At 45.5% G+C, this 285,999-nt stretch overlaps 7 protein-coding genes, 1 long non-coding RNA gene and 1 pseudogene across 19 annotated transcripts; 1 reads left to right on the top strand and 8 right to left on the bottom strand.

Annotated features, from left to right (window-relative positions):
- Positions 1-24,904: 24,904 nt before the first annotated feature.
- Positions 24,905-54,764, bottom strand: MYH3 (myosin heavy chain 3). The gene is made up of 41 exons (XM_055258312.2): positions 54,744-54,764; positions 53,551-53,609; positions 52,321-52,532; positions 49,816-49,959; positions 48,899-49,055; positions 47,439-47,466; positions 46,636-46,744; positions 45,296-45,388; positions 44,101-44,164; positions 43,921-44,019; positions 42,689-42,792; positions 42,467-42,605; positions 41,338-41,456; positions 41,105-41,254; positions 39,607-39,777; positions 39,198-39,504; positions 39,021-39,091; positions 38,060-38,147; positions 37,859-37,976; positions 37,337-37,460; positions 37,107-37,243; positions 36,770-37,025; positions 36,340-36,582; positions 36,078-36,254; positions 35,824-35,969; positions 35,653-35,743; positions 34,828-35,217; positions 34,595-34,721; positions 32,128-32,246; positions 31,761-31,957; positions 31,234-31,417; positions 30,411-30,576; positions 29,987-30,111; positions 28,839-29,147; positions 28,182-28,385; positions 27,980-28,105; positions 26,659-26,829; positions 26,463-26,567; positions 26,213-26,308; positions 25,968-26,105; positions 24,905-25,052 (listed from the first exon to the last, which is right to left on the bottom strand). The coding sequence occupies exons 3-41, from the start codon at positions 52,522-52,524 to the stop codon at positions 25,026-25,028; spliced, it is 5,823 nt and encodes a 1,940-aa protein (XP_055114287.1). The 5' UTR covers positions 52,525-52,532; positions 53,551-53,609; positions 54,744-54,764; the 3' UTR covers positions 24,905-25,025.
- A 23,291-nt stretch (positions 54,765-78,055) lies between these two features.
- On the bottom strand, positions 78,056-95,133 carry SCO1 (synthesis of cytochrome C oxidase 1). Of its 2 annotated transcripts, none has more exons than XM_055258326.2 (6): positions 94,625-95,133; positions 93,141-93,231; positions 90,211-90,408; positions 89,319-89,411; positions 84,475-84,590; positions 78,056-78,968 (listed from the first exon to the last, which is right to left on the bottom strand). In XM_055258326.2, the coding sequence occupies exons 1-6, from the start codon at positions 94,895-94,897 to the stop codon at positions 78,834-78,836; spliced, it is 906 nt and encodes a 301-aa protein (XP_055114301.1). In that variant the 5' UTR covers positions 94,898-95,133; the 3' UTR covers positions 78,056-78,833. The 2 variants fall into 2 exon arrangements, with proteins under 2 accessions (XP_055114301.1, XP_063484405.1); XM_063628335.1 differs by lacking the exon at positions 78,056-78,968 and adding an exon at positions 78,975-80,343 and having other exon boundaries at positions 94,625-94,947.
- Positions 94,926-239,708, top strand: ADPRM (ADP-ribose/CDP-alcohol diphosphatase, manganese dependent). 5 transcript variants are annotated; one of them, XM_063628334.1, is made up of 5 exons: positions 94,926-95,055; positions 102,452-103,069; positions 103,974-104,090; positions 152,134-152,267; positions 239,238-239,708. In XM_063628334.1, the coding sequence occupies exons 2-4, from the start codon at positions 102,469-102,471 to the stop codon at positions 152,139-152,141; spliced, it is 726 nt and encodes a 241-aa protein (XP_063484404.1). In that variant the 5' UTR covers positions 94,926-95,055; positions 102,452-102,468; the 3' UTR covers positions 152,142-152,267; positions 239,238-239,708. The 5 variants fall into 5 exon arrangements, with proteins under 5 accessions (XP_063484404.1, XP_063484403.1, XP_055114300.1 ...); XM_063628333.1 differs by lacking the exon at positions 239,238-239,708 and adding an exon at positions 201,907-202,068; XM_055258325.2 differs by lacking the exon at positions 239,238-239,708 and adding an exon at positions 164,404-166,794.
- TMEM220 (transmembrane protein 220) lies at positions 95,333-128,232 on the bottom strand. 7 transcript variants are annotated; one of them, XM_063628336.1, is made up of 6 exons: positions 127,618-128,229; positions 126,865-126,894; positions 124,050-124,110; positions 122,857-122,980; positions 121,118-121,177; positions 95,333-95,416 (listed from the first exon to the last, which is right to left on the bottom strand). In XM_063628336.1, the coding sequence occupies exons 1-6, from the start codon at positions 127,687-127,689 to the stop codon at positions 95,341-95,343; spliced, it is 423 nt and encodes a 140-aa protein (XP_063484406.1). In that variant the 5' UTR covers positions 127,690-128,229; the 3' UTR covers positions 95,333-95,340. The 7 variants fall into 7 exon arrangements, with proteins under 7 accessions (XP_063484406.1, XP_063484407.1, XP_055114308.1 ...); XM_063628337.1 differs by lacking the exon at positions 95,333-95,416 and adding an exon at positions 107,123-107,226 and having other exon boundaries at positions 127,618-128,228; XM_055258333.2 differs by lacking the exon at positions 95,333-95,416 and adding an exon at positions 111,902-113,402 and having other exon boundaries at positions 127,618-128,220.
- Positions 113,512-117,852, bottom strand: LOC129470469 (protein mago nashi homolog). Its single transcript, XM_055258339.2, has one exon. It carries the CDS (start codon positions 114,219-114,221, stop codon positions 113,922-113,924), a length of 300 nt encoding a protein of 99 aa, XP_055114314.1. The 5' UTR covers positions 114,222-117,852; the 3' UTR covers positions 113,512-113,921.
- LOC129470470 (uncharacterized) lies at positions 186,735-191,459 on the bottom strand. The gene is made up of 2 exons (XR_008653236.2): positions 191,194-191,459; positions 186,735-187,034 (listed from the first exon to the last, which is right to left on the bottom strand). It is a non-coding gene; the product is annotated as an uncharacterized lncRNA (long non-coding RNA).
- TMEM238L (transmembrane protein 238 like) lies at positions 194,392-203,465 on the bottom strand. Its single transcript, XM_063628338.1, has 2 exons — positions 203,108-203,465; positions 194,392-195,485 (listed from the first exon to the last, which is right to left on the bottom strand). The coding sequence occupies exon 1, from the start codon at positions 203,463-203,465 to the stop codon at positions 203,226-203,228; it is 240 nt and encodes a 79-aa protein (XP_063484408.1). The 3' UTR covers positions 194,392-195,485; positions 203,108-203,225.
- On the bottom strand, positions 221,138-225,778 carry PIRT (phosphoinositide interacting regulator of transient receptor potential channels). Its single transcript, XM_055258338.2, has one exon. It carries the CDS (start codon positions 225,104-225,106, stop codon positions 224,693-224,695), a length of 414 nt encoding a protein of 137 aa, XP_055114313.1. The 5' UTR covers positions 225,107-225,778; the 3' UTR covers positions 221,138-224,692.
- A 20,151-nt stretch (positions 239,709-259,859) lies between the features above and the next one.
- LOC129469674 (large ribosomal subunit protein eL15-like) lies at positions 259,860-263,023 on the bottom strand (annotated as a pseudogene).
- Positions 263,024-285,999: the final 22,976 nt, after the last annotated feature.

Below are 285,999 nucleotides of genomic sequence, written 5' to 3'. Positions count from 1 at the left end.
CTGGGAAGTCTCACATAGCTACATGGGGACACATTAGGAAGGAGTATTATTTGCCAAGCAGTTAAAATAGAACTCATTGCTATTTGGTTTCTACTAATTTCCAGAATAAGCGATATCCTATCTTTTTCACGTGGTCCCAAAAAGAAATATTTGACTATTGGAAGTCAATAGATGGGGCAAGTCTCTTTAAATCCTTCTGAATAAAAATCTTCCTATTAAACCCTACGTGTCACCATAGCCAGTTTTCACGACAAACCTTCCATCTTGGACCACATAAAAATTCACAATTAGGAGGTTCCAATCTAATGCTAAATGTTTGCTCAATGCACTGACACTGGTTTTAATTTCGCTTTCCCCGTTTATTATTTCATGCTTTGGGTAGTGTGACTCTGAGCCAATTGCTGTGAGCCATAGAGTCTGCAAATGCAAACTAAATCCTATGCTACCATTCATCTCGAAAGAAGAATCTGCAGAGATAGGTAGAGGTGGGAGTCAAAGGGTCTTCAGCTAATCCAGTTGTGGACACTATGAAACAGATGCAACTGACTAGTAAAACCCAAATGGCTCTCCCTCCCACTCATTGTTATGGCTATAACAACATTGAAACCCCAAGAGAGGGATGTAGGAAGGAAGAGTGTGGACCTTGGTGCATGGAAGACTTGAGTGGCTTTCTGAGCTCCAAACCTTAATATTTGTGGTTTTAGCAAATTATTTACTCTCTCCAAACCTCAGTCCTCACTCAGGCTCATTATCTGTTAAATAGGGATAAATATGGCACCTATGTCTTAAGTAGGAGCAAAAGGAGCAAGTAAAAGAATGTATGCGAAGGACTCAGTATTGTGACTGGCCCACGGTAAGTAATCAACAGATGCTGAGTTTGTAATAATACATGATTGATAATATCTGATGAATAACGTATGATTGATAATAACATTACCTTTGTCAGGGTCAGTAGAGAAACCCAGCATATCAGGTAGATCGGCTGAGGTCAGGTTTCCCCATCACTTGGTTTCTGAGAATAGCCCCGGAGGGATTTGCAAGTTCAGCCCCATCCCTCGGCCAGATTTACAATGTCAGGAGGACATGGCTGGCAGGCTTGTTCCGTCCTCAGATTTCTTACCCCATGGGGATCAAGGAGGGGGAGCCCAAGCCTTGGATTATAAAGACATTCTTGCATCTCCCTGTGTAAAATGATAATGCCAAAGGATCCTGGCACCAGGCAAGGGCATGTGGCCCCCAGCCAAGGCTCCTTGTCCCCACATCGATTACTAGGTGCCTACTGATATTAGACCCTGGAGACTGTCTTGAAAGTCCTTGTTTCTTTCCCCTTAATGTCTTTGTTTATTTAATAGCTGCATTGTACAAGTGGGAACGGTGTGTATTTCTGTCTCCTGGCAGTGGTTGTTGACTTTTAAAAAAATGTTTTAATCCCAGCACTCTGGGAGGCCAAGGTGGGAGGATCGCTTGAGGCCAGGAGTCCAAGAGCAACCTAGGCAACATGGTGAGATCCCATCTTTACAAAAAAATTTTTTTGAAATTTAAAAATATTTTAGTGCATTTTATTTTTTAGAGCAACTTTAGGTTTATAGTAAAACTTAGTAGAAAGCACAGAGCTTTCCCATATACTCCCTGCCTTCATGCACAGCATAGCCTCCCCAACTATCAACATCCCACACCAAGTGGTATATTTGTTATAGTCCATTGACGCATCATTATCGCCCTTCGTCCACAGTGTACACTAGGGTTCACTCTTGGTGTTGCACTTTCTATGGGAGTTGTTGACGTTTTACACCAGTAGTTGTCCTGGGGAAGCCTATCCAAATAGCTTGGGGCAAGGCTGGTGATGCTAATTTATTTCCAAATAACCTGTTTTGGAGAGGGGGTTTAAGATTGAGAAGAAGTGCAAAAGAAAGAAATAAAAGCATGGAGGAAAGAAGGAAAGAGAGAGAAGAGAAAAGGCCATCCACTCACCCAGGCCAGTCCCACCCCCAGTCTCTGAAGCTCTTGGCAGGTGAAGGCTAACGCAGTTCTTGCCTAAGATGTTCACACTCTTCTCCTGTTCCCTAAATCTGCCTTACAACCCTCTTTCTGGAGTTAATAGTGCTGCCTTTTCATCTTTTCCTTGCAGCTTTCTCCCTGCTCACCCTCCAGGGCTGCATGGTGAGTGCCCACCCCCACCCCCAAACTGGTATAGGGCGAAGTTTTATTTTGAGATGGAAGTCTCAGGAAGGGACTGAGGCTCCTCTGGACAGATCTTTTTTCATCACCTAAGATAACTTATTTTAATTGCTCTTGCAGTGTTCTTGTAAGGAATTCTAAGTAAGCTCCTGCTGTGACAGATGAAGCCTTCTGGGAGGTTGGCTGTCCCGGGAGCCCTGGGTGATGCAGAGATGTCCTTCCAAACAGGGACCCAAACAGCTGAAGGGCTCCAGTTACCCTAGAGGGGAGTGACACAGACACTTCCTTTGCCAGTTGGAGAAAGAGAAGGAGGAGGGGGAGGAAGGTGGTGAAGAGAAGAACAGGAGGACAGTGACAGGAGGGTGGGGGGGAGTAAGGAAAACCGAAGGGGGACATGAAGAGCCACAGCAGTCCCATAGCCTGGTGGAAGGGAATGGAACATCCTTTCTCGGCCTGCACCCTCTGCTGTACTCTAGGGGACCAGGACGGCACCCTTCTTTAAACCTCAGAGTATGAGTAGTGATTTACCAACACAAATTACACCCCTCCTAAAGTGGCGCCATTCTGTCTGACTCCCCTGGGGGATCATTAAGTGACTGCTGTAAATGAAGCTAGCCACCTGTATGCTAGCAAGTGGCATTTGTCCTAAGTCTTTGATTCAGGATTTAAATATGTATTTTACCCAAGCCATGAATTAAAAGGCATGCCCATTTACATATTTTTATTTTACCTTGGTTTTACTCACTTGGATTTTCTATATATTTCTATAACAACTATGGATTGCTTTGGTCATGAAAAAATAATGATTTTTAATTATAAAAATTGAATTGGCCAGGTGCAGTGGCTCACGCCTGTAATCTCAGCACTTTGGGAGGCCAAGATGGGAAGATCACTTGAGGCCAGGAGTTGGAGGCCAGCCTGGGCAACATAGCAAGACTCTATCTCTATAAAAAGCAGAAAAAAAGTTAGCCAGGCATGGTGCCTCGTGCCTTTAATCCCAACTACTCAGGAGGCTGAGGCAGGAGGATCACTTGATCCCAGGAAGTTGAGACTGCAGTGAACCCTGAATGCACCATCGCACTCCAGCCTGGATGAGAGAGTGAGACTGTGTCTAAAAAATAATAATTAATTAATAATAATTAATTATTATTAATTAATAATCATTAATAATTAAATATTTAACATCTAATAAAAAATTGAATTGGTTTGAAAAATTTCACAAAACTATTTTAGACGTTTTTATAGAGAAAGGGACAAAAGGATACATGTCCAATTGTTAACCTAGGTTAACTTGGGGGTTGGGGTTGGAATTGAAATGAGAGATGAGATATAGTCTTCTTTAACTGTCTCTGTATTGCCTGACTTGTTAAATGAATACCTGTTACTTTTTTAACTTTTTAAGCAAATTCAAGAAAGAAAGAAAGAAAGTTAAAAGAATTATTTTGCCACGTGTTTTTAAAAAGCAAGGCTGTTTCATTAAGTGAAATACTTTTATCTCACTATTTTTTAAATTATATAAAATTTTAGTTTAACTTTAAAAAAAAAAAAGACAAGGTCTCACTCTGTCATCCAGACTGGAGTGCAGTGGGGAGATCATAGCTCACTGCAGCCTCGAACTCCTGGGCTCAAGCGATCCTCCCAGCTTGGCATCCCAAAGTGCTGGGATTACAGGCATGAGCCATTGTGTTTGGCCCTTGGGCTTTATTTTATTAAGCCCTTAGCAAATTCCTTCTGCCAATTTTCTTTGTGTCCGCATCCCTAAGAAACATTGAGTTTTGCATTTGTTTCTCAATAGGACAATGCAGGCTTTTCTGTCATAATCAGATATTTCTACCCAAGGAATTCATGTATATATTTTTGACTCAGAGGCTTCAATGGCTTAAATAACTTTTTCAACTATGACGTTTCAAACTGACAGAAAAGTTTGAAAACATAATTTAATAAGTCTCCATGACCCACCATCTAGATTTAACAAATGTCACTTTTTCATATTTGCTTCAGATCTTTAAAATAATTGCAATGATAAAATACTGTACTTATCTCCTGCCTTCATCCAGGAGCAACTGTTTCCCTAAAGTTGGTGTGTATCTTCCTGCCCAATGCTTTACACTTTTATTATATGTGTTTATATCCGTAAGCACTAGGCACTATTGTTTTATATTTTAAAACTATACCAAAATAGTATGGCACTATATATATATATATATTTTGTTTTTGCTGTTTTTCATCAATTTTTGAGACATATGTAACTCTTATTCATTCATTTTCATGGCTGTGTAACATTTCATATATGACTCTACCACAATGTATCTATCCTGTTTATCCAGTTGATGGACATTCAACGTACTTCTAATTTTTCTCTATTATAAAAAATTAAGCATTGAACATCTTTCTTTATGTCTTCTTGTGCACTTGAATCAGAATCCATCCAAGGGACTTTCCTAGGAGTGGAATTGCTAGGAAATTAGTTGGCTGAACAGTCTTTTTAAATATAAAAGTGAGAGAGAAAAAGAGAAATGAACAAAGTCTTAAGTTTTCTTTAGATTGGTTGGTTTAGATAAGGATTCCAGGTCATCTCATTTTACCTGAGTATAAATTCTCCAATTCCTTTCATCGCTCTTCTCCCAAATTTAAAAACTGGGAAACCTCTTAATTAAAGCCCTGATTATGGAGAATTTGTTCAAACTCATAGAACTAACTTTTCTTGAAGCTGAACTGAGACAGGTGAATACGTTGTTTTTCTCTCTCCTTTCTCTCAGAATATTGAGTATCACTTTAGAATATATTAAACAACCTATCAAGATTAATGAGCTTATTCAGAAAAGAAAATAAGTCCTGGTAAGTAGAATAATAAATTTAAAATTCTAAATCTTTAAACCCAGGCTGAAAGATGGCCTCTAGTGTAAGTTGCATCCCTGCACTGTGACTTTATGAGCCTTCTGTAATGGTATTTTTCCCCTCCTGCTAGATCAATTTCAGCGTGTTTGTACCAGCAGATTCCAGATGATGGATAGGCAGCTTCATTTTAATAGTCTGTTGGTACAGGGTGACCTGTAGCCTTTCCAGAAGAGGTAAAATGAATCCTCCAGTTGTCACCCCCTCCTTCCTCGCTCCAATTCCATCATTAAACCCCCCTGTTTGAGGATTTGAGTGCTGCCGAGGACTGACAGACTCCATGAGGGTCAGCTGCTGCCTGGTACCTGTGGTCACCTGCAGCTTCTTCAGCCCCACATGCGAGTAACTCAGGACAAAGGTCTACAACACCTGCCCTAAACCTTCCCAAGTCTTCCCAGAACTCCCAGTACCTCAGTCTTCTGTGTTTCAAAGTGTGATACATGCACAAGGCGTGATGTACAGCAGGAGCTAAGGTGGTCAACTGTGAAGTCCATCACATCTTAATTGTTCTTAATTTTAAGGTGTATTTTACAGATTTTATTGCTGAAGACAAGGCCAAACAGCATTACATTTTAAAAATCATTTTTTTAAAAAAGTACATAGAGGCCGGGCATGGTGGCTCACACTTATAATCCCAGCACCTTGGGAGGCCAAGGTGGGTAGATCACTTGAGGTCAGGAATTCGAGAACAGCCTGGCCAACATGGTGAAACCCCATCTCCACTAAAAATACAAAAATTAGCTGGGCGTGATGGCGCATGCCTGTAATCCCAGCTACTCAGGAGGCTGAGGCAGGAGAATCACTTGAACCCCAGAGGTGGAGGTTGCAGTGAGCTGAGATCATGCCACTGCACCCTAGCCTAGGTGACAGAGTGAGACTCTGTCTCAAAATAAATAAATTAATTAATTAAAAAGTACATAGAGATGCATGTGGCTGTGACAGTGTTGTGAATCTTCAATACAATCTTGTATTCAAATGACTAGATCTGGGAGACATTGACTGAAGCAAAGCACACTCTGACTTAGGGTCCTAGATAAGTCCCTGAATGTATGTGAGTGAATGTTGTCTGGGCACATTCTTTCAGTTCTTTGGGTCTCAGTTTAGCCCCTGGAAAATGCAGGCGTTGGACTAAATCAGGGATTCTCAGCCCTGCCTTCACCTTTGAATCACCTGGACAAATAATGAAAAATGCTGGCATCTGGGGGCCCTCTTCAAATCAATTTCATTAACAACTTGGGGTAGGGACAGGGTTAGGCCAGGCATCAGTATTTATTTATTTATTTTTTTTTTTGAGACAGAGTTTCACTCTTGTTGCCCAGGCTGAAGTGCAATGGTGTGGTCTTGGCTCACCACAACCTCCATCTCCCGGGTTCAAGTGATTCTCCTGTCTCAGCCTCTAGAGTAGCTGGGATTACAGGCATGCGCCACTACGCCCAGCTAATTTTGTATTTTTAGTAGAGACAGGGTTTCTCCATGTTTGTCAGGCTGGTCTTGAACTCCCGACCTCAGGTGATCCACCCTCCTCGGCCTCCCAAAGTGCTGGGATTACAGGCGTGAACCACCGTGCCCGGCCAGCATCAGTATTTTTTAAAAGCTCTTCCAGTGATTGTCATGTGTAGGTAGCATTGAGAGTCACTAAGTAAGGTGATGTCTGAGGTTCCTTTCAGATCTAAGGTTGACTGATTTTCTGATCCCATGGATAGACTGTAAATGCAAAGTAAGTTCTGATTCAGTAACAGTGGAGGAGGCTCATTGTCCCTTTCAGGCTCAGCCATAACAAGCATGATGTTTACTCACACTCCAGGATTGGGTCAACGCTGGTCTGGAAGCTCCCTGAGGGCAGAGGCTGTGTCCTTTATCTGGCTTTTACCAGTTCCTACCACAGTGCTTGGTAGACAGTAGCTGCTCAATAATGTTAGATGAAAGAATGATAGGTTGGAGTTCAGGAATGTGATTTATTAGGGCATCTGGAACTAATCAAGTGGTCAGAAATTGGTCCATACTAACCAAACTCACAAGGCACTGAGTTTTCTACCAGAATTCCAGTTGATTATTAGCTTATTAAGGGAAATCTTCTGGGTCCAGGAAGTGAAACCAAACTCTGTTCCAGAATATTCTCTTTGTTCTCTTTGTGGTAAACAATATCAGAAGGTCACTTGGTGAGCACAGAACAAAAGTTGGATTTTTTTTTTTTTGAGATGGAGTCTCGCTCTGTCACCCAGGCTGGAGTGCAGTGGCTCGGCTCACAGCAACCTCCACCTCTCGGGTTTGTGCAATTCTCTTGCCTCAGCCTCCCCAGTAGCTGGGATTACAGGCACCCGCCATCATGCCCAGCTAATTTTTGTATTTTTGTAGAGATGGGGTTTCACCATGTTGGCTAGGCTGGTCTCGAACTCCTGACCTCAGATGACCCTTCACCTTGGCCTCCCAAAGTGCTGGGATTACAGGCATGAGCCACTGCGCCCAGCCAAAAGTTGGAGCTCCTTGTATGCAATTTCTATTGAGCTCTGAAGGTCTGATGGCTGGACCTCCTTCTCTGTAAGCCTGTTTTTATGTAAAGTGTCAGGATCGGTCATCCAGAATCGTAATGGGTGTTGGACCTCCTGGTGACACGCTGATAGATTTTCATTTTCCAACTTCCCCTTTGCAAATATTCATACGACCACTACCTTGCAGTCTGCACTCTTGTTACCACAACACAGAGTTTCCTAAGTGTTGGATTGTTTCACCTCTTGCTAATGACATTCTCAAGAGAAACACTTTAATCTTCTCTGCAAGGTCACTCCAAATCACTCTGCAAGACGGGTTACTTCTGGAAAGCTGCCCTGTAGACAGCTAATCCCATCCTTCTTGCAGGCTTGACTTACGGAGATGGCATTTGCTGACCTTACATTTTTAAGAGCCATCTTATTTTGAGGGCTGTAGCACTTTGCCCACCATCTACAATTACCATGACTAAAAATACCTCGGAGGGTGAAGAATCTTCAAGGGGACTTTGCAAGTTGGAGACCGTATTCCTTCTATTTCGGTACCATATTTCAAGGCAATAGCCTTGTTTTTGCGTTGAGCTACACATTAGCTGCCAGACGAATATTTCACTTTATAGTTGATTGGAGGCAAATCTTGAAGCGGAACCTTGTGATGATGTCACCCCTGCCCCCTCGAATGTACCCAACAGTGATTTTCTTGACAGCGCCTTTACTGCTTAGCCACCGTACGCAGATTGAACCACCTTCCCTGTGCACCTTGCCAGGGCTGCATTTTCCCCCATGAAAATGGAAGCTTCCATCCATGCATGTTGGCTGCAATCCTCCACATACCATCTCTGTCTTCCATCTCCCCATAGTACAACTTGAGGGCTTCCACATAAACCTAGGATAGAAGAACCAGAGATGTATTTTGTTGCCTAGAAGCTGGTGTTTGTCCGGAGAAAAGTGTGGAAGGTGCCGCTGCAGGTTCAGAGCTGTGCGCGTGGCACATCTTTTCAGGCCATTGACTGGAGCAGTGGTGTGTCACTCAGAGTCATTCATGTGCAAATAGGTTGCCAGCCTCTGATTGCAGGCGTAAACATGTGAGGCTCCACCACTCCCTGCCCATTTCTGAGTGTGTTTAAATAAAAGGAAGTGCTTCTACCATGTAAAAATGTTGGAGTATTGGGAGGCCGAGGCAGGCGGATCACGAGGTCAGGAGATCGAGACCATCCTGGCTAACACGGTGAAACCCCGTCTCTACTAAAAATTTAAAAATTAGCCAGGCGTGGTGGCGGGCACCTGTAGTCCCAGCTGCCCGGGAGGCTGAGGCAGCAGAATGGCGTGAACCTGGGAGGCGGAGCTTGCAGTGAGCCGAGATCGTGCCACTGCACTCTAGCCTGGGCGACAGAGCGAGACTCCGTCTCAAAAAAAAAAAAAAAAAAAAAAAAAAAATGTTAGAGTAACTCTGAGGACTTGCTCATGTATTCAGGAAGCTCTTCTTTGAAATTAATTTATATTTTTTTTCTCCTACACCTTCAGTCTGACTGGACTGTAAGGGAAGTGTGTGTGTGTGTGTGTGTGTGTGTGTGTGTGTGTGTAGGTACCTGTATGTGAATAGAACATTCATGGAAGGGCATACAAGAAACTGTAAACAGTGCTTACTTTAGGGATGGGCATGGATGAACTGGGATACAAAAGAGACTGTTTTTATTTTCAGATATTTTGTGCTGTTTTAGACTGCTCTTTCTTCTGTTAAATAACAGATTAGATCTGAAGGGCCATATCATTATTCTGAGTCCCATCTGTAAGAATCTGCATTTCCACGGAATCGGGGGTATGTTTTATATTTTCTTTCTCTAATCTTTTTATTTTACTGAATTCAACTCTGATGATTATATAGAAACACCTCATTTTTCCAGCATTACCTGACAATGAAATTTCCCACATTGGGAATTCTCCAGGTAAATGAATCTAATCCCTTTATGTTGTTGAGGTTTGAAGTAATTTCTAATGGGATATTTAGAAGCTGTATTACATACCCCACTCTCCTCTTCATTTTACAGCTTGAGGAGACACGTTTCACATGCTGTTAACACTCACCTATTAAAAGTTCAGTGGTTTTTAGCACAGTATATTCACTGAGATGTGCAATCATCAGCATAAGCTAATTTTAGGGCATTTCAACACCCCCAAAAGAAACTCCATACTCATTAAGCACTCACTCCCCATTCTCCCCATCTCTCACCTTCTGGAAACCACTCATCTATTTCTTTCTCTGTGGATTTGCCTGTTCTGAGCATTTCACATAGACTCATACAATGCAGGGTCTTTTGTGTTTCCTACCCTCTTAAACAGAGTGCAGTTAGTAGCATGTTACTTTTTCTTTACGACTTAGGATTATTATGTTTGGCATTGTGCCAAGCTCATGGCAACCTCAAGAAATATTTAGATAGGGCCCCTGTTTGCCTCTTATAGATTCCATGGCCCATTAATGTGCACGTGGCTCCCTCTGGGCTCTGTGGCTGGGCCACCAGGTGACTGCTGGACACTTTGTCTTCTGATTCTGAACTCTCATGTTAACCATTATTTCCTTTCCAGTCCCCCCATTTCTGCAAAGTTGGTCATAGGTACATAAATGAGATCAGGCCTCAGACCTCACGCCTTCCCTTGACCCAGCCTCATAAGGTCACTCCACTGCGAGCCTCTCTGGTGTGTTTCTGCCTTTCTCCTGGAGTGATGAAACAGGCTGAAATCTTTTCTTCTTGCATTGCTATCTTCAGCATCTTATATCATTCAGTCAGCTAAATTCCATCTTCGTGATAAACCCCCCACAAATATTTTGTGATCTCTCTGATCTAAGCAGTGTTAAACCTTCTGATTCCTTGTATCCTTCCTCTCCCCTTTCTTAAAATAGTCTGTAGCGCTCATGTCAAGGACCTGCTCAGCTTCCCTTTCTCTAAAATTGCATAATCCTACAGGAATATTTTCCCTTCTTTTCCCTGAGGAGCAAACATTCTCAAAACATTCTTAAATGCAAACCCACAGGCACAGCATGTGTCTGTCAACTCCAAAAGCGTTTGAATATTCGAAGGGAGAGGATGTTTGACATCTAACCCGTCGTGGGAAGAGGAGTCTCTGTGAGTATTTCTTTACTTCTTGGTAGGAATAGGGTGAAGGAAGAAGAGTCTGATTTAGGGTATTGTCACAGCTCTGGGTCAGACTCTTATGGGGGTTATTTGAGGTTAGATGAGTCAACTTGGCAGGGAAGGAGTGGTTACTGTGCTGAATTTGGCTAAGGGAGCATGGCAGGGTCCAACTACAGTATAGTATGGGAATTTCAGGTTGGGGGACTTCTCATCTTATGCCTGTTGTCAGGGTAAGCCCATAAATATGGGGGCACCCTTGCAGAGAGTAGCCCAGGTTCATTCTGAATTTGGAGAGACCAAGAAATTTCAGTCTGTGTCAGAGAAACCGACCCTCGGTTGGGCCTGACTTGGGCTGGGGAAGGGATGTCAAGTAGAACAGTGCTTGGCACATAGAGGTACCAGAAATATCTGCTGAATGACGGTGCCTCTGATGTCACTGAGTGGTCGGTAGCCAAGGTCTGGCATGAGACGCTGAGTAAGATTCTCTGGCCAGGCTTGGCGGGAAATGCTGTAATTTACGAATGCTCTGCCACAGGTGCAGGTGAGTGAGTGGAAGGGGCGCGATGCAGGTGCAGGACCTGTGGTGGGACGTCAGAACTGGAGTCTGAAGATGTTGCAGTGACACTCCATTGCAGATGGGAATCAGGGAAGAGTCTGGGCACATCCACTTTTGGATAACCTGACACTAAGGGACTCTGCTGAGCTCAGACCTGGGCAGATTAGCAGACAGAACACCCCCAGGTTCAACCCAAGGTGTTTAGAATTGAGGCAGCCTCCACCGCAGCTACCCTGGTGGGCCTGCATTTGACAGACCACGAAGTGATTGCGCTCATAAGTGACCCGGCCCCGCCCTCTGGTGGTCATTCCCATCAACTGCACCTCGGTTTAAAAGGACTGGTGTGGGAGCTCCTTTTCCTCACCACTTAGTGGATCTCCTCAGTATTGGGGCTTCAGGACTAATTTTACTAACCCACATGAACGTAGTTCTGCTGTGATGTGAGTGTAATAAGCAGGAAAAGTCAATGTACTTCAAGACTCCATCTGGTTCCACCCATTGTCTGAGACAATTCAGTTATAGTTATAACATGTGACAGGCATCATGCAGGGCCTTGTATTTGCTTCATAGCAGAAATCTTTTAGGGCAGGTACTATAATTATGCACATGTTACAGAGGAGGAAACTGAGGCTCAGAGAGGAACTCTCACTCTTGCTGCAAGAATATGACATTCAGCTGGGCGCGATGGCTCACGCCTGTAATCCCAGCACTTTGGGAAGCTGACGGGGCAGGATTTCTGGAGCCCAGGAGTTTGAGACCAGCCTGGGCAACATAGTGATACCCTGTCCATACAAAAAATTTTTTAAATTATCCAGACGTGGTGGCGAGTGCCTGTGGTCCCAGCTACTGGGGAGGCTGAAGCAGGAGGAACGCTTGAGCCAGGGAGGTCTAGGCTGCAGTGAGCTGAGATGGCGCCACTGCACCACTGCACTCCAGCCTGGGTGAGAGAGTGAGACGTTGTCTCAGATAGATGGATAGGTAGGTAGATGATAGATAGATAGATAGATAGATAGATAGATCGATAGATAGATGATAGATAGATAGATAGATAGATAGATAGATAGATAGATAGATAGATAGAATATGACATTCAGTTCTGGGTGCCACCAACCTGTTAACAATGGTACCTCCTCACCTTACTCCAGCCCATCCTTCAGACAGTGGAATTGAGGAGAATGGACAGGGAGGGGCATTTTCTATTTTATGTTTTACAAATGTATTTTTGTTATGAGCATATATTATCTCTATAATTCTTTTTTAAATTGTAGACTAAATTCTGGGTGTCATCCCTGGTGAAGGGATCTTGCCAGCCAGGGAAGGAGGAGGCAGGATACAGGAACTGGAGCTCCTTCACCTTGAGAGAACAAGGGTTCATAGGAATATGGTGGCTGTCTAACGACCCTGGAAGATCCAAGACAGCAGATTTATTCTGTGTGTGTCTCCAGTGCCCAGACCCAGTGCCAGGAGGTGTTCTCAAAACGGGAGTTCAGCTGTGTGACAAAGCATCTTGGTAGCCAGGAGGGGCTGCCCTCTGCTGGAAAAAGTGGGATAACTTTGAAAGAGCTTGGGCTGGAAGTTACTGGGATGTTTACACAGGAGAATCAGTGGTGGGGAGAAGATTGGGTTTTAAAGTATTAAAGCTATGGCAGGGTGCTGTGGCTCACGCCTGTAATCCCAGCACTTTGGGAGGCTTGAGGCTGGAGTAATCGTTTGGGCCCAGGAGTTCAAGACCAGCCTGGGCAACGCAGTGAAACTCTGACTCTACAAAAAAATTTTAAAAAGCATAGTGGTGTGCGGCCGAGGGCAGTGGCTCACGCCTGTAATCCCAGCACTTTGGGAGGCCAAGGCGGGCGGATCACGAGGTCAGGAGATCGAGACCATCCTGGCTAACACGGCGAAACCCCGTCTCTACTACAAATACAAAAAATTAGCCAGGCGTGGTGGCGGGCTCCTGTAGTTCCAGCTACTTGGGAGGCTGAGGCAAGAGAATGGCGTGAACCCGGGAGGCGGAGCTTGCAGTGAGCCGAGATCGCACCACTGCACTCCAGCCTGGGCAGCAGAGAGAGACTCGGTCTCAAAAAAAAAACAAAAAAAACACAAAGCAGAACAAACGAACAAACAACAAAAGCATGGTGGCGTGCGCCTGTAGTCCCAGAGGCTGAGGCAGGAGGATAGTTTGAACCTGGGAGGTTGAGGCTGCTGCGGGTCGTGATTGCGACCTACACTCCAGCAAAGCCTTTGATGTTCGGGTCTCCCAGTCTGATTCTACCAGTGGGCTGCAGTACCCACTCCTGCCTCTAGGTGACAGCCTTGGCTCTGTAAAACCCAGGCCTGTTTTTGGTGCCCTCGTTCCCACCCTTGGCTGGGTATTGTTTTCATCTGGAGATTTAGGGTGTTGCAATCTACTGATGCCTGGGGCTGCATCTCCGGATATTCTGATTTAATTGGTTTTGGGTGGGACCTGGGAATTGGGAATTTTGAAAGCTCCTCAGGTGGCTCTAAGCCAAGGTTCGGAGTGACTGAGTGCTTAGACCTTGCCATTTCTGTGGGTTCGGTGGGCAGATTGTTTCATTTTATTTTCTTTCACTGTACTCTGCAGGGGGAGACTGGACCCATGGAGAGAAAGTAGGAGCATTAAAAGAGATGTCACCAGAAGCTACAAAACATACCAGCTCATTAAGATAGAGACAATAAAATAGGTCCCTCTAAAAACAAGAGGGAGAGAAGAAACAGGAGCTTAAACAGTGCCCATGAAGGAGTTACAGGCCTTTAACTCCCCCAGGAAGTGAATTTACTCCAGCCATGCAGAGGGCAGGGGAATGTTCCAGAAGGCAGGGTGACATGCTGGCTGGGGGCCAGAGACCTCTCTCTTTCAATAGCAGTGGCTTTAGCATGTGGCCAGACAGTGGCAGTTCTGGAATTCAGGACTCTCTGGGGACCTGCGGGTATAGGCTGGCAGAAGGGGCTTCACAGGGAGAATAAGGGGCCTGCGGGGAATTGGCTCCAGCCAGTGACAGTGAACTGACCCAGCCCAACGCCTCTGTCCCTAGGCATGGTGGCTGCCGTCATATCTGCCCCAGCCCAGCACTGGGATCTCACAGAGAAAAAGGGCCTTCTCTAAGGGCAGAAAATAGCTATTGCCATAACTCTTCAAGATACTGGGCCACAAACCACATTGCTGCGGCCCGAGCCAGGACTAGAGGGAGGCAAGTGAGGCACCCTCTTCGATCACAAAATCTAAGGGGACTGCAAAAAACCCTCAGTAATCAAGGCCAGGCGCGGTGGCCCATGCTGTAATCCTAGCACTTTGTGAGGTCGAGGCGGGTGGATCAGCTGAGGTCAGGAGTTCAAGACCAGCCTGCCCAAAATGGTGAAACCCAGTCTCTACTAAAAATACAAAAATTAGCCGGGCGTGGTGCTGCGCACCTGTAATCCCAGCTACTAGGGAGGCTGAGGCAGGAGAATTGCTTGAACCCGGGAGGCGGAGCTTGCAGTGAGCCGAGATCGTGCCACTGCACTCCAGCCTGGGCGACAAAGCGAGACTCTGTCTCAAAAAAAAAAAAAAAAACCTCAGTAATCAAAATTAATCATATTGTATTGCAATATCTTTAAAATCAAGGTTAGTGCAAAAAACAACCCATGATGAACAAAATTTTAAATGAAGCCGGGATGGGCGTTCTTGCCTTTATGAGCCTCAGTGGCTTCTCTTGCCTTTACTCCGCTGTGGCATAGCATGGCTCTGGACTTCTGTAAGGGAGTCTTCTATTTTTCACCCACAGCTTGCAGGAGCCACCAGTCAGCTTTGGCACCTCAAGAACTTTAGCACTCAGGGTGAGGCCAGGCTAGAGACCCTGATGCCTGGCAGAGCAGCAGTGCCACCTAGTGGCTCACGCCTATAATCCCAGCACTTTGGGAGGCTCCAGTGCCAAGGCATGAAGGGTGATGCCAGACAGAGCAACAGAGACGGCCAGGAGCTGTCCGGAAGAGAGGGTTTTCCAGAGCACAGGAGCACGGGAGCCTCTGCATGGGCAGCTGCGTGGGCGGAGCTGAGGTGGGGCAGCAGGGAGGCTGCATGAACAGATGAGACAGGAGCAGGGAAGTGAGAGTCGGTGTTGCTGAGACTGATTTTTCCTGCAGGCAGAAAATTCCCATGCACAGTCTTAGCACTGCCACAGGCTGATGGGGTGACCTGGAAGCAGTCGCCCCTCCTTGTCCTCATCTATGAAACAGGAGGGTCAGCACCATCTGTCTCTGTGGCTTGCCTACTCTTCAGAACTTGTGCCCAAGTTTCCAGTTCCAGGGACGGGTGTGAGAAATCAGCTTCCGAGCGACAAAACAGCCTCAGGCCACTTTTTTTTTTTTTTTAATTGAGACAGAGTCTCACTCTGGCGCCCAGGCTGGAGTGCAGTGGCGCGATCTCCGCTCACTGCAAGCTCCGCCTCCCAGGTTCACGCCATTCTCCTGCCTCAGCCTCCCGGTAGCTGGGACTACAGGCGTCCGCCACCGCGCCTGGCTAACTTTTTGTATTTTTAGTAGAGATGGGGTTTCACCGTGTTAGCCAGGATGGTCTCGATCTCCTGACCTCGTGATCTGCCCGCCTCGGCCTCCCAAAGTGCTGGGATTACAGGCATGAGCCACCACACCCGACCCACGTCACTTTTTTTTTTTTTTTTTTTGAGGCAGAGTCTTGCTCTGTCGCGAGGCAGGAGTGCAGTGGCACCATCTGGGCTCACTGCAACCTCTGCCTCCTGGGTTCAAGCGATTCTCCTGCCTTGGCCTCCTGAGTAGCTGGAACTACAGGCTCATACCACCACGCCCAGCTAATTTTTGTATTTTTAGTAGAGATGGGGTTTCACCATGTTGGTCAAGATGGTCTCGATCTCTTGACCTCATGATCTGCCCACCTCAGCCTCCCAAAGTGCTGGGATTACAGGCGTGAGCCACCGACCCCTGCCAAGATTGGGTTTTAAAGTCTTAAAGCTATGGCAGGGTGCTGTGGCTCACCTTCCTTCTTTCATTTTCTCTCTCTCTCCTTACTTCCCTCCCTCCCTGCCTTCTTTTCTTTCTTCTTTCTTTCCTTTCTCAGACAGAGTCTCACTCTGTCACCCAGGCTGGAGTGCAATGGCATGATCTTGGCTCAGTGCAACTTCCTCCTCCCGGGTTCAAGTGATTCTCCTGCCTCAGCCTCCCTAGTAGCTGGGATTACAGGCACCCACCACCATGCCCGGCTAATTTTTGTATTTTTGGTAGAGACTGGGTTTCACCATGTTGGCCAGGCTGGTCTCGAGCTCCTGATCTTAGGTGATCCACCCACCTCGGCCTCCCAAAGTGCTGGGATTACAGGCGTGAGCTGCTGCGCCTGGCCTCCAGGCCAATTTTGACATGACAGTTCCAGGAGCAGCATCACCAGCCACCACATATCCAATCCAAGGGAGAGGAAGAAGGAAAGGACTTCTCCATGTGGATGTCCTCACCCAGCCTCGAGATTGTGACTTTCTGGAAACTTTAATAACAAGTGTTGTCTGTGCCAACAGCTTACACTTGGTTTTACTGTTAATTAATTCCCAGAATCTTAGACACTAGGGTGGCGAATAGGATTTTATGAGTGCCTGAGTGCCAGAGTAGATTAGCAAGAGAAAAAAAAAACAAAACCAGAATGGAGAGGTTTCACTCTTGGACATGGAGTTTTGAGAAATCCTCCAGGGCCTGGTTCTCAAAGGGTGGTCCCTGGACCACCAGCATCAGTATCATCAGGGAACTTGCTAGAACCGTAAAACCTTGAGTCCCACTCCAGACCTGAGAATCAGAACCTGGAAGGTGGGGTCTGGTGAGGTGGGTTTCAGCCAACAAGCCCTGCAGAGCATTCCGAGGCATGTTCAAGTTTGAGAATCACTGACTTAGAGCCATGCTTCTCAAACCCCGCTGTGCCTGCCGGTCATGCAGGGATCTCGTTAGAATGCAGATTCTGATCCAGTCACCTAGGGAGGGTTCTAAGACTCTGCGGTTCTGACAAGCTCCCAGGTGACACAGGACTGCTGGTCTTTGGAAAACTTTGTGTAGCAGAGATCTAGGCCTGCATTTCCCAGACAAGCTTTATGATGAAAGTCACCTGGGTGCTTATTAACTATTCAAGTTACCAGGTCTCTCCGCTGGAAATTCCTGTTTTGTGGACCCGGCTTCGGGCCCAGGAATCTGCTTTTTAAAACAACCGCTCTAAGAGTTTACCCTTAGGCAGATCATTAGAATCAGCAGGGAGCGTTTAATGCAGATTCCCAAGCTCCAACCCAACCTACTGACTCAAAATCTCTGACGGTGCAGCCCTAAATTCTGAATTTTTTTTACAAAAAGTAAACCAGGCGGCCAGGCATGGTGGCTCATGCCTATAATCCCAGCACTTTGGGAGGCCGAAGCGAGTGGATAACAAGGTCAGGAATTTGAGATCAGCCTGGCCAATATGGTGAAACCCTGTCTCTGCTAAAAACACAAAAATTAGCTGGGTATGGTGGTGGGTGCCTGTACTTAGGAGGCTGAGGCAGGAGAATCGCTTGAATCCTGGAGGCAGAGGTTGCAGTGAGCCGAGATTACGCCACCGCACTCCAGCCTGGGCGACAGGGTGAGACTCTATCTCAAAAAAAAAAAAAAAACAAAACAAAACCAGGCAATGCTGATGCCCAGCTAGGTGTAGAAACCCTTGGAATAGTTCAGACCTCTCGTTTTTCAAGTAAGGAACCGGAAACTTGGACAGTGAGATGTCAAAGATTATGAAAGAAACTGGAAGGAAAGTGAAGACTGGAACAGAGATTTTCTCATTCCTACTTGAGTGTTCTTCCAGTGACTGTGTGTGTGTAGCTTTGAAAATACAAAGTATTGGGAATAGGAACTGTGATACAAACAAAGGTAAGTAGGACAGTGTAAGTCATGACTGCTACTCAGGGAGAACAGAGGGAGTTTTAAAAAATGCCCCTAAAAAGGTGCACAAAGGATAGGGGCATAGCCACTGGTGGGTGGGGAGGACCAAGACAGCCTGAGGTGTGTTAAGATTTCAAGGGGAGGTGGCCGGGCGGGAGTAGCGAAGGGGAGCCATGTCTGCGGGCACACATGGAAGGACAGGTTGAGAATCCATCTGAGGCGGCCGGGCTTGGTGGCTCACGCCTATATTCCCAGCACTTTGGGAGGCTGAGGCGGGCGGATCACAAGGTCAGGAGTTCAAGACCAGCCTGGCCAATATGGTGAAACTCCGTCTCCACTAAAAATACAAAAATTAGCTGGATGTGGCGATGGGCCCCTGCAGTCCCAGCTACTTGGGAGGCTGAGGCAGGAGAATCGCTTGAACCCGGGAGGCGGAGGTTGCACTGAGCGGAGATAGCACCACTGCACTCCAGCCTGGGTGACAAAGCGAGACTCTATCACACACACACACACACACAAAAAGTATCCATCTGAGGCAAGTGTACTAAACTGATGGGCCGGGTGGGGGCATTCACAGTGTCTGGGCAGAGCAGTGACAGGTCAGAGTTGTGTTTCAAATAGGCCTAAGGAGGACTAAGTTGTATTAACTAACTTGAATGGACTCAGCTGTGACATTGTCTGTCTTGAACACTACACACTTTGGGGTCAAATGGCTAGTGAACCATGTGTACCCCAGATCACCAGCTCTTCATATCACCAGCCTTTAAAAGCCAAAAAGTGATTTGAATTGAGCCATGACATGCAGGAAGAGACTGCCCAAAATTGCTTCTTCCTTTTTCTGTAACACTTAATATTCAAACTGTCTTTTTAACTCAGCAACACAGGATGATTTAAACTATAGACCTGGTATTAATATTTCCTTACAGAGGTGGCAACAGCCACCAAAACAAACAAGCAACAAAGCTCATGTTCCTCTCCACCCCCATAGTTCAGACAGTGACATGAAGGCAATGGATTCTCAGCATTACAAGGCAAGACAGAACTTGAAGGAAGAAGGCTGAGAGGACACCAAGGTTGAATGAACACTGTGCTCAGCCCTGAGCAAGCGGTGGAAATGCCCCTGGGCTTTGAGCCAGGAATTCAAATCCCAGCTTGTAGAGCTGTTCTGGGGGTTAGAAGTTTGGGGTCCCTCGTTGCTGCACTCATTCCAGGTTTGGGGCTGGCGCTGCCCTTCTGACCCCTCCCTAAGGTGGACACAGGAGAAGGAGCGGGGAGAAGAAACAGGTGGCCAGAAGACACCCCGTTGAGGGCTCCCTCTGCTTGCAACAGGACCTGCTGAGGTTGCAGCTGAAGTGCTGGTCTTCCCAGAGAAAATAACCCCTCATTCTCAAAGGATGAGAGTGAGCCCCACGGGGCTGCGTGCTCTTGGCCATGGGAGATCAACTGTGGTCACATCGAGTGTAATCAGTGTGTATTTATGGATCACTCACTACATGCAAGACCGGGACACGGCCAGGATTTACTGTGGGGCTGAAAGCAAGTCACTTAAAAAGGTAAAAATTCATGTCCTTTTAATCTACTTTTCAACAGGGAACATCACGTCTGAATGCTCGCGGCCTCTGCCTGCCTCGTGGGACGGTGCTGGAAATTATACTCGTGTTTAGATAGCATTCTCTGCAAGTGGCTGCTGTTGTCCTTCTGTCATCAGCACAGACAAGTGCTGGGAGTACCCACCTTGGGGTGGGGTGGCAAGAGAGGGCCAGCTTGCATCCGCCCTGTTGTCTTCCTTCCTTCCTGACTTGGCTCTCTCCTCTGTGGCCTTCTCAGGAGGGGAATGTGATTGTGAGGAGAATGTGTACTTTACCCCTCACTGGTCCAGAGGGGCACATAGCCCAAACCTCTCCCCTTCCCAGAAACCTACAAGTCCCCCTGGGTGCGCCTGTGTGATGAGGCAGGCTCTGAAAGCCACAGGCTGGTGGGCCACTAGGGAAGCAGTAAAGGAAGACATTTTATGATTCTAACTGGAGATAATGAATTGAAAAGCTGGTCTTTGTTTCTGGAAATGATGCCAGGAGGCCCTCAAAATAAACGCCCACCTGTCCTTCAGGTCTCAACACCTGTTGCTCTTGGGACAAAGACCCCAGGCCCAAAATAGGCACAGCTGCTATGGATGCTCGTCTTGCCCTCCTGGAGCTGAGACTGGGCCATGTTTGGAAATATGTCTCCCTCCATCCCCTCCTCCCATCCTCATTCAGAGCCTTAGGGCTTTAAGATGTGAGCCCTTTCCTCACTCCCTCTCCCCAGTCTTTCTTGGGTATCTCTGCTTCTCCCATCCCCTGTTCCTGGGCATGTCATAGGCAGTTGGTAAATGACAGATGAATGAATACATGTATAAGGAAACACAGACCTGAAATTTCTAGCAGCAAAGTTTGGAGCAGGAAGCTCTGGCTGGCCCTGGGCTTTTTGCTAAGGGTGTCCTGGCTTTGCATGGCAGCACCCCTCCCTGCCGGGCCTTTGCCAGGACGCTCGATCCTCTCTTCGGGCTTTTGAGCAATGTGAATTGCCAACAGCCATGCCCACTCCCCAGGCCAAGAAAACCAAGTTCATGGCCAGGATTGCTCACAAAAAAAAAAGAACCACTTCTGCCTTATTATTCTCTCTTTATTACCGAAATGCGGAGGCAGAAAGTCAACAGAGAAAGAATTTGTTTTCCCCAAGGCCACACAGATTGCCCCAACACTTGACTTTTCCTGCTAGGAACTCAATCCAAGAGATGGGCTTTCTTTTGTTCTCTGACTATAAAAGTGTGTCACCCTGTCACCGTCTTCTATCACACAAGACCCCTGTGGGCTTGGTTTGGTTTTGTTCTTTCATCATGATTATTTGGAAAGTTATATTTCCTTTACTGTCCTTGAGGTGTGAGGCTTCACCTTATCTTGTCTCCGTATCCCTGAGTCACTGAGGAGTCCTATGTCAATGACACCTCTCCATATGCTTTACCTAAGCTGCCCCTTCTCTCAGCAAGTTCGCGCCAGGCTTCCCCATGAAGGCCACCTAAGGGTGTCTATCATCCCCCTCCTAAATCTCCCCAGGACTTTTGAACAAGGGCCATGTCCCGTTTAATGTCATATGAAGAAGACTCATCAAAGCTCAGGAGTTGGGAGTTCTTGCTTCTCACTGCCATGGAAAGCATGAAACATCTTAGATAAAAATAATCTGTGCCATCCCCTGGCTCCGGATGGCCAGCAGTTGGGGCCTGAGTGCCTCCAGAATGTCTCGGCATTGCTGAGGGTAACCGGATCGCCGCTCAGATCCAGCAAGCAGCCTCAGAACCTCCCAGCCGCTGTTGTTTTTAGCACTGGGATTATTGTCAGGGGTGTAAATAGGCATCTGTGTTCTGTGTGGCTCGCTCACCCCACATTCCTAGGCACACTTGTTTTATTAAAGCTCTCAGCTGTCGGGTGATCCAGGCGTGGAGAAATGAAAGGCCGTCCTCACCAGCTGGTGGTGGACTGTAAACTGCAACCAGTTTTCCCCCATGAGGACATGTTACTCCAGTTAGAAACTGTGTCCCTCACATGTCCTTAAGAAGGGGGCCATCTGCCAATCATAAATCAAGATCTCAGCCATTCCAAATAAGAGTCTCCCCTCCTTGCTGGCAGTCCTTTTATAGTTGACAGGTTTTTTTTTTTTTTTTAATCTTGTGCTTGGCCATGTATTTCTTGTGTAATTAAAAAATTATAGAAGGTAATAAAAAATACAAATCCACTGCTAAGAGATTTAAGACTCAATAAAAATTTCAGAAAGCCAAAGGTTTCTGGATAGTATGACGATTACAGGGAGAAGGTTAATAAATTCCACGCCCCAACACCAGAAAAAAAGAATACAAGAGAAAAAACAAGGCTATTTATGAAAAGGAAAAGTAATTAGAAATGGCCCTTAATGGCTGAGTGTGGTGGCTCATACCTGTAATCCCAGCACCTTGGGAGGCCGAGGCGGGTGGATCACCTGAGGTCAGAAGTTCGAGACCATTCTGGCCAACATGGCAAAACCCCATCTCTACTAAAAATACAAAAAAATTAGCCAGGCATGGTGGCGCGTGCCTGTAGTCCCAACTACCTGGGAGGCTGAGGCATGAGAATTGCTTGAAACCGGGTGGCGGAAGTTGCAGTGAGCCAAGATCGCACCACTGCGCTCCAGCCTGGGTGACAGAATGAGACTCCTTCTCAAGAAAAATAAAAAATATAATAAGAAATGGTTCTTCATTTGGAGAGGCTCACCCCAAAAAGTGAGTCTGAAGAGAAGGCGCCCTTCATTCTTTTGCCACCCTGTTCTGGAGCCCATATACCAAAGAGCCAGTGGATATTGCAAATGAGATAAAGTCACCCAAGTTCCTACTGAATGGTCAAAGATCCTGTCTTAAGAGAGGCTCTCTGAGGATGGAGTGGGCTGAGGTGGTGGACAAGAGGAGGGTTATAGAGAAACACCTGGAGGACACTAACGGAAACAGTCAATCATCAAAAAGAAAACAGGAAGTACGCTTTGGGTTCTATCAGCCCAGTTTCAACACAGCTTTACCCCGTGCTCCAGCTCCTTGAGGGATTTCGCCGTCCATGTGGCCAGCTGCCCCGGTAGAAGATTAGTACTTTGTAGGGTAAAGGAGTCTTAGGATCTAGAGAGAATCCAGCTCTGCCATTTTGACCTTGAACAAATCACTCAGTGTTTCGTCTCTTCATCTGTAAAGCGGGGGATAAGGTCCATCTCCTCATCACCGAGCCCGTGTGCTGAGGGCACGAGAGAGTGCATGCCAAGTGCACATGGGTGGAGTTCAGTCAATAGTGGCTGATCTCATCCTCCTCCTCTCCATGGTCGGAGGAGACCCCCTCCCTGGCTCATGTGGCACGGCAGCTCCTGATTTGGAATGGAATTGGTGCTTTCATTTTCCACCTCTTAATAATACAGCTTACATTTTCTATAGTTGTGGGCATCCTTTTTTTATGGAATAAATGAACATTGGTGACTTTGGTCATAATATTCACTCTTAGAAGATGAATCTTTTTATTTATATCCTTCACAAAATCAGAGCCTAATAGAAATAGTCATTGGTCGCTTCCAGCACCAAACTCCGCACCTTCTCCTTTGTGGGAAATGTCACACTTTGCCAATAAGTGGACACAGGGGGACCCATGGCCCCAGGTATTTTCAAGTGCAGAGGCACTCCAGTTCTGCATAAAATGCATCAGGGGCCTCTTTTATTAACTGTTTAAGTCTTAAGTTCTGTAAAATAAGTTTACTTCAAAGATTTCTCGCCTACTCTTCCTTTCTGGTCTGTACGTATTTTACTTTTTTTTTTTTTTTTTTGACAGAGTCTCACTCTTTTGCCAGGCTGGAGTGCAGTGGCATGATCTCGGCTCACTGCAACCTCTGCCTCCCAGGTTCAAGCGATTCTCCTGCCTCAGCCTCCCGAGTAGCTGGAACTACAGGCGGGCACCACCACGCCTGGCTAATTTTTGTATTTTTAGTAGAGACGGGGTTTCACCATGTTGGCCAGGATGGTCTCGATCTCTTGACCTTGTGATCCGCCCGCCTTGGCCTCCCAAAGTGCTGGGATTACAGGCGTGAGCCACCGCGTCTGGCCTTTACCATGTATTTTTAAAAGATAAGGACTATCTTAGAAAGCATAATCACAAAATCACATTATACCTTAAAATGAACAATAATCTCATGTCACCATCAATATCCAGTCAAGATTCAGATTTACCAACTGGAGCGTGTGTGTGTGTGTGTGTGTGTGTCTATTTTTTAACAGCGTGTTTGTACAAAGCAGTATCCTAACAAGGTCCACACAGTGCAATTGGTGGATAGGTCCACTAAGTGTCTTTTAATCTACAGGTCTCCCTTCTATTTGTTTTATATTTTTTCCTTGCAATTTATTTATTGAAAAAGCTAAATGATTTGTTGAGTTCCCCCGCATCTGGAGAGAACACCCCTTGGCCTTTCATTCTCACCTGAGTCAAACTAGGTCCCCTAATCTTCTGGAATCAGACAAAGAAGGGAACTTGGCAGCTGTTGCTAATAAATTTACTGATGACAATAAACAAAGGATCCCAGGCTAGAAGATGCTCTTTCTAGTAGCAAGTCAACCAGATAGTTATTTGACTTCCTGCCTTCTTTCCCACTTAAGGTAAAGACAAGATTATCTTGGGTCAGGGGTGGGATTTTCTGTTGTGCAGCTTTGAAATAGTGCACACTGAGCTAAGATAACAGTAGTAGATTTAGACTGAGCGCTTGAAGGGGCCAGCCTCTTTTTGATTCATTTGTGTATTTTTGATAGCACAGTGCTTACATGAACAGCTGCCCAAAAAATATTTACTAGATTTCAGATATATTTCCCCAGTAGAATGTAAAGAAGGGGAATGTAGGCCTTTGCTTTATAACCCTATTCAACTCAAGACAAGGGCTTTTCATGAGCCTACCTTTGTGTTTCCTTCATGTCATATTAAGAGATGACTCTTTTGAAAAGCTCTCCCTCCCATTCCCCACCAAAGCAAAGGTTAACCTGGAAGTTTTTTTTTTTTTCCTTTTTGATTTAAGCCAAAAGCCATCTCTCCCTCCGCACATGCACACACCAATTGAATTTACCGAGCCCTCTGCTTACAAAGTTTTCACCTCTGAGCATATAAACCATCAAACTAGGAACCATTTCTGCATGGGGAAGAGGAAAACAAACACAGCAAAGCAGTCCCAGATTGAAACAAAGCAAAGTTTATTGCATGTGAAAAAGAGTCACATGGACATTAAGTATCAATGGTCAGGAACCAAGAAAATACACATTTTGCATATCTTCTGTCCTGCTCCAGAAGGGCTGGCTCACTCTTCGCTCTCGTGGACCACCATCTGGGAAGAAAGGGCACCTGGAGTCAAGTCGGGTGGCAGAGACACATTCCCACCCACCACTTCTGCCGGCTGGCATCAGAGAGTTGCTTGCCTACTTCAGTGGGACACAGGATATTTTTTGGACCTTGGGAAAATGCACGATTGCATACATGAAGTCACCCCATAGCCTTAGAAACTGGCCCTCCGAAAGAGCAAGCCCCAAACGCTGGAGAGCCAGCAACCTACTGTCGGATGCTGTGTGTTCAGCGGGCTCTGGAGGGGGATCCTGCAGCAGCCTTTTGTTACCAGCAGGGGGCTCATGAAAGAGCTCAATGGGACCCGCTGGCTCCTTTTCAGGATGACGGTTTGTTTTGTTTTGTTGGGATACATGTGCAGAAGGTGCAGGTTTGTTACACAGGTATACATGTGCCATGGTGGTTTGCTGCACCTATCAACCTGTCATCTAGGTTTTAAGCCCCACGTGCATTAGCTGTTTGTCCTAATGCTCTCCCTCCCCTTGCTGCCCCCACCCCCCGACAGGCCCCAGTGTGTGATGTTCCCCTCCCTGTGTCCACGTGTTCTCACTGTTCAACTCCCACTTATGAGTGAGAACATGTGGTATTTGGTTTTCTGTTCCTGTGTTAGTTTGCTGAGAATGATGGCTTCCAGCTTCATCCACATCCTTGCAAAGGACATGATATCATTCTGTTTTATGGCTGCATAGTATTCCATGGTGTATATCTGCAGGATGACGGTTTTTATTGTGACTCACAGACCTGGATTCTAGCGAGGGTCCAGTCAGCTAAGTGACTTTAAGCACTTTCTCTTCCTGAGCCTGAGACTCCCCAGCTCTAAAGTAAAGGGTTCTCTGAGGTTCCTTCCAGCTAAGAAGTTTCTACAGTCCCTGGGAGGGCTCCTCCCAGCTCAGCGACTGACCCTGCTGGAGGTGAAGTCTCGAGTCTTAGCGCGGAGCTTGTTGACTTGAGATTCTGCGATATCCGCACGTTCCTCGGCTTCCTCCAGCTCATGCTGAGCCTTTCGGAATTTGGTGAGATGAGCATTGGCTTGTTCATCCTAAAACCAAGGAGCCCAGGCAGGTTAGATCAGCACGCGCCTCTCTCAGAACTCACCATGGGAAACAGCCCCGTCTGCCTGCCACAGTCAGCACCTATCTCACTTACAGCCTCCTCCGCCTGCCTCTTGTAGGACTTGACTTTCACTTGCAGTTTATCCACCAGATCCTGCAGTCTCAGCACATTCTTCCTGTCCTCTTCACTCTAAGAATGAGAAAGTGGGAATGTCACTGGAGAGGAGGGGGCAGATTTGCACACAGCATGGGCAGCTTTCTGGGCTAAAGTGTTTCTTCCTGTAGTTTGGTGGAGAATCTGCACGTCACAGAGGACACGATCATGGCGTTTGCTTTCCACTTACCTGATACGTCAGCTCCTTGACCCTCCGCTCATACTTCCTCAGGCCCTTAACAGACTCTGTGTTCTTCTTCTGCTCCCCCTCAAGCTCAAACTCCAGCTCTCGGATCTGGGGGAGAGGGTGGGGAAATTAGTCTGGGGCTGGAGCGTGACTGGGAGGCTGGAAAGCTCGGCGCAGGCGGGGTTCCTCCTGCACACACCCTGGTCTCCAGTTTCTGGATCTGCTTCTTCCCGCCCTTCAGGGCCAGCTGCTCAGCCTCATCTAGACGGTGCTGCAGGTCCTTCACCGTCTGTTCCAGGTTCTTCTTCATCCGCTCCAGGTGGGCGCTGGTGTCCTGCTCCTTCTTCAGCTCCTCCGCCATCATGGCAGCCTGAAAAGCACATGGGACTCGCTAGGATGCAGAGGAAGCTCCAGTGCCTCGAAACTGTCAAAACCTGGGGACCTCAGAGGACCAGAGACCATGCTAAAGAAAAAGGACAGGCCAGGTGCGGTGGCTCACGCCTGTAAATCCCAGCAATTTGGGAGGCCAAGGCGGGTGGATCACCTGAGGTCAGGAGTTCAAGACCAGCCTGCTCAACATGGTGAAACCCCATCTCTACTAAAAATACAAAAAATTAGCTGGGCGTGGTGGCAGGTGCCCGTATTCCCAGCTACTCTGGAGGCTGAGGCAGGAGAGTTGCTTGAACCCAGAAGGAGGAGGTTGCAGTGAGCCGAGATCTCACCATTGCACTCCAGCCTAGTCAGTAAGAGTGAAACTCCGTCTCGGGGGGTGGGGAAAACAGAAAGAAAGTAAAGGGACAACAGGTGAGACCGTGATGAAGCACACTCTGCCACCCTGGAAGAGGGCCAGAGCTACACCCAGTAGATAAAATAACCTAATCAATGAGGCAATGAGAACTTTAGGGATAGACTGGGAAACAGTTTCTTCCCTTTCTTAAGCTGGCCTCCTTTGAAACCCTCCCCTGCCCCTGGGAAATTCTTTTTTTCATTATCACCAATATATATTTTCAAAGGAGCTTGAGACTTAGAGTAGTCTGACTTGATGCCCAGCCTCATAGATTTGGGGATAGTGAGATTAAGGGAAGGCCTCTGGAGAATTAAGGCTGCACAGCAACAGCAAAATCATTTCGAGGTAAAGTTCTCCCGCCGGGCAGCAGGTGGCGCCATGAGCGCGGTGGGCCGCCGGGAGAAAGCCTCGGAGACCCAGGGAGAAATGTGTGGGATATTGACACCTCAGGTTCTTGTTTTCTTATTTGGAATAAGTCAGATGTTGAAGGAAAGACGTGCATACCTCTCCACAGGCAGAACGACTAGGATATAATCCCTTCCTGTCTTTTTTTCTTACGTCCTTCTTCTAAAGTGCAGGAGGGAACAGGGGAGTTTGAGCGGAGATGGGAGCGCTCGGGGAGAAGAATGTGCACCAGGTGTGGCTGGGGGAGACCGCACCTGTCTAACTACGTGAGGGCTTTAATGCAATGCAATCCCGGCAGCCCGAGGGCAGCAGGAAGGAGACGCCTTACGTCCGTGATGGCCTTCTTGGCCTTCTCCTCAGCGTTCCTTGCATCCCTGCTGGCATCTTCTACCTCACTCTGGAGCTGCATGAGGTCTGTCTCCAGCTTCTTCTTGGTGTGGATGAGGCTGGTGTTCTAGGGCAAGAGGAGGGCTGTTAACCAGGTGCGTCTGAGGCTGGAACCTCGCCTCTCTTCCTCTCTCTTCCCTCACCTGGGTGTGCAGCAGCTGCACCCTCTCGTTGGAGTCCAGCAGCTCCTGTTCCGCCAGTTTCCGGGCCCTCTCCGTCTGCTCCAGAGTGGCCCGCAGCTCCTCCACCTCGGCCTGCAGCAGGTTGGCTCTGCGCTCCACGATCGCCAGCTGCTCCTTCAGGTCCTCCTGGCCCCGGAGGGCATCATCCAGGTGGAGCTGCGTATCCTAGCCAGAGAAAAAGGAACATTCTATTTGAAGTTGAGGTGTTAGGACCACGAGCCTCATCTACATCTCTGAGTTTTTGTTTGTTTTTTTGTTGTTGTTTGTTTTGTTTTTGTTTTGAGACAAGGTCTTGTTCTGTCACCCAAGCTGGTGTGCAGTTGCGTGATCTCAGCTCACTGTAACCTCTGCCTCCTGGAAAGCAATCCTCCCATCTCAGCCTCCCAAGTAGCTGAGACCACAGGCTTGTGCCACCATGCCTAGCTAATTTTTAGGTTTTTTTGTAGAGACAAGGTTTCGCTATATTGCCCAGGCTGGTCTCAAACTCCCGGGCTCAAGTGAGCCTCTTGCCTCAGTCTCCCAGAGCGCTGGGACTACAGGCGTGCACCACTGTGCCCAGCCTACATTTCTGAGTATGTGAGGACGAGAGAGGCTTTTCCCCGATGGGTTCTCTCAAACCTTCAGCTGCCCCTGGACACTCCTGAGGTGTTTGAGGGTCTCTGCCGCCTGGCGGTTGGCGTGGCTCAGCTGGATCTCGATTTCATTCAGGTCCCCCTCCATCTTCTTCTTGAGCCGGATGGCTTCATTCCTGCTCCGCACCTCGGCGTCCAGGGCGCTCTGCATGGTTTCCACTGTTCTCTGGTAGTTCCTCTTCAGCTGCTCGATCTCTTCATCCTTCTCGGCGATCTTTCTATCAATTTCTGATTTCACTTGTGTCAATTCAAGCTGGATTCGGAGGATCTTGGCTTCTTCGTGCTCAAGAGCAGCCTTTAAGAAACAAAAGTAAATCAAATAGTGTCCGTGATGGGATGGAGCCAAATCTACTTCCCTGCAAGGTAACAAAGCTTCAGTGGACTAGTCCTAAATCTAATCCTACAATATTCACGATTCACTTTTTAAAAGTCCCAAATTTGGCCGGGCGCAGTGGCTCACGCCAGTAATCCCAGCACTTTGTGAGGCCGAGGCGGGCAGATCACCTGAGGTCAGGAGTTCAAGACCAGCCTGACCAACATAGTGAAACCCTGTCTTTACTAAAAATACAAAAATTAGCCAGGCATGGTGGTGCCTGCCTGTAATTCCAGCTACTCGGGAGGCTGAGGCAGGAGAATCACTTGAACCCGGGAGGCAGAGGTTGCAGTGAGCTGAGATTGTGCCACTGCACCCCAGCCTGGGCAACAAGAACGAAATTCCGTCTCAAAAAAAAAAAAAAAGTCCCAGATTTATATTCAGTGCAGAAATAAAACTATGTTTCATTGCTTTTTGGTTTTGATTATACTATCAACCAATAATAATGTTTAAATCATATTTCTTAGGAGAATAAAGGACTTTCTAGATATTTTTAATTCATCTAATATTTTGTAAAATCTCGTCTTTAGGCCTATTTAATATGACAGTCTTCTCCAATAAATTTAAGATAATTCACAGGTATTATTCAGCCTCACAGTTTTGCTGTGTGACAGGAAAGCAGCAGGCATTAGGACTGTGATTTGACAAAGGCAAAAATGAAGACACAGCGCGGAGCAGCTAGCCTCCCTGGCCGCGGCTCACCATGGCTGCGCCTGCGCCTGCGTCTGCGTCTGCGTCTGCGTCTGCGCCCCAGTACTCACCTCTGCTTCCTCGAGAGCCAGCTGGATATCAGCCTTTTCCAGCTCAATCTGCTTTCTTGATTTCTCCAGTTCATGGATGGTTTTACCATTTTCAGCAATTTGTTCTGTGAGATCTGCTATCTCCTCTGTAAAGAAATAAGTTTCAATTGCATATGAGCGCCTCTGCATGGGTTTCCAGACATGCAAAGCATTGACTCAATGCTTTTCACCTGGTTTATTATAATCCTAAGGTTTCCTGTTTCCTAGAGATAAAATATTGTACAGAGAGAGGCTAAAACGTAACCCGTCAGATGGTGAACACTTTCTCCGTGTGCATTAACACACGTGTGTAGGAAACTGAATGATGAAGCCACACCCACGCCAGCATGCTCTAGAGCAATACAGCATGAAAGGAGGAGGTTTCAGAGGGTTTCGAATAGCTTACGCTCTAAGTTCTTATTTTCCCGTTTCACAGTTTCAAGTTGATCTAAGGCTTCCTCATAGGCATTTTTCAGTTTGAAGAGCTCAGTGCTCAAGGAGCGGGACTCCTTCAGGGATGCCTCCAGCTCTGCTTGGCTCTCCTCACACTTTGTCTTCCACTCTGCCAACACCTGGAACACCGGACGGAAGGTCTCTCCATTTCTGAGCTCTCCTCTAGGTTTCTAACTAAATACTAAATAACTAAATTAAATGCAAAGTTAGGGCTACACTTGGCATCACTTGCCTGGCTCCTTGTTATCGCTTATTGGGCTAATCAAGATTCTGTTCCATAAATGTACTCAAGGTAATGAGTCAGGAACAATTGCCATCTTGAAAAAGAAAATAGATCCTTCGAGAAGGAATTAGCTGGGCATAATTGTCCTTTTCCTAATAAAAAAAATGGCCCTGTACTTCTAAATATTTCATTAAAGCATTGGTTCCAATCAACTTTATCTGCCATCTTGAAAGAAGGGCTTCCAGAAAGCCTCCCAATAGGATCTCAGCTTAGACAGATCAGCAGTACAGAGAGGAAAAATGCTTAGGGCTGCACGACATTGTAGAAATTGGTTTGTTTCCATGGACGACATTTGAAAGGGACCTCTACCCCCAGCCCATTCCCATTCTGTTTTGCAGATGAGAAAACTACAGCCCGGTGAAGTTCAGGGACTTGCCCAAGGCCACACTGCTGGTAAGGGCAGAGTCAGGCCTGGGATGCATTCTCCTCCTTCCACGGCTGCTAGAAATCCCCTACATCATGGCATTCACCCAGCACACAGCGGACCCCACACCTTGTCAAAGTTCCTCTGCTTCTTGTCCAGAGCGGCGGCCAAGGAATTGGCCCTTTCAACATCAACCATCAGATCCTCCACCTCTCCTTGCAGCCTCTGCTTGGTTTTCTCCAGTGAAGCACATTTAGCATTCACTGCCTCAACCTGTTCCTCGGAATCTTGAAGGCGCTGAGCAAGTTTTTTCCTTAAAGAATATGAAAGAGAAGCAGCTGTTATTTAAGTTTCCATCCACTTGAACATCACTATTCATCAAGTTGGAATCACTAATCTATGTGATTCAGACACCCATGTGTTTTTATAGGCCCAAGAGAATTTCCTGTCTACTCACAATCCGGGATCAATAACTTGCCTTGTATCTAACCAAGATCAAAGTTGTTTGTTTTAATAAAACGTGCTAACGCCAGGTCCCTCTAATGGCCCAGCACTGCATTTAAAGACACATGAGATGGTGAAACGTCTAGTAATAAAAATAAATTCATCGAATTCATTCCCAAGTAGTTCTTCTAAAAGCAAACAGAGCTGCGCACTTGGCCTCCTCCAGCTCCTCTGTGCGCTGGATGGCGTCCGTCTCGTATTTGGTCCTCCACTGGGCAACCTCACTGTTGGCCTTGGACAGCGCCCTCTGCAGCTCAGCTTTGCCTTCCTGCTCCTCCTCATACTGTTCCCGCAGCAGGTCACAGTCGTGGCGGGAGGACTGCAGGGCGTGTGCCAGGGCGTTCTTGGCCTGCAGAAGTCAAAAAGAGAAGAGCACTTGATATATTTAGTGCCAGGTGCATGATACAATCCAAGTGTGTCCCTTCTATCACCACCTACTGAATGAAGTTGCCTTTTATTTTTCCTCCTGCAGGTGATATTTAAAAATAAGAGCAAAGAAGCCTTCCTTCAATGGTGTACCTTGTTCTCTTCCTCCAGCTGCCTCTTGAGCTCTTCTGTTTGCTGGGTAAATGCTTGCTTGCTCCTGGAAAGTTGGGATACTATGCTTTCCTTTTCTTCCAGCTGACGACTCAGCTCACCTGTGTTCAGAAGGAAATAGTTTCATTTCATTTATTCACTCATTCACTCACCAACTTTCTATTATGTGTAAGGCACTGTGCTAAGATCTGGGGAGGGAGAAAATGATAAGATATGGTTTCTTTTTGAGGGAAAAGGTATATTGTTCATGAAAAGGAAACTGAAAGCAGAACTGATAAGGTATTGTTGTAGGCCAGGTGCAGTGGCTCATGCCTGTAATCCCAGCACTTTGGGAGGCTGAGGCAGGCAGATCACAAGGTCAGGAGTTTGAGACCAGCCTGGCCAATATGGTGAAACCCCATCTCTACTAAAAACACAAAAATTAGCCAGGCATGGTGGTGGGCACCTGTAGTCCCAGCTACTTGGGAGGCTGAGGCAGGAGAATCACTGGAACCCAGGAGGTGGAGGTTGCAGTGAGCCGAGATCCTGCCACTGTACTCTAGCCTGGGCAACAGAGCGAGACTCCATCTCAAAAAAAAAAAAAAAAGATATTGTTGTAAACTACTGGAAGGTGGGACTGATGTCTGTCAAAAAAAAAATCCATTGAGAAGAACTGTAAATGTAAACGTTATCAGGAGCACCTAATAACTCCCATCAGACCTCCCCAGTGGCAGGTGTTTCCAGCTGTTTGTTGATTTGTTATCAACAAATACGTAGAGAAATACTTAGAGCTTTATATCTCTAGTTGGACTCTTGGGTGAATAGGGTAAGTTCAAGTTTATATGCTTACATAGAGGTAAGAGAAAAACATGGAATGGGGCTTTATGACTCCAGACGTGAATCCCCCAACATGAGTGTATGTAAAAGTGGCCACCATAGGCCGGGTGCGGTGGCTCACGCCTGTAATCCCAGCACTTTGGGAGGCCGAGGCAGGCGGATCACAAGGTCAGGAGTTTGAGACCAGCCTGGCCAACACAGTGAAACCCTGTCTCTACTAAAAATACAAAAATTAGCCGTGTGTGGTGGCATGCGTCTGTAGTCCCAGCTACTCGGGAGGCTGAGGCAAGAGAATCACTTGAACCTGGGAGGCGGCGTTTGCAGTGAGCCGAGATCACGCCATTGCACTCCAGCCTGGGTGACAGAGAGTGAGTCTCCATCTAAAAAAAAAAAAAAAAGTGGCTACCAAATTTCTTTTCTTCATTGTCTTGGCTGTGACTGCCAGCCAAGGATGGATTCACCTGTGAGGATGCACCAGGGCTGGGTGAAGCCACATTTTCTAGGCGAAAAGCCCAAATAACATTACCTTAAACATTTTTTTTTTTTTTTTGAGACGGAGTTTCATTCTTGTTGCCCAGGCTGGAGTGCAATGGCACAGTCTCGGCTCACTGCAACCTCTGCCTCCTGGGTTCAAGTGATTCTCCTGCCTCAGCCTCCCAAGTAGCTGGGATTACAGGCACCCGCCACCATGCCTCGCTAATTTTTGTATTTTTAGTTGAGATGGGGTTTCACCATGTCGGCCAGGCTGGTCTCGAACTCCTGACCTCAGGTGATCCGCCCACCTCGGCCTCCCAAAGTGCTGGGTTGACAGGCATGAGCTACCACACCCGGCCTCCTTTGCATTTTTATTATACACCAGGATCTTTAAACACTGGTCGTGTTTCTCTCTTTATTCTCAAAAACTTGGATGCAGACAATGAATATCTGAGTTAATGTGCAGAAAGAAGTAGCAAGGCCCTGGGTCTTAGTTTCTAGTCTCATTTCTGCCCATCAGAGTCTGTTTGATGCAAGTGTATATTAATTTTGAAAGAGTTCGACTGAGATGTATTTTGTTTTGTTTTGTTTTGTTTTGTTTTGAGACGGAGTCTCGCTCTGTCGCCCAGGCTGGAGTGTAGTAGCGCAATCTCGGCTCACTGCAAGCTCCGTCTCCCGGGTTCACACCATTTTCCTGCCTCAGCCTCCTGAGTAGCGGGGACTACAGGCACCCATCACCACACCTGGCTAATTTTTTGTATTTTTAGTAGAGACAGGGTTTCATCGTGTTAGCCAGGATGGTTTCGATCTCCTGACCTCGTGATCCACCCGCCTCAGCCTCCCAAAGTGCTGGGATTACAGGCGTGAGCCACCGCGCCCGGCTCCTGAGATGATATTTTGATATCTCAGTTTGAATGAGATGATATTTCTCATTGTGGTCCACTTCTTTTTCTCTCTTATTCTTACTGAACTCCCAATGTTCTCTCCCTTCAGGCTATTTCAAATGGCTGTTTCTATGAGTTATTTCAATTTCTTCTCTCCTGAAAAGATGCTTCCCTAGAGATTCTCCCCCAAACACACCCTGGCCTTGGTTTTGGCCAGCTGCGCCCATTGGGTACCAGGAGGTTTTGGCCCCACGGGTTTTCTGCACGTGGCTCACCAGCCTCAGTCTGCAAACGAGACTTCTGTGTGGTCAGCTCGCTCAGGCTCCTCTGAATTTCCTCATTCTTGCCCCTGGCCTCACTTAACTGATCCTCCAGGGTTCGGCAGATTTTTTCCAGATTTGCCTGAAGGATTCAGAAAGGGGAGCAAAGTCAGTCGGCAAAGTCAGTTTTGAATGACCACGGAGTCTGTCTGATGGAAAGCCTTGAGCCGCCCCACCCTCCGCAGCACCTTGGATTTCGACACACTCTCCATGCTGCTGGAGAGGTCATCAATCTCCAGCTTGAACTCGCTCTTCTCCTTCTCCAGCTTCTGCTTGACCCGCTGCAGGTTGTCAATCTGCTCCCCAAGCTCGGCCACACTATCCGCGTGCTTCTTCCTCAGTGTGGCCACCATGGCTTCGTGCTGCAGGGTGGCCTCCTCCAGGTCCCTGCGCAGCTTCAGGAACTCCGCCTCCCGCTTCTTGTTGAGCTCTATCTGCGTGGAGGTGACGCCTCCCGCCTCCTCCAGCCGCTCGCTCAGCTCCTCCAGCTCCCGGGCATAGTCGCTGCGCTGTTTCTCTGTCTTCGCGCGGGTTGCCCTCTCCGCCTCTATCTCCTCTTCCAGCTCCTCAATTCGAGCCTGTGGAGGGCAGCCGTTCACCCCGTGGGCAGTCGGTTCCCCACGGGGACTCTGATTGTCAAGAACAGGCTGATTTCTCTTCCCATTAGACAAACTGAGTCTTAGACTCCCTCCACCAATGAATATTGCAAATTTCCTTTCACATGAATTTTTTCTGCCCCAAAATGGTAATTACTCCTGCAGTGACCAAACCTGAACATTTTTCACTCAACTAAATGTTAACTTTTAGTTGTTAATTTAAATACTTTAATTATGGATTTTGTCAGATGTTTTGGGAAAACGGTTCATCATGGCCAGGCCAGCCTAGCAGAAAGGGAACCATAAGGCAGGTGGCCCCACGGTCTTGCCCACTTGCTCTAAATGGCTTATAGCAGACAGCACCCAGCTCACTGTAAGTGACCTCACATGGAAGAGAGAAATGCAGAGGGCTCCTACCTGCAACTCTTTGATTTTCTTCTGAAACTGGAGGCCCAGTGTCTGCTCATCTTCCACTTTGCTTTGAAGTTGACAATATTCAAAATCTTTCCTGTGAAGAGAAATGTAGAATGCATGAAGATAAAATACACGGTAACTTGCAAAATGGAAGCCAGTGGTTGAAGGGCATACTTCTTGAGCCTTTCGTCCAGCTGTTGCTTGTCATTCTCCAGATCTAATATGGACTCTTGGGCAAGCTTCAAGTCTCCTTCCAATTTCCTTTTGTTCCTTTCCAGGTCTACACGGAGCTTCTTTTCTTGTTCTAGGGAGCTTTCCAGCTGAAAAAGGCACCATTTCCTTTTGGGAACAAATGCTTTGCAAGAGGACCCTTGAGGGCTCTTCCAGCCCTGGAGTTCTAGAACTCCCGATGAGCATTATTTACTTACGTCTTCCACTTGCTGTTCCAGTTTGCTCTTGGTTTTGTTCAAAGAATTGACTTTGTCTTCTTCAGCTTGGAGGTCATCCAAGGCCTGCTGGTGGGCCTCTTGGAGGGCCTTCTTCTCCCTGGTTAACTTTGCAATTGTTTCATCTAACCCAGAGAGTTCCTCAGTAAGGTTTTTAACCTAAGAAGAATCCGCAAGCAATTATAAGCTTGAAGTTTAGTTTGCAATGACTATATCAAGCTAGACACACCTACAATAAGAATACCTTGTTCTCTGTGGCATGTTTCTCCTTCTCAACCTTGGCCAGGGTCAACTCAAGGTCATCAATGTCTTTCTTGAGCTCTGAACATTCATCTTCCAGTTTCCTCTTCTTGGCCGTCAGCTCAGCATTGATCTCTTCTTCATCTTCAGCTCTCTCTGTCACCTCCTTGATCTTGGCCTCGAGCTGGAATTTGGCTTTGATCAGCTGATCGCATCTTTCCTCAGCATCCAACAAATTTTCGCTTTCCTTAAAAAAAAGAATAATAATTTCGTTGAGTGACGTAAGGTTTGCGACATTCCAGTATTTTGCTATATATGAAGTTCTTTATGAAGCATTTCAACTAAAAAGCAAAAATCCCCACCAATAACCACTTTTTCTAAATAAATATTCAAATCTGGAAGAGTTAAAAAAAAAAAGGTTGCTTAACACATACAGCTTGTACTTGGAGCTGCAGGTCATTCTTCTCTTGGACCAGCGTCACCAGTTTTTCCTCTAACTCCTTCCTTTTTGCCTCTGACTTGGCGAGTTCATCTTTGGTTTTCTGGAATTCTTCCTTCATGGTGGCCATCTCTTTCTCGGTCTCCGCGCTCTTGAGGAGGGGCTTGATCTTGAAGAAGAGTTTCATCCAGGGCCAGTGCTTGACGTTCATGAATGAGCGAATGTTGTACTGGATGCAGAAGATGGACTCCCTAAAAATAAGACATTGCTTATTTCTGAGAGAGACTCCCCTTCCCCAAAGAGCTCATGTTTGAACAAAGACCCTGCTGGACCTCCTCTGCACCATCTTCTGGAATTCCACACGCATGAGGAACCCTCTGCACACAGCTTGTGTCCGGGTGATCAGTTTGGCCAGGCGGTCATCCCGCATCTCTTCCAGGGTTCCCAGCAAGCCAGCCTTGAAGAACACCTTATGGGGCAGAAGGGTGACATGAGTCAGTTTCCTGGAGAAGCTGTGTCAAGAAGATGAAAAGGCCAGCATCTGTCAGAACTGATGCATTACCTTGGTATGTCCAAATTTGTACTGAGTGTGGTCAATATCGATGGATGCCAGAAGCTTTTCACAGGCTTTCTTGCTGTCAATGAATTGTCCCTCAGGGATTGCACTGGCATTGAGCACTCGGTATCTGCATTGTAGACATGGAAATCATTGCAGACTGTTGGCAAAGACACAAACCTTGGAGAGCATGCATTTCAGGCCTCTCTTCCTATAGACAGAAGGCCAAGGTCCCAGGAGATGAAGGAATTAGCTCGGAGTCACATTGCTAGACAGCAGTCTAAAATCTAGGTCTCTTGACTCTTTGGCCAGAGCTTTTCCTGCCATTTTGTATATCAGATAAATTCCAGAGAAAAACATGGAAGAAACAAATATATATAAGTTGGCCAAATGGTAGGTTGTTCAGTTTACATGGAGGTCCATAACTGTTCTTTTGAAATAGGTCTTTTCATACCAATCTTTCTCCCTCTCAAATTCCAGTGTTCGTACATCTCATCCCCAAGCATATAGATCATGTTTATTACACACCTTTGTTTAAAATCCCCATAGAGAATCCTGTTTGGGAACCCTTTCCTGCAGATGCGGATGCCCTCCAGGACACCGTTACACCGCAGCTGGTGCAGGACAAGGCTGTGTTCCATAGCCCCTGGGAACAGAAGCGAGATATCAGACTTAACACAGAATTTCTTAAAAACTGAGCACCACCTAGGGAGCTAGCAGGTGTCTCACCTGGAGTTTTGGTTTCATTGGGAATTATACAGCGCACAAAGTGAGGGTGAGTAGTTCTTAAATTTGACATCAACTTGTTCAGGTTTTCCTAAAAGAAAAAAAAATGACATTTGCCAGCCTACTGTAGGTTTTTATGAAGACAGAGATCCATTGTAATGAAAATAAGATCTACGTTTAAAATTTATCATAAGTCCTTTAGAACTTATGATAACTTAGATTTAACTCTGTCTTTTTTTTTTGAGACAGAGTCTCGCTCTGTTGCCCATGCTGGAGTTCAGTGGCTCGATCTCGGCTCACTGCAACCTCCACCTCCTGTGTTCAAGCAATTCTCCTGCCTCAGCCTCCTGAGTAGCTGGGACTACAAGCTCTGTAAAATTAGCCACCACCAAGCCTGGCTAATTTTTTGTATTTTTAATGGAGATGGGGTTTCACTGTGTTAGCCAGGATGGTCGCGATCTTCTGACCTTGTGATCTGCCCGCCTCGGCCTCCCAAAGTGCTGGGATTACAGGAGTGAGCCACTGTGCCTGGCCTAACTCAGGCTTTTAATGGTCCTGTGGCTGGAGGTGTAGGCTAGTAACTGACAGAATTGTCTTTTGTCTCCCAGTGAGCCGGAGGCTTGCCAAGTACAAAATGCTTTCTGAAATCAACTCAGATGATGGGTCCACTGGGAGCGTGAGGTCTATTGCTGGTGTCCTTTAGGAAAATTGGAGAGTTTGTGCTGGAAACTCAGATCAGCCAACTCAGCTATCTTTGGTATAAGATAATAGTGATATTCTCATCCCACATTGGTTAGACCATATTTATTATATTTTATCATCTGTCACTTCACCTCAGTAAGTGACAGTAATCAGATTAAGACAACACTACTACTCTCAAATAAATCAAGCTTAGAATCTCAACATTGCTCATTTTGATATGACTTAAACCAATCATAAGCAAATAAACTTGTATTTTTCTTACCCTAAAAAGGGCAGAGACAGTTTGGAAGGAAGAACCCTTCTTCTTGGCAACTTTCTTCTTTCCACTGTCAGCTGAAAGCAGTAAAGGAGGGCACGTGCTGTAGGTGCATCTAAAAGGTTTTTTGTTACTGCAGAACAAATGGAGGGAGATCACACGAACACAAAGCACTCCTCTTACCATCCGCCGTGGCAAATGTGGCATAGAGGTGTGCCAGGAGCCTGTTGGAGGACTTCTGGTACAGCCCGACCACGGTCTCGTTCAGAGGGTCCTTGTTCTTCTCCAGCCAGCCTGAGACACTGTAGTCCACGGTACCTGCATAGTGGATCAATGAGAAGTGGGCCTCGGCCCTGCCTTTGACCACCTTGGGCTTCTGGAAGTTGTTGGACTTTCCAAGATGCTGGTCATACAGCTTGTTCTTGAAGGAGGTGTCTGTTGCCTTGGGGAACATGCACTCCTCTTCCAGGATGGAGAAGATGCCCATAGGCTGGATTGAAGGCAAGGCAAAGTGCAGAGGGGTAAATATAAGCTGCAGTAATGAGCAGAAGAGTCTATGAGAAGAGCTTAGGGTGGGGATGGAACTGGATACCTTCTCGATGAGCTCGATGCAGGCAGCCAGGTCCATCCCGAAGTCGATGAACGTCCACTCGATGCCTTCCTTCTTGTACTCCTCCTGCTCCAGCACGAACATGTGGTGGTTGAAAAACTGTTGCAGTTTCTCGTTGGTGAAGTTGATGCACAGCTGCTCCAGGCTGTTATACTAATAAAGAAATACAACATTCATGTGAAAAGTTAGACTTCTTTCAAAATCAAAGACGGTCAATGTTCCTTCTCATTGCCCCAGGTTCTTGTCAAACGCATTAATGCTTTCAGATACAGTCACAATCTTCAAGGCCTGCCTCAGACCACATCTCCTCCTTGGAGTCTTCTGCAAACTTCCAGTTAGAAGGTGTTTCTTCCTCTCCTGAGTTCCCAAGGTCTGGGCATCTCTTGTGTACTTTATTTTGTAGTTACTCTTCAATGTGCCGTATTCTGTTTCTTCTCTACTAGACTATAACTCATCTATTTTTTTCACCTGTATGTCTTGTACCTGGGAAACACTAAATATACACTTTGATGAGTGGCTATGCACTTCTTTTTTTTTTTTTTGAGACAGAGTCTTGCTCTGTCACCAGGCTGCAGTGCAGTGACACCATCTCAGCTCACTGCAACCTCTGCCTCCCAGGTTCAAATGATTCTCCTGCCTCAGCTCCAGAGTGGCTGGAACTACAGGTGCATGCCACCACCCCCATCTAATTTTTGTATTTTTAGTAGAGACGGGGTTTCACCATGTTGGCCAGGATGGTCTTGATCTCTTGACCTTATGATCTGCCTGCCTCGGCCTCCCAAAGTGCTGGGATTACAGGCATAAGCCACCATGCCCGGCCATGGCTATGCACAGTCTAGCACAGAACCAGTGGGATATTTATAGAAAATAGTATGTGATTAACTTATCAAATTCTCTGTACTGGCAGTCCCTAAATCAGTGATTACATTTAATTTTTTTTCTTTTATCCATTTGAAAATGTGCTTTAAAATTCCACTTAATAGACATCTTCTCCTCTTTTAAAATAATACAAACCCAGCCAGGCACGGTGGCTCACGCCTGTAATCCCAACACTTTGGGAGGCCGAGGCGGGTGGATCACTGGAGGTCAGGAGTTCGAGACCAGCCTAGCCAACATGGTGAAACCCCGTCTCTACTAAAAATACAAAAATTAGCCAGGAGTGATGGCACACACCTGTAATCCCAGCTACTCAGGAGACTGAAGCAGGAGGATCACTTCAACTCAGGAGGTGGAGGTGTGGCAGTGAGCCGAGATTGCGCCACTGCACTCCGGCCTGAGTGACAGGGTGAAACATAGTCTAAAAAAAAAAACCCTAATACAAATCCTTCCAATAAGTACTGCTCCTCTATTCCATCCACTCTCCGTCTAGTTTCTTACAGAAAACTACAAGACAGCCACCTTGCTATTTTCCCTTTAGGATCATGAAACCAATTTCCCTCATATGAAGCCATATGAAAATATGAATATAAGTAACACAAACCTCAAAGATTTCAAAGCCTGCAATGTCCAAAACACCAATGAAGTGTTGTCTTGGAAGCTTCGTATCCAGTTGCTGGTTAATGCGAGTGACCATCCACAAGAACAACTTTTCATAAACTGATTTTGAAAGAGCATTCACAGCATGGTGAACCTATCAGGGGAAACATCAGCTAATGGGTATGAAGGCAGTGGCCAGCAGGGTCCTGCACCCTTTCCCGGCCTGGAAGCAGTTACCTGATCCACAGTTTGACCTTTGGTAACGTACTCATTCCCAACTTTCACTCTAGGAAAGCACAAAGCTTTCAGGAGGTCCGAAGAGTTCAGGCCCATCAGATAGGCTGTTTTGTCAGCCACTGGCAAGAAAACAAGGACAGTGCTTAGAAAAGTAGAAGAGCTGCTCTGAAAATCATCCAGAAGTTTCAAAGTTTGGCTAAGTTCATCTTGATACGTTGTGCATTCCCTGTGGCTAAAACGCATATACGTGGCCAACGGAAGCTAAGTCACTCAGAGAACATGATGGACTTTATGAAGAGGCAGGGCTGGGTTTCAGAAAGCCCTGGTCATCCCTCACTGCATCTGAAACAAGACTATTCGAGTGATTCAGCAAAAGCGAGCGGTAACAATAGCTACGGGCATCTGAGGCCCAGAAAGGGTCATTCACTTCTCCAGATGGAAGGATTAATCGCTTTCAATTTTTTTTTTTTTTTTTTTTTTTTTGAGACAGTCTCACTGTGTCGCCCAGGCTGGAGTGCAGTGGCGCGATCTCAGTGCATTGCAACCTCTGCCTCCTGGGTTCAAGAAACTCTCATGCCAGCAGGGCACAGTGGCTCACACCCGTAATCCCAACACTTTGGGATGCCAAGGCAGGCAAATCATTTGAGGTCAGGAGTTTGAATCTGGCCAGCATGGTGAAACCCCGTCTCTACCAAAAATACAAAAAAGTTAGCCAGGCGCGGTGATGTGTGCCTGTAATCCCAGGGAGGCTGAAGCAGGAGAATCACTTGAACCGAGGCGGCAGAGATTGCAGTGAGCCGAGATCATGCCACTGCACTCTAGCCTGGGCGACAGAACAAAACTCTGTCTGACTCTTGTACCTCAGCCTCCTGAGTAGCTGGGATTACAGGCGTGCCCCACCACGCCCAGCTAATTTTTTTTAGTAGAGATGGGGTTTCACCATGTTGGCCATGCTGGTCTCGAACTCCTGACCTCCGGTGAGCTGGCCCCCTCAGCCTCCCAAAGTGCTGGGATTACAGGTGTGAGCCACTGTGCCTGGCTGGATTAATTGCTTTCAAAAGCAGCACCAAGTGACGTCAGCAGATCAGCCACCCGCTCTGGTTTGTGGCCTGTCACACTGATTTTGTACCTTCTGTGCCGTCTGGTTCGGCCTGCTCCTCCCGCTGCTTCTGTTTGAACTTCATGTTCCCGTAGTGCATCACAGCTCCCGTCAGCTTGTAGAGCCCAGATTTCTCTTCTGGGGTGAAGCCCAGGATGTCAATGGCGCTCTGGCATGGAAAGGGCAGCACGTCAGTCAGTTGGCCCCGGTGATGCAGGAGGAACACCCACCCCTTCTGTTGGTTCCACTTACATCTGTAGCCAGCAGCTCCTCCGCATCATCTATGCTGGCCACCAGGATCTCCCCCTGGCTAATGAACGGGTAGTCATAAGGGTTGGTCGTAATAAGCAGCAGCTCTGAAATGACAAATAGTTCCAGGAGGTCATGCAGATGCAAAGAAAAAACCCACCCAGTGGACTTGAGCTCCTGCACCCTGGGCTAGAACTTTTACCGCTGGATCCTAAATTGAACTTCGAATTAAAAATCTTTTAGACAGCTCCACAATACTCAGGCTGTCATGGAAAATATAGTCCAGGGAAGACTTATCAGTCTCCCACACAATGGAGATGAAGGATCCTAGAGAGAACCTTTAAATTCCCTTGCCTGGCACGCTAATGGTGCATATCAGTGTCAGCTGGGAGAAGTTAATAGGGAAAACTGGCTGAGTGTGGGTCAGGACAAGAGCCAACCCAGGTGGTTTGGTATAATCATAGCCTTTTCTAAAATCTGTTGAAAAGCTGCAGCCTGTTTCCAAGCTGGAGACCAGAAGGCTGAGCAAATACAGCCAAAGAGCAAAGAAGCAGTGTGCATGGAAACCTCTGTGAGGGGCAGACAAGGGGCAGTGTGCAGTGCCTCCGTGGGCTTGATTATTCTGTTTGCTTTGGCGTCGCATTTGGCCGTAGGTTGTTTCTGTGCCGGAACACAAGGGGGCGCCAAAGGACAGTTAGGTGTTCAGTTGCTCAGGTTTTTATAAACCAGAGCTGATTGCCCAGCTGTTGCCCTCCATTTGATTAGGTTTTCAAATTGGCATGTCACTGCCCAGATAGCCACATCCCATTTCTAAAATAAACTTTTCCTGGCCAGGTGCAGTGGGTCACGCCTGTAATCCCAGCACTTTGGGAGGCCAAGTTGGGCAAATTGCTTGAGCCCAGGAGTTCAAGACCAGCCTGGGCAACATGGTGAAACCTCATCTCTACAAAAAATACAAAAAGTAGCCTGGTGCGGGGGCATGTTCCTGTAGTCGCAGCCACTCGGGAGGCGGGGGTTGGAGGATTGCTCGAACCCAGCAAGGTCAAGATTGCAAGTGAGCTGTGATCGTGCCACTGCTCTCCAGCCTGGGCATCAGAGTGAGACCTTATCTCAAAATAAATAAAATAAACTTTCCCTGTTGACTGTAGAGTCACTATATGTAGATACAACTCTCCTCGGTCTAGTGATCAGAGTCAAACTGCCTAAAAGACCAGCCGCACTGGTGACTTCCTCACCTATGAGCTCAGGCTTCTTGTTAGAAAGAATCTGGTAGAAGATGTGGTAGCTTCTTTCAGCCTTCAGCTGGAAAGTGACTCTTGATTTTTCCAGCAGATCTGGAACACAAACACAGGACTCTCCTTCAAACTGTTCCCAGTTACTCTGAGACGCCATCAAATCCCCACGAATCTACTTACAAGTTTCAATATCTGCAGAGGCCAGCTTCCCAGTGGTTCCAAAATGGATTCGGATGAACTTGCCCTGTATGGGGCGGGATTCAGGACGAGACCAGATTCTACCATGGCCCAATAGTTCCTATTCATCTCATGCGTAATGTGAATAGGAGCCTATTCCCTCTAAAATTTTTGTTTTGTTTTGTTTTGTTTTGTTATGATTTTGAGACAGAGTCTTGCTCTGTCGCCAGGCTGGAGTGCAGTGGCATGATCTCAGCTCACTGCAACCTCCGCCTCCCGGGTTCAAGTGATTCTCCTGCCTCAGCCTCCCGAGTAGCTGGGACTACAGGCACGTGCCACCAAACCTGGCTAATTTCTGTATTTTTAGTAGAGACAGAGTTTCACCATGTTGGCCAGGATGATCTCGATCTCTTGACCTCGTGATCCGCCCGCCTCGGCCTCCCCAAGTGCTGGGATTACAGGTGTGAGCCTCTGTGCCTGCCGCCCCCCCCAACAGTTTGAAATTAGATATGTCCTTCCTCTTCTCCCTTCTTCCCCTTCCAGTTTGGGGTTTCTCCTTACTTCCTTTTATTTATCCCTTTTATTCTATGCTCATCCCCTACCTCAACATATCCAGTCAACAAAGCAACTAGAGTGATTGTTTCAAGGTATAAATCAAACCATATCGCTCCCTGGCTTATAGAATCCCTCAGTAGGTTCCTGTTACACTTCGAAAGGAATCCAAACTCCTTCTCATGGCCTATGGCTCCCACATGACCAGGTCTCTTTCTCTCTTCCACCTCATCTCATGGAACTGGCCCCTTTGCCCTCCTCCCTGCAACCACACAGACCCCCTGTAGGTGCCCTAACTGCACCAGGCCCTTCCCCACATCAGGGACTTGCCCTTCCTTCATCCCGCCTCCTTCCTGTCATTTCAAATTGGGCTCCTTCTCATGCTGCGGCTCTCAGCTCCCATGCCAGCCCCTCAGAGAGACCTTCCCTGCCCACCCTGCCTAAAGCAAGCCTGACGCCCAGTTCCTCTCTTACACACGCTGTTCATTGAACTTGGCCTGAATTTATCTTTATCTGAAATGGTCTCGTTGGGCTGTTTTGTTTTTCATCATCTGTCACCTCCGATCGCTACACTCTTTGAGGACAGGGCTCTTGCCTATTTTGTGAAGCACAAAGCAAATTCCATGTTAACCAAACTCAGACTCACAAAACGGGAGGAGTTGTCATTCCTCACAGTCTTGGCATTCCCGAAGGCCTCCAGCAGGGGGTTGGCACTGATGATTTGATCTTCCAGAGTCCCCTAATGCAAGAAATTGAGGGAAGAAGAGGAAATTTTTTTTTTTTTTTTTGAGACGGAGTTACACTCCTGTTGCCCAGGCTGCAGTGCAATGGCACGATCTTGGCTCACCGCAACCTCTGCCTCCCGGGTTCGAGCAATTTTCCTGCCTCAGCCTCCCACATAGCTAGGAGGCATGCACTACCATGCCCGGCTAATTTTGTATTTTTAGTAGAGATGGGGTTTCTCCATGTTGGTCAGGCTGGTCTCGAACTCCTGACCTCAAGTGACCTGCCTTCCTCGGCCTCCCAAAGTGCTGGGATTACAGGCATAAGCCACTGTGCTCAGCCTGAGGAAACATATATATATATATATTTTTTTTTTTTTTTTTCTGAGACGGAGTTTCAATCTTGTTGCCCAGGCTGGAGTGCAATGGCTCAATCTTGGCTCACCGCAGCCTCTGCCTCCTGGGTTCAAGTGATTCTCCTGCCTCAGCCTCCCGAGTACCTGGGACTACAGGCATGCGCTACCATGCCTGGCTAATTTTGTATTTTTAGTAGAGACGGGGTTTCGCCATGTTGGTCAGGCTGGTCTCGAACTCCCTCCCGACCTCAGGTGATCCGCCCGCCTCGGCCTCCCAAAGTGCTGGGATATCAGGTGTGAGCCACTGAGCCCGGCTTGAGGAAACGTGTTTTTAAGCCACAAAATGACAGTACAAAATGCTCACCCACTCTATGACTCTGGCTTGCCCTGATAAAGCTCCACCCTCCTTGACTTTCCAATCCAAGGACCAACCAAATCAGCAGTATGTCTTACTCAAAACACTTCTGCCATTTTATTATATTTGGCACTACAGTTCTTGACTGAACATTCTTTTAATACTTCAATCCTTGATTCTCCAGTCAGTTGACCGTGTTCATTTCATGCTGCTGTAATACATTTATTTCAAAAGGCCGGGATATGCTGTGAGTCACTCACATTGGTATATGTGATTCTGCCATAAAAGCAAAAGCTCTCTGAGCCGTCTGCAGATTGACCTTTAAAGTTTAGCCCTAGAGCCTCGTCTTCTAAGAATCCCGGGATCTAGTCCCATAAGATCAACTCCACACTGCGTTGTCTAAGATGACTGGCTGTCCTTCAAGATAGTAAATCCCAGCCTGCTCTCCATTCCCTGAAGAGGGGGGAATGTGAAGACATTTGGCCCCCTCATTCTGAGGTTAAGACCACGGTTAAAAGTGGAAGCAAAGCAAGCTTTTCTCTCCCATCCATACCTTCATTTTGGAGTCCTTCTTCTTGGCCAGGTCCCCAGTAGCTGCAATTGTTGCAAAGTACTGGATGACCCGTTTGGTGTTCACAGTCTTTCCTGCCCCGGATTCTCCGCTGTGCAGAGTGATCAAAAGAGAGAGAAAGAAACAAGTCTGTTAGTATAAACAGGCTTTCCAGGATGTCATACTGAGGCCTGTGCATGGTCTGAGCCATCTGTGACACACGTTCACCACACTAATGTGATAGACCACTTGAGAAGGCAGAGGCCCAGGGCACAGGTGCCACAGCCACTTGCTCAGTTGACCCAAGTATGGGTAATTCCATTTTTCTGAGGCCTTATGCAGACCTTCCTGCCCATCCCCAAATTGATCTTTTTATTTTATTTTATTTATTTATTTATTTATTTTTTATTTTGAGACAGAGTCTCACTCTGTTGCCCAGGCTGGAGTGCAGTGGCGTGATCTTGGCTCACTGCAAGCTCTGGCTCCTGGGTTCATGCCATTCTCCTGCCTCAGCCTCCCAAGTAGCTGTGAATACAGATGCCCGCCACCACACTTGGCTAATTATTTTTTTGTATTTTTTTAGTAGAGATGGTGTTTCACCATGTTAGCCAGGATGGTCTTGATCTCCTGACCTCGTGATCCACCCGTCTCGGCCTCCCAAAGTGCTGGGATTACAGGCGTGAGCCACTGTGCCCAGCCTGGTCTTTTTATTATACACTGTGCTCCAAACACTTTCTAGTGAACAGAGTAGAGCCAGTGGACACTTGGTCACAGCTATGAAACCACTCTATGCCATGGATACTTACGTGATCAGAATGGACTGGTTTTCACGATCTGCCAGAGGAAAAAATAAAATAGAGTTGATGGCAATAGAAAAAGAGCTTCCCGATTCTGCTCAACTCTCAAGCAGCCAGAGTTAAATTGCACAATTCCTCTTTCTTTACATTTTTTGTTTAGCCTTAAGTGGGAATCTGAAGAGCCTCCATCTGCTTTTTATTTTATTTTTAACTGACAAATAATAATTGTATATATTTATAGGGCATAACGTGATGATTTGATATATGTTTATATGGCAGAATGATTAAATCAAGCTAACTAACAAATCCATCACCTCACATACTTATTTTTTTGTAGAGAAAACATTTAAAACATACTATTTTAGCCATTTTGAAATATACAATGTATTATTACTTATCGGAGTCACCATTCTGTGGGACAGATCACCAGCACCGATTTCTCCTGTCCAGCTGTACCCTTTGGTCAATATCGAAAGCCTCCTTCTTGAGACTGAGACTCAGAGAGGTCAAGTCTCTACTCAGAATCAGCCAGTGGCGGCCAGGCATGGTGGCTTAAGCCTGTAATCCCAGCATTTTGGGAGGCCGAGGCGGGCAGACCCTGAGGTCAGGAGTTTGAGACCAGCCTGGCCAACACAGTGACCCGTCTCTATTAAAAATACAAAAAATTGGGCTGGGCGCAGTGGCTCATGCCTGTAATTCCAGCACTTTAGGAGGCCAAGGCGGGCAGATCATGAGGTCAGGAGATCGAGACCATCCTAGCTAACATGGTGAAATCTCGTCTCTACTAAAAATACAAAAAAATTTACCAGGTGTGGTGGTGGGCACCTGTGGTCCCAGCTACTTGGGAGGCTGAGGCAGGAGAATGGCGTGAACCCAGGAGGCGGAGCTTGCAGTGAGCTGGGATTGCGCCACTGCACTCCAGCCTGGGCGACAGAGCAAGACTCCATCTCAACCAAAAAACAAAAAACGAAAAACAAACAAAAAAAATAGCCAGATATGGATAGTGGTGCACACCTGTAGTCCCAGCTACTTGGGAGGCTGAGGCAGGAGTATCACTTGAACCTAGGAGGTGGAGGTTTCGGTGAGCCGAGATCACGCCACTGCACTCCAGCCTGGGCAACATAGCAAGACTCCATCTCAAAAAACAAACGAACAAAAAAACCAGCCAGCGGCTTCTTGTTGTTCTTGTCGTATTAGGGTGAACTATGTAAAATGGTCAGTCTTTAGTTTTGACCCATGAAAACATCCATTTCCGTTTTGCATGTTCTAACTTGTTTTAAATCCAAACTCGTCACCTTGGCATGTGGGGCCCTACATGATGCGGCCCCTTTCTGCCTCTTTTGGCTCCTTCTTCCTCCATTCCCTGTGCTAAACACCAGATGGGGTCCAGCCTGGGACTAAGGGGCAGCTGCCGTGCGCCTCGTGCAGTGCCTGCTCCAGCAGCCCATGCTTCCTCCTGGGAGACTCACCAGTCAGCATGAACTGATAGGCGTTGTCAGAGATGGAGAAGATGTGGGGTGGGGCCTCCTGGCGCTTTTTGCCTCGGTAGCCTTCCACCACCTCGGGGTTGTACACCGGCAGCCACTTGTAGGGGTTGACAGTGACACAGAAGAGGCCCGAGTAGGTCTGTGGGAGGAAAAACATATACGTGTGTATATGCATGTATGTGCGTATGGAAAACCCCTTGCCTTTATTATTATTATTATTTTATTTATTTATTTATTTATTTTGAGACGGAGTCTTGCTCTGTCACCAGGCTGGAGTGCAGTGGTGCAATCTTGGCTCACTGCAACCTCCACCTCCCGGGTCCAAGTGATTCTCCTGCCTCAGCCTCCCGAGTAGCTGGGACTACAGGCACACGCCATCACACCCGGCTAATTTTTGTATTTTAGTAGAGACAGGGCTTTACCACGTTAGCTAGAATGGTCTCGATCTCTTGACCTCATGATCCACCCGCCTCGGCCTCCCTAAGTGCTGGGATTATAGGCGTAAGCCACCATGCCCGGCCGCCTTTATTATTATCTCATGTTTCTTTGGGATAAACTTATAAAGGGGGGAAGCTACCATTCCTGTTTATAGTGAGGCACTGCGACTCAAAAAGGGGAGTAGCAACCCTCCCACAGTTGGTAGGTCACAGCGCCCCGTGACCAAGCCCGGCCCCAGCTTCCCTGCTCTCCGGCTCCTGGTCCTCCTTCCCACCTTCCTTCTTCCTGCCCCATCCACCTCTTGCTTTCTTGTCTTCTTTCTCCTCCCTCTTTGTCTTTTGTTCATCGGCTAGGCAAGTACTCATCTTCCAGAATCCCACGGCCCACACACATACTCTGCCTCCCTCCCCCGCCCGCATATCTAATGCCCCAGGGAAACCACGGCGAAAGCCCTCGCTGACATAGATCATCCAGGATGTGTAACGGTCCTTCAGGTTGTACAGCACGGCTGGCTCATTCAGGTGCGTCAGCATGGCCATGTCTTCGATCCTGTCGAACTTGGGGGGGTTCATGGCATACACATCCTCTGGTTTGACCACCAGGGTCTAAAAGGGAAGAGGCACAGTGCTTCACTAAGATTGTCTGCACGTTTTTTTTTTGTTTGTTTGTTTTTTGAGACAGAGTCTCGCTCTGTTGCCCAGGCTGGAGTGCAGTGACGCAATCTCGGCTCACTGCAAGCTCCGCCTCCCGGGTTCACGCCATTCTCCTACCTCAGCCTCGCAAGTAGCTGGGCTACAGGTGCCCGCCACCACGCCCGGCTAATTTTTTGTATTTTTAGTAGCTACAGGATTTCACTGTGTTAGCCAGGATGGTCTCGATCTCCTGACCTCATGATCCACCCACCTCGGCCTCCCAAAGTGCTGGGATTACAGGCGTGAGCCACCGCACCCGGCCTGTCTGCACGTCTTGTCTGCTGCCCCCACCAAGAGACCAAGAGACTCTCGAGCCGAGATGGAAGGGCCGAGCCCTAGGGCAAGCCCAGCTTACAGCAAGAGGAGGAAAGGCTATGGGGCGGCTTGTGTTGGTGCTGATGGAATGGGGTTTGTTTCTGTTATTCAGGGTGTCTTTTTCCTCCCCAGTGGGCCTGAGATGAGAGACAGATGTCAGAAATGAGAAAAGAGGATCTCTGTGGGTGGATATGGGTGATGGTGGCTGGGAATGGGGTCAGCAGGAACCTTTCAGCTCAGTCAGTAACACTGCCTGGACCAAAATCCAGCTCCAGCAGCTGACTCCAGCAGCTGGCTCTTTCCTGTCTACTGAGAGAAAATGATACGTATGTCCCCTGCAGTCGTGAGGCAGGGACCGAGGAGAATGAGGGAGGGGCACTGGATTGCCAGGCTGGTGCCCACAGATCGCCAACATTCTGAGCTCTCTGAAAGCAGCTGTCCAGCCCCCGGCCCACCTCTTCTCGCTTCACCGCCCAGCCCCAGCATGCTTCGGAAAGGGCCCCTTAGCTGCCCTCCCCACCCCTTTCCTGCCCTTTCTGGAGTCAGCGTGTTGTTATAAGCCAGGCGAAAGGCACCGTGAGGCAGAGCAGTGGTTCAGAGCACCTGCACTTCTCTCAGCAGGAGAAACCCCCACGCCCTCGGGAAGCTGGAGGACCTCAGGCACAGGGGGTGGGGAACTTGTCTTCCTCTCCCCTGCCCTGTGCTCACCTCCTTTTTCTCTGTGACCTCCTCTGAAATGGTCAGTTTTCCTGGTTCTGTCTCTGGGCAGTGTGGATGGGAAACCTGCCTTTTCCCTGCCTTCAAGCAGGGATTCCTTCAAACCATCCCGGCCAATGGGCCCTGGTTGTCTATGATGGTCTCTTAGGTTCATCTTAGATGATCATTCACTGTATCTAGCTTCCTCCTTCCCTGCCGTGTTAGGAGCCCATTCTTAGCTCCTTATCTGAAATACACAGAGAGCCACCTTCTCGGAGCTCCAATGCTTGGTAGCACTGCAGGGCGGTTTTTTTTTTTGAGACCGAGTCTTGCTGTGTCGCCCAGGCTAGAGTGCAGTGGCACGATCTAGGCTTACTGCAAGCTCTGCCTCCCGGGTTCACGTGCAGGGCGGTTTTTAATGCCTTTTTCCTTCATGCCCAACCCAATGATACTATTTCCTTTACTTGTCTCTTTTATTTTCCTTCTTTCTTTCTTTCTTTCTCTCTTTCTTTCTTTTCTTCTTTCTCTTTCTTCCTTTCCTTCCTTCCTTTCTTTCTTTCTTTTTCCTTCCTTCCTTCCTACCTTCCTTCTTTCCTTCCTTCCTTCCCTCCCTCCCTCCATCCCTTTGTCTCTTTCTTTCTTTGTTCTTTCCTTTTTTTGCTTTTTACTTTTCTTGGGACATTTCCAGATTCTCTTGCTCTAGATTTTAGAAGCTAGTGAGGTCCAGAATTCCTTGCAGCACCCCCACAATGACTTGGGCCAGAATGTAGTGGGCTGCAGTGCTCATCCCCTTCATGATACAAGGAGGCCGCTATTTCATTGAGCTTGTGGTCCCCTAGGATCCCTGACATATTTTCCTTACTTCCTTGGTCAGATGGCCATTGCTAGAAGAATTTGGGACAAATCTAGGCTACCAAAGGAGAGTGTTCTGAAACAGCTGTCCTTCATATTGAACTCCCAAATCCACACCCTTGGGACGCGTGGAGCTGGGCCCCTCTGGCCTACAGTGAACATGGACAAAAATACCTGAAAACTAATTGTTTTAATCAGCCACAGCCAGACTCTATTCCCACCCTGGAACCTGAGGCCAGTATTCACTCTGCTTTCTCCGAGGACACCTGGGAAGCCCCAGGCTATGTCGTATGTGGCATTCCAGTGCTGAAGCCACATCTGGAAGTGGCTGCGGTTGGGCAGATGCATACCCCAGACAAGCACAAGGACCAGGTGGAGGGCCAGAGACCTGTGGAGGGTGCAGAGTCTTACCCTGTTGTCCTCAGTTTCCACGGTGACCCTCCCATCCTGAGAACTCTTGATTTTCCCCTTGGCATATTCTTCCTTTGAGTCCACCACAAAGCAATACGTCTTGGCATCAAAGGGCTGGTTCTGAGCCTCGATCCTCTCCTTTTCTGACTTGCGGAGGAAAGGAGCGGCTATGCCGAACACTTCCATTTCAGTGTCACTACTCATGGTGTCAGCTGGAAGGCAAACCCACCCAGTGAGCTCAGCTGCTCCCTTGCCAGGCACCCAGCAGCTCCAGGCCTGTCTCAGCCTCCGCCCTGCCCTCCTTCAGCCGCAGGAGCCCTCAGAGTCAGGGCCCCAGGAACCAGGTTGTCCTCATGCCTCGAGGAGCTCCACCCAAAGGGCTTCAGTGCTGGGAAATCACACGGGTGCATATTTATTGAGGGGCTACTCTGGGCGACAGGCTTACAGCCTATTTAACCCAAGCTCCTCAAGCATCTGAGGCTTGAACTGGCGATAAGGGGTTTGAAAGTGAGCACCACTCTTGGGACCGCCTTTTCCGCTTCTGTGATGCCCAGGTGTTGCTGAAGGAACGTTTAAAAATAAACACCATTAAAAAAATAAACACCTTCTTCAAAGAGAGTGTGCTAGCGGCAAAGAGCAAAGATATTTTTGAATCATTTTAATCAAGGTGGCTACATGCTCGCATGCGGGAACCTGCCTTTTGCTTCCTTGGGTTGCTAAGAACAAAAGCAAGTATCTGACATCAGCATCTGTTTGACAGTCCCCCAAATGCCACCTCCTCTCCTGCCTGACCTGTCCTTGTCTTTTGTTTTGAGACGGAGTCTCACTCTGTCACAGGCTGGAGTGCGGTGGCGCGATCTCTGCTCACTGCAACTTCTGCCTCCTGGGTTCAAGTGATACTCCTGCCTCAGTCTCTTGAGTAGCTGGGATTACAGGCACTTGCCACCATGTCCTGCTAATTTTTGTATTTTTAGTAGAGACGGGGTTTCACCATGTTGGTCAGGCTGGTCTCGAACTGTTGACCATGTGATCCGCCTGCCTCAGCCTCCCAAAGTGCTGGGATTACAGGTGTGAGCCACTGCACCCGGCCATGACCTGTCCTTGTCTAAACATGCTAGTTCCCCTGTCCCTCTGTGCCCTTATGGCTGGTGAGAGGAGGGAGGAAGGAACTGGCAAGCTTGGAATGCCTGGAGACCTCCAACAGCTGAGGAACAGGGCCCAACTTCTCACCTGAGAGTCCCACCTGCAGGATGAGAGCAGAAGACAGCAGCAGCCAGGAGATCGCAGACCTGGAATAATATGCACAAACGCAACTTAGCGGCACTTGGGGTGGCTGCATCCATGCAGAATCGGCTTCTGATGAGTTCACTAAAAAGGATAAAGGGGCCCGGCGCCATGGCTCACACCTGTAATCCCAACACTTTGGGAAGCCGAGGCGGGCAGATGGCCTGAGGTCAGGAGTTTGAGACCAGTCTGGCCAACATGGTGCAACCCCGTCTCTACTAAAAATAAAAAATAAATTTAAAAAAATAGCTGGGCATGGTGGCAGGTGCCTGTGATCCCAGCTGCTCTGGAGGCTTAGGCAGGAGAATTGCTTGAACCTGGGAGGTGGAGGTTGCAGTGAGCCGAGGTTATGCCATTGCACTCCAGCCTGAGCGACAAGAGCAAAACTCTGTCTCAAAAAAAACAACGAAAAAAAACTAATACTTTAAAGAGGCAGGCTGGAAGAACAGATGGGACATGACCCACAGGAAGCCAGGCAGGGAGGAAAAACCCTCAGCTGTGCGAAATCTGGTTTCTCCCAGCCTGCACTGGCACCTTCTTCAGTCTTCCTGACTCCCGTTTAGAATCGGACAGCAGGGACCGCATCCCAGCTTAAAGCCAACGGTTCGAGGGCAGGGTCAGGTCTCCTTGTCTGTGAACAGGCGATATCTCTGAGATTAATTTACATGCAATGCCCACAGCCAGTGTGGTCTTGAGAGGACAAGACAAGACACCTGGCAAATGTACAGCCCAGGTGGGGAAGGTGAGGGCAGGGTGAGGCCCCCAGTCCTGTTGACCCTTCATGAGTCACAGAGGCAATGGGAGAAGGACAAACCGTGGCAGCTGGGCTCACGGAGCATCCAAAAGGATCCTGCCCAAGAGGACACTTGGAGAGGAGGACAGGGGAGAGTGGGTGGAGGAGAGAGAACCTGCAGGGCTCCTGCTTGGGGGAGGTGCTGGAGCCAGAGGGTGCTGGGTGTTTGGGCCCAGGGAAACCTCGCTCTCTATACCTCGCTTATCCTAAGAAAACTCAGAGAGGCATGAGGCGCCACCTCACCAGAGCCAGGCAGGGCTGGTGCGCCACGCACGGAGTGTGGATGTGCTCACCGGGTGGGTGTGCTCCAAGCAGCTGAGACCTGGAAGAGGAGCCTGTGACTTACCTCCGCCCACAAGCGAGCCACAGAGGCCTGGCCGCTCCCCGGGGCTTTTATAGGCCATTGGTAACCCCCATGGCTCATTCCTTCTCTATATTTGGAAAGAGGATGAGCTGCCCCCCAAGCCGAGAACCAGCTTCTTCCACACGTATTTTTGTAGTTGCCAAGGGAAAGGTATAATTAGAAATGAGCAGGATCCATCACCATTTTCCGACTGCAGAATGTCAGGAGCTTGGGATGCCTTTCTTTGAACTTGGGGCTGGTGCTCCCTCACCTGATGGAATGGCATGGCCTCACTCTGGGGGGAGGCGGGGGGGGCAGCCGCCTCCGTTCTCAGGCGCTCATCACATCCTGAAGGCCTCATGAGCCCCCAGCTCATGGGGACCCAGGACTGAAGTCGGGGGCTTGCTTAGAAACCTCATCATGTGGAAAAATGAATAAGATTGAGGGTGAAAAGTTGGAATCCTTTTGGAATTTCGAGCAAGATTGTGTCACAACCTTGGGTTGTGATTGCAAAACCTGTGCCAGGAATAATTAATAATAATAATAATAATAATTAATAGTAATAATTCCCCTCCCCGCCTTGCCCTCTTCTCCCTTCTCCTCCTTCTACTCCTCTCCTTCTTTCTCTTATTTTCTCCTATGCAACATTCTCTCATTAGTATCATTATTAATTCTTTCTTAAGCTCTAAAGGACCAGCAAGTAAGTTAGTGACTGGAGCTATGCCGCCAGCTCGTATTCCCAGCGACAGCTGCCTGAGGACCCGTGGCTATTAAGATAGATTACCAATTAGGAAAGACCAGCTGCTGGCTGGGATGGGGTAGGGGGAACGGCGGTGGCCTGCAGAGAAAGGGCGGACAAGTGGGGGCTGTCTAACAAATGTGGTCATCTCTAAATCAGGAGTGGAAAAATAAAGCTTCAAGAGAAGAGTAAAGTATGTCGGACGCTTTTGCCCATTCTTGTTCTGCTTTTTTTTTCTTGACAAATCTTTGGGAGGATGGCTGGGTGGGCATCCTGTGGTTGCTTATTCTAAATAGAACTGTTTGTCCATATTTCCCATAGAAACCGCCCCTTCCGTACACAGTGGTATCAAGCCCCGATGTGGAGGCCACTCCATGAGGTGTGCGTGGGACCGGGGAGGCAGGGCTGCAGTCTCAGGGCGAAGGCACGTGTATGAAACATTCACTGTGCTCTGGCCTGTACACACAGTGCTTCGAGAAGATGCAGAGGAAACAGAAGACGCAGCCTTTACCCTCAAGGGTTTGTATTCTAAATGATGAGTCCCGCGGATGCTACAGACTCATTTACAAAATTGAGGTGATTTCACATCGAAGCAGCACATGTTTATGAAGCGCCTGTTCCGTGAATGCCAGGCAAGGCCAGTGGCCGCCAACGGAGTCAGTTGGGCAGGGCTCACTTACCCCTTGGCTGCCCACCAGCCACTGAGCATTGCTCCTGCCCACTGCCCCTCTCCCTCCAGGTGAGACTGCCATGTCCATCCTTGGAGCCCCTCCTCATCCAAGGAGAGGGTAACTGTCACTCCTAAAGTGTCCATCCATGTCGTGAAGGGAGTAGTCCCCTGGGGCTCTGCCCTGTTGGCCCAGTGATGCACTGGCAGAGGCTGCTGTGTGATTGGCGGGCTGTCTCCTTGGGAGTCCTGGTCAGGACAGCCACAGACAGGTAAATATCACCGAGGGGAGCAGCGGTGTTAACAAGCTCCGTGCAGGGACAGGGCGAGCGGTCCTGGCTACATCTCCAGCAGTGGCATATGCAGGGCAGGCTGCGGGTGGGGTGGGGGCGGGCATGGGAGCTTGCAGTTTCTATGTCAACACCCAGACCTGTTCACAGGAGGAACTGTGTGGAAATGAAATAGGGGGCAATTTTGCTTTTTCCCTTTTGCAGTGACCAGTGTACTCATCTATCTATATAACTACATCCATACTCACCTCCAGGAGACAGAAAAGAAATATTTCATTCAACATTTCTTTCAGTTCCCTTAAGAGAGCACCCATATCACATTAGGACCTAACACAAGCTCTAAAATGCTGATGGTTTCTTGCCTGGCTTACCGCACTGTCCTTCCTTCCTTCTCTTCATCAGAATTCTTCATCTTCAGCAGACAAATAGAAGTGAATCTAGGAGAAAATGTCATAGACTCCTAGAGTGTTCAGCTGTGAGATCTTGGCAGTTTCTTTTAGTCTGGATCATTCCTCCTATCTTATGTATTTATTTTTCAGTAATATAGACATCACTGGACACTTTTTATGTGTCAGGCACAGAACCCAGAACTTCCAGGGTGACCCACATGGAGATGGCCTGGTCCCTGCCTTCAAAGAGGCATTGGTCTCTAGGGGTGAGAAGAGGGGGACACATTCCCCCAGATGAACTGTGTGGTACAAGATCAAAGGTGTTGAGTGGACCAGAAAGGCACCCGATGCTGATGGCGTTCGAAAGAGGGAGAAAGAACATCCTGCTGAACCGTCTCCTTGGCAGAACTGTCTCCTTTTCAGATGAGGAAACTGAAGGCAGGAGCCACAGGAAGCTTCCTGGAGGCCGTGAGAAGAGGGCCAGCATCAGGGATGGAGGTCAGCTCTCCAGGAGATATCCCGCAGTGGCTGGAAGGGATGGCACCCACGGCAGTCTGGAGAGCAGTTGAAAAGCTGGATACGAGGAATCACAAAGTCTGGTCATTTGGAAACGTATCTTTAGGAGAGGTGAGAACTACATGTGCTTCCACAGCAGCGGGCCGGAGCAGGAGGAGCATGGAGCCGAGAGTCCTACAGGCCCGGGTGTGGATCCTGGCTTGCCTGCTTGCACACCACGTGATGGCAGGCAGTGTGCTTCTTTGAGCCTTCGTCTTCTCCTCTGTAAAATGGGGGTGACATACCTACCTCCCAGACTAGTTATGTGCATTCAGCGGGATATCCCAACATCGCACACACCATGCCTCGCGCTGTGTTTGGTACGTTGCAGGTGTTTGCCAGGTATAAGTTTTCTTCTCTACCTGCAGTTTATGGCACAATATGACTGGTTTTCTTAATGAGAACCCTGAGTAAATTACACTGAATATATATCTTATTGAGATGGGGAGGGAGAAAGAGACATATGTAATATTAAAAAAAAGTTTCTGGCCAGGCGCGGTGGCTCACGCCTGTAATCCCAGTACTTTGGGAGGCCGAGGCGGGTGGATCACGAGGTCAGGAGCTCGAGACCATCCTGGCTAACACAGTGAAACCCCGTCTCTACTAAAAATACAAAAAAAAATTAGCTGGGCGTGGTGGCGGACGCCTGTAGTCCCAGCTACTTGGGAGGCTGAGGCAGGAGAATGGCGTGAACCCGGGAGGCGGCGCTTGCAGTGAGCCGAGATTGTGCCACTGCATTCCAGCCTGGGTGACAGAGTGAGACTCTGTCTCAAAAAGAAAAAAAAATTTCTATCCAGCCAGGCGTGGTGGCTCACGCCTGTAATCCCAGCACTTTGGGAGGCCGAGGTGGGTGGATCACTTGAGGTCAGGAGTTTGAGACCAGCCTAGCTAACAGGGTGAAACCCTGTCTCTACTAAAAAAAAATACAAAAATTAGCTGAGTGTGGTGGTGGGTGCCTGTAATCCCAGCTATTCGAGAGGCTGAGGCAGGAGAATTGCTTGAACCCAGGAGGCAGACGTTGCAGTGAGCCAATATTGTGCCACTGCACTCCAGCCTGGGCAACAGAGTGAGACTCCTTATTTTATTTATTTATTTTTTTTGAGACAGAGTTTTGCTCTTGTTGCCCAGGCTGGAGTGCGATGGTGCTATCTTGGCTCACCACAACCTCCACCTCCCAGGTTCAAGCAATTCTCCTGCCTCAGCCTCCCGAGTAGCTGGGACTACAGGCATATGCCACCACGCCCGGCTAATTTTTGTATTTTTGGTAAAGATGGGTTTTCACCATGTTAGTCAGGCTGGTCTCGAACTCCTGACCTCAGGTGATCCACCTGCCTCAGCCTGCCAAGGTGCTAGGATTACAGGTGTGAGCCACTGTACCCAGCATGAGACTCCATCTAAAAAAAAAAAAAAAAAATTCCATCCAAAGAGAAAAATCTTAAAGAAGAGAGTCTCTTGCTGCTTCAAGAGATAGCTTCAGGAGTGAACTGGATCCTCTCTTGAAATTCCTCCTCTGATGAACAGGGGACAGATGACTTAGTGGTATATTATTAGCCAGCTTTTGAGAACAGAAGGAGCCCTTACTCTTTCAGCCATCACACAGCCAGGGATAATCCCCACAGCCAGGGCAGAGAGCTGCATTTATCCCTTGATGGGCCGGAAAATATATGTATCGTGTCTCAAGAATGCAGGCCGGCTCAGCAGGCAATGAATCAGGCAGCTGCCCCCTCCTTCACGATGCTCAGTCACTTCCTGCCCAGCTATTTTCTCTACCGCTGCCGTCTGATGTTCAGTCCTGAGAACGGACACTGGGGCTCCCAGCTTCGCAGCAGCATTCCCAGTACCGCTCTCTGCCAGAGCATGAAGTCAGCCTTGGAGAGCACATGGCTCCTGGATCAAGAGCCTTCTCCATGCCCCACTGTGATGGGGATTAGGTGTCACTAGAAATGAGGAACTCGGTTATCCTGAGCCAAGACCATTCCCTGGCATTGAGGTGAAGGGTGGGAGTACTAAGCAAAAATGCCCAGAGTCCCAAGAAGAAATTCAAGAAGAGAGAGGCCATTAACTCTCCTTTTAGTTCAATTCAACTATATGCACCTTCCCCAGCTTTCTTTCTTTCTTTCTTTCTTTTTTGAGACAGGGTCTCACTCTGTCACCCAGGCTGGAGTGCAGTGGCGCAAACTTGGTTCACTACGACCTCGGCCTCCCAGGTTCAAGTGATTCTTGTGCCTCAGCCTCCTAAGTAGCTGGGATTACAGGGAGGCGTCACCATACCAGGATAATTTTTGTATTTTTAGTAGAGACAGGGTTTTGCTCTGTTGGTCAGGCTGGTCTCAAACTCCTGTCCTCAAGTGATCCACCGGCCTTGGCCTCCGAAAGTGCTGGGATTACAGGCAGGTGCCACCACGCCTGGCCCCCAACTTTCTATCATGAAAAATGTCAAGCACATAGGTAAGTACAAAGCATAATAAATGAACACCCATATCTAAATGCGACCACTGTTAACACTTTGCCAGTTTGCTTTCCCCCTCTCTCCCTTCTCTTTCTTTCTCTGTAGCTAAGTCTTACTTTGCTGTGCCATTTGAAAGTCGTAGACATTATGCAAATTCACCCTTAAATATTCAGTGTGTATCTCCTAAGAAAAAGGACAATCTCCAAAATGCCATTGTTTTACCCAATAAAATTAGCAATAATTCTATATCATGTCTTATGCAGTTCTCATGTAAATTTTTCCAGTTCTTCCAACAATAGTTTAGCTGGGTTCTCCCCAACCCCCAAGTAAAGACGGAATCTTTTTTTAGGCATTACACTTGATGGTTATGTCTCTTTAGTTTCTTTTAGTCTGGATCATTCCTTCTACCTTATTTATTTATTTTTCGGTAATATAAACATTATCAGGGCCGGGTGCAGTGGCTCACGCCTGTAATCCCAGCAGTTTGGGAGACTGAGGTGGGTGGATCACCAGAGGTAAGGAATTCAAGACCAGCCTGGATAACATGCTGAAACCCTGTATCTGCTAAAAACACAAAAATTAGCCAGGTGTGGTGGTGGGCACCTGTAATCCCAGCTACTCAGGAGGCTGAGGCAGGAGAATCACTTGAACCTGGGAGGCAGAGGTTGCAGTGAGCCGAGATCACACCACTGCACTCCAGCCTGGGTGACAGAGTGAGACTCCATCTCAAAATAAAATAAAGTAAAAAAAGTAAACTGAAACAAAATAAAATAAAATAAATCTTATTGGACATTTTACGTGCCAGACACAGAACCCAGCACTTCCAGGGAGATACAGATGGAGACAGCCTGGGTCTCTGTCTTCAAGAAGGTGTTCATCTCTAAGAGTAAGAAGAGGCAGACATATTCCTCCAAATGAACTGTATGGTACAAGATCAAAAGTTTTGAGGGGATCAAAAAGGCGCACATGCTGATGGTGTTTGAATGAGGGAGAAAAAACATCTCGTGGAACAAGGTGGCCCCAGGGAGGGAATGCTAGGGCACTCTGTGAAGAGGCGTTCATGTGGGGCCCTGTGGAGCAGGAAGAGTGTTTGAGAAGTCAAGGGTACAAGAAGGCATCCTCAGCAAGGGGACAGGAGGGCCGAAGGCAGAAGTGGGAAAGCTCACAAGGGGCCCCGGAAACGAAGGCTCCTGGAAAGCCTTGGTACAGTGCAAGCCAAGTCGACAGACATCAGACATTGATGGATTTCTCAGAAGGGTCTTCTCCTCTGGGAGGGGAAATGGGTGGCTGAGGGAACACAGGGCAGGAGGGGGACTTTCTTTTGCCTTTTTTACTATTTACTTTTCTGTAACTTTTGAATTATGTGCTTGGTATATGTGTTACCTATTCCAAAAATTAACAAACACTTAAAAAAAAGTCTAATATGGCCAGGTGTGCTGGCTCATGCCTGTAATCCCAGCATTTTGGGAGGCCAAGGCAGGTGGATCACCCAAGGTCAGGAGTTCGAGACCAGCCCGACCAACATGGTGAAACCCCGTCTTTACTAAAAATACAAAAATTAGCTGGGCGTGGTGGCGTGCACCTGTAATCCCAGCTACTCACGAGGCTGAGGCAGGAGAATTGCTTGAACCTGGGGGGCAGAGGCTGCAGTGAGCTGAGGTCGTGCCATTGCACTCCAGCCTGGGTGACAGAGTGAGACTCCGTCTTAAAAAAAAAAAAAAAAAAGGTCTAGTATGAAAAATGCTTCCCGCCTTGCTAATACAATAAAAATGAATATTATGCCTGCTTTCAAGAAGGTTCTGTAGCGTCTTATAAATCCTGTTAATGCAGGAGTAAAAATTGCACATTTTCATCTCTGCTCTGCTAAAGATATTGTGAGCATTGGTTCATCTAATGCTCATGTAAACTCTGCAAGGGAGGCACTATGATTAGCTACGAATCCCAGAAGAGGAAACCAAGGCACGAGACAGGTGGAGAAACTTGCTTGGGGTATGTAGCTAGTGAGTGACTGGCCAGGATTATAATGGAGTCCGGTTTGATGTCAGAGCCTTGCAGTGAACCACCTCCCTAACTATTAATACATGAGAAGAGATTAGGAGATGGACAGTTCAGAAATTATGACATAAGCTGGAAAGTTTGCAGAGTTAATCAGAGTAAATTTCCTGAAAATGTCAAACCTCAGTCTGTGAGTGAAAGGGAGAGCTGGTGCTGAAAGATGAACAAGTAAGGAGTTGACGGGGAAACCTAAGCCACGGGGAAACCTAAGGAGAGGACTCAAGACGAGAGTCAGGTCCAAGACACTCGGCTGGCAAAAAGGAGATGACCCCATGTCTATGGTGGGGCAGGTGGCGGCTACCGTCGCAGGCTGCATTGAACGCAGATGATTGACGGGACCCTTGTGGCAGGCAGCACAGAGCAACATGATTGAAGCCGAGAAGAATGATTTGAGCAGAACAGGTGAAGACAGATTCCAAGGGCAAAAAAAGGAGGCAGGCATGGCCCAGGACCCTGCCAGGGGATTTGGAGAAAGGAATTAAAAGTAATGGATGGGCCTGAACAATGACATAGACAAGGAAGCAGATAAATTAGTCTGCCAGCTATATATCAGGCATGGAAGGGAAAGATCAAAGATCACTGTGAGGTTACCAAAGGGATGAAATCGGGAACAAATGGCACCATGATAATAGAAAATATGGAAGAAAGGTGGCCAATTTGGGAGGTAGGGGTTGGTTAAAATGTAAGCCATAACCATTATTCATTTATTTTTATTTTTTATTTTTTTTATTTTTGAGATGGAGTCCTGCTCTGTTGTCCAGGCTGGAGTGCAGTGGCACGATCTTGGCTCACTGGAACCTCCGCCTCCTGGGTTCAAGTGATTCTCCTGCCTCGGCCTCCTGAGTAGCTGGAATTACAGGCACCCGCCACCATGCCCAGCTAGTTTTTATATTTTTAGTAGAGATGAGGTTTCACCATGTTGGTCAGGCTGGTCTTGAACTCCCGACCTCCAGTAATCCACCTGCCTCAGCCTCTCAAAGTGCTGGGATTACAGGTGTGAGCCACCACGCCCAGCCTATAACCTTTAATTTAACACTGAATTTTCATTTAAAGCAGTGATTTCAAACCTGGCTATCCCTTAGAATCACCTGAAGAGCTGCTTATATAATCAATTGATTCTGGAAGAAAAGACTCTACAGCAACAGATAGGATAAAATACTTAACAATCAACTTCACAGGAGATGTGCAAAACTTTAAACTGCTGAAGGACACCAAAGATGTTCCCTGCTTTGCATAGGGTGATTCACCATCATAAAGATGTTGATTATCCCCAAGCTAATATATGTGTATGCAGTCCCAATAAAAATATCAACACTTCATTTTTCTGGAGCTAGAAACTTGATTTTAAATTTCGTGGATGTATGGTAAAGAAAATACTGAAAAAAGAAAAGCCACAGGAGGACATTTTGCCAGATACTAAAACATACACTACGAAGTCTACATAATGAAGAGGGCCATGCGGTGCAGACACAGACTGACCAGCGGCACAGCACAGAGAGTCCAGAAGGAGGCCCTGATACTTATGGAAATGTGATACCTGAAACGGCATCTCAAGTCAGTGGGCCAAAGACTGTTTAATAGGTGGTGATGAGACAACCAGATGGCTATTTGGAAAAAAAATGAATCTGGATCCATACCTCACACATACACCAGATTAAATAACAAATAGATCAAATCAAAATGCAAAGCAAGAAAACAGGCACTAAAATAGATCATGGTAGATTCTTTTACAATCTGGAAATGGGGAAGGCCCACCATGACTCAAATGCAGTAAAATAAAAAACAGTAGATAAATCCAACACCATAACAATTAAAAATCTTTACAGGGAAATTAAAATAGAGCCAAAAGACATGACAGGCTAGGCACAGCGGCTCATGCCTGTAATCACAACACTTCGGCCAGCTGAGGTGGGAGAATTGTTTGAGCCCAGGAATTCTGGACCACGATGGGCAACAAAGTGAGACCTTGTCTCTACAAAAAAAAACTTAAAAAACTAACAGGCGGCCGGGCGTGGTGGCTCACACTTGTAATCCCAGCACTTTGGGAGGCCGAGGCGGGCGGGTCACGAGTTCAGGAGATCGAGACCACGGTGAAACCCCGTCTCTACTAAAAATACAAAAAATTAGCTGGGCGTCGTGGCGGGCACCTGTAGTCCCAGCTACTCGGAGAGGCTGAGGCAGGAGAATGGCGTGAACCCGGGAGGCAGAGCTTGCAGTGAGCCGAGATTGCGCCACTGCACTCCAGCCTGGGCGACAGAGCGAGACTCCGTCTCAAAAAAAAATAAAAAACAAACAAAAAAAACCTAACAGGCATGGTGGTGCATGCCTGCAGTCCCAGCTACTTGGGAGTGGCTCATGCCTATAATCCCAACACTTTGGCCAGCTGAGGTGGGAGAATTGCTTAAGCCCAGGAGTTCTGGACCAGCGTGGGCAACAGAGTGAGACCTTGCCTCTACAAAAAAAAAAAAAAAAAAAAAGAAAGAAAAAAAACTTAAAAAACTAGCCAGGCATGGTGGTGCCTGCCTGCAGTCTCAGCTACTTGGGAGGCTGAGGTGGCAGGATTGCTTGAGCCCATGAGGCTGAGGCTACAGTGAGCTACAGTCACGCCACTGCAGTCTAGCCCTGGCAACAGAGCAAGACAAAAACAAAAAGAAAACAAAACAAAAAGACGTGATAAAATGGAAGAAAACATTTGTAATTTACATCACAAAGGGCCAACTTCCTTAACGCATAAATAATTCTTAGAAGTTACAAAGAAAAAGACAAGCAAAACAACAAAACCCCACTGATAGCAACAAATGGCAAATAAACAAGCAGACGGTTTATAGAAAATGATACACAGAAGGGCTTTAAACATATGAAAAATGCTTACCTTTCCCTATTTAAGAAAAAATGCATATTGAAAACACACTTTCTAACCAATCACATTGGAGAAAATCCAAATGCTGGGCAGGACATTCTGTTGGCAAAGCTGTAATAACACACACACTCACACTTTTCCGGTGGGTGGAAAATTGTGCAACTGCTATGGAAGAGAATTTAGGAAAAAACCTAGCAAAATACTATGTGCAATTTCCCTTCTATTGGGAAAACCACTTCTAGGAACCTACCGTAAGAGATATTTTCACAAATACTAAAATACTGTGACCATAATGTTATTTATTGTGGCACTGTTTATAATAATAAAAGATTGGAAACAGCCTATGTTTATTGACAGGAGGCTAATTGAATAAATTATGTTACATCCACATGAGACAATGCTACGCACCCTTAAAAAAGAATTAGAGGCCAGGTGCAGTGGCTCAAACCTGTAATCCCAGCACTTTGGAAGGCCGAGACAGATGGATCACTTGAGGATAGGAGTTTGAGACCAGCCTGGCCAACGTGGTAAAACCTCGTCTATACTAAAATACAAAAATCAGCCAAGTGTTGTGACCGGCGCCTGTGGTCCCAGCTACTCGGGAGGCTGAGGCAGGGGAATCGCTTGAACCCAGGAGGCAGAGGTTGCGGTGAGCCGAGATCGTGCCACCGCACTCCAGCCTGGGTGACAGAGCAAGACTCTGTCTAAAAAAAAAATAATAATAATTAGAAAGGTCTCTATGAGCTGAAATAGCTTAATTTCCAGGATATAGTGTTAAAAAAAGATGTTCTGGGATGTAATATTTTGTGTAAGAAAGGAGACAAGAACATCTAAAATAGGAAGGATAAGTCGCACTATTGAAAATGATGACTTATAGAGGGTGAATGGGACCCAGGAGAGGAGTGCCTTCTTACATGATTTTGACTTTTGAACCATGTAAATGGTTTATAGATTCAAAAATAAATGTAAATATAAAGGAAGGAAAAAGCAAATCCTGAAATTGAATATGAACAGAACGTTAATAAATCTAACTTATATCAAACTAATAACATAACTACACTTACAAAAGACTTAATTCCTATCAATTTTGAAAAGTACTCCGTACATTCTTAGTGAGATATATTCAAAGTATAAAAAGAACTGCAGTGGCTGGGTGCTGTGGCTCATGCCTATAATCCTAGCACTTTGGGAGGCCAAGGCAAGTGGATCACCTGAGGTCAGGAGTTTGAAACCCGCCTGACAAACATGGCGAAATTCCGTCTCTACTAAAAATACAAAAATTAGCTGGGCGTGATGGCGCGTGCCTGTAATCCCAACTACTGAGGAGGCTGAGGCAGGAGAATCGCTTGAACAGGGGAGGCAGAAGTTGCAGTGGGCCGAGATCACACCACTGTACTCCAGCCTGGGGGACAGAGACAGACTCTTCTATCTGTCTACCTACCTATCTTTCTATCTATTCAAATCTACAGCCTATTTTAGGTTGAAAGAGATCAAAGAGATCGAACAAAATGCAATACTACATGAACCTTGGTGAGGTCGTAGATTGAAAAGAAATAAGGAAAAAAGGAAAGGAAAAAAAGAACAATCTGATGAGACATTTGGGGGACAAATTGAAGAAATTTGAACATAAACTGGATATGAAATGATACTCATGGAATTTAATTTTCTTAGGTGTGTAAATAGCGTTACAGTTACGTAGGAAACTGTTGCTTACTTATAGGAGTTTTAGACTGAAATATTTGGAGAAAGATAACTAATACAACACACTTCAAACAAAAAGAAAATAAAGGAGTTTACATCAGTAATTTTCTGATGCTTTAGTTTGCTTTTTTTTTTTTTTTTATCACAAGTGAGGTTGAACCTCAGCTTACACACTTGCTGGTCGTTTGTACTTCTGTGAATAGTCTTCATATCCTTTGCCCTTTTTCTCTTAAGATGTTAATGTTTTTCTATTTTAAGAACTTTCACATAGCAAAGATTTTAGTAATGACTCTGTATATTGCAAATATTTTCCCCATTTGTTTCTTATCTCCTCTGAACCTCTCAACAGTCCCAGGGGTTAGGCAGAGCAGGTGGAATTATCCCCACTTGATTGATGGGGAAACTATGACTCAGTGGGGAATGTTTGCCCAGGGCAACGGGGCTGTGGGAAGACCTCATGTCCCAGGATGTCCTGCTGCCCCGAAGGGATGTGAGCCCTAATAGCATCTTTTAGGATTACGGGACAAATAATTTTCCCTATAGAAATTAAAATTTCTTAAACATTTGGGCCTCAATTTCCTCCTCTCTTACCAAAAAAGAGGAGTTGAGGCCGGGCATGGTGGCTCACACCTGTAATCCCAGAACTTTGGGAGGCCGAGGCGGGCGGATCACTTGAGGTCAGGAGTTCGAGACCAGCCTGGCCAACATGGTGAAACCCCATCTCTACTAAAAATACAAAAATTAGCCAGGCATGGTGGCTGGCGCCTGTAATCCCAGCTACTCAGAAGGCTGAGGCCGGAAGGCTGAGGCAGGAGAATTGCTTGAACCTGGGAGGTGGAGGCTGTACTGAGCTGAGACCATGCCATTGCACTCCAATCTGGGTGACAGAGTGAGACTCCATCTCAAAAAAAAAAAAAAAAAAAAAGAGGAGTTGAACTAAATGTCCTCTTAAGTCATCTTCAGGTTGGGCACGGTGGCTCACTCCTGTAATCCCAACACTTTGGGAGGCCGAGATGGGAGGGTCTCTTGAGCCCAGCAATTTAAGACCAGCCCTGGCAACATAGCCTGACCCCATCTCTACAAAAAATAAAAAGCAAAAAAATCAGCTGGGTGTGGTGGTACGTGCCTGTAGTCCCAGCTACTCCAGACCCTGAGGTGAGAGGATCGCTTGAGCCTGGGAATTTGAGGCTGCAGTGAGCCACAATTGCACCAATGCACTCCAGCCTGGGTGACAGACCGAGACCCTGTCTCAAAAGGAATAAAGAAAATAAAATAAAAAGTCGTCTTCATCTCTGCTGTCTTCTGATTCTGTGATTTAAGGCACAAGAGAGGTTTACTTGGACCAAAGCACTGTCTTTATGTCAAAGCGTGTACGTATGTTGAAGGTGGGGAGGGAGAGGCAGCTGGGTTATCAGTCCCATGTATGACATTCTCCAGGGGAAACGTCCATGACAGTACGTTACCAACAACATTTCCTTCATAGGCTTGAGTCCCGAAATGCCTCTCTCCAACCGAAAGCAAGCAAGCACACACTGCAACAATAAACTCCAGCATTTCTGTTTCATGGCCAAAGAGTAGTAGATCAAGGGAGATACTACTTTTACCCACAACCCCTGCAGGCATCATCAGTGGATCACAGCACACAACATTTGAGCCTGGCCACAGCTTCATAATCCTACTTAGTGCTGTATTGTAGGAAGCAAATTACTTGACTGAAATTGACCCACGGATAAACTATCTTACGGACACTAGACTATTTTTCCTAATGATCTTTTTTTTCACTTTCAGTTTCTCCAAGTGAAATTTACAGTTTTTTGTTTGTTTGTTTGTTTGAGATGGGGGTCTCACTGTGTTGCCCAGGCTTGTTTTGAACTCCGGGGCTCAAGCAGTACTCCTAGTTCAGCCTCCCTAGTAGCTGGGATTACAAGCACATGCCACAGTGCCCAATTAATAATGACTCTTTCTTACTGCAAAGTTAATATATGTTCATTTAGGAAGGTGTGGAAAATAAAATGCCATCCACAAACACACCACCATTATTAATGCTTGTTAAGGTCTGGGTATTTTTTGTGCTTACGCGAACAATGGGATCAAACTTTTACGACTTACTTGTTCACTCAAAGTACGTATTGGATACCTTTTCAGATCATTAAATATTAATCAATAGCTCTATTTTAATGGTTCTATGGTACTCCACTTATGAATGTACCATTGTTTTATCTGCTGTAGCTGTTTTTCTTTGCTTGTTTTTTGAGACGGAGTCTTCCTGTGTCACCCAGGCTGGAGTGCAGTGGTGCGATCGTGGCTCACTGCAACCTCCACCCCCCGGATTCAAGTGATTCTCCTGCCTCAGCCTCCCTGAGTAGCTGGGACTACAGGCACATACCACCACGCCCAGTTAATTTTTTTTTTCTATTTTTAGTAGAGACGGAGTTTCACCATGTTGGCCAAACTGGTCTCGAAATCCTGACCTCAGGTGATCCGCCCGCCTTGGCTCCCAAAGTGCTGGGATTACAGGGGTGAGGCACCGCGCCCGGCCTCTGCTGTATCTTATGGATGCCCTAGAGTTGGGCATCTAGGTTGTTTTCCATTATTTACTATTTCCATGATTATTACAAAAATACTGCAGTGAACAAATTCGTGTGCGAATCTATGATTCTGTTAATAAATGCATAAAGATGGAATAGCTGGCTTGCTGTATATCAACAAATTGCTATCCAGAAAGACTGCCACACTTCACATTCCACCGCTTTCTATGTGACAGTCCATTTCACCCCCATCCTCAATGGGTAACATCATTCTTTTAGTGTTTTGTCAAACTGAGACAAAAATTCTACTGTTTGAATTAAATTATTAACTATTTATATTCCTCTTTTCTGAAGCTGTTTGTGTCCTTTGCCCTGCTTTTTCTCAGGGTCCTCACTTTTTTTTTTTTTTTTTTTGAGATGGAGTCTCGCTCTTTTGCCCAGGCTGGAGTGCAATGGCGCGATCTCGGCTCACTGCAAGCTCCGCCTCCCGGCTTCACGCCATTCTCCTGCCTCAGCCTCCCGAGTAGCTGGGACTACAGGCACCCACCACCGTGCCCGGCTAATTTTTTGTACTTTTACTAGAGACGAGGTTTCACTGTGTTAGCCAGGATGGTCTCGATCTCCTGACCTCGTGATCCGCCCGCCTCGGCCTCCCAAAGTGCTGGGATTACAGCCGTGAGCCACCACGCCCGGCCAGGGTGTTCATCTTTTATTTCCTTTTGAATTTGTAAACATTGCTTATATATTGGTGATAGTAACTCTTTGTTATATATTTTTGATCAAGCCTAGTAATGGTTTACTTTATGCTTTCTGCCTTTGCTGTCATGCTTACAAAGACCATCCCTACTATTTTAGTCTGACTTTGGTGGTTACAAAAACAGGCTCATTCTGAACCTCCAGAGAAAGAAGGGGAGGAGGCAGTGGGTATTGTAAAACTCATGTTCATTTTAAAGGAGGACACAGACTAAGAACCTAATACGTTTCATTTCATTAATCATTGTTCCAATATTTTTAATAATCTTGATCAGTATACTATCTTTGTTACATAGTAACGTTTTACATAACATGGATCTATTCCATACTTTTATTTCCAACTGGATCTTTCTGTTAAAAGCTACATAAGTACTACACTTTAAAAAAAGTATTATGGCTCAGCAATATAGATTACTATTGATAAGTCAGGTCCTTCCTCCTTGGTCTTATTTTTCACATTTATTTTTCCAAATTTCAGAATCTTTCTGTTGAGCTACACACAAAAAAAGACACTGTAATTTTTAAGTAAGGTTTATTGAGGTATGTATATTACAATTCACCCTTTTAAAGTGCACAGTTCACTGAGTTTTCACAAATATATGCAGTTGTGTAGCCAAACCACTACCAAGACACAGATCATTTTCACCACTTCCCTGAATCCCCTCCTGCCCCTGGCAGTCATTTGCCACTGCAATATTATTAAGCCTGTGTTGAAGACTTAGGAGAAAACTGACATATTTACATTGAGTCTTCTCACCAAGGAACAAACTATTTTCTTAATTAATATCTCAACATTTTTTCCAAAATTTTATAATTTTCTTCCCCTGGATCTGAGTTATTATTACATTGATTATATTTATTACAGATTCCATGTGGTTATTGTAAATTTAATAATTTTTAAATACAGTAGGCATTGATTTTTGCATATTTACAACTGGATGCTGAGTAGATACAAAAAACACTCAAGAGAGAGTTGAAGTTTAGGTGCGCTAGTTGGCACTTTGGTTGGGGCCTCATGTCTAAAAGCTGCCCTAATTTTTCTTTTTTCTTTTTTTTTTTTTTTGAGACGGAGTCTCACTCTGTCACCAGGCTGGAGTGCAGTGGCACGACCTCAGCTCACTGCAGCCTCCGCCTCCCGGGTTCAAGCGATTCTCCTGCCTCAGCCTCCTGAGTAGCTGGGACTACAGGCGCGTGCCACCATGCCCAGCTAATTTTTGTATTTTTAGTAGAGACGGGGTTTCACCATGTTGGCCAGGATGATCTCGATCTCTTGATCTCGTAATCTGCCTTTTCTTTATCTTGTCTGCTTATTTGCATCCCAGAGGCACTCTCCAGGGCCTACTTTTTATATGCCTGGTACTCAGCCTAACACAGGTATTCCGCCATGTTGGCGTCGTCAATCAGTCAATGACTGTCTTGTGCTGTGATCCCACACATTCCCGACAGGGCTTTCTGAATGTACGGGGCTGAGGCTGGTAGAGGGAAAAGTGAGCCATCCAAAGGCCTGCCTTTCTTCAGGCACTAAACACTTGCCTGTCTCCATTAGGAGTGGAATTTAATCCTTGCAGGGCTCTCTGGCCCCACTTTCTGCTTTAACTAAGAGCACCTTAGCACAGCCTGAGCTGACAGGGAGGCAGGCAGTTAGTCTCTCTCAGTCTATTACCGGGATGGTTCTCAGCAGCCTGCTGCACTAGGGCCGACAGAGATCAAATGATCCTCAATCAGGTTTCAATAGAGTATTTGAGAATGCCTACATGGAAAGACTGCACTGAGCCCCGATAAGGCCCCACAAGGTAACCAAGCAGCATCTCTCCCTGCTTTTTGATCATATTACATCAACTCAATGGAGAAACGCTTGGTATACTGTGCTGAATAGAAGTTCTGACAGGGAGTGACAGTCGTCTTTGATGAAAATTTAAAAAGTGGGGCAATTAAAATAATTATCAGAAAGTGGAATTTGTTTACTTGAGAGACTCTTCAAATTGTTTCATGGGAGCGAAATTAAATAAAGAGCTTCCTGGAGGGGGAAAGATTACTTAATTCATTATTCTTTCTTGACTTTTTCCCCTTCCCTATTGGGTAAAAATTAATAGATTCTGTGGTATTGGGGGTTGGGGAGAATCCATGTGCGTAAGACTGAGGTGGGGATCTTGTTAAAATACAGACTGTGGGCCAGGCGTGGTGGCTCACGCCTGTAATCCCCAGCACTTTGGGAGGCCAAGGCGGGTGGATCACCTGAGGTCAGGAGTTCAAGACCAGCCTGGCCAACATGGTGAGATCCCGTCTCTACTAAAAATACAAAAATTAGCCGGGCATGGTGGCGGGCGCCTGTAATCCCAGGTACTTGGGAGGCTGAGGCAGGAGAATCGCTTGAACCAGGGAGGCAGAGGTTGCAGTGAGCCAAGATCGCACCACTGCACTCCAGCCTAGGCAACAAGAGCGAAACTCCATCTCGAAAAACAAAACAAAACAAAACAAACAAAAACAGACTGTGATTGAGGAGAGCTGGAGTGGAACCTGAGACGCTGCATTTCTGTAAGACCACAGACTACACTGAGTAGCAAGGCTGTAGAGGGAGTTTGAGTATTAGCTTTGCTACAGACTTGTGGATAATTCACCACTTGGGCCCTTCTTCCTCTATACAGTGAGGACATGCCAGATGGTGTGTGACACGTCTGACATTGTGATGGCGAAACCACCTCAAGGTCCTCATGAAACTTTGGTGGCCAAGGTTCTCGGTATGACCTCGAGACCAGGAGGCTCTCACAGGCATCTACAGAGCTCAGCCTTGGCCTCTTACCTTTGCGTCATCCTTGAATGGAAAAAGGATCATGGGCTGCCAACTGCAGACTCACCCAGGAATACTTCAGATGGCTCAAGCTCAGTGGTACTATCCCGGGCTTACTCCATCAAAATGCAGTGAGCATCACAGGAGCAGTCTGGAGCTTGACTGACAACGACCAGCTGCTCCTCACCACAGCAGCTAACAAGGAATGTGCCCACTCTCTCCTTCAGTTTGCTCCTCCTCAGTGTCGGGGTCCCAGGGCCCTAGAAGCCTCTAAAAGCCTCTGAGCAAACTTCTTTGCCTCTCAAAGCGGTGGCAACTTTAGGTCCCGTCTTCCAGCTTGGGGGTCACTAGAGCTATGGATTTCCTGCCCCTTAAAGTGAGGATGAGAAGACACTGTCTCCAGGGCCTAAGTGTGGCTACCCTGCTCCGTCCACACCACACCCCAGGCCCACTTTCCTACCATCTGCCCCCTGGTTTTGCTGAAGCTTGCTGACACTTCCTCCATGCTGTCTTCTGTCAGGCCCTCTCTCACCTGGGCATTCTGATGCTGGCATTAGCTTTTATCACTCTGCCCAAGCTACAGCAAGTTGCTCAGGGCTGTCCAGCGCATTCTCCACATCACAGACTTGCTTTCTTTCAAGGCTGCCTTTTGCAGGGACTCTTTTTCCCCTCCACTTTCTTTTGGAGTTATAGGATGCAAGTAGTAAAAGGCATAAATCTTAAGTTCAAAGTTTAATACGTTTTTACGTATGTAAGTCATCACCCAGATCAAGCTACTGAACATTTCAATCGCTCTGGAAGCTTTCCTGGCACCCCCTTCTGAATTACTAACCATCCCAACTCCTGCCAGAGGCTAGCACTATTCTGACTTCTATCACAATGGGTTGGTTTTCCCTGTTCTCATAGCATCATACTTCATCCTAACACAATTATTCCTGTTTTACAAATGTAAAGAAAAAAAAAACACCCAATAACGAGGACAAGTGCATTAGTCTTTCTAATCTGGTCCAATCTGAATACCACCACCCTATGTTTGAGAATGGGAAGAGAGGCTTTGCGGGGAGAGTTTTCTTTCCCTAGGGTTGTGTCTTCCTTGAACGGGACAAAGTCACATGTATGGCATGGAGACAACACATCTCCACAACGAACCATGTCGTAGCTCCTTGAAATCAAAGGACCAAATTATAAACGAGTTTACACTGACTGGATATTTGATGATATTAAGCAAAAACCAAACAACAAAATCCAAGAGCAAAAACAAAAACCTTTTTGCTGTGCTGATGAAACTGTGTTTTTTTTTTCTTTCTTTCTTTTTTGTTTTTTTGAGACGGCTCTTGTTGCCCAGGCTGGAGTGCAGTGGTGTGATCTCGGCTCACTGCAACCTCCGCCTCCCGGGTTCACGAAATTCTCCTGCCTCAGCCTCCTGAGTAGCTGGGATTACAGGCGCCCGCCACCAAGCCTGGCTAACTTTTGTATTTTTAGTAGAGACGGGTTTCTCCATGTTGGTCAGGCTGGTCTTGAACTCTCAACCTCAGGTGATCCGCCCACCTTGGCCTCCCAAAGTACTGGGATTACAGGCATGAGCCACTGCACCCAGCCAACTGTGGTTGTTTTTAGAGGACAGAGTTGGTCTCTTTCAGAAGCACATGCTGGGACTGGGCTGGGGTGGCGGTGGGTGGGGGGGTGGAGACAAAATTAAATGTTGGTAATTACTGAAGTTGCTGATGGGTACATCAAGTTAATTAGTTAACTATTCTACTTTTTGAATAAGTTTCAAAATTTCCACAATAAAAAGAAAAACAGAAAACTCAAGTTTTCTTTCAGTTAAATACCCACATAAATGTTCTCATGAAATAGTACACAGAGTGAGTGACTTTAAGGCCCCTTATGAGGGGGGACATTAGCATCCTCATGTTGAAGACTGAAAGGAAATACCTCCAAGTATTATTTCTTGGTAGTGGAACAACAGTGATTTAAAATTTTCTTCCTTCAACTTTTCTGTACACCAAACTTTCTTTACTGAGGATATAGTATAATTACGGAAGAAGAGCCAACAAACTTTCAAATACATTGGAAAAGTGCATAGAAAATAATTACCCCCATAAGGTCTAAAGGTGTTATTAAGGAATATGTGGCTAAAGAGGCTATTACTTGCATCTTGCTAATGAACAGAAATAACCGTCCATTTTGTTACAGAGTAATATAACCCCTAACTGGTAAGTAAAAAGCACAAACTAGGCAGGGCACAGTGGCTCACGCCTGTAATCCAGCACTTTGGGAGGCCAAGGCAGGCGGATCACGAGGTCAGGAGATCGAGATCATCCTGGCTAACATGGTGAAATCCCATCTCTACTAAAAATACAAAAAATTCGCCGGGCGTGGTAGCACACGCCTGTAGTCCCAGCTACTCAGGAGACTGAGGCTGGAGAATCGCTTGAACCTGGGAGGCGGAGGTTGCAGTGAGCCGAGATTATGCCATTATTGCATTCCAGCCTGGGTGAGAAGAGCGAGACTCCACCTCAGAAACAAACAAACAAACAACAACAACAACAACAACAACAAAACAAAAAAAGTACAAACTAATTGGGTAAAAAATGCTCGCATGGGTGACTACTCTTTTAAAGGTAGCTCATATACACATACACAAAGATTTAAATTGTACTAAATAGAAAACCAAGAAATGTTTGGGAGATTATGGATGATTTGAAAATATTAATGTTAATTTCTTTTAAACATAAATTTAAGAACAATAAAAGCTATTTTAAAGGATCTTATGCAGACGCATTTACAATTTAAAATCATTAGCCTCCCAACTCGCATATTTTACTGGTGGTCAGTAAATCTCACCTCTTACACTGAAGATATCAGCTGCTTCATGAACAGCCAGACACATGAAGTACATTCATGCCTATTACATTGATAGGATTCTTGTAATTTTCAAATACACAAGTGGCATTTCTTAAAATATTAATTCTATTGAAAAGTCTAGTGAAAACACTGTAACCCACCCAGATAAAGATTTGCAAGTGATATTTCACTGAAACACAGCCTTGCAGCCACCATGGTGGCTCACGCCTGTAATCCCAGCACTTTGGGAGGCCGAGGCGGGAGTTTGAGACCAGCCTGACCAACATAGAGAAACCCAGTCTCTACTAAAAATACAAAATTAGCCGGGCGTGGTGGCACATGCCTGTAATCCCAGCTACTTGGGAGGCTGAGGCAGGAGAATCGCTTGAATCTGGGAGGTGGAGGTTGCGGTGAGCTGAGATTGCGCCATTGCACTCCAGCCTGGGCAACAAGAGCGAAACTCTGTCTCAAAAAAGAAAAGAAAAGAAAAAAAAGACAGCCTTGCTTTTGATTTCCCAAGATTTGCAGTTGAAAAAGGTTGCCCCACTGGCATATGGCACCTCCGTTTTTGTTGCATTCACATAGTCACCATAAGCGCATGATAGCAGCAGAACAACAGGACCTACCTAGAAATTGGGACCTGAGTTTTGCACCTTAATTCTCTGAGATTGTTCCCTTGTGCATAAACAGGAACATCTGGAAGACATCACCTCTAAGGTCCCCTTCTCCACTTCTAACATTCTGACTTCAAGCCTTTAAACTTGATGCTAGAATGAAGAACAAATAAAAATTTTCTTCAAAAGCTGCTGTTCCCTTTTTGGATCATTGCACAAGCCTTAACCTGCGACAGCTGAGAATGAAGACTGCATTTTATCTAAGAGCAAACTTGCTGCAAAGGGATCCACACAAATGTTTTGTGGCTTAAAACAGATAATCTTTTTAAAGATTTGGCCTTTGAGATACTTGATATCTCTCTTGTTAAATGAGAATAGTCTTTTAGTAAGTTCCCTTCTTGACCAGATTCCTAGGACAGTCATTCCAAACCAACTGCTTCCCAGTTGGTTTCTATAAACTAAATCTTGCAGTTGTTTATTAAGGAACAGGCAATTTTATTAGCTTGCTAGGACTGCCTTACCAGGTTTGGTGGCTAAAACAACAGACATTTATTTCCTCACAGTTATGGAGCTTGGAAGGCAAAAATCAAGGAGACTGCAGGGTTTGTTTTTTTTTTTTCTCGCATCCTCTCTTGGCCTGTAAGATGGCTGTTTTCTCTCTGGCTTCTCATGGTTGTCTCACTGTGTTTCCTATTCTTTTTGAGACGGAGTCTCGCTCTGTCGCCCAGGCTGGAGTACAATGGCACAATCTTGGCTCACGGCAACCTCTGCCTCCCGGGTTCAAGCGATTCTCCTGCCTCAGCCTCCCGAGTAGCTGGGATTACAGGCACCCGCTACCATGTCCAGCTAATTTTTGTATTTTTAGGAGACGAGGTTTCACCATGTTGGCCAGGCTGGTCTCGAACTCCTGACCTTAGGTGATCTGCCCCCCTCGGCCTCCCAAAGTGCTGGGATTACAGGCATGAGCCACTGTGCCCGACTAATCTATTATTTTAAGAACACCAGTCATATAGAATTAGGGCCAACCTAGCAGGCTTATTTTAATTTAACTATCTCTTTAAAGTCTCTATCTCCAATTACAGCCACATTCTGAAGTACTGAGATTAGGGCTTCAATGTATAAATTTTGGGAGACATTATTCAACCTGTAACTTAGCAGTTTTTTCTTTTTCACATACTTCTACTTTGATATAAATACTTAGGTTTAAGTATTGATAATTTAAAAACCAAAAGACCTCTATCATGTGTGTGTAGAAACATATCATGTAAAAAGAATCTGTTGTCTATCTAGGCATTATATTTGTTGCATCTCAGGATTTACTGAAAAACTTTCGGAGAACTTTGCCCCTAGGGCAGCAGCTTCTGGCGGAAAAAGGCCAAACCTGGGAATCTAGGGTAGTTAAATTTAGAAACAAAAGCCAAGATTCATTCTATCACTCAATAATCATTTTCTTCAATGGCTGACACACCAAAAGAAGGGTCAAATTTATTTATTTTTATATTTGTTTTAATTAATTTATGTACCTCTACATAGACATATATAGAGAGGGTCTCACTCTGTTGCCCAGGCTGCAATGCAGTGGCATGATTATAGCTCACTGAAGCCTTGAGTTCCTGGGCTCAAGTGATCCTCCATTTCAGTCTCCTGAGTAGCTGGGACTACAGGCATGTGCCACCATGCCAAAAAAATCTTTTGTAGAGATGCGGTGGGGGAGCGGGGGTCTCACTATGTTGCCCAGGCTTGTCTTGAACACCTAACCTCAAGCAATCCTCAGGCCCTGGCCTCCCAAAGTGTTGGGATTATAGGCATTAGCCATTGTGCCAGGCAAGCTATTTCCCCAAAAAACACTTTCTTACGGGATGGTCCCGGTCCGCCAGCATCTGAGTCACCTGGGATATCTGTTATGGAAGCAGGTCTCTGCATCATACTGCAGATTCAGTGAATTCAGCTCTGGGTCTGGGAACCTGCACTTCAGCAAGCGTCCCACCCACCTGCTCGGGGAGCCTGTGGGTCTCTTCCCTGAGAACTGTCTGCAGCCATCTATGCACCCACTCATCACCCATGAAAAAGATCATGCTTGTCCGAACAGCAAAACTGAGTATGTTTATTTTACACAAAGTACAATCCAGTATATGCAGAAAGGTACTCAGCATCAGTCGTGATCAATATCCTCTTATTTCCATTTGGTATGTCACTGAAAATCTGGCATACCACTTAGCTAAAAATCACATAAAACACCCCCTAGAGAAATCAAACTGATGTTTTTTTTTCCCCAAACAATAGATTTCCTCTTCATTAGTCAAATCTGATAGTGATATTCATTAATAAGGAAAACTGAAGTTTTCAAGCATCAACTCTGAATGGCAGAGACCCGACTGTTATTAGCCACCAAGAACTCAGAAGAGCAAAGAACTCAAGAAGAGGCAAGCAAGAGCACTATGGAAATTATATTCTTTTCCGTGAAATTCAGTCCCACAGTTATTTGATCAAGGGTCCAAGACAATGGAGAGGCAGCAAAGCTGCTGGGAGGGCCTGTTCACAGGCAGAAATGCACTGGCTGTGCCTCGCCCCACCGTGTCCTTCCGCAGGTGGGTTCTTCACTGGCTTCACTTTAACTTGGTCCTCTGGTCTCCCCACAGCTTCCTGGGAGACTTTGGGTTGTAATCTTTACAGTTCCAAGAATCAATTTTGGTTGAATGCAAGGGTAACATCCCCATCCAAAACAGGAATGTTCTCATGGTATGAAGGCCATTCTGTAGACTGCATGTATATATGTTTATATTTATATAGGCTCCTATGTGAGACAAACTTTCCTTCCTCTTAGCAAGAGAATACTGCACCCAGCAACACTGCTTTGGCTAGCTCTTTTTCCTGTATGGCCTCATGTGTGCGGCAATTGAAGCAGCTATTTCTCCCTTCCTCTTGTTCTGGCCATAATAATCTAGAAACTCACCATCTGGTCCAATCAAGTACATTATTATTGTGTGATCCACCTGCAGAGAAAAGGGGCGAGAGTGTGACAAAGATTACCAAAATAAGCTGCTTATTTCACTGAATGTATGCTGCAAGATAAGAGAACTTTACATTAATGCCTAAATAACCTTTGTAGCATCTACTATTTATGGAACAGGCTTAAACCTATTATAGCAAATTCCTAACAAAAATTGTCTAAAATCTTTTGTGTCCTAAACATCTGTACTGGTTATTGCTTGTCACATCAGCTGGAACCTGAAATTCTTTTGGTTTAATCCCTAACATATTTACCCACACACTCTCTGAGAAAAGAATTCACCTTCTAAGAAATAGCTGCTGCAGGCTTTCATAAAGCAGTCAATGTTTGTGGAATAGCAATGCTTGTTGAAAAATACCTTCGTTTTTGAGTAAGATATCTCCTCAGACCCTAAACATGTGACAAAGAGACATCACATGGAATTAATTGTTGGTGAAAAACTGCTTTCTTTAGTAAGTTCTTGGGTTTATTCCTTTATGTTTTAGAAAGAACTGGTTGTCATTCATGACTGCCAAAATTCTGCTTACCATGCTTTATGAGAAGAAATCAGAAAACTAATCACTAGTTTAAATAATCTATAAATTTGAACAATATTTAGTTTTAATATTAGTAATTCAAACAGAAACAGGAAAAGAAACATTTTTCTCCCCAAGGAAATTTTTGTCTCCTCCACTGAATAATCCTATCTGAAATCAATCCATCACCTGGAAAGCAAATCCTCACGAGCCACAAATGCTGCCCTCCCCACCGCCCCCCAACTCACGGAGTCATCTTAAAAATCACCTGGAAAGCAAATCCTCAGGAGCATAAAGGCTGCCCCCCCCAACCACAGAGTCATCGTAAACTCAGCATCCATTTTCCCAGCAAAATCCTAAAGTGGTCCCAGCTCTAACTTTAACTTAGTCATCAGTTTTTTTAGTTAGACACTTTCATAAAATCCAATTTTAAGTGAGATTTGGCACTTAGAGTCCTTGGAATTTATTGCAGGCTTGACTGCTATTTGGCAAGACAAAGAAAGACAGGAATGTGATTACAAATACCAAACTGGAGACACCTCCCAAACATACCCCAGCACGCATTATATGTCTGTGAGGGCATTAATTTTTATACACACATTCTTAAGATAGCAAATGGAAAGAGCACTTGCCTACCCACACAAGGGAAGAATGTACACCAAAAGAGCGCCAACAATTGGATTCCAAGTGCTGTGGGATAGTTCACTGTAGGAGCAAGACGGGGGGCTATGTTTCTCCACACATTTGATACAGAAGTCGGAATTAAGTCTCCAGTTCTCTCTTCAAGCCTTACTCTGTAGCTTACATCACTCTTTCTCCCTATTTCTGCCTTTTCTCTATTCTCTGTTAAAAAAACAAATTACAGTATGTGGGACTTATTTTCTGAGTGTTCTTAATATAAATTACCTTGTAGTACACAACAAAAATATTGTTTTATCTGTATCTGCCGAACTTGTCAGAGGTCACTCCTCAATATTCCTTTGGGTTGTGACAGAGCAAACTGACATTTATTCTAATATAGAGGTCTTCCAAGTTCTAGTACTTCCTTTATAGAAAAAGGACACTAGCATTAACTGACAAATTCTTTCACATGTCATCTTAAGCCATCTTAAGCCATGAAACAGGTATTCCCCACCTCTACAAATGATATCACAGGCTGCAGAGAGTAAATTATATAATTGGTAAGTGGCAGGCCTAACTTTAAAACCTAGAATCTGCCCAGCTTCAAAGTCCACAAACTTTTATCACCATGTTGCTTCTAGCTCCAGTTCTACTGGAGAGCAGCAACTCAGTTTTTTTTAGTGTGCAAGTTACATTTTAGTGTAAGTTATTTTTTTTGAAAAGGTAATATATGCACGTAGAAAAGGAATATCCAGTAAATTTATAAAATGAAAATGTCCCTCCCCCTCTTCACACCCAGAGTGCCCCAGTTTCCCTTACAGGGAACCAATGCCACCAGTTCCTTCTGTATCCTTCCAGAGAAATTCTCTGCATCTACTACGTGTATATATCCACTACCACTTATTTTTTATATACACAAGTAACAATATATTATACAGTACTTGCTTTCTCATTTAACAATATATTGGACATTGTTCTACATTAGATTATACACGTAGTTAAAAAATGGTTACTGGATTTTCAGTCTTTTCGCTTTACAAACAATGCCATAGGGTATATTTGTAGGATAAAGTCCAAAAAGTAGAATCTCTGGCCTAAAATGTTTATCACTTTAAATGTGAGAGATACTGTTAAACTGCCCTCTGAAGACGGTGTATGAGTTTAATTCCCATCAACAATGCATGAGATTGCCTGCTGTTCCAATTTTGACAATATATTTTCAAATTTTCTGACCACTGCTGAGCTAATAGAAAAATCTTACCTCATTATACAATTCACATTTCTTTTATTATGAAACTGAACATTTAGGTTTGAAAGCTATTTGTATTCTTTTTTCAAAATTATTTTCTAACTAATACCTATATAATAATATAGTATTATATATATAAAATACAATAATGTGCAGATCCAGCTTTCTATGGAATCCCAAATATTTGGTATACCCAGTTCGATCAGTGTGAAGAGTCCACTCAAAAGCCAGAAGCTTACCTTTTGTTGCTGTTGTTTGAGATTAAGAAAACTTCATTCCATTACCTCTCAACGTTAACCTTAAAGGTACCCCCTTACTTCCTGCAGGTCCTTAAATGTTAACAGAAGTTTCCCAAACCATCCTATGGATGAAAATCTGTGACCTCAAGTCATACTAATGAAAAACCTAAGAAGCTGGAGAGTGTCTCCCCCTATTGGATGATTTAGCAAATGTACAACAATGAATTCCTCATTGAATCTCATCAAAAGTCAAATTCTTATGGCAGTAGGCCAGTATTTCTCAAAATGGGGCCAAAGATACATTCTACAAGGTCCAAGAAGTCTCCATAAAACTTACATATTTTCATTTTCATTTGTAATTTAAAAAATTAATATCCATATTCTGGATGATCTGTGTTGTGGGTATAAATTTCAGTGCCCAGGCTTGTTTGCTCTATGATCTCACTGGCACCTAGCTGTCCACTGCTGTTACAGGCAGACATGAATATGATACATTCTTGCCAAATCAACACTAACCAGGCAAGGCAGGCTACACAATTAAAGGTTTCAAAGTATTTTAAATAGAAAATGCAGAGGGGCAGTTGAGTAGAGTTGGGTATGTGAAAGCAGTCTGACCAAAACCCCCTTCTTCTTGCCGTGAGCAGCACTTTGGTTTCAGCAAAATCTCTTGTCAATGTAACTGAATGTTTTCAATTTAAGTTTTGCAGGCTGTTTGGGTTCATTTGTACAACTGCTTTCTGATTTACGACTTTCTGACTCTGAGTTATGAGTTCTAAGCATAAGACTATGGAGTGTTACCTAGTTTAGGACTGTATACATTTAAACAATTTAATATAACTCATTTAATGCTGGAAATCAGACTGATGAGCTCATCTATTCCTGCTGTCATCATCAGATAAACTCAAAACCAGTTAATACAACTCTCTACAAAGAAAGAAGTCCGGAAAGTCCTTTTCCTATGGTTTCCTCTTTTGGCCACTGTGGCTCTCTGCTCTTCTCTCATTCTGCTAGAGCAGCAAGAGGAAAACAGAGGAGGGTCCCTCTACTTTCCTTACAATTAAGTCTTAAGGAAAAATGCTCATTTTTCTCATCTTTTACTCCAAGGAATCCAAGTTTCCCTAATACTACGAGGCAGCACACCTGGAAGACAAGATTACTGTGTAGGGTTAATTAAGGCAAACGGGCCAGAAGCTTGCTTTTAATTTAGGCTGTAGGCTCCAGAGGCACACGTGTTCCAGGTTCAAAGGGACAGAGAAACCATAGTTGGCTGTCGGGACAAAGCACTGCAGTGAGACATCCCATCCCCTCTGCACCTCAACTCTTGGGATGGGCCACGGGGAGCTGTTGGATCAGTGACTCAGGGTCCTGGCTATCTTTCTTTCTACAAAGACAGCTTCACAGCTAGAAAGGCTCTTACGATTACTTTGCCCAAACAATATTATAGAAAAAACAGAGTATGACAACTAAGAAAAAAACTGAAATAATGCTAAAATATAATGCTGACTCTTCATGTGATAGGAGAAAAATGTCCAAATTGAGAAGAAAATTGGTGGACAGTGGTGGTGCTAATGCCCTTTTTTGGTGCTTCACTGTGAAACCACTGACAACAAAACAAAAACAGTAACTTGGGCATGACTCTAAGGCTTCCGGGGCAGTGCTGATGAATATGAAGATAGTTAATGTAAGAGCTACACAAGTACAACAGAATTTCTGTTCCTTATCATTAAAAAGCACATATTTAACACCTAACTGTCCAAGGCATATAGTCAACGGGCAAATCAATCTTTTATCTTTTGCTTTTCAGAATTCTCATTCAACCAAAAAATGCAGTTCTCCATGGCCTAAAACTGGTTCTCCAAAAGAGCAATTTCTGATACCTCTATACTGGGGACACAGTGAGAACCAATACAATCTCTTTAAAATAAGTGTTGTTCCAAATGACGGCTTCTCTTTATTTCCACCATGGCACCCAAGTATCTGGTTTTAAACTGCCCTAAAATCCTGTATGCCACTATAAAACAGGCAATTGAATTATGAGAACATTGAATATAAATCAAACAATCATCTTTTAAAAAACATGCTTCTGGCCGGGCGCAGTGGCTCAGGCCTGTAATCCCAGCACTTTGGGAGGCTGAGGTGGGCATGGCAGACCACCTGAGGTCAGGAATTCGAGACCTTCTGGCCTCGCCTGGCCAACATGGCAAAACTCCTTCTCTACTAAAAATACAAAAACTAGCCGGGCGTGGGGGCGCATGCCTGTAATCCTAGCTACGTGAGAGGCTGAGGGAGGAGAATTGCTTGAATCCAGGAGGTGGAGGTTGAAGTGAGCCGAGATGGCACCACTGCACTCCAGCCTGGGTGACGGAGTGAGACTCTGTCTCAAAAATAAATAGAAAGTAAAAACCATGCTTCTATTATCCTTTCAAATACTCAAAATTCCTAAGGAGGCTGGGTGCGGTGGCTCACACCTGTAATCCCAGCACTTTGGGAGGCCGAGGCGGGTAAGGTCAGGAGTTCGAGACCAGCCTGGCCAACATGGTGAAACCCCATCTCTACCAAAAAATATAAAAAAGTAGCCAGGTGTGGTGGCACACACCTGTAATCCCAGCTACTTGGGAGGCTGAGGTAGGAGAATTGCTTGAATCTGGGAGGCAGAGGTTGCAGTGAGCCAAGACTGTGCCACTGCACTCCAGCCTGGACAACAGAGTGAGACTCCGTCTCAAAAAAAAAAAAAAAAAATTCCTAAGGACTTTGCAATAATCTTAGGTTTTCTCTCTTCTCAGAAGCCAGTCAGTCATTGAAAGCCTTATGACTATTTGGGATCTGGGAGCTGGTCCATGGGTTAAAACTGGAGCATTTACTCACTATGTAGTCTTCATCTTCGTCCTTGGGGCCAGGGCTGTAATACACTCTGTATGCTCTGGCCACTTCATCGACCTCTTCTCTTGTGCCAGTCAAGCCAACCAGTTTGGGAGAAAATTCTAAATAAAAAAATGAGAGAGACAGTGAAAAATGAGAAGCTAGTAAAACAACCATCTCTACTTCAAAAAATGTATCAGTTGTAAAGCAGCTCTACTGCCACTTTCTTCCTGAGTCTCCAAACATTTCTTCACGATTCAAAGGAAAAGGAGAAGAAATTCACAAAGAACAAATGAAAATTCTCCTTTGTAATATATAAGTCAAATCCTTTTATGACTATCTAGTAAAGACCTGGAGGGAATATTTTCTAATCACTTAAATCACATTTTAAATTGATTTTTAAAAAGTAGTCACATGTAGTTCTGAGATACACTAAAGCTTAAAAATATTATCATAAATTAAATACTATAACTTTTCATGGCATCATATGAGGAAAAAAATTTGCTTCACAACTAAGTTCATACCAGGTCAAAAGACCTGTATCTTATTTTCCTGCAAATAATTTCAACACTGGTATCAAGTTCTACTCTTTACTTCTGATTAAAAAAACTGGTCAATTAATTAATACTAGTCATCCCCAAATCGCAATCATAACAAAGTTCTGAAATAAGGGCAAATCATTCACAGCGTGTATCTGCTATTAAGTTTTTGGAATTTATGTAAGTGAACTGGTAGAGGTCACTTAAAACAACTGCATTCATCAAACTACTGAAATGACAGCCCAACATTTAACAGCAGCTCCTTTTTCTAAAGGTACAGAAGCCAATTTTTGTTCCTTGGATGAACTCATCATTCTAAATGAGAAGTTGTTCAGATTCTGAAGAGACAGGCTTTTTTTTTTCCGCTCTGAGCAAATAAAGAGAAAGGTGAATGAAGCCTTAGTCAGCTGCACAAACTTTTTTAAAAACTAAATTGCTGAAACTGCATTTTTTTCTAAAGACCAAGTCAAAGTTTTAAAAATCTCCCCAAAATGCAACTAGTAATGACTACATCATCAATCGCTATGTTCTGTTGAAAATTACCATAAAGTTTGGTGTTTTGGTTAGGTACAGCAACTCAAATGTCTACTCATTTGGGGATATTATGGTTTGGTTAGTAATATGTGATTTTTGCCAATATAACACATGTTTAAATTGAAGACTGTGCATAACTCAGTGAGTTCATAAATATCTGGTTTTTATTGCTTCATGAAATGACTATACTATTGCCCAAATTTCTGATAAACCTATAAACTGTAGATATAAATTATGCTTAAGTATACGTAGTAAAAACTCTAAACTTCAAGAAGAAAACATAAACCTTTGTAACCTTAGGTTAGGCAAAAATTTCTTACATACCAAACCAAAATCACTATATTAAAAGGACAAACTGATAAATTTGGACTTCATTAAAACTGAAAACTGCTGTTTGAAAGGCACTATTAAGACACTGAAATGACAAGCCACAGACTGGCAGAAAATATTTGCAAATCACATACCTAACTTGTATCCAGAATATAAATAATACCTATACACATAATGTGAAAACAAAGAACTCCATAAAAAGCGGTCAAAAGATATGAACAGACACTTCACTAAAGGTAATACAGATGGCAAATAAGAGCATACAAAGAAGCTTAACAGTCATTAAGAAAATGTATGCTAAAACCACAATGAGATATCACTAAGCACCTACTAGAGTGGCTAAAATTAAAAAGACTGGCCACACCAAGAGTGGTGACGCTGTGGAGGAGCTGGGACTCTCATATACTGCTGGCAGGAATGCAGAAATACACCATTTTGCAAAACAGGTTCTCAGTGTCTTAGAAAGTTAAAATACACCTACCATATGATCCAACCATTCCTATCCTATTTACTCAAAAGAAGTGAAAGCATGTGTCCACACAAAAACATGTACATAAATGTTCTTAGCAGCTTTATCTGTAACAGCCAATAAATGCAAAAAAACTCAAATATCCATCGGTGAACTATTAGTCAGCAACAAAAAGGAATGAACTATGTATGATACACAGAAAGTGCAGACTAATCTTTATCAATAGAAAGCAGTTCTGCAGATGGGAGATTGGGGAGGGAAAAAGGGAGGGATTAACAAGGGCAAAGGAAAACTTTTGAGGGTAACAAAAATTTCTTGACTGTGGGATGGTTTCAGTTACAAAAGGCAGCAAATTATATACTTCAAATATCTATACTTTATTGCATGTCAATTATACCTTAATAAATGTGTTAAAAGTAATTATACATACAGCAGATCCTTCATAAAACATATTTTAAATAACCTCAAAGTTTAGAAGATATGTATTTGAATGTGTCATATAATAAACATAAATATAAAACTATTCTTTAGTGCTTTTAACCAGTTATTAAATCAATGTTAACATAATTCAAATTCAGATTCCTGATTTTTAAGCACATATGCTGAAGAAACTTGAGTCTAGAGAAATTAAACTTGCCCACTCTTCACAGCTGGATTAGAACTTAAGCATCCACTCTCAATTCTACTATAATCTGTAGTCTACAAAAGTGCCTAACAGCTTTTAACCAGCATACAGAGATGTTTGATTGAAATTCCTCCATTGAAAGTAATGCCTTCCTTAGAAGCAGAAAAGACAATCCTAAAATTCCTATGAAACCACAATAGACCCCTAATAGCCAAGGCAATCTTAAGCAAAAAGAACAAAGCTGGTGGGATCACACTACCTGACTTCAAAACATAGTACAAAGCCATAGTAACCAAAACAGCATGGTACTGGCATAAAAACAGACACACAGATCAATGCAACAGAATAGAGGACCGAGAAATTAAGCCAACTGATTTCTGACAAAGACACCAAAAACATATGCTGGGAAAGGACAGTCTCTTCAAGAAACAGTGCTGGGAAAACGGGATATCCCTATGCAGTAGAATGAAACTAGATCCCTATCTTTATCATATACAAAAATCAAATATAAATGTAGGAAAGACAAATGGAAGACCTGCAACTATAAAATTAGTAGAAGAAAACATAAGGGAAACACTTCAGGACATTAGTCTGGGAAAAAATTTTATAGATAAGGCCTCAAGAGCACAGGCAACAAAAGCAAAAATAGGCAAATGGGGTTATATCAAAATAAAAAGCTTCTGCACAGCAAAGGAAACAATAAACAGAATGAAGAGACAACCTGGAGAATGGGAGAAAATATGTGCAAACTGTTTATCTGACTAGGGAGTAATATCCAGAATGTACAAGGAACTCAATCATCTCAACAGCAAAAAGACAAATAACATTTTTAAAAAGGGCAAATGATCTAGACATTTCTCAAAAGAAGGCATACAAATGGCCAACAAGTATATGAAAAAATGCTCAACATCACTAATCACCAGAGAAATGCACATCAAAACCACAATTAGGTATCTCATCCCAATTTGAATGACTATCACCAAAAATACAAAAAAATAAATGCTGACAATGATTCAGAACAAAGATACCTCATGCACACTGCTGATGGAAATGTAAATTAGTATAACCATTGTGGATAGCAGTATGGAGGTTCCTCAAAAAACTAAAAACAGAAAAAACAGAACTGCAATACAATGCAGGAATCTCACTACTGGGCATATATCCAAAGGAGACGAAAACAGTATATTGAAGAGACGTCTGCATTCCCATGTTTACTACGGCACTAATCACAAAAGCCAAGATATGAAATCCAACAGTACTCATCAACAGGTGACTGGATAAAGAAAATGCAGTATACATACGTCATGGAATACTACCCAGCCATATAAAAGAATGAAATCCTGTCATTTGTGGCAATGGAGATGAGCCTGGAGGATACTACTAATACGTTAAATGAAAAAAGTCAGGCACAGAAAGATAAATACTGCATATTCATATTCATACGTAGAAGCTAAAAAAATTGATCTCATAGAAGTAGAGAGAAGAACTGTGGATACTAGAGGCTGGAAAGGGTAGGGGAGGATAGGGACTCTGTACCCCATAAATACGTACATCTGTTATGTGTCAATTAAACAACAGTTACGTGTTTGTCATAGTAAATGTTTTATTTATTTTTAAGATGGAGTCTAGCTCTGCTGCCCAGGCTTAAGTTCAGTGGCATGATGTCAGCTCACTGCTACCTACACCTCCCGGGTTCACACGATTCTCCTGCCTCAGCCTCCCGAATAGCTGGGACTACAGGTGCGTACCACCACGCCTGGCTAATTTTTGTATTTTTAGTAGAGATGGGGTTTCACCATGTTGGCCAGGCTGGTCTCAAACTCCTGACCTCAGGTGATCCGCCCACCTTGGTCTCCCAAAGTGCTGGGATTACAGGCCCACCGTGCCCGGCCTGTCACAGTAAATGTTTTAAATTTATAAAACATGCACTGAGTTCAAAATATGTTTATATTTAATTATTCATCTTTAATCTCCCAATGAACATACTTCCAGAATATATGTTTGTTCTAATTTTACAAAGGAGAGAATGAGTTATAGCACTGGAATTAGAAGCAATGTGTCCTTACTCTCAATTCAAGGCTCGATTAACTTAGTTGATACATGAAGGCCAAGTTCAAATCCTTTCTCTGTGACAAAATATAAAGAGCACTGCATCAGGAATTGAGAAACCCATTTCTTACTTATGCACTGACTATCCACAATAACAATTCCTAGCTTCACCTTTTTATTCACCCATAAAATTGGTGATAATACCATTTGTCCTATTTCACAAGGCACTGTAAGGTTCAAATGAACTGATATTTTAAAAACTTTAAAGCTAACTAAATGTAAAGTATTATTAAAAAAAACGTACCTTTCACGTAATTTGCGATGGCTTCTTTTGTGTCCCTCTCTGGGTCAATGCTGATGAAAAGTGGAGTTAGATCTGGCAGAGTTGTAATGCTATCTGAAAGAGAGTTCCAATTAGTCCGTATTCACACCCTAAGGGAAAAGACAAAGAAAACCAGCAATAACAGGAGAGTATAGGACGTGCTGGACAGCCAGGTGTTTTGGAAACAGATGGACATCTTAACATTCAGGTGAAGAGGAAGAGGACAGGGAAGGGGATGGGGATGGGATGGCCTTTAGGAAGAGGAGACCCATACACAGTAGTATTATGTGTGGTGGATAATACAAGGTTACATATCCTATCAAATGCCTGCACCAGCGCATAAATGTTCTTCCCCTGGATAATGTCATGTGGCTATCTTATCTCTTAATCCACTCCAGTATCTGTAGTTTTTTTCACTCCCACCATATCTCAAGGGAAAGAAGGTAAATTGTTAATAAGAACTGAATATCCTGAAATAATTCACTGTATGGAGGAGGCACCCTTCCTTCTTACTGGTACTAGTAAAATGCCACAGACTGCAGACCATTGCAAATATTTCCTAATTTAATTGTCACAATCGGTGGGGAAGAGGCAATGGCGGCATCAGTGATGCAAAGGAAGGGACACAAAAGCAGAGTTAAGGGAGACCACACTGACATTTTTAAGTGACCTAATATTTAACATCAAAACAAGCTTCCTTCAGTGGAGAATAAGGTCACAAGATTCAAAGCAACAAACAAGCCAAATGCTGAGATTTTATGTTCTTACAAATCACATAATTGCAAAACCCCACCTAACAATAATACAAGGCTGTGAAAAACCTGGTAACATTAAGTAAACATATACTTTGTGTAGTTACTGATGGCTTTCTTACCTATTTCATCCACGACTTGAATCATCTTTTCTAGTTCTTCTGGACAGACGTCAGGGCAATGAGTGAAGCCAAAATAAATCAATAACCACTGACCCAAGTAGTCCTTGTCAGTTTTACGCTCCCCAGTATGAGTTGTGAGGGAAAATGGTCCCCCAAGTAAAGGCTTGCCGATGTGTCGCTGCCGTTCCTTCTCTAACTCTTAAGGAGACACAAAGAGAGTCAATTTATCCAGAGGTGCTCAAATACCTGACATATGGCCAGTACTATGCTACTCATGGTGGGGGCACAAAATGTGGAAAAAACAGTTTCAGTTTTCAAGAAGCTAAAAAAATCTTTTCAGAAAAATAGGCACAAAACATTAAAACAAAATCAAATGAAATGCTACGGTATGTTGTAAAGAAGGAAAAAATATTTCTTCTTTTTCAGGAACAATTCAGTCCTAAGCCTTAGGTGTGTCCATGCTGAGGGAAGGGAGGGGCCGCAGTGGCCTAGAGCTGAATGTCTGAACAAGTGGGATGCGGTGGGTGGCCTGGCATAGGGAGTCTGATCCTGAGGGTGCTGAGGAGGGCAGCTGCGTGGGGAGGTGATAGTGGTGATGGGACCTTAGTTACACACAGGAAATTGATGAAATAAATGAATATATTAAAGACAAGAGAGTTATAATAGGAAACGAAGTCAACTATGGAGAGACAGAGAGCTAGGCTGAACCCTGTGGTACTGGAAATACACTGGAGGTACTAGTGTGAACTTCTATCTATATAGATATAAAATAAATATAGATGGACATAAATACATCTATTTTCTTCTCACCACGTCCACTGAGAGGACCAGAGAGTAGACACACTCCAAGAACCATGAGCCCAGAACCTGACTTCTAAATATCATTCTTCACTAAAAGGAGACAGCTTTTTGGAGAAATGGCTGATATCAAGGTTGCGGCAAAGAAAGTGTAAAATGAGGCTGGAACCTCTTGTTGTGGCAGAAGGAAAGCAGAACTCAGAGAATATGGGAGACGTGTCAAAGACACAGAAGCCTGCTCCAAGGGGGCTCCCGCTGATCAATATGGGACAACTTGGGCATCAAAATAAAGAGAATATGGATTAAAACTGAATGAATATATAGCAAACAAGTCCACAGATATAAATAAATGAATACATTGATAGTGTGATGGGGAACAGAATATGTAAGTATACGTATGTCAATACAAATCACGAAAGACCATTACATGAGTAACTTTTCAGTAGAAAACCTGTTAGACACACATTAATCAAGAGATCAAACTGGACATTATCAGTAATGGGACAACTGGTACTATGTGGTATCTGACCAGATGCAAGGAGAATACAGCATCACTTTTGTGATATTCCTGCCAAAGGTACACAACCCGAATGACCTGAATGAGGAAACATCAGACAAATCCAAGCTAAGTGGCATTCTACAAAATAACTCTCCTGTAACTGTCAAAGCTGTCAAGGTCATGGGAGTCAGTCAAAGCCTAGGAAATTGTTTCAGATGAAGGAGGCTAAGGTGAACAGTTAGGTACAAGCTGGTGTGGTTCTGAAACAGATCCTTTTGCTATGAAAGACATCAAGTAGCAAAACTCGGAAGACTGAATTGTAATCCAGCCTGGGCAACAGGAGCGAAACTCTGTCTCAAAAAACAAATAAACAAAACCCCGAAGATTGTGTGAAGACTGAACAGTAGGAAAATTATCAGTGTTAATTTTCTAATTTTGATGGTTGTATTGTGGTTATGTTGGAGAAGGTCCTTGTTCGTAGGAAATACACCAAAAAGTGTTTAGAGCTAATGAGGCAACATGTCAGCAAATAAATACTCTCAAATTATTTAGGAAGACTTTCAGATTATTTCATAATACACTTTTTAAATAAAACAAATGTTAGAATTGCACTTGAAATTCCAAACTAAAGTCAGAAAAAGCTTCCATATTCTAGAATTTTCCCGCCACAACTTTCCTAGCTTTTGTTTCCTTGTGAAACTAAAGGAACTTACTGCTTATTAGACTATGAAAGTCTTACCAATACCACTTATTATGCCAAAGAGTCTCTCATATATACATATGTCAGTACAAAACTTACACTGCTAAGTTCCTAAAGCCTATGAATTCCCAGATTTAATCATTAACCTTTGTATATAATGTTATCAAAAGAGCCTCCAAAGAACGGAAAGATTTAAGCAATGCTTCACCAAATCTTAAAAGTTCTAGGATATTCACTAAAATATAAAGTTCTTATAAACAATTTCTAAATATTTCAAGATGCTAATCCAGAGCAGTTCCTGGCATTTCCTGACCAGGCTCTTTTCACCTCCCCCTCATCCACAGAGAGCATGCAATATCTACTTGCACTATGCTCCTTGCCTGATCTCTAGGAAGCCTTCTCAAATCTCAAGGCTGGGCCTTGCTTTTGATCTCAGAACATGGTAAGCTTCCTTCTGGCCTGGAAGAATCGCATCTAGTAAAATCCTTTACTTCAGTGTCTGTTTCCCTGCCGTGTGCACCTCAAAGGCTGGACTGCATCTTAGTCATCTTAGTACCCTCCAGATTTCATCTTGCCCAGTCAAATCTATCCACAGTATATCTTTTAACATTGTTATGCAGTGGTATCCTAGCTTGGATCCTGGAACAGATAAAAGACATTGATAGAAAAACAAGTGAAATCCAAATATAATCTGTAATTTAATAGTTGTGTGACATTTTAAATTTCTTAGTTATGAAAAATGTGCCATGGTTATACAAGATGTTAATATTAGGGGAAGCTGGGTGAAAGGTATATAGAACCTATGCTATCTTTGCAATTTTTTTGGTAAATCTAAAGTTGTTTCAAAACAAAAAGCTAAAAAACAACAAAAAAGGTGCTAGTCCACAGCCAGGAAGAACTTTATACGGGGCTGAGCAGATGATATCTACTTACTCTCTGCCTTTTCTTTCTTGATGTGCTTCATTCCGGCCAGTAAAGCTCCTCCAATAGCAAATGTGATTGCTAAAGACTTCCAGGAAACAGGCTACTGGGGCAGGGATTTCAAACATAAAAATTCTAGTAAGATGCAAACATTTAACCATATAAACTTATGACAGTAGTTTTTAATATACATACACACAGGCCATGATGTTGTTAAATATGCAAAATGTTTCAGGGATGAGAAAATGCTCAAAGTTTTGTGGATGCGGTTAGGTCTGCGAACAGAGGCATTCATCTCCAGGGGAAAGTTCCCTAAGTCAGTTCTCTTCATTTAAATGAAAAAAACAAAAACAAAAACAAAAAAACAAAAAACCTCAAGTACCATGATTGTTACAGCGTGACCCTGGCTCCAGTCGTGACTTAAAAACCAATTATGGCCCGGCGCGGTGGGTCACGCCTGTAATCCCAGCACTTTGGGAGGCCGAAGCAGGTGGATCACCTGAGGTCGGGAGTTAGAGATCATCCTGGCCAACATGGTGAAAACCCATCTCCACTAAAAATACAAAAATTAGCCGGGCGTGGTAGCGGGCCCCTCTACACCGGAGGCTGAGGCAGGAGAATCGCTTGAACCCGGGAGGCGGAGGTTGCAGTGAGCCGAGATCGGGCCATTGCACTCCAGCCTGGGCAAAAGAGCAAAACTCCGTCTCAAAACAAAACAAAAACCAAAAATCCAAACACACACACAAAAAAAGCAATTATCTGCTTATGCTGATACTGAGACAAACAGACCAAACGAAATTTGGGAGGTTAACCTAACTCTGGCTTCCAGAAGTAACAAAGCCAAAGTAGAAGAGGCATCTAAAAGTGGAGCTTCTTGCAAATTACATCCATTATTTCTTTGTACCCTTATTCAACTCCCCAGATGAAGATGATGTTGGCCAACTAGGCCTAACTCATTAACCTTCCCGTAGCTCCGAAAACCCACTTCTCTTACCACAGGGTAGTGGCTCTCAAGCTATTTCTGGATCAGAACTAGAACTTGAGAGAACCCCAAGAAAAAGGCATATCCACACATAACTAAGTTCCACTTTTTCTTTCAATTTCAATGTATACATGGAACTCTGGATGGGGCTCAAGTGACAAATTATAAAAGTCCTCTGACTTCTCAATCACAGTAAACTTTAGGTTCACACCCTTAAGAAAACCGGAAACTTAATTTTTTTTTTTTTTTGCTGGAAACGCTAACATAAAATCCAAGTCGGGGCATCCAGCCACGTGGAGAGGGTGTAAGGTCTCAAGTTCTCTGTGGAGAACTGGGACTACCCGCAAGGCACGGGAAATGCAGGATGAAATTCCATGAGCAGGTAAGGCGCGCAAGCTGAGAACAACTTTAGGGGAGGCGGAGTAGTGTCTGAGGTTACGACCAAGTGGGATGTGGCCGCTGGGCTGGCCGACAGCCGCGACGAGCACCAGAAGGGTTCCAGGTGTGGACTCACCCCGGGCTTCGAGGGGCGCGTGGAGTCTCTGGGGCCCTTCTGCGACCACGGGGGTGGCGGCCTCGCCGTGCTGAGGGGCCGGGTTCCCAGACAGTAGCCAGGGCGCCCCGAGGCACGCCACGCCTCCGCTTGCCGCGCGCAGAACTGCCTCAGCAAGACTCTCGCAGTCCGCTCGGCTGGGTCCCAAAGCTCGAGTCCGCGAGGCAAGAAGCGCCAAAGTTGGCCACCCAGAGGCCGCATAACTCGTCCAGGTACTAGCACCAGCATCGCCATGAACCTCGGAGACCGGGTCTCCTTTGACCCTCCCCGCGATTTCCGGTAGTTCCGCTTCCTCCGGAAGTCCGAAGGAGCCGCTCTGTCGGTCTCGCTCGTTGGTGGCGCGGTTACAGAGCCCGTTGTCAGGAGCCTTTCAGCCCAGGGGCCGGCGCACGGTAGGTAGTTCCTTGTGGCTGGAGGCGGGTCCGGCGCGGGCTGGGCGGTGCTGCGGCGCCGCGGGACATCGGGACATCGGGACAGCGGAGCCCCGGGAAGGGGGTTGCCTTAGGGGTCCAGGTGCGCGGCTGGGCCGAGGCCAGGCGGCCCCAAGCGCTGGGGGCGCCCCGCCTTGGTCGTGGGCTTCGGTGACCACAGCTAGCTCCTCTCCCCGGGGACACCCCCACCTCGGAGGAGAGAACACACTGCCTAGAGACCCACGGGACTGGGCAGCCCCCATAACCCTACCTTGTCTGGCCGACTTTGTCAACCTCGTCCTGCCGGCCAAGAGGAAGTGCAAGAATGTTGACTCCTTTACATCTTTGAAATAGAAACCGACCCATTGCGATTGAAATAATCTTTAACTTAAAAAAATGGCTAATTAGGATAATTTGAGTGGTTAGGGTGGTCTGGAAGAACTTTAAATGCCCAGCGCTTCTAGTTATTTAATATTATAATGTAACCTAATTAATAAAGCATAGCAGTGTATAAAGAAGTATAGACGACATGATATTCCATTCCTTAAGTTAGTCTTCCTGGGCCCCAGTTTCTTAAAATACTCTCACGGACCCCCTTGCTCCCTAAGTTTCGTTATTTGAAGTTTGTTATGGGTTCCTCATCTGGAACTGCTTATGTTCCTTGTTAATGAGGCCAAGAGCATTCGTAGGTTTTTCGTTCTTTGTGAAAGTTTAACTTCATTCCATCTGCCTGTATTTATATCTTAATATCCGCAATATTAACCACTCCCTCCCCGCCCCTACCTCGGTGGTTGCTTTGCAAAATACAGAAAAATAAAAAAAGGAAAAATCGTCCTCTAATTATCTTCCTTAACTACAGATCCCGCTCCTGTGTGGCTTTTTTTTTTCCCCATGGGACCGACACTGAGTAGGAGAAACTCGTGCTCTGATGATTGTTGGACCAGATCATGGTTGGTTTGCTTGTTTTCTATGAGTTGGCCAAGCTAGCCAGCTGTTCTGTTCTCTAACCCAGTATCGGAGCATAGTGTTACCTGTGTTTCTTGATTCGCGGTTGGACTAGAATTTTCAGAAATTTCTGCCAAAGTTCTTAAATGTTTGTTCAGCACTTCAAGTCGTTAATCAAACTATTTTTTTCCATCTTATAGTTGCCTGTGGGTAAGATTTTTACTCTTTTTTTTTTTTTTTTTTTTGAGACAGAGTTTCGCTCTGTTGCCCAGGCTGGAGTGCAGTGGTGCGATCTCGGCTCACTACAAGCTCTGCCTCCCAGGTTCACGCCATTTTCCTGCCTCAGCCTCCCGAGTAGCTGGGACTACAGGCGCCTGCCACTGTGCCCGGCTAATTTTTTGTATTTTTAGTAGAGACGGGGTTTCACCGTGTTAGCCAGGTTGGTCTCGATCTCCTGACCTTGTGATCCACCCGCCTCGGACTCCCAAAGTGCTGGGATTACAGGCGTGAGCCACGGCGCCCGGCGATTTTTACGCTTTTATCTTTGTGTATTTGTTTGCCCAGGGATAATTTTTTCCTCTAATTGACAAAAAGACATAAAAGTACCTTGTGTAGTCAGGCAAGTAGCATATAAAAATTATTGTTCATCTCTAATTGCCCAATTGTAGGTTACCTGATCAGACACCCAAATTAAGATTGAAGTCAGTGTTTCTAGCTGATCTATTAAATTGTATTTGCAAAAGTGCTTCTTTTAGTAGCAACTTCTTCATGTTAATTTTGTAATATTAAATAAAATACTATCATTGAAAACAGTTCTTGGGGCCAAATGTGGTGGCTCACGCCTGTAATCCCATCACTTTGGGAGGCTGAGGTGAGTGGATCACTGGAGCCTAGGAGTTTGAAGCTGCAGTGAGCTGTGATGGGGCCACTGCCTTCCAGTCTGAGCAACAAAGCAAGACTCTGCCTCTAAAAAATAAATAAAATAAAAATAAAATAGTTCCTGGCTCAAAGTAGGTGTTTTATAACTGCATTTTGGATGAATTGCTAGTAACACCGGAGCCTGATGGCAAGGACCCATGAAACTTTAGTGCCAGAAGGCGCCTACAGTGTTATCCCGTATAAACCTTATCACTTTTATTACTGCTGTGAAACCACCAAAGTCACCAAATGAGGTTTATGTTTTGTTTTCCAAGTTAGATATTTTTCTTTTTTCTTTTTTTTTTTTTTTTGAGACGAAGTCTCCCTCTGTCGCCCAGGCTGGAGTGTGCGGTGGTGCGATCTCAGCTCACTGCAACCTCCGCCTCCTGGATTCAAGGGATTCTCTTGCCTCATCCTCCCGAGTAGCTGGGACTACAGGCGCGTGCCACTACGCCTGGCTAATTTTAAAAAATATATATTTTTAGTAGAGACGGTGTTTCACCGTGTTAGCCAGGACGGTCTCGATTTCCTGACATCGTGATCTGCCCACCTCGGCCTTCCAAAGTGCTAGGATTACAGGCTTGAGCCACCGCACCCGGCCCCAATTTAGATATTTTTCTTGAGAGAAGCAGGGCATGGATTAGTATCATCTGATATTGCTTCTATCAATAGTGATCAGATTTTGTTCTTGACATAACTTTAGGCTGGTTTGACTGGGACAGCTAGGCCCTAACTTTCTGTGAACTTCCCAGCACCCTAATGTGTTTACTTCATTTTTGTTCCAGACCCCTGCCCCTTGTGCCTAACTCCTAACCACAAACATTTCCTGCCCCAACTTAACTTTCCTTTTGGTATGGTCTCTGCGTAGAAAACATTTGCTGCACCCTTAGGCTAGGAGCCTCTGTTACAATAGTTTCTCTTAATAAAGTCTCTTTATTAATCTCTAGACTTTCCCTGCTGCCCCCTTCACCTTTGACAATAGAGTGAAGGAAACATACTTTTTTCAGGGTAGAGCTACTTCTTTTACAAGTTCATTATTGATGCTTGAAGGCTTTCCACAAGGAACTTCAGCCTTCTGCCAATCTTAAATATTGGAAAAGTTTTATTAGTAAGATCTTGTAGCAACTTTTCAGTAATTAAGCATCCTTGGGTATGGGAGGCCTGAGGCAGGTGGATCACTTGAGCTTAGGAGCTTGAGACCAGCCTGCCTGGGCAACATGGCAAAATCCTATCTCTACAAAAGAAAAAAAAAAAAAGCCAAAAAAAGTCAGGTGTGGTGGTACATGCCTGTAGTCCTAGTTACCAGAGAGGCTGAATTAGGAGGATCACTTGAGCCCAGGAAGTCAAGGCTACAGTGAGCCATAATTGCACCACTGCACTCCAGCCTGGGCAACAGAGCCAGACCCTGTCTCAGAAAAAAAAAAAAAAAATCTCTTATGCCTAAGGTGGTTTTCTCAAAATGCTGGCTGCTTATCCTGTACCATGACTTCATAGGAATTTTGAGAGCAACTCTTATAAACTTTTCTACATTATTCTCTTCTATTAAAATGTTGCAGTAGTTTCAGTTATCTGAGGCTCATTGGACAGATTTTCAGATATATAATTTTAAAATTATTTTCTTAACATGCATATGGTACTTTATGGTTTACAGAGATTTACAGAGTAATAGTTTAATGTGATCATAACTCAGTTGAAGCTCACAATAACCTGTTGAGGGTTATTTTGCTCCAGGAAACATGAAGACTGTAATTTAGTTCTGGGTCTTCCATTTCAAAGCTTTCAGCACTTCGTAATACCTCTTTAAAACTTAACGTAGCATATAATAAATGGTGCAGGCAGACTTTGAAAACAAAGTTCACTAAAAACTTGCCATTCTCCTTTCTATTCAAAAGCAAATTATTTCCTTAGGTCTTCTAATTTTTCCAGATTTGATTTTCTCTAAATTTTTGAATTTTTCTTTTTTAAAACTTCATACATACTTTTTTTTTTTTTTTGAGATGGGAGTCTCGCTTTGTTGCCCAGGCTGGAGTGCAGTGGCATGATCTCTGCCCACTGCAAGCTCTGCCTCCCAGGTTCATACCATTCTCCAGCCTCAGCCTCCTGAGTAGCTGGGACTACAGGCGCCTGCCACCACACTCGACTAATTTTTGTATTTTTAGTAGAGACGGGGTTTCACCATGTTAGCCAGGATGATCTCGATCTCCTGACCTCATGATCCGCCTGCCTTGGCCTCCCAAAGTGCTGGGATTACAGGCGTGAGCCACCACGCCTGGCCTATATATACATTTTTAAACATACATAAAAGTAGTTAGAATAAACCTCATGCACCCATTCCTAGCTTCAACAATTATCCTCTACTCACTGATTTTTTTTGTATCTGTATTTGATGGAGGGAGGGAGCTATTTTGAAAAAATTTTCTGACATTAGAATGCTTATTAATTCTAAGTTTCCTCACTGGAGGTGGCTTTGAGTTTTTGATCTCGCTGTTCACCAGGACCAATTTTTCTGAGCTCCCCCAACATCTCCCTGAACCAAGAAAGGAAAGGCTAAACTCACTAGGAGAGTCAATTCTCTGACCACCTGCTTCGTTTTGCGCTGCCGTACTCACTTCTGATCCTGTCTGTCTTTCCCTGAATATGTTTCTGAAATCTGAAATGCCCGCAAATCAGAAACTTGAGCACCAACATGAAGCTCAAAGGAAATGTTCATTGGAGCATTTTGGATTTTGGATTTTCAGATTAGGAATGCTCAACTGTTAAGTATATTCCAAAATCTGAAAAAGTCCGAAATCTAAAACACTTCTGGTCCCAAGCATTTTGGATAAGGGGATACTAACCTTATTTTCAAAAGCCGTGTATATTCAACACTTTGGATCTCTCTTTTTACCCCAGAACACATTGCTATTTTGAAGTGTGTGCCCCTTGGTGCTTCTCTCCACATTAACTTTCCTTAAAAATTGCCAGTTCTTAGGATAGCCTTGAGTTTTTCTAAACTGAACTGTGTTCCAGTGGAAGGTGTATTTGAGAGGATTTTGGTATCAAATGACAGAAAATCAATTTGATTTAGCTTTAAGCCCAGGAGAATTTATGTGCTGATATGTGTAACTAAATGACCAGAGATAGTTCTAGCAGGGACAGGTGAATTTAGGTATTCAACTAATGTTTTCAGAAATTTCCGTCTTTCCGTCATTCAGAATTGTTTCCTTCTGTGTTGGATTTCTTATCAGTTCATTTTTCTCCAAAAATTGAAGCCTCAGTTGATCAGCGTAGGAGACATAGCGACTACTTTTGCTAGAAGTGCCAGCGCCTGTCCCAGGGCTGATGCTTATTGTGACCTTGCTTGAAATACATGCCTACCCCTAACTGGCCAGAGAAAACTGGGCTTTTATGGGCCAGGTTTGGGATATGTGTCTGCTATTTCACTTCCCCAGCCAGTGAATGGGGATGGAGGTCAGACCACAAGAACTGAGATTGGGGAACTGGATAAATGCGTAGAGAAAAATTGGGGTGCTGTCACCTTAAGAACAGGAAATGAATGCTGGGTAGGCAAAAGTAACAGCTGTCTACTGGAGAGAAGATCCAATTCATTGGGACTAAATCCCCTCTAGGAGATCCACAATACATATTATCACCATAAAGGCTCTGAGTTTAAAGATAAAAACAAGCTCACTTGGTAGGGGATAAGATCACCCCCAGAAATAGTTTTCTCTTAACCTTGGTGATAATATTCATGTCATATACTTGCTAAGTTATCTTCTGATTTGATTCTCCTATTAATCTGAACTTGGAATCGCAAATATTTGAAACCTAACATAAGGCTAGAGATTTTTAAACTGACTTAGATGGAGTTTTGTCCTGTAATTGTATTGAAGTTACCTGCTTTTCAAATCAGATTACCTCCCATTTATACACCCTCATACATACTTACTAACTTGATATCTAATGAGATTTTCAGGTGGGGGCTGCAGGAAGAAATGGGCAAATAAAAAAAAGTATGAGAACACCATGTTTAAGGATTTCCATCTCTTTCTGGTGCTATTACCTATTTTAGGGCTAGTTATACCCAACCAGATTAAGGAAGAAAGTATCTGAAACTCATAATTAGGTGGATTAAAGAGTCTATCATTAGTAACAACAGTTTTAGGATGAAAAGAGGCCCCTAATTCTCAAGTCAAATTGAAGTCTTATCCTTATTCCAATTGTGGAGTTGTTTTCATCTCTTACAGGAGTACTCTTAGAGTTGGGATTTTACATGTCCATAGAGGATTAAGTAGGCACTCTGTAGATATATTTGTCAAATGACTAGAGATGAGGAGTCTGAAAGTAATTTTAGAAAGTCAAATGAATTTTTAGGTTTTAAATAATTCAGATACCACAGCAACATTTTATCACTATAGTCTTTATGACAAAAATCGTTGACAATTTAGGATCTTGGCCTTTGATTTTTGTTTGAATCATTAGCGTTCTGGGCTCTTTTAAGAGATTATAATTTACAGTTTAAACAATCAAATAATAGTTTTTTCAAGTTTAAATCTTGCTCTTTTTGGCCACTGAGGCAGGGCAGAAGAAAAGATTTCATATTTTCGCTTTTGATTGTGGGGTAGGTTAATATTCAAGTTAAAAAGGAAAAAAAAAACCCTGGTTCAAATTAGGATCCAGGGCTGGGTGTGGTGTCTCATACCTGTAATCCCAGCTATTTGGGAGGCTGAGGTGGAAGGATTGCTTGAGCCCAGGAGTCCAAGACCAGCCTGGGCAACATAGTGAGACCCTGTCAAAAACAACAAAAACCAAAAAAAACCACAAACAAGCAAATTTTAATCCCAGCTATTGAAGAACCAGGAACCACTGCTCCCAGAAATGATAATAGTCACGTCAGTTAGTTTTTGTGCTGGATTTTTGTTGTTGTTGTTTAAAATTCCTCTCCTTTCATATCTGCATTGCCTCCCCCTCACCTATTACTTCAGATATAAAGTATGAGAAACTTTTTGGGTGACCTACCCACCAAGGAAGAGAAAAGATTCAGCCTGACACAAAATAACCCATAATAGGAACCTTTTACAAAGTACATACAGTGAATGAATGTAATACACGGCTTTCCAAAAAAAAAAAAAAGAAAAAAAAAATCTTGAAGTTTTGATAGAATTATTTGGTGTTTGTGGGACAGGGGTGTGTGTGTGCGCGTGTGCATGTGTGTTTAAAATGAGTATTTCTTAAAAATCAGCAATTATTCCAGATTTAAATTGGGCTTTATTAGCATTAGAATGTCTATTTATTGTTAAGATAGTACCCTTTCGTAAATTGTTACTCTTCTGAAAGAGATTATCATCTATTTTACAGAAGAGAAAGCAAGTGTTTTAGAGGGTTAGTAGTTCAGACCTAAGACTGTTGGGCTCTAAAGCCCATGTACTTTTTCCTGTACCAAGCTGCCTAATGAACTAACCTTTAACATTTTCTTCAGTGAAATTGGGAAATTAAAACGTTTATAATTTAGTTATCTTTTTTTTACTTTATTTAGAAACCTATTTGGAGGTTATGGATGATAAACCCAATCCTGAAGCCCTAAGTGACAGTTCAGAGCGTCTTTTCTCCTTTGGCGTTATCGCAGATGTTCAATATGCTGACTTAGAAGATGGCTTTAATTTCCAGGGAACCAGGCAGCGATACTACAGACATAGTCTTCTTCATTTACAGGGCGCCATTGAAGACTGGAATAATGAAAGCGGCATGCCCTGTTGTGTCCTTCAGCTTGGAGATATCATCGATGGATATAATGCACAGTATAATGCATCCGAAAAGTCCTTAGAACTTGTTATGGACACATTCAAGAGGCTTAAAGTTCCAGTTCATCATACATGGGGAAACCATGAATTCTATAACTTCAGTAGAGAGTATTTAACACACTCTAAACTTAACACTAAGTTTCTAGAAGATCAGATTGTACATCATCCTGAGACCATGCCTTCAGAGGATTATTATGCTTATCATTTTGTACCATTCCCTAAATTCCGGTTCATTTTACTTGATGCATATGACTTGAGTGTCTTGGGCGTGGATCAGTCTTCTCCAAAATACGAGCAGTGTATGAAGATATTGAGGGAGCACAATCCAAATACGGAACTGAATAGTCCTCAAGGTGAATTATTCCTTTGAGCTGAGAATCTAATAGATTGTCTTTAAATTCTTCAGCTACCTTTTATTCAGCAGGAAGATGGACAATTAAGGTAAAAGTATATTGTCACTTGTTCAGGGTCAGGATTTATCACAAGCCTGCTCTCACATGGATTGGTTACAGTTGATTCAAGATTGATTTAACAGATATTTTAAATGCCTATTTTAGGTCGGGCACTTTTTCTAGGGGTAGATATTCCGAGCTGTAAACAATACTAACGATATTTTTTTTTGATGAATGGAATGGAGGGAACAAACACAGTAAGTGGGCAAGACAGATGATAAATGAAACAGAAACAAGATTATTTCTATGGTCATAAGTGCTGCCAAGGAAATAGAGTATGATGTTACAGAGTGTTATGGAAAAGGATTAGGGTTGCTATTTTAGATTAGGTGATTAGGGAAAGCCTCTCCAAGGAGAAAGATACTTAAGCTGAGACCTAAATGACAAGGAGGAGTCTCCCTTGGAAAGAATGGGCATAGGGAGTTAGCAGACTGAGGGAAAAACATGCAAAGGCACTAAATGGAATGAGACTTAAGCATTGTTGAAGAGCACAGGAAAGGGCCAGTGGGGTACAAGGTGATTTTGGAGTGTAAACGGGGCCAAGAATATGTAGCGGCTCAGTGGACTTAAGAAGTTGCATTTTTAATATAATGGAAAGCCAGCGAAGTAGGCAGGGGACTGTCAAGAGTGAGATGTAGTGTGATTTATTTATATATTTCTCTAAATGCTTGTAATTTCCTATTTTGATTGTTGCTAATCGGATATTCCTAAAGAAAAAACAGGTGTCCCTACATTAACTAAATTTGAATGTCTAAATGAGGGGGAAATGACTTTTGATGGGGCTAACACACTGAATTCATTTCAGGACTTTCTGAGCCCCAGTTTGTCCAGTTTAATGGAGGATTCAGCCAAGAACAGCTAAACTGGTTGAATGAAGTGCTTACATTCTCTGACACAAACCAAGAAAAGGTGGTGATTGTGAGTAAGTATTTAAATTATCTGATTACACTAACATTTTAGAGATTGGGAAAAGTTAGGCGTTAAAGCATACTAACAATATTTGTGTTTCGATATCCTCTTTCTATAAAATGAACACTTAGTTTAAAAATTTCTATTGAGAAACCACTTGAATATAAGATTAACATTTAAGGATGAACCAGGAAAACGTAAATAACGGAAACATCTTGCCCTATATTGGAGCCTGTGAGTTGGCCTTTTAGGTTCAAAGTAGAATTTCCTCAAATGAGATCAGTTTATGAAGTAATTTCTTTTTTAAACATTAATATTATTATTGAAATCATTGTAGATTCACATGCATTTGTAAGAAGTAATTCAGAGCAATCACTTACATGCTTTGCCGTTTTCCCCAACGTTAACATTTTGTAAAATTTTAGTATAATATCACAAGCAGAATATTGACATTAATACAAAAATAAAAACTCCAGAAGTTTGGCTTTTTCTAAGTCTTTTTTTTTTAAACCTTCTCTCCATAAGAGAAGCAAGAACCCAAAGGTGAGATGACTTCACCATGATAACTAAGATGTAAAAATTACCAAGAAACTTGACTTAAAATTAAGAACAAGCTGAATTCAGCCTGGCCAGCATGGTGAAGCCCTCTCTCTACTAAAAATACAAAAAAGAAAGTAGCAGGGCATGGGGGCGTGCGCCTGTAGTTCCAGCTACTTGGGAGGGTGAGACAGGAGAATTGCGTGAACCGGGAGGTGGAGTTTGCAGTGAGCCAAGGTTGTGCCACTGCACTCCAGCCTGGGTGACAAAGCAAGACCCTATCTCAATAAATAAATAAATACATAAATAAATAAAACCAAGCACAAACAAAAAACACCAAGCTGAATTCTAAAGTGTGGAATCCAGGTTGCAATCAGCTTATAAAGGAGCTTGATGCCACACTAAACAATTTCTTAGTGGAAGTCAGTACCAGGGCTTGGATCCTTTCCTCAAGGTAGGAAGCGCTGAGTTTCTTAAACCCTAATGAAGTAATTTCTAAGTGAGAAATTCAGTTCGGGGACCATACCAAATCTCAGCCTTAGAGACCTGCCTATCAGCAAAGTGGCCACCAGACAGAGGCCACTGCTGCCTAGATGCAGCAAAACTGGTATCACAGGGCATGCGTGCTACAGGCTTGGCTGGCAGTGAGCACTGCATTCTCTAGCTGTGCCTCCCACACAGTCACAAGGAAGTTAGATTTGTATTATTTTCATTTAGAATTGTTTTTGATGGGTACACTGCCATCAGAGATTATAGGAATCCAGGGGTGCTTAAAACATACGTGTGTGTGTGTGCATGCGCACGTGAAAACACACATACATGGAACTCAATTTGGATTTGCAGCATGGCTGGGAGACTTGGTTTGGAGGTTGAGATTAGAGCCCTTGGTTTAGAATTAGAATTGATGTGGGATAACAGGTGAGAAGGCTAGGCTGAGAGCCGGAAGGACGGGATGCCATTCTGGCTCTGGTTTATATGAACTGTGTGGTCCTGGGCAAATAGCAAACCTACAAACTGCTAGTGTATCTAATGAAATTATGAATATGAAACCCCTGGCCAAGCATGGTGGCTCACGCCTGTAATCCCAGCACTTTGGGAGGCTGAGGCGCGTGGATCATGAGGTCAGGAGTTCGAGACCAGCCTGGCCAACATGGTGAAACCCCATCTCTACTAAAAATACAAAAATTAGCCGGGCGTGGTGGCGGGCGCCTGTAATCCCAGCTACTTGGGAGGCTGAGGCAGGACAATCGCCTGAAACCAGAAGGCGGAGGTTGCAGTGAGCCGAGATCACCCCACTGCACTCCAGCCTGGGCAACAAGAGTGAAACTCCGTCTCAAAAAAAAAAAAAAAAAAAAAAAAAACCCTTTGAAAATGATAGGCTATTCAGATAGTTGATTATATAAAACTCTATTTCTATCTGTAAAGGTAGTTTTTACTTATTAATCTTCCACTGATGTGGTAAAAACATGTAGAAGGAGCAGAAGTGTTTCTGCTCCCACTGGAATACCAAGTGTCATTCAAGGGTTGGAAGAGATGAGTGCCCTTGGGTTCCTAGAATGATGTGACACCTTTTGGCTCTATAATAAGTGGTCTCAGAAACTAGGATACTTCTTGACTTGTGTCTGCTTTTAAATTTTCCACTGCCAGCCTGTTCTGGAGCAGAAAGGAAGCTAGAGATCATATAGCCAAACCTTTGAATTTTAAAGATAAGGAAACTGAAGCCCAAAGAGACTGAATTGCATAGCAGAATCATGGAGCTGCTGACAGCACTGAGACTAGAATCCATGCTTTATGTCTCCATCCCCTTTCCCATGTGATCCTGTGTTCTTCCCTTTTCTTTTTGCTCATGGCGGTACACCTATCTAATTTAGCAGTCTCTTACATTTCTTCTAGCATTTGATGTAAGCCTAGAAACTGGAAAAGCAAACTTTTAAAAACGGAATGATTGAAGTTTCCTTTAGTAAAGTTTAAAAGTTAAAGTGTAATAGACATTTTCTTTTGCTTTTTAACTTTCATTATGGCTACTCCGAGGTCATCCTATACTTTCTGAATTTTGGCCATGCAGTTGGAAGGATAGAATTGCCATTAGCTGAGATAGGGGACACTGCAGGATGAGGGGTGCGAGTGGAGAGGGCAGGGGTTCAGGTTTGGAAATAGAAGTTTCATATGCCTACTAGACATCTCGTTTGGACATTAGAAGTCTGAAATTCAGAATAGAGATTTGGGCTAGATAATAAATGTGGAAGTTGAAAGAGTATAGATGACATTTAAGGCATGTAAATCACTAAGAGATCACCAATGCAGCCGGTATAAATAGAGAAGTCCGAGGACCAAGCATTCAGGCACTCCTGGTAAGACGCTGGGGAAATGAGGGGAAACCAGCATAGGAGACTGGAAATTAGTGGCCATTGAAGTTGGGGGAAAACTAGAAAGACACCACTGGGAGAAACAGTGGTGTCCTGGAATCCAAGTGTTTCAGTGAGAAGGGAACAACTAATGGCGTCGAATGCTACAGGGACTTGACAGATGAGTCAATATGGCTTCGAGGTGCTGGAAAGCAGCACATGCCTTTGGACGCTTAGCCCTTAGGTGGTAATCAGCACGTGTATGCACTTTAAAAAAACAAACAAAACAAAACCTTGTATTACAAACAGATATTAAATAGAAGCATGTTTAAATTTTAGAATAAAAATGAACGGTAATAGAAAAAAAGTGATTTAATGGGAAGATGCAATGTGAGCTGTACTTCAGAGTGAGAACTGTGGCTTGATCATAGATGTGTTGCTGTCAGAAATTTGAACTTCTCCTAACTCTACTTCTATATATCTCCTGTGGATGCCAGTATAAATCTTCCCTGTTTTAACTCAGTTTTTCATCTGAAAAGTGGGTATGGCTACCTTGATCTCATGGATGTTTAAAGTCCCATAAATCAGTTCAGAGGCATTGTTTATGTCAGTGACACATAATCCATGGCCCATGCCTAAACTGTTTATTTATTTATTTATATTTACGTTTTTATTTTTTGAGACGGAGTCTTGCTTTGTCATCCGGGCTGAAGTGTGGTGGTGTGATCTTGGCTCACTGCAACCTCCACCTCCCGAATTCAAGCAGTTCTTCTGCTTCAGCCTCCTGAGTAGCTGGAACTACAGGCACACACCAGCACGCCTGGCTAATTTTTGTATTTTTAGTAGAGACAGGGTTTCACCATGTTGTCCAGACTGGTCTTGAACTCCTGACCTCAGCTGATCCAGCTGCCTTGGCTTCCCAAAGTGTTGGGATTACAGGCATGAGCCACCACACCCGACCTGTTCTTTTATTTAGTGTTACATCATTCTGTGTATATAACATTCATATTTAAGGAAATCAATGGGATTGGATTCCAGCACAGCATCTGCCCAATTTCAGGCTGCTTTTGCAGACTGCCCTGCATAGGACACCCTCGATCTTCCTCGGTGTTTGGGCAACTTGAGATGACGTAGGCCTCAGAGATTCAGGGTTTTGCCTCTACAGCAGCCTGTCGCGCCTCATGTGAACTGTCTTACCCTTCTATGCTCCAGAGATGTGGCTGTAGATGGCCTAGTTTTCTCATGTGTGTGAATTCTCTCTGGTCTCAGTTCATTTGCATAATGAGATAGCAATTTTTTTTCTTTTTCTGAGTACTAGCTTTTACCCATTTATTTTTATAGAAGAGCTATTTCTTAATTGGCTCATAACTCTTTGTTTCTTTAACTAACAGGCCATCTTCCCATTTACCCGGACGCCTCTGACAATGTGTGCCTGGCCTGGAACTACAGAGATGCCCTGGCAGTCATTTGGTCTCATGAGTGTGTGGTGTGTTTCTTTGCTGGTCACACCCATGATGGTGGCTACTCTGAGGATCCTTTTGGTGTATACCACGTCAACCTAGAAGGAGTTATTGAAACAGCTCCAGACAGCCAAGCCTTTGGCACAGTTCATGTCTATCCTGACAAAATGATGTTGAAAGGGAGAGGCAGAGTTCCAGACAGAATTATGAATTACAAGAAAGAAAGAGCCTTCCATTGTTAGTCTAATTTATTTTAACTTGATAGAAAATGAGCTTTGTGTTTGTCCCTCCTAAACGAAAAAATAAAAATCCTCCGTCTCATTGTTTAGTATTCAGCTTGCATAACAAAATGTATTTATAGTTTCAGTGTGTGATGGTTGATAAAATACTCAGAAATGTTATTTTGGATCATGTATCCATTGTAAGTTAGAAACAAAATAAACCAGGGAGGAAACTGAGGCAGGGGCGTATAGTCCTCATAAGGGGCGTATAGTCCTCATGAAGGATTTTATTTGGCCTTACCTGATTTTTTTTAACTTTTTACGAGGAGAATGTATTCACATGTGTTAACTATGTAACTTCAAGTTCAGCATATAAGCTCAGGTAAGCTTCTTCTATTCACCCTGCTGTGTAAATGAGCTTTGGACAATTTTTGCTCAGAACACCTATACTTGGATTTTTATAGGCTTGTATTCCCATTTTGTAAACAAAATTACCAATAGTTATTTCACCGGTAAGCATGTGGCGCTCCCATCCCTGTAAGAAGGGCCTCCAGAAAAGTCATGTAGTCCTCTTGGGATTCGTAGGACCAAGTGGCAGTGCAGCCATGTGCCACCCGGCCTGGTCTGTTTGGGCCACCAGCCATTGCTGTGTGAAGCTACAGCAGGTAAATAAATTTACACGGACTCCCTTTATACACTAATGGGACATGTTTAACACTGTTTTCATATATGCTAAGGCTTATGTGCAGAAACATTAGATGGCAAATGGGGACTATTCAGGTGTAGAGAAAGTTTGATTCAGGGCCTAAACAACTATAAGAAATAAGCATGCCTGTTGAATACATGGGCACTATAGGGATATAAAGGAGTGTTAGCTTTCTATGGCTGCTGTAACAAATTCCCACAAACCTGGTGGCTTAAACCAACATATACTTGTTCTCTTGCAGTTCTGGAGGTCAGAAGTCTGAAATCATTTCCACTTGGCTGAAACCAAGGTGTTGGCATGGCCATGCTCCCTGAGGAGGGTCTAGGAGGAATCCTTTTCCAGCCTCCAGAGCTGTACTTCTTGCATTCTGTGGCTCATGGCCCCTTCTTCTGTCTTCAAAGCCAGCAGTGTAGCATCTTCAAATCTTTCTTTACTGTCATATCATATTCTCTGCTGTCTGTAGTCAGATCTACTTCAGACTTCGTCTTGCAAGGACACTTGTAGTAACATTTAGGGCCCAACCAGATAATCCAGGTAACCCCCATCTCAGGGTGGCTTAATCACATCTGCAAAATTTATTTTGTGATATAAGGTAACACATATCCAGGGATTAGGACATGTATCTCTCTGAGGGCCACTGTTCAGCTGACCACAGAGGTGACTATAATGTACTCTTGCACTCATAGACCTTACCATGAATTAGACATCCATGATTCAAGTGTGTGAAATTTGCTGTCACACAAAGAAATGACTGAGAACATGGAAGATGAATTTAATTTTGTTCGAAGGGATTGGGGATGACATGCAAAATGAAGAAAAATGGCTTGAATAAGTGGGGAAGAGTATATTAAGTAGAAAAGCAAAAGCAGAGGCATCGAAGGATATGCCAGAGTCAGACATGGCAAGTCATGCTGTGACGATTCACCAGGAAGGTGCCGGGCTGGGAGCAGGGGGATATGGCAAGAAATACAGCAGAAGAGGACAGGCTGGGGCCATATTATGGAGAGCCTTGACTGATGAGCCAAGAGTTAGAATTTAACTTGCCAGATAGTGTGGAGCCCTTAGAGCTTTCTGAACTGGGGAATACATGATTAGATTTGTGTGAAATAGAGAACAATGGAAGAAAAATGTGAAGGTGTGAAAGATTTTAATAATAGAGGCTGGGCATGGTGGCTCACACCTATAATCCCAGCACTTTGGGAGGCCGAGGTGGGTGGATCACCTTAGGTCAGGAGTTCCAGACCAGCCTGGCCAACATGGTGAAACCCCGTCTCTACTAAAAATACAAAAATTACCTGGGCATGGTGGCAGGTGCCTGTAGTCCCAGCTACTCGGGAGGCTGAGGCAGGAGAATCGCTTGAACCCAGGAGGTGGAGATTGTAGTGAACTGAGATCATGCCATTGCACTCCAGACTGGGGGACAGAGCAAGACTCCATCTCAAAAAAAGATTTTAATAATAGAAATATTAAATTTAATAATACTTAAATTCAATTTCATTAATACTCTTCAAAAGACGATTCCACCAAAAGTGCCTTTTATATGCTTAACTCGAGATGCAAAAGAGGCTGAATATTCACATAATTTCGTAGTCTGATGTGGGAGAGGCATACATGATGAAAGCACATCTTGAACATTACTGTCTTTAAGCACAGAAGTAAACATGACTTGGTCAATGGGTAGAACCCATAGGGAATTTGCAAATGAGTCTGTTTCTTGGCATGTGACTTCAGTAGTTAATTAATACTAAAGGAGGTATAAAAGCCACAAATATGTAAGCAAAATGTACACTGGAAAACTCAAATCCTTTACCTGCATTTTACTGACCCTTAAGTTTCACTTTGACTTTTAATATCAACTAGATTTGTTTTCTCCCTTTTTACTTAATTCAAGTCTTAATTTTAGAGAATTTCTCACCATTCAGTGGCCACTGTGCCAATAACAAAAACAAAATACACATACCTCCTTTTTTTTTTTTTTTTTTTTTTTTTTTTTTTTTTTTTGAGACGGAGTCTTGCTCTGTCGCCCAGGCTGGAGTGCAGTGGCGCAATCTCGGCTCACTGCAAGCTCCACCTCCCGGGTTCACGCCATTCTCCTGCCTCAGCCTCTCTGAGTAGCTGGGACTACAGGCGCCCGCCACCACGCCCGGCTAATTTTTTGTATTTTTGGTAGAGACGGGGTTTCACTGTGGTCTCGATCTCCTGACCTCGTGATCCACCCGCCTCGGCCTCCCAAAGTGCTGGGATTACAAGCGTGAGCCACCGCGCCCGGCCTCACATACCTCCTTTAACAGATATTTATAGAATACTTACTATAGTAATAAAGACAATAAAAATAGACAAACTACCAGACTCATTTACACTCTCCTAACCTGTGGAAGGTACTACTCGTTCTTTTTGAGTGAAGTATTTCCCAGATCTCTCTTTCCTAGATCAGACAAAACAGTATCTGACCAGAATTTGATGCTTGCGTATGTAAAAAGTTGCCATCTAGATACTTAAATACAGGACTGTCCAACAGAAATGCAATGTAAGCCACGTAAATAAAAGCAAACAGAAACAGATAAAATCAACTTTAATAGTATATTTAACCCAATATAGCCAAAATATTGTTTCAACATGTAATCAATACAAAAAAATTTTACATTCTTTTTCTACCATGTCTTTAAAATCCAGTGTATTTTACATTTATAGCCCCACTCATTTGGACACTAAATTTTCATTGGAAATACTTTATCTGTATTTAGGTAACATAAAATTTGCAATTGGAAAATTAGATTCAAATACTCAAGTTGTTCCAAACACAATTATAAGTTTTCTAATAATCAGGTATCCATTTTTAAATGAAAATGGAAATGAAAAAAAAAAGCTCTCTTCCCTAGGGTTATTTTGGACATCCATTTATAAAGAATGTGTATAGATTTTGACCTTATTTCTCATTTAGAATGTAGTTATATTCCCTATTTCCTTCTTGTTTGGTCCCTAATTCCTTTATTCTATCCAGCTTCCTTCTCTTTCCAAGACATGCCTGCTCATTTGATTCACCTAGAGTTCTCCTTTAGTTCACTGCACTATGCCAGCTCTGGATAAGATTAATTTAGGGCTGGACTGGGCATGGTGGCTCACACCTGTAATCCCAGCACTTTGGGAGGCCGAGGTGGACAGATCACTTGAACTCAGGAATTCAAGACCAGTCTGGACAACATGGCGAAACCCTGTCTCTACAAAAAATTAAAAAAAAATTAGCCGGGCATGGTGGTGCACACTTGTAGTCCTAGCTTCTTGGGAGGCTGAGGTAGGAGGATCACCTGAGCCCTGGGAGGTCAGGACTGCAGTGAGCCATGATCATGCCACTGCACTCCAGCCTGGGCGACAGAGTGAGACTGTCTTTAAAAAAAAAGATCGGGGTATAGCCCTCTCTTGAACCTCTATTTCACTGTATTACCCAATCCCTGCTCCCTTCTATTTTAATCATGGGCAGCCCTCTGTAATCTTTCCGAACACTTTATATCTTCAGTGTTCTTACGTTATCTAGATTGATCCTTGCTACTGTATAAGTAAGTAGATCTGGCATTAATCCTATTTTATAGATAAATATCCACCAGGAGGTTTATATATTTGCCCAAATTACATAGTTACAAAGTTGAGTTAGAACTTGTATTTTTAAACATCTATTCTCTAGCCTTTTCCACTACATTATGGCACAAGACCCTGCAGAAAGTCTTCCAGAAAATATCAGACCATCTCTTACTTGTCCAATCCAATCTTATATTGAATTATATGCACCCTTAAAAAGTTGTATGGAGTTTTAAAAAACTCTTATTAGCCCAAATTACCTGAAATAAACTCCTGGCTTGTTCCCCTAATGTTTATAAAAAATTGATTGAAAATATTCATTTTAAAAACGAAGTTCTTGAATTTATTTAAATTACTGTCTTGCAATGAGTTGGCCAGGAGGACTGCATTTCCTTGTTAATATATATGTAGACCCATGAGATAAATGGGAAAAGTGTGATTACAATGGCAATAGCCAACTGAATTCTTCCACCAACTGGATTCCTATAAAGACACAAAAATTATTATAAATAAAAATCCCATAAAAATTATGGATTGCTTTGGAAACAAGTATAAAGACTGAATTGATAAAACACATAATTACATTTTAGTATGTTCTCATCTCAGTTGTTTTACTGAAATATAACTCATTGATTTGTAGAAATTCATTATATATATGCTAAATATAAATCCTTGTTTATATGTATTACAAATACCTTGTCCCACTTGATGTCTTTTGAGGAAGAGAAGTCATTGATTAATTTGACAATGTTAAAGTTGATCTTTTCCTAATGATTTTTGTGTTCTGTTTAAGAATTTCCCTCACCAAGGTTTGGATGCTATTGTCTAGAAGTTTTATTGTTTTGCTTTTTTTTTTTTTGATTTTATCACATATTTATTAAAGATAATCATTTATAGTTTATAAAAATATACTGCCCTGATAGACACAAAATGTTCTTGATAATGGTAATTAAAAACTACCCACCCCCCCCATGTCCACATCAATATTCAGTTTAGATGGGTTTAATCTTGAAGTGTAATCCAATAAGACTGAAGACCAAACACTTTAGCGTCCTGGACAGGATAATAAAATACTTGTAAGCCTTCTGGATCCTTGGATTGACTGACATCAATAAGGGAACCAATTTTTGATGTTGTAAAAGAAATGTGTTCATCTCCAATAATGATTTCAAGCTCCTGCCAGCCCACTCGGTTGGGAGGAGGCCATAACGCATCATCCTCTTTGGTAATTTCACTGTCATCAATTATACTCTTCAGTTCCTCCATCATGCTTTTATGTACATAAGCCTCTTTTCTGAACATAAGCCTCTTTTCTGATCATGACATCATTCTTGTAATTGCTGTGTTGGCTTATCTTAATTTCCTGTCTGGTCAGAACTCAAACTCCAGAAACTCGTGGCTGAACTTGCCCTTGTGCCCCACGTAGTAGCGCAGATAAAAGTCATTCTCCATGGCTTGCAAAAGACAACTGAGACTGAACTTCTAAAAGAAAGCTGCACCACCGTGGTCTGCACCCAACACTCTGTTTTGCTTTTTTATAATAGATCTGTGATCCCCTTGGAATTGATTTCTATGAAAGTTGTAAAGTAGGGGTTGTTTCACTTTTTTTCAAATGGACATTGAATTTATCCTAGCCTATTTATTGAAAAGACTGCCTTCTTAGCTACCCTGAAGTACCATCTTTGTCATAAGTAAGTCAAAACCCTACATATGTATAGATCCGTTTCTAAATTCTATTCTATCATTTTATTTATTCATCCTTTTGTCATTATATGTTTAGCCCTCCAATTATTTAGATCTTCTTCAATTTCTCCCATAATGTGTTATAGTCTTATGTGTAGAGATTTTGCATATCTCTGCTAGATTTATTCCTACGGAGTTGATTTTTTGAATGTTTTTATAAATGTTAACTTTTTGTATTATCACTTTCTGTTACTTCCTGATAGAAAAGCAGTTAATTCTTGTATCCTGATCCAGTGATCATACAAAACTCACTTATTCTAGTAATTTTTTAGATTCTTTTTAATTTTCTACACGTATTCATATCACCCACAAATCATGAAAATTTCATTTCTCCTTGTCCAATCCTTGGGCATTTTATTTCTTTCTCTTGCCTTATTTTACCGGCTTGGACAATAGCTAGCATGGCATTGAGTACAAGTGGCAATGTGGCCAACCTCATCTCATTCCTGGTCTCAGAGGGAAAGTTTTCAACTGTTCACCATTAAGTCTCAGGCTTCAGTGTAGATATCTTCTATCAGGTTAAGTTCTCTCCTACGCCCATTTTCTAAGAGCTTTTAACATAAATGGATGCTGAATTTTATGAAATGCTGTTTCTGTATGGCTCTAGAAGATAGTTTATTCTCTTATTCCATTCCATTAATGTGGTGGAAAACATTGGTTGGTTTTTTTAATGTGAAACTAACTTTGCATTCCTAGAATAAACCCAAGTTGGTGGTTGGGTTATATACTGCAGGATTTGATTTGCTAACGTGTTGTTTAGGAGTTTTCCATCTGTGGTCATGAGTGAGACTGCCATGTAATTTCATTTTTTTGTCATGTTCTTGTCAAGTTTTGGTTACCTGTCCTCATAAAATTAGTTGGAAAGTGTTTCTCCTTTTTCTATTCTCTGGAAATATTGAAAGTTGGTATTTTTTTTTCCTTAAATATTATGTAGACGTCTCCAGCTATGCCATCTAGGTGTAGAGTTTTCCTTTAGGAAAAATTTAAATTATGAACTCAATTTTTTTTTTTTTTTTTGAGACGGAGTTTCATTCATCACCCAGGTTGGAGTGCAGTGGTGCGATGTTGGTTCATTGCAACCTCTGCCTCCGGGGTTCAAGCGATTATCCTGTCTCAGCCTCCCAAGTAGCTGGGATTACAGGCGCCCGCCACCACGCCCAGCTAATTTTTTGTATTTTTAGTAGAGACGGGGTTTCACCGTGCTAGCCAGGGTGGTCTCGAACTCCTGACCTCAGGTGATCCGCCCACCTCAGCCTCCCAAAGTGCTGATTACAGGCGTGAGCCACCATGCCCGGCCCTATGAACTCAATTTCTTTAATAGTTATGGGACTGTTCTGAGTATTTCTTCTTGTGTAAATGTTGGTAAACTGTATTTTTTCAAGAAATTTGTCTAATTTATATTTTCAAATTTATTGGTGTAAAGTTCTTCATAATATCCACTTATGATTTTTACAATACTTACTAGATATATAGTAGTATTCTCTTTTTTATTCCTGATATTTGTTATTTGTACTTCCTCGTGTTCTTTTTTCCTTTTTGTCTTGTCAGGGCTTATCAATGTTATAAATCATTTTAGAGAATCAGTATTTGACCTTGTTGATTCTCTATTTTTATGTTGATTTTTTATTTCACTGACTTCTGCTTTGATGTTTATTTTCTTCTTGTTTCTTTGGGGTTTAACTTGCTGTTCTTTTCCTAACTTCTTGAAATGAAAAATTGCTAACTTCCTGGAAGCTTAAAAAAAAATGTACTTATGGCTGTACGTTTCCCGCTAAGCATGATTTTTAGCTGCATCTCACACATTTTGATATGTAGTATTCACCTTATTCAGTTCAAAATATTTTCTAATTTCCATTGTGATTTCTTCTTTGACCCAAGTGTTATTTGAAAGTGTATTTCCTAACTTCCAAATATACAGGAATTGCCTAATTATCTTTTTTGTTAATGATTTCTAGCTTAATTGCACCGTGGTCAAATAACATAGTCTGTAGGATTTCAGTCCTTTGAAATTTGTTGGTACTTATTTCATGGCCAAACATATAGTCTTTTTGTAAAATACTCAATGTGCACTTGAAAAGAATGTGTATCCTGCCATTCTTGGTTTATTGTGTGGTTAACATCTTTTATATCATTATTTTTCTTTTCTGTGTTTGTTTGTTAGTAACTGAGAGAAGTGTGTTAGTCTCCCAAGATGATTGTGGCTTTTTCCATTTTTCTTCTTTAGCTCTGTCAATTTTTGTTCTATTTGGAAGCTATGTTATTAGGTTCATACAAATTTAGCATTGTTATATCTTCTTGATGAATTCAATCTTTTGTCATTAAAAAGTGTCTTCCGTTGGCATCATGAATCTACTTTCTAATAAGTTGTGTTGAGATAACCAGATAGCCACATAGAAAAATATAAAATTAGACATGTTCTTCATACCATTACACCAGGATAAATTCTATCTATTTATTTATTTATTCATTTATTTATTTGAGACGGAGTCTCTCTTTGTCTCCCAGGCTGGAGTGCAGTGGCGTGATCTCGGCTCACTGCAACCTCTGCCTCCTGGGTTCAAGTGATTCTCCTGCCTCAGCATCCCAAGTAGCTGGGACTACAGGCATGCGCCACCATGCCCGGCTAATTTTTGTATTTTCAGTAGAGACGGGGTTTCACCATTTGGCCAGGCTAGTCATGAACTCCTAGCCTTGTGATCCGCCCACCTTGGCCTCCCAAAGTGCTGGGATTATAGGTGTAAGCCACCGCGTCTGGCCTACACCAGGATAAATTCTAAACACATCAAATATTTAAATGTACAAATGGAACCATACAGGTATTAGAAGAAAACATGGGTAAGTTACTTTACAATCTGAGACAGAGAAGGTTTTCCTAACTATGACTCCAAATCCAGAAGCAATAAGGAAAAGGACTGATAAATACAATTACATGAAAAAAACAACAAAAGACTTTTTCATGGCAAAGTATACTTTGCATAAGCAAAGTTAAAGGAAAATAACAAAGTGCAAAGAAATGCTTTCAGCTTACATCACAGATAGAGCTTCTAAAAATAGAGAAGACCAGCAACCTTAGAATCAGGTTAAACCTACACTGCTCAGAGATAGACCAAGATTTTTACAGAAAAAGAAATATAAATGGCTCTGAACCATATGAAAATGTGCTCACTTTTGCTCTTAATAAGAGAAATGCAAGCTAAAACTACCCCTTTCTCAACTATCCGATTAGTAAAAATTCAAGATTTTGATAACATACGCTGTTGGCAAGGCTATGGGGAAACAGACACTGTTAGCCATGGCTGGTGGGGATGCAAAATGGAAGAGCTACCTGGAGGGGGAATTTGGGAGTATATAGAAATATGAACTATGCAATTACACTTTGACCCAGCAGTCTCACTTCCAGGAATTCATCTCAAAGACACACTGGTAAAAATATGTTAGATATATGCATATCACTATTAACTGCGGCACTATTTTTAATAGCAAAAGCCTGGATACTATCTAAATAGTAGAGGACTGGTTGATTAAGCTATGGAGCCATCAGCAGAGTAAGAAAAGTTTTTCTATACTATAGAATGATCTCCAGGATGTAGTAAATTGTAAAGCAAGTGGAATACAACTGTGTACAATACACTGCCAGTTACCTTACATAAGCAGGAATACAACTAAGTCACACATTTGCTCCACTGAAAAATCGTGGAAGGATAAACTATAAAACTGAAAAAATTTTCCCCCATAGGGAAAGGGAAGCTATAGGGTCAGGGGGCTGGAGAAGCCGGGTTTCTTTCAATATATCTTATTTTATAGATTTGACTTTTGAGCCAATTAGATATTTTACATAATTATAAAATAATATCAATACATTTTCAATACAATTAGCCCTAGAAATAAATGAATCTAACTGTGTATTTATTTGGTGGGATTAGCATACAGAACAACTATGCCCAGTAATTTGAGTGTACATCCCTTAGTAGGTTATATCCTAATAACAGAAACAAACAAAAGAACCTGTTTTCAGTAGTCATATTATTATTTGGAGATTGCATTTGCATTGTAGAATAAATCAGATGGGTGATTATGTTTAGGTCACTGAGACTAGAAATTTTGCCATGATTAAAAGGAGATAGAGATATAAAATGTCCAATAAGGTTAATAAGAACTGGTACCTCTGAATTTGAGTAGTTAGTATAAACTCGTAAGACATTTTAACTTTAAATGTATATGCGTACATGTATATATGTATGCATATACATTTATGATATATATATAAATTCACAAACATTGCAAACACTGTTGATTCCAGGTCTGTGGCCTAAAACATGATCCTGGGTATAACATGTGCCTGGAACATCTTGTCATACCAGAAAACAAGGAAGCTATAAAAGGTTTACTAGGGTCATGTCAGAAAGAATTCAGGAGCAGACCTGAATAAGTGCCACTGGACAAAAATGGGACAGTCTGCGCATCAGTAAAGACAATAACTGTCATGGACTGAAACACACTAAATATGTTTAAACTGGCCGGGTGCAGTGGCTCACGCCTGTAATCCCAGCACTTTGGGAGGCTGAGGCAGGCAGATCACTTGAGGTCAGGAGTTTGAGACCATCCTGGCCAACATGGTGAAACCCCATCTCTACTAAAAACACAAAAATTAGACGGACGTGGTGTCACCTGCCTGTAATCCCAGCTACTTGGGAGGCTGACGCAGGAGAATTGCTTGAACCTGGGAGGCGGAGGTTGCAGCAAGCCGAGATCGCGCCACTGCACTCCAGCCTGAGCAACAGAGCAAGACTCTGTCTCAAAAAAAAAAAGAAAAAAGAAAAAAAATAGTTTGGCAGTGTGGTGCGGATAAGGTTTAGATAAAACAAGATTGGACATACCAATTAATTGTTGAAGCTGGGTGATGAGTATATCTGATTCACGATATTAGTCTCTCTGCTTTTATATATGTTTGAAAATTCAAAATAAAAGTTAAAACAAAAATTCACAAAAAGTTGTTTTTCTCCAATAATTGCCTTAAATTCTACTTTGTTGTTAAAATTGCAATACTGTATTTCATTTGGCTGGTGTTTGTAGTTTTTTTTCATCTTTTGACTTTAAATCTTTCTATATCAGTACAGTTAAGGGTTGTCTTTTGTAAGCAGTGTAGAGCTGGGCTTTTCTTTTTTTTTTTTTTTTTTTGAGATGGAGTCCCGCTCTGTCACGCAGGCTGGAGTGCAATAGTGCTACCTCAGCTCACTGCAACCTCCGACTCCCGGGTTCAAGCAATTCTCTTGCCTCAGCCTCCCAAGTAGCTGGGATTACAGGTGACTGCCACCATGCCTGGCTAATTTTTTTGTATTTTTAGTAGAGACGGGGTTCCGCCATGTTGGCCAGGCTGGTCTCAAACTCCTGACCTCAGGTGATCCACCTGCCTCGGCCTCCCAAAGTGCTGAGATTACAGGTGTGAGCCACCTCGCCTGGCCTAGAGTTGGGTTTTTAATCTTTTTATATACTTTGAAATTCTTTGACTCTTAACTGAAATCTTTACCTTTACATTTAATGTAATTTCTGATATATTTGGGTTTAAATCTATATCTTAACACATGCTTCCTATTTGTCCCATTGTTTCTGTTTCCCCTTCCCCTTCTCCTGCCTTCTGTACTCATTTTAATGCTATCAGTGGTTACCCTAACGATTACAACATTAATCCTTGACTTATCAAAGTCTAATATAAATGGATACTTTTATCTCTTCTCACACAATTAAAGGACCTTAGAACACTTAACTTCCATTTACTCTTTTCCAGCTTTTATGCCACTGTTGTCATGTATTTCTATCCTGTATATGTTTAATTAGTTAATATTCATTGATATGTACACACGCATTTATATTGTCTTTGCTCTTCATTCTTTCCTGAATCTCTAAGTTTCCTCCTGAGATCATTTTCCTTCACCCTGAAGAACACCCTTTAGGCTGACAACTGCCCATGACTATAATGGGCCTTGTAGAAAACTATGGTTTTTGTGGACAAGGGTGACCATGACACTTTAAATCAACTATTATTAACTTCCCTGAAGAAAAGGGAAGATTTCTTTCAAAAGATTCCTGTTTTTACTTGTATGGCAGTTTTTTCACTTACTACCTGATTTTGTCAGCCTTGAAGATGTGATTTTTTTTTTTTTTTTTTTTTTTTTTGAGACAGAGTGTCGCTCTGTCGCCCAGGCTGGAGTGCAATGGCACAATCTTGGCTCACTGCAACCTCTGTCTCCCGGGTTCAAGTGATTCCCCTGCCTCAGCCTCCCGAGTAGCTGGGACTACAGGTGCGTGCCACCACACCGGGCTAATTTTCTGTATTTTAGTAGAGACAGGGTTTGACCATATTGGCCAGGATGGTCTCGATCTTCTGACCTCGTGATCTGCCCGCCTCAGCCTCCCAAAGTGAAGATGTGATTTTAACTAATGAGTTGAATACTTACTTTGAGGAACTGTGGCACAGGATAATCCATGCTGTAATAATCACCAGACCAGACAGCTCCCTATAAAAGGGTGTACATTTCAGATTTTGGAAGTGGCTACAAGTGAGATGCATATCATCACATTCTCTCCATGACCACTTGATAGTGCATTCTGACTGAGTGACTGACTCTCCCTCAAGATCTATGGCATCGATGGAATATTTTCAAATCTGACCATGATTCATAAATTACTTTTTTCAGAGAATTTAAAGACTTATATGAAAATACATTTCATCTTAAAAGGCAGGTATGAGATCCCTGACTATGCCTTGATTTATAAGTGGATCCCCCCAAAATGAAATGAATATTTTTAAAAATCCACAGATATATCACTTTTTTCAGGTCGCTGGAAGAAAGAGTGCAACTAAGAAAATCCCAGATTTGATCAGTCACTACTTTTACATTTTTAAAGAGGCTTCAGTGTGAGGCAGAATGAGCCCAAATCAATACATGAGCGGTGTATATACTACAAGAGATTGGGTCACTTCCTAGGGGAGAGGAATGATTTGTAGTACAAATCAGACTAATACTTTGGGGGTGGGTATATGCTTCTATAAATATGTATTATACGCACATATCTTTTACATAGAATAAAAAACAATCACGTCAGCCATAATACCACTAGAAGCCCCAGGCTGAGTTCACTATAACCCATGGGCTTCACGCTGGAAGCGATTCAACCCATTTGGTCTACATTCTCATCTACAGACCCAACCTATAGATTGGCTCTCCAGTGTTCTAAAGATTGGGGGTTATAACAAAGAAACACCTTTTCAGTGATGTTTAACTTACAAGTCTATGAATTTTGTTGCTGGCAGACGTCAGTAGGAGTAGAAAGGAAAGGAAAGGACCTATTAATAAGTCCTTGGAGACAAGGGTGGGAGTAAGCAAAGGAAGAGGTGATAAAATAGGAGCAAGTGGTCAGGACAAGGAAATGACACAAGACATACCAGGGCAAGTCTAACAGGTTGACTTAAAGTACTGATCTCTCGGCTGGGCGCAGTGGCTCATGCCTGTAATCCTAGCACTTTGGGAGGCCGAGGAGGGCGGATCACGAGGTCAGGAGTTCAAGACCAGCCTGACCAACATGATGAAACCCTGTATCTACTAAAAATACAAAAATTAGCTGGCTGTGGTGGCATGCACCTGTAATCCCAGCTACTCATGAGGCGGAGGCAGAGGCAGAAGAATAGGTTGAACCTGGGAGACAGAGGTTGCAGGGAGCAGAGATCACGCCACTGTACTCCAGCCTGGGCGACAGAACAAGACTCCGTTTCAAAAAAAAAAGTACTGACCTCTGAGATGGCTGATCATACTTGTAGATAAGATTCTGGCTTAAACCAGAACTGCATCAGAGACTGACAGAGTTATCACCATATTAGATCGGACTGAGTATTACTGTATCATACCGTTGCTAGTTACAAGGGGGCAAAGTCCAATGGCCTGACAGTAATATAATGTAATATGTAGTGACTGCCACTAGCAGTGATAATGAAGTCTGATAGATGGGGCTGGGTTTGAATCCTGGCTCCATTATTTCCTCAGTTTCATCAGCTTATAAAGAAGATAGTACCTTCCCTGCCCCGCAGGGTACCTTGGGGGAATTCAGTTATCATTGTGCACAGATGAGGTGTTCAAACACGATTCCTTAGTTCTATCCCACAGTTCTATCCCTCCACAGGGCAGACATCACCGCTCACCTGCCTTCTTCCTCATGTAAGATGTTCTGTTGTGTATGACGCAAGAGGTAGGATGCCAAGCCAACAGCCCACACCATACAAAAGAGTATGTGTATTGCAGAGATACTTTTCCAAATAACATTACCTAAAAATAGATGTTCTGATGTTGTTAATCATGGAAAAACAGCCCCACAGAAAAAAAAATGATCTTTTTGTATGTTTTGCCATAGTCTGCTTTCAGAAAAGACATTCAGACTCCCTCACCCCCATCGCCCCTTTTTGTTTTAGGACAACACAGAGGTCACAGCACTAATTATAAACTTCAGTGGCCATTTCTTGTTTGGGTTGTTCAGCAGCTCCCCTTCCTAGGACGATTACCCTTATTTTCTTTGGGGATCCACCATGTCCACACTCACAGTCCATGTTTCCCAGAGAACTGGACTTTGGCTAGGTCAATCAATACATGTTATCTCCTCAGCCACAGTGATTTGCATCAGCACAAACAGATAAGCAATCAGAGCCAGCAACTGCATTCTGAGACTTTGGTAGAGTGAACAAACACAGTCCATATTCCACTGGACGTGGCATCGTGAAGACGTGAATGGGGGGCTGCAGGGCCACTGTGTGGAGCCCAAGAGTGAAGTTAGCATGACAGATGGTGGAACTGAGAGGTGGAGAGAAGTTAAAGTTCCGAGTCCACCAGCCTGAAGCCAGCACCACCCCTCACCTTTTCACTAAACTGTACCAATACCTTTTCTTCCTAGCTCGTAGCACATTTGAGTTATTTTCTATCTTGTATCTAAAGGCGCCCTAACTGATCTACCTTAAAGATGCAGACGGAGTTCTAGCTGCCTATACAGGGAGCCCAGGCATCTAGGGAACCAGAATTTTCCCCACCAAGGTGGGACTCATTAGTTTTTACTCTAAGGCCCCTGAGAACATTCGAGCCCCACTAGGAGAAACTATTTTACAGAAAGTGAAGAAGAATCTGTCCTGTCACTTCTATAAAACAGAAGATGCTGTTTTACAGCAGATCCTTCTGACGTTTTCCTGAAGATGGATAAGGATGATTAGAATTAGCCCCTCTGATTAACAGAAATGAGAAGAAAGGCCTAGAGAGCCACGTTTTACTCCTGGGAGTTGGGCAGATAGACCCTCGTTATTATGAGGAAATCCAATTTGCTGTCTCTCCATTCAGAATGCAAGGCTTATACCTGTGACTTGAGGGTTAAGTCCAACAAGCAGGGTCAGTACTGCAGGGATTGTGTACACCACCTGTTAGCAAAAAGAGAGGAAATTACATGAGTTAAGATGTATGCCCAATATATGAGATGTTCAGAGATGTAGGAAGTAAAGAAAGATGAGATCAGTAGCTGTTGTGCCCCATGATTTCCCTGTAAGTTTCAATGGTGATTGAGAAAGTGGTAGATTCTCCTTTTGTGGCACTTACCATGTCTGCCTGCAATTTTATCTACCGTCCTCCTAGACCATAGGCTATTCCAGAAGCTCATTCATCTTCCAGCTCTAGCACTGAGCATAGGGTTGGGTCTTAAGACACACTAACTTTCCAGTCTCTCCCAAGCAACTTTCATGCCCAAATGGCCTTTCCCCACTTGCATAAAAGAAAATGTTCTTTGAAAAGTAGGGCAGGAGCAGCCACGATGCTAGATGGCCCTGCTGGCTTTGGACCCAATGGACCACGCAGGCCAGTACTGCATCTCTGTGAGACCACAGAAAGTTTTCTAATAATGCATACACAATCAGCTGTGCCCAGTAATAAGGTCAGGCTCTTCATTTTGGAAACTGCTGGTAAGTTGTTTGGAAATGAGAAGACTGGCCCTAAAGAGGCCCTAGTCCTAAGCCTTGTTCATAACAAGCAGGCTCTAGCCAAACTTACTATTGTGTGTGTTGTTGGCAGGGAGTAAGTAGGGAGGGTGGGTTTATAAGAAGGATGGGGACTTTCCAAGCAATGTAGCTGTCTAATCACATCAATTTCTGTGCTTATGTCAGAAGAAGATGTTAAGGCAGGTGCCAGGGGTCCATGTGGGAGGCAGTGGAGGGCTGAACTGTGAATGAGGGAGGATGGCTATGGGGACATGGGGTCTATTCCTCCTATTATATCATCTGAGCATGAATGAAAGGTAAAATGTGCAGGTACTATACAGATAAGCAATTAGACCTAGATTGTTTAATTTTTTGGAGAGGGGACTCTCGCTATGTTGCACAGGCTGGCCTTGAACTCCTGGGCTCGAGTGAGCCTCCTGCCTCAGCCTCTTGAGTAACTGGGACTACAGATGCCTGCCACCATGCCCGACTCAAATTTATTTTGTGTTTTGAGGGGCTCTCCAAGGCAGTGGTAAGGGACAGAGGGATGATAAAGATGACTGAGATTCTGAACAAGGACGACTCAGAGAATGATTCTGCTGATAACAGAAATGGGTGAGTCAGGAGAAGTAGATTTTGGAGGGAAAGATGTTAGGGAGGTCCTTGGGCATATATGAGGAGCAGTGTGACATGCAGGTGAATATACACAGCAGTCTTTTGGAAATTCACCATTAAGCTGGATGTCTGAGACTTGTCTGCAGGGAAATAATATTTGGAATTCAAGATATGGACCAGTGTGCCAAGGCAAAGGCAGTTTGATTCGATTCAGAGGCATAGTGATCTGGATAGTAAATATCAGAATGTGGTTTTACTGCACTAAAAAAACAAAACCTGGGTAGAATTTCATGTTATAATTCCAAATACCATCATCCTTGTTGCTCCTCTGTCAATATTATTCTAAAGCCTAAGAATAGTCTCCTTGGTGATACTGTACAGTCTTGTGTATCTATATTGAGAGAAACTGGGCAAAAGTCAGATATTTTAGAAGATAAAACATATTTAGAGCCGGGCGCGGTGGCTCATGCCTGTAATCCCAGCACTTTGGGAGGCTGAGACAGGTGGATCACCTGAGGTCGAGTTCAAGACCAGCCTGACCAACACGGAGAAACTCTGTCTCTACTAAAAATACAAAATTAGCCGGGCGTGGTGGCGCATACCTGTAATCCCAGTTACTTGGGACACTGAGGCAGGAGAATCGCTTGAACCCAGGAGGTAGAGGTTGCGGTGAGCCGAGATTGCGCCATTGCACTCCAGCCTCGGCAACAAGAGCAAAACTCCGTCTCAAAAAAAAAAAAAAAAAAGATATTTGGAAGATGTATGGAACAATGGCCCCCTCCTCCAAATAGTTCAAATCAGAGCATTGCTTATATGAAGACTGTAGGTTTTACAGGATTTAATACCTTTTTTTTCCTTTTCTTTCTTTTTTTTTTTTTTTTTTTTGAGATGGAGTCTCACTCTGTCGCCCAGACTGGAGTGCAGTGGCATGATCTCAGCACACTGCAACCTCTGCCTCCTGGGTTTAAGCGATTCTCCTGCTTCAGCCTCCTAAGTAGCTGGGAACTACAGGCGCAGGCCACCAGGCCTGGTTAATTTTTGTATTTTTTGGTGGAGATGCGGTTTCACCATGTTGCCCAGGCTGATCTCGAACTCCTGACCTCAAGTGATCCACCCGCCTTGGCCTCCCAGAATGCTGAGATTGCAGGCGTGAGCCACCTTGCCCAGCCAGGAGTTAATACTTTCTAGAAATATAAGTCACTGAATTAGCAGAACCTCAGAACTTAAGCCTGCTATTTTCCGGTCAAAGGTTTGCATTGAGTGTCTGGCTAGAAACTCCTAAGGAATTGTTCAACTGGTCTTGAGAGGCCTTACTCTAGGTCCTCAAGAAAGTCCTCAGTTGGGCCATCTAACCAAAGGGAATACTGCAGAAAGACCTGTTTCCAGAAAGTTCGAAATTCACACACACATTACATTAGAACTCTGATCCTGCCTGCTAATATTTTAGGAAAAAGAGCTTCCCAAAGGTTTGATTTTTAAGTTTCTAAGAAAATTAGGCAGGGAGGAGGGGTAAAGACATAAAATCGTGTGTTTTGTGCCGTTCCCCAATTCCTCCAAACGGAGGAAAGCCTGGAAGCAGCTCATACTCACCACCCACAGCTCTGCATCTGGGTCATTTACCTGGAACGCCAGAATACCAAGGTGTTAGCAGACATCCTGTGCTGTTCCATTCCTTTTAAATTCATTTGTTAAGTACTTTTTAAAATTAATTGGTAAGTGCCAGACACTGCAATAGGCATCGAGGATACAAAATCTGAACAGGATATAGTCCAGCAGATGAGGGTGGGTGAAGGGGTTTCTGGCTGACACAACAGATGTTTTTAACAGGCAGCCACACATTTTTGAAAAGCCTTCAAAGGAGCTCTGGAGAGGACTCGCCAAACCCAGAATGGGTATTTTAAGGGCTCTCCACCCCCACCCCCCACCAGTCTCAAGAAATGAGGGAAATTATTATGAAGGGGGTCCCCAAGCCGACTAGAAAGTTTAATGATGCTACAAATGGGTTTGGTCTCCTAGGCCCTGAGATATGTTCAGTGTCGTCCGCAGGCTGGACGGTAACGCAGGGGCCAGGGCCGCTTCTTCTGAGGTCCCCTGGGAAGTTCCACACGCGGAACCAGCCCCTTCCAGGGTGTGAGCCCTGGTACGGGACTCGCTTCCACGAACACATCCGCGTCTCTTAGACGGGGGAGAAACTGGGGGCTCCCCAAGCGGAAAGCCCAAGTCCCCTCCTCCCCATAAACTGTGCGCCCCTGCGGCTCTGCCCGCTAGTCAGTTACACGGCCCGCTAAGCCAGGGGCGGAGCTGGGAGCCGGGCGGGTCCCCCTCCCACCGCGGCCGCCTGACCTGCACGAAGGCCGCCAGCGCGAAGAAGGCGGCCATGAGCCCGTTACAGGCCCGCCACAGGGCCGGCGCCATGGCTCGGAGAGCGCGGCGCGGGGCGGTGAGTCCTGCCTCGTACGGACCAGCTCCCTCCTTCCGCGGAGGGACCGAGACCCCGCCCTGGTTTCGGTCCCCTGGGGACACTGCGGTGGCCGCAGCTCCGCGCCGGGGGCGGGGAGCGAAGGGCGTGGCTGGAGCCCGTACTCAGCGTCCCGTTCAGCCCGCCCCGAACGCCGCGGGGTGTAGGCGGCGCCGTCCCGGTTTCGCGGATGGGAAAGCGAGTCCCACAGGGAAAGCAGGTCTTGGTGCTGGACGGAAGTCGAATTTGAACCCATTATAGGTTCAACTCCAAACCCTGTTTTCACTAAAGCTACCTTCCTCATATTAAAAAAAAAAAAAAGAGTGGGGAGAAAGAAGGAAAAAAGGAAGGCAGGTAGGCGGGAGGGAGGGGAGAGAGGAAGAAAGAGAAAGAAAGAAAGGGCCGGGCGCAGTGACTCACGCGAAAGAAAGAAAAGGCCGGTCGCAGTGGCTCACGCTTGTAATCCCAGCACTGTGGGAGGTCGAGGTGGGCGGATCACCTGAGGTCAGGAGTTCGAAACCAGCCTGGCCAACATGGTGAAACCCCGTCTGTCTACTAAAAATACAAAAAAATTAGGCGGGCGTGGTGGCGGGAGCCTGTAATCCCAGCTACTCGGGAAGCTGAGGCAGGAGAATTGCTTAAACCCGGGAGGCGGAGGTTGCAGTGAGCCCAGATTGTGCCACTTCACTCCAGCCTAGGCGACAGAGCGAGACTCCTCAAAAAAAAAAAAGAAAAAAAATTGTTTTTACAAAAATAAGAAAGAGAAAAAGAGATGTGTGTGTGTGTGTGTGTGTGTGTGTGTGTGTGTGTTTCTGTTTAGTATTTATGCATTTCTTTCCAAAGCTCAGGAACTTTCAAATCCCTGTAAGCATTATGGTAATTTCTAGAGTGATGACAGTTATATTAACATCTTACACAGCTCACAGCTTTTCGGCAGACAGGCTCATTTATCTTCATGGGCTTTTATTATAAAAGATATTTACATATTATACATATTTACAATTCTCTCCCACCACCAAAACCAACAAAATTTCCAAAATTGCTCATGAATTTCTTATGAACCGAAGACACTGAAATATTCACTGTTCTCCCCTAGTCTGTCTTGTCTTTTTCTGTTTTGTAATTCGCCCTTCTGCTTAGTTCCTCCTCGGGCTCATTTACACATCCATAGGCCTCATTTCTGCTGTTCTAAAGAGTCTTTATCGCTTCAGATCACGAGCTTCTGTGCCTGTCCTCCTTTCCTTTGAGCTAAATCTCCTAAAACTGTCTAGTTTTTTTTTCTTTCCCTCTCAGTTTCATTCTTTTCACGAAACACTTATTTCAAGAATGTTGTCTGCTCTGTGCCTGGTGCTGGGACCATGAAGGTCGGGTGCCGGGACCAGGCAGGGAGCCTAGCGGCTGGTGGGGCGTGGGCACCTGTGTTTGCAGAGGTGGGGTGGGGACATCAGGGACGAGCACTGGGTGGAGTTCCACCACTAAATCAGCCCTGGGATTGGAAACAAGCCAAGATTATTCTCACTGTCCTTTTCCTTACATAAAAGAAAAAAATGAGAGCGGGAGTGCTAGGGGCTGACTTGCATTCACCTGCACCCCCAATTCATACGCTGAAGCCCTAACCCCCAGTGCCTCAAAATGGGACTGTATTCGGAGACAGGGACTTGACAGAGATGATTAAGTTAAAATGAGGTTATTAGAGTGGGCCCTAATCCAATATGACTAGTGTCCTGATATGAAGAAGGGACAGTTACAGAGGGAAGACTACATGGGCACACAGGGAGAAGACGGCCGTCTGCAAGCCAAGGGGAGAGGCCTCATGAGAAACCAACCCTACTGACATCCTGAATTAGGACTTCCAGCCTCCAGAACTGTGAGAAAATAAATTTCCGTTGTCCCTAAGCCACCTAGTCTGTGGTACTTTGTTGGGGCAGTCCTAGCAAATTAAATCAGGGAATGATTATAATACCCACAAGGAAACAATGGCATGGAAGTCCTTTTAAGCTCTTGAATGCTGTACAACCACCATGAAGTTTTACAGTTTTCACTGTTATCTGGGACTTTCTTTTTTAATTTCTTTTCTTTTTTCTTTTTTTTTTTTTTGAGACAAAGTCTTGCTCTGTTGCCCAGGCTGGAGTGCAGTGGCATGATCTCAGCTCACTGCAACCTCCACCTCCCAGGTTCAAGCGATTCTTCTCTCTCAGCCTCCAGAGTAGTTGGGACTACAGGTGCCCACCACCATGCCAGGCTAATTTTTGTGTTTTTTTAGTAGAGATAGGGTTTTACCATATTGGCCAGGCTGGTCTCTAATTCCTGACCTCATGATCTGCCTGTCTCAGCCTCCCACAGTGCTGGGATTACAGGCATGAGCCACTGCGCCCGGCTGGGGCTTTCAAAGTCACCTTAGTGAGCGTCTGTTGGTTTTGCCTTTGCAGGGTTCAGTCCCCTTTCTTCTAGGATCAGTGTCTTTAGTACTGTGGGTTACCACACGCACTGTGGATGGATGTGGACTACAGGGCTGACCATGCTCCCCTCCTTCTGGGGATAGGTAAGTGACTTTGGCTTGCCAGCTGACATATCCCATTCTGCTGACCACTGTGATTGGGTCTAGGGTGGGTATAGGATCCAGATTGCCGAGATCAATCCTAGGACCTATATGGGACGTAGGGTTGTCAGTAAAGGACAACCTCAGTTGAACTGAATTTTGGATCATCAATGATGTGTTCCAAATATTTGCTAAATCTGGCAACCCTACTCACACTATTAAAGAGAAGCTTTCTTTGTGATGAATGTGTAGAGTTGGTAGAATGTGAGCCTGGAGCTGTCAGGAGAAAGCCTCACAGGGAGAAAGGCTTTCCGCGGGTGAAGTTGCTGTAGAGGAAGTGGACCTGAGATAAAAGCCTGGATCCAGCCATGCCTGAAGCCAGAACAATCTCACAACCAACAGAGTGTCTTCTTTACGTAAGCCCGTGTGAATTGGGTTTTTGTCATTTGCAACAAAGAATGATGACTTGTAAAGTCACGATTCAATAGTTAAGGCAATGTGTGAAATCCTCTCAAACCTCCTGCTATAGGTTTGTCCAGGCTTTGCAGAGACACAGCAGAGAAGGCTTAGTCTGAAAAGTAATGAAAAATATGTTTAAATGAATCCAATATCTCAGACAGCTCTGCTTGAAGAGTAATTTCGTTTTCCTTTTTAACAAAAGGCTGTGATACAATACTGCAGAGAAGATGAGGTTTTAAAGGCAGTAGGGTCTTGTCAAAGCTGGCTTCCCTCTGCAGAAAGGGCAGCACAAAGGACCCTTCATCCTGCTGGACACTCCCTGGCTGCCCAGTCAGTGACAGCATCATAAAAGCAATTCAGCCACAGGAGCGAGGTGAGCTGGACTCACTTCCCCGCTGGAATCCGAGAATGGCTGGACATCTGTCCTCTGAGAACTTGGAGATAGAGGTGCTTGCTTGGTCCCTGAGAGTAGGGTTATTAGTCCAATGCTAAGAGATGGAGCAGAGACAGGAAGCTCATATAAAGACACAAATGGCCTCCCAGGGTCACAGGATTGAGAGGGAAAATGAATGCATGAAAGTATGTAAAAGAAGAATTTCAGCAAAGGAGGATTGATGGGCTTGGAGGCTCCAAGTTAGGTCATCTGAAAGGCAAGCGTAGACCAAGTCCATCCTCACACAGACTGGAGAGAGTGCTTTGCTCCACCAGATGTGGACACTCACATTTCTCGGTCAGGCCAACCTCTTGGGGGCTTATGTGGGTTGAAAATTTCACAGGCTCAACCCTCCCCTTGCTGTGATTCCAGAAGACCAATTTTGGAGACTTTGGCTTCCCGCCTAGCTAGCCTACAGAGTGGAGGACATGTGGCTCCCTGAGCCAGGTGCAGTTCAAAGTGTGTATCAATGGAATGCCCATGCCATTCTCTTTTATAGACTTGTTTTCCTTTTAGCAGTCTCCATTATCTGTCCTGCCAGGTGTGGTCAGCTACTCTGGAATGTGGCAGGGGGATGGAGGCTGGACAAAGTCTGAAACAGCAATGAGTGGCTCCTGCCTGTGCTGGATGTTCAGAGTGTGTGTGCTGGTGATGCTCCCAAGGTGACATATTGGGAACAAGGATTACAAGGATCAGAAACTGCTGCCCATGCCATCTACCTTCCTCTGTCCAGCACACCAGATCAGCAAAGGCCAAGCCATGCTGTCTCCAGGCTCTGCTGATTCCATGTGAATGTAGTGTTGGGGCAGGAAAGGGTTGGAATAGGACAGTGGAGGAATTCTACTAGGAGCAGTGGACGAATTCTACTAGGAGCTAGACAGCCTTCTGCTAAAATATTTGAAATCAGAAAAGCACCTCGCCACGGCAAGGATTGATTTGCTTCTACAAAACCCACCTAGTCTCTATGAAGGACTTGGGTTTCTACTGTTAGCAAAATATAGCCCGTGTTATGAAAGTCTTAAAGCTTACACATATTGATGGACAATGAAAAACACTTGGCTTGAATAATGTTCCTCAAATATCCCCTTATGCCACTGGAAGGAGAATATGGTTAAATGAACCCTCTGCGTGTATTTATATCCACCCTATTCATCGGCATGAAACACTCAGTGAGCCGTTTATTTCATCCATTTATTCTGTCCATTTATTCAAGACTTCCTACGTGTCAGGCACTATGCTAATAACTGAGGATGTGACTGTGACCTCACGGGACACGTGTTTGCCCTTGTAGAGCTTACAGGCCAAACAATAATTACACGAATAGGTAGGGGTTCCAGCCAGCAATGGTGGTGATGCTGAGAAGAAGTGAGGCTGCTATGGGAATGTGTGAAACCAGAGAATCTGACCTCTTCCCAGGGGTTCCAGAAACCTCCTGAGGAGGCGATTTTCAGGTGTGCCCTGAAAGATGAATGGGTGAGGACAGGTGAAGACTTTATGGACCGGTGCTTAAGGCCGAGAGAGAAGTGCTTACGAGAAGACCAAATCCCAGAGGTCTTCAGGGCCTGGCAGGGAATGAGAGTACAAGTAGACATAGATGAGGCTGGCACGATGCAGGTAAAGAGTCTGGTTTTATCCCGGCCGGGTGTGGTGGCTCATGCTTGTAATCCCAGCACTTTGGGAGGCCGAGGCGGGTGGATCATCTGAGGTCCGGAGTTCAGGACTAGCCTGACCAACATGGTGAAACCCCATCTCTACTAAAAATACAAAATTAGCCAGGTATGGTGGCGCAAGCCTGTAGTCCCAGCTACTCAGGAGGCTGAGGCAGGAGAATCACCTGAACCCAAGAGGCGGAGGTTGCAGTGAGCCGAGATCACGCCATTGCACTCCAGCCTGGGCAACAGAGTGAAACGCCATCTCAAGAAAAAAAAAAAAAGTTTGGTTTTATCCCAAGTGTGCTGAAGAGCCCCTGGAGCACTGAGTGGAGAGCGCATGATGGGAGGTGTGCTTGGGCTGCCCCGTGGAGGAGGATGCACTGGGGAGAGCCCAGAGAAGAAGCAGAGACTGGCCATGAGGTGCTTGCAGTAGGCTGGGAGAGATGATGCTGGCCAGAGCTAACAGGGTAGCAGTGGCCATGGAGAGAAAGAAGCATGAATGAGTGACGTTGGGGAGCTAAAGTTAATCAGACTGTATGCAGGGAATAAAAAAATGCCTCAATTCCTTATGACAAAGTTAAGTTTTCAAGGCTGGGCGTGGTGGCTCACACCTGTAATCCCAGTACTTTGGGAGGTCAAAGTGAGAGGATCACTTGAGCCCAGGAGTTCAAGACATCCTGGGCAACAGAGCAAGACTCTCTCTACAAAAAAGTTTTAAAAAATTAGCTGGGTATGGTGGCATGTGCCTGTGGTCCTAGCTTCTTGGGAGGCTGAGGTGGGAGGATTGCTTGAGTCCAGGAGCTCGAGGATGCAGTGAGCTGTGATTTGCACCATTGCATTCCAGCCTGGGTGACAGAGCAAGACCTCATTAAAAAAAAAAAAAAAAGGATTTTCAAAATCATACATGGCAGATTACACAATAAATAAAAATAATTGATAGAAAGTACTTAAAAAAACAAGTTTTTGATCCTGCATGGCTGAGAACAGACTGCAGAAGGTAGGTGAGCTCTTTAAGGGAATGGCAAAGTCCTTCCCAGTGTTGCCTTTGCTCCATCCAGAATCGCTGAGTGTCAGCCTGTGCTAGCACCTACCTGGCCTCGATTAGAGTCGCCTGATCTCCTTAGGTGGGAATGTGGATGCTCTTCTCCTTATACTTTCACTTTTTTTTTTCCTTTTATGGAAATTCTTAGGTTTTTTTTTTGTTTTTTTTTTTTGAGACAGAGTTTGGTCTTGCTATCCAGCCTGGAGTGCAATGGCGGGATCTTGGCTCACCGCAACCTCCGCCTCCTGGGTTCAAGCAATTCTGCTGCCTCAGCCTCCCAAGAAGCTGGGATTACAGGCATGCGCCACCACACCCAGCTAATGTTTTGTATTTTTAATAGAGACGGGGTTTCTCCATGTTGGTCAAGCTGTTCTTGAACTCCCAATCTTAGGTGATCCGCCCACCTTGGCCTCCCAAAGTTCTGGGATTACAGGCGTGAGCCACTGCATCCGGCTGGAAATTCTTAGTTTTAATCTCGCAATAATTGTTCTGTGTGTATGTGTGTTGTTCATGCTCCTAGACTATGCCGCAAATGTCAGAAGGTAAGGACTATAACCTGTTAATTTTTTCTTCTCTCCAGTAGCACCTGACATACCTGGATATAAACAATATCCAAAGTGAGTGGGGATACATTGAGATGTTGTAGGAATATTGGGTTTGGTGGTGGGGGATGTAATCGGTAGCATCTTGAATTTACTGAGTTAGGCAGTATTCTAATCACTTCATATATATTAACTCATCTTGTGCCTACAACAGATCTATTAGGTAGATAGTACTATCATCCCCATTTTATGGATAGAGAAACAAAGGCATACACTAGCTTTTAAGTACCCTGGTTAAGAAATAAGTGAGTCAGAAATTAGACTTCTTCAAGCTCATGGTAAGGCCTTCTGCAGGTTTACGAAGGGAGTGATGAAGTGGGCTCTCTCTCCCATAAGAGTGGAGCATTTAACTCAACAGCTGCCCTGTTTCCATGAACTGGAGAGGGTGGAAGGGGTCATCTGTAGACCAGGGGCTCAATTCTCCAAAGGCTGAAGGGGTGATGTTTGAGGTCCTCCTTTGATGCCATTCTTCTTATGTCTTAGCCATTTTAAAGACCAGGAAGATTCTCCACTCATGCCCTTGACTTTTAGAGCCAATTAGATGAAGCTGTATTTGGAGGTAGGAAGAGAAGTTGAGAGACTAGAAGCCTTTTTCTCTCTGATCTTGACTTTCTGATTTTGGCCTGGGCTGTTGGAATTGTATGTGTCCACAAGATGGCGGACTTCTGCTGGGAATGGAGTCGTGCGGGCGTGGAACGAAGGAGGGGAGGAGGGAAGAGTGGGCTGTGCCTCCCCTTGGCTCTCCCAGGAAGCCTGTGATGTAGACTTCTGGGTGGGTACGAGGTTGGTATCAGCTGGAGGTGAAGAAGTGCAAACAGAGCTTTACACTTGATCTTAACCAATAGGCGGAGAAGTGATTCAAATAGAACTTTGTACCAGGAAATATTCATGCCCAAACAAGGGCGTTGCAGGAAAAGAGCTAAGCTTTGCTGTGGTGCTGGCAGAGCTTGAAACTGTTTGCCACCCCAGTACTCCAGGAAATTCAGATATGCTTGAGAGGAGCAATCACTTCTAATGCAGACGTACTCTAAAAGTAAATGATGATAACAACTATGAATTGATGAGTATTTACTGTAAGCCTGGCTACGGCCCTTTCACCTCCTGACATCTGAAAGCCACCACAATTTCTGAATTTCTACATGTAAACTCATACCCACCCTCCTATCCCACGAGACCTGAGCCCCTCCGGTTTCCCTCTCCCACCCATTCAAGTGCTCCTCGTTATCGGTTGCTTAGGGCTGCCTTAGCAAATTATCACCAACTTGCCTTAGAAGTAGGGGAATTTATTCTTTCACAGTTCTGGAGGCCAGGCACCCAAAGTCAAAGTGTCAGCAGGACTGCACTCCCTCTGAGGGCTCTGGGGTAAAGTCCTTTCTTGCTTTGACAGCTTCCAGTGGCTCCTTGTGGCCACATGACTCCAATCTCTTCACATTACCTTCTCTGTGTCTGTCCTTCTGCTCTTCTTTTATAAGGCGATGTATCATCAGATTCAGGACCCACGTGGACAATCCAGTATGTCTCATCTTGAGATCCTCAATGTAATGTTTGCAAAGACCCTCTTGCCAAATAAGGTCCCATTCACAGGTCCCAGGGGTTAGGACGTAGACATCTCTTTATGGGGGCCACCATGCTCATTGTAGAAACCTGGAAGCTATTCCTGATGCCTCGTCCTTCCTCCTCTCTCAGTCCACCACTGATTCTGGTGAACTTCTCTGCTCAGTAGTCCCCCATTTTTATTGCTGACACCTGGTCCCAGCGATCAGCATTTCCCCCCTTTGAACACATTAACCTCCTAACTGGCTTCCCACCCTATTATGGACTGATTTGTGCTCCCCCTGCACTCCCTAGTTCATAAGTTGAGTATTTGGAGATAGGGCCTTGAAGGAGATAATGAAGGCTAACAAGGTAGTAAGGGTGGGGCCCTAACCCCACAGGGCTGGTATCCTTACAAGAAGAGGAAGAGGCTCCAGAGCTGGTTCTCTCCTGGCCCACACAGAGGAAAGGCCATGTGAGGACACAGCGAGAAGAGGGCATCTACAAGCTGGGAAAGGAGGCCTCACTGGACACCAGCCCTGATGGAACCTTGATCTTGGACCTACAACCAGCAGAGCTGTGAGGAAATCAATGTTTAAGCATCATCCTAGTCTGTAGTGCTCTGGCAGCCTGAGCAGAATACTTACTCTGTGCTCCCTCCCATCCAGTCTCCACACTGCAGCCAGTGACTGTATGAGACACAAATCTCCAACTTCTGCTTAAGACCCTCCGTCCCTCCCTCCCTCTCCTCCCTACCTCTCCTCCCTCCCTCCCTTCCTCTCCTACCTCCCTCCTTCCCTCCTTCCCTCCCCTCCTCTTCTCCCTTCCACTCCTCTCTTCCATTCTCCCACCCTTCCTCCCTTCCTCCTCTTCCTTCCTCCCTCCCTCCCTTCCTCTCTCCCCTCCCTGTCTCTCACCCTCCCTTCATCTCTTCCTCCCTTCCTCTCTCCCTTCCTTCCTCTCCTCCCTCCCTTCCTCGCCTTCCCTTTTTCTCTTCCTTCCCTCCCTTCCTCCCTTCCTCTCCTCTCCTCTCTTCCTCCCCCCTCCCTTCCTCCCTTCCTCCCTTCCTCCCTTTCTCTCCTGTTCTCTCCCCTCTCCTTCCCTCCCCTCCCTCCCTCCCTTGCTCCCTCCTTACCTTCCTTCCTTCCTTCCTCCCTCACTTCCTCCCACAAATGGATCCAAGGCACTCATCTAAGCACTAGGGATATAGCAGTGAACGAAACAGACAACTCCCACCTGATGTTCTTGTGTGAAGCTTACAGTCCAGCACCCCTCGCTGCCTATGGCTCTGGGGTTAAAAACCAACATTTGAACCTGGTCTGCAAAGCCCTGCATACTCAGAGCACTGCCCAGCCTGGTCAGCCTCCACTTGTTCCAGCTCACCTTCCTTTTCCACCACTTCACACACACACACACACACCCCTGGCCCTATGGTTACACACCCTCTTCAATCCTTCCAAAGAACAGTGCTCCTTCCCTCCAGAGAGCTTTCAGACACTGCATTTCCTTCTGTCACGAAGGGTCCCCCTTTGCCTACTTTGTCCTCTTTCCACTCTTAACCTCCTTACGTAAGCCTGTCACAGGCTCTTAGCAGCTGTCACATCTCTCTTGCAGCACTGATCACAATGGCCATTAAATAATTAACTGGACAATTAGTTGTTTAGTGTCTGTGTAGCCTACAGAATGACGGGCCCATGAGAACAATGTGTCTGTCTTTGCTTTCGGTTCCTGCTACCTTCCCAGGCTTAGCGGGGTTGAACGCAGTGGGTCCTTATTAACTATTGCTACAAGAAAGAGCCAAGGAATAAATGAACTATTTAAATCCTAATAAGCCTCTCCTATCCTTTAGATACGTTTGTGCCCAGTTTATAGATGTAAAAGTAAGGTGCAGGTGCAGGGTGGTTAGGTAACTGGCCCAAGGTCACCCAGTTAGTAACAGTGGAGACTGCAGTAGAAATCCAGAGCTTTCTGATTTCAAAGATCAGGCTCTAAACAGCCATGACTCAAGCCCAGTTTGCTTTAGATGATGATGAAATAATTCTTAACAGAAAGTCAGAAGTAACTAGAAATTCATGAAATAATAATTTGATTTTATTAAAATAATTATCACAGTCAACAGGAGGCTGGATAAACAAAATGTGATATAATTACATAATGGAATACCACTAGGAAAAAGAGAAACAAATTACTAACATGCTATCGCATCCATGAATTGCAAAAACATGCTGAACCAAAGAAGCCGGACACAGAAGACTACATGCTGTATGACTCTGTGTGAAATTCCAGAAGAGGCAAAAACCATGGATGGTGAGAGCCATTAGGTCAGTAGTTGCCTCTGGGGTGAGACAGGGAGTGTCTGGGAAAGAGCATGAGGGAATTTTCTAGGGGGATGATAATGTTCTGTATCTTGATGGAGGTTTTGGTAACCTATTTGTGTATGCATTTGTCCAAACTCAGCATCCACACTCATGAGATATGTTAATTTCTCTGTTTGCAAAGTGTATCTAGAAAACCAAACAAACTCTTAAACCAATATTGAACTCTAGTTCGTGACATGCATGCTGAAGTGTTTAGGTGTGACACGTACTGACGTCTGCAGCTTGCCTAGAAAATAAGATGGATGCTGGTGGACAGAGGGAGGAATGCATGGACAGACACGGGGTAAAGCGAGGAGAGTAAAATGTTACATGTAGAGTCTAGTGTGTGGGGGGGTGTATGTGTGTTCACTGCTCAAAACTTTCCAACTTTGCTGTATGTTTGAAAATTTTCATTATAAAATGTCAAAAAAAGTTCATGACCAGCCTAGCCAACATGGTGAAATCCCATCTCTAGTAAACATACAAAAATTAGCTGGGCGTGGTGGCAGGTGCCTGTAGTCCCAGCTACTTGGGAGGCTGAAACAGGAGAATCACTTGAACCTGGGGGGCAGAGGTTGCAGTGAGCCGACATCAAGCCACTGCACTCCAGCCTGGGTGACAGAGCAAGACTTCATCTCAAAAAAAAAAAAAAAAAATGCAATAAGCTGAAAAAATGCATTTCAGAAGCAGCTAATGTTTATGGTAATCAGTAAACAATCCAAAGATGCATGATAGAAAATTATTCACAGTTTTTTATTAGTTTAAAGGGGATGATTGGCAGGGAGAACATGGAGAAGGGGCCTGGGAGTGGGGTTGGGAGATGCCTAATTCTTGGCATGATCTGGAAGAAGAGGCAGCTGGTGGCATCCTCTTCAGGGTAGAGAGGTTACAGAATACAAGACTGAGCCTTTGAGGGCAGCCACCTCCTCCCTGAGGCCTCTGGGGTGGCAGTTAGCTCTCAAAGCTTGTTTCATTTATGGTCCAGCACCATAAGTGCTGTTGCTGACATTATCAGCTTGGCAGTGAAATCAAGCCTGCACTCTTGGGGGCAGTTTGGGGGTCTTGACCAGATGGTCAATGTGATGGTGTCAATGGTAGAAGGAAGCTGGAGACGTGGGCACTGTAATCTGATCCCTAACATTCACTGGTTGTGTGGCCCTGGGTGCATCACTGAACCTCCTCTGGCCTCCATTGCCTTATCTGTAAAATGAAGACAATAATATTTAGCTTGCAGGGCTGGTATCAGAATTACATATTCTGACATTATCAAGGTCAGCTGTGTGTTGCCAAGTCTGAGGTCAAGCCTCAGTCCCCTGTTTTCCCTTTATCAGTGGCTTGTGACACAGTTGATCAGGCCCTCTGCCTTGAAACACCTGGTGCTCTCTGCCAGGGGACATCACTCTCTCTTAGGTCTCTCTTAACCTCCCAGGCTACTCTTCCTCAGCCTCCTTTGCTGAATCGTTCTCTGGTGAATCCTCCTCTTCGCCCAAATCACAAGTTGGGCTAACCCTGGGGCCCAGTCCTCAGCCCTCTTTTGGGCTCTCCTTACACCCTGCCCCAGCTCCTGTGCGATTTCTGTTCAAACAGGTCCAAAGCCAAATCTTGGATACCCTCCCCACAACCAGCTCCTTTCTTTGTAAGTCTTCTTCTCTTTCTAAATGGCACCATTAATTCTCCCGGTTGCTCCAGCCAAAATCTTGGAAGCATCTTTGACCTATTTTTCTCTTCCGTGCTTAATTCAACAACAAATGTCATTGCTTCCACTTTGGAAACATATCTGCAGTCAGGTGACTCCTGTCCATCCTCACGGTTAGGAGCCTAACCCAAACCCTAACACCTCGTACCTGGACTGTGGTATCTGCTGCCTAACCAGTCTCTCTGCTTCCACTCTTGTCTGCCTAAACCCTGTTTTCCTCACAGTAACTAGAATTGTCCTTAATGCATAGATATCATGACTCTCCTTCATCTCAAAGCTCTCCAACAGCTTCAGAATAAAATCCATGTTCCCAGGATGCTCCCAGGGCCTGTGACCCTTCTGGACTCATGCCCTCCTTCTGCTCATTCTGCTCCGTCACCGCTCACTTCCCAGCTGCCCCTCCAACACACCAATGCGCCCCCACCTCACAGCCTCTCCCTGCGCCGTGCCCTCCACTGGATTGCCCTTCCCTTGATATCTAGAAGGCTGAATCTCCCACTGCTTTTAGATTCCTGCTCAAATTGCACCTCATCTTTTTTTTTCCTTTATAAATTACCCTGTCTTGGGTATGTCTTTATTAGCAGCCTGAAAATGGACTAATACACCTGTCCAGGCTACCTTCACAGTGGGTTCACTTATGAAACCCATTTTCTTACATCCATAATAATGGTTTACTCTGTTTAGTATATATGAGGAAGCTATGTGATAATAGCTGGAATCTGCTGTCTAAGAGGAAGAAAAGAAAACAAAGTAACCATAGCTTATACAGAAGAAATGACAGCACTTAAGAGATGATGTCCGGAACAGAGTCTGGGTATTAAGCCATAGAACATCTTTATAGGAACTTGGATCTGTCACCTGCAGCAATTTGGTCACAACTCTGCATATGTAATGAGCATGTAAATAAATTCTCCTTTACTCCTGGAGAAGATGTTACTGATCTGCTACCAGCTGAACACATGTTTGTAATAGGGATGACAGGTTCACCAGATCCATCTCTCCCTGATCTGGTTTCCCTTGTGACCGGTCGCTTGTCTTTCTTTGCAAGGCAGCTGGCCAGGGTTGTAGAAATTGCACCTCATCTTAGAGTCTCTCTCGACTCCTCTATCTGAAATTGCATGCTATTTCAATCTCCTCATTCTGCTTCTTTTTTTTTTTCTTTCCTTGTTGCTTGGCATGGTGTATTTATTTTCTCATTAAAAAGATTATGTGTCTTCCTACTTGAACATGAGCCACATGACAAAAGGGACTTCAAATATATTCCTTATTGCTGTATCCCCAACACCTAGGACAGAGCCTGGTGCCCGGGAGTTTGCCAATAAAGGTTTGTAGGATGGATGAGTGAGTAAAAAAAAAGGCTCGCTTAGTGCCTAGCCTAGAAAATGCACCCAGAAAATGATTATTGTATCATAATACTGATCCTTTATGGAGAAAGTGGGCCAAATTAGAGGGGAAGGACTTGATTCCAATCTTAAAGTTAGATCTTGAGTGGAAAAATACTTAATCTCTTGGGCAGTTTCATCATTAGTGTGAATCAGAGGTTCCTTTTCTGGCATGGAAGATAGGTTGTCATACGATACAGAAATTACTGCCCAGAACTATCCTGGCCAATAGTTCTGTTCTCCTGCCTAAATTCCTTCTTCATCTGACTCCAGGTTCCCTGTTTCTGCCTAGGGTGCATTCATTTTTCCTTTCCTTCCTTCCTTCCTTCCTCCCCTCCTTCCTTCCTTCCTTCCTTCCATCCTTCCTTCCGTCCCTCCCTCCCTCCTTCCTTCCTCCCCTCCTTCCTTCCTTCCTTCCGTCCTTCCTTCTTTCCTTCCCTCCCTCCCTCCCTCCTTCCTTCCTTCCTCGCCTCCTTCCTTCCTTCCTTCTCCTCTTTCTCTCTCTTTCTTTCTCTCTCTCTTTCTTTTTTGGAATCGGGGTCACACTCTGTCATTCAGGTTTGAGTGCAGTGCTTCTATCATAACTCACTGCAGCCTCGACCTCCTGGGCTCAAGTGATCCTCCTGCCTCAGCCTCTCAAGCAGCTGGGACTACAGGCATACACCGCCATACCCAGCTAATTTTTAAATTTTTTGTAGAGATGAGATCTTGCTATGGGGCCTGCGTGCATTTCTTTGAAATGACCCTGAGCGTGCTACCACCCAGTGATTCCATCCCTAAGGCATAAAGCTTTCTAGTGGCTGCAAGACCATGTCTCAAAAAAAAAAAAAAAAAAAAAAGACAGCACTGTTACACATTTCAACAGAGCCAGTTAAAAGACATTTATCAGAAGTCTGCTGAGCAGGCTTTGAAATTAGTTCTGCTCAGATATTGGACCTTCTTATCTCCGCAGACAAATAGATACAGTCCCGTGTACTGTGGGCAGGAAGTGGGCCTTTGATCTCTGTGGGGAGACCTGCTTTATAGCACTTTAAAAAATCGAATTATGTTCTGTGTAAGTTTATTTTGAGGACGTCATACTCTATGGAAACAAGTAGGATTCCTTTATCAGAAAGGAGATTGTAGGTTCTACAATCACAGAACAAATATATGGTGCCTGCTCTGCTGATCATACAGTGACTGTTTGATGAAGTTCAAATACTTGATGGAAAGGAGCAAAACAGAGGAGGATATTGATACACACACACACACACACATGCACACACAGGCATAGATTGTGGGGAGAGGGAAAGAGAGAAAGGGAGAGAGACAGGGAGGAGGGGAGAGAGGGAAAGAGGGGGAGAAGGTGAGGAAAAGTGTGGGAGGGAGAGGGAGAGAGACAAAATAACTCTTCAAACTTGAGAGAGATGGAAAGGATTCCAGCTGATGATGGCTACGGGCGTTACTGTATTTTACTTCTGCACCTAGTTGGTGAGCTAGGAGCTAGGGGCAGAGTAAGAGTTGTTATTTCCTTCTTTTTATTTTTCTCTTTTTAGCTTCTAGCCTATCTGGGCAGAAAATAATCTGTCACCAGCCTGGCCCAACCAACAAGCCGAGCCCTGAGATGGGCACGGAACATTTGGTCCTCTGTGAGTTGTAGGAGGTTACCCTGAAATCTGAGAGGTGACATGGCTTACCAGGATCCCAGAGCGAGTGGAGTGGGGACCCCCCCTGGAATCTTACAGTTCAGACTCTCAGCCCCCCTGCTTCTGTCCCCGCATACACAGGAGATTTTCAAACCATGATCCCTGAGAGGGAGGAGGGAGGTGCCGAGGCAGCTGTGACTCTCGCGCCCATCTTTAATCAGAGCAGCTCCGCTCAGACTTTTTAAAAAAATGTTAGTTCGTGTCTTTTATTAACTCGTACACAATTACTTGTCTTCTGGTTTGTTGAAGCAATCAGTCAGACAACAATTTGCCACGGTAATTTCACTCCAAGTGGCTGGCCATAAACACTCCAGTGCCACAATCATCTGAAGGGCATTTCCAAAGAAGGCAAGTAATTTGGCCATTCTCATCCATTTTCTAGTATTTCAAGTCAGCCAGTTAACCTTCTTTCTCTCCTGCTTATTCTTCGTGGGAGTGGTGTAAGATTTCTTCATTTTCTTAGCACCACCATGAAGTCTTACCACGGGATGAAGAGTCGACTTTTTTTGAAAGTTGTAGTCAGCCGGGCGCAGTGGCTCACGCCTGTAATCCCAGCACTTTAGGAGGCCAAGGCGGGTGGATCATGAAGTCAGGAGTTCGAGACCAGCCTGGCCAAGATGGTGAAACCCAGTCTCTACTACAAATAAAAAAAATTAGCCGGGTGCGGTGGCTCATGCCTGTAATCCCAGCACTTTGGGAGGCCGAGGTGGGGGATTGCTTGAGCTCAGGAATTCAAGACAAGCCTGGGCAACATGGTGAAACCCTGTCTCTACTAAAAAGACAAAAGTCAGCCAGGCATGGTGGTGTGTGCCTGTAGTCCCAGCTACTTGGGAGGCTGAGGTGGGAGGATCACTTGAGCCTAGAAGGTGGAGGTTTCAGTGAGCCAAGATTGTGCCACTGCATTCCAACCTGGGAACCTGGGTGACACAGCAAGAGTCTCTCTGAAGAAAGGAAGGGAGGGAGGGGAAAGAGAGAAAGAAAAGAAAAGAAAGAAGAGAGAAAGAGAGAGAGAAAGAAAGAAAAAAAGAAAGAAAGAAAGAAAGAAAGAAAAGAAAAAGTCAAAGTACATCCATCTTTTTCTTCCAGTTGTTTTCCAGCAAAAATCCGCCCTTGCTGATCAAGAGAATTCCTTTCTTATTCTAGGTCTTGGCCTTTACATTTTCTTTCATATCCAAGGGTTCAACCTTGAGGATGATGGTCTTGCCCATAAATATTTTTATTAAAAAATCTGTATTTTGGTGGCGGTTCTACTGCAGATGGCAGATTGAAAAGCCAGAATATTTTCTGCATTCAGGATCTTGTAATAGGTTGACAGAAAAAAGAGGTTTGAAAATGTAACAAAGGTAGGGTACATTAGAAAGGGTAGTCCACACTGAAAGACTGGGAAACCCTAGTAACTAAGAACACAGATTCTAGAACTGGACTCCGTGGGTTCAAATCCCAGCTATGCCTCATACAATTTGCATTTCTTTATCTGTAAAATGGATAGATGGAAGCAGTTGTACCTCCTAGGGTTGAGTGTTACATGAGTGGATATAAGTGACGCACTTATAAAATGCACTCAGTAACTGCCTTAGCTTTTAACTCGGGGATGGGAAGCCCAGGTTAGATTAAGCAGCTGTTGCTAATTGCTAATCAAAGGAGAAGTCAAAATTCCCTTCAATAACTAGTTCTATCACTCCAATCATTTCATTCTTTAATATTGATGCTTGGTCAAATTAATGAAGACATTTTATTTGGTTAGCCCCTTTGGTTGGAATGAAGAAAAAATTACTCTGGATAGCTCAAGACACAAATTAAATAGGATAGGGAACATAGTGATTATTATAAGCATAATAATGGGCAAAAAGAGGAGACAAAAATCTCAGAACAGGATGAGAATGGGTTCTTGAATGCAGGATCCCATGTGATATGGCTTCTGCAGGTGGAACAGCCACGTCCCCTTCGGTCTTCTGAAGCAGGAGCTGGTGGCTTCTTGCTGGAACAGCACATCGTCCACTCATTCTCATGCCCCTGTTTTGGGACGGGGGGTGACCACTTTGTTTTAATTGCTTATGTAATTGTCTGCCTTTCCCTATGAGGTGCAGTCTCAGCGTGGGCAGCACCCAGCCAGGCTCACTACTGCTTGTTGGCAGAGCACCTAGCACATGGCAGTCATTCCACAAATGGTAGCTGGCTAGATGGTGTATCAGGTAGGATATGGGGAGGCTTCCTCACTCCCCCTGCTGCTTCTTCTCTTCTGTACCCTTCTGCCCATCTCCTGCCCGCAGCCTCTCTGCCTCTTCCACCGCACTCCCATACTGCTAGTCATGGTCAGATTCCCAAGAGAGAGAACATTGCACTGATCTAGCTCCTCTTGCTGCTCTCCTCAGTCACTGATTCATTCTTCCATCCACCTGCCTACGTGTCCACCCATCTCTTCGTCTTTCGTTGCTACCGAGTATCTGTTTTCCTTTCCCTTCTCCGGTTCCTCCCATGGGGCTTTGGTGGGATGGACCCCACCCCAGATCTAGCCATTGCATTGGCCACTGGAATGGCTTCAGAGAAAGTCGTGTGCCCCAATTTAGGCTAATGAGAGAACAGCTGGTTCTTATCTGGACCATGTGGTGTAAGAACAAGGTCTTGTCTGCCTGGGTGTTCTGGGCCAACCCAAGGAGCCACACAAGATAGGATGGAGTGGGAGACAGGTACAGAGAGAGAGGGAAAGGTTGATGAGGTACTGGATGACATGGTTTGAGTTACTGGATCAAGTCTCATTTGAAGCTAGAACTATTCCTGAACATCCAAGATTTTTTAGCTATTACATTCCTTTAGCCAGTTTTAATTGGGTGCTTTAATTGGGTTGCTTGCAACCCAAAGGATCCTACCTGACATGCCATCTAGCCAGCTATCATTTATGGGGTGACTGCCATGTGCTAGGTACTCTGCCAACAAGCAGTAGTGAGCCTGGCTGGGTGCTGCCCACGCTGAGACTACATCTCATAGGGAAAGGCAGACAATTACATAAGCAATTAAAACAGTGGTCACCCCATTGTCCCAAAGCAGAGAGTGGATGATTGGATTGGCTCCATTTTTTTAAAGCCAGTCTTTACATATGTTTATGTGCACCTATGCACAGGAAAACGTTAGAGATGTGATCTGTTGGCTTATTTTACCCTTTGCTTTATTTTTGCAGTGAACCTTAATTACTCTAAAATCAAGGTGGGAAATGCTATTAGAATCAAAATGATAAGTATGGTGAGCATTGTCCTGGGAGAGGTACCGGATGCTGTTAGGAGCACTTAGCAGGGACTGGCTTTAGGCAGCTGCATAACTGCAGGGAGCAGTAGAGAAGGTTCAGTGAGGCTCCCCTGTGCATAGAGACCTTCCTGCCTCTGCCTGTATGGGCCCACCCTTAGCGAGGCCCTGGTGGTATCAGCTGGTCAGAGAAGCCAGGCACAGGAGCCTGGAGTCCTTGGCCCCTTCTCCAGACTGTCTGGGGTGTTGGCTCCCTGATCTGGTCAGGAGCATTTCCCCAGCTCATTCCTCTGCCTTACAGTGGAGAGCTGGTTACTGGAAGTGCAAAGCCCTTTCCTTTCAGGGCTCCAGAAGCTGAGCATTAAGAAACCATTGCAAATACAGTAATTGCCTAGAATGAGCATTAATGTCCTATTAAAAAGAGGTGGCCGCTGTGGCTGGAATATCTAATTCAGCAGCCATTTCCTGAGAACTATGTTAATGTGATTTGAGCTAATTATCTCCTCTCTGCCGAGGCTCAGTCCAGAAATTTCTGAGGCCTCTGCCCTTCAGTCTTTGGAGAAGCACAAGAATCCCTCACTCCCTTTCCCGGCAGGGGAGTTCTGGAGGTTCAGGCAGTAAGCAATCATCAATCAGTCAGCGACTGGCCACTCTGTACTTGACATTGGACTAGGTGCTGAGGAGGTGAGGACACTCATTAAATCTCATTCTGTGCCTTTGAGGCATTTGACGTTTGTCTAAGAAGTCAGGACAACCGTGGCTAAGAAATGAAAGAATTGGAGAACATACAAGACAGCATGGACTCTTCATTAGTTCGGTCATTCTTGGTGGTAGAGGGCACACTGGTGGCTAACACAGCTCTGGTCCCACAGTCGTGGGAGCTTATGTTCTAATGAGACAGACATTGACTAAGCAATTGCACAGTGGTTGATTAACCACAACAGTGATATGCATGATGGATCATTACAGGATGTCGTGAGAGAATAAAATGAGGAGTGGGGTGGAAACTGACCTAGCCTTTGGGGAAGGGGGTCTTAAAAAGCCTCCAAGGGAACAGGAGACCCGAGAGTGAGCAGGAATGAGCAGAGCCCAGGAGCGAAGGGGATCTCTTCACCTCCGCACTGTTTGAGGAGTACGGGGGTGCTGGGCACAGAGAGGAAAGGGCAGGGTGGTGCCCGGTAAAGCAATACTGTCTCTCTGTCTTGCTGCCTGCAGCTGTGTGTCATGGTGCCCAGTGCCAGGACCTTGGAGTTGGGAGACCTGGGTTCCAGTGGCACCTCTAGCTTTGTGTCCCCAGAGGAGTTACTCACGTGTTATTGAGAACACACAATGCACACCTGGGTTTCAACTCCTCAGGGGAAAACACTGGAGATTACTAACTTCCAGTGTGAAAATCCCATGATTATGTAAATTCTAGGTTCTGAGTCCTGCAGCAATGAGATGGAACCATCCTGCAAGGGTCTGTAGGGGTTGGAAGGGGAGAGAGTGCAGGGGGCCAAGTCAGACTGTGGGGTCTGAGGGTATAAAGGGTGGTTCCATCCTGTGGCCAGGAGCGAGTTGTCTTCCTTTCTGGGCCCTGCAGCTGCACTGTCCCAAGCCCTACAATTGGGCTTCTCTTGCCCAGCCCTCAGTCTTGCAGCTGAGTTCTAGTCCAGCTAGAACTCCAGTCATGGAGACTACTTGAGTTCTCTTCCTGGGGCCTCTTGGTCCCCTTGTAAATCAGAGACTGAGGAGAGAGACTTGATGGCAAAGGGAAGGGGGTGAGCCGAGGATCTGGACACAATTCCACCTGTGGCCTTATTAGTGAGGTGACAGGTAGATGCTGTGAAATGCACCCAGACCCCTCTTCAGGAATGAAGGACTTACTTGCCCAGCTCCTGGGAGTGCCGCCAGAGATGGCTTTCAGCCGTCAGCCTTGGATTGCCTCACCTGAAAAAAAAATAGCCTGTCCCAAAGTCATGCCTCTTTCCAGAGGCAGCCTGTGATTAGGGACTGATCCAAGCCAGGGCATAAAGGCCTGGTTCCCTCTACCCAACTTGAGATAACTCCAAAGGGTCAGCTCAGCTCCAAAACTCCTCAGGGTTGACTGAGTCCTTCGTTAAGACGTCATCGCAGCTCAACATTTCCCGTCTCTTCCTGGCAGTCCTGCACACGGAGCTTTGTCTCAGGTTCTGCTTCTCCGGGAACCCAACTGCAACTGTGCTCTTCAACAAGGCCCTTCAGCATTTTGTGCCTCAGTTTCCTCATTTGTAAAATGGGGATAATAATGACCACACTTCAGGCTGTCGAAAGGATTTAAAAAACAAATTCCTGGTGGTGGGATCATTTATAAGGAAATTTGTGTTTCGTCATGACTTGGAGAATCTTACCAGCATTAAGTGGCAATCAAAAATGTTTCCAGATGTGATCAAATGACCCTGGGGAGGAGGGGGAGTCAGAATCACCCCTGGTGGAGAATTAGTGCTTTTAAAAAGGGAGAGGGGGGTGGGCATGGTGGCTCACTTCTGCAGTCCTAACACTTTGTGAGGCAGAGGCAGGAGGATCACTTGAGGCCAGGAGTTCAAGACCACCAGCCTGGGCAACACAGTGAGACCCCATCTCTACAAAAAAATTAAAAAATTAGCTGGACGTGGTGGCTCATGCCTATAGTCCCAGCTACTAGGGAGGCCGAGGTGGGAGGACTGCTTGAACCCAGGAGGTTAAGGCTACAGTGAATCATGATCATCATGCCACTGCACTGCAGCCTGGGCAACAGAGCAAGAATCTCTCTTAAAAAAATATTTAAAGAAGAAAAGGGAGCAGGAAAAATCATTTATCTATTTCCCTTGGTGATTACACATCAAGGCACAAACACCACTCAACACTTCCCAGCCTCCCTGAGGCTGCGGCCTGGCCATCACTTTCTTCATTAGACAAGACTGAGCACCCACTGCTCTCTCTCCCTGGAGGGGAGGGACTGGCAGCCATTGTTTCTTTCCAGGAGAACCTGGGCTTCTAATTTCATCCCGTGCGTAAACTGTATTGGGCATTGGACAAAGCTATCAGTTAGTACAAGGGATGGTCCAGGTGAGGGCTCATTTGGTCCCATCACAAATCCCCGCAGGGTCCTCTCAGCAGCAGGGAGCAGGACTGGGCCTCTGACCCCCAGTGACTGTAGGTCCTCGTTTCCTGGATGCTCAGTGAGGTGGTTCCCTAGCAACGGCACAGGCTTCTAGCAGCCCCAGGGCACATGAACCACAGACAGAGGGCAGATGAGACAAAAGAGTCTTCCTGTGCTCACTGTGGGCATTGTGTCAGCGTTTACCCTGGGAAACTCCTGGATGTGCTGTTGACCCTTCTCTCTGGAGGACAGTAGCCTGGCCCCTGCCCACCCCACTGGAGCCATTACTCAGAACTCTGGGCTACAAAGGCCCAAAGAAAGGATCCTGGGGAGGAGGCTACATGGAGGCTACATTCATTCGTTCATTCATTCACTGATTCATTCAGTAGGTATACTTTGTATCTCTACTGTGTCTATCTATTGAGCCACTAATATGTGTACATCTCTGGGAATATTAAGTTGGTTGAGATATGGGTTGAATATGCTGTGCAATAGTGGGGAATTTAAAACACAGTCCTTGACCTCCAGTAGTTTTTGTTTTGTTTTGTTTTGAGACAGAGTCTCGCTCTGTCGCCCAGGCTGGAGTGCAGTGGCACAATCTCGGCTCACTGCAACCTCCACCTCCCAGGTTCAAGTGATTCTCCTGCCTCAGCCTCCGGAGTAGCTAGGATTACAGATGCCCGCTACCAAGCCCAGCTAATTTTTGTATTTTTGTAGAGATAGGGTTTCACCCTGTTGGCCAGGCTGGTCTTGAACTCCTGAGCTCAGGTGATCCGCCCACTTCGGCCTCCCAAAGTGTTGGGATTACAGGCGTGAACCACTATGCCTGGCCTCCAGTAGTTTTTTATTGGATTGGGAGAGCCATCCATTCCCAGGAAAGCTAAGGACTAATATGAATTTTCTGTAAAGCAGAAGCACGTGGGAGAAATTACCAGGCACCTGTGATGGAGGAGGATGAAGCAAGGGAGGAGCAGCCTTTACTGTGTGCTCTGGTGTGGGAGCTCCTTAGCACCTGTACAGCTTGGGAAGAACTGTAACTGGCCCATTCCACAGATGAGGAATGTGGAGCTTCGAGAAGTGAAGAACATGCCCCAATATATTGCCTGTGCTGAAGACAAAGAGGGCTTGATGACACGAGGATTTGCCCCCCTTTTCTGTTAGGACCCGCCTGGCTGCCTCCAAACACTCTCTGACTTGTTTCCTAGTTGCTGGCCTCACGTTTCCTCCTCCTCCGCTTTTCTAGAAAATATGCTCTTTTAAGAACCAAGTCTGAAGTGAAGGCCGTACTTGAACTTGGGGCTGGCTGGACCACTCAGGCTGCTCGAGGTGCTCTATCTCTCTAATACCTGCACTCTAAGAACCAAACAAAGGACTCGCTGGTTTGCGGCTGGGTGGGGTTGGGTGGGGCTGGGTGAGGGCGTGTGAGTCAGCTTAGATAAAGAAAATCATCCAGGAGGGATGTGTTTTGGGACACTGACTACTGACCTCCTTTCTCACCCTCTTTGTACCAGGCAACTGTACAGATCCCGGCACTTTGGCTGTTTCCAGGAGTCTGCTTTTTTCCCCAAGGGGCTGGCCAGGAAGGGCTGCCTGGGGGACAGTGGCTGCTCTGTCTTTCCATTTTTCTCTCCCATGATCTCAAAGCCACCCGTTAAGGGAACCATCCGCTGCTTGGGCAATTTCCTTCTGTGTAGAGAGCAAATGACATTTGCACTGTTTGCTCATCTAATGCACCCAGCATGTCCTCCTTTCTGGTTAATTTGGGTCCCAACTAGGGAGTCCTGTACTGACATCATTCAGGCAGTTGGGGGCTCTGGCCACTGCATTTCTGGCAGCACAGGTCCCCCGCTCCCTTGGATAACTGCCCAGCCCAGTTATCCATTGAGGGGATGCTTCAAACAGCTGGGAAAGTGCACAGAAAAAGGTGTGAGCAGTGGTGAAGCTTGTCTTTATTAACCAGTGAGCAAATACATTTTAATTAAATTGCAAAGATACACATCTTTGGTTCCCTCTTGAAATCTAGCAGAAAGTATGCCAGGGAAGAAAATTTACACAGGGAGAATATTCAAATCAGAAGTATTTTCCAGTTTCAAATAGCAGGGGGAGGCAAGGGCTGGGGAGAAGAACAGGAGTGGTTGTCTTGGAGTCCCCTATGAAGTCCCTCACGAAGAAAAGACTTATACAAGAATTCTCGGCTGGGCGCGGTGGCTCACGCCTGTAATCTCAGCACTTTGGGAGGCCAAGGCGGGCGGATCACGAGATCAGGAGATCGAGACCATCCTGGCTAACATGGTGAAACCCCGTCTCTGCTAAACAAAATACAAAAAATTAGCTGGGCATGATGGCGGGCGCCCGTAGTCCCAGCTACTTGGGAGGCTGAGGCAGGAGAATGGCATGAACCCAGGAGGCGGAGCTTGCAGTGAGCCGAGATCACACCACTGCACTACAGCCTGAGTGATAGAGTGAGACTCCGTCTCAAAAAAATAAAAAAAATTAAAAAAAAAAAAAGAATTCTCACCTCCCAGGGTTATGTCTATTTGAAACTTAGAATAATTGCCTCAGTTGGCTGATTTTCCTCTGAAGGAGAAATTATAAAATTTAAGATGGGGAAGGGAGGTGTGGAGAGGGATGCTGGAGATATTCTGGCTACTGCAGTAACTGGATGGCTATCTGCTTTTCTGCAGGCCCCTGAAGTAAAAGCCATGCTTGAAGTCCCCTCCTGACTTCTAGTCACTTCCATGCTGCCAGCAGAGGGCATGGGATTCTTCCTGAGGAGCCTGAGTCTCAGCTTTGCTAGGTCCTTGCTGTGTGACCTTGGGTAAGTTACATAACCTCTCTGAGCCTCAGTTTTCTCAGCCGTAAAACAGAGACAATAGTCAGCCCTACATTTCAGGATTGTTGTGAGAAGTAAATAAGACTATGCAAAAGGCCTTTCTTCCCCTTCCTCCTCTTCCATCTGGGGGCCCTGTTCTTCCTTTCTCAAGCTGTCCCTCCTCCCAGCAGCTTTCTGAGTCTGCGTGCACTCCTGAGGGCTCCTCTTCCTCATCTACCTGTACCCTTTGGAACACGTGGGGCTGCCCTTGGTCGCATTGTTATCTCATTACATTCCCATCTCTTACACTGGAAAACTGACCACCTGTATAATCCACATCTGAGCCCAGAGCCAGCACACGGGAGGCCTCTTAATGTTGAATGAAATCGCTTTGCAAACCGCAAGGAGCTTCCAACAGCCTCTTAGCTGTCAGCACCCAGGGTAGTATTTGTCTTAGCAAAACTGAACCAACCTCACCGAAAAGTGAAGCGTGCCTGGGTCCAGCCTGTAGAGAGAGGCCTGGGGGAAGGAGTGGACGCAGAGCCCATTTTGTGCCACTGGGGAGAGGAGTCCCGAAAGGCCACTGACTGGGAAGCCCAGGCCTCCGCAAGCCCGTGCTGTTCACTCCGTGGTTGGATAGAAGTCAAGGTCCTCTGAGCTGTCCTCCATCGTCTTTCTGCAGTCCAACACCGCAGTGTCACTAAGCCCCCTCCCCCAGCTGGATAAAGGAGCTCTGCTGGGCTCTTCCTGCCTGCCCTGGGATCTTTGTGTCTCACGTCTCTGAGATCTTGGTCCCATCACCAACTTGCTCTGTGACTTTGCAAAAGTCACTTAGTTTCTCTGAGCCTTGATTTTCTTATTTATAAAATGGAGTGCCTCAGGAATCAAAGGAAATAGAGCGAATGTCTCCCCTCTTCCCTCAGCTACAGCTCAGGCGCTCTCCACCCTGGCAGCCCAGAGGAATTACCTGGGAGCTTTAAGAACATCTTAATGCCCCCCTGAGGGTCTCCCAGTCACCTTTCTGACTCAGCGGATCTTCAATGAGACTAGGGCGTTGGCTACTTTTTTTAAAGCTCCTCAGGTGATTCCTGGGTTGCGTAGGGGCTGAGAACCACTGTGGGCTGCTTGGCCAACAACAGGGCCCCTCTGTCCTGGCTGTTGTCACTCCATCTGGCTTCACTCCACCTCCCACCCCGCAACCCTGCCTCTTAGACGCTGCTGAACATCTTATGGTTTCCCAGAGGGATCTCTCTCTCTCCCCCCACTCTCCCTCCCTCCCTCTCTCCCTTTTTCTCTCTCCCTCTCTACTCCTTTTCCTCTCTCTCCCTCCCCCTGTCTCTTTCTCTTCCTTCTTCTCTTTTTCCCCCTCTTCCTTTCCCTCCCTCTCTCCCTTTCTCTCTTCCTCTCTATCCTCTCTCCTCTCCCTCTCTTTCTCCCTCCCTCTTTCTTCTTCTCGCCCTCTCTCTTTTTTCCTTTCTCCCTCCCTCTCTCTTTCCCTTTCTCCCTCCCTCTCTCTTACCCTTCCTCCTCTTCTCTCTCCCTCTCCCCTTTCTCCCTCTCTCTCTCCCTTTCTCTCTCTTCCTCCCTACCCCTCTTCTCTCTCTCTCTCTCTGCCTTTCTCTGTCCGCCTCCCCCCTCTTTTTCCTTTCCTCCCCGTCTTTCCCTTTCTCTCTCTGTCTCTCTGTCTGTCTCTCTCTCGGGTTTCCCTGCCTTTCTATATCACCCTGTTCTCCCCACCCAGACTGCTGTCCTCTAGGCTTAGCTGAGCCCCTCTCATCCTGGGAGCCTCACCTGGGCCCTGTGTCTGGGGTTGGCCCCCTCCATGCTCCTCCACCCCACCTGCTGCCACCTTGAGGCTTCTCTCTGTGTCTCCTAATTGTCAATGTCTCACTGCCCTGGAGGCCCCTCCCTGGCTTAGAGCCTGGCATATGGTGGGGTTCTGAGTTTGCCCGTCCTGCCTTCCTTCCCTCCCTCTCCTTCCGGCCCCCTTGGTGTCTTTCAGCAGTGTTCTTAAGCTTTAGCAAGCATCAGAGTCACCTGGAAGGCCTGTCAAAACACACATTGCTGGGCCCCACCCCCAGGGTTTCCTATTCAGTGCAGGGGAGGAGTAGATGATCTGCAATTCTAACAATTTCGCAGGTGATAATGACCCCACTCTGAGAGCCACTGCTTTAGAGAAGGGTGTTTCAACCCAGGCACTATGGACATGCTGGGCTGGATGATTCCTTGTTGTGTGCCCTGTCCTGTGCACTGTAGGATGTTGGGCAGCATCCCTGGCCTCTACCCACCAGATGCCAGTAGTAACCCTCCTCCAGATGCGACAACCAGAAATGTCTCCAAACCTGGCCAGATATCTCCTGTGGGGGCAAAATCACCCCAACATTGAGAACCGCTGCTCTAGAACTGTTTGTCCTGGGGGTGGAGTGGACTCTGTGGGGACTTGGCAAGGCCAAGTTCTAAATTACTGTCCTCAAGCCAAATCAGGCCAGCCACCTGTTTTTATAAATAAGGGCTCACTGGAACACACAGCCCCGCCCATTCATTGTCATCTTCTTTCTGCTGCTTTCTTGCTACAAGGGTGGAACTGAGTAGCCATCTGGTCTGCAAAGTCTGAGACATTCATTATCTGGCTCTTTTCAGAAAAAGTCTGCCGACCCCTTTTCAGACCCTGAAGGAGTCTGGTAGTATGTGATGTGGTAGAAGGACCAGGGCAGGTGGGCCCGCCCACTCTCTTCCATCCAAAGGAAGGGTAGTCCCCCAGGCTGAAGCTAAATAAAGGGGGTCTTCTATCCCCAGGAGTTTCCTATGTGTGCTGGGAAGGGGGTTGGCGGTGGCATTGGGCCCGGCAGCCTGGGGCCAGGCTGGGATTTTCCACCACTGCCTGGTTCACGGCCATGTGGTCACCTCGCTTTGACCAGACCTGGGCTCTGCTTATCTACAGGGTAAACAAGAGCTCTGCACACAGCCCCAAGGAGAAGGAACCAAGGGGGTAGATTCTGAGGCGGAGTGGAAGTGTATATAGGATTTAGGTCTGATATGTCAAGGGGAGGACTGGGGAATAGAGACGTTGGGCTGGTTCGTTCATTCATTCGACATTTATGGAGCATCTGCTGAATCCAAGGCACCATATAAAAGGCACAGTGAAGAAGATACTGTTCTTGTCCTCTTGGATTTTCAGAGTTTGGGGAAAACAAGCAAGGAAGGGATGATTACCTTTGGAGGAGCACAGGGGTGAAGCACAGAGGAGGCTCTAACCCAGCCCTGCTGGTGTGGTTCGAGGGGGCTTTGAAGACAAGACACTCAATATCTATTTTTGACCACAAGTCTACTCTGTTCCCCTCCCTTTAATGGGACAGCTTTTAAGCCCCCCAGATTCCTTCCTAAGTGCTCCAGCTATGTATCAGCTCAAGTCTGTGCCCTGATTTACATAGCTCCTTGAGCTAAGCCCTCTGCCCTCATCAAGGAGGCCTCAGCTGGCCCCACCCCGTTTCTCTTGTCCAGAGCACGAGGAATGCATGGCAGCCTGTTTGCAGCAATTGAGTAGTCTAGCAGGGGTGCCCCTTCTGGGACATTGCTCATGCCTGTCCCTTCTGCCTGGTCACTGTCCTCCTCCTGTCTCCTGGCCCATCTCAATCCAAATCCCACCTTGACTTTTTCACATCCACACAAATGCTTCCTCATCTGTGAAGGGGGATCATAGATTGCAGTTGACTGTGGATCGCAATTGTGCGTGTGCGTGGTTTCAGAACCATGCAGTATTCATCTCTGTACTCTTTATAGCCAAATTTAGCACCACAGTGCCTCTCTGGAAGTTCACAGTAAGTATTTTCTGAGTGAACCAATGAATAAATGGCATCCTAAGGACTTAAGGGAGATGGCAGTGTTGTCTGGTTCTAATTCTTTACACCTACCTGTCCAGCACTAAATAGTTGCAGGGCACTTCGAAACTTGAGCTCATTAGTCACCACCCAGAGGCACAAGGTTAACAGAGTGGGCGTTGCTTATCAATCAGGGTTTTTCACTAGTCCGGGCAATAAGCAAATGGGTTTTGTTTTTTTTTTTTTTTTTTTTTTTGGTGGTAAGAAAATGGCTTTGGCTAAATTAATCAAAAAGGACAGGTATGGGAAGGGCACAGAGAAGCTCACAGATTTGTGAACTTGACCCACTGAAGAAATTTATTTTACATTGCAACTGATTTTACAATACACTTATTTATATAACAGAAGCAACATTTAGAAGAATCAATACTGACCTGAGGCCAAGTGTGGTGGCTCATGCCTGTAATCTAAGCACTTTGGGAGGCTGAAGCGGGAGGATTGCTTGAGCCCAGGAGTTCAAGACCAGCCTGGGTAATATGGCGAAACTCCATCTCTACAAAAAATACAAAAATTAGCTGAGTGTGATGGTGTCTACCTGTAATACCAGCTACTGGGGAGGCTGAGGTGGGAGGATCACTTGAGCTTGGGAGGTCCAGGCTACAGCCAGCTGTGGTGGTGACATTGCACAGCCTGGGTGACGGAGTGAGACCATCTCAAAACAAACAAATAAACAAAAACTGACCGGAGTTTAAGTTTATATTCTGCATCACTTTTAAAAACTGATGGCCAAGGACCCAGTACACTGATTTCATGTGACCCATAGAGGGTCACAATCTGTGTGTAAAATATTGGTTCAAAGGATAAAGCCAAACTCCTTTGGAATGGTGTCAAAGGCTCTTTGGTAACCCAGCCCCTACCCACCTCCCAGACATTACCCATTCTTGCCGTTTTAGTTTCTTATAAGTTTCTGTTTCTTTGAATTCCTTTATGTACGCTATGCTAGGCCTCATGCCGGTGCCCCATTCCATCTGCCCAAATTGTCCTCTTCCTCTTCACCACCATCCCCCGCCCCCCACTTTCTTCTTCAAGACTCAGCTTATCTCCTTGGAATAGGTTAGAGCCTCCTCTGTACTCTCAGAGGACCCTGAGTTGGGAACCACCTGTCTCAGAGTCATTTATATTCCCAGACCCTGCCATAGGCCTATTGAGATGGGGCGGTGAATCTGGACATCTACTGAACTAGCCCAGGTGATCTCTCTCTTTTTTTTTTTTTTTTTTCTTTTGAGACAGCGTCTTGCTCTGTCACCCAGGCTGGAGTGCAATGGCACAGTCTAGGCTCACTACAGCCTCCGCCTCCCAGGCTGAAGCAATTCTCCTGCCTCAGCCTCCTGAGTTGCTGGGATTACAGGTGCCCACCACCACACCCAGCTAATTTTTGTATTTTTAATAGAGACCGGGTTTCACCATGTTGGTCAGGCTGGTCTCAAACTCCTGACCTTGTGATCTGCCTGCCTCGGCCTCCCAAAGTGCTGGGATTACAGGTGTGAGCCACCTCTCCCAGCAGCCCAGGCGATCTTATCCACGTGCACATTAACATTGGAGACTTACTGGTCTAGAGTGTCAGTTCCTTCACGCTACTGGCTGTACTATTTATCCACGTATATGCTATTGTAATGGCTCTCCAGCACCTCATCCCTGTCCTATGTTAGAGGAATTCCCTGCCATATCATCTTTTTTTTTTTTTTTTACTTTTTAATTTTAAAATTATTACTTATTTATGGTGGTTTTTTTTTTTTTTTTTTTTTTTTGACGTAGTCTTGCTCTGTCGCCCAGGCTGGAGTGCAGTGGCGAGATCTCAGCTCACTGCAACCTCTGCCTCCTGGGTTCAAGCAATTCTTCTGCCTCAGCCTCCTGAGTAGCTGGGATTACAGGCGCCCACCACCATGCCTGACTAGTTTTTGTATTTTTAGTAGAGACGGGATTTCATCATGTTGGCCAGGCTGGTCTCAAACTCCTGACCTCAGATGATCCACCTGCCTCAGCCTCCCAAAGTGCTGGGATTACAGGCATGAGCCACCACACCAGGCCTATTTATTTTTTTTAGAGACAGAGTCTTGCTGTGTCACCCAGCCTGGAATGCAGTGGCACGGTCATAGCTCACTGCAGCCTTGCACTCTTGAGCCCAAGCGATCCTCCTGCCTCAGCCTCCTGAGTAGCTGGGACCACAGGTGTGTGCCACCATGCGCTTCTAACCCTGCCATGGCATCTGAATGGGAAACAAAACCCATTTCTCCATAGCATCTGAAAAATTCTGCTTGCCCAGTTCCGTGGCACAGGGGACATGGACATGTGGCCTTGTCTCAGTCAAGCAGTCTCACTAACCCAAGACTTTGAATCAGGAGCTGGTGGCCCAAAGCAGCAGAGAGGGTGGAGAATGCTTTGGTGGTGGCATCTGCAAGGGTCCAGTTCCCAGAAGCAACTGCGGTGCAGTGACCTGGGGACCCTGGCACTCACATGGCGGGGGAGGGTGCCTGGCTCTTTGGCATGAGCTTGGCTTAGCCTCCCTATCAGCTTCCCATTCTTAGAATCTGGCTCTCCAGTGTTTGTGGCCATTTGGGGACCCACTCGATAGCCCTTCAATTAACTACCTTTCTCCTTAAATTTACCAGAGTGGACTTTCTTTGACACTTACAAGTATGAAAACCCCACAGATACACCAGCACCTACAAATGGTAAATATTTGCTGCTACAGGAGTAAGTCACCCCAAGGCTCAGGGCTGCCATTCCAGCTTTCATCTCAATCTCATTTAAGTGCACCCTTGGCCCCACCCCGAGCACCTGGCAACCCAACCCTTAACCTTGGCCGTTGGCTTTGTCATTCCAGCCAATGAGGCCTAATGGCAGAGTCACAGCTTGTGTATCTTCTTTAGGGAGACCTAGTTAATCGCGTCTGTCCTCAGGATGGCTCTGGGTAAGAGTGTGACAGGTAGGCAGGCTTGTGGAGGGGGTAGAGACATGCTTTCACTGGAGAAGAGGAAATGGATAAATGGATTTAGGCTTTCAGTATCCCCATGGAAAACTCAGAAATGTAGCAATTAGAATGTTCTGTGGCTTTGGCTGGCTAACTAAGTGCATCCAACTGTCCTCTGGGGATAGGGATTCTTGTGGAGAAAACACATTTTCTTCTCACTGATGATCATCTCCCACGTCTAACGGTCCCCAGCCAACCAGCTGAGATCAGTGAATAAGACTTGAAGGTGCATCGGAAAGAGAAAACCAACAAGTGCTGGGGACACCTCTAAGGCCCCTGCACACTCACTGGCTGCCTTGCTGTTTGAGGGGTGGTGAAATGATAACAGTGGCAGAACAATAACTGCACGTCAGGTCTGGCAGAAAGTGAAGAGCACCCTCAAATGGAGCCATTGCAGAGAGTCCAGTCAAGGAACTCTTTACCAGGGTGTGGACAGGATGAAGAGAAGGCAGTTAAGAGCTTTGAGGAAGCACCAGGACTGACGATAACCAGGAGCCAATCCCTACCACTTCTAGGCTCCAGGGGCGAGGAGCTGGAGCTGGAACTGGAATCTGGAGAGGATTGTTAGGAGAGGGCTGCCTGGCTGGGGCTGTGGCCTCGAGTGGAGAGGTACACCACTGGGACCCAGCAGGGAGGGAACGGGGAGCAAATACCGCGACTTCTTTCTCCTCCCTCCTGCCTTCAGTTTCCTGTCAGTGCTTCTTTCTGGTTCCGGCCAGCTGCAAGTCCAAGGGAATGGGCGCCATTGATGTGGTCCATAAAGGCTAACCTACTGGCGCACGGAGCAGAGAGGAGTGGAGAGTGGTTCAGGAGGGGCAAATGGAGAAAATCCACACAACAGCATAGAGAAGGCTTCCTACGAGCTGTTACGAGCACAGTGTGTATGGAAACTCATGTGATTCTGCGAAGAAGCCTAGGGACTAGTATTATTCCCATTTTAGGATTGGGAAAACTGAGGCACAGAGAGGTTAAATAAATTACCCAAAGTAAGTGTGAGCGTAGCTGCCATTCAGACGCAGGCAATCTGGATCCAGAAAGTGTTCTTAACCACTATGTTCAGCTGCCCAATAAGGTAGTCACGAGCTACATACAGCTACTTAAATATATATCATTAACATGAAAAATAGCAAAAAATTCATCAAGTTCCATGAGCTACATTCAAGTGCTCACTGGCTGCATGTGGTTAGTGGCTGCCCTGCGGGATAGCACAGATATAGAACATGTCCCCCTCCCAGAGAGTTCTGTTGGACAGTTCTGCACTAGGCCTGGACACCTGACCTGGATCCTTTCAACCCTTGAATTCTCTGCAAAACGCACTCATCCATATTCCTATCAGTAGTTGTGGTGTTCCTGGCATGGAAAGGACAGGGGTCAGTCTGATTTGAAGATTCTTAGGACATTTCCTGATGGCTGCCAGATAATGTAGCCTCATATAAAACTGACATCGCTTTTTGTTTTTGTTTTTGTTTGAGATGGAGTCTCGCTCTGTGGTCCAGGCTGGAGTGCAGTGACACGATCTCTGCTCACTGCAACCTCTGCCTCCCAGGTTCAAGCGATTCTCCTGCCTCAGCCTCCTGAGTAGCTGGGATTACAGGCACCTGCCACCACACCAGCTTTTTTTTTTTTTTGTATTTTTAGTAGAGATGGGGTTTTGCCATGTTGGCCAGGCTGGTCTTGAACTCCTGGCCTCAAGTGATCCGCCCACCTCGGCTTCCCAAAGTGCTAGGATTACAGGCGTGAGCCGCCGCACTGAGATCGTTTTATATGGGCCATGCCTTTTCTCATATTCTAAAATTCCTTTCCTATTCTGTCCTTTCCTATCATAATATCAAGGACATCCCATAATAAGCAAAAGCATTTCTATCAAAGGGGACAGAAAAAGTGACTGGCACATTTGGCCATCTTGTCCCCGCCCCATTTTGGAGATATTTGTCCTCAGGGCTTAGGGGACGCTGGCATCCTGTGATGTACAGCATCCTTCCATCAGCTCCCATGAGAAATTCTCTGTTGGGTTTAAGCAATCCCCAAATATATCATATTGACATGAATATATCATCTCCTCAATGTCCAGCATTAGCAGACAAGATGAGTGCTGAAGATGATATAAATCCTACCTCTTATGTAGGCTAGAGGTAAAGTCTGGCTCTGTTTGACTGTGGGGACATAGCGAAAAGGAATGTGGGTTAATATCAGATGACCTCCCCTGCAGATACAGAGATGCAGGGTCTGTACTTTCTGGGAGAGGAAGCAAAAAGTTATCTCTGAACCACTGATAAGTCAACCTCCCAGCAAAAATGAATGCTAGCTTTTATATATACACCCTGTCTCACGCACGATCCGTGTATACCTTTCCACACTTATTATTATGCTGTGTATAATCCCTGTTAAGTGTCTCTGTGAACATTTTTGCATTTCGTTTTATTGCAAATAATTATCACAGATAACCTTCACTGTTGCTTTTTGTGCAAAAAACTCTGTGCACTTATTATATTATCTCAATTCTCACAACAGTAACGGTAAGATAGAAACCATTGCTATTCCTATTTCACAGAGGGAGAGAGTATACCGCTTAGGATCACACAGCCAATTTAGTGGCGGAACTAGGATGATAGCTAGATCTATTTGACTCCAAACTCATGCTCTTCTCACAATTACACTATGCTATAACAGAGTTTTGCAAGCCGTTTTTGGCTCTGGAATGCATTCAGGGAGCTTTTCCAGAAGACTAATAGGTGAAATAGACAAAAGTTGAGCTGGATTGGTTGAAATGCAAGTGCAGAGCTGCCAGTCTCATGTGCTCTTGTCCCCTGGCACCCTCCCACCAGACATAACCACTGAAACACCTCAGGGAGCCACCTGGACTCAGAAAAGGCCAGTTACCAAAACACTGTCTACACATCCCTTTAACAGGCTGCATAGGATTTACCTTTTTTTTTGAGATGGAGTTTTGCTCTTGTTGCCCAGGCTGAAGTGCAATGGAGTGATCTCGGCTCACTGCAACCTCTGCCTCCCAGGTTCAAGGGATTCTCCTGCCTCAGCCTCCCGAGTAGCTGGGATTACAGGCATGCGCCACCATGCAAAATTTTGTATTTTTAGTAGAGACGGGGTTTTTCCATTTTGGTCAGGCTGGTCTTGAACTCCCGATCTCAGGTGATCCGCCCGCCTCAGCCTCCCAAAGTGCTGGGATTACAGGCCTGAGCAACTGCGTCTGGCCAAGATTTACCTTTATGGATGTAGCATCATTAATGCACCAGGTGGCCTCCTGCTGTAATAAGCTGTCTTGATGATACATTTTGAACACTTGCTTTTTTCGAGACGGAGTCCCACTCTGTCGCCCAGCCTGGAGTGCAGTGGCGCGATCTCGGCTCACTGCAAGCTCTGCCTCCCGGGTTCACGCCATTCTCCTGCCTCAAACTCCCTAGTAGCTGGGACTACAGGCGCCCGCCACCATGCCCGGCTATGTTTTTGTATTTTTAGTAGAGACGGGGTTTCACCGTGTTAGCCAGGATGGTCTTGATCTCCTGACCTCATGATCCACCTGTCTCAGCCTCCCAAAGTTCTGGGATTACAGGCGTGAGCCACCGCGCCCGGCCCATTTTGAGCACTTTCATGATTTTTTTCTGATAAATTTATGGAAGTGAAACGTTTTTGTTAAAATATGTGCCCATCTTAACCCCAAACTCTCCTTTGCAAAGGTGAAACTGCATAAATTCACATCTGCAGTGCCAGATTCTGCACATTTTTCCTGCATCGGGATATTACTATTTAAAACCAATTTTTTCCAATTGCCTATGCAGGGGTACATTGCAATTGTTTTAATTTGCATTTTTTTGTTTATTAAAAAATCAGACAAAATGTCTACTTGCTTTTCTTCCTTTACACATAACCAGTTCATACTCTTTGCATTTTATTTTTCCCCTATTAGAGCAGTGGTTTTTATTATCTATTTGTAAAAGTTATTTATAATGTAGGATTATTAATCCTTTAAATGAATGTAGACTGTCAGATATTCATATATGTTATGTGCCATATAGAATGTCATATTGAATTTTATTTTTTATTTATGGTGTTTTTGATTTACAGATGTTCTAATTTTTAAGACCATGGGGCCAGATAAACACTCACCTATATCTTTTACATTTTTGATTATTTTTATACCTTAAATATTTATTTAGTTAGTTAGTTGTTTAAAAATGAATATATTACAAATAGAGATGGGGTCTCACATTGTTGCCCTGGCTGATCTCAAACCCCTGGAGCTGAAACAATCCTCGTGCCTTGGCCTCCCAAAGTGTTGGGATCACAGGTGTGAGCCACCACACCCAGCCAAAGCCTTAAATTCTTTAATTCATCTGAAATTCAATTTGATATGTCATATAAGGAAGTGAACTAATTTTGTTTCATTTTCTTTCTTTTTTTTTTTTTTTTTTTGAGACAGAGTCTCGCTGTGTTGCCCAGGCTGGAGTGCAGTGGTGTGATCTCAGCTCACTGCAACCTCCACCTCCCAGGTTCATGCAATTCTCCTGCTTCAGCCTCCCGAGTAGCTGGGATTACAGGCACGTGCTACCATGCCCAGCTAATTTTTGTATTTTTAGTAGAGAAGGGGTTTCACCATGTTGGCCAGGCTGGTCTCGAACTCCCAAACACTGGTGATCCACCCGCCTCAGCCTCCCAAAGTGTTGGGATTACAGGCGTGAGCCACCTCTCCTGGCTCTCTCTCTCTCTCTCTCTATATATATATATATATATATATATATATATAATTTTCTTATCTGATTGCAATGGCTCGTACTTATATTGTTAAAATTTAGCACAGTGGCTCTCAACAACCATTGCCCCTAAGGGGATGTTGGGCAACGTGTAGAGACATTTTTGGTTGTCATAACTAGTAGTGAGGAGGGAGGGGTGTGTGTTACTGGCATCCAGTAGCTACAGACCAGGGGTGCTGCTACATATCCTATAATGCATAGTCACCCACAACAATGAATTATCTAGCCTAGAATGTCAGTAGAGCTGAGATCAAGAACACTTGCATTAACTATTAGTGGAATCAGCAAGTCCCTTTTGCTTTTTGTGCTTTTCTCATTGCAAACCAGATCTTCATTTATTAAAGACAGCTTGCCCTAATATATCAGATCCTCCTGGAAATTTATTGTCTACCACAGACAGAGTGATGCAGACAGTGCTATGAGGAATATGCAGATTCCTGGGTCAATGCTGAATAAGAAATAAAGCAAATCAATGCCGACATAAATTACAAGTTAATAGTATATACTGTTCTTCCTTTCTTAAGGCACCTGTGCTCCCTTGACAAAGAGGAATAAAACCTCTTCAGACTACTCTCCTATCAATTCTCTCCTGGAACATGTGATCACCATCAATTATAGGCAAGAACACGAACATAGGAGTCCCAAAGACCTGGGTTCAAATGCCAGCCCCTTCACTTGCTGGCTGTAGGTGTGAGGCCCTGGGTAAGGTCCTTACCTCCCCAAGTGTCTGAGCCTGTTCCCGTATAACGTTCACTTGACTTGAATGTCATGAAATGTACATTAGACTTTGTAAGTAAACACCTAGCTCAGTATCTGGAGCATAGTAAGTGCTTATCACACGTTCCATGGAGTCCCAGACACGAGCAACTAATGCTCCTGCTGTCTGCTCAGTTCTGAGAAAGGGATGACGTGCAACCTGGATTCTTGTGGATCATTGCAGTGGCAAAGCTTCCGGGAATCCAGGAACCAAGAGAGGAGTCCAGTAGCAAACACCTGGCCGGGGCTTTGTGTCAAATACTTTTTAAATGTTTACCACAAACCTATGAGATAAGTAATTTTATTCTCCTCATTTTACAGATGAGGGAGCTGAGGCACAGCAGTTACTACTTGCCCAATGTCACTAAGCTAGTAAATGGCAGAGTTTGGATTCTAGAGTCCTGCGCTTTACCACCTAGTGATGCTGCCTCCCCACCCTTCTTGCCCATGCTCCCCAGCAGCTCAGCTGAGGCACCCTCCCCAGGCCACTCCCACCTCCAGATTTATTCCTATAGCCCCTGTCAGTGAGGACACCAAGTCCTGCACTTTGAGCTTGAGGCCTCTGCTATGGACGGCACTGGGTGATGCTGGGGAGAAGGGGCTGAGGTTTCATCTGTGGTTTATGCTCAAAGCAGCTGCTGGGTGGGCCGCCAATTGGCAGAAGTAGCTTTCTAATCAAGCACACTTTCAAAGGGTCTCATACTTCCCAGTATCTGGGAACTGTCCCCAAGGAGCTCAGATGGCAGCCTGGATGGCTTCGTGATCTTGGGAAATGTAGTTAACCTCTCCATGCCTTAGCTGGCCGTTGGGAGGAGATTCAATTACATGGGAAGGAATGAACCTGCACCCTGCAGGGCCTGCCTCTTAATCACCGGCTGAAAAAAGCAAGCACCTAAGAAACAGGAAGGCCACCCTGGCCAGGACCTCGTTAACCTAATCCTGTTGGTCTCCTCAGCTCCTGTGGGGCTACTGCAGAGGAGAAACTTCTGGAGCAGAGAGCTCCTTGTCCAGGGACACTGCATCTGGGTGAGCTGCTCCTTGGATATGGTGCAAGTGTGGCCAGGGTGTGGTGTGAAAGGAGCAGAAGTTTTCAGGACTGAATCTGGACGGACCAGTGTGACAGCTGTATACTCAGGTGGTACCAGTTTCCCTCTCTGCAGAAGTCCCCCCAACAGCACCATTCTCAATGCCATACTTGGCCTCATCAAGGGTCTGATGCAAGACATTGTATATGCAGAATATATTATTTCATCCTCACAACAGTTCTGTATCTTCCACATTTTATAGGCTAAGGAAATAGGTTCAGGGTAGTCAAGTAGCTTTCCCAAAGGCACACAGCAGCAGAAGGGGATTTGAACCCAATTTGGGCTATCTCCAAACCCCACTCTTTTGGAATAACTGTGGAGGTATCAGGATGCATCTATTACATGTCAGGGGACTGCTAGAGACTCAAAGCCCTCCCCTCCTGTCCATAGGAAAGGAGATACCCCTTAGTACTGATTGCTTTGGTGGGGCTCTGGCACCCCACAGTGATCACCTATAGGAAAAAATGGAGTATCAGAATATTGGTCTCTCAGGAACCTGGCTTTGAGGGGTGGTTTGAGGCAGTAGCTGCCCCTTCATATGTGCACCCAGGCTCCTGCCAGACAGGTAATCACATCGTTCCCTCCTTGTGGCAGATTGTATTTCCCAGAAAGTGCCTGCAACAATACTTCTAGTCCCATATGTGCTTCTAGAGCCTGGTCACCCTCTCAGTTTAAAGGTGGAGTCTATTTCCCTTCCCCTTAAGACTGCCTCAATGGTTAGACTATGGCAAGAAAGATATGTGACTTCCAAGACAAATCCTAAAAGGCAACACAGCTTCCACATGGCTCTTTCTATTTTGAGCCACTTACCTTTGGAACACCAGCCGCCATGTTGGAAGGAAGCCCAGGTGACATGGAGAAGCATCTGTGAGTGCTCTGGCAGGCACGCCAGCTTGAATCTCAGCCATCAGCCAGCATCAACCACCAGATGTGTGAGAGAGAGAGCCTTCACATGACTTCAGGCCTCAGCCTGCAAGCTGTCCCAGCTGATGCTGAGTGAGCACAGACAACTTATCTCTGCTGAGCCCTGTCTAATCTGCAGATTTCTGAGCAAAATAAATGATGTTATTGTTTTAAGCCACTGAGTTTTGGCATAGTTTGTTATGCGGCTGCAGTAACTGGAATATCCTGAACTCATTGTTTCCAGTACAGCCCATTATGCTCACACACAGGGCTGCCCACCCAGGTTGTGGCTCAGCACAGGCTCTGGGCTCACTTGGTCCAGAGCTAAGGGCTGTGTTAGCCTGAAGGGGTGCCTTTTTGTAAGTGGTCTTGCCCGGAGAGCACCATTTTCTTTTTCCTACAGGGGCACTGCATGGGCTAGCTGCCTCCCTGCTCACAGATATTAAGATTCTAGAACATGTTTGTTGTTGTTGTTGTTTTGTTTTTGTTTGTAGAGCTAGGATCTGGCTTTGTTGCCCAGGCTGGAGTGTGGTGGCGCTATCATAACCCACTGTAACCTCACACTCCTGGTCTCAAGTGATCCTCCTGCCCCAGTCTCTGGAGTAGCTAGGACTACAGGGATGCGCCTCCACACTTGGCTAATTTATTTTTTATTTTTTATAGAGGTGGGGTCTTGCTGTGTTACCCAGGCTGGTCTTGAACTCCTGGTCTCAGGTGCTGCTCCCACCTCGGCCTCCCAAAGTGTTGGGATTACAGGTGTGAGTCCCTGCACCCACCCAGAGTGTTTTTCTTAGTGTTGAGTAAAACCTTCACTCTTTAATTTCTATTCACTTGTCCTAATTCTATTGTCTGGGGGTCATGTGGAATTAATCTGGTTTCTTTCTGGTGTCTTGATGGTCGAAGATGTCACTCATGATCTCCCTGAGCTTTCACCTTGTCTAGCTAAGACCTCACTGTTCTTCTGGCCTTTCCTCTTAGAAAGAAAGCTTCTTAGGCTCGTCACCATCCTGGTTTTCCTTCCTCCTTCAGTACCTTCAGTATCTTCCTTTGATCTCTAGCAAAGCCTGGCTCCCAAGTGGGCCCTGTCCCTAGAGAGAATCTGGCCTGCATTTGACACCAGTACTCAGCAGGCTGGTGTTTTCCTACTTGTCTTGAAAGGTCAGTTTAATCAGGCATTGGAACAGGAGAGGAACAGCCTGGGGCCTGTGGCTGGAGACTCCTTGCTGCCCAAAAGACACAGTCCCACTCCTTGTCCCTGGGAGGCCAGGCCAACCAGTCACCACTGCTGCTCTCGGCCACCCCTGCCCACTGCTCACTGTCCGAGGGTGCAGAGCTGGGCCTGTATTTTCCCACAAGGCCACAACTCTGCATCATTGGCAGCAACCATCAGCTCTATCTGGTTTCAAGACAATTTTATCACCTCTAATGGAGACTCCACACCCCTTAAGCAATTACTCTCCATTCCTCCCATCCCCCAATCCTTGCAACCATGAATCTGTGTTCTGTCTCTATGGATTTGCCTATTCCGGACATTTCATACACTACGTGGCCTTTTGTGTCTGGCTTCTTTCACTACAAGGTTCTTCTACCTCAAAGCATCTGTCTCTACCCCAGGCCTAGTTAGTCATGCTGGTCCTGGCCAGCGGTTGGTCCCTTCCTCTATGTTCTGGCCAGGGTGACCTTAAAAATTGTCACTGGGTCTGGATGTTGGGGATCAGCAAACGTGGGTGACTGCCAGGAGAACCAGGCCCCGAATCCATCTTTCCATTCTGGGTGAGGAAGATGGATTTTCTGAGCTTGGATTCTTTCTTCAACCCTTGGCCACTCAGAGCTGGGGTATGGGTGAGGCCCTCTAAGAGAGTGATGTGGGATGAAGCCCTCCCTGGCCTCCTGACTCAACCTCCCAGCAGCTGGAACCCAACCTTGGGCACTCCAGCTGGGACAGCAAAGACCCCTCGGCCCCTCTACTCCCCACACTCTTCCTTGCTTTCCAACAGCCAGGAGGAACTGGCCCATCAGAAAAGGGGTCAGGGGCCCGGGGTCCACATCCAGCTCTGGAGGTGGCTGGGAACCTCCTGGGCAGTGCTGAGGGCTGCACAGGAAGGAGATGTCTGGAGCCTGCTCAGGCTTTCTGCAGTCTCTGGGTGAACAGAGAGGATGCAGAGGGAGGGAGAGTGGGAAGCAGGAGAGAAAAGCTGGCACCACTGTCTCCCCTTTGCCTTCCTCTCAGACATGGACCTCTGCAGGGTTTTTTCCACCCTTTGTTTTTCTCTCCTCATTTCTCCCTTTGTCTCTGCTTGTCTCCCCCAAGTGGCCCCATCTCACTCAAAGTAAAAGCCAAAGGGCTTGAGAAGCTGAAAAAGCTCGACTCTTCTGCTTCTTCTCTGTCTTCTCTCTGACTTCATCTTCTTACTCTTTCTTGAACACTGCAGGCCAGCTGCCACCTCAGGATCTTTGCATCTCCTGTCCCCATTCTTTGCTCAGATGTTGGCATCCTCCTAACCACCTTTACTCAGACAACACCTCCTCTGCCACTCGGCCTTAAATTCCAACTCTTCATCTTGCTTTTTCTTAGCATTAATCACTAGCTGGAGTATGTGTATGTGTGTGTGTGTGTACTGTTATTTATCTTGTTTTCTGCCTTTCCATTCAACCAGAATGGAAGTCCCATAATTGTGTCTTTGGTCTGCTACTATGCACCCAGTGTCTGGCACATAGTGAGTGCTTGATGAATATTTATTGAATGGATGCATGGATGCCCAACATTCATGCCCAGGGGACCTGCAGCCTTGATGCTGGTGTCATCCTAGCCTCGAGTGTGGAGGTAAGCCTGAATTTGGACATACGGCTACCTTCCTTAACCCCAGCATCACTGGCTTCAATGCAGGTATGGCGAGAGCCTGTTCCAGCTTGGCCAGGGGTCTGGCCAGACAGGTCTGGGGAGGAAGGCAGGTGTCTGACTGTAGACTTGAATTTAACCCAGTCTTTGCCAAATACAGAAAACGTTGTGTGACTTGCACAAGTGAAACTCGAAGTTCTGTAAATCCAGTTGCTCCAGTTTTCTGTGTGGACAACTCAGGGGGAGCATTTTCCAGGGCGACATGTGCTGGTTGACCTGAGATCATTCCGGGTGTTTCATTCCTCTGATCAGAGACAGCAGGGAATAGACTGAGGTTTGGGAGATTTTCCTGAATTCTGATATCTGACAAGTGTGATGAATAGTGTTCAGCAAACATGAAGGAGATCCTTAATCCTGGAGTGAGAGAGTAGGAACTCAGGGCACTCCCATTTAGATTTGGGTGTGGATTATAGAAGGGAGAGTCCTAGTCCAGGAAAACAGGCTGTGTGCCTCATATATTATGAAGTTGTAGGCTGTGTGTGTCTATGGCTGTGTGTGTCTCTGTGAATCTGTGTGTGTCTATGGCTGTGTGTGTTTCTGTGTGTGTCTCTGTGTATCTGTGTGTTTGTGTGTCCTTGTGTGTGTCTTTGTGTGCGTATCTTCGTGTCTCTGTGTGTTGAATAAATGGGGATCTGAGGGGCAGTTCTGGGTTCTTTGTCCATGGCACTCGAGATGATCTCTGGTGTGCATGGTGTTTTAGTGGCAATATAGCTCTCTGAGATGTAAGCATAATTGCTTTCTGTCCTTCTGTTTTATTTCTCTCACAGTGGTTTTCAACCCTGGCTGCACATTAGTCCCATATGGAGAGCTTTATAAAATACTGGTGTGTGGGTATCACACCACACCAGTTAAATCAGAGTCTCCAGATGTGGGACCAGGGCACTGGTATGTTTCTGAAGCTTGACAGGTGACTCTAATTGCAACCACTGTAAGGTGTGTTCTGAAACCCTTTAGTGAGGATTAGGGGGAACCACACTAAACTTGAGGCCTGGAGATTTTGGTACTGGCTCCATCATTAAGTTGCCTTTGACCTTGAACAGGTCACTTTGTCTTTCTGGTCCCTTAATTTTTTTTTCTTTGGTAAGATGCAGATAATTGCATTATCCACATGGATATGCCTCTTGGCCATGGTTGTGAGGTCAAATGTGTGAAAGGGCTTTATGCATTCTGAAAGGACACAAGAATGCAAGAAAATATTATTAGCATTATTTGTGTTAGCCCCTTGTAGAGACCAAAAAAAATGGGGTCAGAGGTGGGCGTACAATTACAGCAAGATCGTAGTGAAAGAAAAGCCGAGGGGCACGTCCTGCTACTCTTGATTTAGTTCTCCCAAGACCAGCCAAAGCCAAGAACGCCTATGCTTGTAATTCCAGAAGCTGACACTAGGGGGTGCCCGATTCATGGCATGGATGGCAAGCAAAGCTCTCATTTGAGGACGATTTCCTGTTCCCTTTGGTTAAAATAGTTTGGCGGGGCTCAGTGGCTCGCTCTTGTTTGTCCCCAGCAGTATACAAGGGGATCTCTTGAGCCCTGGAGTTTGAAGCTGCAGTGAGCTATGATCATGCCACTGCATTCCAGCTTGGGCAGCAGAGTGAGACGTGGTATTTAAAAAAAAAAAGTAAAATAATTTATTAAAATAACCATTTAGATATTAAGGTGAGAGTATAAATGCCCTTCTCACACTATCTCTGTGCAGTCAGATGGTGGTTTTCATTCTGCCCAAGGTCCCTTCCTATGTTCCATCTCTCTTGATTCTTCTGGCCTTTGTAGTAAAAATCCTTCCTGGGCCTGAAGTTGGGCCTGCCCACTCAGATTTCAGAGAAACATCAAAAAGCTTTGGTTGCCGGCAGTGAACCAGGGAGGAGGCCTATCTGGCTCCTCTGCAGACTTAATTAGCTCTTGAGCTGCTCTTTCTGTCAATCTGGCCTTCTCTGCTCCTCTCTCCCCCTTGCTTTTAAGGAGAGAATCTCATTTTCTGCTCCCAGGGGCCCATTCTTTGCAAGCCACTTTAGCTTTCTTTCCTTTCTGTGATCAGGAAAGCCGGATGTAGATGTCAAGGAGGGTAATTGTAAAGGCTGACTGACACTTTTTCTTTCTGCAATTAGGGAAGCGTGACTTTGGCAACTAAGCCAAATCATTCATTCCCCTGCCTTTGAAACTCACCCCTGGGTACAAGTTATTTTGCATAAAATTACTCAATATTTTCATAGAACCAACCCAGGGACTGCTACCCAGTTTTCTTCTAAGAGTCTAGGTTGTTTGTTTGTTTGTTTTTCTTCTCTTTTTCTAAGTGTTTGAAAACACATCTGAAATACACAGTTGCCGATGTTATGGGTCAGTTGGTATAAATACAAACAAACTTTTTGGAACAATGCACATGAAATGATGAACAGTGCATGCCTCTGGGGACAAGACTGGATGTTTGAGCTGGTTCATGTTCTCGTATAAAATCTTCTAAAAGCAGGGAGCTTAGGGTACCTTAGCTGACTCAATACCATCTTATCTTCACTCCCTCAGGCCTTAGAGAAAAGGACTAGAAGGAGGGGACTTCTCTCACCCTATGGTCACGCAAACAGACCAGGTTCCCAGCTATCCTTTCTTGTAGCTTTATGGGAATATAGAGAGTGGGTTTTCTAGGCGAGGTGCTCAGAAACCAAGGAAGGAGGACCTTGGGCAAATTGCTAAATGCCAGATGCTGTCAAAGCAAAGTCCTCATGGGCCCCAGTGGAAGGAAGAGCTTGTGTGGTGACCCAGTGTAGACAGGACCCCACGTAGCGTCTGGACTCTGGAACAAGATCCTTGACTGCCATCTTTTGTCAGGTCCTCTTCGCCCTTTCCCTCTACCCTCACTTCTTCCCAACTGCATACCCTTCCCCTTCTTGAGCAAATTCTGTGGGATCTTGACCCAGCTCCCTGTCAATCCATTCTCATAACACCTGCCTTTCTCTCTTTCCTTCTTTCTGGAGACTCCTTTTCCATTTCTGAGAAATTCTTCCTTTCTCCAGAGGCAAGTCTTTCTACTTCTCTCCTTCTTTCTTTCTTTTTCTTTCTCTCTCTCTCTTTTTTTTTTTTTTTTTTGAGACGGAGTCTTGCTCTGTTGCCCAGACTGGAGTGTGGTGGCACAATATCGGCTCATGGCAACCTCTGCCTCCTGGGTTCAAATGATTCTCCTGCCTCAGCCTCCTGAGTAGCTGGGACTACAGGCACGTGCCACCATGCCCGGCTAATTTTTGTGTGTGTGTGTGTTTTTAGTAGAGACGGAGTTTCACCGTGTTAGCCAGGATGGTCTCGATTTCCTGACCTTGTGATCCACCAGCCTCTGCCTCCCAAAGCGCTGGGATTACAGGCGTGAGCCACCGCGCCCGGCCTCTTTCTTTTTCTTGAGACAGGGTCTCGCTGTGTCACCCAGGCTGGAATGCAGTGGCACAATCACGGTTCACTGCAACCTCGAACGCCTGGGCTCAAGAACTTCTCCTGCTTCAGCCTCCTGAGTAGCTGAGAATACAGGCGCGCGCTATCACGCCTGGCTTTGTCCTTTCATTGTAGACCATGATGGCCCCTTAGACCTGACCTGAAATCACCAAAGTCCAGATCTTCCTTTTTTTAAGGCAGGCAGGTCTTAATCTCACAACCTTTTAAGTTTCATATTGCAATGGTCTGGCCACTGATGGTCTACTTCTTTGTGTTTAAATAAAAGCAAATCTGAATAAAACTGAAGTTTTGGCTGGGTGTGGTGGCTCATGCCTGTAATCCCAGCACTTTGGGAGGCCGAGGCAGGTGGATCACCTGAGGTCAGGAGTTTGAGACCAGCCTGGCCAACAAGGTGAAACCCTGTTTCTACTAAAAAAATACAAAAAAATTAGCTGGGTGTGGTGGCGGGTGCCTGTAATCCCAGCTACTCGGGAGGCTGAGTCAGGAGAATCGCTTGAACCCAAGAGGTGGAGGTTGCAGTGAGCCGAGATTGCGCGACTGCACTCCAGGCTGGGTGACAAGAGTGAAACTCCGTATCAAAAAAAAAAAAACAAAAAACAAAAAACAAAAACCCAAGTTTTATTTATTTTTTTATTTATTTATTTTTTTTGAGACGGAGTCTCACTCTGTCGCCCAGGCTGGAGTTCAGTGGCGCAATCTCGGCTCACTGTAAGCTCCGCCTCCCGGGTTCATGCCATTCTCCTGCCTCAGCCTCTCCAAGTAGCTGGGACTACAGGCGCCCGCCACCACGCCCGGCTAATTTTTTATATTTTTAGTAGAGACGGGGTTTCACCGTGGTCTCGATCTCCTGACCTCGTGATTCGCCCGCCTCGGCCTCCCAAAGTGCTGGGATTACAAGCGTGAGCCACTGCGCCCGGCCCAAACCCAAGTTTTAAATCAAGGTATATTTGCTTTTCTTTTTGTTCCAGCCATAGTGAGCAGCTTTCTGGAGCAGGCGTGGCCCACCCCATTGCTAGGACTTTGCACTTGCTATTCCTGCTGCTGGGAACACCCTTCCCTTCACTGTCCCTTCATTTTCCCCACTCCTGTCTTTTTATAGGGTTCCTTTTGGTCATCTCTTCATCCTGTAAATGTGTAATTCTCAAAGTATTTTGTTAGCACACACCAGACTTTTATTCAACTCATGAGTGAGGTGTGGTGAGCTGTTACAGTAATGGTCCTCAGTTTATCCACACCTCCCTGTGTCTACAACTTCCCACCCTGCTTGCCCATATGACTTGCCTTGACCCATGGGACATGACAAATAAAATATGGGCTGACACTCAAAAAGTACTTGCATGTTGTTGCCTACTCTTGTTCTTGTTCTTGGAACCCAGCAAGTAGCAGATAAAAACCACAGGCCTGCCTGCCAGATGGTGAGAAACACAGGGACTCGTCCCTTATATAGGTGAGGGCATTTTAGACCACCGAGTTTCCAGGTGTCCTGCCAGCTAATGATAGATGTGTAAGCAGACCAGCAGACGTTAACCATCCCAACCAGAAGAACTTCCCAGCACACAAAATCATCAATAAAGAAAGGCTTCTTGTTTTAAGCCACTCAGTTTTGGAATACTTTGTTACACAGCTGAGGCTGACTGATACATGAGAGAATCAGCAGAAAAAAAAAAAACGAGTTCATTGAAGATGTGAGGAACTGGGGTTCATACAGTGAAAGGAAAAAAGAATGCTGAAATAAGACTGCAAAATTCAGTGTAAAACTAGTTAATACCTAACCAGGCAATAAAAAGTAACCTTTGGAGTTATCTCAAAGACTCATAGATGGTGGCATTTAGGAAATGAAAGAAAACTTTTATCTTTAACGAGTGTCAAGGAGTCAGCCTTTTCAGAAGGGCTGGCTTGCCAAATACAAAACACAATGAGCATTTAAAGAAAAAAAAACTGCAAAATGACCAACTTGTAAAGTTTACATTAACCTTTTCATGGTGAAAAACATATTTCTCATATCATCCTCAGAATCCCAAAGGTCACAGCAAATCTTCAGATATCAGCATAGCAAAATTCAAGGAAAAGATGATTTTGTTAAAGAGTCTAGGTTTGTGGGAAATAGCCAAGGTTTTGTGATGCAGGTGACCTGAGCCAGGCAGGGAGATCTTGTTATTTTTGCTTAGTTTTTTTTTTTTTTTTCCTAGCTGTAGTAGATAAAGAATGCAATGATAGCAGTGAGCCAAGATCATGCCACTGCACTCCGGCCTGGGTGACAGAGTGAGACTCTGTCTCAAAAAAAAAAAAAAAAAAAAAGAATGCAATGATACTGGAATTAGGAAGTCTCAGTGTCAGTTTTTATCTTTACGCTTCTTTCTTGGACAGAAAAAAAACGGGCTTTATCAATTTTATACAAGTTAACTTTTTATTTTGTGTCTAGGCCCTTACCAAGAATGTGTCAAATAAAGGTACATTGCATAAAAGATAGTCAGATGACCCTCAGGTGGGATTTTTAGAAAATGCTCGCCGGGCATGGTGGCTCATGCCTGTAACCCCAGCACACTGGGAGGCCAAGGTGGGCAGATCACCTGAGGTCAGGAGTTTGAGCCCAGCCTGGCCAACATGGTGAAACCCCGTCTCCACTAAAAATAGGAAAATTAGCCTGCATTGGTGGTGGGTGCCTGTAATCCCAGCTACTTGGGAGGCTGAGGCAGGAGAGTTGCTTGAACCTGGGAGGTGGAGACTGCAGTGAGCCAAGACCGCACCATTGCACTCCAGCCTGAGCAATAAGAGTGAAACTCCGTCTCAAAATGATAATAAAAGAGAAGGCTCTAGCATGGATGGTTGGTCACACAATCTTTTTTCTTTTTCTTATTTCTAAGTCGTGTCATTTCCCTAAACAAATCTTTCCCTGACCACAAGCCCAAGGTAAGTGCCGCTCCTTCTGGCTGCCATAGTGCCTGAACCTATTTGTCACAGTCTCTTTTAATCCTGTGGATGCCTGTTTGTTTGTGAAGTCCCCTCCTTTAGACTATGCCCTCCTTGAGGTTGGCGACGTATGTTATACACCTTTGGATCCCCAAAGTTTAACACAGTGCCTTGTACAAACATTTGTTGAATGATTCTATCAATTTATTTTTTCCTCATGCAACCAAGGACAATGTTTCCCCCTGCTTGGCAGCATCAGGATTTCCAGGGGTGTATTGTTAATCAGCTTCCCAGGTGATTCCAATACAGTGACGTGCTGGAGGCGGCTGGCACTCGCTGGTGAGAGCTGTTTCTGAGCGTTTTCTGCCAACTCTGTGTCCAATAACAACACATTGGTAGTTTGAAATTGAGCATGGTGGGAGTATTTACACCACGATATCAGTAAATGTTACAAATCAGGGCTTTTTTTTTTTTTTTTTTTTAAGATGGAATCTCGCTTTGTTGCCCAGGCTGGAGTGTAGTGGTGTAATTTCAGCTCAGCACAACCTCCACCTCCCAGGTTCAAGCGATTCTCGGGTCTCAGCCTCCTGAGCAGCTGGGACTACAGGCCCGTGCCACCATGCCCAGCTAATCTTTTTGTATTTTTAGTAGAGACAGGTTTCACTATGTTGGCCAGGCTGGAACTCCTGACCTCGTGATCTGCCCACCTTGGCCTCCCAAAGTGCTGGGATTACAGGCGTGAGCCACTGCACCCGGCCAGGGCTTTTGTTTTTGAGAGCCTGTTTACCTGCTCTCCACCAAGTCTGCTCATCTCTGGTCCAAAGACTAATGTCAGAGAATTGTTGACTGAGGGTGAGGTTGGCAAATTATGCCTGCTTTTGTACTGCCCATGAGATAAGAATAGATTTTAACATTTTTAAAAAGATTATGAAAGAGGAAGGAGGAGAAGGAGAAAAGGAGAGCAAGGAGAAGAAAGATGGGGAGGAGGAGGAGGAGAAGAGGAGGATGAGGAAGAGGACAAGGAAAAAAAGATGTAGTGATAGAGACTGTATGTGGCCTGCAAGCCTTAAAATGTTTAATATGCAGCTTTTTATGGAAAATTTTGCTGATCCCTGACCTGGGGAAGCTCCTTAATTAAATCTGACTGCCTAGTAAAATCACCTTGGAGCTTTTTTTTGTTTGTTTGTTTGTTTTTGAGGTGGAGTCTGGCTCTGTCGCCAGGCTGGAGTTCAGTGGTGTGACCTCAGCTCACTGCAAGCCCCACCTCCCGGGTTCAAGCGATTCTCCTTCTTCAGCCTCCCAAGTAGCTGGGATTATAGGCGCCCACGACCATGCCTGGCTAATTTTTGTATTTTTAGTAGAGACAGGGTTTCGCCATGTTGGCCAGGCTGGTCTCGAACTCCTGATCTCAGATGATCCACCCGCTTGGCCTTCCAAAGTGCTAGGATTACAGGCGTGAGCCACTGCGCCCAGCCTCAGTTTGGCTGTTTGAAGGACTCATTTGGATGCATGCATTCCACATTAAGGTGGATTTCTAAATCTTGCTATCCCTATGCTGTCTGAAGAGGATGCTGGCTTAGCCCACTGTCCCCCCACACCCACTGCAGGTCTTGTTTCACCAGAAGGATTCTTTTGAACTTGTGCAGACTGAGGATACAGGAGAGAAGGGGAGGCTGGGGACAGTAGCTTGCTCCAAATCTCCATATGGAAAGCATGGGAGGCTGGAAAATTTGACAGTGAGGAACTCGAAACTGCATTTGACATTGGGCATGCCTATTGTCAATACTGAAGAATGAATGAAGGGATGAGATTGTGGGAGGCTCCTAGTCCCCTAATCTCCCTTAGCACCAGATAGAGGGATTTGAAAATGAAGTGTGAGACAGGTTTACAAACAGACTGTGTAAATAGATGGGAGACAAAGCATATTTCAAAGACGTTTTGCTGTGGCCCACATGTAGAGACCCTTTTGCAGAGTTCAGGAAATACAAAATCTAAACAACTTGAGTTTTTAATTTATTTTATTTTAAAAATTAACATCTGATAAAGTTGACATTCTTTCAGAGAATGTATAGTGCTATGACTTGTAATCCATGAGTAGATATGTTTAAACACCACTATAATCGGCATGCAGAGAATTCCATCACCCCAAAAACCTCTCCCCTGCTGTTCCTTTGTGACCATATCCCCACCCCAACCCTAAGCCCCAGCAAGCACGGAGAGGTTCTACATCATTATAGATTTGTCTTTTCAAACATGTTCTGTGATCATACGGTATGAAACTGACTTCTTTCACTCATCTCAGTGCCTTTGAGATTCATCCAAGTTATTGCAAGTATCAAGAACTCATTCATTTTCCTTGCTGAGTAGTATTTCATGGTATGGATGTACCATAGTGTGTTTATTGATTCACAATTGAATTTTCAGTTTTGGGCAATTGTGAGCAGAACTGCTATAAACGTTGGTGTTTTTGTGTGGACATAACTTTTCATTTGTCTGGGGTATATGTGCAGGACTGGTATTCCTGGGTCATCTGGTAAGGAATATGTCTGTTTAACTTTATAAGAAGTTGTCAAACTGGTTTCCAGAGTGGCTGTACCATTTTCTGTTTCCACCAACATTGAATGAGAGCTCTGGTTACTCCTTGGATCACACATATTGCTAGTATTTTATATTGTAGTTATTCTAACAAGCACGTAGTGATATCTCGGAGTGGCTTTTATTTGCATTTCTCTAATGGTGAATGATGTTATACATATTCACCTTCCATATGGTGTATTTTGTTAAAAGGTCTGTTCAACTCTTTTGCCCATTTTAAAATTCTTTTGTTGTTGTTGTCATTGTTTTCTTATTAATGAATGTTGAGAGTTCTTTATTTTTTTACTTTTATTTTTTGAGACAGAGTTTTTTGCTCTTGTTGCCCAGGCTGGAGTGCAATGGTGCAATCTCGGCTCACTGCAACCTTTGCCTCCCCAGTTCAAGTGATTCTCCTGCTTCAGCCTCCTGAATAGCTGGGATTACAGGTGCCCACCACTACATCTGGCTATTTTTTTGTATTTTTAGTAGAGACAGGGTTTCTCCATGTTGGCCAGGCTGGTCTCAAACTTGAGAATTCTTTATATATGCTGGATGTAAGTCTTCTGTTGAGATACATGACTTAAAAATCTTCTTCTCCTTGTCTATAACTTGTTTTCTCATGTCTTTACAGAATCTTTTGCAAAGAAAATGTTTTTAATTTTGATGAAGCCCAATCTATCAAATTTTAAATATGGATCATTCTTTCAGTGCCACGTCTAAGAATTTTTTTCTAACCCAGCTTTGCATTCCTGTGATAAACTCCACCTGGATTATTCTTATGTATGTTGGATTCAATTTGTTAATATTTATATTGAGGATTTTTGCACCTGTGTTCATGAATGCTATTGGTCTGTGGTTTTATTACTTTTTTATGCTGTTTTTGTCTTGCATTTGTATCAAGGTATGGATTATTCTTATGTATGTTTGATTCAACTTGTTAATATTTTATTGAGCATTTTTGCATCTGTGCTCATGAATGCTATTGGTCTGTGGTTTTTATTATGCTGTTTTTGTCTGGTATTGGTATAAGGTATGGCATTGGTATCTTTTTATGTTGGTCTCATAAAAAGATTTGGGGGTGTTTTTTCCTTTGTTATTTTCTGGAAGAGGTGTGAAATTTGTAGTATTCTTTAAATGGTTGATAGAATTTGCCTGTAAAAATCTAGGCCTAAGGATTTCCTTTTTTTGTTTGTTTGTTTTGTTTTTTGAGATGGAGTCTCACTCTGTCACCCAGGTTGGAGTGCAGTGGCACGATCTTAGCTCACTGCAACCTCCACCTCCTGGGTTCAAGCAATTCTCTTGCTTCAGCCTCCCAAGTAGCTGGGATTACAGGTGCCCGCCACCATGCCCAGCTAATTTTTTGTATTTTTAGTAGAGATGGGGTTTCACCATGTTGGCCAGGGTGGCCTTGATCTCTTGACCTCGTGATCCACCCATCTTGGCCTCCCAAAGTGCTGGGATTACAGGCGTGAGTCACCGCAGCTGACCCAGGATTTCTTTTTAAAGCAGTTTTTGGCCACAAATTTAATTTAAAAAAAAAAAAGATGATTGACATCATCTATTTAAACTTGGATGAGTTGTGGTCACTTTTGGCTTTTAAGGAGTTAGTTCATTTCCTCCAAATTATCAAATTGGTGTCCATAGAGTTCTTCATAGTATTTCATATTATCTTACTACCTTTTTCAGGTCTGCAGGATCTGTAGTGATGTCTCCTCTTTCATTCTTTTTTTGTAGTTTTTTTTTTGAGACAGGGTCTTGCTCTGCCACCCATGCTCAAGTGCAGTGGCATGATTATAATCCACTGAAGCCTAGACCTCCTGGGTTCAAGTGATCCTTCTCCCACCTCATCCACCCAAGCAGCTGAGACTACAGGTGCATGCAACCAGGCCTGGATAATTTTTCTATTTTTTTGTAGAGATGGGTTCTTACCATGTTGCCCACGCTGGGCTCAAACTCTTGAGTCTCTTAACAGAGACTTTTGCAGAGACACTTTAAATGAAATTTTAATTTTGATGAAGTCAAATTTATCATTTTTTTTTTCTCTTGTGGATTATGCTTTGGATGTCATATTCAACCACTTTTTGCCTAACCCCAGTTCACAAAGATTTTCTGCTATTCTTTTAGAAGTTTCATATTTTTGTTTTTACATTTAGGTGTTTGATTCTTTTTGAGTTAATTTTTGTATTTGGTGTTAGGTATAAATCAAAGTTCATTTTTAAAAATGTAGATATCTGCTTATTTCCATATCAATTATTGAAAGGGCTGTCTTTTTTGACTGAATTACCTTTGTATCTTGGTAAAAAATCAGCTTTCCAAATATGTGTGGATCTATCGTCGGACTGTTATTCTGTTGAATTAATCTAATTTTCTTTCTTAATGCCAATACCATATGATCCTATTTAATACAGCTTTATAATGAGTCATGAAATCAGGTAGTACTAGTTTTTTGTATTTCCATGTGAATTTTAGAATGAACTTGTCGATTTCTTTAAAAAACCCTGCTGAGATTTTTATTGGAATTGTTTGAATCTGTATATCAATTTGGAGAGCATTACATCTGAAAAGTAGTAAATCTTCTGACACGTGAATATCATATATCTCCATTTATTTATTTATTTATTTATTTATCCATTTATTTCTTTAACTTCTCTCAGCAATGTTTTATAGTTCTCAGTGTAAAGAACTTTTCTTTTTCAGAAGGCTTTAAACTGCAAATTCAATTTATTTAATATGTAGAGAGCTATTCTGGTATCTATTATCAATAGTTAACTATTGTCAATAGATAACTATCAATAGTTAGTTACTATTATTGATAGTTGCTATCGATAGTTACCTATTTCTTCCTGAATAAGCATTTATAGTTTGTGTTTTCCAGATAATTTATCTATTTCATTTAATTCATCTAATTTATTGGCATGAAATTATTCATAATATTCATTTAGTATCCTTTACTATTTGCGGAATCTTCAGTATGTCACCTTTCTCATTTTTATTTTTTAATTTTTTATTTTTTTCTCATTTTTAATATTGGTAATTTGTGTCTCTCTTTTTTTTCTAATCAGTTTGGCTAGTGGTTTACAAATTTTACTTATCAAAGAACCAGCTTTGGGTTTCATTGATTTCTTCTTTTTTTTTAATCCACTATTTTACTGGTCTTTGCTCTGATCTGATTTCCATTCTTCTGTTTCATTTGGGTTTCTTTTGCAGTAATTTTGCTGATTTTTTAAAAGATGGAATTCTAGGTTGTTGCTTCAAGAAATTATTTTCTAATAAGCATTTCAAACTATAAATTCCCTCTACGTATTGCTTTAGCTGCGTCTCACAACTTTTGATAAGCTGTGTATCATTTTTATTTAATTCAAAATACTTTCTAATTTCTCTAATTTCTTATTTATTTCTTCTTTGACTCATGAATTCATAAAAGTGTGTTATTTAGTTTTCACTTATTTAGGATGTATATATAGATATAGATATAGAAGGGTTTATGCATATATTATAAGTACCACAATATACTATTGTTATTTTTGTTTAACATCTACTTATATTTTAAAGGGATTTAAATAATAAAGAAAAATCTTATGTATTTACACAAGAGGTTACCCTTTGGCTATTCTTCATTACTTTGTGTAGATCTGTATCTCCATCTGTAATTTTACTTCTGCCAGAGGAAATTCCTTTATTATTTTCTGTAGCGTGGGGCTGCTAGTGATGAATTGTTCTAGGTTTTGAATATCTGAGAAATCTTTATTTTGCCTTTGGTTTTGAAAAATATTTTTGCTGGGTAAAGAAATTTTGGTTGTCATTTTTTTCCCCAGTACTTTAAAGATATTGCCACATTGTCTTCTTGTTTACATTGTTTTTGATGAGAAATCATTGCCATTCTTATCTGTGTTCCTCTGTAGCATGTCTTTCTTTCTCTGGTGCTTTCAAGTTTCTCTCTTTATTTGTTTTGAACAATTTCATTATGATGTACCTTAGTATAGTTTGCTTCAGGTTCTTGTGGTTGATTTTCCTTCTCATTGTGGGTCACATTTTCCTGCTTCTTTGCATACCTGGTAATCTTTTTTTGGTTGCCGGACATTGTGAATTTTAACTTGTTTGGTGACGCTAGATATTTTTGTGTTTCTGTAAACATCTTGGAGCTTTGTCCTGGGACACAGTTAAATTACTTGGAAATAGTTTAATCCTTTGGGTGGGGAGTTGTTTTTAGACTTGTTATGCAAGACTAGAGTAGCATTTAGTCTAGGGGTAATTATTCTGCACTACTAAGTACTGAGTACTTCACTTAATGCATGAATCACGTGGGTTTTTATAGTGTTTTTTTGGACTAGGCATCCTTCCTACTCCTGCTGAACACCTTCCACTCTCCCCTCCAGTCGTTTCTGTGGTTCTTTTCCCAGCCTTGGGTAGTTTCCTCACACACACATGCCAATCAGTACTCTGCTGAATAATCTTTTGGGGTTCTCTGCAGATTTCTGTCTGTGCAGCTCTCTCCTATCTGATACTTTGCCCTTCAGACCATAGCTGATTTCTTCTCTCTGGACTATCACTTCCTTCTTAACTCGGGTAGTCTTCTAGCCTCCATTTATGTTCCCCTTCCTTGTACCATGGTCTGGAAACTCTCTAATGCCGTAAGCTGGGGCAACGGTTGGGCTAATCTTTTTTTTCCCATCTTTCATTTATCGCTGTATTTCATTGCCTGATGTCCACACTTTTTTTTTTTTTTTTGAGACAGAGTTTCACTCTTGTTGCCCAGGCTGGAGTGCAATGGCGCGATCTCGGCTCACTGCAACCTCTACCTCCTAGGTTCAAGTGATTCTCCTGCCTCAGCCTCCCAAGTAGCTGGGATTACAGGCATGCGCCACCATGCCAGGCTAATTTTGTATTTTTAGTAGAGACGGGGTTTCTCCATGTTGGTCAGGCTGGTCTCAAACTCTCAACCTCAGGCGACCTGCCCACCTCAGCCTCCCAAAGCGCTGGGGTTACAGGCGTGAGCCACCATGCCCAGCCTCCACACTTTTGTAAACTACCATTTTATATGTCTTGTTTGTTAATTTATTTTTTGTTATTTCAGGCAGGAGCATAAATCCAGTCTTTGTTATTCCATCTTAGCCAGAAGTGAATCTTTAGGGTCTAATCGTAATTCAGAAGTTCTGGAGTTGCTCTATATAAGAATCGCTTGATGAGGCTTATTAAAATGCAGATGCTCCCACACAGCAATATGGTGTCTGGAGAGGAAGAAAATAATCTGCATTTCAGTGAGGTACTCTGGCCACAATTTCAGAAGTGCTGACTTCAGACATCCTTCCATCTTTGGTCTACAACTGTAGTCTTCTTTATAGATTTCAAAGTGCTCTGGAGTCAGATTGATTGGTTCCAGTTCCATCTCTACTTGTCACTACTGTAATCTCCTATCTATCATAAAAAGATAACCCAGAGAAGTTAAGAAATTTGTCTGAGATTACAACGGGTGACAAGTAAGGTTATGATAAAGAATAAATTATGTTGGCACATGGCAAGCCCTCAATAGATATTAGTTATTATTGTATGTATTGTATCTTTTGATAGTTATAAGAGCCCATTTTACAGATGAAATTGGAGCCTTGGAGGAAGGTATAGTGACAAGGTCATTTGGCCAGCAAGTTGCAGAGCTGAAACAGAAACCTGGATCTGACTTCTAGTACAAAGCATTCTCTTTCCTCAGTTGACTCTGATATCAAGGTGGAGGGTTACCAGCAAGGGGAGAGGAACCACAGGTGTGTGTGTGTGTGTGTGTGTGTGTGTGTTTGCATTAATGAGGGGAAACTGCACTACACTTTGCAAGAGGGACAAGTCAGCTATTGTCATTTTGACTTTGTGGAGATTTCCTCCAAACTATGGGGTTTTATGTTATGCTAAGTCCTCACTACGTTCCAAGTTAAATCCCCTGTTGCTGGAGTTCCACTGATGTCTCTTGCGTGCCTCTTATTCTGCCTTCAACATTTAGGAAATTGGAAGTATGTGTATGTATGGAGGGAGGGTAGGACTCTGGATTTATGATCTGGTTCCTTTGCCACGTCCCTCAGTTTGGCCCCCAGTCCCATCTGCTCTAGTACGGCACATTCAGAAGCTCTTCAAGTGTAAAGCTATTTATAATACAGAGTAGGATCTATTTATAGATAAGTTACAGTCACACAACCCTGAGCCACTCAACTTGCTTGTTTGGTTCAGGTTTGAAGCATTTAACTGCCCGTTTCAAACAATCCACCTCTTTAATTACCCTTTCATGATTTTACCCTTTAATTCCATCTCTAGATCTTCTCTGAGTTGAGTTCTCTTTTTAAGCCTCTTTGGCTTATGGGGAAAACAGTATTTTTTTTTTTTTTACTTTAATACAGGGTCTACCAAGCCCATTTCAAAAGTTATGCTTATAAAGCATGAAGATTTTCACCATGTAAGGTAGATCAAGAAGAATTTGGAATGAAGGACAGTACAAACACCAGCCTTATGCCTGGAATGTAGGACTACATTGATTAATAAGTTTCAAACTAATCAGGGCTCTTCCCAGTTTGAACCACTTGTGATACAGTGGGAGGAGTGATCTGTAGGTGTTCCCTCGCTATGGCAGCTGGTCTAAGTTCACCTGCATAATTGACACCTTAGAATTGGCTTTTTTGAACTCTAAGAAATAGACAAGATAAATGATTTCATCTCTGGAGCCAATTTCTTTTCTTTCTTTTTTTTTTTTTTTTTTTTTTTTTGTTAAGACAGAGTTTCACTCTTGTTGCCCAGGCTGGAGTGCAATGGTGTGATCTCGGCTCACCGCAACCTCCACCTCCTGGGTTCAAGCAATTTTCCTGCCTCAGCCTCCTGAGTAGCTGGGATTACAGGCATGGGCCACCACGCCTGGCTAATTTTGTATTTTTACTAGAGACGGTGTTTCTCCATGTTGGTCAGGCTGGTCTCAAACTCCTGACCTCGGGTGATCCACCTGCCTCAGCCTCCCAGTGCTGGGATTACAGGCATGAGCCACCACGCCCGGCCTCTGGAGCCAATTTCAATGGCCTGGTGGTAGCTTCTGCAGTCATGGATGGAGACCACTCCAGTGCCCAGAAGTACAGTTATAAGATCCTATGTTGATGACTTACGTTGGCACTGGAGTGTGTGGAGGTGGCTCTGGTTCATGGGCCAGGTGTTTGCCCTCCTTGTTACAGAGTTGGCTTCCCTGAGCTCCCCACGCTCCACCCTGTGTGTTTGTTGAAGTGCAGTAAACAGGGCAAGAGGAGGGAGAAGGTTAGAATGAGCAAAGCTTCACCCAAGCCTTCCCAGCATGGGAATCAAGAGCCACAACCCACGTTGTTCCATACTTATATGTTTCCAAAGCCTTGTGTGGCTGTTACTACCCAGCAGACATCTCACAGCCATCCTCTGGAGTCTATAGTTCTGGCATCAATGTTCCCATTCCATAGAAGAGGTGCACAGAGGCTGCCCAGGCACACACCCTTATTCCCCTGTTACGCTGACCAGGTGCTTTGGCTTAGTGGTAGAGGGGGTCCTTGTTTCACCATCAGACTTTTGCTTTCACTCAGAGAGAGAGACCGGAATGGCAGAAAGAGCAGTAGGTCAGGGGTCAGAAAGTGTGTGTTCCAGTCCAGGCCCTGTGGCCTCGGGTGAGTCATTGTACACCCCAGAGTCATTGTACATCTCAGCTTTCTCACGTGAAGCTTGCATAAGAGTGGTGCCTCGGCTGGGCGTGGTGGCTTACGCCTGTAATCCCAGCACTTTGGGAGGCCGAAGCAGGTGGATCACTGGAGGTCAGGAGTTTGAGACCAGCCTGACCAACATGATGAAACCCTGCCTTTACTAAAATTACAAAAATTAGCAGGGCATGATGGCGGGTGCCTGTAATCCCAGCTACTCGTGAGGCTGAGGCAGGAGAATTGCTTGAATCCGGGAGGTGGAGGTTGCGGTGAGCCGAGATCATGCCACCGCACTCCAGCCTGGGCGACAGAGCGAGACTCCATCTCAAAATAAATAAATAAATAAATAAAATATAAAACAAAATAAAATAAATAAAATAAAGAGTAGTGCCTCTTGATCTTGAGCCCTGGCTAATTTGAAACTTGTTAATCAAGAGCCTTCCAGCCTATGACAGAGAATTGCTGCCAGCCACGAGAATTCCTTCTCAGCTGTGCTGTGTGGCTGTCTGGGGGTCCACATCGTTGTGCCAGAGGAAAGTTAAATCCGCAGGTAGAACGATGCCATTATACTTGAAGATCTGAGGACATTTAAAACACAGTGGACAAGCACAAGTGTATGATGGAGTAAAAGGTAACATTCGTACACACTTTAATGATAAAAAGAGGCTTTCAAGATATTCCTTGTTCGAGGCCGGCCTCTTCCAGCTCCATCCCCAGGTCTTGATTCTTCTCTCCTCTGTCATTAAGGTGTGTTGATTGACAAGTGTCCCAAGCAAGGAGAGGGCAGGCCCCTCCAGCCAGAAGCGGGGGCAAAGCCTTTGTCACGGGAGGGGAAGAGGAATCCTGAGCATATGGTCTCCATCGCTCCATCTGCCTCCCAGCTCCATTCTGCCATGAATTCCTGTGTGAGCAGGGCCCTGGGGGTGGACATGGAAAATAGAATTTTCTAGCACCTTGCATCATAGTGTGGCCCAAGCAGCATGGCTCTGAGATTGCTGTGACAGAGGGGACCGCTGGGGCACCGGGCCTTGCCTCCCTACTCTGCCACACTGCCAGGCACTCTGGCATTTTCTGGTGGATTTAATGGTGAAAAATGAAGCCTTATGTTGCAGGAGGTGGAGGTGGGGTCTAGTAGGGGCTGCCAGTTTAGGAAAGGCTGAGCAGCTGGGGACAGGCAAAGCAGCAGCCAGCCCACAGACCCCGCTGAGTTAGTACTGGGTGTGTTTGTGAGCCCACATGAGAAGCCATTTGGGGATTCCCAGAAAAGGGAAGGGGTGGGGTTTGTGAAAGGGGACAAAGTCCTGAGTAGCTGAGGGTTGGGGGAGAGTGACAAGCGCCAACAGGCATTTAGTTGATTGCGTCTTTTGCTACCTTTGTTCACACAGGCCTTTGAGATCTGGATCTCTGGTTTCATTTGTTCCTCCCAGATCCCCGGGGGTTTATGGAAATTGTAATGGATTGTTTTAAATGTTTCAAAAACTCTAATGGAAATCATAATACATTTGTTTTATGTTTTTGTATACCCAGTTATGGGGTTATGGATATGTTTGATTAATAAATCATGGGGAAATCAATTAATTATTCTTTAATGATTACAGTCTCTTTGGCAGACAACCTGTGTCAAGACAAGGGAGAGAGGAGATAAAACTATAAAGGAGGGTTTTGATATTGACTAGATTTGGAAATGACACAGCACTAGAGGCAGCCCAGTCTAGAGCTGCCCTAGGCTGGCGGGACCAATGGTACAGCGAGAGCCATGAGGGAAAGGCAGATGTCACAGCCATTTGTCCCCATGTGTGACTCAGGAAGTCTTTAGGCCAGCAGCAAGAGGTGTTATTTGAGAGAGCCACATTAGGAGAATCCCCGTCTCTCTCCTGAGCCACTATAACCAGGCAGAAATTTGAAAACGAGAAAACCTAGCCTCAAGGGGAGTAGGATGCTTGCTTAAAGAAATACAGTTGCTTTGCCCAGTGGTTCTCAGACCTTAGCTGGCATCAGAATCACTGGGAAGCCTTTTTTTTTTTTTTTTTTTTTTTTGAGATGGAGTCTCCCTCTGTCGCCCAGGCTGGAGTGCAGTGGCACGATCTTGGCTCACTGCAAGCTCCACCTCCTGGGTTCAAGCGATTCTGCTGCCTTAGCCTCCCGAGTAGCTGGGACTACAGGCGCCCGCCACCACGCCCAGCTAATTTTTTGTATTTTTAGTAGAGACAGGGTTTCACCGTGTTAGCCAGGATTGTCTCAATCTCCTGAACTTGTGATCCACCCGCCTTGGCCTCCCAAAGTGCTGGGATTACAGGCAAGAGCCACCATGCCCGGCCGGGAAGACTTTTTAAACTGCAGACACCAGGACCCAATCCCAGAGTTTCTGATTAAGTAGATCTGTGGTGAGACTGAGACTCTGTATGTCCCACAAGGTCCCAGGGGCTACTGCCGCAGCTGGTCCACTGGAACCACACTTTGAGAAACACCTTTTCCCGTTTACTCGCGTCTCACTTTCTCTCTTCCATGGCTTTGCCACCACTGTTCTCCATCCCAGCCTTCTTTTAATCCTCCCTTCATCAACATCATTCCCTCAATACCTTTCACCCTTCCCCCACCCCACCCAGACCCCTCTCCTGCCTCTTCCCTCCTTTTTTTACACCAGGCCCAGCAAACTCCCCCATCCCACATGACTTTTTCCCCAAACAAAAGGAAACTCGACTTCCTTGAAATTTGAAATGTGAAAGAGCTGGGAGGAGAAATGAGTGCACCCCCGTAGCTGGCAAGGACACCTGTTGCAGGTGACTTAAGACGGTATGAGCTGTACAGGACTTGAGGTTCTTCACAGCTGATAGAGCTGCTTGGGGCTGGTGCAATCTGGGAGGACTCCAAGTGACATGGTTTGTTTTCCTGTGCCCAGAGAGAAGATGGACAAGAGGGGTTCACCCAGAGGGCAGCCCTCAGGCAGGCACAAATTCAGCGTAAAAAACCCTTTAAGGTGAAGTTCTAAGACTTGAGCGGACATCAGAATCCCCTGGAGGGCTCGTTGAATACCCATTGCTGACCCCCACCCCCGTAGCTGCTCCGTTAGCAGGTCTAGGATAAAGTTAGGACCACCAGTCAGCCTGGTTTGCCCAGGACTGATCAGGGTTCTCAGGATGTGCAATTTTCAATACTGAAACCAAGAAAGTCCTGGGGAAACTGGGATGAGTTGGTTACTCTACGGAGTGCTAAAGTCTTTGCAATTCTAACAAGCTCCTAGGGGAGGCTGAGGCTGCTGGTCCAGGGACTGCACTTTGAGAATCACTGCTCTGCTGTTCCCAGGGAGCTGCAGAGGCCTGGCATTGGGTGTTGTAACCCTGGACTCTCCTTCAGGGTGAGAGGTTCTGGGCAGGGGTCAGAGTTCAGATTCTGAATAGCTGCAGCCAGGGAGGTAGATGTGAACTTGGGAAGGGAGGGCCACAGAGTCCCAGATTGATGAGGGGGTGGAGGGGATTAGTCAGAAAGATGGGGTCGGGGTGAGAGGACATCCAAGCTGAGGCTGTGCATGTTGGGTATGTGCCCAACACACAAAAAAGCTTTGGTGGAGGGCCTCTGTCCTTTTCACTGAGGGATAAGCCTGTGGCTTTGGCTGGAAGTGAAGTGAGTGAAATAGGTAAGCGTTGTTCTCGAGGTCTGGGGCTGGTGCAGGAGCAGCCGGTTTGAAGAAAGAGAAACAAGAAAGGAAAGAAAAGAAAGAGATAATAGTAAACTGGGTGCCGAAACTTGGAAAGCAGAGGTGGGCCGAATTAGGCATTTAAGGTGTTAACTTACAAAATAGTGTGTAGAAATGGCATGCAAATTATTTGCATGCTGACTTGGGGGGTTTAGGTACACACAGACCAGTGCAGTATGGGGTATGGCAGAGGTGTCCGATGGCAGGGTGGCCCCAGTGGGAATCTGTACCTTACTTCTCCCTTCCTTTTCTAAAAGTTACCAGCGTCAAATGCTAAGGAACCTTCCATGTTCCGGTTGAGGCAGTCTTTGGGACCCAGGCTGGAATGAGGCCTGAGGTGACCATCTTTGAATAAAGGAATGCATGTAAGCCTGAAACCATGTGGCTACTGTAAAGTCAGAGGCACCTGCTTCTGGCCATTCCCTTTGTTTAGTCCTTGGATCTGTGCACAGCACTGGCTCACACAGCAAAGCTGTGGTATTCCCAGATTCATATTCAGCTTCTGGTATTCTGAGCCTTTCTTCCCAAAACCCCTGACAAGAAATGGTTTTTTTGTTATCCTTGCTTTCCTGGCTAGCACCTATTCCCCTTGTGTGACTGCCCTGCCAAGAAACTTCTGGGAGTCTTGGAAGAACTGAGTCAGCTCTTAAACAAGTTCAGTCAGCTATTAGTTGGCATCTATTGTTTTATTTTTCTGCCAGATTATTACTCTGTCTACCAGGAACAGACACAAGTGTATGCTGGATGCCTTCAAGTGCTGAGATGTGTATCCCAGTATCATAAAGAGTATGTTTCCCCCGCAATTCAATCTATTCCTTCTTGCAGCCCTTTTTCCCTGAGAACAAACGCAGTTGGAAGGTAAAGGAAGCTAAACATACCCGAGTGAAGTTTCTGCTACTAGGCCAAGCCTGTTTGCCTGACTCCCTGAACGCTTAGGGTTTGTTTTTACCCAGGAGGCTCTTCGATCCTTTGTGCAAATACATTTCTGAGCCTGCCTCAATGGTGGTGGTCAGCTTGTGATCCAGCCAGGATAAGCTCCCCTTCCTCAATCGTACTGTAATTTCACTGAAAGATGAGTTCAATCTGAGGGACTTAGAGGCTACTGATTGGGGGGTGGGCTGCCTTTCCACCTAGTATGACCGCCTTCCCCTGGTTTTGTGGGTCCTGTTGGTCATCTCTGCAATAAGCCATGGGGATGAGGTTGTGAGAAATGTGGACTTGGTCATTATGGCAAACCTTACTTTAAATAGCTTTGAAAATAACAGGTTTATAGCCCTAGAATCAGGAGGTGATGGCCTAAGATTTACAGCTCTACATTTAGATTTTTTTTTTTTTGAGACAGAGTTTTGCTGTTGGAGTGCAATGGTGTGATCTTGGCTCACCGCAACCTCCGCCTCCTGGGTTCAAGCGATTCTCCTTCTTCAACCTCCTGAGTAGCTGGGATTACAGGCATGCACCACTATACCAGGCTAATTTTGTATTTTTAGTAGAGAAGGGGCTTCTCCACGTTGGTCAGGCTGGTCTCGAACTCCCGATCTCAGGTGATCCATCTGCCTTGACCTCCCAAAGTGCTGGGATTACAGACGTGAGGCATGATACCTTCTAAGGTATTTGCCAATTCAGGAGGCTGCAGAAGTCCTGAAGACTGGTGCTGGATCATTTGTGATTGTGATGTCATTATTATTACCTCCTAATAGGAGAGGGCTACCTATAGTCACTCAGCCTGTAAGTGGCATGGTCGACAGAGTTCAGGTCACTGAAAAGGCCCAATTGCGTCCAGAGGAAATGACCAGGAGGAGGGGCCATGAGGTGGGCCTGGGGAACAGCAGGAGGCTCACCATGCCCAGCCCTTTGGTGGAGAGCTTTCTGGGAGGACAAGTCCAGATGACGTAGTCGGGCTCAGTGTGGAGCTGCCTGGTGGCACTGTGGCCCCTCCTATTTCCTCCTCCCACCCTGCCCTGCGTGAGGGGCACCCATGGGCTCAGCGCTGTGGCATCTGAAGTGACACAGAGCAGCGTGGAGGCCTGCTCATTCCTGGGCACGCGGCACAGCCGGGGTGAGGCCCGAGGGGGGAAGGTGCATGACTCCTCGGCAGTGTGAGCGTGCCTCACTTCCACAGCTGCTGACCTGCTCGCTTGCTTGTTCTGCCTGAGGCTCAGTAGGGCTCGGGAGAAGCCAGTCTGGGGCTGGGGCTTCTCGGAAAGAGAAGAGGAAAGAGGCCTCGACTGGCAACCTGGAGACCTGGGCTCCAGACCTGAATCTGTCACTTTTCAGTTGCTTGAACTTGGTGAAGCCGCTTTACCTGCGGTTTCAGTTTCCACATCCCTGAAATGATCGGGTTGCTTGAGAGCCTCTCTCTTCAAAGTGCCTCAGGAACCAGTAGCAGCAGCATGGCCTGTGAGCTTGTTAGAAGTGCGGAGTCTTAGGGCCCTCCCCAGACCTACTGAATCTGAATGTATATATTTTTATTTTATTTTATTTTATTTTTTGAGTCGGGATCTTACTCTGTCACCCAGGTGGAGTACAGCGGTGCAATCACGGTTCACTGCAGCCTCAACTACCTGAGGTTCCGGTGATCCTTCTGCCTCAGCTTCCCAAGTAGCTGGGATTATAGGCATGTGCCACCATGCCCAGTTAATTCTTGCATTTTTTGTAGAGGCTGGGTTTCATCATGTTGCCCATGCTGGTCTCAAACTCCTGGACTCAAGAGAACCACCCACATCGGCCTCCCAAAGTGCTGGGATTACAAGCATGAGCTACTGTGAATGTGCATTTAACAAGATCCCCAAGTGATTTGCATACAGTTGGAGAAGCATGGCTCCATGGTTTTCAAGATGTAATCCCAGCACTTTGGGAGGCCGAGGCAGGTGGATCACGAGGTCAGCAGTTCGAGACCAGTCTGGCCAACATGGTGAAACCCTGTCTCTACTAAAAATACAAAAATTAGCCGGGCATGGTGGCAGGCACCTGTAATCCCAGCTACTCGGGAGACTGAGGCAGGAGAATCGTTTGAAACCAGAAGGCGGAGGTTGCAGTGAGCCAGGATCGTGCTACTCGACTCCAGCCTGGGTGAAAGAAAGAAACTCCTTCTCAAAAAAAACAAAAACAAAAAAAGATGGCTTCAGGGCTCATGTCCTCCAATTCTGTACTGTAAGGACTCTCTCTGAGTGGTGTCCTTGTAGATGCTCAGGTACGGAGCAAGCCTTGCCCTGGAGGAATTGCCCTGCAATTTCCACATGCACTGTCTAGGTGGCCCTCTCAGTTTCAGTTCTTAAATGTGGTTGCTGGGTGGTCAATGATAAACTCCAGGAAATCCTCCTCTGTGGGCCTCCCTTTTCTTCCTGCAGGCTAATCTAAAGACTAGTAAGTAATCAGCGGGGACTGCATTTAATTCACCCCTTACTCCTATTATCACAGATTTATTCTATAGTCATTCTACCAGGCAGCATGGCCTCTAATTGGGTCGAACAAATGCTCTATATGGAGAACCATCATATATGCATTTAACTTGCAGACTAACAGCCCAAGTGTGAGAGAGGATGATGTAAATAGTGCGGGAAATTCCCTAGAGTGAGTGTGACATGTGAGGTCAGATTCTGTTGTCCAGCCACTCCGAGCTCCTTCAATCTCTCTTAGATGTGAACATGTGCTCTGGCCTAAGTGTGATCTTAGTTTTTTAAGATGTGCATATTTTGAACAGTGTGGCTTCTACTAAGTGAAAGCCAATGATTGCAATTGGTACCCAGCCAAAGAAAACAGAAAATGGTTCCACTTCTAGAATTAAAACAAAACAAAACAACTATGCTGGTCTCATTAAGAGAAGTCATGTGGCCTCCAACACAATGTCTTCCCAAGGAATTTTTCAGAATGATTTTGATTACATGCAACTTTTCCTTCCCTGTGAACTTTAGAACCCCAAGTAAGAGGCTCTGGTCCCTCACGGTGTATAGTCAGCTCAAACATAGAAAGAAACTTCCAACTGGGAAGATGGAGAGGATTACAAGTGAAGGTGGTTGGGGGAGATTCTGAGTAGGAAAGAAATCTTTCTTCTTAATTCCAAATGTTCTTTTGTGATAGCTCTTCAGGTTTCTGAGTCCAGCCCAATTCAGAGACAGTAGGCTGGTGGCAGAGCACAGAGATGCCAGGAGACTTCATGGTGTCAGGATAACCTGTGGTCTGTCTTTTTTTTGAGACAGAGTCTCACTCTGTCACCAGGCTGGAGTGAAGTAGCATGATCTTGGCTCACTGCAAACTCTGCCTCCCAGGTTCAAGTGATTCTTCTGCCTCAGCCTCCCAAGTAGCTGGGACTACAGGTGTGTGCCACCACCCCCAGCTAATTTTTGTATTTTTAGTAGAGACGGGGTTTCATCATGTTGGTCAGGACCATCTCCATCTCTTGACCTCGTAATCCACCTGCCTCAGCCTCCCAAAGTGCTGGGATTACAAGCGTGAGCCACCGCGCCCATCCTTGCTCTGTCTTTATCACACCATGATCTACGTGTCCCTTCCCTGGAGGCACTGTACTGAGTGTAGAATTACAGGATTTGCACCAAGGCAGGTTAAACAAATGGGAAAAGGATATCCTAAAACTGGGAGAACTGTCATGAGATCACAAAGACTTCCAAATCTGTCCTGTTACATGAAAACAAAGGCCAAATCTCCTTCTTTATTTAGGTAACTGCCTCGTACCATGAAAGATTGGAGGCAGCTTATAAAAGACACATACACTTTAAGGGCGAAATATAAATAAAAAGTACAAAACGAGACCAGGGGAAATATAAATTAGTGGGGCAGGTCGGGCTCCGGTGGCTGGCAAAGCAGGGCACATCTATCTGGTTAGCCTATGAGGCTTGACCCTCAGAGGTGTTGTCCTTGGGCTGGACTTGACCAGCTGTAACTTAAGCTAAAAACAGTCCTGCCCTTAAGGTCATCAAATGAAAGACACAAGGACAGCATAGCAGAGGCCTAGCTGGCTTGTCAGAAAAACGCACAGGGGGTTTCAGTTGGCTAAAAGCTCGATATGAGCCACTGCATGGCCAGGCTGTGCAAACAAGTGGGGCTGCATTAATAGTGCACGGTGTGGCCCCACTGAGGAGGAGAGAGTCTTCCCGCACACAGCACTGGCTGTACGTTCCATGTTTGCAATCAACACATTGGAATATGTCACCATGTGCCAACTGGTCAGTATCAAAGGGTAGATATAGTGGAACCCTCCAGGAGCTCACACAGTCTGTCCAAAGAGCCAGTGAGGAGAAATAGCAACAATCCTGCTTGATATGTGCTCGCAGGAGATCCCATTTGGACTTCGGTGCCTGTGGTTGGTTCTAATTGTTTTTCTAAAAGGACATTCACAAGAAGAACTGCAGAGGATGAGACTTCTCTTTTGGTGTCTAAGCCCCCGGCAGGGCTCCTGCCATAAAACCTGCTAGCTACTCAGTCCCTTCATAAACAGCTGGCACAGCAGCAGTGATGTCAGATCTGGTGCAGGGATGCTGGGCTTGTGATGGAGCCTGGAACCTGCCAGAAGCCTGGCATCACAGCTGTTCTCGGGCATCCTTGTGAGTACTTTGAAAGCCTCCGCATTGCAGCTTCTCGTTCCTCCTGGATGCTGTTAAACGGTGTGCTGTAAAGGGAGGGCATCTCCTTGAATTGATTCTCCTCCATCAGATGGGACCTGTGTTGAACCAAGGAAGATAAAATGGATCAGCCCCCAACCCAAATCTATCAATTTCAAGCCTGTGTGTGGTGAAACCAGCATAGTCTTTGGAGTTGCCAGACATAGGCTTGAATCCTAGAGCAGCCTCTCCATGGCACTGTTACCTTGGGCTAGCCCTGAAACCACATGAGACTCAGCTTCCTTTGCCTGGAAAATGGAAATTTGAATCCCTCACTCACAGAGTTGTAAGCACTGAATGAGATCATGAAAATAAGTGATTGGCTTAATAAATATCAAGATTCTCATCAAATCTTAGTTCCCTCTCCTTACCCTTCCTTGCAGGCAAAGCTGATGCCTACCCCTCTCTGCTCGCTGGATTCTGTCTCAACCTCCACCTTGGATGTAATCACAGATTCGTCTTCGTCTATCACTTCAGCATCCTCTTTTCCTCTCTGCTGACTTTCTCTCCTCCACTTACTGTCTTGCTCAATGTCCTATATCCTTTCTCTAAAAATTCCCACCTTAGCACGGTTCTGCCAGTGGGTGACTGCCCTACCCTCTTAATCTCATCACCAAATACTTTGAAGATGAATCTGCACTTGCTCCTCACCCATCTTTAGCCACTCGATAAGTAGCATCATCTGATTTCTGTCTCCACAATTTACTGAGAAAGGCACATTGCCGGGTCTGCCTAACTGCCTTTCCTTGGCTTCAGCCTTTTTTTGATAGCTTTGAAGCATTTGATGGTCAGTTCCCCTCACTCTTGATAATTGTCCTTCTTTGTCCTCTTTGCCATTGGCATAACGTCTCTTCCATATTATTACTGGGAACTTCCATTTGGGCTCTTCCATCTGCCTTCCTTTTCCCGTTCCCCACATGCAGGCATGGCTCGAGGTTCTGACCTGGCTCCTATAGGAAACATACGTGACTAGGCCAGGGCTGGCAAATGTTTTCTGTAAAGGGCCAGGTAGTAAATGTCATAGGCGCTGCAGGCCACATGGTCTCAGTTACCATTGCTCGACCCTGCCACTATAGCATGAAACAGCCATAGATAATATGAGAGTGAATGAGCCAGGCTGTGCTCCAATAAAACACTATCTACAAGAACAGGAGGAGGGCCCGATTTGGCCCATAGGTTGCAGTTGCCTACCCCTGGTCTTATGGAAACAGCATAAACCATAGGGTCAGATATACCTGGTTTTACAATCTGGCTCGATCACTGCCTCGTTCCATTATGTTGGACAAGTTACTTAACCTCCACACACCTTATTATCCTTATCTGTAAGAGAGGGGAATAATGATGATGATGATGATAATAATACTTTTCTCGTGGCCTTGTTGATAGGGTGAAATGGGATAATGTGCAACCTTAGGGCCTGGTTCAGTGAATCTTAGTGTTCTTTTCTCCTTTCTTTCTGCCCCCCTTCCCTCCCTCCCTCCCTCCCTCCTTTCCTTCCTTCCTTCCTTCCTTCCTTCCTTCCTTCCTTCCTTCCTTCCTTCCTTCCTTCCACACTCTCCCAATCCCTTTTCTCTCTACATCCTCACCCTCTGTAATCTCATCCACATGTCTCTAACCCCTAACCTCTCCCTCCACATCTGATCTTTCTTCTGAGTTTAAAATCTGCACATTCAATGTCAATTAGGTAGTTCTGCTCATACACCATTTACATATCAAACTCTGCATGTTCAAAAGAAAATGAATCATTTTAAACAAACTCATGCCTTCTTCTGACCTCCCTCATTCCATGCCCCGGGGGGTGCTTTCTGAAGTCTTTGACAATGCCACCCCCGACCTGCTGTAGAACAGGACAGGCCGTTCTCCACTCATGCAGTCTCTGCTCTTCTCCCCTCCCCTGCGTGGCCATCATTTCAGCTTGAGCTCTTTTATTACCTGCCACCTGAGTTTGCTGAATGGCCTTGCTGTCTCTCTGCTGCTTCTCTCTCATCCATTCTGCACACGATGCTTAGTTACTCTTCTACAGGCAAAGCTTGATCATGCTGCTCTCTAGTATCTAACACCATTGAAGGCTCCTCCCTCCTCGCCTAGTGTCAGAACCCTCCTCACCTGGTGTTCAAAGTCCTGCACAGCCAACACTGAAGACCCCAACCCCCAGGCAAATGTGTCTGCTCAGCTTTTCCTAGACACCCTAATTCGTTCGTTTCTGCAGTCCTTCCTTTTGCCTGGACTGCCCCCCTACCCACCACCTACTGCTGCTGTCCCTGTGCCATCTCTGCTTGTCACATTCTTACCTGTTCCTTAGCAGCCCAGCCAGAACCACACACAGCATGCTTCCCCCAGCCAGGAGGTTCTGTGCCTCCTCTCAGCTTTCAGAGCCCTGGCAAGACTGTGCTTATCTCCTGCAACGCATTTTCCCTTGGAAACTTTGTGAAGTATTGTGCACATGCCTTATCTCTCCCCTTAGATTAAAAATCCTTGGAGAGATCAGAGAAATGTTTGCTCCTCCACACAGCCCTGGCACTGTGTCTGCTTGGGGCACAGACTCACTGAGCAGGAGAGGAGGGCTTTTTACCAGGCTCACCTTTGAGCTGTCTTGGCAGCTCCACTGACCTCCTCTGTGGGCAGAGGGGAGAGGCTGCCTTGTTGGAAAAAGTCGAAGTGGAGGAACAAGTTTCATTTGCCAAGGCTCAAGGCTGTGAGCCTTTTGGCTTTGGTTGGTGTGAGAGTGGGTGTGTTTGTTTCTGTGAGTGTGTGTTTCTGGGTGTGTGTGGTAGGTGTGAGTGTGTGGGGGGCGTGTTTGTTCATGAACACATGCGTAGTAGAAGAGGGATGTGTGTGTACGTGTGTGGGGTGTTGGTGTGTGTGTATTGTTTGGGTGTGTAGTCTTGGACACCCTGTTAAAAAAGGACAAGAGTCTTCATCTGACTTTGCTTGGGGACTTATCTTTATCTGCAGGAAATAACCAAGGAGTGGAAAATGGAGCAAAAAAAAAATCTGAAAATGCAGCGACCAGGTGATAAAATCAAACGGCAGCCTGTCTCTCTTGGAGCACAGCTGATCTATAAAAATCAGCCTCTGGCCCTGAAACTTCCTGGGGGGTGCCTTTGAGGTTCAGCAGCCACCCTGCCCTCTGTCTCTGGAGAACCAAGCAGGCTGTGGGTGGAGGCCCTTGCGGGGCAGCCAGGCCCCTGCCCTGTCCGGACCGGGCATGGCACCTCCTCATCTCTGGGGCAGGGTGGGGGCAGGTCCTATCAACCTCATTTTTTTTTTTCTTTTTTTGGGATGGAGTCTTGCTCTGCTGCCCAGGCTGGAGTGCAGTGGCATGATCTTGGCTCACTGCAATCTCCGCCTCCCGGGTTCAAGCTATTCTCCTGCCTCAGACTCCCAAGTAGCTGAGATTACAGGCACATGCCACGATGCCTGGCTATTTTTTGTATTTTTAGTAGAGACACGGTTTCAGTATGTTGGCCAGGCTGGTCTCCAACTTCTGGCCTCAAGTGATCCTCTGGCCTTGGCCTTCAAAAGCGCTGGGATGACAGGCATGAGCCATCGTGCCCGGCCTCAACCTCATCTTACAGAGCCTCTGAAGGCTGGGCTAGGAATGTTGGCATCAGCTCTGAATGCAGGGAGCCCACATTCTTTCCTTTTACCCTGCTCTGAGAATGAGAGAGCTGGCAAAGCCAGTTACAGTCCACCCGTAAATCCTGACTGTGTCTGGCGTTGACATATAGGCCAAAGGTCGTAGGCTGTGGGGGAATTGAGATGAGCTGCTTTTCAAATATTTTTTGGCATCAGAAGCTTGTGTTCATGTCAAGTCTTACGTGCCAGTTTAATGTGCAAAGCTGCTGAGAACTCCACTGTTCTGGGTGAAATGTGTGTTGTGGGGTGGGTAGGGCTGCTGGACTCCTGTCCCCTCACTCTGCCCCTCACCCCAGGCCCAATTCCCTTCCAGGGACATTGGCAGAACACAGTTTGAAACCTCCCTTGGAAACCACATCTTTTTTTTTTGAGAGGGAGTCTGGCTCTGTCGCCCAGGCTGGAGTGCAGTGGTGCGATCTTGGCTCACTGCAAGCTCTGCCTCCCAGGTCTGCACCATTCTCCTGCCTCAGCCTCCCGAGTAGCTGGGACTACAGGTGCCTGCCACCACACCTGGTTAATTTTTGTATATTTTTAGTAGAGACAGGGTTTTAACGTGTTAGCCAGGATGGTTTCGATCTCCTGACCTTGTGATCCGCCCGCCTCAGCCTCCCAAAGTGGTGGGATTACAGGCATGAGCCACCGTGCCTGGCCGGAAACCACATCTTTAACTCTAAAGGGAAGTAAAATGACTTGCCCAAGGCCATGGGGTGGAGGAGGGTTGGGCAACCCCATAAGTGAGCAACGTGCTGACAGCAGGTCTCAGCACACACGAATCTGTCACTCTGGGCCATCCTTGAAATGTGTCAGGGGATGGAGGTTCAGTAACGAATACAATAAAGAGCATATTAAAACTTCCAAAGTTTCTTTGAACCAGGACAAAACCCTGGCATTCTGGAGCAGCATTCAGTCTCATATCTACTGAAAAATCCTAATGTTGTAATTGCCATTAGAATTGATGCTAATGCTTCAGGGCCTCACCCTCTGTAATGTGCTGGCTACCTGCATCGTGACTGACGCTTTGTTTAGTCATCATTTGCATAGTGCTGAACAAATATTAATCCACCTAATCTGGGCAACATCCTTATGACGCAGTGGCTATTATTAGCACCATCTCCATTTTACATATTTGGAGTAATGGGGCACGGAGAGGTGACGTAACTTGCCCCAAGTCACGTTGCTGGAAAGGAATAAAACTTGATTCAAGCCAGAGAGTCTAGGTATGGCCCATGTTCTTCAGCGCCGGGCTATTGAATTTCTGTTCAATGAGGGAAGGCAGTTCAGGGCAGGGAGCCTCACAATGGGGACTCTGTGTTGTTTGGGTATTTGTCTTGGCTCCCAAAATGGGTTTCAGCTGGTAATAATCATAACCATCATAATCTATACTGTGGCCGGGGTGGTCTTTTGGAAACACAGGTCCAATTACTTTAAGCCCCTACCTCTGCTTACATCTCTTCAATGGATTCTTTTTTTCTTTTCTTTTTTTTTTTTTTTTTGAGACGGAGTCTTGCTCTGTCGCCCAGGCTGGAGTGCAGTGGCGTGATCTCAGCTCACTGCAAGCTCCGCCTCCCAGGTTCACGCCATTCTCCTGCCTCAGCCTCCCAAGTAGCTGGGACTACAGGTGCCTGCCACTGTGCCCAGCTAATTTTTTGTATTTTTAGTAGAGACGGGGTTTCACCGTGGTCTCGATCTCCTGACCTCGTGATCTGCCTGCCTCGGCCTCCCAAAGTACTGGGATTACAGGCGTGAGCCACTGCGCCCGGCCCTCAGTGGATTCTTATTGTTCTTCAAGTAATGACCAAAATCCTTCGGAGGGCCTTGGAGGCCCTGCCAGATCTGGCCTCTGTCTACCACAGAGCCCTAACCCTCTCCGACATTTGCTCTCTGCCCTTCAGTCTCCCTGTCGTCTTTTATTTCCAGTTATCCCAGGACCTTTGCCCAAGCCATTGCCTCTCCCTGAAAGACTTTCCATTCGCCTCCCACCCTTCCTTTGGCATTCAGCCTAACATCACCTCCTCCAGGAAGCCTTCCCTGACTCCATCTTCTGGGTCAGTTTCTCTATTGAATATTCTTGTGGGAGGATGCTCCTCTCCTTCCCAGGGCAGACCTGACTTTGTTATTTTACTTCTGTAAATGTGAATCTTTGGTGAGTGTCTGTCTTTCTCACCTGATGGTAAACTCCCTGAGAGTAGAGCCCCCATGTCATGTGTCTTTTTCTTTTTCTTTTTCTTTTTTTTTAATTGAGACGGGTCTCACTCTGCCGCCCAGGTTGGAATGCAGTGGTGCAATCTCTGCTCACTGCAGCCTGTGCCTCCTGGGCTCCAGCAATCCTTCTGCTTCAACCTTCTGAATAGCTGGGATTACAGGTGTGCATCACCATGCATGGCTAAATTTTTGTATTTTTGGTGGAGATGGGGTTTCACCACGTTGCCCAGGCTGGTCTTGAACTCCTGACCTCAAGTGATCTGCCTGCCTCGGCCTCCCAAAATGCTAGGATTACAGGTGCGAGTCACTGTGCCTGGTCCATGTGTCTCATTTCTTATCCCCAGTGTCTTGCACAGTGCCTACCTAACACATTCCAACGTACCAGCACACAAATCAGGGTCCCTTTTTGCTCTGAAGCTTCCTGATGCAAAGTGCGAGTTGACCCCCACCACTACCAATTTGAGAGACACCAAGGTACTTCACATTTGGACTTTGGGTCAGTTAACTCATCCCAGATTATGTGTTTTGTATGCTTGGCATCTGGTGTAAGGACCACATCAATTGTACAGCCTTTCCCTGCCTTATCTCTTTTCGATTGTTGCAGCAATAAGGGCCTGAAATATTCTCTTCATCTTACAGATGAGAATCCTGAGGCCCAGAGTGTGCAACCTGGCCCACATCACCCAGATAACAAGTGTTGAAGATCAGAGTGGGACTGACTTCTCATCTTTTTCTACATCATTTCCTAGGTATGGGCTTACCTTACTCTACTGAGACCTCTTCAATTTGCTTCTCTTTTCTCTGAGTTCTGAGAGTCAGGTGTAATCCCCCACAAAAGACACAATTATTATTTCCTTCTTTCAACTCAGCAACGACCTTTGCTCTTACTTCTGGTAAGGGAGTAAGAAACGGGAGTGCCTGGATACACCTGCGTGCAGGTTGGGTCCACCTGGGGAGGAGGGTATGGCTGCCCAATGGACCGTGGCTCTGACTTCAGTTCCCTGGAGAGAGCTGTCCATCTCTAATTCAGGGTTGTAAGGACCACACCACTCTGTCTCTGGGACTCTGTCTTGATGTGAAAAAATCTTACAACTCTCTGCCTCTTTAGTTGCACACAATAGACTGAGCTGTGGTGTGCAACTCAGCTGATGAAATCCATGAAGCCAAACTCTCTTGACTTCTGGGTCTTGGAGACTGGCTGGGCACATGTGTTAGCTGCGTGTGAGTGTGAGTGAGGGTGGGGTGGGAACACTGCAGAGAGAGGAGGTGTGTGCACTGAGTGGGCATGGAGGCGAGTAGTCTCTACCCCACTTCATGTATCCCATCTGGGCAGGTGCAGGGAGGAAGTGAATGAGAGGGGCCGTTCTGGGTGGTTCTGCTCTGTTTGCTTTTACCGTAGCCCAGTTCACACCCCTTCACGCATGCAAGGGCACAAGAGTCATTGGGGAACTTTCCATCCTCTCCCGTGCTAAAGACTTTTCTCCCCAGCAGAGATTCTTCCCAACAGAGAACCCAGATGGGGTCTTTTACTCCCCAAGTTCCAAGCTAAAGGGATAACTTCCCATTGTGCCTGGAAGTCAGGATCGTTCGTGGCATATCAGGGGTGGAAGGGGCTGTTGAGACTCTCTTTCCAGCCTCTGTGAGGAAAAGGGCCCAGAGGAGAAAACACCTGCCCCATGTCCTCTTGGCTGGCCACCCCAGCAGGACCTGAGGCCACAGGATCCCCAGTCAGGGTGCAGTGTCCGGCTATTTGCTCATGCAGCCTCAGGAGGCCTGGTCTTGCCCCTACTTGTCCAAGCCTCTCTGGCCACCCTGCCAGGTAGGTCTTGTGTGTACTCACCTGGTCCCGGCGTGGCTTGCTAGGTGGAAGCTGTAATGTGTTGCTGCCCAAGGGCCCCAGGTTCACAGACATGTCTGCATACAGCACCTGCATCTCTTCTCCTCTACCCATGGCCAAACTACAGGTCCAGTTTTTCAGGAGACACTTCGATGTTGAGGGAATACCAGATGATCCAGAGCAGTAGGCTGAAAGCCAGGGTCAGGGCACCTGTGTAGACGAAGAAGTCCCAGTAACTCAGGGGGGCCAAGATCCCCAGCAGCAAAACGACCAGGCCGACTGCATCCAGCAGGAGGGCGAGGATGAGGAAGAGCGCACAGCGGCCTGGATGGCATCTTCCCCACAGACTCCCCAGGAGCATTGCCCAGGAGGAGCGGGAGGAGCCCGGCTGCACTCCCGGGGGTGATTTGCATGGGAGGGTGGCGGTCCTGCCTGCTGCTGCCTTCTCTGCCTGCTGGGTGTAAGCAAATGAGCGAGCTGGCGTGTCTTGGAGCCACAAGGAAGTACACGTGGGTCTACCTTTATGAGCATGGCAGCCAGTGGGGCAGGATATTTCTTAACTGTTTCATGGCTCAGGAATGATCTGGACCCAAACAGTCTGACATCACTGTTAATTGGGCTGCTCATCGCTGGGACCTACAATCCACGTGGCAGAGGAGTCAGGGTGCCCTTGGATGCATCTGCCAAGTTGGCGGTCCTGTGATTCTGGGGGAGGGGCTGTTCTGTGCCTTGTTCTCTAACCCCTGGGAGCCAGAGAGCCTGAGTGCCCTGTTTCAGAGGCACAGCTGCTTCATCTAGTATAGTGGGGTGGAATGGTGGAGTTTCCATTCCTCTTCACCTCTCTGCCCTACTCTCTTCCTTGGGGGGCAAGGTTTTAGTAAAGGACATAGACAAGAGTTTGTAACATCAATCGATTTTGAAGTGTTGCTGTAAGAATTGGTCCATGTTAGCAAGAGAAGTTTTGCCTCCTTGTAGAGTCCTCACTCTGCAGACAGAAGGATCTGAGCTCCCTAGGATGATGGACAGGAAGGATAAGGGCGGGAAAGGGGCAGAGATGGAAAAGACAGAGTGGACAGAGAGGGGACAGAGAGAAGACAACAGGGTGAGAAGAAACTTCTGGCCTCTTTCTGCAGTGGATTCTGTATGGACCGAAGGGCAATTCCCAGGCAAAAGTCAAGGGATGTTTCCGTGGCCTGTTGCCTCTGTGTTTTCGACATGAACTCATTTTATGTTCATTTTCTTTCTCATAATAGATGACCCTGTAAGCCCTTCCAGACACTGCTTGCATCCCTTCTGCATGGAATGGAGCGATCTTATCCCCGTGGCCGCTCACAGGGGTTGTAGGTGTGAACATCAAATGAGGAAAATGCAGCGGCAGTCCTTGGCAGGGCTACAGACAGCCACCCCTCTGTCCCTGATTCACAGGGAGGCTCGAACAAGGCACCAAACCTCTCTGGGCCTCAGTTTCCCCAGATAAATGAAAATAATTTACACTCTCACCTTTGCCTTCCCCAGAGGGTGAGAATAAGTAGGTGGAGCTGATTTCCTTTTTTTTGAGACAGAGTTTCATTCTTGTCGCCCAGGCTGGAGTGCAATGGTGTGATCTTGGCTCACTGCAACCTCTGCCTCCCAAGTTCAAACAATTCTCCTGCCTCAGCCTCTGGAGTAGCTGGAATTACAGGCACCCACGACCATGCCTGTCTAATTTTTGTATTTGTAGTAGAGACGGAGTTTCAAACTCTACTTGGCCAGGCTGGTCTCGAACTCCTGACCTCAGATGATCTGCCCACCTCCACCTCCCAAAGTGCTGGGATTACAGGCATGAGCCACCATGCCCGGCCTTCATTTTTCTATGTGTAAAATAAGCCAGGATGAGAAAGAAACTTTCAGAAAATATTTCGGGGAAGGTGGCAGGGGATGACCTAAACCATAGCTCTTAGGATCTGAAATGCCAAGAGACTTGAGCCAAGCCAGGTGAACACGCTGGAGCATCTCAAAGTGGGAAGTAGCTGAGGCCAATCTCCCTCTCAGTACTTGCCACCTGTCCCACTAGGTCCTCGGAAGGGGCCAGGTACCTACAGGAACACCTCGCATTGCTGGGGAAGCCATGACTCTTTCAATTTATTGTTCCCCGCTTTGAGTAGGAGAGAGTCTCTTGGGAAAAACTATTGATGGACAGCAATGGCCTCTCCCCAGTGCTAGGACAAGCACTGCTGCTGTGTCTGCACAGGGCCGGGCTGATGAGTTCTGGTCTAGCCATATACAAGTTCCCAGGTCCCTTTGCAGAGTCCTGTGTGTGTGGCTCTAGTCCACCATGGACAGCACTAAAATTTCTGCATGCTGGAAAATCCTTTGGTTCTGAGTCAACCGGCATGACTGGTCAATGCAGTCCCATCTAACACGCTGGGTCAAAGAGCAGCAGATGTCAAAGAGCAGCAGATCACAAAGAAAGCTTCCCCTTCTACCCCACTTCTGGTCAGCAGCAGATAACAAAGAAAGCTTCCCCTTCTACCCCACTTCTAGTCGGCAGCAGATAACAAAGAAAGCTTCCCCTTCTACCCCACTTCTGGTCAGCCTCACTTGACATAGACATCGAACATCCAGGGAAATGCTGATTCCTTAGGTTCTGGATCTACTCAAGATTTTCAGTACAGTTGTCCCTTGTCTGTGGGGGATGGGCTCCAGGACCTCTGGGGCTACCAGAATCTGCAGATGCTCAAATTCCTTATATAGAACCTATGTGCAGCTGGGTGCAGTGACTCAAGCCTGTAATCCTGGAGCTTTGAGAGGCCGAGGCGGGCGGATTGCTTGAGCTCAGGAGTTTGAGACCAGCCTGGGCAACATAGGGATATCCCGTCTCCACAAAAAACACAAAAATTGGCCAGGTGTGGTGATGTATGCCTGTAGTCCTAGCTACTCAGGAGGCTGAGGCAAGAGGATTGCTTGAGCCCCGGAGGTCAAGGCTGCAGCAGTGAGCTGTGATTATGCCACTGCACTCCAGCCTGGAAAACAGAGTGAGGGAGATCCTGTCTCAAAAAAACAACGACAAAAAAAACAAAAAAACACTTAGGTACATCCTCCTGTATGCTTTAAATCATCTCTAGATGACTTATAATACCTAATATGATGTAAATGCTATGTAAATAGTTGTTATTCATGTTTTTATTCATGTTTTTTATTGTATTATTATTTATATTTGTGGTTTTTCTGAATATTTTAGGTTCATGGTTGGTTGAATCTACAGACATGGAACCCCCAGATACAGAGGGATGACTGTATTACTATTTTTGCACACACAAACACACTCACGCGTTTCCGGCTAAAATACTATGCCCTATTTACGAGCAAAAGGAAGAAAATTGAAACCATTTGCTATTTCAGTATCCAGAGCTAATTAGCATGAACTCCTTGGGACGCATCCTGCAGAACCATAAACATCCTTCTTCCTTACAGAAATAGGCCACATTGTACTCTCAGTTCCATGGTCTTCGTTCCCTCTCATAATACCTGGCCATTCTGGCAAATGGCTAACCATGACCCCGCTCCAGGTGACTGGCCAGGCTGTGAAGTGCCCCTCCACCTCTGCCCCTGTGTATCTTTCTTACTCTTGTTTCCCAGAGTTACCACTCCTGGGTGTTGAGGCAGCCTCAGTATTTGCACAGCTGGGAGAGACCTACTGTGACGTTTGATGCAAAGCCAGGTGAGTCTGGAGCCCTGGAGGGGGCAGGCTAGAAAGAAAAGAAGGGAGATGAAAGTGAGTGAGGAGGGTGGCCCCAAGTGTGGGAACCAGAAACTGCCTGGGCGGAGGCAGGCGTGGACCAGGGGCAGGTGATCAGAGAGCAGTTTGCTGCACCCCCGTTAGCAAGAAGAACACCACCCTCTTCTTCTCACGGAGATCCTTTGGGACTTGTTCATTTGCCAAGGCTGGATCCACAGCTGGAAACAGCTGCAGGCTTTGCCAGGGCTGCCGTAACAAAACAGCACAGCGCGGTGGCTCGAACAACAGAAATGTGTCATCTCCCAGTTCTGGAACCTGGAAGTCTTGAGATCAGGGTGTCTCCAGGGTTGGTTCCCTTGAGGGCTGTGAGGGAGAATGGGGTCCAGGCCTCAGCCCTAGCTCTGGGTGGCTTGCTGGCCATCTGTGACGTTCCTTGCCTTGTAGATGCACCACTTCGATCTTCGCCTTTATCTTCACATGGCGTTCTCCCTGTGAGCATGTCTGTGTCCACATTTCCCCTGTTATAAGAAGCACCATCCTGCTCCAGTATGAACTCATCCTAACTAATTAGGTCTGCAAAGATCTACTTCCAAATAAAGTCCCAGTCTGAGTTACTAGGGGTTAGGATTTCAGCATATGAATTGGGAGGACAGAATTCAAACACAGCCCATAGCAATAGCTAAAAGGTTTGTTTGTTTATTTGGACATCCTTTGATTTCCAGCTGTAGTATAGATAGAAAATTTAGACTCTCAAACCAAGTTTTCAGAAAAAAACATAATTGCAAAGTCAGATCCCGATTGAAGGTGGCCCACCATGCCACCAGGCACGGGGACAAATGCTTCAACCCCTCCCGGTCTCCTCTGGGGACACGGAGATGCTGTTGGCTCTGTCTGTGTCCCTGGGCGAGAGGCTGAGAAGGTGCGGTCTTCTCACCCTGCTTGGGTTCTGGCTGCTGTTCCCTCTGTTCACCAAGCCAAGGTGCTCATTCTCCATGAGCAGGTAACCCTAAGTGACCCCTACACATTTCGAAGTTTGAGCTGAAGTGGGATTTAAATTGAACCAATATTATTAGCACCAACTATGGGTCAGGCAGCAGGATCAAGATCAAGTGTGATCTTGATCTTGACCGAACATCACAGAGATAACATGCTAAGAGTGGAGGCAATAATTAACACATGAATGATATGATTTCAGATTATATTGCAATTTAATAATTTCCGAAAAAATTGCAAAAACAGGGAAGTATAAGACAGTAGGCATCTGTTATACTCCTCTAGACATTTGCTTTCTGAACCATAACACGGTGTGGGAGGCACAGGCAGATGCCTAGGCCCTGGCCTGCAACTTCCAATTTTGTCACTGAGGGCCCCTCTGCCTCTCTCCTTCTGAGATTTTGCTGGGCTGTTGGGGCTGCAGCCACCCCTGTGCCTCTGAGAGGTTTGTCTTTCTGCTGCTGCCTCACAGCTCTGCCCCTTCTCGGCAACTGAGACCTTGTCACTCCCTTGGCAAAGTCATCATGATTTGTCATCTGTGATGTCACCAGATGACAGCTTCTCCATGACCTGGATCCTAAATGGCAGGCGACTGAGACCAGGATGGACTAGTCAGGTGCTCAGCTGACCCAGTGTCACAGATCCCAGACCTGACTCCATGAATGACAAAGGCCCAGTCACCTTCTGGGTGGCAGGTTCAGATGTTGGGCGGGTCTAGCCATGCCAGCCTGTTCATTAGGCCTGCTTGCCTTTTCATGGTGCAGAGCTTAGTAAAGTGCCCAGCTGTGCCACTCACCTGCTGTGTGACCTTGAGCAAGTCACTTACCTTCTCTGTGCTTCAATTTCCTCACAGGGTTACTGTGAGGCTTAAGTGAGTTCATGGGTGTAAAGTGCTTAGAACCCGCACTCTGTAAACAGGGGCAAGTGTTATTGTTGTGGTTGCCACTGGGAATCTTTACATTTCTGCCATGATGCTTATGTAAGGAAAACCCCAGGTTGGAAGGCATCCACCCATGACTCTCTGACACCATCATTTTCTCCCCTTTGCCAACCTCGGCTTCACTTGGTTGCAGCTGCCCGTCCCTTGGCCTCCCCACACTACCCTCGCTAAATCTATTAGGACGTGCAGTGCTGTCTCACCCTTCTTAGATGGGTATAAATCCTTTATTTTCATGAAATCCTCTTCCCAGACCCATTTTATCTTTCAGATCCCTTACCTCTACCAAAGAGGCTCTTTATCTTCATCATCCTCAAATCCCTCAACGCTCCCTACTCTCGTAATCCAGTGTTTATCAAGCCTGACTTACTGCATAAGTGTAACATTCCCTGCAATCTACGTCTCTTATTATAGAATATTACGTTTGTTTGTTAATATTGTATTATTTTGTTAATTTTTAAAAATGGATTTGTTGTCTCTACTAAAAAAATACAAAAAAATTAGCCAGGCGTGGTGGCAGGTGCCTGTAGTCCAAGCTACTCAGGAGGCTGAGGCAGGAGAATGGCATGAACCTGGGGGGCGGAGCTTGCAGTGAGCCGAGATTGCGCCACTGCACTCCAGCCTGGGCGACAAAGCAAGACTCTGTCTCAAAAAAAAAAATGTATTTGTTAAAACTACACTTACTGTCACCATCAGTGAAAAACTGGTGTGACTTAGATAGAAAGTACTTGGAAATAAATACACTGAACACAAAACAATTGTAATTAAATCAGACCAGGGGTACTCAAACGTTTTCTGTATTGGACCCGATAGTAAACGTTTGGGGCTTTGCAGGGAATCCTGTTGATCTCTGTTACAAGCATTTAACACTGCCATTGTAGTGTGATATGGTTTGGCTTTGTGTCCCGACCCAAATCTCATCTCAAATTATAATCCACATAATTCTCATTATCCCCACCTGTCAAGGGAGAGACCAGGTAGAGGTAATTAGATCATTGGGGTGGTTTCCCCCATGCTGTTCTGGTGATAGTGAGTTCTCACGAGATCTAAGGGGTTCATCTACCTTTGCTGGGCACTTCTCCTTCCTGCCGCCTTGTGAAGAAGGTGCCTTACTTTCCCTTCCCCTTCTACCATGATTGTAAGTTTCCTGAGGCCTCCCCAGCCATGCTGAGCTGTGAGTCAATTAAACCTCTTTCCTTTATAAATTACCCAGGCTTGGGTGTGTCTTTATAGCAGTATGAAAACGGACTACTGCATGGTGAAAGAGCCAGAGATGATATGTAAATGAATGAGTGTGGCTGCATTCCAGTAAAACTTTACTGTAATCCCAGCACTTTGGGAGGCTGAGGTGGGCAGATCACCTGAGGTCAGGAGTTTGAAACCAGCCTGTCCAACATGGTGAAACCTTGTCTACTAAAAATACAAAAAATAACTGGGTGTGGTTGCCCATGCCTGTAGTCCCAGCTATTCAAGAGGCTGAGGCAGGAGAATCGCTTGAACCAGAGAGGTGGAGGTTGCAGTAAGCCGAGATCGCACCACTGCACTCCAGCCTGGATGACAGAGGGAGACTCCATCTCCAACAAAACAAAACAAAACAAAACAAAACAAAACAAAACACCTTTACTTACAAAACCAGGCAGTAGGCCAGATTTGCTGATTTCCAAACTAGACATTATTGCCTACTGAAATTGCTCTCTTTCTCAAATAAAGACCCAAGACTCACAAAGTTTAGAGAGGTACATAAAACATAATAGCACCAACCAGTGGCTTTGTCTTGGAAGTCATAGGAAAGATTGAATGAAAATTGAAATGGCTATGCCTTTTGATGTGAGCCTGTGTGCCAACTGAAATCCCTTCCAATACTGCCAGGGATATAGTGCCAGAATTTGGAAAAATGTTGACTCTGATCAATGCTCTCCAATCGGTCTTCATTTACTCCTCCTTTTTCTCAGGGTGGGACTTAGGGTCAGTATTTTCAGAAATGTATTCACTCTTATCTTAGTGACCCCTGACAATTTTCAGAGCTCTTCATTCCTCCTCTGTTAGGCTACCATAGGGTCTTATAAGAATTCCCCAAAGTGCGCTGCCTGGACCTCTGTAATCCATGCTCGAGGACCCTCCCTCCAGCTCAGGAAACTCTAGCCCTCTTTTCTGTTTTTCCTATCTTATTCCCCACTGGGCTGACCTAAACCTTCATGACTCCCATCCAGATCTCAAAAGCATCCTCCCATTACCACCTCCTTGCTGCTCTTCACCTTCCTTCTCTGCAGGTTGGTAACCTTGCCCCCTTTCAGCAGATAATAATAATATTTCCATGCATTTGTGTTGCAATTTATGTACAATGGACATCAATTTACATCCAGCGTCTCCTTGTCCTCCCTACAGCCCTGTTCCTCTTCCAGAGTTGAAAGCTGTTAAGAGAGTTGCCTAGGTTCAGCCAGCAAGTAGGTAACAGAGCTGCAATTAGAACCTGGTCCTGTTGTCTAATGGGCATTAAATACAAATACCACTCTTCTCCCTTTCCTGTTCCCCACCCTTGTGCCAGTTGTTGCCCAAATCTTCAGAGAATCAAGTTAGTTTCTTTCTTATTCCCATTTAATTAATTTTTTTTTTTTTGAGACGGAGTCTCACTCTATCTCCCAGGCCAGGCTGGAATGCAGTAGCACCATCTTGGCTCACTGCAACCTCCGCCTCTTGGGTTCAAGAGATTCTCCTGCCTCGGCCTCCTGAGTAGCTGGGATTACAGGCACATGCCACCACGCCTGGCTAATTTTTGTATTTTTAGTAGAGATGAGATTTCACCATGTTGGTCAGGCTGGTCTCAAACACCCGACTTCAGTTGAGTCGCCTGCCTTGGCGTCCTAAAGTGCTGAGATTAAGGCATGAGCCACTGTGCCTGGCCTTTAATTAATTTTTTAATTAAAAATTATTTATTTTAATTGTAGAAAATGTATGTGACATAACAATTTGCTGCCTTAACCATTTTTAAGTGTACAGTTCAGTGGCATTAAGTACATTCACTTTGTGCCACTATCGCCACCATCCACCTCCAGAACATTTTTATTGTCCTGAAATGAAGCTCTGTGCCCATTACATACTAACCCCCCAGACTCCCTTTCCATAAGCCCCTGCAACCTCCATTCTGCTTTCCGTCTCTATGAGTTTGACTACTCTACCTACCTCATGTAAATGAAACCATACTGTACTTGTCCTTTGGTAACTGGCTTCTTTTTCTCAGCATAGAGTCCTCAAGGTTCATCCACGTTATAGCATGTGTCAGAATTTTCTTCCTTTTAGGGCTAAATAATGCTCCATTGCATGTATTTACCACATTTTATGTATCCATTCACCTGTGGATGGACACTGTGGTTGCTTCCACCTCTTGATTATTGTGAATGATGCTGCTATAACCATGGGCATAAAAATATCCATTTGAGTCTATGCTTTTGATTCCTTTGGGTATGAGTGTATATACCCAGAAGTAGAATTGCTGGATCATATGGTAATTCTATGTTTAATTTTTTTTTTTTTTTTTTTTTTTAGATGGACTTTCGCTCTGTTGCCCAGGCTGGAGTGCACTGGCACTATCTCGGTTCACTGCAGCTTCTGCCGCCAGGATTCAAGTGATTCTCCTGCCTCAGCCTCCTGAGTAGCGGGGATCACAGGTGTGCGCCACCAGGCTCAGCTAATTTTTGTATTTTTAGTAGAGACAGGGTTTCACCATGTTAGCCAGGCTGGTCTTGAACTCCTGACCTCAGGTGGTCCACCTGCCTCGGCCTCCCAAAGTTCTGGGATTCCAGGCATGAGCCACCATGCCCAGCCTATGTTTAATTTTTGGTGGAACCCATTCTCATTTGAGGATCCCATTCGCTTTCCACAGTGGCTGCACCATTTTACAATCCCATCAGTGGTCTAGGAGGGTTCTAGTCTCTTTATATCCTCACCAAAATTGGTTGTTTTCGGTTTTCTTGATAATAGTTATCTTATCCTAAAGTGAAAACTGCATTCCTATTTACTTTTATAGTAGTCCTCGTTACATTGATTCAAGTAGTTTGTTTAGTTCTCTGCCCCCCTCATGAGGCTGGGCATCCCTTTCAGTACAAGCATCCCTGCCTTCTCCTTGGTAGCCCAGCACCTGGTGTTCATTGAGTAGATTCATTCTTTATAATTCCTGGGACATTCCCAGTTTATTGGAAAAGCTGAGGCTGCTTCACCAAATCTCCCCAACTCTACTCAGCTCTACTCAGAGTGCCTCTGTGTTGTTCCTCTCTTCCTTCCTCCCATTTCTGGGGAAGTAGTCTCCCACTACCTCCTATCAAAGCAAATTTCTTCCACAATAATACCTTGAAGTCCTATGACGCAGGGAAATCCAGTGCTTCAGTGGTCTACTGTGAATGTGGGTTCCTTCCACACCCGTTTATTTTTGCTGCCTGTTTCTGCTGACACTCAGCTCCAAGTTCATTGCTGGGCACTTTGTACAAGGTGTTGAGACGGAAATCCTGAAGCATCACCACCACGAGAGTAGCTGGGTTAGGTACTAAAGCTGATCTTTCTGTCGCCATTTTCTGGCATCACTGGATTGCCCCAGGAGCAATCAGGTGCAAAGCCTGCTTGCAAAGTTCCAGAGTTAAACTGCCAGAGGTCTTAGCTGTCACCCCCTTCTTCCTGTAGCCAGGCCCAGGGCCAAGTTCCAGAGGCCCTGCCCAGGCAGCTCCACCCACAGCTTCAGAGCCAGAGCTTCAGGCCTAACTGCCTCTCCAGCCATGACCTCCTCCTGGAGCTGGGGTTCAGCACTCCTGAGCTGCCGAGACATCTTTAAAGATGTGCAAAGCCACGTATAAGCGAGCAAGAGGAATATGGTGCTTGCCTTCAGGGAGCTTAAAGTGGGGTGAGGGAGGAAGAGAAAGGGCAGTGGAAATGCAGACGTGAACTAATCTTGCAAATTAACATGTAAATATGACAGAGATCAGAGATCAGCCGTTGGAGGTGAAGGACCATGATCTATGAGAATGTGATAAAGAGGACACTGATGAAAGCTTCCCTGAGGCTCTGCTGTTGGAACTGAGATTCAAAGGATGAGCAGGCAAGGCCAGGGAAAGAGGTGTGAAGAGGCTCCCAGGTAAGGCAGGAGTATATGAAAGCACTGATGGTGGTAGATGGCCCTGCCGTGTGGCTGGGACAGAGAGGAGGAAGGGGTAAAAGTCGTGCTAACATCTTTCTCCTAGGAGTGTTGGGAAGCTGCTGGACAGTTTTAATCAGTAGGGGATGTGATCCACATTTTATTTTTTATATTTTAAATTAAAAAAAATTTTTACTTGGCCTGGCACAGTGGCTCACGTCTGTAATCCCAGCACTTTGGGAGGCCGAGGCAGGTGGATCACGAGGTTAGGAGATCAAGACTAGCCTGACCAACATGGTGAAACCCTGTCTCTACTAAAAATACAAAAACTAGCCAGGCATGTTGGCACATGCCTGTAATCCCAGCTACTTGGGTGGCTGAGGCAGGAGAACCGCTTGAACCTGGGAGGCAGAGGTTGTGGTGAGCCGAGATCACACCACTGCATTCCAGCCTGGGTGACAGAGTGAGACTCCGTCTCAAAAAAATTTTTTTTTTTTAAATTTTACTTTAAGTTTTGGGATACATTTGACCCAGAAATCCCATTACTGAGTATATACCCAAAGGATTATAAATCATTCTACTATAAAGACACATGTACATGTATGTTTATTGCAGCACTAATAGCAAAGACTTGGAACCCACCCAAGCAATCCATATCTTTTTAAGCAGGCTGCTGTACAGAGAACGGATTGGAAGGGGCTGAGATCAGAGGGGAGTGTGGCAAGCAGCAAGCACAGTTGCAGCTGAGCCGATAGGAGGAAGGTGAGGACAGTGAAGACACCTCTCTTTCCACAGAGGTGGATCAATTTGAGAGCCTGCAGGGGAGTGAAGTCAACAGAACACAGTGGTGGATGCAATGTGGGATGAGGGAAAGGGAATGGGTCATTGTGGACTACTAGCCTTCTGTTTCGCAAAGCTGGGTGCTAATGGTGCCTCCTGAGACACTTTTCATCAGATCTACCCTCTTAACAAAGTTTTAAGTACACAATACACCGTGCTGTAGAGCATATTTGTAGAATTTATTCATTTTGTAGAACTACAACTTCACTGTATTTTGATTTACAAACTTGATTTAAAAGCTACTAGACATTATAAGAAATTAGAAAAAAAAAAAAAAAAAACAGAACACGCTTCAGCCATGTGAACCAAAGAGATTGGGAAGAACAACCAAGAGAGAGGCATTACCCAACAGGGCTGTGAGTCAGAGCAACATGGTGGACCGACAAGGCTCATCCGGCAGCGTGGAGAGGAGAGAGGGGAGGTAGAAAGAGGTGAGATGTGGTCTCCAACTCACACTGCTTGCCTTCTCTCTGCAGGGAGCCTCTCTGCCCTTGTTTTCCCCTTCCCTCTTCTGGAATGTTCTATCCGAGATCTTCATGTGGCTACCTCCTCTTCATTCAGGTCTGAGCACAAATGCTCCCTCTCCAGAGAGGCCTCCTGCAGCCAGATTCCTAAGTAGCCCACGCTCATCTCTCTCATTCACCGGGTTTCTCAGCTGCACAGCCCTCATCATTCTCCGACAGCATCTTCCTCATTTGATGGTGTCCTTGTTTGTGGCCTGTCTGCTCCTGGCAGGGGGAGGTTCTAGAATGCAGGAACTTTTGTCCGTTTTGTTCACACCCTTCTTCTCCCCAGGGCCCAGCTCCGCACTGAGGCCACGTGCTCCGGTGCTCTGTAGCTACTGACTGAGTGGATGAATGGAACAGTGTTGTCTTTCAGAGGCCTTATGGGAAAAGGCTTTGTAAGCCATCCCATGCCTTTCCCACATCGGCGTCAGCCTCAAGCCCTGGCCACCCCTTCCTCCTCCAGATTTAGCAGCCACTCCTCATTCTCCAGCAGCTCACGTGGCCTCCAGCCATGCCTACCTTGGCCTGTCTCTTCTCACACACACAGGCTCTCCCAGGGGCCAGCCCCACTCCCTTTCATCTGTTTGTTGGGGTGAACCTGAAAGCAGCTGCTCTGGCCTTGACCATGGGTCATGCCTGGTGCCAGTTGCTAGTCTGGTTTCCCTGCCTGTCCCAGAAAGCAGCCACGCCCTCTTCCCTGGGGGATGGCAATTCCTGCAGGCACATTCCACTGGCCTCTTCTTCCCTCTTGCCCATGCATAGGCACCAGGGGAGTTTGGGAATTGCTCCCAGAATTATTTACTTGAAGTTCTTACCTGACTTTTGTGAGGTTCTTACTTGGATTCTGAGCAAAATTCTAAGTAAAAGTGTGCATGTGCAAATTAGTCTGGGTCTTAAGAGGATCTCTAGTAATTGCAGTAATGTTACGGGTAAGACCCTGCACTTGGTTGCCAAAATGTTGTAGCCTTTGTTTGAAATCAGATATCTATGTCCTACCTGAAAGAGTCTATATATGGTTTTACATGTTCAAACATAAGCTATTTTTCCCGATGATTTGGGAATTCTTGCATTATGGTTGTAGCCTGAGATTCTCTCTTCTTATGACAAAGATAATAACAACATCTGCATTTTACTGAATACCTACTGTTTTAGTCGGTTCAGGCTACTGTTACAGTTCAGGCTGCTATGGCCTGAGTGGCTTATATTATAGGCAACAGTCATTTATTTCTCACATTTCTGGAGGCTGGAAGTTCAAGATCAGGGAGCCAGCTTGGCTGGGGTTTGGTGAGGGCCCTCTTCCAGGTTGTAGTAAGTTACTCAGGGTCAAAGAGCTGGGGAGCCCAGAGAGGGTGTGAGACCTGGTGGGCCGCCTCCAGAGTTGACTCTTTTTTTTTTTTTTTTTTGAGACAGAGTCTCTCTCTGTTGCTCAGGCTGGAGTGCAGTGGCGTGATCTCAGCTCACTGCAACCTCTGCCTCCCAGGTTCAAGTGATTCTCCTGCCTCAGCCTCCCAAGTAGCTGGGATTACAGGTGCACACCACCACACCCAGCTAATTTTTGTATTTTTAGTAGAGATGGGGGTTTCACCATGTTGGCCAGGATGGTGTCGATCTCCTGACCTCGTGATCCACCTGCCTCGGCCTCCCAAAGTGCTGGGATTACAGGTGTGAGCCACTGCGCCCGGCCCAGAGTCAACTCTTAAACATACATGATGCTGTATATTCAGTAAGGTTAGGTAATCTTAATTTTGACAACGGCAGAGATTGAGACCTCGAAGAGACAGAGAGAGCAGTGTCTCCTCCAATACAATTCCTCCCCACCACCCTCTTTCACCCACCCCTGCCTCAGCTCTTAGAAGGGCTGGGCCAGCCTGAGAGGCCACTGAGAAAGCTGGGTGCCCCGTGTGAACCCCACTCTTCCCTGTCTACCACCTGGATGTCTAGTGTGAGAAAGTTCCTGCAGCCTCAGAGATGGGAGGGGAAGAGGACTGGAACCATCAAATTCATGATGCTTTGACTTTTTTCTCTATTTTCTCTTTCCTTAGAGACTTGAAGAATGCTTTGAAATAGATGACAGCCAAATATAAAATGTCATTGATTCAGAACTTACTTATGAGAGTCTTTGCTCTAAGTATATCAGTTCAGGACCTAATCAAATCATATTCAAAACTCAGAAGAAGAAAATAACTTCTCCGTCATGTCACCTAAATAGGAATTGCAGTTGGCTGCAAGTAACAGACCCAAAATAATGGTGACTTAAATAAGATAAAGTTTTATGTTTATCTTCTGTAAGAGAAGCCTGGGGTTGGGCAGTCCAGTTGCTCCCTGGATGTCATGAAGGTCACAGGCCTCTTATAACTTTCTGCTCTACCCTCCTTGACAATGGATTTTATTCTCAAGGTCAGTTAGTGGTCCCAGGATGGCAGCTGCAGCTCCAGCCATTGGGTCTGCATCCAAAGAAGCAAGGGTGAAGGGACAGCAGCATCTGGCAGGTGAAGAGCTTGTGGCAGACGGAGAGCTTTTTTGGCCGCCACCTAAGGATTTCCAGACACATCTCATTGGTCAACCGTTGTCATGAGGGAGGCTGGGGAATCCAGGAAGGATCATACTTTAGCCGGGCATATTGCTGCCTTCAAAAAAACTAGAGATTTTATTACCAAAGAAGATGGGGGAAAAGGATATTGAATAGGCAAGTAGTCATCTCTGACGTTTCCTCCAGAAAACCAGATTTCTGGCTTGGGCAATTGGCTAAATGGTACTGAATGGTGGTGTCGTTTCCTGAGACAGGTGACACAGAAGAAGGAAGAGGAGGAATTCAGTCTGAGGCAGGTTGAGTATACACTGCTGGAGGCATTAAGGTGAAGGTTTTTGTCATAGGCAGAACAATGGCCCCCTAAAGATGTCCAAATCCAGGTCCCTGGAATTTGTGAGTAGGTTACCACACATGGCCAAAGGGACATTGAGTTGTGATTAAGGGGTGTTATGGGCTGAACTGCATTGCCCCCAAATTCATATATTAAAATTTGAATCCCCAGCACCTCAGAATTGGACTGTATTTAGAGACAGAGTGTTTAAAGAGGTCATTAAGTTAATGTCATAAGGGTGGGCCCTAATCAAATCTGCCTGGTGTCCCTATAAGAAGATGAGATTAGGGAACAGACACATACTGAGAAAGGACCACGTGGACACATAGGGAGAACATGGCCATCTGCAAGGCAAACAGAGAGTCCGCAGAAGAAACCAAACCTGCTGACACCTTGCTCTCAGACTTCCGGCCCCTATGTGAGAAAACAAATTTCTGGTGTTTAAGCCATCCAGTCATGGCACTTTGTTATGGCAGCCCGAGCAGACTCATAAAAGGATTTTGAGATTGGGGGATTATCCTGGGCTATCCAGGAGGGCCCAGCGTAAGGTCTCAATATAAGTGCTCAATATACAGCATCACATAGGGGTCCTTATAAATGAAAGACGGAGGCAGGAGTGTCAGATAAAAGCTCTGATGACATAAGAATGCCAGCCGTCTTCTGTGGACGTTGGCTACAAATAGAGGTATGAATAGAATCAAAAGGGCATTGCTTTTTATAGGCTGGGGTCCTCCTACTAACCCATAGGCAGCTCCCAGTCCCTCTCCCTGCCATCTCCCCATTCCTTGCCTCTCGCCTCCAACCCCTGACGTGAACACCTATCATAGCTCCATTCTGGAGAGCTGGAAAGGCAGCCTGGGGCCAGACTGACTTGGGTAAACACCCTCTGTGCGTTCTGTCCTCCCTCTGTCTCCATCCTAACTGATGATCTCCTTGCTTCTCTCCTCTGGGGAGTCTCCTGATTGCTTTCTGAGATGAGAGCTCATCTTCCTCACAGCATCCCCAGTTTTGATGTCTGGTGCATGGCAGGTACTGGGGGCCTTGAAATGCTAGGCTAATAGCTACTCCTGAGGGAGGTATCAGAGACCATGTCTGAGAAAGGGATCAGAGGAAGAGAAGGGCCCCAAGCCCCAGGGAATGAGATGGGCAAAAGCTGCCAGAATAGAATCTGCTTCCCTTCTCTTTCAGGTCTTCCTCCCATGCAACCCCACAGGAAAAGGACTGTGATTGATGCTTACATTCCTTTATTGATTGAAAAAGACCCCAAAATGGTCTACATGATTATCAGAGGGGCCATTGGCCATCACTCCCTCCTCTCTGCAGTCACTTTGGTGGTTTTGCCAGAGAGCCCTGCTGCGTAGTGGGAGATTGTCTTATTTTGGAGGTGACTTTTACCTAAACTTCTTTCTCTTTGGAATCCGAGACCTGACTTGGAGAAGGCCTGAAATCTCTCTTTCCTGCACCTGTAGTCCACAGAAGTGAGCACTGTCCCTTAGCCATAGAGGACCCCCCGCCATGGAGACCAGGGGAAGCTGACTGCACAGAGCCAGGGCCCAGCTGGGCTGGTGGAGTGCCTGGAGCTCGGTGCAGGTCTGGATAGGAGGAAATGGCCAACAGGAACTGGCCCTCCTTGCAGGTGCTAGGAGCACAGGCTCAGGGCTCCGGGGATGGGGACGGAGGTAGGACCTGTGAGAGCAATCGTCTGCCCTGGTTTCTGCACGGGGCTTCTTTCCAGGACCTGGTGTAGTAGGGTCAAGGCCCTTCAGTGACCAAGCTCAAGGCCCTTCAGTGACTCCTGTCTAGTCTTGAGAGATAGAGGGAGGGTCTTTTGAGAATGAAGGAACAGAGCAAGTGGCCTCTAAAACACCTCTGCCTGCGGGAGGACCTGGTGCTCAGCAGCTCCTCTCTGGAGAAGTGGTATTGGGTCTTTTTTGTTTTTTTGCGATGGAGTCTCTATCTGTTGCCTAGGCTGGAGTGCAGTGGCACGATCTTGGCTCACTGCAGACTCTGCCTCCAGGGGTCAAGCGATTCTTCTGCCTCAGCCTCCCAAGTAGCTGGGATTACAGGTGCTTGCTACCACGCCCTGCTAATTTTTGTATTTTTGGTAGACACGGGGTTTCACCATGTTGGCCAGCCTGGTCTTGAACGCCTGACCTCAAGGCATCTGCCCTCCTCGGCATCCCTCAGTGCTGGGATTACGGGTGTGAGCCTCCACGCCCAGCATGGTATTGGATCTTGATTGCCCCTTTGCTTCTAGGCACTCCCTGTGGGAGGTGGTCTTAGCCTTCTGAGGGGTTATGAACTTGGCCTATAATGTGATGCAATGTGAACACATAGCCTGTGTCAGCAGGTCCTGAATCCTCCTGCTGCTCAGTAAGTAAGCCTGGCCCCTGGAACAAAGGCTGTGTGTGCCAAGGCCACCTTGCTTTGACAACGTGGTGATTGGAGCCCCCGTTCCTGCCCCTGACCATGTCCATAGAATCGGACCTCATGCTTATGGCCGGCAGCTCAGGGTATGAGAGCACATGAGCTCTGGAGGCAGCCGTGGGCTTACGCCTCTGATCCGGTGCTTATAGGCTGAGACTTGGAGCCTGTAATTTACTTCTCTAAGCCCCATTTACTTATCTGGAAAAGGTGCTACAAAGGTTTGAATACAGGGGAGAAAAAGAACAAACTAAACTGTGTGAAAGCCCCCAGCATGGGGCACAGAGGAGGTGCTCAGAATGCGGGCTTCCTCCTGGCTGGTGGCTCCTTTTGTCCTCCCTTCTGGGCTCCTGGCCAGGAATTTGACCCCTGTCCTGGGCCCCTGCCTGGTGTGCCCTCTCAGCCTGTCTGGTGACCTCAGCTCCCTTTCCGCTGTCCGCACCTTGTTGATGCTGGTGCCTTCTGCTGCTCCTCAGAGGCCTTTAGAGAGCTGTGTGGAGGTGGAGTGTACGCCTCCTTGCCAATCACCTCTGATCACCCCTCCTTCTTCTGTCCTCCCCTCCCCAACCCCACCCTCCAAACCCCCATGGCACAGGGTTGTTGCCACCCAGCAGCATCCCCAGGTACACCCCCTGGGAAGTTTCCTTGCCCACATTTAATATCAGACATGTTTGGAGCTCTGGGTTTTGGTTTTCCAGTGCCCTCTGATCTTCAAGTGCAGGAGATAGTGAGGAGATGGGTATGAGGGTCAAGAAGGGTGGGGGGTCATGACTCTGGCAATGTTGCAGGAATTGAAGGAGGAATAGAATATCCTTTGCTTTACCCAGACACACCACCAGTTGCTTTCTTTTTTCCTTTATGGATTGAGCCAGCTATTGCAAGCAGAAAGTCAAGGCCGTAGTGAGTTTGGTGGGAAGCCAAGTGTAAGAGAGTCAGGATTAAAAGGCTAGAGGGGCAGAGGAGGCCAGCACAGGAGACGAGGAGAAGAGGCATAGAAGAAAGGAGCTGGGGAGCTGAACTGCACCTGCTCCTTGTCCCTGCTCTTGTCAGTTACTGGGGACATTGATAGGCTGACCCTGGAGCAGCTGCCTGCCTTGCCCCGGAACACTGATTCATTCTTTATGGTTCTTTCTTGATATCTCTGTTTTTGGTCTCAGTACTTGGCTTGTGGGGATGGAAAGAGTTGGAAGCTGCTGGTCTCTGCCCTGTCAGCATCTCAGAGTAGGGTCATCAGCTCCTACAAGATGCCTGAGCAACCATGCACAAAATCCATCCTGTCCATTTTCTGCCAGGCAGCAATCTGGGGAGAAGGATGTGTGGCAATGGAGGGTGGGGTGCATTTTAGAGGAATTAATTGGTGGACATAGTCTTGAAATTCCTGAAGAGAAGAATGAAAACACAGCAGACCCTGTTACATAGAATACAATTCAACATTACATTGATTCCTTTAGGCTTCGGGTTAGATCAAACTCTCCCAAACAGAATAGCCATGGGGAGCATGATACAATCTAGTGAGCCTAAAACATGGAAGCTTGTTCTGTCCTTTGACTCACTGATATGAAAAGAGTCATTGCAGGTGATGCTTTGTTGCAGAAATGTGGAGTCTGACCTGGGCTGCGTTTCCAGATCAGGTGCATCCATACCTCAGCCTTCCATGGGGCAACAGGCATTGGCAAACAATGTCCTGCCTCAGTGTGACCCTGGAACGTTTCCAGCCCACACTCATGTGGAGGATCCCAGTGGGGATGACGATGTTTGGGGATATTTCCTCATGTTCTCTCTACTGAGAAACTAGCTTGAGTGGGCAGGGAATGGAGGCAGGTACTGCTAGAGTCTGCAAAGTGAGTCCAGAACCTGGACTTCTAGAGTTGTGATTATCCCTAAACTTCCTTCCACTAAGACATCCATGATAGCAAAATCCAAATGGGCCCTCCTCATATAGCTGTGCCCAGGCTACAAGCTCCTGAGCAGAGGAAATGAGGCACCTGGAGTGTGGGTTTCCAGGGAGTGATCTGGAGCCCATCCCATTTGCTCCCATTTAAGAATGCAATGAGGAATGCAAGAGTGATATTATAGGGCCAGTCTCAAATCTGCATTCATGCCAGAAGAAGGGAAATGATCTGCAAGGTTTGTCACTGAGGCACTAAAACTACAGTTAATGACATAGCACTTGCAACACTCCCAAGATTGGTCCTGACTGCCTGTGTGCAGGGCTAGAGGTGAGCTAGAGACATGGCCACACTGGCATGGGTCTGTATGAAGGCTATGGCCATCCTGGGTGAGCCTCAACGGCCATGAGTTCCCCAAACTCTGACTCCGTAGGTGGGTCAGGTAAGGGGTGGTTCCCATGACACAAGTGCTTGCCTCCATGGATTTTCTCACAATGCAGAGGGAACAACGATGGATTCTGGCTCTGCATATGGAATTGCCATGGAGGATGGGGATATCTGGAGGGCCATGTGACTGGGGAGGCCACAAGGCTGAGGAGTGAAGAGAATTAGCTCAAGACAAGGGTGATTCTGGTGCAGGATGCTGTCCTCTCACACCTCATTACCAAATGCTCTCCAGGGGTCTTTGGCTTGGCCTAGGGCAGCGTGACTGGCTCCCTCAGAGGTACCGCTTCTGTTCTTTCACTTATGGGCCTCTTGGTTGCCACAGGGAGTTACAGAAGCACTTACCTCTCAGGGACTCTCTGCTCACCAGGCCCTCTGGAAACCCACTTCCCGTCTCTACCATAGACTCCGGGAGGCCCTCAATGTGCCTCCAGGAGAAGCTGCACTAGGCACTTGGCGAAGAGGTGGGAAGCCGGGCAAGAGAGGGATGAAGTAAAAACATCTGGAAGGTCAGACAAGTGGCCGTGCAGTTTCCTAATTCCATCATGCTTCTCCTTCCCCAAGCTGCTCCTGCACATGCATAGCAGCTCCTGCTGCTTCCAATGCCCTTCTTTCCCCTCTTTGGTAACTCTTATCTTTCCTTTTGTTTTTGGGTTGGAGGACATGGCCTCCAGGAATTTCTCTGTCCTCTCTCAAGTCTAGGGTAGACACTGCCTGTGTTCCCACATCCACCCGCATTTCGCCAGTTGGCTTGGCTTCCTCTCTCACCTTGGGAAGCAAGAAGGCAGCAGGGACTGTGTCTTGCCCCCAACCGGGGCTTATCCCAGAGCAGGACACTCAATAAATGCTCAATGAATGTTGGCTTTTTTGGTGGGTGGGGGCAGGGATAATAGAAGTTGGAATTTTCTAACGTGAATTCCATCTCTAGAAACCTACAGATCATTCAGATATGGAACTTGATTCTGTCAATTTTGGTCTTGATGGACGTGAAGGGGAAAACAGTCTTACAGGATCCCTCTGTATCTTTCCATTTTGTTGTTCTAGATGCAGAGATAGAGGCAGGGGTAGGAAAGAAATTAGGACAACATGCATTTGTCCTTGGCTAATGGCCAAGTTCAGAGAAGTGGTCAATGAGAAGGAGTTATAAGGCCAAGCGGAAACCATGACATCCCCTAGCCTACCCCACTGCCTCTAATGTAAATATTATATAATTAGGAACTAAACTTCTTCAGCTGACTAACCCCTAGAGTCATGTCGTCATGTCCAGGGGCGTGTGCCATCTTGGAGAGTGTTTTTCCCAGGCCTCCCTTCATTGTTCAGTCTTTGGAATGTTTGATACTTGTGATCTTGAAAGTCTGCTAAGGGAGCTGGGGCTGTCAAACCCAATGGGTCAGAGCTCAGCCATCCCTCCCTCCTCTGTAAAGGACCTCCATGGGTCAGTTTTGGTTCCAGAAGGATGCAAATGAAGAATCCAGCTCTGGCACTCAGATATGTAACCATGAGTTTCTCCCTTGGGCATAGCCCACCCTTGAAGAATTTCCCAGCATGCATTGCACTTGGCAGAGAGTGTTGGATGAATGATGCCTGGATGCAGGGGCAGGGGGTTAGAGTGACGAAAGGGAAGGCCACAGCCAGGATCCAAGGAAGCATCAGTCAGAATAGAGATCAAGTGGATACATCTGACAACATTCCCGGCTACATGGAGGGTGGAGCCCTGAGCTCTATCTTCCCCACAGGGTCAAGAAGAGCATTTTCCTGGATCAGTTTTATGGCACCCCACAGAGGAGATGGGGATGTCGGATGTTGGTCATCAGATCTTTTCCCAGTCAAGGTGGCACAGAGATGCGGAAACCACCATCAGCGAGTCAGGAAGAAGGACTTGAGGCTGCGTAAGAAATTCGACTTCTGTCTGTGCTTCTGTTTCTTTTTGATGATGGGCACCCACACCAGCCCACACACCAGCATCATGAGTCCCAGGGACAGGAAGCCGGGCCCTACCATTTTGAGGATGGAGAGGCTCTTCCCACTCAGCTCCAAGGTGTAGGCCAAGCAGGTGATGACCACGCCAAAAAGCAGGATGGCACCGCCCACCGACATGGTAACGATGGGCTTGCGGTAGATTTCCCAGTTACTCCTGGGGGTGGTGGTCCAGACAGACTCACTCCTGGAGCTGATGCACAGGGAGCTGGCAGTCTGGCTGGGCAGCAGGTCCTTGGCTTCTGGAGACTTCTCATCGACCTCCGGAACCTTGGGGAGAGTCTCCATCGTCATGGTTGCTCAGGACTGGGCGCCTAGGACCAGCAATAGTTGGAAACAAGAGTGGAGCCAAAGGAATCCTCACACACCCTTCCTGTACTCAGCATCCATCTCTAATCCCGCTCTCAGTGGAGGGTGAACAAGGTCTTTGTGCTGAAGCCAAAAAAGAAAATGAAATGAAATTCACATAAATAAGAAAACACCCAAGCTGATATAATTTTTTTTCTTGTGAGAGATAAATATTATAACATTTTATTCAATAGCTTTTAATATTTAAAACAAGGAACAGTGATGCCATTTTAGAAACAAACAAAAGCTATAGTTTTTTTTTCTTTTTTTCTTTTTGTTTTTTTGTTTTTTTTTTTTTTTGAGACGGAGTCTCCCTCTGTCACCCAGGCTGGAGTGCAGTGGCCGTGACCTCAGCTCACTGCAACCTCTACCTCCCGGATTCAAGTGATTCTCCTGCCTCAGCCTCCTGAGTAGCTGGGATTACAGGCACTCACCATGAAGCCCAGCTAATTTTTGTATATTTAGTAGAGACGGTTTTCACCATGTTGGCCAGGCTGGTCTCGAACTCCTGACCTCAAGTGATCTGCCTGCCTCAGCCTCCCAAAGTGCTGGGATTACAGGCTTGAGCCACCGCACCTGGCCAGCTATAGTTTGTTGAACGGCATTTTATTTTCAGACCCAACCACTTTCTAGCTGTCTGATCTTGATGGAATTACTCAACCTCTCTTTGTTTCAGTTTTCTTATCTATAAGATCAGGATAATATTACTTCTTTCATAGAATTTTCAAAATGGTGTGAGTTAAGGGATGTAATGCATTGAAATAATGCCTAGCATATGGCAAGTACTCCATAAATAATATCATTTGTCTATTAGAAGAGTGATGCTTTATAGATAAATTCTGCATGTGTGTCCTGTGCCAGACACTGCATCAAACACTTCCTTTATTAAATTGAAACCTCCCAATAAACCTGTGAATTAGGCATTAGTCCTGTTTTACAGATGAGATAGTGAAGCTTCAGAGAGGTGAAGCAACTTCTTGAAGATCACACGACAAGGAAATGCCCGAGCTCAGATTTGAACTCCATCACTCCTACCAGGCTATGCACAGTCTGGAGAAGACCGCTTCATGCAGCCTGGGCTTTCATGTGCTCTGTCAGCAGAGGACAGTGATGTCTTAGGTTCATGCAACTTTTTTTTTTTTTTTTTTTTGAGATGGAGTTTCACTCTTATTGCCCAGGCTGGGGTGCAATGGCGTGATCTCAGCTCACAGCAACCTCTGCCTCCCGGGTTCAAGCAATCCTCCTACCTCAGCCTCCTGAGTAGCTGGGATTACAGGCATACGCCACCATGCCCAGCTAATTTTATATTTTTAGTAGAGATGGGGTTTCTCCATATTGGTCAGGCTGGTCTCGAACTCCCGACCTCAGGTGATCTACCCGCCTTGGCCTCCCAAAGTGCTGGGATTACAGGCATGAACCACTGCACCTGGCCCCCACAGTGCAACCTTCTAAGATCTAAATGTCACCCTTCCCCACCCTCCATGTTAATTACATCAAGGCCAATTTCCAGCTTCCTATTCTCAGACCTGGAAAGGTATGGAGTCTCACTCAATTGCCCACCCCAGGGTCTCATCGAGAGCCCATATGCATAGCTCTCAGCCACTGGGGCTCCCTCATTGCTGACCCCAACTCAGGGGAGGTAGATGGTCACCCGTGTGGAGCAATTTCAGGGCTGGGCTGCAGAGAAGCACTGCTTGTCTGCCAAATACTTCACCAGACCAATGCTTTCTCAAATTCTTTTAATGTCCGATTAAAGCATTTCTTTCTTTTCTTTTCTTTCTTTCTTTTTCTTTTCTTTTCTTTTTTTTTTTTTTTTTTTGGAGTGGAGTTTTGCTCTTGTTGCCCAGGCTGGAGTGCAGTGGTGCGATCTTGGCTCACTGCAACTTCTGCCTCCCAGGTTCAAGTGATTCTCCTGCCTCAGCCTGCTAAGTAGCTGGAATTACAGGTGCCTACCACCATGCCCAGCTAATTTTTGTATTTTTAGTAGAGACAGGGTTTCACCATGTTGGTCAGGCTGGCCTTGAACTCCTGACCTCAGGTGATCCACCCTCCTTAGCCTCCCAAAGTGCTGGGATTACAGGTGTGAGCCACCACACCCAGCCTAGATTAAAGCCTTTCATTTCATAATCAGAAATGTGAGTTCAAGGCAAAGGTCTATATATTTACAACAAGATAATAAGATGTAAATGACTGACATTAGATACTTTCCTGAGGATAGGTTCTGTTTGAGAGAGCCCAGGTTCCCTGCCTGGAGGTTTCACAAAGTTACTGCCCTGATTCATCTTTCAGATGTCTCCAAGGTGTCTGTACAGTTCTTTGTACCCTGGAGATTTTATACATCTTTAATTGAATAAGTAAATGAACAACTCTCTCTCCCTTCTTTCCCTTCCTCTTCCTTCCACTGGTTGCTATGGACAAACACAGGACCTGCTCCACTTATATAGAAACCACTTACACACTTATTTATCTTCTAGCAGGAGCCTGGTGCCTCCCCTGCAGTAAGCTCAGGCGGCTGCTGCTCTCTGGGACACAGCCCATGGGCTCTCTCCTCCTGTACCCCGAGTCCTCAAGCTCTCTGGCTGTTCTCCGAGGGTCCCCTGCCTGCTTGGGATGACTTTCCTTAAGCAGCTCTCTGAGGCTTCTGCTGTTTCTGCCTCTTCAGATGAAGAGAGAGACCTTGGCCTCTGGACCTTGGCTTCTACCCTCTTTCCTGGCCAAGAATCCTGCGATTCCTCCTCTGGCTTCTTCTTCTGTTTCCTGTTGGGCTACTCACACCCCACTCACGTCAGCATTTACAAATATTTCTATTTGTGAGTGGGATGTGAGAGATTTCTTTTCATAGCAAAAAGTTGTATTGGGGAAAGTGGGCTATTCATCCCGGTCACTGTGAAACCACCCTCCCCAGCTTAAATAGGGTGCCTGCTAGGGAGGCTAGAATTAGACTCAGATATGGGATGGGGTGCACTTTGGGAAACCATGTTACCTGGGATAAAGGAGGTGGTGTCCGGAGCTGATGGCTCCCAAGCCCTGACACATGTTACATTTATCTGCAACCTGCCCCTTCCTCTTGACCAAGGCACTTCCACACAGAGAGGAGTTCTTTACTGAATGCGTTCTTCAATCCTTCTGACGACGTCAATTTCAGCTGAGTCCCTCCAACCTGTTCATTCCATCCCTCACTGCTCAGGCCTGAACTTTTCTGAACTAGTGTCCTCCCTAACCCCAAGATAATGATTCCATTCCCTAGAACAAGCAGTTACAGATCCCTCCCCTTTAACAGGGGGAAATAGGAGTCGTAACCAAGGCCTTCAGAATTTGGCCTTGGTAATGTTACAGTTTGGATCTGTGCTTCCTAAGACTCTGAAAATATTACAAGGTGCTTTTGTAACTGTAGGCACCCAGTGCGTGCTTCCCTTTGGAGCCTGTGGTATATTTGCATAAGCAAAGTAGCCATTTAAAAAGTGATTTTTTCTTCCCCCTGTGGGCTGGGGGGTAGGGATGGGTTCACAAAGCTATTGGGAGACCTTGTGCTGGTTATTGCAATCTGGTCTCATATAAGGATGTTTGATCATCTTCAGCAGAATTTCTTTTTCTCAGTAGTCATTTCCATCCCTTTTCAGTGAAGACATGGGGCGACATGATTGCTGTTTCCCGAGGTTGGAAAGGTTGTGATGAAGGAATTAAAATGCAGTGATTCTCAGTGGTGCCAGAGAAGATAGCTGGGGATGGGCAGGGAAGGGCCTGCTCCTGGGAGCTGCCATCTAGGAGTGAGGCGGTTCAGGAACAGGATGTGTTCAACTGGAGGCTAGGGCCACTGCAGGGACATTAGACTGTAGATTCTGAGAGAGGAAAATGGGCCTTGCTGGAAGTAACTAAGACCTTCTTTCTGGCTCTGCAACGTGGTCACTAGTTTAGTCTCATTTTCTAGGGGCAGAGACTGAGGCCCAGTGGGGTTTAGGAGCTTGGCAAACTCTACCAGCCACCGCATCAGGCCAAGGTCTTCAGCCTCAGAGCTCCTTGCACTGCACCGCAGCTAGTCTGGATGGGTCCCGAAGGTTCCTCAACTACAAGAATCTTGAGATTTTCACTTTGGGGCTTCATCCTGTAGTAAAATAATCTCTCAATGAATACAGAATGACTTAGATTCATAATCCCCTAGCATTGACCCACTGCACGATGTGAGAAAGAAGAATCCTGTTGTAAGTTTTTCATAATGTTACATTTATTCAGTTTGAAGGACTATTTTTTATTCTGAAGTCAGAATGTAATGGAGTGGAGTCCTTCCTTGGCATTAGAATAGTCTTCATTTTATGAAATGATTTTGATGGAAAAGGATCATTGGTTTTGTTAGTAACTGCTCAGAAAAAAATTGGCCACTATGTAGACGTCTATCTGTCTGTCTGTCTATCTATCTATCTATCTATCTATCTATCTATCTATCTATTTATCTATCTATCTATCTGCAATGGTCTATGAAATCCCAAAGAAAAGCAATTATTCATTTGTCGGGAGGGAGGATGTGTCTTTGGGAGAGTGAATGGGCAGGAAGGCACTTCTAGGCAATGACTGAAAGAGAAGCAGTTCTCTTCCCCTGAGCAGAGGGAATGCCTACCCTCCTCTCCCTCCCACCCTACTCTCTGTAACTGTGACCAGGCAAAAGGCCAGGAGCATCTATAAACAGAAGCAGGCAGGCAGGGCGGGGCTGTGAGTGGAACCCTGTACTGGGAAGAATTAAGCCTACTTATTCACAGTTCCAGCAAGTCACTAAACTTACTTGCAGAAGCTGCTTGTGATGGAAAGATCCAGGTCTTTGGCATCAGAGTGATCACGATTTGAACGCAGTTTGCCACTTGCATGCTGTAGGAACTTGGTCAGGTTACTTCAGCCCCTGAGCCTTACGAGCCCCATATAAAACAGGGATAATGGAGTGTCTACCTCATAGGGTTGCGGTGGCAGTCAAATTTCAAATAACACTGCTATATTGTCTGACACATTCTACATGTTCAGGAAATGGCCTTGGTTGCCATTGCAATTATTTTCTTTCTGGGTCTCTGTTTTTCCATTTATAAAAAGAAGGAGCTTTCTTAGCTATTTCAGATAAGTCTATAGGTAATGAATCCGCTTGAAATCTGAAAATTGAGGTTTTCAGAAAATCACCAATTCATGGGCTGTAGGAGTTTTAAAATATTTTATTAAAGCCCAATAAGATTCTCTTTTTTTTTGCATACCAGGGCTTTTTAACAATGGCACTGTTGGCGTTTTGGATTGGAAAATTGATTGCTGTGGCAGACTATAGGATTGTAGGATGTTTGTATTGTAGGATGGTTAACAACATTCCTGGCTTCTACCCACTAGATGCCAATAGTACCTTTTCCTCCCCGTCCTTATCATGACAATCAAATATATCTCCAGACATTGCAAAGGTACCCTGGGGTGGGCAAGATCAACGTGGTGCAGAACCACTGCTCTGGCCAGCCTTTCCTCCTGCCTAGCTTGAAAACTGCCTCAGGATAGAGGCTGAGCTTCCTTATCTTCTACCCCATAGCACCTGGCTCACAGCCTGGCACTTGGCAGCTGCTCAGAGGACTTGGCCCAGATGCCGCAGCTCTGTGGGGGACAAGGTAACACTCAGGGGGCTGGCCCAGTGAGAACCACCCTTTTCCGCTTCAATTAAGTTACTGGTAGTTTGGTTTGTGTGATTCAGGAGATCCTTCACTCACTGTAGGGAGTTGAATTGTGGCCCCCAAAAGATATGTCTACCCAGAACCTCAGAATGTGACCTTATTTGGAATAAGGGTCATTGCAGATACAATTAAGATAAGGATCTTGAGATTAAAACATCCTGAGTTAGAGTGGGTTCTAAATCCAATGATTGGCATCCTCCTTCTAAGAGAAGGGAGAGGGGAATTTGACACACAGAAGGGAAGGCTATGTGCAGAGGAGAGATGGAAGGAATGCTTCTCCAAACCAAGGCATGCCAAGGGTTGCTCGAGGCTGGGAGAGAGGCATGGAGTGGATTCTCCCTCTGAGCCTCTGGAAAGACCCAACCCCACCAATACCTTCATTTTAGACTTCTGGCCTCTAGGAATGTGAGACATTCAATTTCTGTTGTTTCAAGTCACCAAGTCTGTGGCAATTTGTCATGGCAACCTTAAAAAATAAGTATACCATTTCCTTTAAGGTCCTGATGCCCCAGACTGGACAAGGACTGAGGCCCCAGAGAGGCTGGGCCAGTGGAGGAGCCGGGGAAGGCTGGAGTTGCAGGGCCTCCCGGACTCACCTCAGATTTGAATGTCAGCTTGCCTGCAGGGCAGCAACTGGAGAAGGGCAGATGGGTCCTCCTCCCCTGGAGGCCAGTTTGGAGCTTCAGAAGGCTGAGTTAGAGGGTGGGGACTTAATTTAGTACACAACCAGGCTGAGCAGGCTGCAGGCTGGCACCAAGAAACAGTGCCAGTCTGGGACTATACAGCAACGAGAAGCCAGACAGAAAAAGAATGCATGCGATGTGATCTCATTTCCGTAAAATTCAAATACGTGTAAAACAGTCTATGCTATGAGAGGTTAGGATAGTGGCTGCCTTTGGTGGAGGTAGTGACTGGAATGGGGACTTTTGAGGTGCTGGCAATGTTCTGATCCTTTTTTTTTTTTGAGTCGGAGTTTCGCTCTTGTTGCCCAGGCTGGAGTGCAATGGCACGATCTTGGCTCACCGCAACCTCTGCCTCCTGGGTTCAGGTGATTCTCCTGCCTCAGCCTCCCCAGTAGCTGGGATTACAGGCATGTGCCACCTTGCCCAGCTAATTTTGTATTTTTTAGTAGAGATGGGGTTTCTCTATGTTGGTCAGGCTGGTCTTGAACTCCCAATCTCACGTGATCCACCCACCTCAGCTTCCCAAAGTGCTGGGATTATAGGCGTGAGCCATCACGCCCAGCTATGTTCTGATTCCTGACCTGGCAGCTGGCTACAAGAGTGTGTACTAGTGGCATGGTACACTTGAGGTGTGACCGTTTTTGTATGTGTACAATCTATGTCAATAAAATGCTTACACAAAGAGAATTAAAAGATATAACTAAATGCAATACGTTCCTTCCTTTGGATTCTGATTAGAACAAGCCAATTGTACAAAGGCATTGGGGATAATTAGGGAAGTTTGAACATGGACTTTGATACGTCTCAGCCTCAGTGTGAACCATGATTCCTTTCCTTTTTCCATAAGCAGATTTATCCCTAGAGCTCTGTGACCTTCCATCCCCCAGACAGCACTGGTTTTCCCTAGGTAGTTGCTGACCTTTAAGGTCAAATCAGCTGCATAGACCCTTAGTGCTAAGAGGATGAGAGGGGGTCTGGAGATCCACCTGACATGCCCAGAACCCTGGAGTGATGATCCCTGCCTGTATAACTCGGGGCCTATTTCCCGGTTTAAAGAAAGAACTTATTCACCTCTTACATGGATATGTGGTAGGGACAGGGATGCCAGACAAGAAAAGGGAAGGGAAGAGGGTGGAAAAAACACAGAGGACAATTGATTTTCAACAAATGCATCAAAGCAATTCAACGTGGAAAGGAAAGTCATTTCAACAAATGGTGCTGGAACAACTGAATATTCACATGGAAAAAAGAATGAAACTTGATCCCACTTCACATCATCAACAAAAACTGGAGCTGGAGCCTGGGTCTAACCTAAATGTAAAAGGTAAAACTATAAAGATTTTTGGGGAAACCACAGGAGAGAAATCTTTGTGACCTGGGGACAGGCATAGATTGTGTAGACAAGATAGAGACAGAAAAAAAATCAATAAAATAGATATCATCAAAATTTAAAATGCCTGCTCATTAGATGACACCATGAAGGAAATGAATAGGCAAACTCTGAACTGTGAGAAAATATTTACAAAATATGTATCTGGGCTGAGCACAGTGGTTCATACCTGTAATCTAATCCTAGCACTTTGAAAGGCTGAGGCAGCAGATCACTTGAGGTCAGAAGTTCGAGACCAGCCTGGCCAACATGGTGAAACTGTCTCTGCTAAAAATAGAAAAAATTAGCTGGGCATGGTGGTGCAGGCCTATAATCCCAGCTACTCGGGAGGCTGAGGCACGAGAATCACTTGAAACTAGCAGATGTAAGTTGCAGTGAGCCGAGATCACACCACTGCACTCCAGCCTGGGCATTGGGGCAAGACTCCATCTCAAAAAAAAAAAAAAAAAAAAAAGTATCTGTCAATGCTACATATGATTAATAGACAAAGAGCCCAGTTAAAATTGGCCAAATGTTTAAATAGACTCATTACAAGATAACAAGTGAACAAGGAACCCAGGAAAAAGTGCTTGACATTGATGTTTAACAGGAAAATACAAATTAAAGCCACAACGAGACATCACCACACATGCACTACAATGGATAAAATGTGAAAATCTCACAATACGGTAGGTTGGTGTGAACATGGAACAATCCGAGCTGGTGGGAATGTAAAATTGCTTGTTTTTTACAAAGTTAAGTATACATCTACCCTTTGACCCAGCAATTCCACTTCCAAATGTTTATTTGTCCCAGAGAAATGAAAAGGCATGTCTGCAAAAAGACTTGTTTAAGAATAGTCATAAAAGCTTTATTCATAATAGCAAAAAAAAAAAAAAAAAGAAAACAGCCCAAATGTCCCTCAACAGAAGAAAGGATAAATGGTTGTATAATCACACAATAGAATGTTGCTAAGCAGTAGAAAGGAGCTAACTTCTGAAGCGCACAACAGCATGGATGAGCCGCACAGACATGCTGGATGAAAGAGATCATCTCTAAAGGAGTACCTGTATGCCATGTTTCTCAAGCCAAGTCTGTGTTTTTCTTCAAGGGATGATATCTTTCCAGAAACAAGCCAGCTAAGAACTAATTAAGGTGGCAAAGCTCAGAAAATGGTTGTGGGGCTTGAGGAGGAACCGACTGGAAGATACACAAGGAAATTTCCCAGGGTGGATGGACGTGTTCTATGCAGTGACATTGGTAGGGGTTGCATGAGGGACCCATTCGTCAATATGGTGCTGTTAGATCTGTGCATTTCTTTTTCTTTCTTTCTTTTTTTTTTTTTTTTTGAGACAGAGTTTTGCCCTGTCGCCCAGGCTGGAGAGCAATGGTGAGATCTCGGTTCACTGCAACCTCCGCCTCCCAGGTTCAAGTGATTCTTCTGCCTCAGCCTCCCGAGTAACTGGGATTACAGGCACATGCCACCAAGCCCGGCTACTTGTGTGTGTGTGTGTGTCTGTGTATTTTTAGTAGAGATGAGGTTTCAGCATGTTGGCCAGGCTGGTCGCGAACTCCTGACCTCGGGTGATCCACCCGCCTTGGCCCCCCAAAGTGCTGGGATTACAGGAGTGAGCCACCGCGCCCAGCCAGATCTGTGCATTTCAACTGTGTAAATTACTCCCCACACCAAAGAACTGTGAAAGCCTTAATAATAATAATCAGTAGGGCGAGGAGGGGAGCAGGTAGAGATAGAGCTTGACCACGAATGGAAGAATGCTGATGTGGCTGATGCCCTGTGATGGAACCTGGAGACCCAGAGCAGGCTGTGGGCAGGAGACACTGCCCCAGCAAAGGAGAGTAGAGGTACGGGCATGGAGGAGTGACCCCAGAATAGGGCAGAGACGCTAAAGGGAAATCTGTGAGGTGAGGGGTACCTGGCTCTACAGGAGAGATTGTGTAACTGACTCTCAGAAAGAGGAAATCCTGAGAGGAAGAGAAGGTATTTCTTGGAAACATTTGGAATTGGGAAGAGGTTGTGGGTGGGTGGTGGGGGGGATGGGGAGGACGGAGAGAGAGAATGAGAACAAGAATTTCACCTTGTTTCTGGAAAGATATCATCCCTTGAAGAAAAACACAGACTTGGCTGGGTGCAGTAGTGCACGCCTATAATCCCAGCACTTTGGGAGGCCGAGGCAGGTGGATCACCTGAGGTCAGGAGTTCAAGACCAGCCTGGCTAACATGGTGAAACCCAATCTCTACTAAAAATAAAAAAGTTAGCTGGGCGTGGTGGCAGGCTCCTATAAACCCAGCTACTCAGGAGGCTGAGGCAGGAGAATCACCTGAACACGGGAGGCAGAGGTTGCAGTGAGCCGAGATCATGCCACTGCACTCCAGCCTGGGCAACAAGAGCAAGACTACAACTCAAAAAAAAGAAAAAAAAAAAAAGAAAGAAAAAAGAAAGAAAGAAAAGAAAAACACAGACTTTCCGGCGCCAGGGGGCCCTGAACAGACAGAAGACTGGATTTAGTTGGCTGAACAAACATACCCAGAAGGGAGGTACCGATAGGGCTGTCTCTTAATCTCGTTAGAACTTGTCTATGCATCTGCCTTGTGTATTTGGAACTATCCCCATATTTGGAGACCTAGCCTACACCTATTTTTCAGCATCTGACTGTTGATTTTATAGTCCCCAGGCAGTTAAACAGTGAACAGTGCTCACCAAACATTGCAGCAAACACTTTTTGAGCAACGCGTGCATGCCAGACCCTTTGCTAGACAGGGAGTTAAAGACGTGAGTAAGACAATGCCCCTTTTCCCAAGAGGAGCTTGCGGTGTGCACATTTGCTTGGTCCATGGCGTCTCTGACAAATGCAATAATGAGATGTCTCAAATGAGAGGGGAGAGAACTGACTGGAAAATTCTTCGCTTTTTCTCATGCGCTTTTACTCATTCCCCCAAGATATGGTTTGGTGATGAGAATATGCATTCTGGTGAACAATGCGTGCCCCGAGGAAAGAAAAGGCCAAACCCCTTTCTCTTGAGTAGATTCCTGAGCATCTGAAATGTACAACTTAACAGAATGGTGGATGTCAGTGAAAATAAGTGAATGATTTCCCTGCAGATGACCAGATATGTGTCTGTACTTACAGGGCCAGAAGCTCTTTCTTCCCTCCCATACTCCTTGAGAGGCTGGGGCTGGGGGCTCCCCAATTTCCTACTCCCTGAAACCTATGCCTTCCTTGGCCCCTTGTGGAGGCTGGGGACTCAGTAAACACTTGTTACACGGCTAAGGAAATGGGGGAGTTATGGTAAGAGAGGAAGGAGAGGGCTTTGCATGTTGTTTGCAAAGCTGAAATTACCCTGTAATTTTTTTTTTGAGACGGAGTCTCGCTCTGTCGCCCAGGCTGGAGTGCAGTGGCACGATCTCGGCTCACTGCAACCTCTGCCTTCTGGGTTCATGCCATTCTCCTGCCTCAGCCTCCCGAGTAGCTGGGACAACAGGCACCGGCCATCACGCCTGGCTAATTTTTTCTATTTTTAGTAGAGACGGGGTTTCACCGTGTTAGCCAGGATGGTCTCAATCTCCAGACCTCATGATCCGCCTGCCTTGGCCTCCCAAAGTGCTGGGATTACAGACGTGAGCCACCGCGCCCAGACTTTTTTTTTTTTTTAACTACAGAAGGTTAGAACCTGACTAGCACTGCTTTACCAAGTCACTGGTCCTGTTCCTTCCCACCCGGTGGTTGTAAAAATCTCCCTTTGATATTACAGCCAGGTGTTAGGATGGAAGCAGCTCGCAACGCGGCATGGAGGCAGCTGTGAAGGGGCAAAGGCCAGACACACTGACCAACTCCTCCCTGCCTCCCTTCTTCGGCCTAAGTGACCACTCACCTCGCCAAGGCAGGCTTCCTTCTGTTGGCCGAAGTTCCTACAAAAATCTCCAATGTACCTCAGCTGCTTCTCCAAGGCCAAAGAAGCCATGTGGCTGGGGAGGGCAGGTGCTTTTTATACAGTAATAATAACTACCATTTATCAAATGCTTAGTGTGTGGTGGGAGCCACACTAAAGGTTTTGTCTGCATTGCCTCATTTCATCCTCCCACCCAGTCACTCCTCTGGGGAAGCTATATTCTTGCCCCACTTTGCAGATGAGGAAACTGAGGATCAGAGAGGTATAAGTGATTTGCCCAAGATGACTCACAGGTGAGGAGAGCATCTGGATTGGAATGTGAGTTTTGCAGCCTGCCTAGCTCCAGACTCTGTGTTCAAGTCTATTCTGCTCCTGTTTGGGGTGGTTTTGACGTTTATTTTCAAATTATGGGAAAAGCAAGTGGGGAGGACGCCCGAGGTGGGACATAGTGAACAGAACTGCAGCCTTGGCTGAGGAGATAGGCTAGGACTGTTGGTTAGAGCTGCCAAGGACGCCGGGGTCCCCGAGCTGGGGCCAGCAAGCAGCAAGAGGCCAGCAAGGGGCCTGTGGCACAGTGGCCTCAAAGTCACCACTGTCACTATGCCACAAATCCAGCATAAAATGCCTGGCATGTGCCACTTTCTTCACCTGGGGAGTGTCTTTTAATCCTCCGCTTTAGGAGGGTAATACTATTATCATTCCCATTTTGCAGCTAGGAACACAGGCTCAGAGCTGCCAGCCTCCAAATCTTGCTTTTTTTTTTTTTGAGATGGAGTTTTGCTCTTTTGCCCTGGCTGGAGTGAAGTGGTATGATCTTAGCTCACTGCAACCTCCACCTCCCAGGTTCAAGCTATTCTCCTGCCTCAGCCTCCTGAGTAGCTGGGATTACAGGTGCATGCCACCACGCCTGGCTAATTTTTGAATTTTTAGTAGAGACGGGGTTTTGCCATGTTGGCCAGGCTGGCCTCGAACTCCTGACCTCAGGTGATCCACCTCCCTCAGCTTCCCAAAGTGCTAGGATTACAGGCGTGAGCTACTGCGCCCGGCCAATCCTGCTCTTTTATTTATGCTTTCTCAATGAGAGGGCTCTGCCTTTTTTTCTTCTTGTTTTCTTCACCGCCTTCCTTGCATTCCACCACCCTGTACCTGTACATCTCCACCTCCGAACTCACTCCCCAGCCTTTCCCTGGTGCTGTCCCCCTTTGAACGTGATGAAATACAGTTGGTATTAATAGGGTTGTCAGATTTAGAGAATAAAACTACAAGGTGTCCAGTTACATTTCAGCCTCAGATCAACAACGGATAGGTTTTTTCATGTAAGAATGTTCCAGTATTGCATGGGACCAACGCATGCAAAAAATGTATTTGTTGTTTGACAAATTCAAATTGAACTGGGCATCTGGCAATACATCTGGCACCCCTAATATTGTAAGAGATCCCGCTGTGCCGCTGTGCTTGGGCCTGGAGTTATCTAGCCCTTCCTGCCCCTCAGGCCCCTCCATCTAGAGAGCTCTGATAGCACCTGGGCTCTCCTGGAAGTTGCAAGAGCTGAAAGCAGAGGAGAGAGGCACACATTAACTCACTGCTGGGAGGCTGGGCCCAGCGAGGGGTGTCTAGGGGAGAAGCGGGGAAGGCAGGATGGAAGTGGTGGGAATAACACCATGTATTATTCCTGTGGAAGACCCAGAGTGGTAAGAAGTGGAGGGTCCTCCTGTTTCCCTCACAGAGTCCCCATTAATGCCCCACCCAGCTCCAGCTTGCCAGTGATCATCCCCACGGTCCCTTATCTTCTCTGGTGGTGCTGTCTTCCCCTCACCAGGACATTCAGTTGGTGACTGGCCACCCCTCTGATAAGGTGAGTGGGGGCCAAGTGTCTGGGCTGATAAAATGGAAGCTAGAGGGTTTCTGAGTAAGCCACCACTCTCACCATGGCCATGGCCACCCATCTGTCACCTGCTCATAGCGCTTCTAGGAAGGGAATTTTCCCAAGGGTCACAGTCAACCTAGAGGGTGCCACTCACCTCCCTCGTCGGGCCACCCAGCTGGTGCCCAGACCCCGGCCAGTGACAGGGTAGAAAAATAGCTCAGGCGATCATGTGTGTGATCACGTCTGGCTTTACCCAGATGCAGGGTCCCCAGGGCACACAGTTGCCTGACTGAGCCACATCTTTGTCCGTGTTTGCATGTGCCTGCCTTGTTCCCCCTGTCTGAGATAAAACTCCCGAGGCAGCCAGCGCACTCTACCTTGTTTTTCTGGCACCTGCCCCAGACACCTGCCACAGCTGCAGGAGGAAGACATTGGCAGCAGCTGAGCTCTGATACGGGGTGCTCAGGAGGAAGGCCGGGGTCTGAGATTCCACCCATGTACTCTGGGGTCTGGGGGTGGCCTTGCACTTTACTGTCTGGCTTTTTTGCTTCCTCTTCCACCTAGATTTGGGAAGATAGTCCCTGCCCAGCCCTTCCCACAATGGCTGCTAAGAGCGAAGCCTGGATGCTACACCCGCAGGACTGAAGCAGCCCTCTGCCCACAAATTCCCTTCTTCACGGTACACAGCAAGGGGCGGCCCCCTTCCTCTGGCCACCACTGTCTGCCAAGACCCTCAGCAGGCAGTGCCTCCAGGCTGACTTCACCCCCTCCCAGGGCATAGCCGCCTCTTCTCCGCTTGTTGTTCATGCTTGCCTTCCAACCCCAGTTTAAAGGCAACACGCTCCAAAGCAAAGTTAAAACCTGCTCCTTCCTCCAGCAAGATGGAAGGAAGGGCAGAGGGAAACGTTCCCTCCTTACTTACTGTCCTCGATGTCCCAGGGGAGGATGGGGGACCTGGGAATCACTCGGTGCTCGTGCAAGGAGGAAGCCGGCAATGAGTTTCTGCTCAAGTCCATGCCAGCCGGAGAAAGCCACCCTGACCACGTCCAGAAGTCGCTGTGTTGTGAATCCCAGCAACTGAGCAGGCTCCAGCAGGGATGGATGAGCTCACCAGGCGATGGCCTAATGGGTTAACTCTTTGCGAGCTGCTGGCACGGGTCCTCGGAATATGGCTTTCTCAGCTCTGCTCAGCCACGATTAGATGAATCTTGTGAAAAATTCATGATGCTTCTCTGCACTCCGTCTTCAAGTTTCATGGAGGCGTGCGTTCCGTTGGTGCCTGGGCAGAGCACCTTCTCCTGACCCAGGCTCAGAAATCAGAGGACCTGAAGTTTCTAGGTTGGTGGAGGTGTGTAGTGGCCATGGTGGTGGGGATGAGTTGCCAAAGAGTGGATCAGACTCTCTGGCTGACTCAGGCTACACTGGCTCTGTTCAGTGCAGGCCTTAATAATTTGATCTGGGAACTCTCTGTGTTCTGGATGTTGGAGGGAGCACATGCAGACTTAGAAAACATCCTTGGTTGCAAGATGGCAGGGACACTTCTTGGAACTTTCCAATACATGCATGGGTGGGCACCCTATGTTACAAAATGCCAGGAGCCCACAACAGGACTTACCCCCATCCCAGGCCCGACATCTCAAACAGAGGCAAAAGAGCTTGCTCCCCATCGCTCCTCCAATCATTCCTCACAATGCCCTGTTGCTTTTTATGGGATGCCTGCTGCCACAGTGATGAGAAGAGAATGATGAAAATCAGTGCAAGGAGGGTGAAAAGATTTTCTCCTCTATAAACCTTTACCAGACTGTGCTTGGGGAAGCTGGGTGTGAGCTGTTGAGTGGCCAGTTCTCAAGATGCTGATGGATACACTGAGGTCAGCAAAATTGCCTGTGATTCTGGAAGGCACGCTGGCTCCTGCCCTGGCCCACACTAACCTGGGAATGTGGGCAGCTGTTGCTCCTCAGGATAACTGGTGAGTGGGCACCCTTGCTACTGGGAACAGTAAACTGAGGGGCTTCCTCTGTGGTCTGCCGGGAGGGCTTTCCTAGGAGCCATCCAAGGAAGCTGCTGTCAAGGCAGGTATGACACTCTCCCATATTTGGCATCTTGAGTTCCTCGCCTGTGCAATGAGCAGGAGATTCTGAGCCTAGAAGGCTCTGCGGAGGTTGTTGTGTGATTCACGCCTAGAGAAGCAGAGAGCTAGGAGGATGAGCCTGTCCCCCGAGCTGCTGTGAGGGATCAGGCTGAGTACGCCCTCTGTCCTCTGCGAAGATGAGAGTCTCTGCTCAGGGTAATGGGCAGGGAGAGGCCTGCCTTCAGTGTCCAGGGGAACTTGACTTTGAAGGTTTTTGAGGATGTGAGTTGCTTTGCCTTAGGTGCCTCTGACTTTATACTCAAATCAGTTTGTAAAACCAAGTGGCATGGCTCGCAGAGGAACCCTGGAGTGAATTATTTTGCAATGCAAATAATCAAATGATTTATTTATTTATTTTTACAAAGTTCAAGCTATTCCCCCACCCTCTGCAGGGGATGGCAGTGTGGCAGAGTAATACCATCCATAAGTTAAACCCTTATTTATCACTCCCTCCATGTCAGACACTCTTCTAAGCACTTTATATATATAGCAATTCACTTATTCCCCATACAACTGAATGAGGTAGCTATGTGAGTTATATTGCTATCTCTGTATTTGGCCTTGGACGAATTACTTCTCTGGGCGTTAATTTCCTCATGTATTCATTGAGTGGGATCATTACTACATCACAGAGTTTTTATTAAGATTAAATGAGAAAATGCCCATAGCAAGTGCTTAAAAAAATATATACACAATATATATGCATATAATACACATGTGTATAAGTACATATTTAAATATAAATGTAAATTGGAGGGGCAGCAAGCATCAGAGGAGAACATGTCCAGGGTAGAAGCTGTTCTGTCTGCAGACCCCCTTCTGAGCAGGACAGATGAGGGGGTGTGAGGAGCCATCACGGTCCCTGGGCAGCTGACTCCGGTGTCCCAGGATGAAGAGGCCGCTACTGCAGCTGTGGTTTGGAAGGGGATGGGAGCAGGGATGGTCACTCCCTGGGGATGGCTCTTAGCCTCTTATCCAGAGTGCCCTAACTCCCCACCCTGTAGCTGCTCCTGCTCAGCACTGTGCCCCCTCACCTGGCCAGTCCAGTGTTGCACAAGACAGTGGTGAGGTAGGGTGACCAGCCATCCAGGCTCACTGGGTACTGATGGATTTCCTGAAATGTGGGTCTTTCAGTACTAAAACCATGAAAGTTCCAAGCAAACCAGATGAACTGGTTTCCTTAGTAAACACTTTTGGGCAGTGGCATGTCATTTGGAACTCCTGTCCCTGTGCACATGGACTGTCTCCTTCTGGAATGTTCTTTCTGTCAATCTGTATGTATGTATTTTTGAGACAAGGTCTCACTCCTGTTTCCCAGGCTGGAGTGCATTGGCGTGATCTCAGCTCACTGCAGCCTTGACTCCCAGGCACAAGTGATTCTCCCTCCTCAGCCTCCGTGCCGTTCGGCCAGGGGCTACATTTTCTGTTTGCTTCTCCCTTGTGATGCTAGGACTGGTTACTGAGCTGAAAGACTCTGAATGCCATGGTCATTTCCATCATCCCCTTCTAACTGAGTACTCCCATTTTCTTTTCTGTTTTTTTTTTTTTTTTTTTTTTTTTTTTTTTTTTTTTTTTTTGAGACAGAGTCTCGCTCTGTCTTCCAGGCTGGAGTACAGTGGTGCAATCTCGGCTCACTGCAACCTCCGCCTCCCAGGTCAAGCGATTCTCCTGCCTCAGCCTCCCGAGTAGCTGGGACTACAGGTGCCTGTCACCACGCCCAGCTAATTTTTTGTAGTTTTAGCAGAGATGGGGTTTCACCATGTTGACCAGCATGGTCTCTATCTCCTGACCTCATGATCCACCGGCCTCAGGCCTCCCAAAGTGCTGGGATTACAGGCGTGAGCCACCGCGCCCAGCCACTACTCTCACTTTCTAAGAGATAATAAGTTAATTTTTAAAATTATGTTTTCTCTTTTTTTCTCTTTCTTCCTCTTCTCCTGTGCCCCACTTGCTAAGTAGCTCTTTAGAAATGCAGTAATAACCTTTTACCTTCCCTTCAGCAGACACTGTCTATAGGGCAAGCTTATCTAACTGTGTGCATACTTCAAAGCTCCAGAGCGGAAACCTTTCCCACCAGGAGTTTGCCTTGAGAGACAAAAGCCAATTTACAACCAAAAGTATGCCTGTTACAAAACTCTCTCTCATCGGGAGAGCACCTCGAGACAAGGCCACTTTACAACCTAGTTCTGCCTGCGATGGCATCAACTTGACCACTTCTGGTAAGGCAGTCCTGTAGATAAGGCACATATAGATAAGGCACGGAAAGTTAGCAGATCCCCACCTGCTTGTTTCCTCCCCTGCGTACCACACATGCAAAATCCGCTTCTAAAAACCCCTGCTTTCTCTTCCAAAAGAGAAGCGGTACCCTTAAGGCAGGAAGCCTGTGCTTCTTCCCCTAAGCTAGCTTTGGAATAAAGTCACTTTCTTTATAGCAGATCTCGGGAGCAACTGAACTTGCAACCCAGCTACATTCTCCCTCCTGCTTATGCCAAGGCAGGGGAAGAAGGAGCAAATAGGAACCTTCAGGGTAACTTCAGAGGAGGCGACTGCCCTGAGCAGGAGTTTCCGCGGGACCCTGGATATCTCTTGCCAATGCCAGTGCAGAGGGGGAGTGAGGTTCTAACCATGGGCAGGAGTCCGGGGCGGGCTGTCAGCACTGGCTATCGGTGACAAGCCTAACAAAGAGGTGCCTATGTTGACATCCTTGTCTTCCACTGTTTGTTTTGGTATCTTTTTATTATAGTCTGATAACCATTAGGTAGCTCATTATCGTAACCAAACACACAGCAAGCTGAAAGAAAACACCACCAACTTTTGGAAACTATTGGAAACTGTGCTCAGAGGGAGTCCCAGCCCCCTCCCAAACTGCGCCCAAGAGCAGAGCAAGATGCAAAGCCAGGGGAAGTAAGGGGGGAAGCAGGCTGGGAGGGAGGGGCTCCAGCCCCAGAGTTGGGGTGGAGGAGAGGAGGCCCCCTTTGCCCATAAGACTCTAGGCTCCTTCCAAGGAGGGCGAGAAGCCTTTTTTTTTTCTTTTTTTCTTTTTTCTTTTTTTTTTAACCCAGGGCCCAGGAAAGTTATGCTAAGCAATTACTCAACTTAGGCAGCCCAGGGAGGGGCCACCATCTTCCACCTGCTCCACCTCCCACTACCTTTGTCTTTACCTCCTTTCCCTTCCCATTAGGGCTCATGACCAAGGAGACGGAATTCTGTGACCCTATGTCTCTGCTGGTCTGGTCCTCTTGGCTCTCTTGAGAGACCCAAGTACAGGTGTCTTTCCTGACTCTGGCTAGGCTCGGTAAGCTGTCTTGAGGCTACACAGCGTCTAAGGCGTTAGTTATCCTTAACCCCCAGCTCCCTCCGGCTTTGCTTTTCTCTCTCTTCTTGCCTCTTCTGAAGTTTTCCTTGTTCCTGTCTCTCTTCCTCCTGTCTGCTGCAGCCTCACACACCAGACAAATCTCAAGATGTCCTTCTGGGGAGCCTCCAGGAAGGCCTGTCCCTTCTCTTTCTCGGTGCATATAATTGAGCGGTGACGTGGGAGACAGCAGCCCCCGGGCTCTGCGCGGGGAGCCGAGAGCGCTAAAGCTAGGGCAATTGTGTATGGGGAGGTGGGGACGGGGAGCTGGGGACTTGAAGAATGAAGAGACTGGTGGAGTTTACAAGAAGTAGGAGTGGGAGTGGCGGAGGAAGGAGCATCTTTCTTCGGGGAAGTTCCCAGGGCAATCGTTATCTGAGGGCACCTGCCCCTCCTAGGGGAGCGTCAGTCCCAGGAAGGAGCTGGGGCTGGGTGGGACGCGGCGCCCAAGGGCGGGGCTGTGGCCGAGGGCGGAGGTGGCCTCCTCTTGGGGTGCGCCTGCCACTTAGTGGTGAACGTGGAGCAGTGCTGCTATCTGAATTCGACTTCAATTATTCCTTCGCGATCTGTCTCTGGCCTGGTAATTCACGGTGGACTGGAAATGAGAAAATCGAATCTTACACATTGCTGAGAAATACTATCTCACAGTAATATTCATTGCAATTTCAAAAAGTCAAATAATTAAGACCTACTAGCTTTTAAATAATTTAAAAGACTCATGTAGTCATGTATGCATCTCACCATCAAATATTGATTATATAAGTCTCTTATACACCAGACACTGTTTTAGGTTAGGCATTGGAAATAAAGAGAACTATACAATTTATGTGAAAAAAACAGGCAACTGAATCAACAATTCCAATCCAGAAGCAAAAACTCTTCAATACAGCCATGTCTGTGCTGCGCAATTGAGAATACAAAGGAGAGGTTTGGCAAGACGGGGAAACCGTCTCTCTGCAAAAAACAAACAAATAAACAAACAAACATCCCCCCCACAAAAAAAATTAGCCAGGCATGGTGGCACGCATGTGTAGTTCCAGCTACTTGGAGGGCTGAGGTGGGAGAATACTCTGAGCCTAGGAGGTTGAGGCTACAGTGAGAGGAGATGGCACCACTGCACCCCAGCCTGAGTGACAGAGCAAGACCTTGTCTAAAAAAGAGAAAATACAAAGGACGATTGGCATAGGGTGGTGATGGGAGAGGCTTCCTCAAAAAGGTAATGGTAAATCTCAGCACTTTGGGAGGTCGAGTTGGGTGGATCAATTGAGCTCAGGAGTTCAAGACCGGCCTGGCCAACATGGTGAAATCCCATCTCTACAAAAAAATCCAAAAATTAGCCGGGTGCAGTGGCACACACCTGTAGTCCCAGCTACTCGGGAAGCTGAGGCAGGAGAATCACTTGAACTCAGGAAGCAAAGGTTGCAGTGAACAGAGATCCTACCACTGCACTCCAGCCTGAGTAATGAGAGTGAAACCCTGTCTCAAAATAAATAAATAGATAAATAAACAAATAAAACAAATGAAGGTTGATGGTTAGGATGAGCCTTGAAGGACATATAGGAGCCAAAGAAAAGTGATGGAGGTGACAGAGGTGGTGGTGATGGTGGTAGAAGTAGAGGTGATGACGGAGATGAAGGTGGTGGTAGAAGTAGAGGTGATGACGGAGATGAAGGTGGTGGTGGAAATGGAGGTGATGGTGGAGATGGTGGTGCTGGTGGTGGTGGTGGAACTACAGGTGGTGGTGGAGATGGAAGTGGTAGTGGTGGTGGAAGGGGAGGTATTGGTGGAGATGGTGGTGGTAGAAATGGAGATGATGGTGTAAATGCCGGTGGTGATGGCAGTGGAAGAGTGGAAGTGATGGTGAAGAGGGTGGTGGTGGTGGAAATGCAAGTGATGGTGGAGATGGAGGTGGTGATGGTGGTGGTGAAAGTGGAGGTGATAGTGGTGGTGGAAATGAAGATGATGGTGGAGATGGAGGCGGCAGTGGTGGTGGAAGCGGAGGTGATGGTGGTGGTGGAAGTGAAGGTGATGGTGGAGATGGTGATGTGGTGAAAGTGGAGGTGATGGTGGAGATGGAGGTGGTGGTGGTGGAAGTGGAGGTGATGGTGGAAATGAAGGTGATGTTGGAGACGGTGATGGTGGTGGTGGAAGTGGAGGTGATGGTGGAGATGGAGGCGGTGGTGGTGGAAGTGGAGGTGATGGTGGTGGTGGAAATGAAGGTGATGGTGGAGACGGTGATGGTGGTGGTGGAAGTGGAGGTGATGGTGGAGATGGAGGTGGTGGTGGTGGAAGTGGAGGTGATGGTGGTGGTGGAAATGAAGGTGATGGTGGAGATGGTGATGGTGGTGGTGGAAGTGGAGGTGATGGTGGAGATGGAGGCGGCAGTGGTGGTGGAAGCAGAGGTGATGGTGGTGGTGGAAGTGAAGGTGATGGTGGAGATGGTGATAGTGGTGGTGAAAGTGGAGGTGATGGTGGAGATGGAGGTGGTGGTGGTGGAAGTGGAGGTGATGGTGGTGGAAATGAAGGTGATGTTGGAGACGGTGATGGTGGTGGTGGAAGTGGAGGTGATGGTGGAGATGGAGGTGGTGGTGGTGGAAGTGGAGGTGATGGTGGTGGTGGAAATGAAGGTGATGGTGGAGATGGTGATGGTGGTGGTGGAAGTGGAGGTGATGGTGGAGATGGAGGCGGCAGTGGTGGTGGAAGCAGAGGTGATGGTGGTGGTGGAAGTGAAGGTGATGGTGGAGATGGTGATAGTGGTGGTGAAAGTGGAGGTGATGGTGGAGATGGAGGTGGTGGTGGTGGAAGTGGAGGTGATGGTGGTGGAAATGAAGGTGATGTTGGAGACGGTGATGGTGGTGGTGGAAGTGGAGGTGATGGTGGAGATGGAGGCGGTGGTGGTGGAAGTGGAGGTGATGGTGGTGGTGGAAATGAAGGTGATGGTGGAGACGGTGATGGTGGTGGTGGAAGCGGAGGTGATGGTGGAGATGGAGGTGGTGGTGGTGGTGGAAATAGAGGTGATGGTGGAGATAGTGGTGGAGGTCTTGGAGGCAGTAAAGTTAAAGGCTGGAGGTCATGCAGGCTGTGGTTGTGAAGGTTGAGCTGATAGTGGTAGAAGTGGTTGCAGTGGTGATGAAGGCGGTGATGATGAGGAGAGTCGTGATTGTGGTGGTGGTTATAGTGTTGGTGAGTGTGCTGATGATAGCACTGTTGTTGTTGGATGTGTTAGCTTTGGTTTTGATGACGGTGATGAATGTGGATAGTATTGGTAGAGGTGGGTGTGGTGGTGATGGTGGTCATGGTGTAGTGGTAGTAGTAGTGAGGGAGCTGCAGACGGAGATGGAGGTGGAGGTCTGATCTTCAAGTCATCCATAGCTGCTGCTACTACACAGGTCACTGCTGAGCCTCCACTGGTTCCCATCTTTATGGCCTTTCCAGGGTTGGAGACTCTCATCTCTACTTCTACCCATTCTTGGTCCTCAGAAATCCTTCTACTGCTTCCATACTGCCTTAGGGCACAAAGAATTGCTGAGCAGCCATCGGAGGTGATACATCTCTAGAGATATAAACAGCTCCCTCTCATTAGGATCTGGTTACTTCCCTGCTTCTTTTCTGGAACTCCACTTGGAGTAAGAAATTTGTTCTTCTTTGCTGTACTTTTTCCAAGATGCAACTGAGTTATTCATCAGTATGGGCCTCAGGCCAGGCAGTGGGTTGCAGGGCTCCTGTATTGGGAAAACACCAATGTCTGTGTTTTCTTCTTACTCCTTGTTATGTGTTAAGTATGCCCCCACCCCCAAATTCATATACTGAAGCTGTTGTAACCTCCAATGTGATTGTATTTGTTAAGGAGGTAATGGAGTTTAAGTAAGATTATAAGGGCCTTAATCCAGTAGGATTGGTGTCCTTAGACGAAGAAGAGGCACTAGGTGCATGCCTGCATAGAGGAAAGCCATGTGAGGACACAGTGATAAGATTGCTGACTGCAAACTAAGGAGAAGAACTTAGGAGAAATCAATCCTACTGGCACCTTGATCTTGGACTTCCAGCCTCCAGAACTGTGAGAAAATAAATTTCTGTTGTTTAAGTCACCCAGTCTATGGTAGTTTGTTATGATGACCCAAGCAGGATAATGCATACCATGATTCTCTTCCGTTCTCTCAACTCAGGACATCCTTTCCCAGTGTTGGGGTGGTGGAGGGGAATGATGTGGATGTTGGTGGATGGAGAGAAGGCCATCCTGTTGTTAAGACTTTTTTCTTAGCTTCATCATCCATGTGACATGCTCTTTCATTCTTTTTAGTGTCTGGGCCAGTCCACCATGGCTTTTCAGGAGGCAGAGCCCAAGCACATCTTTGGATTCAACAAGGATGAGTTCTAACCAAGAATACCAGCAAACACACCCCGTGGAAGGGGCCTCATCAGTAGAGGTTGTATTCCGATTACTTGTGATCATTTTTGATCTGAGATGAACACAGCATTCCCTCTTTGGAGCATTGTGGGCATTGTATTTGCAAAAGGGAATAATGTTAGGCTCCTTCAAAAAAACAAAGTGGTGGACCAGCATCTCAGCTGTGTAAAGAGCTCAGACCTTGGTAACGTTTCAAAGTACCATGGATGTGAGGGACAGTCAGTGACCACAGAAGGAACTTGGCCAAGGAAAAAGAGACATGTAGTGTCAGGCAAAGCTCAGAAAATTTCAGAGAATTAGACTGGAAGGCAGACCATCTCAGCCTGGAGCTAGCTTACTTTTGTACTTCTTGCACAAGACAATCCACATTCTTACTGTTTAGGCTGCTTAAAAGGGTGTTTCTGTAACTTGCAGTGGAAAGAAATGTGTCCAGAATCTCTCAAAACCCTGAATACCACAGTGCATTGGCAGGGCAGGCTTTATACGGCCACAAACAAAAATAACACTGGAATATTCTATTCACTCATTCCCTCAGATCATGGTTTCCTACCTGTAGGTACCGTGGATAAGTCTCTTTCTGCTGTTTCTCCCCAAAACAAGGATATGCATCATGATTTATTGAAGATTCCACCATTAGTCATAGACGGACCTGAAAAATTGTACAAATTAGAAATTAGTAAGTCACCTTCACTGACCTCTGCTATATCTCTAAGTACATATTGGGATGGGGAAGGGTGAGTGAATAATTACAATTAATAATAATTAATAAGAACAAGTTCCTTTCATTCAAAGTGGCATTTAAGAAAGATTAACGAATTCTTCTCTGATCAGCCTAGAAAGGCTTCCCAGGAGCCGTGGCTATTGAGTGAACTTGTTGTAACATAGTTTTCCTTAAGTCAGATTCATTGAGAAGAGGGCTGCCTTTAGGTCCAATCCAAGGGATAAACAGATCATCAAATAAAACAGTTTATTTGTCTACATGCTTCCTTCCCTTCTAGTCAGTTTAGCTTCTCCAGGGCAAGAGATTCAGCCCCTGCCTCCCTGTCTCTAGCACAAGAATTCATTCAAGAAATGTTTCCCCACTACCAGGCTCCAGGATTCTTCTATTGCATGGGAAATCAGAGACACATAGTGCCTGCTCTTCCCGAGCATTCAGGCTAGTGAGAAAGGTGACCATTAAATAGGCTATTATGCCAGCAATTACTCAACAGTGACCACAAAGAAGAGGTACAGAAGCTATAAGACTATATCATGGGAGGACCTGACCTAGTTCATGGAGTATCATGGAGGCATCCCAGAGCAGGGACCATTTCAACAGAGACCTACAAGCTAAGGTCTTGGTATTTGGTATCCTGTTAGCAGGGGGAGTCTCTGAGCCTGGGTAAGACTGACTTAGAGGGGTACTTGGCAGGAGGTCAGAAAACCAGGCAGGAGTGGCTCAGATAAAACTGGAGTCATAAGCGGGGACCAGAGCTTGCTGCACCTTGTAGGCTGTGATCAGCCGTAATAGAGTCTTTGTAAATGTTAGCTTCCATGCATGAATGAATGAAATATCAGAAAGGTGTCCTTCCTTAGGTGCCCTTAGGTAGCCGTATGTAGGTTTCAGGATAACAACACAGTGGTGAAAGTGTTCAAGTGAGCGTGAAGGAGGAAATATTTCTAGGTAAGCCAAGGAGGAGATAAGGATGGACATGGGCAGACTGTACACTTCTTGATGGAGCAGGGAACTCCCAGGGTGGAGATAGCCTGAGTTAGATATCAGTGTTTGGTGCCTATGGGAGTGATAATGAGGTAGGATCAGGCCTGCAATTCACCTCCTTCTCCCCCAAGATCCAATTCCCCTCCTCACTTTCTTAAGATACCAACATGATCTCCTGATCATGGGTCTAAGGACTTTGCCTTCAAGAGATCATGCTGCCCACTTTAGAGTGCCTTAAACAGTCTCAGAGACAGACCTCCCTCTGTGCACCAGCCAGGAGGTGCTGTATATACTTATCCATGGACTATTCCTGAGACTAAGACTTCTAGGGTTCACCTGCAATCTGTCTGTCTTTCTAATAGTTGCAATTTTGGCAGGGGGGAGGGGGGCGGCAGAAATATTTCTATATTTGGTAGAACAGTCTAGGCTGAGATAAGGAAAGGATTCCAGTTCGAGACCAGCCTGGCCAACATGGGAAAACCCCGTCTCTACTAAAAATACAAAAATAAGCTGGGCGTGGTGATGTGTGCCTGTAATCCCAGCTACTTGGGAGGCTGAGGCAGGAGAATCGCTCAAACCTGGGAGGCAGAGGTTGCAGTGAGCTGAGATCATGCCACTGCACTCCAGCCTGGGTGACAGAGCAAGACTCCGTCTCAAAAAAAAAAAAAAAAAAAGGAAAAGAAAAGAAAAGGATTCAAAATTTTAGTGGCTTAACATAATAGAAATTTATTTCATGCTCTCGTACTAACCTTTGGCATGTCTTCACCTTGTCGAGGCAACTCTTTTCTACTTGATTCCTCAAGGACCCAGGCTTCTTCCATTTGTGGCTCTGCTCTCTGGCAAAAACAGAAAAGTTGGGTTGGAAGGGAAAAGGTTTGGAGGAGTATATGCAGGTCTTTTTGGCCAAGCCTACAAGTGGTGTATATCACTTTTTTTCACACTCCATTTGAGAGCACTTAGTCACATGGCCACACCTAGCTGTAAAGAAGGAGGGGAAATATAGTCTAGCTCTGTGCTCAAAGAGTGATAAGTAGATTTTTGTGGAAAACTAGCAGTCTCTGCCACATTGATGACCAAAATTGATATTTCACAGTCTCCTTTTGTTTTAGTTATCTAAAGCTGCATAACAAAGTATCACCCAAATTAGCAGATTAGCACAATAAACAATTGTTACTTCACATTGTTTCCATGTGTCAAAAATTTGGGAACAGCTTAGCTGATGTTTTCAGCTCAGGGTCACTCATGAAGTCGTGGTCAAGACTTTGACCTGGGCTGCAACTCATCTGAAGGCTTGCCTGAGGCTGTGGACTTGCTTCCCAGGTGGCTCATTCCTAGCTTCAATGGGTCAAGGACATTCGTGTGGGTTGTTGGCAGGAGGTCTCAGTTCCTGCAGGTATGAATGTCTCCACAGGGCTGCTTGCATGGCCTCACAACGTGGCGGCTTGCTTCCCCAGAATGAGTGATCCTAGAAAGAGGGCACAGTATTACTTATCATTTAATCTCGGAAGACACACACCATCATTTCTGCCACATTCTATTTATTAGAAGCAAGTCACTAAGTACAGTGTGCACTCAAGGGGAGAAAAGTTAGGCTCCACTTCTCAGAAGGATGTTTATCCAAGTGGAAACATTTAAAAATTACCACACTCTTAAAGAAGGATGTGGTTTTGAGACTTAGTTCAGGAAAATGAAATACCAAGAGAAGAGGCAGTTGGGGTTTCCAGGAGCACCTCCTAAATGCCTGGCTTGTTTTCCCTTTACGCCTTCCGCTTTCTTACTGTCTGGACTGTGAGTGCCACTTTTATTGCTGCAGTGGCTCTCTGAGGACAATGAAGAAGTCTTGTTTGTGGAACTGAGCAGTAAAAAGAGTGAAAACAGAAATAAGAGGAACTTGGAGCATGGAGGATATCGTGGAGCCACCAGGACAGCCCAGGACCTCCTACTCTTGAACTAAATGATTGAAAAAAAAAAATCATTATGTGATTTAAGCCACTGCATGCTTTTTTGGGGGGAGGAGAGGATTTCTGTCACTTACAACCAAATTCTACTTACAAACAAATATAACCAATTCCTAATTGATGCAATTGCTGTGTGTCAGGCAGTCCTAGGCACTGGGGAAAGAAATTTATATGAAAAAGTCACTATCGGTCAGGCACAGTGGCTCACGCCTGTAATCCCGCACTTTCGGAGGCTGAGGCGGGCAGATCACGATGTGAGGAGATCGAGACCATCCTGGCGAACACGGTGAAACCCCGTCTCTACGAAAAATACAAAAAAAATTTAGCCAGGCGTGGTGGCGGGTGCCTGTAGTCCCAGCTACTAGGGAGGCTGAGGCAGGAGAATGGTGTGAAGGCGGGGGGCAGAGCTTGCAGTGAGCCAAGATCGCGCCACTGCACTCCAGCCTGGGAGACAGTGAGACTCCGTCTCAAAAAAAAAAAAAGAAAAGAAAAAGTCACTATCCTCAAATGCAACACAGATACATGTTGGGTGGCATAAAACAGAAAAGGGACATCTCACACAAAACAAGCAGCACTCAAGGCTGTAGAAGAAACTCACCAAATAGAATAAAAGCCCCATGGAACAGTAATTTTGGCCTATGATGTTTATTCCTTTACCTCTTGTACTTAGCACAGAATCAAAGGCATTCACATAATATGTATTCAATAAATAAACTGGAAGTGGAGCATATCTTCAAATTAAAATAAAGTGTCTTCTGTAGGGAGAGAATGATGATGAAGGACTTCCTGGATTTCTAGCTGGGTTGGAGGACAAAGCCAGTTGGGTAGGGCATTTAGGCACTAGGCTCACATGGGGAGCCTCAGCAGATGGAGGCAAGCTGCAGGCACATCTTGTGCGGGTGTCTTTGCAGTCGCTTTCAGAACACACAGGGCTTATTGTGGCATTGATTACTGGAGGCTCTGGGTGTTCAATCTGGCTTGAAAATGCCTCTCCCGAAAGTCAGAATAGCAATTAAGGAAAGCGTGGTGAGAGTACTAACCCATTTAATTAATGAGGTCATTTGTTTTGCTGAGAATCTTACTGAGGTCTATGAGGAGGACTTGCTGCCGTGGATTACAACCCCAAAGGATGGACATTTTTTCTGTTTAGCCCTTAAAGTCCAAATCTTATCCTGTAATGCCAGTCGCTGGTTTTAATTGACATTCACTTGTCCTTTCACACTAATTTCTCTGCAGACCTATTTGATTTAAGCGGTCCTCCCTGGTGTGAGGTTCTCAAATGGATTAGATAATTTCAGCCAGTGTTGGTAGTGTACTGGACCCCTGTCCAAAGAATAACGATGAAATTAAACAGCTACAATATCCTGCTTTTTTCCCTCTAACGTAACAGAGGACACAGTCCTGGTACCTGTCTTCAGCATTCGCCAAGCCAGTAACTTTCACACACTCTTATCTATTTACATCCAGTTCATCTAGATGACCTCGGTAATACAGACCCATGCCAGAGCTCTGCAAGCTTCACTAGGACCTACAAAAGTAATTGAGAGTTTTTAAAAAACTCTCCAAAACTCAGAAAGAAAATATTAACAAAATCTTTTCCAAGGTAACATTAAGTCATTGAACCCACTAAAATACAGTGCATGGTTATATTATCATATATAAATTATGTCCAATGTGGGCATATTTTGATTGCTATGTTTAATATGCTGTGAGGTTGAGTGTCTCCAAATATGAAGATAATTTGTGACTTTGAAAGTTCTAAAATGACCTTGAGTCTACTTGCTTCTTGAAATCTAGGTAAGGTTATTCTTTGAACTTCCTATGGAAGTTCAAAGCCCTCCCTGTGATTTCTGCAATTTGCTGTGTTTCTGCCTGAGTGTGGCTTATAATCACGTGGAGAGGATGTTAAGACAAAAATGGCTGGGCTGGGCCCTCATCAATTCTGATTCAGCAGGTCTGTGGGGAGGCCCAGAATTTGCATTTCTCACAAGCTCTTAGATGATGCTGGTGCCACTGGCTCTTAGACCACACTTGTGTAACAAGTGCTGCCCTGGAGCAGTGGTTCTCAAGCTGTCTTGGTCCATTTGTGTTGCTATGAAGGAATATCTGAGGCTAAGTAATTTATAAAGAAAAGAGGCTTATTTGGCTCATGGTGTTGCAGACTGTACAAAAATCATGGTGCCAGCATCTGCATCTGTGGAGGGCCTCAGGCTGCTTCCACTTATGGTGAAAGGGAAAGGGGAGCCAGCACATGCAGAGATCATATGGTGAGAAAGGAAGCAAGAGAGAGGAGGGAGGTGCCAGTTTCTTTTTAACAATCAGCTCTATAGAGTGAAAACTACTCATTTTCACCAAGACTGCACCAAGCCATTCATGAGGAATCCATCCCCATGACCCAAACACTTCCCATTAGTCCCCATCTGCAATATTGGGTTCAAATTTCAACATGAGGTTTGGAGGGTTCAATATCCAAGCTATATATACCTTAAAACTTAGCATTGGAATCACCTAGAGAGCTTAATAAAACACAGGCTGCTGGCTCTCATTCCAGAGTTTCTGATTCAAGAGGTCTGGGGTGGGGCCCCCAGATTTTCATTTCTAACAAGTTCCCAGTGATGCCGATGCTGCTGGTCCCAGAATCAAACTTTGAGTAATGGTTCTTCAGAGGACCCTCCTTTGATCCTCCTTCAGCTGTACCCTTCCCTACCGGGGAGTCTTGGGACCAAGGGACCATCCTCTTCCCCACTAGACCCTACTCTGGGTACTTGAGATCCTTGTATAACTAGCCTTGAGCCCACTTCCACGGCCTGCACGGGGACTATTCGTAGGAGATGGGAGGGGAGTGGATGGAGTTGGATGTACAGGCTGGGATGTCCACATGCCATGCGAGGCCCTTGCAGTTCACACGGAGCCAAGGTTGAGAAGAATGGGGGATGGAACCAGGGCCCAAACATTCCTATGCAGGTAGAATCGTTTCTCCCATTTAGGACCATCCTGGCCAGAGACGAGAAGCATGACAATTAGGAACATAGGTTCTCAAATCATGCACACTTTCGTTCGATCCGTGACTCTGAATTCTTTCCCGCGTGACCTCAGGTAAGTTATTAAACCTCTATGAACCTAGTCTCTGCATCTGTAAAATGGGAATAATGCCAAATACCTACCTCAATGGTCTTTTGGCAAGAATTATTGCAGTAAGGTATATAAGGCATTTAGCACGAGCCTTGGAATGCAGTAAATTGTTGATACTATTGCTCTTGCTGTTGTTATTATTAGTTGCTGCTTTATTAAGTCCTGTGGTGGGGGAAGCACCTGTTATTCATCACTGTCTTCTTCTTGCCTCATGCCAGGGAAATCCAGGCACCTTCTGAGCAGGATTTAGCCTCTCTTCTGGCTGCTCTTTGCTCCGTCCTGCTCACAGCCCCAAGTCCTGTATTGCAGACCATGAATAAGGGATGTTAGAGTTCAGAACATAACATGTCTTTTTTTGTAAATGGCTAATCTGAATGAGCAACTTCGTAGAAAATAGTATTTTCTTGCTGCTGTAATTAGAAGGTTCATGAATCTATTTGTGGTCTAGATAATGACATTTATGAAAAATAGTGCACTCAATTATTTGACCCTTACTCCCATTTTTCAAAGGTTTAATTTATGTTTTCTTTGCTTTGTGACTGCTTTCGATAGAGTGATGAAATATGAGTGTTTTTGTGAGTGCTTAGGCAGCTCCCATGGATGTTGGAGTGTAGGCCTGTGTGAATGAGTGCCTCTTCTCATGTATATATGAGAAGTCCAACCTCCAGCAGCAGCAATAATAACCTAACTTGTACTTTCACCAGGCTTTCAACAGGGCCATCCAGTCGTACTTTCTACAATGATGAGAGTGTCCTTTCTTTGTGTTGTCCAAAATGCAGCCACTAGGCACATGTGGCTATGAGCACTTGGAAGGTGACCAAAGGGACCTTAGGTGAAAACTGAATTCTAAATTTTGTTTACTTTTCATTAATTTAAATTTAAATAGTCACTTAGCATTAGTAGCTACCATGTCGGGCAATGCGGATTAAGAAGGTGCTTGCTGACTTGATCTTTGCTACTTCTCTGAGAGAGGAATGGAGAAATGTATCATCTTATTGACAATGAAACTTTGGAGTGGAAAGGTGGTGTGATTGATTTAAGATCACAGTGCAGTGATCACACCTGGGTATGAGGCAGGTGGTCGTCCACCCCATCACCACAGGTAACCTGCTTCTTCAGAGCCTGAGAAAGTCTAATACCTGAACTACTAAGAAAAAGAACCACTAAGAAAAATTATTTTAGTTATTATAACTTTGTCATGTGTTTCCCTGCCCCTCCAAGCCTCTGATTTATATTTTTAAATGTCTATGCTATTCTCTTACATTTTCTACTTCAGGTGCATTTTTTTCTTCAGTTTGAAAAACTCCATGAAACATCCCTAAGGTTCTTAAGGGAATTGCTTTGTATTTATAAATTACTTTGTGTAGAAACACTTCAATAGAAAAAAATGGAGACGATAAAAAAGTAACATTCAAAAATTCGAAAGCATTCTGACATACTAGGAGTAATCAATTAGAAAATATAGGCTTTCGATATGAAGAAAAGTTGTGAAACTGTCCAGAAGGCCACAAAGGAAGATGTGAATAAACAGAGACAAATTGTGTTCCTGGTGGGAAGCCCCAGTAGGTCAGTTCTACACAAAGTAATTTATAAATACAAAGCAATTCCCTTAAGAACCTTAGGGATGTTTCATGGAGTTTTTCAAACTGAAGAAAAAAAATGCACCTGGAGTAGAAAATGTGAGAGGATAGCATAGATATTTAAAAATATAAATCAGAGGTTTGGAGGGGCAGGGAAACACATGACAAAGTTATAATAACTAAAACAATATGGGGATGGTGTGTAAATAGCTTGAAGGACAAATGCAACAGAGCAGAGAGTCCAGAACGAATCCATGTATGTGTGGGAACTAGGACGTGATAGCAGCAATGCCTCAGGCCAGTGGGAAAAGATGGCAGTTCTGTCCTGCACTGTGATTTATAGTGAAAAATTCAAAACAAATGTCCCACAATAGAAAATTAATAAAATATATTTTAAGACTATGCATTCACGAGATGACAAAATAAACCATTTTAAAACTATGTTATTACTAAATGACAAAATGATAAAATAAACATCATTTATGGAGATGTATATGATATACTGTTCAGTGAGCACAAAAACACACTTTACAAAATAGTAAAAAGGGCTGGGCATGGTGGCTCATGCCTGTAATCCCAGCACGTTGGGAGGCCAAGTGGGGGCGGATCACCTGAGGTCAGGAGCTCGAGGCCAGCCTGGCCAACATGGCGAAACTCCATCTCTACTGAAATAACAAAACAAAACAAAACAAAACAAAGCAAAACGCCGTAATCCCAGCTACTCCAGAGGCTAAGGCAGGAGAATCGCTTGAACCTGGAGGTGGAGGTTGCAGTAAGCCGAGATCGTGCCACTGCACTCCAGCCTGGGTGACAGAGTAAGACTCCATCTCAAAAAACAAAACAGTAAAAAGCATCGTGTGATTCATGTTTGCTAAGTACATTCACATACATGGATACTTCTACTTACGAAAGTCACAAATGTAGACGTCTATCCCGACCCAACTTTATTTATTTATTTATTTATTTTTTTTGAGATGGAGTCTCACTCTGTTGCCCAGGCTGGAGTGCAGTGGCACGATCTCAGCTTGGCGTAACCTCCACCTCCCGAGTTCAAGCAATTCTCCTGCCTCAGCCTCTTGAGTAGCTGGGATTACAGGTGTCCGCTACCATGCCCAGCTACTTTTTTGTACTTTTAGTAGAGACGGGAGTTTCACTATGTTGGCCAGGCTGGTCTCGAACTCCTGATCTCAGGTAATCTACCGGCCTTGGCCTTCCAGAGTGCTGGGATTACAGGCGTGAGCCACCATGCCCGGCCTCTTATTCACTCTTATATCCTCCCAATAATTTTTGGACTTAATGAGGGAAGTGTGTTGTTTGAACACCACACTTGGCACATTCAGCTTCACATTCACAGCCAGTGCCCATCTGGGCCAGTTCTCCTGTCGCTCGCTCATTTTAGTGTATCCAGATCATGGCAGTTTACCAGGACATATCACTTCTTCTCCTACTCACCCTCCTACCCATTCCTGCCTCTGTTTCAGAGGGACGCATGGTGGTACAGCCCTGATACTGCTGGATATGTCTAGAATGAATTCCTAAAACAAATTGCTTCTGAAGAGTTCCCCAGCCTGGTGGCTGAGCGAGCGAGAATTAAGTGTCAGTGAAGAACTAAATGACCACCTATTGCTTCATCCATATAATTAAGTTAATAATTAAAACATGACTAGCAGGGGCCTCATCCACCAGGAATCATAATATGCTTCTTTTTTAGACCATTGTCACAAAATATGAAAACTACATGGTAATTGTTCTCAGAACTGCTTAGCAACCTCAGCTTTCATTGTCAGCCAGCTTATCAGAACGTGCAGTTAATTATCATGTCTCATATCTAGAATGTTCGGCATGTGAAAGAGTCCCGGAGATGGATCTTCCCTGCGGTGAAATTGAATCAGATGGATCACCTGCAGGGGGTTTCACCCTGGGAGAATATTTCAGAATCTGCCTGCTTCTTCCTGGAACCAGCCTCTGTTAGAATGCATGATTCCATGATGAAAACTTACAGATTTTCCATGGAGGAGAAGACCTTTCCTGATCATATGTCCACTGTTATGGGACTGTCTATCAGTGGTACAGTTGCTGAGCCAGCCCAGGTTTAGTATTCTCATTAGTAACAGGTATTTGGATGCTCATAACCGTTCTAGGGGAAATTTATGAGTGATGACGTAAAATAAAACGCTGGATCTGAGAATGAAGAGATGAGTTCTATGGCCAGTTTTTATGCCACTAGCTGTGGGCCTTTCTTCAAATCTTATCTCACTAAGCCTCGGTTTCTTTCTTTTTTTTTTTTTAATTATACTTTAAGTTCTAGGGTACATGTTCACAATGTGCAGGTTTGTTACATATGTATACATGTGCCATTGTGGTGTGCTGCACCCATTAACTCGTCATTAACATTAGGTATATCTCCTAATGCTACCCTCCCCCCCTCCCCCCACCCCACAACAGACCCTGGTGTGTGATGTTCCCCTTCATGTGTCCAAGTGTTCTCATTGTTCAATTCCCACCTATGAGTGAGAATATGCAGTGTTTGGTTTTTTGTCCTTGTGATAGTTTGCTGAGAATGTTGGTTTCCAGCTCCATCCATGTCCCTACAAAGGACATGAACTCATCCATTTTTATGGCTGCATAGTATTCCATGGTGTATATGTGCCACATTTTCTTAATCCAGTCTGTCATTGATGGACATTTGGGTTGGTTCCAACTCTTTGCTATTGTGAATAGTGCCACAATGAACATACGTGTGCATGTGTCTTTATAGCAGCATGATTTATAATCCTTTGGGTATATACCCAGGAACAGGATGGCTGGGTCAAATGTAAACCTCAGCTTCTTAATCTATTAAATAGGGAGAAGTGTAATAGCCTGAGCTTGTATGCCTTGGGCTGTTGGCACATCAGCAAGTACAAAGAGGTATGGCCATTGGAGGTTTTCTTTTGACTGTCCTAAATTGTTTCTTAGGTGTGAATTTTACAAACATTATTTATATTAGCGGTAACGGTGGAGCCAGAGAGTATTGCACCTTCTCCAAGCTGCACGGCGAGAACCACTAATAGTGTGGTGGAACTTACAGCCCTTTCCAAGGCCACAGCTCTTTGAGCCTGCAGCTATCAGCCCATTCATCTCCCTGTGCTTGTGGACTGGTGTGGTGATTCACAGGGTGTCAGGATTTCTTCTGACAGCTTTATGGAATGTATCAATGAGGATAACCTCAAAAAATTTGTATGAGGAATCCTTACCAACCCAGTGAGAATTCAGGCCTCTTACAGGCCCACAGTAGCATCCAGCTCACTCCTCTGCAATGAACCGAAGGCTTCGAGCAAACTTTAGCTGGTTAACACCAGGGTGGACAGGCTTGCTGTAAGTTGCACCCATAGGAACTGGGTGTTTTCTGCCACCATGGCGCACGTGAATCCTATAAATAACGTAATCTGACTTGGCTTTCTATCCCAGTCTGTGCGCCTTGTGTCTGACTTGAGGGATGGGAAAGAACCCAGAAGAGGGGGTCAATGGAAATGTTGTCTTTGACAAACACTCCTAAGAGGCCAGGAGAAATGACTGAAAGGGTTTTACTGAAATGGGTCCAGTTAAACAATCCATTACGGTATTGTATTTTTCTGCTAACATGTCTGTCCACTAGCCTGAAAACTCCTTTAGTCTTCTCATGCCCTGTAACTTTGCTTGGCCTTGTATCTCTCAGAAGAAAGTGCATTCTTCTCAGTCCACATTGTGGGCTACTCAATCAGTTAAAAGTTGGAATCCCCAGGACCTGTCCTTAGCCCCTTTTCTTCTGGTGCTCTCGTAACCTTCCTTGGCCTTGTATCCGTTAGAAGAAACTGCATTACATCAGACTGCTTCTTCCTCCATGGCTCCTGGATGTCTTTGTGTGTACCCATCTTGGCTTACTGGATGGCTGCCGCCAGATGGAAAGGCTGTTGGAATTACTAAAATGCAGAAATGCTCTGTACTGACTGGCAAACAGCCACCATCAAAGCCCCTCTTTCTGCATCCCTTGCCCAGTGCCTGCTGATCGCCTTGGCTGCATTGGCTGCAGGTTTCCTCACCCGGACTCCCATCAGCATCAGCTAAAGTTACACATCTGGTCCAGATGCCTTGTGACACGGCGTCCTTGTTGTCATTATCAAGGTCATTTTTGAGTCCTCAGTACCTTGGCCGTGCCCACGGCTAAATGCCATCGATGCCCTTGGGGAGAAGCATCACCCACCTGACGAGTTAGTGGTTGTTTACACTCTCTAGAAACAAAAAGAAAGGTGATTTTTAGATTTTTCCATCTGACTCTTTGTTTTTGGCCAGCTGGGTGGGGTCAAGATCAGATTTTGGCTGTGAGTGTCTATTAACACGTGCACTTTTGCTTCACAAATGGAGGAAAAACCTGTTAATGGTAGAGCCTTTGGATAATTCAGGCAAGGATTAGACTGAAGATGACCTTGACTTTGGAGATAATGAAATTTAATTATGCAAATACAGTTGGAACACTGAAAGCACATAAGCGAAATTGTTTTTGAGCACCCAAGTCACTCTTTAAAGTGGTGACCACTGGTGGGATTGTGATTCAAGCTAGGTAGGTTGTGGGCTATTCACATAAAGAATATCAGTGAGACTAGTTCTTTTCAAAGATCTTGTTGATTTCTCTGTTCATTTATTGCAAATGACTGAAGACTTGTTCCATGTTTTCTATCTCCTCCAGAAGTGATTTTTAAAATCTTTTAATGCCTAGGGCATATTCATTCATTCAATAAGCAGTTTTTGAGGCTTTACTCTGTGCCAGACATTTGTGCTAACTGCTGGGAACAAAGGCACAAAACCGTATTTACTAAAGGAGTTTTCAGGCTAGTGGCTAGACATGTTAACAAAAAATACATAATACCATAAATGAGTTGTTTTACTGGACATCTTTCAGTCATTTCCCTGGCCTCTTAGGAATGTTTGTCAAAGACAACATTTCCATTCTTTCAGAAACATTTGCTTAGCGTGACTCTCTCTTCTGGTTTCCCTTCCATTTCTCAGGTTGTTTCTTCTGAATTGTGGGCTACTTGTATTAGTCAGTTCTCACACTGCTGATAAAGACATACCCAAGACTGGGTTATTAATGAGGAAAAAGAGGTTTAAAGGATTCACTGTTCCACATGCTCAGGGAGGCCTCACAATCATGGCAGAAGGCAAAAGGCAAGTCTTACATAGTGGCAGACAAGAGAGAATGAGAGCAAAGTGAAAGGGGTTTTCCCCTATAAAACCATCAGCTCTCGTGAGACTTATTCACTACCATGAATAAGTATGAATAAGTATGGGGGAAACCACCCCCATGATTCAGTTATCTCCCACCGGGTCCCTCCTACAACATGTGGGAAGTATGAGAGCTACAATTCAAGATGAGATTTGGGTAGGGACACAGCCAAACCATATCACTATCCAAACAATTAAAAGTCGGAATTCCCCAGGACCTGTCCTAAGCCTCTTTCTCTTCTCATGCTCTGTGCTCTTCCTAGAACATTTCTTTCACTTCCATTGCTTTAATTACCATTGCTGTGCCAGTCTCTTAAGAGCAACCCTCTCTTCCAGAGCAATGCATCCAACAGCCCATTGGAGGTCTCTCCTTAGACATCTCACAGGCTGCTTGAAACTCAACATGTCCTAGATAGAATAGTTGTTCTCTGGACCACACCCACCCCCTCTTTCTATTCTAATGTCCTAGATGTTTTGTTAATGACATTACTGTCCACCCAGTTGGTCAAGCCAGAAACCCAACAATTACCTGGCATTCCTCTCCCTATACCTCATATCCAACAAATCATCAAGTTTTGTTAGTTCTACCTCCCTCCATATCTCTGGAGTGTTTCTCCAGCACCACAGCCACCACACCTGTCTAAGTCCTCACAGTCTCATACCTGGGTGGGGTAACGTTCTGGTGTTTCTAGCTCCACTGTTGCTCCCCTGCAGGCCTTCTTCCACATGGAAGATATGGTGATCTGCTTCAATTGTAGATCTGATTATGTCTACAGCAGTTGCCACTGGAGGTCTGCCGAACTTATAAGCCTCTCCTTCACAGAGATGTGTGCTGATTCCTGAAGCCATGTTTGCATCATGACAGGTGGAGTTCCCTTGCCTTGCTCATAGCTCATTGAGTTAGGGATGAATACGCTGACCCAAGCTGTCTTAATTGACTTCTTTCTCCATGAAGTTTGAATTGGGGTCAATAACCACTGTTGTGTGTGTCTCTCTGTATGGCCAGACCCTTTGTTTTGTTTTGTTTTGTTTTTCTTTCTTCCTTTCTTTTCATTTCCTTTCCTTCCTTCATCTTTCTTTTTCCCTTTCTCTTTTCTTTCTTTTTCATCCAGTTTTATTGAAGTATAATTGATGAATATTGTATATATTTAAGGTGTAAAACAATGCTTTGATATACATGTACTATACATTGAGAAATAATGACTACTATCAAACTAATTAGCATATTCATCACCTCACACAGTTACTGTGTGTATGGGGTGAGAACATTTACTATATACTGCCTTTGCAAATTTCAAGTATACAAGAAAGTATTACTGGCTATTGTCACCATGCTGTACATTAGATCTCTGGAACTTCATCCTATGTAACTGACAGTTTGTACCCTTTGACCAATATCTCTGGAACCATTATCCCTACACCCCAGCTTCTGGCCACTGCCATTTTACTCCCTGCTTCTATGAGTTTGATTGTTTTGGATTCCACATATAAGTGAGATCATGCAGTATTTGTCTTTCTGTACATGGCTTATTCCATTTAGCATAATGTCTGATATAGTTTGGCTGTGTCCCCATCCAAATCTCAACTTGAATTGTATCTCCCAGAATTCTCACATGTTGTGGGAGGGACTCAGGGGGAGGTAATTGAATCATGGGGGTCGGTCTTTCCTGTGCTATCCTTGTGATAGTGAATAAGTCTCATGAGATCTGATGGGTTTACCGGGGTTTCTGCTTTTGCTTCTTCCTAATTTTTCTCTTACCACTGCCATGTAAGAAGTGTGTTTCACCTCCTGCTATGATTCTGAGGCCTGCCCAGCGATGTGGAACTATAAGTTCAATTAAACCTCTTTTTGTTCCCAGTTTCGAGTATGTTTTTATCAGCAGTGTGAAAACGAACTAATACAATGTCCTACAGATAGAATCATAAATTATAATCTGAGGGTTGCAGGGTGACTGACATTCACCCTGTTTTTGGAGAAGCAAGGAAAATAACTGCAAACAGGGGAAGAGAAAATAGTGAAGCAGAAACACCGAGTGGCAACAGCACAGATGGAGAGACACCAACTCTAGGCTTTCCCAAGAGTTTCCAGATCATGACTCCAGGCTCTTTTCTGTCTTAAGTTTCATCAAATTTCTATGAATCCTTATAATAAATTTCCACATTTCACTTAAGCTACTTTGAGCTGATTTCTTTTCCTTGCAGCCAAATAATTTTCACTCACACACTGGCATTATCATGTTAAAAAAAAAAGTCAAAATTCCCTTGACCTTAGGACACAGCCCCAAATTCCGAAGCTGGACCCAAAGCCCTGATCAACTTGGCTTCTCACTGCTTTGTGTTGTGCAGTCCAGTCACCCTGGAAGACTTCCAGTTCCTGGACATGCTGCCCTCTCTTTTGTCCCTGCCCCTGTCATCCTCCTGCCTAGAGTATACTTTGATTCCCTTCTCCACCTACTTGTGCCATGTTCTTCCTTCACATTGCAACATAAATGCCAGTTCCTAGGAAGCCAGCATCTTGGCTTTCCAAGCAAGGCTGCCGCCCTCAAGGAGGACTCCCTTGGCACTCGATATTTCCTCCCTACATTCACCTCCCCATCATACCTTAGCTCCATGAAGGTAGCAGCTGTGGTCTGGTTCATTCTCAGCTGTATGCTCAGCCCTTGGTGTTCTGCCTGCCACAGAGACAGCCCTCAATAACCATCTGTGCATGAATTGGTTGCTGGGAGAACCTTGGAGAAGGAGCAGCCATGTTTGCAAGGAGAGCTAGGGAAGATTTTGCAGAGGAGGCGGTGTCTGAGCAGAGCCTTAAAGGGCAGATAAGAAGATCCCATCGAAGAAACTTTCAAGAATTCAGGGACACAGGTGGGGCACTTTGGGAGGGTGGGGAGTCTGGGCTTTCAAGTCAGGTGCTCCTACGAACTGTGGGACTTAGGGCAAAGTCCTGGCTAGAAGGGCTAGTGTGAAGATCAGAAAGGGCAATTACAGAGTACCAGCCATTACTTTTAATAAGAGAAAACAATTATTATTTTCTGTAGATCTGAGCATCACCAAACGCCTTACATTGTTGTAAGGACTGCATTTTCTGAACAATAATGAAAACCCTAAATAAAGTTGTTATTAATAATACTGACAATCAGAACTTGAAGCCTGCAGTGAAGTGCTCCTTCTCTCAACAACTGGGCAATCATTCTTTTCCTTTGGGAGTTCAAGTGAAACATGCAAAGTCACCAGAAATATGTAGAATAATTCTCAGACCAGCACCATTTAAATGTAACTTGGTCGAATATATTTACATATTAAAAAAGTATGTTAATCAAAGAATTAAGGGACAGGAAAAGCAGTCACAGAGGCAAACAGGCTTGATTTGGCCTGTGCAGGAAGGAGGAGGAGGGCAGTTCAGCCAGCAGAAGTGATGGCTTTCTGTTTCTGAGGCCAGCCCTAGGATGCAGAGATGTTCTGAGGATGCCAGTAATTTCCTCTCTGCTCCCTGATGTCATCTTAAAGGGCCTGCCTAAGCCACAGCACCCAATGAGACAGATTTTTATCGTAAAAGCCCCAGCTCCTGGCTCCTCCATCCTGACCATAACTGATAGAGTTAAGAGTGAACATCAGACTGGAGCTGAGCTTGTCAGTTTCAATGTGTTCAGACCTTTCCGTCAGGGATAGGAGGACTGACACAGTTGGCTGTGGGTGGAACAAGGCTGGAATGTTGGAACATCATGGAACAGAAGCCATCATCTTGGGATGGCCTTGTTGAGGCCTTGTACACACAGAGATGTGAGCAAAGTCATGTCTGCAAGAAGAGAACAATAAATAAGATGTTTATAGAAAAGAAGAGATAAGAGGAGGAGAGGAGAGAGAGAGTGAGAGAGAAAAGAAGGAAGAGAGCGAGAATGCCATCTACTAAATTTCTGGTTCCATGAAGCTTCACTCTGCTTCTGAATAGCTTTCCTTTTTCACGTGAGCCTTGATGAGTAGAGCTATGTTCCACATAACCAAACCATTTCTAACTAAGATGGGGTTTTAGGTGACAGCCTCAACTATTTCAAGTTTTCCTGGCAAGATCTTCCCAGCATGAGTTAAATGGATGGATCATGCTGCGTCAGCCAGGCATGGTCAGGCTGACTTGAACCGTGTCTGCTTCTTAGATTCGTGGCCTACCATTATGAAAGCTGGGACCTTGTTGTATAATAATCTGGCTTCCACACATGGGTGGCATAAAACAATGTCAATTTATTATCTTGCCATTCTTCAGTTTGGAAGTTCAACATTGGTCTCACTGGGATGAAATGAAGTCATCATCAGGGCCAATTCCTTTGGTGGCTCTCAGGAAGAATCCATTTCCTTGTGCATTTCCAGCTTCTGGAGGCTGCCCACATTCCTTATCTTGTGGCCCCTTCTTCCACCTTCAAAGTGAATGATGTGGCATCTTTCTGACTCTGCTTCCAGTGTCACAGCTTTCTCCAACTCACTCTTTTTACTCCCTCTGCCCCATGTGAATACACTGAGCCCACTTGGATAAATCAGGATGATTTTCTCATCTCAAAGTTATTGTTTGGCCGTGTTCCCACCCAAATCTTATCTTGAATTCCCACGTGTGGTGGAGGGGACCTGGTGGGAGGTAATTGAATCATGGGGTCAGATCTTTTCCATGCTGTTCTCATGATAGTGAATAAGTCTCATGAGACCTGATGGTCTTACAAGGGGGAGTTTCCTTGCACAAGCTCTCTCTTTGCCTGCTGCCATCCATGTAAGAGGTGACTTGCCCCTCCTTGCCTTCTGCCCTGATTGCGAAGCATCCCCAGCCACGTGCAACTGTGAGTCCACTAAATCTCTTTTTATTCCCAGTCTCAGATGTGTCTTTATCAGCAGCATGAAAATGGACTAATACAGCAACCTTAATTCCCCTTTTTCATATAACCTAACAATTCATGGGGCCTGGGGATGAGGGCATGGACATCTTGGTGGGGAGGGAGCATTATTCTACCTACTCCATGTGGGGAGAAAACAACAAATACCGATGTAGAGCGTTCTTTAAAAATACTCATTTTGGCTTAGGAAACTTTGGTGCTCAACTAGTGATCTTCTGAACCCATGCTTTAATGAAAAATAGCATGGACTTTCAAATCCTTTAGGCCTGAGTTCGATCCTACCAAGTCTATGACTTGAGTGTGTGTGTTTAACTTCTCTGTACTTCAGCCTCCTCCTCCATAAAATGCAGATAATGATGTTACTGTTTGGGGAACTAGATGAAGTCAAACATGCTTTTAAAAAAACATTATAAATGCCTATTATTTTTTTTGCCTTCCTTACTTTCCTTTTCCTTTCCTTCCAGATCTTGACAGCCTGGAACCATGAACTGAATATACCAAGAATGCTCTTGAATGAGAGAGGACCCATGCTGTCTTGGTCGTGCTATGTCTCAGCTGCAGAAGTGACCTGGTGCTAGAAATCTGAAACTAGCATTCCATTGGGATGACAATCCACAATCTCCTCATGTTCCTTCTGCCCCATATTTCAGGTCTTGTTATCTCTGGGAGTGAGAGCCATCCAAAGCCTTCTTTTTGTCTTTCTTTTCTCACAGCATAAAATGACAAGGGCCAGGAAGCCAAGGAGAGGATATTTTGGGGGTTGCTAAGTAGGAGCTGCCAGGACAGTGATCTCAGGGGCCAGTCTGAGTGATGGGAGGTATTGAAGAATCCCCAATAGACTGCATCCAGATCATGGCTACAGCAAGCTTTTCCCCCATCCCTTTGAGCAACTTATATTCCTTTTTTTGTCTTTTTTTAAAAAAAATTTACTTTAAGTTCTAGGATACATGTGAAGAATGTCCAGGTTTGTTACATAGGTATACATATGCCATGGTGGTTTGCTGTACCTATCAACCCATCATCTGGGCTTTAAGCCCTGCACGCATTAGGTATTTGTCCAAACGCTCCCTCTCCTCTTGCCCCTCACCCCCTGACAGGCCCCGGTGTGTGATGTTGCCCTCCCTGTGTCCATGTGTTCTCATTGTTCAACTCCCACTTCTTAGTGAGAACATGTGGTGTTTGGTTTTCTGTTCTGTATTAGTTTGCTGAGAATGATGGTTTCCAGCTTCATGCATGTCCCTACAAAGGACATGAACTCATTCTTTTTCATGGCTGCATAGTATTCCACAGTGTATATGTGACACATTTTCTTTATCCAGTCTATCACTGATGGGCATTTGGTTTGGTTCCAAGTCTTTGTTATTGTAAATGAGCAACTTATATTTCTTTAAAGGATTCACTGCCTGCAAGTGTTGGTGAGCTCTGCACATCTGTAACCACAGCCATGGGCTTCTGATGAGAACTTCTTATTTTACTTTATGTTTGAAGGAGCTTGGCTGCCTTTGACCTCACCACCCTAGGAATTGGAATGGAATGAGTGAAGGAGTTCCTATGTTGGTTTGTGGCAGGAAGATAGTCCAGTTGGATTTAAATGGTGTCATTATGGAAATGCAACCAGTTCAGGTATCAAAGCCTTTGCAAAATATTCTAGAAGGTTACTCATGTTTTAGCTGAAAAAGCAGTCTGCTGATTAGAAAATATGGCTCCTCAGCTTTCCTTTCAGTTTTTGACACAGTTACCATACCTCGTTGGCAGCTCACAATGCATCTTCACAGACATGAGCACTTTTCTTGGTGCTTGGGTTCCTAGTAGAGTCTCAGAGTCAGACAGGCCGGTGTTGAAATCCCAGTTCTCCTGAAACTAGCAGTCACTTAATCTTTCTGAGTTTCAGTTCTCCTAACTGTAAAATGGTGGCACTAATAACTATTTCCTTGAATTGCTGTGCTTATTAATTGCCCCTAGCATGGCACCAAGCCCTCATTAAGCACTTGGAAGCTAATATCCATTTCTTCTTTTTTGGGTTCTCTGCATATAATGTTTATATACATCTTAATTAAAACTGCTTCTTTCCTTAAAAAATCTAATATTCACATATAGGAGGGTATTCACTTTTAGAAAAGGATGCACCTACCTTTCCTTCTCTGGGCACAGTAGACATTTGCCTTTCCAGATCTGGAAATGAAGGAAGCAAGATTGCCTTTTGGGGAATTAGGCACAGTGCATCACAGTGCAGATATGTGAACTCAGCTGAAGGAGAAGGCACAGCTCTCAGGTGGACAAGCCCCCATGGCCACCAGATTGAATATATTTCCATCAAGAAAGGATGTGTCCATCAGAGGAAGGACATGCCAACTCTGGAATAAAAAAGAAATGTGAGTACCAGAGGCAACTATCAGCAGGATCCATCTTAGGATATTCCACTTAACCAGTGACTAGAAGAGTTCTGGTTTTGTCAGGGCAGAGAATGGAGCCCACATATTTTAAGTGACTATGGTCTCACTGGCAAGACCATCCTCCTTGTGGAATGAAAACACTGAGGTATCTCAGCTGGATGCCTGAAGCACTGGATTATTACATTTCCCTTATTCTGACTTCAGGCTCACCAGAAACTTTCAGTCTGTGATTTGGCTTCTCCTTGGAGTCTGTCTGTGGGGAGAGATTGGGCTAATTCTATGGAATCTGAGTTTTTAGGTCTCCGTGCCAGGGATTTCTCACAGTAAATGAAGGCATTGGCATTCTGGTTTTATCTGCCAGTGTTCTGCGCTTGGTTAAAGTGTCTCTATTGAGAGATGGATCCCTTTTCAGATTCTGTAGCATCCAAGTAGCAGATGTAGGATGATGGAAAATTCCCCAAAGTAAGCCATATTAGTTTGTGAGACATCTTGGAAGATAGTCTGCTGGCCTTTCCTCTTGGTGACAACCATCTGGCATTTCAGAAGAAGAACATTTCCAACTTTGACACTAACCATACACCCCCTCCCCACTCTATCTCACTCAATAACAGCCCATGGTGTTGGTGTCACATGCTAGAAAGATTCTGGAATTTGGAACCAGACAGACCTGGGCTTGATTCTGTCTCTGCTGCCTTCTGTCTATATAATACTGGGCATGTAATGTAATGTTTCTGAACATCAGTTTCTCCATCTGTAAAATGAGATTCCTCACAGGGATGTTGAAAGGATGAAAGTGATGTGGCTCAACAAATGTAGCTATGATTATCATGTACATCGGCGAGGACTCATTGATGTAGAATGATGGTCAAGTGTGAATCTTTCATTCTAATACATACAGTGAATCTGTTATGTGCAGTGGCGCCTGACTAGTTTTCAATGATGTGCCATCCTCATGGCCTTTCCTGGGGTGGACTTCTCCTTAAGGAAGGCTAATGGATTTCTGCATCTAAGAGCTCAAGGACCTTGCTGAGTTTTTATTTTCCCCACAAACTAACAAAGTTGCAATACCTCAGTCTGGCTTCACTGTTCCAGGCATTGGTAAAATTAGGTTGTCTCTCCTCTCTGGGCAAAACTATGCTTTGATTCTTTTGATTATGAGGGGAGAACATTTTAGCACACCCAGAGGTGAAAACAATCACAGTTTCCCTCTCAGCAAAGTTCTGGCTGCATTGCCGAGCAATAGCCAGGTGGCCTGCTTTGCTTCCATCCTTCTGTACATTCTTTTTACAAGGTCTGAACAGGCTGGAGCTTCCCCGAATTCTTTGTGATGGGAATGGGTGTGGAGGGCCTTCACCTATGGCCTCAAGTTGAGCCCCTGAAAGTATAAAGAGGCAACAATTTTGGTGAAGCAAGTTTGTTTTAAGAGTATAAGCACATATATGTCAATGTTTTAATCTTTCTTAAAGTAGAAATTATTGCTTCATGGTACCTTTCGATCAGAACTTCGGCAACTGGTTCGTTAAATGAGAACATTCTTTTTTGCATCTGCCCATTTCTACCTGATCTCTGTACCTGGAAAACATTTTGGGTGAATGCAGTCCCTTTTGTGGTCACTCTTAGACAATAATGACAAATTTGATATAATAATGTTACATGGCTACTTCTAGGTAAGAGAAAATCTAGTCCAGTCTAATATACAAACTCCAGACTCTCCTTCCACCACTTGGCCGATTTCAGGCTTGGAAGTCATAGTGGGGGAAATGGTTGTGACCGCTTCCCCGCCCATTCCCATCTTACCTACCCTAACACCCCAGCAGACATTTTAGGACCCTCCTGTTTTGGGGTCATAGGTGGGGAGGAGAGAGGAGAGGAAGGACAGAAGAGGCCTCCTGCACCTGCCTGTAACCTGTATGTGGCAGTAAGCACATGTCTCTCTCTCTCTATGTGGCACTTTGTGAATTCCTCCATGAGCCCTCTGACTGCAGCCCCTAAAGCTGAGGAAGCTACCACACGTTGGCTGCTTTTGACTTTTTTCTCTTGGTAGCTGTGCACCCAATGGCACGCCCACAGCTCCTTCTGCTGAGATTGCCTCACTCCTGGCAGGAAGCCCACATGGGCAAGCTTCTTTTCTTCCTCTTCCTTTTTTTCAAAAAAAAAAAAAAAAAAAAACACTTGAGTGGTAACCTGATTATAAAAGCAACACACGTGACAACCGAATACTTCTAAAAATAAGAGAGCAGAAGATAATTAGTCAAATTCCTGCCACCTACATCCCAAATGCCCATCAGCAGATGAATGAAGAAACAAATCGCTGTACATTCCCACGCTGGAGTACCACTCAGCGATAAAAAGGAGTGAACTATTGATACAACAACGTGGTTGCGTCTAAAAATAATTACGCTGAGTGAAAGAAGGCGGGCAAAAAAAGCGTGTATACTGTCTGATTCCATTTCTATAAAATGCCCAAAAATACGCACTGATTTACAGTGACAGAGAGCAGAGTGGTGATTGCTTTTTAGTGAGGTGAAGGGAAGGGTGGGAGAGATAGATTCTAAAGGAGTAGAAGGTCATTTCTGGGGGTGATGGATGAGTTCCTTATCTTGATTATGGAGATAGTTTTGTGCATGTATCAAACTGCATCCTTTAAGAATGTGCAGTTCTTTGTAAGTCCATTATGTCTCAATAAAACTATTTAAACATTTTTACTGTTGGGCATATTCAGACAGGGTCTTTTTCTTTCTTTCTTTTTATTTTTTATTTTACTTTAAGTTCCAGGACACATGTGCAGAACGTGTAGGCTTGTTACATAGGTATACGTGTGCCATGGTGGTTTGCTACCTCTATTGACCCATCCTCTACATTCCCTCTCCTTGCCCCTCACCCCCCAACAGGCCCTGGTGTGTGTTGTTCCCCTCCCTGTGTCCATGTGTTCTCATTGTTCAACCCCCACTTATGAGTGAGAACATATGGTGTTTGGTTTCCTGTTCCTGTGTTAGTTTGCTGAGAATGATGGCTTCCAGCCTCATCCATGTCCCTGCAAAAGACATGGTCTCATTCCTTTTTATGGCTGCATAGTATTCCATGGTGTATATGTCAGACAGCGTTTTTTTCTAGAAGGGTCATGGCTGGTTCTTTCCTGGACCACCCATCACAGGCTCCTTCCCCCACGCTCAGTGTAAGTGCAGCTTGCATCTTTGGCAGTCTCTATATTCAGCTGTTGCCTATTACCTGTAGACTCTATAGGAATGAGCCTGGCTGCCACCCAGGCTTCAGGGAGCCTCGATAGTTCTCCTTAAGTCCTGTCCTGTCTCTGACCTGAGGTGTTGGACCCAAAGCTTGCTCTCACCCATGTGTGGAGAGCAACCCATACACAACACCAATCTCTCTCTTCAAAGATCTAATCCTTTGCATCTCTTCAACCTCCTGTGAGTCTCTGCTTTTTCCTCCATAGCCTGGAGACGGGTACACATCTATTGAGAGCAGAAGTAGCTTTTGGCAATGCCCTTTGCCAAGCCTACACATGTGGTTCAGCATTTCAGTGGGGGTCTACTTGGCACTCATTGTTTTTAGCTTTGGGGTCACAGCTGAAACTCTGAGATGACAAAAAGTCTCATTTTAATGACCTGTTTCACTTCCCTTTGCTTCACTGGGATACAAAGAAATGAATTTTTCCCAATATATTTTTAGAGGCATATTTATCATAAGAGCATGCCAGCAGCCTCTCTGAGTGCTGAGACCCTAATAGGGACTTGCAGTTATTGTATACCTACACCCCCCCAAGGCCCCCAAAGATGCAGAGTGGACCTTTTGGTCCCTCTCCTCCCTTTGTCTAAGGACATCAGATAGTGATCATAAATATTCATCCCATCTATTTCCTGATGCTGGGAAGGGAAAATATTGCAAACACCACAAGCATTTGTTGAAGACACACATACTCCAGGCACTGTACCCAGAACCGACTCTACGGTGGTGATGGACAGGTCCTGCCCACTTGGATCCCCCAGTCTAGCAGACTGGACAACAGGATGGTGGCCTGGAGAAGAGGGTGAACATAAACTGGTGGACAAAGGGCCACATGGTTCACCTCCGGAGATCTTCTTTAGAAAACAGTCAAGGGGCCAGGCGCGGCGGCTCATGCCTGTAATCCCAGCACTTTCGGAGGCCGAGGTGGGTGGATCATGAGGTCAGGAGTTCGAGACCAGCCTGAGCAACATGGTGAAACCCCGTCTCTGCTAAAAATACAAAAATTAGCCGGGTGTGGTGGTGCGCACCTGTAATCCTGGCTACTCAGGAGACTGAGGCAAGAGAATCACTTGAACCTGGGAGGTGGAGGTTGCAGTGCAGTGAGCCGAGATCACGCCACTGCACTCTAGCCAGGCAACAGAGTGAGACTGTCTCAAAAAAAAAAAAAGAAAGAAAGAAAGAAAAAAAGAAAAGAGTCAAGAGTGGGCAGTGCAAGGCTGAACAGCTTTCCATAGAAGCCAAATACACCACCTCCGTCAGGATCCTCCCTCATAGAGGTCACCAGCACAGGAATGAGTCAGAACATTGTCACGTGAGCAATGGGAGCAGAATCTTCCTTCCTCGTGTCCTTGCTGCTGGGCCACAGGCCAGTGGTAGGCCTCTAAAGGGTCTAGAGTCACATAGGATGATGAAGGGGACAAATCAAGGAGAAAAGAAAAAAGGGAGCTTGCCAGCCACCTTCTTCTGCACCTCCAATTCCAAATGCCCCCAGTGGATGCGTGGGGAGTGCTGAATCACATATGAAAGCAAAGCTTTAAACAGGATAGACCAAGCTTTAACAACAACAACAACACAGAAGCTTGAATGTCTACAAAGTTGAATCTGCATCTCATGGAGAGTCCAGGAGGTTTTTGCAGAGTAAAGCTGGTAATAAAAATATGGAGGATCTGGGCCAGGTGCAGTGGCTCACGCCTGTAATCCCAGCACTTTGGGAAGCCAAGGCAGGCTGATTGCTTGAGCTCAGGAGTTAGAGACTAGCCGGAGCAACATGGGGAAAACCTGTCTCTACAAAATACAAAAAAAGTAGCCAGGCGTGGTGGTGAGCACCTGTAGACCCAGCTACTTGGGAGGCTACTTGCTTGAGGCCAAGAAGATGAGGCTGCAGTGAGCCGTGATTGCGCCATGCATTTCAGCCTGGGTGACAGAAGACAGAAAAAGAGCATGTCTTAAAAAAAAAAGAAGATTTGCCATGCCACAGAGACTAAGTGCCTTATATTGTAATATAAAGTCTTTGAATCCTCACAATGACCCCAGAAGGTAGGTGCTGTTATTAACATTGTCCTTTCCACCATGAGGCTAATAAGACACAGAGAGGTTAAGTGTCTTGTCCAAGGTCATAGAGCTAGAACCTTGACTCCAGAAACAGCATCTGCAACCCCCAACCCTCCCACCCCCGCGGCCTTTTGCCTATTCTGCAATCTCATGAAGTTTCCTTTCCTTCTTTGAGGCCAGGAGCTCTCCAAGGTTCTGGAGAGAGGCCCAGAAGCAGCGTAGAGAGGCAGCCCCGCCAGACCCTGCAAGACCATAGTAAGGACTAGGATTTTATTTTCAGAGTTAAAGGAAACCACAGGCATCTAAATGAATCACTGGTGCTTCCGCGCTGTCATAGCTAGCACTCCGGCTGTGTCTCTATTTAGCACTTAAGAGCTGGCTGTTTACGTGCCTACTTCTCCTTCTGGACTGGAAATGTCTTACAGCAGGGACGGCATCTTAGCCATTTTTATATCTTCTTCACGCTGTCCCAGTTACACAGCACAGTGCTGGCATATATTAAACATTTAGTACCTATTTATTGAATGAAATTAAAGTAGAAATGGATTCTTAATTATCTCTGAAAAATCTCATTTTCCGGTAGCCCAATTAATTTCAAAGAGACTCAGGAATTTCTACAGTATCATGGCAATAATAATGGTAATGTTAATAATTGCGGTTACTAAGCTCTGAGTGTTACATGCTGGGATTTGGGCAAAACACTTTATGTCACCCTTAATATATTGAGAGAGAGGAACTCTAGGTCCTGCTGGTCACTGGTAGTCCTTTCCCAAGCAGAAGACTCACCTGGGCGAGCTTGTAAATCCCAGAGATTAAGGAGAATACGATTTCACAGGAGTGGCCACTAGGTGGTGGTGTGACACCATCATCACCTCGCCATGGGATAGTGGGCAACTTGGACCAATTGCACGGGGCCGGTGGAGTGGCTGGGGGCCTCTTGGGAATCAAAATGGCCAAGATGGCGGTCTGTGCACCAAACTCTGTAGCTGGAGTTGAGGGCTTTCCAGTTTATGCTGCCCATGAGCAGATGAATGGAGAGGATTCTTACTAAGCCAGGGTGCATTTTCTTCTTGTTGAAATCTGAAACTTATTCACTTCATTTCAACTCAGTTGAACAAGACATTATTGAGTCTCAGCTCTCACTAACACCCCCTCTGTCTTCACACTCTCTATTTTAGACTGGATTGGGGTGTGGGGACAGGAAGGCCACCAGTCTCAGCTCTCACATTTATGAAGAACATGATTAGGCATTTAATATTGCATTCAAATAAGGCCACACATACGACCATTATATTCCTCCCAATGTTAAAACAGTTTATTCGTTCCATGAAAAATACTTCAGTTGTACCATTATTTTTGTGCTCTTTTTTTTTTTTAGCATACCTTCGTTTTAAAAATGTATCAGCATCTTTAGATATTGGAGGTATTTAGGACTCCTTTCTCAATTTTTGAAGAGCTACCTGTTTGAAGAGCAACTAGAATGCTTGCAGTCCCATCAAAATAACTAACAGACCATGCTTTCTCTGATTTTATTGTTTTGGCGCTTGCTAATTTCCACTTCTGGAACAGTTTCTTCTCTGTCTTAAGTTGATCTATTCCTGCCTATTCTTCAGATTTTAGATTGGACATCACCTCTTGTGCAAAGCAAGAGCTTGTTAGGTGCTTGCTTTTACCCCACTGTTGTTCTTTCTACTATGCTGTAATTCACGAATCCTTCTCTGTGTCCTCTAAAAGATCAGGGGTTCTCAACTTGGGGTATTTGGACCTTTAGGCTATCCATGGTATGCCCTTAAAATTTTGTATTATTTACTTACTGCCACAATAATACAGAATAAGAGCAACCACAAAACCTCAGTGGCCCATAGTAAGTGAATATTTGTTACATGTCTAGAGTCAGCTGGAATTCAGCCAGGCAGGGGTCCTGCCACTCTTGGATGGGCTTGTTTACACCTCTGGGATTACCTGACTGCTGGCTGATGGAGATTGGCCTTTGCTGCGGCAACTGAGCCATGTTCCACATGCTTCCCATCTCCCTTCTGGACTAGAAGGCTAACCCAGGAGGTCCTTCTCATGGTGGTGGTGGAAATGCAAAAGATCAGGCCCCAAAATGCAAGCCTGTTTCATCGGCTTCTGCATTGGCCATTCCAACTAACATCCCTTTGACCAAATCAAGTTACATGGATGAGCTCAAAGTCAAGTGGTGGGGAAGGCCCCCCTACTCACATAGGGAAGGTTGGCCATGCTGCATGGCCAAGGGCATCATTCAGAAAAGAGAGAAGAGTTAGGGCCATTGCTGCTATCTACCATGGATTATATGCCAAAATACTGTATATTTTCTGGAAAGATGATCTAAGGCTTTTACCAATTTCCCACTGGGACCCATATCTGTGAAAGTTCAAGAACCTCTGATATAGACCCAGCTTTGAGTTTAGGGACTATATTTCTTTATTTGTATATCTTCAAAACCTAAAATATAGGGCCTTGATCATAGCAGGTGCTCAATAAATGTATGTAGAATGAAAGAGTGCCTTTTGTATGCAGGCCATATACAGTATTAGGTTCTGGGGATACATAATTAAGCCAACCAAGGACTCTGTTCTCAAGGAGCTTCTACTATGTGTGCTCTCTGAGAGGGCTGTTGCTCAGGGGTTGGAGTCAGGAGGCAGGTGGACATCTTTCAGCCTCAGCCAGTACAAAGTTTGCATCATTATGATGTCTTGAGGGTGAAATTCAAGAAAGAACAAGTTCAGGGGAAACATAATAAATGAAGATGCTCAACTTATGGGGTCCCAAATGTGAATTATTCTGCAGAAACCACCTGCTGTGCAAGTAAACATATATGTGGGCATAAAAAAAATAGAACTGGAGACGTCATATTTATTGGTGTCACAAAGTGAATAATGCATTTTCTTAGCAGCTAGTTCTAGAATCCCTGTCCAAAAAGGAAATTGCCTCTGTCCAAGAAAATATCTTGATAAGCTGCTCAGGGCAGAAGGTGAGAGACCCTGAAGGCATGGGTGTCCAGTGAAATGAATTGTTTATTTTTTCCTCACAATGCAGGAAAGAGACAAAGGAGATAGAAGAAGTGGAGTAAGGGGAAAGATAAGAACTGGAAAGCTGAACCATAGCCCAGACCCAAGCAGGAGAAAGAGCAAGAAATGCCTATGAGAAAGCTGGAAAGAAATCCCCGGAATTTGGAAGAAAATGTCTAAAAGGTGGTTTTCAGGAGATGGCTGGAAGGTGTTCTCTGGGACCCTCCCTCATGACTCCTAAGTAACCACACTTGCAAATGCGTCTTGCATTTTGTTTCCTCCAGCTTTGTTTTGGTTTTGCTATCGTGGAACTGAGAAAAAGACTGAGTTACTCATCAGGATTGGTGTGATCCCAACGAGATATCACTTGGTAAATGTAGTAACAGATTTAGTAGGAGGACCCTGGAGATGGAGGTTTCTAGGCTTGTGCTTCTGAAGTCTTAGGGACCTGAGGAAGGGTCTGGAAGCTCAGAGACTGTGGAACCATGGGATATCAGGGCATCCGTGTCTGGCACTTGCTCTACGACACTCTCTACTTGTATAATGTTGGGCTGGTTTCTGAAATGTTCTGCTTCTGTTTTCTCACCTCTAGACTGAGGATAATAGTATCTTCTTCCTGGGGTCTTGGGGAGCTATCTAATGAGAAATGGAGACATCATACAAGACATAGCACCTGGCACACACACTCATACGTGTCAGCTCTCATTATTTTAGATGTCATTGGGTTGTTATTATTATTGCTTTTGTTGTTCCCAGTAGCTGACATTTGGGTAGCATTGGCCTGGTGGACTGGAAGCAACACAGGACTGAGGGTCAGAAAACCAGAGTCTGATCTTCACTCCTCCCCTAAACAGCCATGCGACCTTGAGGAAGTCACTTTGCCCTTCCAGGCTTCAGGCTTCCTCTTCCTCCTTTAACTGAAGAAATTCGACAAGACTTTCTCTGAGGGTTGTTTTTTTCCCTTCAACCTGTAGGAGGCACCATGGCCCCGCAGCTGCTGGCCTCACAAATCCTGTTTTGACATTGGAGGAAGCAGCCCTGGGTTGCAGTCCACAGTCCACTCCGAAATCCATTTTCCCCACTCAGCATAACACTGAAATGAGACTGACTTGGTGTGTTTGTTTACACCCCTTGGGAAGTTATTTCCCTTTTCACTTAATTACCTGATATCCTGACATTGCTGTGCAAAATTCGCCTCAAATACATTTTGTAAAGTCATCTAGACTTGCTCATCTGGTGCTTTGATTAAAATGTGCAATCTTCCCCAGGCTTCAGCACCTCATTAAATAATTGCACCTCCAGTGAGAAAGTAAACAGCACACTCTGGGGGCACAGAGAACAAGATAAACGTGGTGCACATCCAGCAACTATTTTATACTCCATCCCCCAGGCAAACACATAACCTCTGGCTTAAGGGCTGGACGGATACTGGCTTTAAGTTGCTTTCTTTTTGTAATCTTTTTGGGAAGGAGTATGATCTAGAAGCAGAGCAGAATCTTCTCTGCCCGCCCTTTCCTGGCTCAGTGTCTGCTTAACTTGGGCTCAGCCCTGGTGGAAGGACCAAGGGTTGGTTGTTCACCGGGAACCTGGCTCATCCCCTAGCAGCAACTTTGCATGCAAAGTGCCAGGGGCAGGGGCTGGATACAGAGCACATTTCCTAGAGGGTGTTGCAGTGCTGTTGAGGGACTGGCAACTTTGAATCAAGTCCCACCTTTCTCATTAATTCTTGATGTTGACCTTGAGCATTTCACTTTACCTTTTCTGACCTTCATTTTCCCCCTGCCTCTTCTATAAAATGAATCTGGGGTATGACTATGGAGGGAGTGGCTGAGTTAGGATGGAGGAAAAAAATCAGTGGAAAAGATGAGGTCAAGGAACTGACTCACAAAGCCTGTGATGACAGGTGATGATAATGACCAACAGCACAAGAAGCCACCTTTGAGCTCCAGGATAGGAAGCTCGATTCAAGATGATGTCCCAACCACCATGGTCCCAAAAAAGGCTGAAGGATGCTGGTTGGTGAGGGTGTTTGTGGAAAGTTCTTTTCCCTGGCATTACAACTCCAAGGTATGGGAATTGAGGATCGAACCACCAGGCTGGCATAGATTCTTCTTGAATTTTTCTTCTTGTTCCATAGGGAATGGCAAGGAACCTGAGGAACCAGCGTGAGGAAAACCTGGATGATCTGACATCTTCCTCACTTTTACCCCTACCTGTCCACGCCTCCATGCATCCACCTGTCCATCACTGATCAAGCTCTCACTATGTCTATAGTGTAGAAGGTGCCCACCAAATGCAATGGGACCTCTTGTCTCATGTGTCTACTTGCATCTTTAAGTTGATACAGGGAAGGCATAATCCAAGTACAGGATGCTGGAAGCTATGGAGGTACAGTGGCCTCTGAGCAAACTGAAAACTCTCTATCACTAAAGGGTTGGACATACAGGGTATCTCCTCTGCTCTGCCACCTACCTTGAGGATGTTTTACATGTGGCTAAAAGTGGAGGCAGAGATATTTGGATAAATAAATGCTAGAGAATTGGAAATTCCTAGGACAAGTCAAATTGGATATGTCTATGTCATCCTTTTTTTTTTTTTTTTCTAAGAGACACGTAACTCTGATCCTTAAGGAGTTAGAGAGTTCCCACAGCTTAGGTTCTGGAAGCCATGTTCCTTTTTATGTAACATCCTTGAATATGCTACTCGTATACCCTAAATTTGCTCTGTAATTCTTTTTTTTTTTTATTTGAGAGGGAGTCTCACTCTGCTGCCTATCCTGGAGTGCAGTGGTGTGATCTTCACTCACTGCAACCTCCGCCTCCCGGGTTCAAGCGATTCTCTCACCTCAGGCTCCCGAGTACCTGGGATTACAGGCACGTGCCACCACACCTGGCTAATTTTTGTGTTTCTAGTAGAAACAGGGTTCACCATGTTGGCCAGGCTGGTCTCGAACTCCTGACCTCAGGTGACCTACCCGCCTCAGCCTCCCAAAATGTTGGGATTTCAGGCATGAGCCACCATGCCTGGCCTGTAATTATTCTTCACAACATATTTCAGCAATAGGATTAATTATATGTGTCATTAATTATTCAATGTTTGTCTGTCTTACTAAAGTGTGAGCTCCGAAAGGACAGGAGCTTACCACAAATAGCTACTAATTACCTATACACATCCTAGATACTGTTTTAAGCCCTTCGGATACAGCCTGCTCACCCAGAACTCCCATTCTGGTTCCAGGATGGGGACAAGGAATTGCTACCTAACACAGTTGTCAGAAAAAGTCTCTCGAATCAGGTTGCATGAAAACGGAGACTGAAAGCAGTGAAGGACCACATCATGAAGCTCTCTGGGAGGAGGGGCATTTAAAGAAGAGAAAATGGAAAGTGCAAAGGTTTTGAGGGCTGGAACATGTTTGGTATATTCAAGAAACAGCAAGACCAATGCAACTGTTGCAGAATAATCCCATGTGAGACTGGTGGAAGATGAAATCAGAGAGGCAGCAGGTGGCCCTAGCTTTTACTCTGAGTGCGATGGGAAGCTATTTTTGAGCAAGGGGAGAAAGACAGAGAGAGAGAGAGAGAGAGTTAAAGTTTGAGATGTGTGTTAAGAATCCAGCTGAGATGTAAAGTTGGGTTGAGGCATGTGGAATTCAGGAGAGAGGTCTAGCAGGAGATATAAATTGAGGAGCCATCAGTGTAAATTGCATTTAACACCATGAGCCTTAATGAGGTCTTAGAGAGGTCTCTAGTGAGGAGGGTAGACCAGGAAAAGAAAGCCAAGGGCTGGGTCTGGGGCCGTTGATGTTCAGACGTCTGAGATCTGAGCAGGGACCAGGAGAAACAACCAAGAAGGAGTGGCCAGTGATGTAGAAGGAGACTGTAGAGAAAAGAGCATCCTGGAGGCAAATCATAAAAGACTTTCAGGAAGAAGGGAGGGACAAACATTGTCAAATGTTTCTGAGAGACTGAGTAAGATGAAGACCGAGAATTGACGATTGGGCTTTGCAACATGGAGGTATTGGAAACCTAGATAAGGGCTGTTTTGGTGAGGTGATGGGCAAAAAAGCCCAAAAGGATTGAGTTCAAGATGGAAAAAGAGGTCAGAAATTGGAGATTATTCTGCAAAGGACAGCGGAGAAATGAGTGGGAACTAGAAGTAGGTGAAGGGTCAGCAAAGGGTTTGTGTTTTGCATTGGATGGAAAAGGTCAAGAAGAGAGAGAAAATTTGATGGTACAGGAGACAGCGTGGCTGGCCGATCAATGACCTTGGTATCAAAAAAGAGAATGAGGACCTAGGGTTCAAGCAGAAGGGCTGGCCTTAGAGCCTTCAGTTCATCTGTGAATCAGTTCATTGAGCGGGAATGCAGAACTTATAGGACAAATGCCCCGAGGGTGGTAGATGTCTTGGTAGAAGCCTGCAACATTTTCTTCTGATTGCTTCTATTTTCTTAGTCCAGAGTGAGGAGGAGAAAGAAGTTACAAAATAATAGTTTAGCCCCTTAATTGGATTTTCTCCAATCACACTAGGCAGAAAGGCATATGAATGGATGACTTGCGAAATGGAGTAGGACTGGAAGGTAGCATTTGGGCCCCTTGAGGTAGGATCTCATGCATTTGAAATAGGTCAGTCAATATGCTTGCATATTTTTCTCCCACCAAGTTCAGCTGCTTGGATAAAGGTTCAGAACAGTTAGAGAGTGAGATTTAATAAGGGTTGAGGGTTTTTTTTCCTAGGTGAGAATTAGGGAGTGAGGAAAAAAGGAGCTGGAGTATGTTCTAGGGAGTAATGGTAACAGCACCTACTTGAATGGAAGCTGGATAAGAAGAGTGAGGCAAAGGAGGAGTTGAGGGACAGTACAACCATGTATTGATCATATATTTAGATATAATCATGTATTTAGTTTCTAGAGGGGTCAATAATTTTTGGAATTGGCAAACTAAAAATGAGAAGTGGTGGTTGGAAAGTAGGATTCTTAGAATTGAGATAACAGAGTGCAATTACTTGTGTAAAAAGGTCTAGGGTATGACTATAAGAGAGAGTGGATGAGTTAGGATGGAGGAAAATAATCCCCAGAAAAGAGGAGGTCATGGAATGGGCAGTCCAGGGCTTTGCAGGGATTTCTCTGTGGAAAGTAAAATCACTGAGAATCACAGCTGAGGTAGTATTGGAGAGGCTGACCATGACCCAGGTGCCGGGATCTTGTAGAAATGAGGGGAATGACACAGGGCTCAATAGTTGACTGTGACAAGGAGGGTAGTGGGTTGTTCAGTATGGCAGCATGACCCTTAAAACCGGGAGTGCTGGGGGCAGTGATGTGGAAGATCAGTAACGGGCAAAAAGGAGTAACAGGTAAAAAGGAGCCCTGCCTCACCTCCAGGCCCAGTGGAACAAGGGTTATGGGAATGAAAAAAATCAGCTGCCTTTTCAGAGGACAGCAGGGGAAATGGTGTCTTTGCGGGGAGATTTGAGATTTTCTTAGGGGCTAGTTCTGGAACCCAGTGGATGCGGATCCCTCCTAATGCTTCCTCCCTGTTGTTGCCTCTGTTGCTGCTTCCTGGAGTTGTGTCTTTGACCACAGACCATTCTGTACTACTGTATATCACAGTGGTTACATACACAGGGTTTGGGCTCCAACTGTCTCGATTCAAGTCCTGTGTTTCGGCCGGGCGCGGTGGCTCACGCTTGTAATCCCAGCACTTTGGGAGGCCGAGGCGGGCGGATCACGAGGTCAGGAGATCGAGACCACGGTGAAACCCCGTCTCTACTAAAAATACAAAAAATTAGCCGGGCGTGGTGGCGGGCGCCTGTAGTCCCAGCTACTCGGAGAGGCTGAGGCAGGAGAATGGCGTGAACCCGGGAGGCGGAGCTTGCAGTGAGCCGAGATTGCGCCACTGCACTCCAGCCTGGGCGACAGAGCGAGACTCCGTCTCAAAAAAAAAAAAAAAAAAAAAAAAAAGTCCTGTGTTTCTGATGCACTACTTCTCAACTCTGTGATCTTGGGCTAATTAATCGACCTCCTTGTGCTTCTGTTTCCTCATCAAAAGAGAATGGTAATGGGCTTACGGAATTGTTGTGAAGTTCAAGGAATAGATATAGGAGCTGTGCTTGCACTAGGCTTGGGACAGTGGTTGCACATTAAATGTTTGCTATTAATATAATTATTTTTCCACCACATTCCGCTCTTGATGGCCCCCTTATTCTGTGAGTCACAATTGAAGATAAAGAGATTTTGCTGTTAATAGATCATGCATTCCAGTGACCCAGTGGGTGGGTTTGGGAAGTTGGGGGTAGTCAGATTAGGGGGTTCACAGAGGTTTAGGGGATGATACTGAGGGATGAGTTTAGGGAGTCCTGCTGTCAGAATGGCAGGGCTGGGTGAAGGGTGATCTTGCCTGGACAGTGCAGAACTCAGGGGCATCTTCTTGACTTTGACTTCCACTGATGAACATGGTCAGTGTGGTTCACTGGCATATCCCTAGGGTCTAGCCAAGCCCTTGCTGCATCCTTGCCAAATAAAGAAAACATGCTTCTGAGGAGGAACATGCTGTTATGAGTTTTCCTATCAGCTCTGCTTCTTCTAACACCTCACACTACCCTTTTGGAAATCTGTCAAAGCTCTTGGTCAGATTCCCTCTGAATTTCACCGAGCATGTTGGCACACCTCTGTACCTGTGATTGTCTTGCTTGTAAATAGTTGTACTTGCAGTTCACCTCACCTAGAGCTGAGATAAAAGGTGTCACATAATGTTCCCAGAGCCCTGTCTCATATTGCCTGAGCAGATGCTACTGTTGCAGTGATAACCAAAAATGTTAAAATTGAGACCATAAGGACTTCTTGAGCATTGTAGTTTTCTGACAGGACAGATAGTTCCTTTTTTCCTTGGCTCAATGCTTGAGACTTCATCAGACACAGAAGTTTCCTGCCGCTGTGCCCCACAGCTGCCTCTCCTCACCTGCTCAGGACTGTCTGCTCTTAGATTATGGGCTGTGCTGTTCAGCTCTCTGGTGAGCTCATTCAAGACCTGGATCCTAGGGTCTGTTGCAGATGGTCATACAGGAGTCACAGACTGGATAGAAAATTACCCACAGGCATATGCTGTTTGGATCACATAGTGTTTTGCAAATCAGGAAATTTCATGCAAAATTCCAGATTAATGACTGGTTTTTTTTTTGTGGGCGGGGGAATATCAAAAGACCCAGGCACAGGAGCTCTGGCATTCTACATAGCAACCATGGGCTGGAGTTGAGTCATGGCGCCCCCTGCAGATGGAGTACATACTTTAAGTCATTACATATCCCTCCAAGTAAGCCTCTTGGGACTATTAATTTTTTATTTTATTTTATTTTTTTTTTGAGAAGGAGTTTCACTCTTGTTGCTCAGGCCGGAGTGCAATGGTGCGATCTCGGCTCACTGCAACCTCTGTCTCCCAGGTTCAAGTGATTCTTCTGTCTCAGCCTCCCAAGTAGCTGGAATTACTGGCACCCACCACCACGCCCAGCTAATTTTTTGTATTTTTAGATAGGGTTTCACCATGTTGGCCAGGCTGGTCTTGAACTCCTGACCTCAGGCAATCTGCCCGCCTCAGCCTCCCAAAGTGCTGGGATTACAGGCGTGAGCCACCGCACCCAGCCCAATTTTTTTTTAGGTGCCAAAATAAATGCGAGATTCTATTTTCTGCTTAGGAACACCCATAGGTGGTTATGTATTTCTTTTTCAACTTTTATTTTAGAATCAGGGGGTACATGTTCAGGTTTGTTACTTGGACATATTGCATGATGGTTTGGGTATGATTGATCCCATCATGCAGATAGTGAACATAGTAGCCAATAGGTAGTTTTTCAACCTTTGCCTCCCTCTCTTTCCCCTCTGGTGGTTCCCAGTGTTTATTGTTCCCTTCTTTATGTCCATGAATACCCATTGTTTAGTTCACATGCAGTATTTATTTTTCTGTTCCTTCATTAATTCACTTAGGATAATGGCCTCCACTTGCATCCATGTTGCTTCAGAGGACATGATTTTGTTCTTTTTTATGGCTGCATAGCATTCCATGATGTATATGTATCACATTTTATTTATCCAGACTGTCATTGATGGGCACCTGTGTTGATTCACTGTCTTTGCTACTGTGAATACTGCTGTGATGAACATACACATGCATGTGTCACACATCCTAGTACCAACCAGGCCCGACCCTGCTTAGCTTCTGAGATCAGATGAGATCAGGCATGTTCAG

The sequence above is a fragment of the Symphalangus syndactylus genome, chromosome 20 (assembly GCF_028878055.3).
Source record: "Symphalangus syndactylus isolate Jambi chromosome 20, NHGRI_mSymSyn1-v2.1_pri, whole genome shotgun sequence".
NCBI lineage: Eukaryota > Metazoa > Chordata > Mammalia > Primates > Hylobatidae > Symphalangus > Symphalangus syndactylus.
Note: the sequence above shows the minus strand (reverse complement) of the source record. Positions and strands in the feature narration are given on the sequence as shown.

Bases quoted from the DNA above. Each gene is read 5' to 3' on its own strand.
- MYH3 (XM_055258312.2), bottom strand. From the start codon at position 52,524: ATGAGTAGTGACACTGAAATGGAAGTGTTCGGCATAGCCGCTCCTTTC. The intron at 37,244-37,336 runs GTAATGCATCAG...CTGCCCCATAAG, and splicing joins ACAAATTTGGACATACCAAG to GTGTTCTTCAAGGCTGGCTT. The intron at 30,577-31,233 runs GTGTGGGGTCCG...CCGGTGTTCCAG, and splicing joins AGCAGAGGAACTTTGACAAG to GTGTTGGCAGAGTGGAAGAC.
- SCO1 (XM_055258326.2), bottom strand. From the start codon at position 94,897: ATGGCGATGCTGGTGCTAGTACCTGGACGAGTTATGCGGCCTCTGGGT. The intron at 90,409-93,140 runs GTAAGTAGATAT...TGTCTCCTTAAG, and splicing joins CAAGAAAGAAAAGGCAGAGA to AGTTAGAGAAGGAACGGCAG. The intron at 84,591-89,318 runs GTACGTTTTTTT...TTTTTTATTTAG, and splicing joins CATCGCAAATTACGTGAAAG to AATTTTCTCCCAAACTGGTT.
- ADPRM (XM_055258323.2), top strand. From the start codon at position 102,469: ATGGATGATAAACCCAATCCTGAAGCCCTAAGTGACAGTTCAGAGCGT. The intron at 103,070-103,973 runs GTGAATTATTCC...AATTCATTTCAG, and splicing joins GGAACTGAATAGTCCTCAAG to GACTTTCTGAGCCCCAGTTT. The intron at 104,091-108,350 runs GTAAGTATTTAA...TTTAACTAACAG, and splicing joins AGAAAAGGTGGTGATTGTGA to GCCATCTTCCCATTTACCCG.
- LOC129470469 (XM_055258339.2), bottom strand. From the start codon at position 114,221: ATGTTCAGAAAAGAGGCTTATGTACATAAAAGCATGATGGAGGAACTG.
- TMEM220 (XM_055258333.2), bottom strand. From the start codon at position 127,689: ATGGCGCCGGCCCTGTGGCGGGCCTGTAACGGGCTCATGGCCGCCTTC. The intron at 126,895-127,617 runs GTCAGGCGGCCG...CTGGCGTTCCAG, and splicing joins CGCTGGCGGCCTTCGTGCAG to GTAAATGACCCAGATGCAGA. The intron at 122,981-124,049 runs GTATAAGCCTTG...ATCTATTTTTAG, and splicing joins ACTTAACCCTCAAGTCACAG to GTAATGTTATTTGGAAAAGT.
- TMEM238L (XM_063628338.1), bottom strand. From the start codon at position 203,465: ATGCTCCTGGGGAGTCTGTGGGGAAGATGCCATCCAGGCCGCTGTGCG.
- PIRT (XM_055258338.2), bottom strand. From the start codon at position 225,106: ATGACGATGGAGACTCTCCCCAAGGTTCCGGAGGTCGATGAGAAGTCT.